General features: G+C 37.0%; 4 protein-coding genes and 1 non-coding gene across 18 annotated transcripts in view; 4 read left to right on the forward strand and 1 right to left on the reverse strand.

Annotated features, from left to right (window-relative positions):
* Positions 1-25,569: 25,569 nt before the first annotated feature.
* On the reverse strand, positions 25,570-41,298 carry ANGPTL5 (angiopoietin like 5). Its single transcript, XM_027087792.1, has 8 exons — positions 40,955-41,298; positions 38,606-38,750; positions 36,640-36,743; positions 35,657-35,750; positions 33,399-33,499; positions 31,642-31,762; positions 29,371-29,556; positions 25,570-26,140 (listed from the first exon to the last, which is right to left on the reverse strand). Exons 1-8 carry the CDS (start codon positions 41,048-41,050, stop codon positions 25,821-25,823), a joined length of 1,167 nt encoding a protein of 388 aa, XP_026943593.1. The 5' UTR covers positions 41,051-41,298; the 3' UTR covers positions 25,570-25,820.
* A 3,210-nt stretch (positions 41,299-44,508) lies between these two features.
* Positions 44,509-210,173, forward strand: CEP126 (centrosomal protein 126). Its single transcript, XM_027087788.1, has 13 exons — positions 44,509-44,901; positions 51,268-51,387; positions 79,613-79,758; positions 86,866-86,977; positions 108,456-108,651; positions 112,242-114,402; positions 129,142-129,254; positions 132,135-132,210; positions 134,033-134,242; positions 134,374-134,414; positions 137,007-137,209; positions 190,626-190,743; positions 210,030-210,173. Exons 1-13 carry the CDS (start codon positions 44,774-44,776, stop codon positions 210,171-210,173), a joined length of 3,768 nt encoding a protein of 1,255 aa, XP_026943589.1. The 5' UTR covers positions 44,509-44,773.
* On the forward strand, positions 163,532-163,650 carry LOC113610058 (small nucleolar RNA SNORA57). The gene has a single exon (XR_003428927.1). It is a non-coding gene; the product is annotated as a small nucleolar RNA SNORA57 (small nucleolar RNA).
* Positions 210,174-210,281: 108 nt separating the features above from the next.
* Positions 210,282-238,739, forward strand: CFAP300 (cilia and flagella associated protein 300). Of its 3 annotated transcripts, XM_027087769.1 has the most exons (7): positions 210,308-210,417; positions 210,627-210,708; positions 222,207-222,282; positions 227,559-227,725; positions 231,197-231,369; positions 237,087-237,153; positions 238,055-238,739. In XM_027087769.1, the coding sequence occupies exons 1-7, from the start codon at positions 210,308-210,310 to the stop codon at positions 238,181-238,183; spliced, it is 804 nt and encodes a 267-aa protein (XP_026943570.1). In that variant the 3' UTR covers positions 238,184-238,739. The 3 variants fall into 3 exon arrangements, with proteins under 3 accessions (XP_026943572.1, XP_026943570.1, XP_026943571.1); XM_027087770.1 differs by lacking the exon at positions 237,087-237,153 and having other exon boundaries at positions 231,197-231,364; positions 238,055-238,725; XM_027087771.1 differs by lacking the exons at positions 227,559-227,725; positions 237,087-237,153; positions 238,055-238,739 and having other exon boundaries at positions 210,282-210,417; positions 231,197-231,430.
* A 12,564-nt stretch (positions 238,740-251,303) lies between these two features.
* YAP1 (Yes1 associated transcriptional regulator) overlaps positions 251,304-284,042 on the forward strand; it is a 108,334-nt gene continuing 75,595 nt past the window's right edge. For 2 of the 12 annotated variants that reach the window (XM_027087819.1, XM_027087830.1), the window contains exons 1-2: positions 251,306-252,302; positions 255,127-255,377. In XM_027087819.1, the coding sequence (XP_026943620.1) occupies positions 251,979-252,302; positions 255,127-255,377 (575 nt within the window). In that variant the 5' untranslated portion in view covers positions 251,306-251,978. Of the gene's footprint in view, positions 252,303-255,126; positions 255,378-284,042 lie in introns of all 12 variants that reach the window. The other 10 variants (XM_027087821.1, XM_027087831.1, XM_027087828.1 and 7 more) reach the window with 9 other exon arrangements.

The raw sequence follows: 284,042 nt of genomic DNA on the forward strand, positions 1-284,042 counted from the left end.
AGGGAATAATCAAGACCAGTGTAAACCCCTCTGAGCCATGGATTCACTTGACCTCTTTGAGATACCTTTGAGTATTTCTTTGAAAGCTGACAGCACAGGGAGGAAATGGGTTGTTTTTGTTTGTTAATTTGGGGGTGTGAAGGAAGCCAGTTAACCTTTCCTTCAGGACCACCTATTTCCTAGGGGAGAGAGTGAACACTGAGGAACAATTCTCTAAAGACTCTCCCAGGAGAAGGCTCTGATCTTAGTCCTAGTTCCAAGGAGAATGACTCTACCTCCCAAGGCAAATTGAAAAACAGTGAAGGAATTTTTTTAAACACACACACACACACACACACTACAAACTGCTGACTTTATTGCTCCTCACACATTTGCTTAAGGCAAACGTAAATCATTATTCTGTCTAAACTGTTTCCATTTTAAGCTCAGTGTTGGCTCTGTTAGTCCAGTACATCACCAGCTGAGCACCTAAAAAGAACAATGTGCAGCCTAAGCCATGAGGTGTCATCTGGCTGCTCTTATAAGTGTCTGCCCTCAGTGCCCAGAACACTTATAAACACCCATGGGACACAGACACCTAGCAGGGAACTGACAGAATTGGAAACATTTGACCTGAGACAAGACAATGGTTCACATATACAACAGTTGCACTATAAAGAAATTTATAACTGTTTATATTCATACTCATTTAGAATTAATAGTTAAATTTAAGCACTGCTGTCCAGATGATAGACTTGTCAGATTATCAGCTGTTTTAACATTTTTAATTTAGGATACTAAGTCTGTTTACTTCTTGCATATCTGGCAGATTTTAGGTGTCTTATTTGAGATATTTATGAAGTTTTACCACCCCCAAAAATGTATTTTTGAATCAAAATACTCCAAGTGTGAAATTATAGTATTGTTAAGATATAAATTAATTGTGTTTTCAAACGTGTTTCTAAGAAATCTGTATAACTTATAAGAAATCAAAGTTCTCCTTAAACCATTTGTTTCAGTTTCAAAAGACTAGCCTTCCTGAAATACAAAATGCCTTGGGCATTAGTGGAAAATGAAATACTTTGTCTTATTCTGGGCTGTTTAATGCATTAGATTCTTAAATGCCACGTAACAAGTATTTGATTTCTTAAACTCTGCTTTTATAGAAAACAAAAAGCATGACTATATTAATTATAATACTAGGAACCATAAAATGAAAATAGCCTTTTATATGCTTCAATATTACCAATTTTTCTCATTTCTGTTTCTCAACATTTCTAGTTATCTTGTTTATTTGCATTGAAAGCACAGGTCCTATGAAGCTCTTACATCATTTCTTGGATTGTAAGCAACCACTATGAGACTGATGGCAAGCCTGGTTGTGGCTGATTTCAATAGAAAATATAGTTCTGTTTTTGTTTTCTCCTATCTACCTTCATATCTCCTATTACATCAACAAATGGCTTTCCAAGCTTTTCTTTATAAATCACTGAAAATTTATTTCAGACTAGCAAAGGGATTGACTTGTCCTTAGTTATAAGAACATTCACTGCACAGTAGTACAATGTGGACAAGAAATATATTGGGGGCAGGGCCAGACGTATGTAAGCCTCCATATGCCACTACATCCAGCTGTTTCATCATGGTGGAAGGGGTTCAGAAGACCTGTGTTCAGGGGGGAGTGGCCAAGATGGTGGAGTAGAAAGACCCTGAGCTCACCTCCTCCTACAGACACATCAAAATTACAACTATTTAAAAGGAACTATTGATGAGAAAGCCTGGAAGACTAGCAGAAAAATCTTCTATACATAAAGATATAAAGAAGGAACAACAACTAGATGGTTAGGAGGGGGAAAGACACAGAATAGTCAAGACCTATATCCCCAGGTGGGCAGCCCACAAACTGAAAGATAATTACAATTGCAGAGGCTTTCCCCAAAGAGTGAGAGGTCTGCGCCCCACATTGGGCTCTGTAACCCAGGACTCCTGCACTGGGAAGGCAAGCCCCGAGAACATTTGGATTTGAAGATCAGCAGGGCTTACTTTAGGGAGATCCCGAGTGCTGTGTGAAATAGAGACTCCACTCTTAAAATGTGCACACAAAAATTTCACATGTTTTGGGATCCAGAGCAGAAGCAGTAATTTGAAAGGAACCTGGGTCAAACCCAACTGCTGATCTTAGAGACTCTTCAGCATAGGTAAGAAAAAACTGGAGATCACTCTGGGGACATAAACACTGGAAACAGCCATCTGGGGGAGCTTGTTCTACCACAAGGACACTGGCACTGACAAGTGCCATTTTGGAATCCTCCCTCTAGTTTATTAGCACCAGAACCCGGCCCTACCAACAAGCCTATCAGCATCAGTACTGGGATACCTCAGGCCAAGCAGCTAGCCACAAGAGAGCCCCATCCACCAGCAGGCCAGCTTCCTTAAGACCCCCTAAGGCCACAGCAGCCCCAGGACCCAGCCCTGCACACCAGTGCATCAGCACAAGCCCCAGGACCTCCAGGGCCCTGCGGCCAGAGACTCCGGGACCCAGATCCACTAACCAGTGGACCAGCACTAGCTCTGAGACAAGCTTTATTCACCAGTGGGCATACACCTGCCCCAAGACACACAGGGCCCCAGCCCCACCCACCAGCATGCTGACATACCAACTGTGGGACCCCCAAGGCCCCACAGCCAGAGACCTTGGGACACGGCTCTGCCCACAAATAGACCAGCACTATACTCAGACCCCAGCTTCACTCACCAGTGGGCAGCCCCAGCCCTGAGATTCCTTGAGCATCAGTTCTGCCCAAGAGTGGGCAGACACCAGCCCCAGGATCACTGCAGCCCCACAGACTGCAATGTTAGGATGCAGCCCACCCACTAACAAGCCAACACCAGTTCTGGGACACCATAGGCCCCTCAACAAGAAGCACAGGAATCCAGCCCCATGCATGAGTGGGCTGACACACCAACTCTGGGACCATGAGGGCCCTATAGCCAGAGATCCCAGGACCTGGCTATGCCCACCAATGGGTTGCTACCAGACCTGGAACCCCAGTTTGCCCTGACCCCACCCACAAACAGGCCAACAATAGCTCCCAGCTGCCTTGGCCCCTCAGCCTGCTGCCACAAAATCCAGCTCCACTCAACAGTGGGCCAACATAAGCTTTGGAAAACCCCAGACACTATAGCCAGCCATGTCAGAAACTGGCCCCACCCACCAGCAGGCCAACACTAGGTCCAAGACCCCTGGCCTCACAATATTCACCCCAGAAGCAGGCTTCTCCAACTAGTTGACCAGCTCTAGCCCTGGGACAACCCCTCCAGGGCTCTGCAGCCAGCTGCCTCATGACCCAGCTTGACACATCAGTGGCTGGCAGCCTCCACACAGGGCAAGCCCTGGCAACCAACCAGACTGGAGGCTAGCCATGCCTACCAGACCACACACAGTAAGAAGTAAGCATGCCACAACAGAAGAAAACACACAGCCCACATTAGGGGCACCTCTGGAGCATCTAACTCTGGTGACTAGAGGAGAGTATGCTTCTGGGACACATTTGCAGGATGTCTCCTACAAATGGCCACTTCTCCAAGGTCAAGAAACTCAACCAACATACCAAATACATTAGAATAAAAACAGCAAATTAGGTAAAATTGCAGAGGAATATGTTCCAAACAAAGGAACAAGATAAAACCCAAGAAGAAGGACTAAGTGAAGTAAAGATAACAATCTATGTGATAAACAGTTTAAGGTAATGATCATAAAGACACTCAAAGATCTCAGAAGAATGAATGAATGAACACAGCGAGAACTTAGAGTTTGTTAACAGAATATGTAAAGAAGAAACAATAAGAAATGAAGAATGTAATCACTGAAATAAAAAGAATATACAATAAAGGGAATAAACAGTATATTAGATAATACAGAGGAACAGATCAGTGCTGGAAGACAGAGTAGTGGAAATCATTGAAGCTGAATAGAAAAAAGACAAGAGAATGAAAAGAAGTGAGGACAGTTTAAGAGACTTCTGGGACAACATCAAGCATACTAAGTCACATTATAGAGGTCCAAGGAAGAGAAGAGAGAGAAAATGGGGCAGAGAACATATTTGAAGACATAATAGCTGAAAACTTCCCTAACCTGGAAAAAGAAACAAACATCTAGGTCAAGGAAGTACAGAGAGTACAAAACAGGATTAACCCAAAAAAGACCACACCAAGACATGCTGTAATTAAAATGGCAAAAAATTAAAGACATGAGAGTTACATACCAGGGAATTCCCATAAGGCTATCAACTGACTTTTCAGCAGAAACTCTGCAGGTCAGAAAGGAGTGGCACATATATTTAAAGTGATGAAAGGGGAAAACCTACAATCAAGAATACTCTACCTGACAAGGCTTTCATTCAAATTTGAAGGAGAAATCAAAAGTTTTATAGATAAGCAAAAGCAACAGGAGTTTGGCACCACCAAACCAGCTTTACAAGATATGTTAAAGGGACTTGTCTAAGCAAAAAAGAAAAGGCCACAATTATAAATTAAAAAATTACAAAAGGAAAAAAATCTCATTAGTAAAAGCAAATATAAATTCAAGTTAGTAAATCAACCATGTATAAAGCTAGTATGAAGGTTAAAAGACAAAAGTAGTAAAAAAAAAAAAAGTGTATATCCACAATAAGTAGGTAAGGGATACACAAAACAAAAGTTTATAAAATATGATGTCACAAATAGTAAACGGGGTGAGAGGAGTAAAAATGCTGGGTTGTTAAAATGCATTCAAACTAAAGAAATCAACAACTAAAAATAATCATATATGGTATGTCTATATCTATAGATACAGATATGATATTGATACATAGACCTCATGGTAACCACCAACCAAAACTCTATAACAGATATACACACACAAAAGATAAAGAAATACAAACACAAAAAAGATCGTCCTCAAATCACAATGGATAAAAGCAAGAAAAGAAAAGAACAAAAAAGAACTACCAAAGCAATCCCCCCAAATTAATAAAATGGCAATAAGTACACACTTATCAATAACTATTTTAAATGTAAATGGTTGAAATGTTCCAATCATAAGACATAGACTGGCTGAATGGAAACAAAAACAAGACCCATATAAATGCTGCTTACAAGAGACTCACTTCACATGTATGAGACAAAGTCTGATTGAAAGTGAGGAGTTGGAAAAATGTATACAATGCAAATGCCAATGAAAAGCGAGCCAGGGTAGCAATACTTATATCAAACAAAATAGATTTAAAAACAAAGACTATAACAAGAGACAAAGAAGGACATTACATAATGATCAAGCGATCAATCCAAAAAGAAGATATAATAGTAAATATATGTACCTATCATAAAAACACCTAAATACATAAAGCAAATATTAACAGACATAAAGGGAGAAATTGACAGTAAAATGATAATAATAGGAGACTTTAACACCTCACTTACTTCAATGGACAGATCATCCAGGTGGAAAACCAATAAGGAAACACTGACATTAAACAACACATTAGTTCAAACAAGTTTAATAGAAATATATATAGAACACCCTATCAAACGCAGCATACACATTCTCTTCAGGTGTTCATAGAACATCCTCCAAGATAGATCACATGCCAGACTACAAAATAAGTCTCAGTAAATTTAAGAATATTGAAATCATGTCAAGGAACTATTCCAAAAAACATGGTATGAGACAAGAAATCAACTACAATATTAAAACTTCAAAAACCACAAAAATATGGAGGCTAAACAATATGCTACTGAACAACTAATGGGTCACTGAAGAAATCAAGAGAAAATTTTAAAATTCCTGGAGATAAAAGAAAACAGAAACACATGCTCCAAAATCTATAAGGCACAACAAAATAGTTCTAAGAAGGTAGTTTATAGTGATACAAGCCCACTGCAGGAAACAAGAAAAATCTCAAATAAACAACCTAACCTTACACACAAAGCAACTAGAAAATAAGAACAAACAAAAGCCAAAGTTAGTAGAAGGAAAGAAATCATGAAAATCAGAGCAGAAATAAATTAAAAAGAGACTAAAAAAACAATAGAAAAGATCAATGAAACTGAGGTTCTGGTTCTTTGAAAAGAAAAATAAAATTGATAAAAATTTAGCCAGACTCATCACGAACAAAAAAGAGAGCCCAAGTAAATAAAATCAGAAATGAAAAGGGAGAAGTAGACGAGCCTCCCCATCCCAGAGAGGGCGGGGAGGTGTCACCTTCCCCGCCTTCCTCCCTTCACCCCTTCCCCGCTGTAGGGAGATGCTGAAGGACCGCTTTGTGCACTCCAAGCTTATCTCAATGCCTATCAACTTCAACCACCTGGTGCATGTGGGCCCTGCAGATGGAAGGCCCAGTGCCAGAGACCTGTCCCTGGTGAGTGTGAATCCTCTGGAGCCAATCCCAAGCCTCCCTGGTGAGGCTGAGTCAATCACCGGCCTCTGCTTACTTGAGACCCGGGACCTCAGGGCATCCAGGCTGTATGCAGTTCATTTGACCTGGTTCCAGCCTTCCACACTGTCCCCAACAGGTTCAGAAGAAAAAGGCCAAGGTGCCCACAGCAGTCCCACAGCTTCTCTGAGGCCTCATGGAACCGAGCTTCCATAGGCAGTGACAGTCTCACTGGAGACACAGACCACAGTCTCAGAACAGCCCCAGAGCCTCCTCCCGGCCCCTGAATCTGATAGCTCCCCTTGACACCCTCCAGCAGGGCCCAACCCCCAATCCCAGGACTGAGAGATACGAGAGAGCAAAGAGCTTGAGGAACGTCATATTCCAGCTGGTCCAGGACATGTGGAAATTCGGACTCAGGGAGGGCCTGGGCTGGGCAGCCATGGCCTGGGTTGCTAGGACAGGGCCAGGGGTGGGGTCTGAATCCCAGCTCTCATCCCACCCTTCGCTCTGCTCCCAGCCCCAGCCTGTACTAGTCATGGGGAATAGGTTGGCCCCCTTCTGCCCTGGGGGACCCCTGCACCAGTGTCCAGGGGTGATTTTGCCAAAGCTCTCACTTCCAGGGCCAAGCCTCAGGAGTCCTGTGAGCAAGAGTCCAGAAGAGGGACAGAGAGGGGCCGGGTTCCTGGGAGCAGTCTGGTGTCTAGGCTGTGAACTGTCTAACCCCCAAGGAGGTTAAGTTGGGGCATATCCCAGTCTCTGCTCAGGGTCAGGGCAGGAAAGACAGGCTCTAATCCAGAGGAAGAAGTAGAGATGGAGGGAGAGGATGTCAGTGAAGTAGGTGAGAGAGGCAAGAGGAAGGAAAGGAAGCACAAGAGGAGGGGATAGTGATTGGAAGGAGGTGAAAGCCATCCAGAGGAGAAGGAGAGAAGGATAAAGGAGGAGCAATGGAGAAGAGAGAGGCTAGAGGAGAGGGGTTGAGGGAGAGGGAGCTGGGAGAGCACACGCACAGGTGCTTTCTGTCTGGGGGGAGCCAGTGGAGGTAGGAAGAGGGAGGGGCTCCGTGAGCCAACTGACATTGTCATCTAATCTGTCCAGGAGGAAGATAAGTCCGAGCCAGGGAAGGGATGGGGAGGTATTTATAAGGGCTACTTGGTTGGAGATGGGCACCCTATGGGTTTCCAGGCACACTCTGGCCCTTCACAGAAAGGCCGGGGTGGGGGGTGTCTTTTTTCTCAAAGCTTCAGCCAACTGCATATTAGGGGATCATAGGGGCATTTTATTATTGACTGCAGTCATTATTATTGTTATTATATTACTATTTTTATTAAACCTCCCCCTACTGATGAGTAGGGAGCAAAATAAGTATTTATCTCCTCAAATGCCATATTCCTGGGAGGGATAGACACTGACGCCCTGTGAGTCAGTAAGAAACCAATAAAGACAACTTTGTAAGCTAAAGAAAAAAAAGAAAAAGGGAGAAATAGCTCAGAAATAAATAGCCCAGAAATAAAAATAAAAAGTATCATATAGTATGACTATGAACAATTATATACTCATAAAATGGATAACCTAGAAGAAATGGACAAATTCCTAGATATGTACAAACTCCCAAGACAACCAGGAAGAAATAAAAAATATGAACAGACCAATTACCAGTAGTGAAATTGAAATAGTAATAAAAAAAACTCACAACAAACAGAAGTCCAGGACCAGATGGCCTCACAGATGAATTCTACTAAACTAGTAGAGAAGAGTTAACACTCAACTCTATATAAATAAAATGAATAAGGCTTTCCTCGTGGCACAGTGGTTGAGAGTCCACCTGCCAATGCAGGGGACACGGGTTCGTGCCCCAGTCCAGAAAGATCCCACATGCCGTGGAGCAGCTAGGCCCATGAGCCATGGCTGCTGAGCCTGCACGTCTTGAGCCTGTGCTCCACAATGGGAGAGGCCACAACAGTGAGAGGCCCGCGTACTGCAAAAATAATAATAATGATTAAAAAATTAATAAAATGGACAACCTGGAAGAAATGGACAAATTCTTAGAAAGTTATAACCTTCCAAAACTGAACGAGGAAGAAAGAAAATATGAACAGACCAATCACAAGTAATGAAATTGAAACTGTGACTTAAAATCTTCCAACAAACAAAAGTCTAGGACCAGATGGTTTCACAGGTGAATTCTATCAAACATTTAGGGAAGAGCTACTACCCGTCCTTCTCAAACTTTTCCAAAAAATTGCAGAGGAAGGAGCACTCCCAAACTCATTCTATGAGGTCACCATCACCCTGATACAAAAACCAGACAAAGACACCACAAAAAAAGAAAATTACAGACAAATATTACTGACATAAATGCAAAAATACTCAACAAAATTCTACCAAACAGAATCCAACAACACTTTAAAAGAATCATACACCATGATCAAGTGAGATTTATCCCAGGTATGCAAGGATTCTTCAATATACACAAATCAATCAATGTGATACACCATATTAACATACTGAAGAATAAAAACTATACGATCATCTCAATAGATGCAGAAAAAGCTTTTCCAAAATTCAGCATCCATTTATGATAAAAAAAAAAAAACCTCTCCAGAAAGTGGGCATAGAGGGAACCTACCTCAACATAATAAAGGCCATATATGACAAACCAACAGAAAACATCATTCTCAATGGTGAAAAACTCAATGGTGAAAGCATTTGCTCTAAGATCAGGAAAAAGACAAGGATGTCCACTCTCACCACTGTTATTCAACATAGTTCTGGAAGTTCTAGCCATGGTAACAGAGAAGAAAAAGAAATAAAAGGAATCCAAATTGGAAAAAAGAAGTAAAACTACCACTGTTTGCAGATGACATGATACTGTATATAGAGAATCCTAAAGATGCCACCAGAAAACTACTAGAGCTAATCAATGAATCTGGTAAATTTGCAGGTTACAAAACTAATGCACACAAATCTCTTGCATTCCTATACACTAAAAGTGAAAGATCAGAAAGAGAAATTAAGGAAACAATCTCATTCACCATTGCAACAAAAAAGAATAAAATACCTAGGAATAAACCTACCTAAGGAAGTAAAAGAACTGTACTCAGAAAAAGAACTATAAGTCAGTGATGAAAGAAATCAAAGATGACACAAACAGATGTAGAGGTATACCATGTTCTTGGATTGGAAGAATCAATATTGTGAAAATGACTACACTGCCCAAAGTAATCTACAGATTCAATGCAATCCCTATCAAATTCCCAATGGCATTTTTTACAGTACTAGAACAAAAAACCTTAAAATTTACATGGAGACACAAAAGACCCCGAATAGCCAAAGCAGTCTTGAGGGGAAAAATGGAGTGGAGGAATCAGACTCCCTGACTTCAGACTATACTACAAAGCTACATTAATCAAGACAATATGGTACTGGTGCAAAAGCAGAAATATAGATCAATGGAACAGGATAGAAAGCTCAGAGATAAACCCATGCAGCTGTGGTCAACTAATCTATGACAACGGAGGCAAGGATATACAATGGAGAAAAGACAGTCTCTTCAATAAGTGGTGCTGGGCAAACTGGACAGCTACATGTAAAAGAATGAAATTATAATACTCCCTAACACCATACACAAAAACAAACTCAAAATGGCTTAAAGACCTAAATGTAAGACCAGACACTATAAAACTCTTAGAGGAAAACATAGGCAGAACACCCTATGACATAAACCACAGCAAGATCGTTTTTGATCCACCTCCCAGAGTAATGGAAATAAAAACAAAAATAAACAAATGGGACCTAATGAAATGTAAAAGCTTTGCAAAGCAAAAAAAACTACAATCAAGATGAAAAGACAACCCTCAGAATGGGATAAAATATTTGTAAACAGATCAATGGACAAAGGATTAATCTCCAAAATATACAAACAGCTCATGCAGCTCAAATTAAAAAAACAAACAACCCAATCAAAAAATGGGAAGAAGGACTTCCCTGGTGGCACAGTGGTTGAGAGTCCGCCTGCCGATGCAGGGGACATGGGTTCATGCCCCGGTCTGGGAGGATCCCATGTGTCACAGAGCGGCTGGGCCCATGAGCCATGGCCACTGGGCCTGCACGTCCGGATCCTGTGCTCCGTGGTGGGAGAGACCACAGCAGTGAGAGGCCCGCGTACCACAAGAAAAAAAAAATGGGAAGAAGACCTAAATAGACATTTCTCCAAAGAAGACATACAGATGGCCAAGAAGCACATGAAAAGCTGCTCAATATCACTAATTATTAGAGAAATGAAATCAAAACTACAGTGAAGTATCACCTCACACTAGTTACAATGAGCATCATCAGAAAATCTACAAACAACAAATGCTGAAGAAGGTGTGTAGAAAAGGGAACCCTCTTTCACTGTTAGGTGGGAATGTAAGTTGATACAGCCACTATGTTGACAGTATGGCGGTGCCTTAAAAAACTAAAATTAGAATTACCATATGACCCAGCAATCCCACTACTGGTCATATACCCTAAGAAAACCATAATTTTAAAAGAGTCATGCACCCCAATATTCACTGTAGCACTATTTACAATAGCCAGGTCATGGAAGCAACCTAAGTGCCCATTGACAGACGAATGGATAAGGAAGATGTGGTACATATATACAGTAGAATATTACTCAGCCATAAAAAAGAATGAAATAGGGTCATTTGTAGAGATGTGGATTGATCTAGACAGAGTGAAGTAAGTCAGAAAGAGTAAAACAAATATCGTATATTAACACATATATACGGAACCTAGAAATATGGTACAGATGAACCAGTTTGCAGGGCAGAAATAGAGACACAGTTGTAGAGGACAAACATATGGACACCAAGGGGGGAAAGTGGAGGGGTGGTGGGGTGGTGGGATGAATTGGGAGATTGGGATTGACATATATACACTAATATGTATAAAATAGATAACTAATAAGGCTCTGCTGTATAAAAAATAAATAAAATAAAATTCAAAAAAAAAAGACTTAACACCTATCCTTTTCAAACAATTCCCAAAAAATGGCAGATGAAGTAACACTTACACATTCATTCTGCCAAGCCAGCATCACCCTGATACAAAAAACAACAACAAAGATATCACAAAAAAAGAAAATTACATGCCAATATCAGTGATGAATATGATGTGTATGGATGAAAAAATCCTCAACAAAATATTTGCAAACCAAATTCAACAACACATTAGAAGAATCATACACCATGAGGAAGAGGGATTTATCCCAGAGAAGCAAGGATGATTCAACATCCACATATCAATCAATGTGATACACCACATTAGTAAATTGAAGAATAAAAATTATATGACCATCTCAATAAATGTTTTAAAAAGGTTTTGATTAAATTTAATACTCATTTATGATTTAAAAAATCTCTCAATTAATGGATATAGAAGTAACATACCTCAACATAATCAAGATCATATATGACAAGCCCACAGCTAATATCATATCAGCTGAAAGCAGTGTAGCTGAAAGCATTTACTCTAAGATTAGGAACAAGACAAGAATGCTCATTCTCACCAATTTAGTCAACATAGTATAGTCCTAGCCACAACAATCAGACAATAAAAAGAATTAAAAGAATCCAAATTGGAAAGGAAGAAGTAAAACTGTCACTGTTTGTAGATAACATAGTATACATAGAAAATCCTAAAGATGCCACCAAAAAACTATTAAAATTCATCAATGAATTTGTTAAAGTTGCAGGATACAAAGTTAATATACAGAAATTTGTTGAATTCCTATACACTAACAATCAGAAAGATAAATTAAGAAAACAATCCCATTTACAATCACATCAAAAAGAAAGAAATACCTAGGAATAATTCTAACTGAGGTAAAAGACCTGTACTTGGAAAACCATAAGACATTGATGAAATGAATTGAAAAAGACACAAATGGATGGAAAAATATACCTTGTTCATTAATTAGAAGAATAAATATTGTTAAAATGACCATACTACCCAAAGCAATCTACAGATTCAATGCAATCTCTATGAAAATACCAATGATATTTTTTCACAGAACTCGAATAAATAATTCTAAAATATGTATGGAAATACAAAAGACCCCAAATAACCAAAATAATCTTGATAAAGAAGAAAAAGCTGGAGGTATCATACTCCCTGATTTCAAACTATACTACAAAACTACAGTAATCAATAGTATGGTACTGGTACAAAATCAGACACATAGATCAATAGAACAGAATAGAAAGCTCAGAAATGAACCCACACTTACATGGGCAATTAATCTATGACAAAGAAGGCAAGAATAAACAATGGGAAAAACAGAGCTTCTTCAATAAATGGTGTTGAAAACTGGACAGCTACATGCAAAACAACCAAACTGAACTACTCTCTCACACCATGCACAAAAATAAATTAAAAATGGTTTAAAGACTTAAAAGTAAGACCTGAAACCATAAGACTTCTAGAAGAAAACATAGACAATAGCTTTTTGACATTGGTCTTGTTAATATTTTTTGGATATTGTTCCTCAGGCAAGGGAAACAAAAGCAAAAATAAACAAATAGGACTACATCAAATGAAAAAGCTGTTGCACAGCAAGGGAAACTATCAACAAAACGAAAAGGCAACCTAACAAATGGGAGAAGATATTTGCAAATGATATGTCTGATAAGGAGTTAATACCCAAAATACTCAAAGAACTCATACAACTCAACATCAAAACACAAACAACCTAATTAAAAACTGGGCAGAGGTTCTGAATAGACATTTTTCTAAAGAAGACATACAGATGGCCAACAAGCACATGAAAAGATGCTCAACATCACTAATCATCAGGAAAATGCAAATCAAAGCCACAATGAGATATCACCTCCCATCTGTCAGAATGGCTGTTATCAAGAAGACAACAAATAAGAAGTGTTGACAAGGATGTGGAGAAAAGGGAACACTCATGCACTGTTAGTGGGAATGTAAATTGGTGCAGCCACTATGGAAAACAGTATGAAGATTTCTCAAAATTTGAAAATAGAACTACCATATGATCTAGCAGTGCCACTTCTGGGTATTTATCTGAGAAAAACAAAAACACTAACTGGAAAAGATATATGCACCCCAATGTTCATTGCAGTATTATTTACAGTAGCCAAGGTATGGAAACAACTTAAGTGCCCATCAATAGGTGAATGGATAAAGATATATATGTAATGAAATTTATACTCAACCATAAAAAAATGAAATCTTGCTATTTGGGACAACATGAGTGGACTTAGAGGGCATTATGCTAAGTGAAATATCAGACAGAGAAAGACATATACTGTGTAATTTCAAACAAACAAATGAACAAACATAACAATACAGAAACACAATTATAGATAGGAAAAACAGGTGATTGCCAGAGGGGAGGGAGGTGGGGGAAGGAAAGAAATAGGTGAGGGAGATTAAAAGGTACAAACTTACAGTTACAAAATAAATGAGTCACAGGTAAGAAATGTACAGTGTGGGGAATATAGTCTATAACCATGTAATATCTTTGTATGGTGCCATAAATAGACAATCATGGTATAGAAATATTGAATCACTATGTTGTGTAACAGGAAATAACATTGTGTTGTTGATCAATTATACTTCAAAAACAAGCAAAACTTATACTTCACAAACAAGCAAACAAACTCATAGAAAAAGAGATAAGATGTGTGGTTATCAGAGGAGGAGGTTGGAGGGAGAGAGAATTGGATGAAGGCAGTCAAAAGGTACAAATTACCACTTATAAGACAAATAAGTAGTAGAGTTGTAATGTACAACATGATAAAGATAATTAACACTGCTGTATGTTATATATGAAAGTTGTTAAGAGTAAATCTTAAGAGTTCTCATCACAAGGATAAATTTTTTTTCTATTTCTTCAATTTTGTACCTATATGAGATGATGAATGTCCACTAATCTTATTGTAATAATCATTTCATGATGTATGTAAGTCAAATCATTATGCTGTATACCTTAAACCTATACAGTGCTGTAGGTCAATTATATCTCAATAAAACTGGAAGAAATAAAAGAAGCCCCCACCCAGAAAAAGACCTGCATTCAAATTCCAGTTCACCTACACATAAGTGGTATAGTTATGGGAGGTATATACTGGATTTAAATTTCTTCATCAGTAACTCATAAGATAAGTAAATACTTAGTAAGTGAGTAGATACTAAATGTTAGCTATGACTGAATATTCATAACTGTGTATGTGGATATGTTATGGAATTGGGAAAAACTGGATCCTTCTGACTATTCCTCAGCTCTAGATGAGAATTATCAAAGGTATGCTCCAACAAGTTTATGTCAATTTACACTAAAACAAAACATATGGTTAAGTCCATTTCCCAACTTCCGTACAAACACTGAGTAGTGTTACCTCATAAATGCTGACAGGTCCAATATTAGGTCTTAACTTTCATGATGATTCATGACATAATTCCATGTTTATTGACCATTTATATTCTGTGAATTGCTGTTCATGTCATTTGCCTATTCTATAAAGATTTCTGTTATTTTGAATGCATCATACATAAGAAATAGAATTTTTCATTTGCTAAAATACTTTTTCTAGTTTTTCACTTGTCTCTAATTTTGCTTCTGTTGTTGGGGGTATATGGAACATTCAAGTAATCAAATGAAATATTTATGCCAAGCCTATAGAGAGACCTTCAAGATGGCAGAGGAGTAAGATGTGGAGATCACCTTCCTCCCCACAAATAGAAATACATCTACATGTGGAACAACTCCTACAGAACACCAACTGAACACTGGCAGAATACCTCAGACTTCCCAAAAGTCAAGGAACTCCCCACATAACTGGGTAGGGCAAAAGAAAAAACAGAGATAAATGTATAGCGATGGCACCTCTGGGAGGGAGCTGTGAAGGAGGAAAAGTTTCTACACACTAGGAAGCCCTTTCATTGGCGGAGTTGGGTGGTGGCAGCGGGGGGAGGGGAAGCTTCGAAGCCATGGAGGAGAGCACAGCAACAGGGATGCAGAGGGCAAAGCAGAGAGATTACTGCACAGAGGAACGGTGCTGACTAGCACTCACCAGCCTGAGAGGCTTGGCTGCTCACCCACCGGGGTAGGTAGGGCCTGGGACTGAGGCATGGGATTCAGAGGTCAGACCCCACGTAAAGGACTGGGGCTGGATGTGTGAACATACCCTGAAGGGGGCTAGTGCACCACAGCTAGCCAGGAGAGAGCCCAGGAAAAAATCTGGAACTGCCTAATAGGCAAGACACCATTGTTTCGGGGTGCATGAGGAAAGGGGATTCAGAGCACCGCCTAAACAAGCTCCAGAAACAGGCACAAGCCGTGGCTATCAGCGCAGACATCAGAGACGGGCATGAAACACTAAGGTTGCTGCTGCAGCTACCAAGAAGACTGTGTGCAAGCACAGGTCACTACCCACAACTCCCCTCCCGGGAGCTTGTGCAGCACACCACTGCCAGGGTCCCATGATCCAGGGACAACTTCCCCAGGAGAACACATGGCGCACCTCAGGCTGTTGCAATGTCACACCGGCCTCTACTGCTGCAACTTTGTCCCACATTCCATACCCCACTCTCCCCTGGGTCTGAGTGAGCCAGAGCCCCCTAATCAGCTGTTCCTTTAACCCGTTTTTTCTAAGCTGGAACAGATACTCTCAGGCAACCAACATGCAGAGGCGGGGCCAAATCCATAGCTGAACCCCAGGAGCTGTGCGAACAAAAAAGAGAAACGGAAATTTCTCCCAGCAGACTCAGGAGCAGTGGATTAAATCTCCACAATCAACTTGATGTCCCCTGCATCTCAGGAATACCTGAATAGACAATGAATCATCCCCAAATTGAGGGGGTGGACTTTGGGAGCAACTGTAGACTTGGGGTTTGCTTTCTGCAAATCTAATTTGTTTCCAGTTTTATGTTTACCTTAGTTTAATATTTAGAGTTTATTATCATTGGTAGATTTATTTACTGATTTGGTTGCTCTCATCCTTTTTTTTATATATAGATATATTTTTGTTTCCTTTTTCTCTTTTTGTGAGTGTGTATGTATATGCATCTTTGTGTGATTTTGTCTGTATAGCTTTGCTTTTACCATTTCTCCCAAGGTTGTCTCCCTCCTTTTTTTAAATTAATTTTTTATTTTTAATTATTTTTTATTTTAATAACTTTATTTTATTTTATTTTTTCTTTCTCTCTTCTTTTCTCCCTTTTCTTTTGAGCCATGTGGCTGACAGGGTCTTGGTGCTATGGCCAGGTGCAGGCCTGTGCCTCTGAGGTGGGAGAGCCGAGTTCAGGAGATTGGTCCATCAGCGACCTCCTGGCTCCAAATAATATCAAATGAAAAAAGCTCTCACAGAGATCTCCATCTGAATGCTAAAACCCAGCTCCACTCAAAGACCAGTAAGCTACAGTGCTGGACACCCTATGCCAAACTAGCAAGATAGGAACACAACAACAACCATTAGCAGAGAGGCTGCCTAAAATCATAACAAGGTCAGGGAAACCCCAAAACACACCACCAGACACGGTTCTGCCCACCAGAAAGACAAGATCTAGCTTCATCCAACAGAACACAGGCACCAGTCCCAACCACCAGGAAGCCTACACAAACCACTGAGCCAACCTTACCCACTGGGAGAAGACACAAAAACAAGGGAAACTGTGAATCTGCAGCCTGTGAAAAGGAGACTCCAAACACACTAAATTAAGCAAAATGAGGAGACAGAGAAACACACAGCAGATGAAGGAGCAAGGTAAAAACCCACTGACCAAACAAATGAGGAGGAAATAGGCAGTCTACCTGAAAAAGAATTCAGAGTAATGATAGTAAAGATGATTCAAAATCTTGGAAAAAGAATGGAGAAAATACAACAAACAATTAACAAGGACCTAGAAGAACTAAAGAGCAAACAAACAATGATGAACAACACAATAAATGAAATTAAAAATTCTCTAAAAATCAATAGCAGAATAACTGAGGCAGAAGAACGGATATGTGACCAGTAAGATAAAATACTGGAAATAACTACTGTAGAACAGAGTAAAGAAAAAAGAATGAAAAGAATTGAGGACTGTCTTAGAGACCTCTGCAACAACATTAAATGCAACAACATTCGAATTATAGGTGTCCCAGAAGAAGAAGAGAAAAAGAAAGGGACTCAGAAAATATTTGAAGAGATTATAGTTGAAAACTTCCTTAATATGGGAAAGGAAATAGTCAATCAAGGCCAGGAAGCACAGAGAGTCCAATACAGGATAAATCCAAGGAGAAACATGCCAAGACAAACGTTAATCAAACTATCAAAAATTAAATACAAAGAAAAAATATTAAAAACAAAAAGGGAAAAATAACATACAAGGGAATCCCCATAAGGTTAACAGCTGATCTTTCAGCAGAGACTCTGCAAGCCAGAAGGGATTGGCAGGACACATTTAAAGTGTTGAAAGGGAAAAACTGACAACCAAGATTACTCTACCCAGCAAAGAACTCATTCAGATTTGACAGAGAAATTAAAACCTTTACAGAGAAGCAAAAGCGAAGAGAATTCAGCACCACCAAAGCAGCTTTACAACAAATGCTAAAGGAACTTTCCTAGGCGGGAAACACAAGAGAAGGAAAAGACCTACAATAACAAACCAAAACAATTAAGAAAATGGGAATAGGAATATACATATCTATAATTACCTTAAATATAAATGGATTAAATGCTCCAAGCAAAAGACATAGACTGGCTGAATAGATAAAAAACAAAACCTGTACATATGCTGTCTACAAGAGACCAACTTCAGACCTAGGGACACATACAGACTGAAAGTGAGGGGATGAAAAAGATATTCCATGCAAATGGAAATCAAAAGAAAGCTGGAGTAGCAATACTCATATCAGGTAAAATAGACTTTAAAATAAAGATTATTACAAGAGACAAGAAAGGACACTACATAATGACCAAGGGATCAATTGAAGAAGAAGATATAACAATTATAAATACATATGCACCCAACATAGGAGCACTTCAATACATAAGGCAACTGCTAACAGCTATAAAAGAGGAAATCGAGAGTAACACAATAATAGTGGGGGATTTTAACACCCCACTTACACCAATGGACAGATTATCCAGACAGAAAGTTAATAAGGAAACATAAGCTTTAAATGACACAATAGACCAGATAGATTTAATTGATAGTTATAGGACATTTCATCCAAAAACAGCAGATTACACTTTCTTCTCAAGTGCACATGGAACATTCTCTAGGATAGATCATATCTTGGGTCACAAATCAAGCCTTGGTAAATTTAAGAAAATTGAAATCGTACCAACTATCTTTTCCGACCACAATGCTATAAGACTATAAATTACAGCAAAAATCTGTAAAATATACAACACATGGAGGCTAAACAATACACTACTTAATAACCAAGAGATCACTGAAGAAATCAAAGAAGAAATTAAAAAAATACCTAGAAGCAAGTGACAATGAAAACACGACCACCCAAAACCTATGGGATGCAATGAAAGCAGTTCTAAGAGGGAAGCTTAATGCAATACCATCTCAGCTCAAGAAACAAGAAACATCTCAAATAAACGAGCTAACATTACACCTAAAGCAATTAGAGAAAGAAGAAGAAAAAAAACCCAAAGTTAGCAGAAGGAAAGAAATCAAAAAGATCAGATCAGAAATAAATGAAAAAGAAATTAAGGAAATGATCAATAAAACTAAAAGTTGCTTCTTTGAGAAGATAAATAAAATTGATAAACCATTCACCAGACTCATCCAGAAAAAAAGGGAGAAGACTCAAATCAATAGAATTAGAAATGCAAAAGGAGAAGGAACAACTGACACTGCAGAAATACAAAAGGTCATGAGAGATTACTACAAGCAACTCTATGCCAATAAAACAGACAACCTGGAAGAAATGGAAAAATTCTTAGAAAAGTATGACCTTATGAGACTGAACCAGGAAGAAATAGAAAATAAAAACAGACCAATCACAAACACTGAAATTGAAACTGTGATTAAAACTCTTCCAGCATACCAATGTCCAGGACCAGATGGCTTCACAGGCGAATTCTATCAAACATTTAGAGAAGAGCTAACACCTATCCTTCTCAAACTCTTCCAAAATAGAGCAGAGGGAGGAACACTCCTAACTCATTCTACGAGGCCACCATCACCCTGATAACAAAACCAGACAAAGATGTCACAAAGAAAGAAAACTACCGGCTAATATCACTGATGAACATAGATGCAAATATCCTCAACAAAATACTAGCAAACAGAATCCAACAGCACATTAAAAGGATCCTACACCATGATCAAGTGGGGTTTATCCCAGGAATGCAAGGATTCTTCACTATATGCAAATCAAACAACATGATATACCATATTAACAAATTGAAGGAGTAAAACCATATGATGATCTCAATAGATGCAGAAATATCTTTTGACATAATTCAACTCCCATTTATCTTAAAAAAACCTCCAGAAAGTAGGCATAGATGGAACTTATCTCAACATAATAAAGACCATATATGACAAACTCACAGCCAACTTCATCCTCAATGGTGAAAAACTGAAATCATTTCCTGTAAGATCATGAAAAAGACAAGGTTGTCCACTCTCACCACTATTATTCAACATAGTTTTGGAAGTTTCAACCACAGCAATCAAAGAAGAAAAAGAAATAAAAGAATCCAAATCGGAAAAGAAGAAGGAAAACTACCATTGTTTGCAGATGACATGATACTATACATAGAGAGTCCTAAAGATGCTACCAGAAAACTACTAGAGTTAATCAATGAGTTTGTTATAGTAGCAGGATACAAAATTAATGCACAGAAATCTCTTGCATTTCTGTACACTAACCATGAAAAATCTTAAAGAGAAATTAAGGAAACACTCCCATTTACCATTGCAACAAAAAGAATAAAATACCTAGGAATAAACTTACCTAAGCAGACAAGAGACCTGTATGCAGAAAACTATAATACACTGATGAAAGAAATTAAAAATGATACAAACAGATGGGGAGATATGCCATGTTCTTGTATTGGAAGAATCAACATTGTGAAAATGACTATACTACCCAAAGCAATCTACAGATAGAATGCAAACCCTATCAAACTACCAACAGCATTTTTCACAGAACTAGAACAAAACATTTCACAATTTGTATGGAAACACAAAAGACCCCGAATAGCCAAAGCAATCTTGAGAAAGAAATATGGAGCTGGAGGAGTCAGGCTCCTGTATTTCAGACTATACTATAAAGCTACAGTAATCAAGACAGCATGGTACTGGCACAAAAACAGAAATATAGATCAATGGAACAGGATAGAAAGCCCAGAGATAAACCCATGCACATATGGTCACCTTATCTTTGATAAAGGAGGCAAGAATATAGAGTGGAGAAAAGACGGCCTCTTCAATAAGTGGTGCTGGGAAAACTGGACAGCTACATGTGAAAGAATGAAATTAGAACACTCCTAACACCATACACAAAAGTAAACTCGCAATGGATTAAAGACCTAAATGTAAAGCTAGACACTATAAAACTCTTAGAGGAAAATTTAGGCAGCACACTCTATGACATAGATCACAGCAAGATCCTTTTTGATCCACCTCCTAGAGAAATGGAAATAAAAACAAAAGTAAACAAATGGGACCTAATGAAACAAAAGCTTTTGCATAGCAAAGAAAACCATAAACTAGATGAAAAGACAACCGTCGGATTGGGAGAAAATATTTGCAAATGAAGCAACTGACAAAGGATTAATCTCCAAAATTTACAAGCAACACATGTAGCGCAATATCAAAAAAACAAGCAACCCAATCCAAAAATGGGCAGAAGACCTAAACAGACATTTCTCCAAAGAAGATATACAGATTGCCAACAAACACTTGAAAGGATGCTCAACATCACTAATCATTAGAGAAATGCAAATCAAAACTACAATGAGGTATCACCTCACACCAGTCAGAATGGCCATCATCAAAAAATCTACAAACAATAAAGCTTGAGAGGGTGTGGAGAAAATGGAACCCTCTTGCACTGTTGGTGGGAATGCAAATTGATACAGCCACTATGGAGCACAGTATGGAGGTTCCTTAAGAAACTAAAAATAAAACTACCATATGACCCAGCAGTCCCACTACTGGGCTGAGAAAACCATAATTCAAAAAGAGGAGTCATGTACCACAATGTTCATTGCAGCTCTACTTACAGTAACCAGAACATGGAAGCAACCTAAGTGTCCATCGACAGATGAATGGATAAAGAAGATGTGGCACGTATATACAATGGAATATTACTCAACCATAAAAAGAAACAAAATTGAGTTATTTGTAATGAGGTGGATGGACCTAGAGTCTCTCATACAGAGCAAAGTAAGTCAGAAAGAGAAAAACAAATTCCTTATGCTAACACATATATATGGTATCTAAAAAAAAAGTTCTGAAGGACCTAGGGGCAGGGCAGGAATAAAGACGCAGATGTAGAGAATGGACTTAAGGACATGGAGAGGGGTAAGGATAAGCTGGGACGAAGTGAGAGAGTGACATGGACTTGTATATACTACCAAATATAAAATAGAGCTAGTGGGAATCAGCCACATTGCCCAGGGAGATCAGCTCGGTGCTTTGTGACCACCCAGAGTGGTGGGATAGGGAGGGTGGGAGGGAGACACAAGAGGCAGGGCATGTGGGGCTATATGTATATGTATACATGATTCACTTTTTTATAAAGCAGAAACTGACACATCATTGTAAAGCAATTATACTCCAATAAAGATATTTTAAAAGAAAACTGTTTATGCCTTTGAAATAAAAGATTTACTGTTAACGTTTGCCTAATATTTATCCAATAATTTGGGCTTTTTAATATGTTTAATGAATCTGTAATCTATTTTTGTACAATTAGATGTTCCTTTTTATTTTCAAGTTGTTAGTAATTTTCCCTCTTTGCCATTTTTCAATCTGTCTCCTCCCCCACTAATATAAAACTCTACTTTTCCTGTATACTACATTATATACTTTTTAATAATTGTTGAATTTGTACTCTACTGACCTTTCTGCTTTCCTCATAATAATTATTTTGTCACTTTATTGCAGTAGGCAGAGTTCTAAGATGGCCCCAAGATTTCCAGACTCCGTTTTACATATACCTTCTCCTAGTTATTCAATTAAACACTAATTTATGTACGGCTTCAAAAAGATTTTGCAGACATAATTAAGGTCTCAAATCAGTTAACCTGAAGATAAGATTATTCAGGTGCATCTGACCTAATCACATGAGCTCTTTTTAAAGCAGTGAGCTTTCTGTGGCTGGTCTAACTGGCTGCAGAATAGGAAGTTAGAGAGCTGTTCTGGCTGCCTTGGAAGAAAACAAATATCCACCCTATAAACTGCACATTGGACCACACGGCAAGGAACCACAGGCAGCCTCTATGAGCTGAGAGTGGTCCCAGCTCACAACTAGATGGACAACAGAGGCCTCAATCCTACAACCACAGGGAAATAAATTCTACCAACAACCAATGAGTTTGGAAGAGGTTCCTGAACCCAGAGGAGAGCTCAGCCTGGATGACATCTTGATTTGAGCATCGTTATACCCTGAGCAGAACAGTGAGCTGGTAAATGAGTGTCATTTAATTTAAAGTCACTAAGTTTGTGGTAAGTTGTCCCATAATAATTTTTAAAAACTAATATATTTACAATATCAATTCTTTTTCAAACATTATCTGTTCTCATTCATTACACTTCCAGAAGCGCTTCAAATTTTCTCAAGTAAAAAAAAAAATCGTACTGACAATTCATGGTGTCCTTATGTTAAATTTATGGACTACTTTGGTGACAGATCCAAATAGTCTCCCTCCCTTTGGCATAAAGGAACAGGCTCAGAGGATCTGCAGTGGCTCAATGGAAAGAACAAGCTGGTACCAGCTGCTGAGTGAGTGAGCTCCCCTTTCAAACAAAGCCACTTTCTCAACCATGAAATTGTACTGTTACAAAAATGCCCTCCCATAATGCACTATTCATTAGCATAAGTAGGCTCTCCTACCTGCCAGCCTGTATATTTTTTCCCAATAAACCCTATTTCATATATGCCAGTGAAGCAGTGTGTCAGTGATCTCCTTGGCATGACCTAAGTCCTCCTCACATATTGTTCTTGCAACTCCAAACTGCTCTTGGTTCTCAAACCCACTACTCCATTCATACATCTGGGGATATTTGCACCAAGTCCTCTATTCAAAGAACATGATTGTGCTGCTATTTAGAGTCATTTATGTTTCTTGGTAATGTTTTATAATTATTTTTAAATAGATTATTAACCTACTTCTATAGCTCTCAAAGCTATTATGAATGTTAACCTTTTTATTTATAACTAATATATGCTGGTATAGAGAGAAGCTTTTGGATCTGTATCGTTTCCTTTGATTTTTAACTGGACACAGTTTCAATTTTACTGATAATTAAATTGACAAAATAATAAATTATTTGTATTTTTAAATGGGACCATTTATCCAGAGAAGTTCTCAGATTCTGAAAGAATGAATCTACAATGATGTCATGTAGACCTTGGGTATGATACTCCAATCTTTTATGCTTACTTCTAAGAGATGTGGGCATGGTGTTGGGATAATAGAGAGCAAAAAAGGAACCGTTGTCTTGATACCATAACTTCTCCCAAGGTTAAGGTCACTTCATTTCTGGAAGTCTGAAGCTCAGGATTATTAACCAAAATATAGCTTCTCGTTTGCAGTGTGGGTTAAGGCCTCTTTGTACTTTCACACCTTCTCATAAGGCATCCTGGGGGCCATTGTCTCTTACCCATTCAAAGTCAAATACATCTTCTTATTCCCAAACCCAGAGAAATTAAAATTTCTTGCTTTTGTCTGGGTCTGTCATTCCCTTAACATCCCAACATTTATTCCAACTCTGCTTTTACCCTCAGTATCTCCATAACCTTTATGGTAGGGTAAAAATGTGAAGCCCTTAGACCTTGCAGTACAATAAAGGAGATTCCCCTGTATAGGACCAAGAATTTCAAGGTCCAGAATCCACACATTAGACGTAGCTTGCTGAGTAGCAAAATTATTTCCTTAACTGTATATAAATTTTTTTCTGGTACTCATATCACTGCAGGCAGTGAACCTACAGTTCTCTGCTCCTGCAACCTAGTAGACACCTTACCCCAATGTAAAGATGCAGAACCTCAACTGCGCCTCTATGAGATGGACAGGAAGCCATGGGGAACCATGCTCAACCATTTGCAACTGTATCCCGTCTATAATCTGTACACGGTTTATTCACTGCTTGGTGAGGAGATCAAAGTGAAAGCAATCTTGAAAGGTGACCATGTCATTTTTGCTCATCCCTGAACTCAGACCAGGTTCTATGTTCTGATCAAACTAAGCCCTCTGCTGTACTCAGATAACTCACCGTGATCTCTATACCCTCATATGTATTTTTAATTCAGACCTCCTCCCACCTCACTTTTCAGCTACTTCTACCCACTGTATAACCCTAACTCTGGACAAAGTACTTTTCCACTCAACCCTAATTTTCTTAATTAACTGAATGTGGTCTAGCACATTCCTTGCTGTGTTTTCCCATGGAAGCCTTACCACTCCAACTCCTTCCAACTTCCTAAAAAAAGTTTGCTCCTAGAGCCACCTCTAGACCAGTGATTCATTGTTCTTTCTCCTTCACTTAAAGCTCATACCATTCCTATTGCCTTAAAAAGAGTTAGGATATAAATGTGTTTTAGAATGCAACTGATCAGCATGCAAATGTACAGTAAGTTCATTACAAATAAGAATAAACTTATTAACCACAATAAAATAGGAAAACAAGAAGGACTTTATTTTTGCAGCAAACTCTTATTACCTGTAAAATATTATGGAATCACCTGGAAATAGTAAGGTTTTTAAACTATGTGAAGCTTATATATTAATCTGCACAAAATTATTCCTTGTAATTGTCTTCAACAGAAATTATCTGTAGATTATATATTTAGCCATTTCAAATAAATATAGAAATAAATATAACACTTTCTTTAATTTTCCTAATAATGCACTATGGTTTATATGTTTTAAAGAAAAGGGAAAATTTTTTAAAAGGACAACAGACTCCAGGTAGACAGGTTGCAATACACTCAAAACAAATTTTATTACATATTGTTAATATAATTAGTAGTAAAAGCATACATTGAACCATGTTTTCCTTTATAAAACTCTACAAAATTAAAGATTTCTATTTAGACTCATAATACCTAGATGTCACCTATGGTTAAATTTTGGCTAATATGCTTGAAATACTCAGTAAAAAGAGAAACTATGTAAAATTGTTTATATATTATTAAAAATAACTGTGGAACACTCATTACAATTTAAAATGAGATTACTTAAAATATGGATTGTAAGTTCTTCTAATTTTCATTGAAACAGATTTAATCTTGACAGGTGAGTTGTTTTTGGTCCATGTGCCCCATCGAATTCCAGTTGCAAGCAATTTTCCAGGGAAGTAATGAATGCCATTCAGATTTGCGAGACCACACTGGTTGAACCACCAGCCGGTATTGTTACTGAGGTGGCTGCAGCTCTTCACAGGCTGACCATTGATGAAGCATACAGGGCGACATCCATCATTATCAACATCTGATGTGCTAAAAGGCATTGCATTTTGATTATCTTCTTTTCTGAAACCCCGGAATGCATCACCTAGGTAAAATAGATTTTTCTGATGATGAAATTGAAAGGCATTTTTTGTAATTTTAATCAACCTTTACCAACCCATTATGCAAAAGCATTACATCCCAGAACTAAGGTTTAAATTATATTTTAATAGGCGTTATATTAAAATCTCTCCTCCGGGTGCAATATGCCAAAATCTCGTAATAAATTCCTCAACATGATAGGCATGTTTAAGTAGACATTTGTTGGAACAAATTATGGTGGTCTGTGATGGCCTAGGAAAACTTTGCATATTATCAGTTAATAAATTGAAAACTATTAAATCGTTGCATAATTGTATGAAAGGACCAAACAGTAGCAGTATAAATTGAATGATAGTTTCCTTCGTATGCTTTAAAAACTAAATCCCATCCCTTACCCCTGGTAACCAGGGGTAATGTGCTCTCCATTTCTACAATCTTGTCATTCCAATTATTTCATATAAATAGGCTCAGAATATGTAAACATGAATAAGTGGACATTCGATATAAAATCACAAAATGGAAGCTTGGCTGTGTAGACAGAAGCAGATAATTTAGGTCAAAAATATGGTGTATAAACCTGTCATACTTTGGGGAAGAATAATATGGTAATTGGTAATTTAGGAAAAGAAAATAATTTACACACAAATTTTTATACCAGTACCATTTTACATCACTTTAGATAGAGAGGTATGGATGAAAGTGAAACCTCTACCTTTCAGGAACAAATTTATAACTGCAAAATTTGTTTGATTTTATTTAGTGGCCATCAAGTTTATATTAAATGCCCAATGCCCTCAAGAAAAAAATCAGCTATAACACTGAGGTATGCCTTTTCTTCATGGCTCTCCATATGATATGCATACTAATTGGATAGTAGTTAAAACGCCACCATATTTTAAAGACTTACATTGGACATTCTATGTATGGTATCCCTGATAGTCACAGTAATCTTCAAAGATTAAGTATCTTGGCCAAGGCAACCTGGCTATCTAAGTAGCAGGGGTAGAAGTCATGTTTGTTTGTTTCTTTTAAACCATATAAATAAAAGATTCTAATTAGTCCCATTGTACTTAGATTTCACTTATAGATAAAATTTGCTAAGATGTTTGAAACACTAAGTAAAAGTGAAGCTATGTAAAATCTTTGAAGAATTCAAAGCCCACGTTTGTTTCATTATGTTCCAAATGTTTGGCATCTTTTGAGATGTCTTTGAGGAGCCTGGAGAACTTCACTAATGGTAGTGGCCTATCCTGTACCCCAGCCCTGTCTCTGACCATGCACTTCATAGGAACAAAATGCCAAAATTGCACATACTTGCAGAGAGAATATCATTTTCAATACCACATGGTGCAAAACCTTTCAGAAGTTCAAATGAGAAAGACAACACTTACAGAGCATTACCTAAATTATATGATCCCTCCACAGATACTCTCCCTGGTTAAGTCCAACCATCAGAAGGATCATACATTATATGAGCTCCTCACTGGATTATATTTAATAATTTACTCTAAAAATGTAATGCATAGGTCTATTTTTAAAGAAATGGCCCATTAAATCTCACTGTTACGTTTTCTGTCCGAGTGTAATTAGAAAACATGACACTTTGTTTTCGCTAAGAACCCAGAAAAATGTCTCTCAAGTTTTAGAACCAGGGCAATGTGTCCTCATGGAACAACTGTGCTCCTCAAATGTTCAAATTTCATATTTCTATTTTTGTTCTGAGCTCAAAGTCAAATGTCTGGCTCACCTCTACCAAATACCTGATCATACTTAACTATACTGCTATCTTTACATTCTTTTGACATCTTTTTCTTTATCTTGATTATATTATGTGATCAACATTTGAAAGTTACTTAACAACTTTATTGGGAAAAGGCAGAATAAGGCATGACAAAATTTGAGGCTTCCAAAATGAAAAAATTCTTGCCATTATAAATTGTATCCTCTAATGAGATCCTAGTCATCTTCTAGAGAAATCCCACATAAACTTTTCCTAGCATTGTATGTTCCATATTTAGATAGTTCTTTACTCTTTTAGAGATGAAGCCTCAAAAATTATATAACTCCTTAAAATTGTCTCTATATGTCAATATTTAAATTTCAGACTTTTACTTAATATCCTAAGTCTAAACCCCCTCAGATATCAGAGATTCCATCCATACCAGACAACTTCTCATGCCCAGTAATTTTCCTCCCTCTGTGCCTTGACTCAAGCTGCTCTGTTTGCCAATATTCATTTGCCAAAAGCTTATCCATTCCTCCAAGTACAGATCAGTGATTCTCAACTATAAGGATGCCAACATATCCATCTAGTGAATACAAATACCTGGGCCCAAACTTACTGAATCAGATTCTACATGAGTATGTACTTTCACAAAGCATTCTAGGTTGACTCTACCGTTAATTCTTTGTTGAAAACTACCCTTCTCTGGATGTAATCCATTGGAATCATTCTTTCTCTTTAGCCCTCAAAGCTCTATCGGTATTCTGTGTTTTCAGTTTTATTTAATCTCCCTCTCTATATTGTGATCAGTTAAAGAACTGGCAACATAACTCATTCATTTTTGGATTTCTAACACTAAACATACCTAATGAACAAGTACAATGATGAGCAATGAACAGGAGAGCTGAATTTAGTATTAACTAAAGTTAAAAATATCAGCATCAAAATATGAATTTAATATCAAGTATTTTGAAGTTCTAAAAATTTAACTTATTTAGAAATGAGTAGATGTACCAAGATATAGCCAAAAAAAAGAAAAAACCTCACTAAACTAGTTGTTCTATCAACCTGGGTCCTTGCCCTTGCTCAGATGTGATGAGCTGGGACTCTTGGGCAAGTCACTTAATCTTTCAGGTTTCTTAACCTGCAGAGTGAGAAGAGTGAAGATCAGCTCTAACATTCTATGACTTCTAAACACCAGCCTCTCAGTACATGAAAATGTAAATAATGCCTTCCCAGCCTGCCCCACAGATTTGCTATCTAAATAATCAATTGTGATTACATATGGCAAAATTGTTTTAAAGTGTATAAAGCACTTCAAAATCACAAGGTGATGCAACCATCATAGCAGAGTTTCATAACTCAAGACTTAGCCAGTTTTCTCATTCCTAACCTATTCTGTTATCAGTTATGTGTCATATACCAAAAGAAATGCATTACTTTTATCTTCATCTAATATTGAGTCAGCTATATTTAAATCTTTTGGGTAAATTTAGGAATAAAAAACTTACCAGCATTTCCCGAATATCGTCCTAAGTGCATTTTAAAAAATCTTGTTTCATCCTCTAGCCAAAAATTATCATATGATGCATAAGCGAATGTGTCATCTTCAGATTCCAGTGCCACATACAGCATAAAACTGGTATTCTTCTGATTCACTATGTAAAAAATCTTTTTCAGCCCTAGCCAAAATTCACCTGTTTAAAAAAAATGCTTTTTTAAATATATTTTAATACAAGTTAGAATAACCCTTTGTTATTAAGTCTTTGGTTTTGCTTAGTGTTTCAATAACTCCAAGATGGCACACATAAATTATCTGAGAGACTAGATTGCCCTGGTTCAAATTATCAGTGTTTGCCTAATTTACCAAAACATATATATATGTGTATCTTCCCACTTCTACTTTACTAGACTTGGGATAACTAGTCTCTGTTTCATTTTTTTATCTCCCCAAATTAAATTCAAAAATTCATTTAAAGATCACGTAAAAGTCAAGTTTTACCTTAAGGCATGTCAACAAAAAATGAGTTCAAATATTATGACAGGTAACAAAATGATGTGTACCAGTAAATATAAGAGGTTTAGCCTCCAAATCAGCAACTCCTAAAGAACTATTTTCTGAAAATGCTCAGTAGAAGTTATTTTTTCTGTCTTTGAGAATAATGTTTTGTGAACAAATATTTCTTTGTTGTAATGAAGCTCGTCAGTTACCTATGAATGAAGACATAATGTAGCAACACTGGAGCATACTCAGGTTAAGGGTCAATATTTTCAAGATGATTATAGATCCAAGATGGATTATTGAACTCCCTAATTCAGACTGCATTCTTCTTGCATATTCTAGCCAATGACTTTCTACCTCCCTCTACCCACTGTGGCATAACCTAAATGTAGACACTCCTGCTCTGAAGTATATCCCTCTGCTTGAATCATGAAATTACTGAAGGAAGTAAGGATCTAGTCAAAACAAACTTCAAGAGCTGGGAGACAATGTGACAGAATTCAAATCTTTAAACTATAGCTAGGATACTAAGTCACTCTCCAGGCCTTACAGGGGCATTTTAGCTACATACCCGCTTAGAACTGAAAAGTATTCTGAAGAAATACTGGAAGAAAGGGAGTATAGGAAGTAAAAAATAAGTACAAGAAGGAAGGTGGGCCTGCTTAGTTTCTCACAGTCTGACACTACTATTTAAGTGTCCTTGCCATCTTTCCCCTCTACCCCAACCTCAGATTTAACTGAACAATACATTTTCCTTAATCCCAAGTTTATTTTTTTAAATAGGCCAAGTACAAAGCAGTCTGCTTATGTGAAGTATACCTTCCTGAAGACATTTTTTGTCGAAACTCAGATAATTTTCCCATGGAAATAAGCATTAAGTAAGGAAGATAACAACTTAGAGCCTGCAGATCTATGACAGCTCAATTCAGAAGGCAGCCCTTACTGGAAAATTGGAGGTAATGCTGAGAAAACACAAGTATTTCAAATGCATTCCATAGCATGGCAGCTATTTGGCCTTACTTATGACATTTTATTACATTTCATGTCCCTTCTAACACCATTGGCATGCTGTAGGGTTTTTAGCAGTAGGACAAACACCACCACTTATTAAATCCTTGGATGACATTATTATGGGATGTTAAAGACTCTAAATTATAACAACAGTAACTTAAAATAATAGCATGAAAATGATCAAAGTCACCTGCAAATGTTCCAATTAATGTAAAATTCTGCAGGGTTCAGAAATACTGGTGCTTCTATTCACCAGCAAAAGTTGATGCTGCCATTTGGTAATAACATGAACAGATTTTACAGTTCACCTGGGGTTTACATTTTTCAAGTTTTGAGCATAGTGATTTTTATTGACATTTACATAATTTGAATTCCTACAGCTATGGACCTCAATTCTCTATTTCATTTGCTTATGTAGACACAGCACAAATCTCAAGAATTTCAAGGTCCCTGCTCATTCGGGTTTTCATTCTACAAATAGTTATTGAGTATCTGCCAGAATTCTGCTGAGAGCATAGTCAATACTTAATAAATAACACAATTTAGAATTTTCACTCAAATCACATTTCAACTAAAAATAAAGATTTTCATATCTCAACTGAAGACCTATTTATTTTAAGTAATTTGGCATATAACCAGAGGGTAATTTGTCATATTTTTATATTCACAAGGATTTGCTATTTTTACTAACTATTTGACCAATAGAGACAGAGTCCTTAGGCATATTATCAAAAAGAAGAAAAAAGAGGAGAAATAAATAAAAGTTGACCTAAAAGGTCTCCAAATCCATCCAGATAGTCACACCATAACCTTTGGAAGTCAATTATCCCATCGATCCTTTTCTGTATCACAGTCCATCCACCTCCTCTGTAATCCATGTCACACATTACCTAAAATAAACCCAGAAAAGACAAAAATAGTATAATATTATTTTCATTCTTTTATATAAAACTCATACTTCACCCTTAAAGCCTAGAGAAAGGGAAGATACTTCCACTGAAAGCTTCAATGCAACTGTATGTCATTAATGTATTCAGATTTTTTAAAAATCTCTAGAAATAATACTGTTTATTATAAAACAAACCTAATTGTGGTCCCTGTATCAGTCATTTTTTTAACATATGTGTTTGTAGCATTTTAAGGTTACCCTCTTATTCCTCAACTCCATAAATATTTTTCAGTTGAGTAATAACTGTACCAATCTGATATGGCAGAGTGATGTATTTCTTTATAAATTAACTCTTCCTTTTAATTAAAACACTGATTTTTTTAAAAAAAACGGTGTTAAATGTGCCTGTGTGCCTGTCTTTGATTGCTTCTTTCCTCCAAAAGCCTGGAAGGCCTGTGCTCAGACTGAGATTTTCAGACAGAAAGGCATGATTTGTGCCCCATCTCAGCAGGCACTCATAGGTGCATCTGTGGTGCTCTGTTAAATGCCTCTAAGAGGACAACCGTAGGGGACCCATAGAAGTGACACAGCGAGAAAATCAGACCAATCCTCCCCATCAGAAACTTCCCACACACAGACAGAAAAAGGCAGTGTGGAGGAAGTTAGGGAACCAACACTTTCCCACAAAAGAGGTAATTATGCATCCCACTCTTCACAAAATTAGAAGCCTTCCCTTTTCACATCTGTTCAGGTCCATTTTTGAATCTGTAGGTGAAGTAATTTAGGTAATTTAAAATTATTTCCCACTTAATTCCCAATTTTTGACATCCTGTCAATAGATGTCAAAAAATAACGTTAGTAACTCTGAGACGAGAAACTGGTTTAGAAAAAATATTTTAATATTTTAATAAAGAATATCAATAAGGTATGATATTGGTATTATAAATTTCTTATGCACAAAAAAGTAACTAGAAAATTATATATATATAATGTTTATATATTATATATACTGTATGTAATATAGTAATATTATAATACTAATTTTAATAACACAATTTCTAGTAGAAATTTCTTCTAGAAATCATGGTATAGAACTACTAAGGATAAATATGAGTAATTTATTTTATTTGATTTAAGAAATGGATCAGCTTCTCAATCTGTCTCGCAATTCAGTGAAAGGATTTTTTAATTATTAATTTTTTATACAATCACAAAAAATCACTTATCATCCAAAGAAAGTATAACCAAGTGTAGGAAGAGAAACTAAAGTATTTTTAGCAAGCCCCAAGTAAAAGCACACAATTATTTTTTAATATCCATAAGCTAATTCAAGCAAGTATTTATTTTGCATAGTTCTGCCTACTGTAAGGATAATATAAGATCTTGCACCAAATGGATTTACTTTAAAGAGTGTAACCATGAACACTCAAATAGAAAAGTGAAAGACCCTCTAGTTCTTTTATTGGTTTGTGGTTTGGGCAAAGAATTCCAGAAAACAAAACTTTTGAAACTGGAACTTACACTGATTTATTTTTAAATTGTTAAGAAAAAATAAAATATTAAAACAATTAAAATTCTAATATTATTTAAATAAATTAGATGCCTATCCTATTCCATATAATAAGGGAAAACTTTACCTCAAATGGGTAACTAGATCCTTCTGGGTGGATTATATACAAACCACTTGGTGTTTTAGTGACAGAACCAATGGTATCTTTAATATCAGTACAGTCTAAACCTAGAAAAGTAAAATTAGTTGTTTAGGATATTTCCACATATACACTTAAGACAATCATTTTATAAAAGAGAATTGACAGTGCTATCTGAAATTATTATTATTAAAATATTCAGTAATGATGATGATTTTAACTTTTTGAAAATGAAAAATTATCTCAACTTTAGAAATAAGAAGAAACTAGATAGATAGGTGGAGGAACTGGGATTGAATAAGTTATGCTGCAATAAACCTTCACTAATAACTAACTCACTGTTATTGATTAGTATTCCATTTGGTATCAAAATTTATTTAATATATTTTATGATTATGCATTCTCTTGTCCAATAAATAATGCCCTTTCAGAAACCTAGGCTTATTTTGGGAACATAATATGTAACAGAAATCTGTGTGAATGAGGAGGAGAAAATCCAAAGGAATAAGTAGATTAATTACTATTGACACATCCTTTCTCCACTATTTGAAATTTCAGAGATTCTGGTGTTTTGGGGCCCACCATTACAAACAGGCAAAGGGAGAGGAGGGGGAAATCACTTTCTTCACCAGAGAAAATGATGCTGAGGCTAGAGCCTGCTCTGTTGACAATAGGTAGAACTGTAGCAGTCTATAATCACCTTCTCTTAAGCATTCCCCTTTCTAGGGGATTGTAAATATATTATGTAGATATGATATTATAGTTTATACTTTGTGTTATCTTTTATGTAGATATGTATGTAGATATGATGTTATAGTTTACTTTACTTTGTGTTATCTTTTATAAATGTGATAAAACAAATTCAACCCTTACAGCATCAGTTACCAAGAGAACAAACACATGAAAGCCTGATACTTCAGAGCCAGAAGCTTGGGTTAGATTCCTAGTACTACTATTTACTAGCCAGAACCATTAACTAAGTTACTTAACTACTTTTCTTCATGTGGAATATTGTTATAATAACAATACTATCTACTTCATAGTGTTATTCTGACGATTTACATAGTAAGACATTATATCAATATAAAGCACTTAGCACAGTGCCTAGCGCACAGTATTTTATTGCCTTCTTCTGAATTGCTAAGAGACATTTTCATAATAATTTTATGCTCGGAGATATGATAATAGAAGTTTACAATGAAGGACTAATCTGAGTTGGAATATCTGCTTTGCCATCACCATCCAAATAAATATGAACAGGTTATTCAGATGTTTCTGGGCTCCATATTCCTTATCTGATGATGAAGATCATCATAGCGAATGCTTATACTGTCTTACTATGCATCAAGCAATATTTTAGGAGCTTTTGGTGTATTTATTCATTTAATCCTCATAAGAACCATATGAGGTAGGTACTATCAGTTTACTGATGAGGAAACTAATATCAAGGAAACAGTGGATGAGGGATTTGAAGACAGGTGATCTGACACCAGAGTCCATGCTCATAACCACCGTGTTACACTACCTACCTACACTACTCACTTATGGGAAATAAATGAGATATAATAGAATAACAAAAAATAACATGTGAAAGTGCCTGTCATAGTACCTGACACATAGGTTATTCTCAGTAACAGTTTATTTCCTTCTCTTTGTAAGGAAAAAAGAAAGATCATTCACTAGGCTGTCAATAAATATTTACTTGCTTGGAACTTTTTGTTATTAATTCACAACTGTAAGATATATAGGGCACTTTCTTAGAAACCCATGACTTTAGGAATTACTATATATTGTTTTAGTATAAACAGTACTAAATTCCACTTTCTTTTGTCTTGTTTCTTTTTCTTTTCAAATTTTATGTCCCAATTTGAAACATCTCAAACATGTTAAAAATAGTTTTTACAGATGGGAGGAATTCTGAGACCTTCTTTTCTTCTAGCTGAAGATTGATTATTAATATTAAAATGTAAAAGGAGAGCCTGAATTCAGTTACATAAAACTATGCTGTTTTCAACAGATTCAGAATATCTGTATACAGCCATAGCTTTCAAATGGTCAGAAAAGCTTCCCAATTCAGGAAAGTACACATTGTCTGGGTTGAAATTTGGCAGGTATTACTCCTCCAGTCTGTTAGATGATAATGAGCTGTATTTTTTAAACAAAAGTTCTAAATGCTCCAACCTGTCCAGGAAATTTTTAAGCAATAAAAGACAAGTATGAAAAGGGTGAAATACCAAAGTTCTCACCATGTGACTGAACTGGTCTGTGAGGAAAAGTATCCAGTTGTTTTCTAAAAACTTCCGTAGTCAAAATGAGAACTCGATTCATGAGCTCATTAACCTAAACACACATGCATACATTTAAGCAAATTTATATTTGAACAAAACTCTCTTAGCTGAATTTTATAAGTGATATCTCTAAGCCTCTTATAAATCCAGCTTTGAAATATATATAATGTCCATTTTTCTTTTGAATTCCTTACTGCTCTAAGCAGTAAAGAAAGTCATTACTAAATAGCAATCATTAAATTGAATACTGTTTTCCTCCTACACATTGCTTTCATCTGCCCAGTTCTGCATTTGACTGCTCTTGCAGATCTGTTCTTTGTATCTTGCCTGCTCCTTTGCTGTAGTTTCTTATCTGATCTCCCTGTCTCCTCCCTCTGCTCTTCTTCAAGTCATCCTCCTCACTAGCTGTCAATCTAATCATCGCATTTCCCTGCTCAGACACTTCGATGACTCCTTGGTGTGGCATGAGTTAGCTCCTATTTCTTTAAGTCAGTTTTCCTTATACACCTCAACTTCACCAGCCACTCCACCCCTGCACCACTTCAAGCAGTTCCCCAGAATGGAAGGTCCTACTCTTCTTACCCCACATTTGTGACCTTTGAAGCATTTATCCGTTGTTCATGATTCAGTTCATAATCTCTGTCATCTGGGAACACTTCTCATAGCTCAGATATTGAATTTCTTTGGTGCATCTTTCTGACAGCAGTCACAACATTTTCAATACATTTTTCTGCTCTCTTAGACTGTATAAGCTTTAAGTGAAGATCTTTTTTTGTTGTTATTGCTTTCTGTTTGCCTGAGGCTTACTATGGTGCCTCTAACGTAGTAGGCACTAAACAGATGTATGGACTTTAATGCATTAAAAAATTAAACAATTATACCTCTAGCTAAGTATATCAATGTACACATACAATAACAACACAATTCTAAAAAATCCATACCTGATTAGATAAATAATCCAAGGAAGCTTGCTGCTCATCCATCATATTTCTTAGTAGTTTTTTGGTACTTCGTGTATAAGAAACAATAGAATTTTGCAAATTTCCTTAAATCATAACAAAATGTGTTTGCTAAATATTATTTTGTTATAGAAAACAATTATAGTGAAAAATAATTTCAAAATGATTTTGGATAAATATATAACAATAAAGCTCAATCTAATACATAGAATTGCATATTCTAGTCAGTACTTTTTTGTTTAACTCAGGATTATCCAAGAAAACAATTATTTCAATACCTCACAATGAAAGTATGCTTCCTAATAATTTAGATTACCTCCAAATAAGTTAATCTGATATAAATGCGAGACAACATTCTGAATATCAATTCTCACTTTATAAGATGAGAGGTACAGAAGCAGGAGGTCCAAGACTCATCAATTCTTACTACATAAGAAAGTAAAAGGCAATAATTCCATATCATGTAAGTTAATTTTAAAAGTAAATCTTTCTTTAAATTTTTTCTATTAATGATATATTTTTATATAAACAAATTACAAACACACATACATATATACTCATAATAAATCTTAGTCAAAAGTTTTAGCTGGTTGGTTTCTGGTTAAACTTTTACTATGTATTTTTGTTTTTATTTTAAAACAACCTTACTTATAGAATAGTTTCAAGAACAGTATGAAGAACTTTTTCTTTATTCTTTTGAGCATGCCACCATGATGCCCCTGGATACTTCAGTGTGTTTTTCTTACACCAAAGACATTCTCCCCAACACAGCCATAAAAATCAGGAAATAAACATTGACTACCATGCACTTCTCAGATTTTATCCAAGTTTATTCAGTTATACTGATGATGTCCTTTACAACAAAAGGAGTCACACATTATGGCATACATTATTCTTTTAAAAATTATTTATTTCTATGTTCCTAACTTTTACTCTAGCAGTAGAATCACATTAATAATTCATGATATTTTAAAATCTACCTCACCCAGCTTCATCTCTCATTTTTACTTTCAGTCTCTCACTTTCTATTAGATACTCCCTGGATTTAGACATCTGTCTTAATGGATCTAAAGCCACACTCATAGGTTTGAGAAGCCTGAGATACCTGTGTTACACATAGAATTAAACACAATAAAGTGAGCTTTTTATACTTTCTGACCTAGGAGTTACAGTCCTATAAGAACTGGATCAGAACCTCCTCCCTTTCTGATCCCCTGTCTCATTTCACCGCCTATGTACATATAAATAGATCATGAAAATTACTGCACTATTACTAGTTTTAAACAAAAATGGAGATTTAAAAACTTTTTATTTTTTATGCTTTGCTACATAAATTCGCTGTGAATTTGTATTATATCTATTGTAGCATTTACTCAATATTAGTGAATTCCTTCTCAAAACTCAGGTGAAATTTGCCATTTGTTCAGACGGAAGTAAGAAAATAGTGCTAGGCGAATTGATACCATCAGTGCGTTGTGGCTCGCCCCTTCCCTCTGTGGCTAGTTGGTGTCACTGGGCCATATTATACAGAAGAAGGATTTGTTCATTTACCAAACACTTACGAAGCACCTACTATGTGCCAAACACATAAAACTCCTTGCCTAGGATGATCAGGATATATATAAAATGACCCACACAAATGCTAATGTATATTTTTCCATCTCTACCCTAGAAATAATAAATCATATCCCTGTATAATTGTGGGTGGGGGTTTGTTTTGTTTTGTTTGCGGTACGTGGGCCTCTCACTGCTGTGGCCTCTCCCGTTGCGGAGCACAGGCTCCGGACGCGCAGGCTCAGCGGCCATGGCTCACGGGCCCAGCCACTCCGCGGCATGTGGGATCTTCCCGGACCGGGGCACGAACCCGTGTCCCCTGCATTGGCAGGCGGACTCTCAACGCCACCTGCGCCACCAGGGAAGCCCAATTGTGGTTATTTTTAATACTTACTACACATGAAATGTTTTTCTTCTCGTGTAATTTTAGTTTTAACATCACATGATTCCTCACAATCTTCTTTATAAACAGTAGCATTACTTTTACTTTCACCTTTTGCATTAGATTCATCTTCTACAATGTTAACTACTGGAGAATCCTTTATATTAAAAAAATAGAAATAAGAAAAAATATATGAAATATGTTATATTACCTAATATGTCATAAATAAGAAGAGTGTAGAAAAAAAGATGAGATTTCAGGACATATACAAGGATGATCATTAGAAAAAAACATAATTAACTGGTTAGTTCAAACTTCCACAAATAAACCTTATGGGTAAATTCTAGGTATGAACAATAAATATATGTTAATTCATTATTTTTGCTCTCTTTTTTTCTTCTCCACTTCTAAAAGGAATCATTTAGGGTCTACATTCTAGTGTGGTGGCTCTATGGCCTTGACCTTTAACTTTTACACAATTCCATGTGCGATATAGTTCTGACCATCCCTCTTCCAGAAATTGTGCAATTTGAAGTTCTTTGAATGGGTACTAAGAAGGTTCCCTGAGATGCCTACAACATTTCTATGCCAAAAACACTTTCTGCCACTAGTTATCAGGAATCGTGGTTTGGGGAAAATGTGCAGGAGAATTGTCGCCCTTGTATAAGCTAAAGTATTTACAGATTTGAAAGGTAAAGTATGCATAGATTTAAAAGGTACCACTGAATATTTAAAAAGGATACCCAACAAGGACCTACTGTATAGCACAGAGAACTCTGTTCAATGTTATGTGGCAGACTGGATGGGAGGGGAGTCTGAGGGAGAATGGATACGTGTATATGTATGGCTGAGTCACTTTGCTGTGCAACTGAAACTATCACAATATTGTTAATCGGCTATACTCCAATATAAAATAAAAAGTTAAAAAAATTTTTTTAAAAAGGTAGCAGTGATAACAGAAAAAAAGCACGGAATTTTGCTTTGCAAAATCAACAACAGATATCATTTTAAAAAGCCAGCAACCTTATATATAGAATGGATAAACAACAAGGTCCTACTGTGTAGCACAGGGAACTATATTCAATATCCTGTAATAAACCATAATGGAAAAGAATATGAAAAAAGATATATATATATATATATTCAGTTACATATGTATAACTGAATAACTTTGCTATACAGCAGAAATTAACACAACATTGTAAATCAACTACACTTCAATAAAATAAATTTTTAAAAAATTAAATTTAACTTAAAATAAAAAGCCAACAACCAACTACAAACCTGTGATTGCTAGTGGGGAGAAGGAAGGAGAAAGGTGCAAGATGGGGTAGGAGATTAAAAAGTACTAACTACTATTCAAAAAGAAAAAAGAAAGAAAGCCAATTACAGATGTCATTCCAAAGGTATCTATTCTTGTTGGCACACTACTGTTTTTTTTAATGTTGAAACAGCCTTTGGTATAAGTTATGTGATTTAGAATAACTCTGTAATTTAAAGAAAATAATAGCAAGCTTTGTCCTCTTTGACCTGGATATTGAGAGAAAGGTAAAGAGCTAATCACAATATAAAAGATATTTGCCCAAAAAGATGCTTACATTTTGTTACATAGATCTACTTTTAACTTTTTGCTCTTTCCCCTAAACTCCTATAATAATTGACATAGTAGATGTTTTCAAAAACTTAGGTTACAACTATATTTTTTAGATCTAAATAAGATTCTTAAATTTTTAGTATAGAGAATTGTTATTAATATTTCTGTAGCTTTTTTAGAATTTATTCTTGCTTCAACTTTGGAATTTAGTATTGATACAGTGGTAAATACATTTTATAACATTTAAAAATTATAAGCCAACATTTAAATGTATAGAGATTCAAATCACAATCTACTCATAGTATTGCATACACTATCTTAGCTGTCAATCACTCTGACATTGTTTTGAATAAAATTTTCTAATTCTAAATTTTAACATTTCCTAGGTAACCAGTCACAAGACTATATTTGAAGTATGAAAGTTTCTAGAATAGTTTTTTTTAAGCAAAGTGAATTTTTTACTACCTACCAGATATTTCATTATTAAAGTTAACTGGAAAGTTGTTGGCTAGTTTTTAACCAAGGCCTGCAATTTCTTTAACAATTTTTCACAAGAAATGTATTAAGAGTCAATCTTCAGTTTATGGTTTCCTAAGTTTAAAAGCCATATTATTTAAGCATAAGTCTCAGCATTTCTAAATAAACACTTTAATTTTCCCATAAATTATATTGAGTACTGTAATTAATCTTTTCAAACATCTAATATATATCTTGAAAACTATATAATCATGCTTTCCTAGCTGAAATAATATTGCTGAAATTCTTACCGTAGAATGATGAACACAGTTACATTGTATAACTTCTCCACAAGTAAAAATACATAGATTTAAAAATAAGAGTGAAGCTTGGAAAAGATAAATCATATTTTTCTTGGTTGGAGAAATGAAAATTTTCTTCAAATATCAGTCAGCTCTGTGTGGAAAGAACTCTAGTACACAGAGTCTTCAGTCAAAAATTTCTGGAAGGTGTACAACAAAAACAGAAGCCAGTACTTACTAGTTTCCATGCCCTCATTTGAAACACCCTTCATATGAGAAACAAGGTAGCCTCTAGAGATCCAGTCATTTTAAGTTATACAAACCTTTTTTATCACTACATGCCTGCCTTGTAAATCCACACTTTTGGAATACAGGCAGTAGCCAGCCAGCTAGGTAGCTAAATCAAGTAAGCAAGCAAGAATTTATAGCATCATCTAGTTTTTATGTCAGATTTTTTTTTTTTTGCCCTTAGGAAAAAATGCCTTTGATAAGGTATAACTCTATAATTGTGAACCAGTTTGCATAAAAATAGTAAGAAAGTAGAAATGAGTGATGTAGAGAGAAGAATATTACATTGGAACTATTTCTACAAAATACTAAGTAGAAATTTAATCAGTGTGGACACCCAGAGCAGATAATTCAGACTTAAAATATGTTTGCAACTGAATTTAGCTATCAGTGATGGTCACATTAACCACATAATGCCAAATTTCTAGGACTCTAATTGATTTATATGTTTTACATCAATAGTGTCAAAACTTCAAAAATTGTGACTATAAGGGGACTATTGTTATTGAAAATTACCACTCTCTGAAAGTTGATAGATCAATGTCTGTGATGAATTTTCAAATTCTCCATGATAGTGGCTCCTGTTTTTCACCACTTAAGCATGCCTAAGTCTTCACTATCCTAAAATTAAGATTTTCCTGAGTCTTGCTTCCTATTCAAGGTATTATTTTATCCATTTCCTTTCCTAGCCCAAGAACAACAGGGCAGAGATCATAGTTTTTATGGTACTTGCATAGTGATTGGCATGGTATAGGCACTAGGATATCAATTAATGAAGTAATATCTTAAACAAATTATCTATTTTCTGACTTTACATCCTCACACACTATTTAAATGCAAACACTCTTATCTCTTATTCTACTGAAAATTTCTCAGTTTCTCCAGTGAGGCAGCTTGGAGGGGGGGTTGGGAGTGCTGGCTCTGGTACCAGAATGCCTGGGTGAATCTTGACTCACCACTCCCTTGCTCTGGAAACTTGGGCAAAATTACCTAATATCACTATAGCTTACTTTCTTTGTAGAATGAGGATTGTTGTGTGGATTCAGTTATTTAATATATGTAAGCACTTAGCACAGTGCAAGAGACGCGACAAGTACTCAAGTGTTAGGTGGTATAATTATTATTTTTTTTATTATTATCATCATTATTATTTGACTTGCTCTAAAATACAGTTCTAACATTGCTGGCAATATTGATGACCTTTAAAATCTATATTAGAACTAGTAGGAAAGAAAAATAAATGTAAGCTTAATGAGCATAGGGACTTTGAAGTTTTGCTCACTACTGTATCCCAGCACCTAGAAAGTGCTTGGCACATAGTAGGTGCTCAATATTTATTTCCTTCATAAAAGAATGAATTATTTTATGGTTTTTGAAGTGTGAAAAGTTAACCATTATATTTAATTCATATGTCTCTTTTTACAAAATAGAGAGACTTTAATGTAATACTCTTTTTTATTGCTTAAATCATACTTATCTTTCCTGCCAAGAGAAAAAACTTATAAATGTCTCAAATTATCTTTCTATTATCCAAATATCTAATCTTAAAGCCTTTTATTAGAATCAATACAACTTAATAAAGGACTGTACAACTTAAATAAAACATGAAAAACCTGCTTAAAATTTTGAAGAAAGAAATAAATAATTTAAAGGTGAAAAAATAGATCTGTAATTTTTAAAAAAGTTGGTAACATTGTGTTTAAATTTTCTTTTTTCTTGGGTATCATTGTAAAGCAACATTTGAATGAAGAATGATTATAAGAGTAAACATCTGTAAGCCACTAAGGAACCAAGTTATGCTTCTTAATGCTAATACACCATGTGACAAAGCAACAAGGTGCCTATGAGTGATGAGATATCAAACTAATAATATAGAAAAAACTAGACTTTCGGGAAGGCTAACCATGCCCAAATACTTCAAACAGTAAGCACAACCTTCTCATTTTCATTTGCACTTTACACTGCCCTACTTTGCTTACTCTCTCTCAAATTGGCCCTGGAGAAACAGACTTGTGATGATAGCAGTGGGAATAGAATCAACTTAAATTCCTGTGACTAGGCCAGTTAAAAATTTGCAAAAATAGCTAATCATCCCAGTATACACATTTAGCCTTTCTTTGTCAAGATCATCTATTCTACCCTCTTGGCATGGTCCTGAAGGGGGCTTATGTGTTTTGTGTTTTAACTCAAAACTGGATTTGTTGTGGCACTTTTGAATCTCAGTCACCAGAACACATTCCAATTTGAGTCATTGTATCCAACTTTGCAAAAACTCTGTTTTAAATAGCTTCAACTGGAAAAGTTTATTATTTGAACTCTAAAAATGAACAAATTGATTCACAAAGACAGAGGCATTTGAATGGTGGGCGAGTGATTTTTATTCTGTTTGTACATTCTGCTTCCAATCTGGGAGTTTTTTCCACACAAAAAGAAAGAAAGAAAGAAAGAAAAAAAACCTGGCTGAAATACAGTCAGAATTTATATGTACTTTTAAAATGAACTCCAACAACGAGTTACAGCCTTTTTTCAAATTTTTACTTGCAAAACCACTGAACCTGGTGGCTAAAATATCCAATTTTCCATAAGAGCTTGAAACAATTTCAATATGATGATCTCTTTTGGCATATCTTCCCAGGAGATTACTGAATTAAATCTGCACTACTTTCCTGGCCGCCGATGATCTATTTCCAGAATCTGGCAGCAAGGCTGGCACCATTAAAAGCCTTTGAAATGCGACGTTATTAGTAGGGAAATGGCAAGGAGGACGACTTGCAGACGGAATGGCAGAAGCGTCAGGGAGTGGGTGAGAGAATGTAGAGAAAGGAAATTTCCACTCCACAAAGCCTTTTAAAAGAGATGGTGTTTGGGGATACTGATGCTCCAGAAAGACACAACTCAAACCCCACAGCAGGACTCGGTAGTTAAACCAAAAATCCTACCCTGAATTATCCCCGAGGCAATCATTTCAGAATCCCCACGGTGGCGTTTGCCTGTATCTGAAGATTCTGCGTCTCACTGTCTTTCATCACTCTCAATACCCTCACGAAAACATCATCATAAAAAGGGAGGTAGAACGGAGTCAGGCTCCGAGGAACAAGTCAGCTTCGCATTCCTGCGAAGACTTGCGTCCCTGAGGATGCTAGGCTTCCAGGCCGCCGCCAGCAGTCAGCTCAGAGGGGTGGGGGGAGTAGGCGGTAGTCCGCTCCTCCTATTGGCTGCCTCTGGCGCCCCGCCCCCACACCCTGGTAGCCGTCGCGAAGGACGCGGTATCGGTTGGCTGTCAACATGGCGGAGGCGTTGGGGTCGCGGCCGCCACCTCTGCCATTGCCAGGCAAGGTCGCCGCTGCTGCAGCTGCCGTCGCCACCACAGCCAAGAGCGCCACTGTGCGGGAACCAGAGCTGCCGCGGCCAACCTTTCCGCCGCAGTGACGCGGGGCCTGAGAGACGGAGTGCAGGGAGGGGCGGAGGAGGAGGAAGCCGGAGCTGCCATGAGGGAGGCTGTGGGGACGAGCCGAGAGGCGACGCTGAGGTGAATGAAGGATGATGACCGGGAGGCCCGGAGCCCGGAGCGCGGTCTCGAGACAGGGCACTGAATCCTCGGACACCCGCGTCAGAGCCCCCCTCAGCCCTCGGTTGAGCGACGGGCGTCACCGACCTGGCGCTTACCTGTATCCTTCCAGCCGTGGCTGCCGGCGTAGCGATGTTGGAAGCGGGGCCCATCTTTTTTCCCATTAGATTCCCATTATCACAGATGCAAGGTGATAGAAACTAGCTAGTCATCTTAGTGCGGATATTTGATTCAGTAACTGTCGTTGCTCCCCTTAAACCTGAAATACCATTTTATCCTATTCTAGGACCGCTTTCCCGTCCACCTTGTTATCTCACCCCCATTCAACTTTGGTGTAAATTTTTTGTGAGTTTTCAAATAGATCAACCGTGTGTTCTGTGGGGATTGTTTTGTCTTCTAGAGTTATGCCATTATGCTCTTTACTTCATATTATCCACACCCTGATTAATCATGCTGCTTGGAGAAAAGAATTCCACAAACAGGTAAAATGTTTTGCTCTCCTGAAACAGTCCGTTTTAACAGTTAACCTAGCACTTCCCTAATTTATTTACCAGAGCTGCTAAAGCCTAACACAGTTGGTTAATTTGTTTTGTTTTCCATCCTCTGCCCAGGCTGTTGTCAGAGAGACAACAGACAGAAAATTAGAAGCGAAGGACTCGGAGGCTTCACACTGGATTATCTCTGACTTGTCCCTAAGAATTGGTCTAGCCCAGCTTTGAGATTGCTGTTGGTTGCATTGTAGAAAATTGAAAGAGTGAAAAAGTTTTGTTTTCAAAATATGTAAACCATGTTTATTCCTTCAGAGAATGTTATGATAATTAGAGTGTAACCTTTGTATTCTCAAAGGACTTGGTTGGTAGTGATGGTGCTGTATAATCATCTTCATTCTTGTCAGAGAATGGAGTGTCTTCACTTTTCAATTTAAACCCCATTTTCTTATCCTTATTGTCTTCCACTTCTGGGATGTTGCACTTTTAAAAGCAAGTCAATCAATTTTCATTTACTGCCTGCTCTTTAACTAGGTGCTTGGGATACAACTCTAGTGAGGAAGACAGATATGTACAAAGCTTAACTGATGGTAAAATATCCCCCCCTCTGATCATGCTTTCCTCAAGCTTTTAACCCTTCTGTCTTTTCTTTCTTTAGTCAACTTCTCAGAAACCCTAACCGCAATAGCAGCTTCTAATTCTTTTCATCTATTCATTATTAACTCCATTCACTTTGGCTTTTGCCCTTACTACTCCTCAAAACTGTCCTCGCTCAAGAAGTAATCTGAAATAAACTGTATTGCTTTCTGTATGGATTTGATTCTGTCCCCTTGACATTGTATTTTCTTGGACCCCGAACTCCTATTACACCGACCCTGATTTATAGCTAAATCAGAAAATAGGGAAGCACTGTAAGTGGCTCATTGACAAAGTGTATCTTTCCATCATTTTCATTAGTGAAATGGTCATAAACTTAATATTTTTAAATTTATGAGGTATGAATATTGATACAACAAAGGAAATATTTGTAAATAAATTCAGCAGTACCTCAAATGAACAAAACCAAATAGACATAATTCCAGAATTATGTTGGTTTCCTATAAAGAAATGCATTACTAAAAATATACTTGAATTATAAATATATAGTTAAAATTAAGAAAGTTGTAGATGATTATTTCAATAGATGCCCAGGGCTTTGCTAAAATCCAACAACTTTTGCTAGTATGTGTGTATATATATGCATCTGTATGTATATATAAGTATATATACTTTTTGCTAGTTTATATATATATATATTTGCTAGTATATATAAAATTAGTATATATATTTAAATTGGGATAGAGGAATTCTTTTGAACGTAATAAAGACTATGACACTAAATCAAGAATATCATTATGTTACTAGTTGGAGAAACACTTAAGCACCTTTTGTATTATTTTGGATGTTCTTAGTATCTGTAATGTTTCATATTGGATACCTGGTACAAAGTAGGTATGCAAATTTATTGAATTAATGACTGAATTTAAAAAATGAACTGCAGACTTAAAATAAGCAAGTGGCTTGGTAAAATTTCTACATGTGATTTCCAAATATGAATTCAATACTCAGAGGCCATCCAGCTTTCTGTTGAAGTTCTCTCACTCAAGTTAGAATTCCCTGACTCTAAAGGCAAGGAACAAAACCTTATGAAGTTCATCTAATTAAAATTAGCTGAAGTTCTATAATTTCAATTTCTTAAAATAATTCAAATATATATAGAAATAGAATAAAAAAGTGAAGTTTTCATGTCCCCTTCACACTATGCCTCTTATTTTCTCATAAATATCTCCAGTCTTTTCCCCTTCCATTTTATCCTAGCCCCCACTGCCTCTCTTTATTCCCTACCCAGTTTACACCCTATTCTTAATTATCTACACATATTCTCTCACCAACATCCTTGGTTCTTTGCACTCCTATTCTTCCTCAACCACCCAGTAACTACTACAACCCTATTTCTCTACTCCTTCACTCAACAATAAAAATGCTGTCAGAGAAAAAATCACAAAACCGCTACAGCTTGATGGTTTCCAGCTTCACCAGAACAAGAACAGGGTTCTCTCTTGTTCCTCTTAATTAGTTTCTGTGCCGGATCTTGATCACCTCCCGTCACTCGCAGTAGACTGTCTTACTACAATACTTCATAAGAGAATGGATGCCATGAACTCCCTCAGGTCCCTCCCAACAAACAACACAAACCTTCTTACTCCCATCACCACCCTCAATCCCCTACCCTGTTTTTATTCCAGGCTTACTGATGGGATATCACTTTTACTGTAGAAGGTGAATCCATTCACTTGTGCCCTATTTTCATCACCTCTCTTCTCAGTAACCCTGGATTGTAAATTATCCTAACTCTCTCTTACAATTTACTTACAACTTTTGTCAAATAGCCTTCTTTCCCTACAGCCTGTAAACATGCTCTGGTCTTAACTATCCTTAAAACTAACAATCAAACCCTTTTAACTGTGTTCTAATATCTCCTGTCTCCTTAGTCAAACCTCTAAAAAAGCATAGTCTAAATTCACCATCTCTATCTTGAGTCACATTTTACACTAAATTCCAAAATATGCTTGAACTGATAAAAAGGGTAAATATAAAAATAAATACAAAATCATAAAGGAAAACTGACAGAAAATAGAACTTCAACACTTTCATAGTTTGAAGGTATAGTAACTTTACCTTTTGAAAAGAAAGAATCAATTTCAAGTGAAAAATATCTCAAAAATAACTCATTAATTTAAAACTTCAGTGTAAGGAGAAATTGTATAATTAAATAAAACAAATTATCTGGGGAAAATACTTGTAGTAACTATGATAGAGGGTTAATATTTACACTATTCTATCTCTATTGAATTTACTGAAATTGATTTTTTAAATGACATTCTCAGTAGATAAATGTCCAGTGACTCTGAACTAACGATTCACCAAAAAGGAAAATAAAAATTAGTTGCCCAACATGGCAGTTATTCTATTTTGCTAATACATACATAATAAAACATGACTTTCCATTCGGTCTTTCTATAAAAAAAGTACTACCTTATGCTTGTGAGGTGTAGAAACTCATGTTCGTATATTTCTAATGACATGTAGATTTATAGAACCCTTTTAGAAACCAATTTGTCTGTGAGGCACTAAAAGCTATAAAAATGTGTATACCTTTTTTCCTAGTTTATCTACTGAGAATTTTCTCCAAGGAAGTCATTCAGTAAGCTTTTATTAAGCCATTACCATATTCTAAGCACCATGCCAGGCATTGGAGTTACAGAAAAACAGAGGAGACACATATGACGTACCCATGAGGGTGTTAAGTCATCCAGTGAGGGTTAGAAGAAGCTTCACAGGGGAGGAACTTCTTGAGGTGTCCCTGAAAGGATGAGTAGAATTAGCCAGCAAGTGCCAAAAGATAATGGCATACTACATCATGGCTTGTTCTGTTAATAAGTATCTTAGTGTGGCTGAGCATCGGAGACATGCAGGGAAATGTTGAAAAATGAAGTTGAAAAAACAGACCAGATTATAAAATGCTGTATATTCCAAGAAATTTTTAATGCATCATGAAGGTGATAGGGAGATTTTAGAGAATAACAAACAATGAGAAACCCAATTAAATTTCTGTTTAGCTGGTTTTGTGGAGGTTCAAATGGAGGACGGCAAGTTTAGGAGTACTGTAATAAGATGAGTTAGAAGACTACTGAAGTAGTCCAGGCAAGGGATTTAGAACATCTGAGCCAAGTCTGTGGAGAGGTACAGAGAAGAAGAAAAAGAATCTGGATGGCTCTAATAAACTTGACAAGAGTATGGGTTATATGATTCATAGTTATTAGTGATGGTAACATATTTAAAACAACCTAAATAAGCTACAATTAGAAAAAGACTAAATTGGGAGAAGAAGAGATGAGGATGAGGTGGGGTAGATTAGGCTATGCTTTTAAATTATAATCATTATGTATTACGTGCCCGTAGTATTCTTGGGTTTGTTGTTGGTTGGTTATTTTACTGTTAAATATATAAAAATTACCTTCCTTTGAACAAGTATTTAACAGTGGTTCTTATGGAAATATCTTACCTTTACAACACAGCTTGTATGAAAAATAAAAGTTTAACCAACCATCTAATATTTTTTAAATTTGGATACCATACTTTGAAGAGATGCAAAGGCAGCAGTATATTTTACAACTCGGCAGGCAATATTATACATATATTATATATAATACATGTGTATATTATATAGAGTAAGAGACATTTAATTAAATCTAACAATATATAGTTGTCAGAACATTATTACAAACGTTACATTTGTGATTTTCTTTATGTTCCTGTGGTGAGACTTCAAGCATGTTAAACAGAGAACAGAATTATCTCCACATGCATCTTAGTCCTGCATATTTCTCACCTGAGCCAAAGCAACGTCTCCCTTTTCTCCCGACAATGTTGCTCTTGGGTACCCTGAAAGGAAGTTGCACTTTCCTCCACTGCCATGTTGTGACTTCGTAGTTAGCCATCTTGTTAAAGTCTGACTCCTTCTAATAAAGTACTCTATTAGAAAAGAACAAGCTAAATCTTTAGCTGTTTCTATGCTAACAAAAAACAAAAACAAAAACAGGTTGCTTCCCTTTCTGTTTCACTTTTATAAATCCTTCAAAAGAAACTTTAAGTAAAAATATTGTGTGTGAGTGCATGTATTTGTTTATGGTGAGGTAGTGCAAAATTTTTAATACAGGTAAATTAATTATGAGCAATGGCATAAAAATGGTTAAATAGCAACATAATTGAAAGCCCCCATTAGCAAAGTTTCAAATGACCAAAAAGTTCAAACAGACGTGCTTGTTTTGAAATATATAAGGTTTTTTTTACTATGTTGATGCTGAAGCACTGCAGGATCCTAAAATTAACACATTTTGAATTAACAACTTATGTATAGCATAATTTATTATTTAATGTATTTCTTATATTCTGTTTTACCATTAATATTTATGACATATAAAAAAACTTGATTAAATAGAACTCTTAAAGAGAATTTCATACCTTTATTTTGAGGGGAGAAAATTTAAACACACTGTTTATTCTAAAAAGACAAATAGGCATGCCCTGCAATAAATAATTTCAGTACAATCTTGTATGCATCTACCTCTAATGATGAGGTACTGAAAATGGTAATTGAATGACCACTTTTTAAAACTTCAAAATCATTAAAAACAGAAAAATACTGTGATAAATTTGGTAAAGGCATTCATTAATGCCAGTTGAAATGTAACTAAATAAGCTCGGACATCAATTAACCATATCAATTCAACTTATTTAAAGAAAGTTTAATTTTATACAGTAAATTTCAAATGAATGGATAATTAGGATAACTAAAATACTCCATATTTGGCAAAATTCTGAGTAAACATTACTGTGTATGGTTTTCCTAATGGTTTGTTTTTTACCTTATGAGTAAATCACTAAGTAAACTATATTCCCAAACTTCCCAGTTATATTGCTATTTGATTTTTAATATTTGAATATGACTTTCATGCTATGGATTAAAGGATCTACTGAAACGTTTAATTCATCGGCTTTCTATTAATGAGATATAACCTTCTTTCATTTTTCTATGTACATGCCTAAGATAGTAACTTGTTAATAAGTACTCAAATATCTGTATAATGAATGAAAAGATATGTAGTCTCCTTATCTGGGCTCATGATGTCTAAAAGTAATTAATTTTTTTCCCCAAAGAAAGTAAAATATATCTTCAGTTCTAATACCAAGCCAAGAGTTTTTTTTATATAAAACATGTGCCGGTCATACACTAACAGTGATGTGTATACATACTAATTGTTCCACAAAAAATCATTACATCATTAGTATGAGGCTGTAATTGTACTTATCAGATAGCACTGATACTCATCCAGTAAAGACATAAACCACTGTCCTTAACTTTATGCTACCATTAGAGATATGAAAATCCATTTTGAGAAAAATTTAGAAGAAGAGCGCCAAATCTTACTGCAGCAACAAAAAATATGTCGAAATCAAGCACGTAAATATTTTGTGGAGTCAAACCGGAGAAAAAAGTAAGTAACTGTATTTTATTCAGAAGCATAGAAACTCAAAGTCATAAATTAATCATTTCTCTACTTTGTAGCATTTTATGAACCTAAGTCATGACAGTGTTTTATCTATAAAATTGATCAAGATTTTTGTGGCTTTTAAATTTTATTGTTTTTCTGCCACAGCACAAACATAGTGATGTATCATCTAGTTTACTGACCATGACTGTAGCAGTCTTTTCTTGTCATAGAACTTATTAGTGTCATATTCACTTCTTAAAATGACTATAAAAAGTATTGTTCATTTTTTGTAACATTTTATGATAAAAGGTTACCAATTAGCATTTAGGCTCCAATAGAACATATTTCATTTTAATTCATTATTCACTTATATATAATTTTTCTATATGTGCTACCCTCATTCATCCAGTCAGAAAAATGGGGAAAATATGAATAGTTGTGGAAATATGATAAAAAAAATTTTATAAATGATTGCCATGAAAAAAGATGCTTTCTAATATAAACTGGAAACTAAATAAAGTAAAAATGCAAACCATCCTATCCCTGATTGACATTTTTCAAGAGTGTTTGAATTATTAGATTTTTTTAATACAGAGTGGTTATGCCATTTTTATTGTTGTTTTTGCTACCTTGTTCATAGTTCTACAATAGGTGAATAGTAGAAAAGCCCTAGAATTTATTACTACATCATTGGGCATATGTTGCAAATCCCATTTGGGGAATACAAAATTGTTTATCTGTAATTTTTTTCTGGCGCTGAATTATCTTTAGACTAACTCTATATTGCCTGGCGTAGTTGAAAGTATTTAATGAAGCTTGTTTTTGTTTTTGTTTTATATTTGTGTATTTCTGTTTTTCTCCTACCTTTCAGCTCCTGAAGCTTATAAGAGGCACATGATAGGAGTTCAATAAAAATGAATAATCATATGTTGAAAGGGTCATGGGCTTTGGAATCAGAGATCTAGGTTTAAATCCTAGCTCCATGAGTTAGAGCAAGTTATTTAATCTCTTTGAGCTTCAGTTTCTTATTTATGATTGGAATTAATACAATATTTTTCAAGGAATTGTTACATAGAGCAAAAAAGGTAATATTAGAGATGAATAGTTGAGAACGCATGTAGAAGTATTTGTCTGTCACATAGTGCTCTTCATTAAGCTTATTTTATTGATTAATAAATAAATATTTGTCAGTTGTATATTTTCTAATAATTGTCTTGCTGTATGAAATAGCAGGCTTTACATGTGGAATTTGATTCATAAAGTTCCAACCTGTCTTCTCTTATCAAACACCCATAAGAATTCTGATGTAGAAAATATAGAAGAAAATTTTTGGTTTAAAATTCTAAGAGGCAGAACATTTTCCAATACAATTTGATTATATTTTATTTTTCTGTCACCCTACAGCGGTGTAAAAAAAAAAACAAACCCTTTTTGTTTTTGTAAAGCCACATAAAAATTTATTTTAAAACACTAATCTTTTGTTTCTATATTTCACCTTTTAAAAGGGGACCAAATTATTTGTACGCTTCTGAATTTCAGAATATGTCTATCATTATGGATTTTTTGGCCTATCTATCTATGCTTAACCTCATCTAAGTTTATGCTGTCTATTCATATTATGGTCATAGAATTTAGAAAAAAATATTTTTCCTACAAGTAGAGATATTCTCCTAACACTGTTTTTTTCTACAGAAAGAGACAAATTTATACTTTGACATTGTCAGTACTGTTTCCCCAATAGTACTCAAAAGATGTTCATAGCACCAAGTGCTCTTTGTTTACTTGCATTAATCACTTAAAATCACACACATTTTAATTTTCTTGTTATGTATTATTTTTTGAATTTCTATTGCCAGTATTTTTCTTGTATGTTTTTATCACATTCTTAAGTTTTCCATTCTGTCACTCAGTGTCCATACAGTGGAGTCCCCTTTGTTTCCCTCCAAGTCCTCCTCCTTTCATCACTAGGTACTGCTACAACAGATACAGGTTACCTTTTAGACCTAATGCACAACGGGCATCTGAGACTTCCCTTTATTGGTCTCAGGAACTGGAGCCACAGTTTCTTGCCTCATAGCATCCCTTTTTTTGTTTTGTTTTATAACATTAGATTGCTGGATTACATCCTCAGGTAACTTTCTAGTAGGCTGCTTTGTGGACCAAGTAATTTTAATATATACACACATAAAGAAAATTAAATTATTTCCTACATTGTTTTTAATTTTCAACTTTAGAACTATCTTTTGATAAATTAGTGAATAAGCATTTATTCATTAGCAAGCATAACTAATTGAGTACCAATTATTAAACATCATATTGGAAGAAAAAAATAATTTTGGTTAACCTATTTTATCACTAAACATTAGAAATGTCAATAATCTGATTTAACGTGACTTCATGAGGAAAATAAATTGAAATAAATTTTAGGAAGTAAAGAACTCAAAAGGAACCTTCAGATAGTTTTAAAATAATATAAGCATGTAGGCTTAAAAGTTCAGATGATCAGACTATATAACTAACTGGCAGAATAAGAAAGAAAAGGACAGAATGGGGAAAACTGCCCAAAAAAAGAGAAGAGGAAACACTACCAAGTGGTGAGAGACAAGCACTTAGGAAGAATCACTAAAATCTATAATTAAAAAAGATTCCTTACATATCCTATAGGCAGAAAAAAAAATTACCTAGAGAATCACGGAATGAATTACTTGGTGAACATGAAGTATGGGGTAGCTGCATTATCTATTCGTGAGAATGATGGAGTTTGGAGTTCCCCATGAAGCAGGAAAAATGTACCTTAGAATAAATAAGAAGGAATTATACTTTAAGCAATAAGTCATATTAATCAAACCTGCATATATAGAAGTTTGGTATAAGCTAAAAAATATAAACAGATTCAAATAAATCCAGGTATCAGTAGGTTTAAATATCCATGGGTATATTATCCATAATATATTCATAATGTATTAAAGGAAAATTAAAGGAATTTAGTATATTTAGAAGTTATCTTTGACCATTTAAAATGTCATACAGGACAGCACTTATTCATTCAACTAACATTTACTGGGTTTCATATACTAGAGGATAAAAATAAAATGCATGATTCTTGCCCTCAATTTACTAATAGTGAAGTAATAAAGGATGACAATGCTATGCAATAAATACTATGATTGAGTCACCTACAAGGTGCTGTAGAAGTACATCTCATATACTGCAGGATAAGGAAGAACTCCTGGAAGAGTAAAGTCTTATTAGATAACCAGGAGTTAGGGTACTTGAGAGATAAAGGAGAACAATAGGTGAAAAAGCTTAATGTTATGAAATAAAAGACAAAAGTTTTATGTGATTTAGGCACAGGAAAATGTGGAAGGGTATCAGGAAAGGAAGCTATAGAGATGATAGGAGTCATTTCATAAAATAACTTTTGTGTCAATCTGAAGAAATTAAACCCTATCCTTAGGACTCTGAGAGGTTGTTGAAAGAGTGAAATCATAAAAGTATCATGATTATGTTTATATTTTATCTCATTGTAGCAGAGGGGTAGAGGATGAATTGAAAGCGCAGGCTGGAGGCAAAGAAGACAGGTAGAAAGCTGTTACAGTGATCTAAGCCAGAGAAGGTATGAAGGTAGAGTATGAAGGTAGAGTCGGGATTGAGTAGGTAGGGTCAGTAGGAGTCAAAGGTCAGTTATGTGTGGTGCATGAAGAGCATTGTCAGAAATGGAATACTTATCAATTATGCAAATGTTATTGACATTATTAATATAAATCCTTCTAAATTGCAATGCATATTTCTGTAATCTTTTATACAAATTATGATAAATGCAGTTTGATCTATTCTTTATGCCTTAGAATCATTATTATGGGCATCAAATATTCTATTCTGTTATATTACTGTATTGTCCTTGAGCTATTAAGCTTTATTTAGTTTACAGTACTAGCCTCAACTGGTAAGCTTGGTGAATTTTTTTTAATTTAATTTTTATTGAAGTATAACTGTTTTACAATGTTGTATTAGTTTCTACTGTACAGCAAAGTGAATCAGCTATATGTATACATATATCTCCTCTTTTTGGATTTCCTTCCCATTTAGGTCACCACAGAGCATTTAGTAGAGTTCTCTGTGCTATACAGTAGGTTCTTATTAGTTATCTATTTTATATGTAGTATCAATACTGTATATAATCAATCCCAATCTCCCAATTCATCCCCCCCCCCCGCTTTCCACCTTGGTATCCATACGTTTGTTCTCTACATCTGTGTCTCTATTTCTGCTTTGTAAATAAGATCATCTATACCAGTTTTCTAGATTCCACATATATGCGTTAATATACGATTTTTTTTTTTCTCTTTCTGACTTACTTCACTGTGTATGACTCTCTAGGTCCATCCACAATTCTACAACTGACCCAATTTCATTCTTTTTTATGGTTGAGTAATATCCCGTTGTATATATGTACCAGATCTTCTTTAACCAGTCCTCTGTTGATGGACATTTAACTTGCTTCCATATCCTGGCTATTGTAAATAGTGCAGCAATGAACATTGGGGCACATGTGTCTTTCTTAATTATGTTTTTCTCTGGGTATATGCCCAGTAGTGGGATCACTGGGTCATATGGTAGCTCTGTTTTTAGTTTTTTAAGGAACCTCCATACTGTTCTCCATAGTGGCTGTACCAATCTACATTCCCAACAACAGTGTAACAGGATTCCCTTTTCTCTACACCCTCTTCAGCATTTATTATTTGTAGATTTTTTTGATGATGGCCATTCTGACTGATGAGAAGTGATACCTCACTGTACTTGTGATTTGCATTTCTCTCATAATTAGTGATGTTGAGCATCTTTTCATGTGTTTGTTGGCCATCAGTATGTCTTCTTTGGAGAAATGTCTGTATAGGTCTTCCGCCCATTTTTTGATTGGGTTGTTGTTTTCTGGGGTTTTTTTTTTTGACATTGAGCTGCATGAGCTATTTGTGTATATTGGAGATTAATACCTTGTCAGTTGCTTCATTTGCAAATATTTTCTCCCATTCTGAGGGTTGTCTTTTCATCTTGTTTATGGTTTCCTTTGCCGTGCAAAAGCTAATAAGTTTAATTAGATCCCATTTGTTTATTTTTCTTTTTATTTTCATTACTCTAGGAGGTGGGTCAAAAAAGATCTTGCTGCAATTTATGTCAAAGAGTGTTTTGCCTATGTTTTCCTCTAAGACTTTTATAGTGTCCAGCCTTACATTTAGGTCTTTAGCCCATTTTGAGTTTATTTTTGTGTATGGTGTTAGGGAGTGTTCTAATTTCATTCTTTTACATGTAGTCGTCCAGTTTTCCCAGCACCACTTATAGAAGAGAGCATCTTTTCTCCATTATATATTCTTGCCTCCTTTATCAGAGATTACGTGACCATAGGTGCCTGGGTTTATCTCTGGGCTTTCCATCCTGTTCCCTTGATCTATATTTCTGTTTTTGTGCGAGTACCATACTGTTTTAATGACTTAGTAGTATAGTCTGAAGTCCGGGAGCCTGATTCCTCCAGCTCTGTTTTTCTTTTTCAAGATTGTTTGGGCTATTCAGGGTCTTTTGTATTTCCATACAAATTGTAAATTTTTTATTCTAATTCTTTATAAAATGTCATTGGTAATTTGATAAGGATTACAGTGAATCTGTAGATTGCTTTGGGTAGTATAGTCATTTTCACAATATTGATTCTTCCAGTCCAGGAACATGGTATATCTCTCCATCTGTTTGTGTCGTCTTTGATTTCTTTCATCAGTATCTCATAGCTTTCTGATTACAGGTCTTTTGCCTCCTAGGTAGGTTTATCCCTAGGTATTTTACTCTTTTTGTTGCAGTGGTAAATAGGATAGTTTTCTTAATTTCTCTTTCTGATTTTTTGTTATTAGTGTATAGGAATGCAAGAGATTTCTGTGTATTAATTTTGTATCCTGCAACTTTACCGAATTCATTGATTAGCTCTAGTAGTTTTCAGGCGGCATCTTTAGGATTTTCTATGCAAAGTATCATGTCATCTGCAAACAGTGACAGTTTTACTTCTTTCCAATTTGGAATCCTTTTATATCTTTTCCTTCTTTGATTGTTGTGGCTAGGACTTCCAAAACAATGTTGAATAAAAGTGGTGAGAGTGGTCATCCTTGCCTTGTTCCTGAATTTAGGGAAAATGCTTTCAGTTTTTTACCATTGAGAATGATGTTTGCTGTGGGTTTGTCATATATGGCCTTTATTATGTTGAGGCTGGTTCCCTCTATGCCCATTTTCTGGTGAGTTTTTTAATCATAAATGGGTGTTGAATTTTGTCAAAAGCTTTTTCTGCATCTATTGAGATGATCATATGGCTTTTATTTCTCTATTTGTTAATATGGTGTATCACATTGATTGATTTGCATATATTGAAGGATCCTTGCATCCCAGGGATAAATCCCACTTGATCAGGGTGTATGATCCTTTTAATGTATTGTTGGATTCTGCTTGCTAGTATTTTGTTGAGGATTTTTGCTTCTATTTTTATCAGTGATATTGGCCTGTAATTTTCTTTTTTGTGATATCTTTGTCACCTCTGGGTATCAGGGTGAAGGTGGCCTCATAGAATGAGGTTGGGGGTGGTCCTCCATCTGCAATTTTTTGTAAGAGTTTGAGAAGGATAGCTGTTAGCTCTTCTCTAAATGTTTGATAGAATTCACCTGTGAAGCCATCTGGTTCTGGACTTTTGTCTGTTGGAAGATTTTAATCACAGTTTCAATTTCATTACTTGTGATTGGTCTGTTTATAGTTTCTATTTCTTCCTGGTTCAGTCTCAGAAGGTTGTGCTTTTCTAAGAATTTGTCCATTTCTTCCACATTGTCCATTTTATTGGCATATAGATGCTTGTAGTAATCTCTCATGATCCTCTGTATTTCTGCACTGTCAGTTGTTACTTCTCCTTTTTCATTTCTAATTCTGTTGATTTGAGTCTGCTCCCTTTTTTTCTTGATGAGTTTGGCTAAAGGGTTATCAGTTTTGTTTATCATCTCAAAGAACCAGCTTTTAGTTTCATTGATCTTTGCTATTGTTTTCTTTGTTTCTATTTCATTTATTTCTGCTCTGATCTTTATGATTTCTTTCCTTCTACTAACTTTGGGTTTTGTTTGTTCTTCTTTCTCTTGTTGTTTCAAGTGTAATGTTAGGTTGTTTATTTGAGATTTTTTTTTGTTGCTTGAGGTAGGATTGTATTGCTACAAGCTTCCCTCTCAGAACTGCTTTTGCTGAGTCCCATGGCATTTGGGTCATCATCTTTTTGTTATCATTTGTTTATAGGTATTTTTTAATTTTCTCTTTGATTTCTTCAGTGATCCATTGGTTATTTAGTAGCATATTGTTTAGCCTCCATGTGTTTGTGATTTTTATAGTTTATTTTCTGTAATTGATTTCTAATCTCATTGCATTGTGGTCAGAAAAGATGCTTGATATGATTTTGATTTTCTTCAATTTACCAAGGCTTGATTTGTGACCCAAGATGTGACCTATCCTGAAGGATGATCCATGTGCACTTGAGAAGAAAGTGTATCTGCCGCTTTCGGATGGAATGTCTTATAGATATCAATTAAGTCTATCTGGTCTAATGTGTGATTTAAGGCTTGTGTTTCCTTATTAATTTTCTGTTTGGATGACCTCTCCATTGGTGTGAGTAGAGTGTTAACGTTTCCCACTATTATTGTATTACTGTCAATTGCTTTTATGGCTGTTAGCATTTGCCTTATGTATTGAAGTGCTCCTATGTGGGTGTATAAATATTTACAATTGTTATATCTTCTTCTTGGATTGATCCCTTTATTCTTTATTCTTATGTAGTGTCCTTCCTTGTCTCTTATTACAGTCTTTATTTTAAAGTCTATTTTTTTTCTTATTCTTATGTACTGTCCTCCTTGTCTCTTATAACAGTCTTTATTTTAAAGTCTATTTTTTTTCTGATGTGAGTATTGCTACTCCAGCTTTCTTTTGATTTCCATTTGCATAGAATATCTTTTTCTTTCCCCTCACTTTCAGTCTGTATGTTTTCCTAGGTCTGAAGTGCATCTCTTATAGACAGCATATATATGGATGTTGTTTTTGTATTTATTCAGCCAGTCTGTGTCTTTTGGTTGGAGCATTTAATCCATTTACATTTAAGGTAACTATCGATATGTATGTTCCTATTCCCATTTTCTTAATTGTTTTGGTTTTGTTTTTGTAGGTGTTTTTCTTCTCCTGTGTTTCCTGCCTAGAGAAGTTTCTTTAGCATATGTTGTAAAGCTGTTTGGTGGTTCTGAATTCTCTTAGCTTTTGCTTGTCTATAAAGCTTTTGATGTCTCTGTAGAATCTGAATGAGAACGTTACTGGGTACAGTGTTCTTGGCTGTAGGTTTTTCCTTTTCATCACTTTAAATATATCCTGCCATTGCCTTCTGGCCTGTAGAGTTTCTGCTGAAAAATCAGCTGATAACCTTATGGGGATTCCCTTGTATGTTATTTTTGCTTTTCCTTTGCTGCTTTTAATTTTTTTCTTTGTATTTAATTTTTGTTAGTTTGATTAATATGTGTCTTGGTGTGTTCCTCCTAGGGTTTATCCTGTATGGGATTCTCTGGGCTTCTTGCACTTGGGTGACTATTTCCTTTCCCATGTTTGGGAAGTTTTCCACTTTAATCTCTTCAAATATTTTCTCAGCCCCTTTCTCTTTCTCTTTTTCTTCTGAGACCCCTGTAATTTGGATATTGGTGGGGTTAATGTTGTCCCAGAGGTCTCTGAGACTGATCTTATTTCTTTTCATCCTTTTTTTTCTTTATTCTGTTCTGTGGCATTTATTTCCACTATTCTATATTCCAGTTCACTTATCCATTCTTCTGCCTCAGTTATTCTGCTATTGATTTCTTCTTGTGTATTTTTCATTTAAGTTATTGTGTTGTTCATCACTGTTTGTTTGTTCTTTAGTTCTTCTAGGTCCTTGTTAAACATTTCTTGTATCTTCTCGATCCATGCCTGCATTCTATTTCTGAGATCTTGAATCATCTTAACTATCATTACTCTGAATCCTTTTTCAGGTAAATTGCCTATTTCCTCTTCATTTATTTAGTCTTGTGGATTTTTACCTTGCTTCTTCATCCGAAACCTATTTCTCTGTCATCTCATTTTATCTAATTTACTGTGTTTGTGGTCTCCTTTCCACAGGCTGCAGTGTTGTAGTTCCTCTTGTTTCTGGTGTCTGCCCCCTGGTGGGTGAAGTTGGTCCAGGGGCTTTTGTAGGTTTCCTGTTGGAAGGGACTGGTGCCTGAACTGGTGGCTGGAGCTGAGTCTTGTCCCTCTGATCGGCAGGGCCTCATCAGGTAGTGTGTTTTGTGGTGTCTGTGGGTTTAGTACAACTTTAGGCAGCCTGTCTGCTAATGGATGGTGCTGTGTTATTGTCTTGCTGGTTGTTTGGTGTCGGGTGTCCAACACTGGTGCCTGCAGGCAGTTGGGTGGAGCCAGGTCTTGCTGTTGAGATGAAGACCTCCAGGAGAGCTCACATCGTTTAATATTCCCTGGGGCCGGAAATTCTCTGGCATTCCAGCATCTTGGACTTGGTGCTCTTACCCATGAGTCTCAGGCCTGACCCCTCGTTAGGGAACCATGACCCTGCAAGCTGTGTGGCACAGCCAGGAAAAAGAAAAGAAGACCAACAAAACCCAAGACAAATGATAAAAACAAAATGAAAGAAACAAGGAAAGAAAGATAGAAAAGAAAACCAAAACAAGAAAACAAAAATCCAGAGAACAACCTAACAAACAAAAGAAAACAAAAACAAACAATAAAAACAAAATTAACAATAAAAACAAAACTAACAAAAACCAAGAACAGAACAAAAACAGAAAACAAGCTGAAAAAAAGAAAACATTAAACACACAAAAATGATAAAAACAAAACAAGAAAAATCACAAAACAATAAAGTAAAAATTTTAAATTTAAAAATATATTTTGAAAATTTTTAAATTAAAGCAAAAAAAGAAATAAGTAAAGAAAAAGTAAGTAACAAATAAAATATAATTAAAAAACAGAAAACAACAACAGAACAAAATGAAACAAAAAGGAAAAAGAGAGAAAAAATAATACTAGTAATAATATTTTCCTGAGTCCTTCACTGTCAGTGTCCTTGCCCCCCACTGACAGCAAGCCACAGTCAACCCCCACCTCCCCAGGAGGCCCTCCTGTACCTCTAGGTAGGTCTCTGGACCTGCCATGGGCACTGTGGGGGCAGCTCAGACTCTGACCTGGCCCAACTCCCACATGCACTTGCCCCCAAAGTCCACAGCTGCCAAAGTTAGACCGGTCTAAGTTGTGGGAGTACTCAGTGTCCATTCAGATATTCCACAGGTGCAGGGTTTACCAAGAAGATCACTGGGATTTAATCTGTGGCTTGTGCAGCTGCACAGAGAGATTTCCGTTCCTCTTCCTTAGTCAGACAGCCCCTGGGGCTCAGCTTTGGTTTTGGCCCCACCTCTGCATGTGGGCCACCCTCAGGTTTCTGTTCGCCATCCAGGTGAGAGAGAGGCAAAAGCAGTGGCCAGTTGGGTGCCTCAGTCTGATTGGGGCACTTATTCGCTCAGGCCAGGGAGGGAGAAGGAGACCACAACTGTGGCACATGCAAAGTGCTTGTGGCAGAGACCAGCAGGAAGATGCAACAGACTGGGACGTGTCTGGTGGGAGTCCCTCCCAGTACCCATGGAGGCAGGGATCAGCAGGTGGGGAAGGGTTTTGCAGTGGTGACCCTGCCCCTTGTGCACCACTCAACAATGGCACCTTGTTTCCAAGGCAGACCATGCTTCCTCTAGCAGCATTTCCAGCCATGGAGCCCCTCACTCCCATCTCCTCAAGTTGTCTCTGCACAGCCAACAGCAGTCCTCTCCCCACATCCACTCTTCTAACACCACACTTTAGCACTCAGCTTCTGCCAGCATTGGCGTCTTTCTGTCTCAGTCTGGGGTGCCCAGGGCTGATTCTGGATGAGGCTTTGGCATGGGCATCATGAGCAGGCCCCATGTGCACTCAAAGGAGGCTTTGGCAGTGGTGGAGCTCAGGACTCTGGAGCCTGTGCACCAAAGAGACCTTGGCTTGAGGAGCAGGTGGGCCTGCACAGACAGGTGCCCCTCCCAGTGCCCACAGAGGCAGGGGGCTGGCAGGTGGGGAAGGGAGTTGCAGTGGCGGCCCCGCCCCTTGCATGCCACTCAACAATGGCGACTTGTTTCTATAGTGCTCCAGGATTCTTCAGAAAACTTTCCAGGTTGTGAAGCTCCTTACTCCGGTCCCTTCAGGCTGTCTCTTCACAGCCAGCAGCTGTCCCCTCCCTGGGTCCACTCTCCAAACCCCACTTTCCAGCACCCAGCCTCCCTCCACACCTGGAGACACACAACTCAGGCTGGGGTGTGCAGAGCAGCAGCATGGGCCATACACACAGTTCTTACTTTGTCCTGCCTTCCACAGACCAGTTGCTGCATTTCCCTTCAAACCCCTGAAGGTCCCTTTCTGCCCCAGCTGATTTCCCTGCCATGAATGGGCTTTTGTGAGTGCGGGAACCTCTCTTCACCTTCAGTTCCCTGCCAGGGGTGATGCTTCCTTCCTGTTTCCTTTTTTTTCTTTCTTTCTTTCATCTGTCCTGGTTGTGTGGGGATTTATCTTTTCCTTTTAGGTGTCCAGGGGCTTCCACTAGTGTTCAGCAGATGCTCTGTGAGAATTGATCCATTTGTAGATGTATTCTTAATGTATTTGTGAGGAGAGGCAAATTCTGAATCCTCCTATTCTGCCATCTGACTCCTCTCCACCAAATTTATTCCTTTTTGATTTTAGTCTTTCTCTTTCTAGAAGTTCCCTCACCTTTCTTCTTTTATATTTCTAATACATTATTACCTAAGTAAACAAAGGATTTTGTTGGAACTGAATCCAATAAGAATTCATGTGAATAAGGACCTAAGAGACTCTTATGATTAAAATTTATGGGCTTCAGTTAATTGATATTGACATGTTTATTTTGGCTGACACCTCAGCTTTTAGAGAAATGAGGTGCTATTATATTTTGCCTTTGTAGTATGTACATTACTAATTCTCTGTGTTAAATCAGAATATGGATCTTTGTTGTTTGGGTATTTTCCATTCCAATAGTCTGTTAAGGGTCATTTTTAATTTTTTATTTGTTTTCTTTTCCAGCAAAGTGACAGACAATAAGTTGGAAATATGATATTCAACATAGATTGGGGGATTTCAAATAAGTTTAAGTCTTGGCAAGTACAGGATTAATAACCACTGGGACATATGTGTTTCTTTGCCAAGCAGTGAAAACTGACAGTATATTCTTCAGTTGTTTTATTTCTTATAGGATGTTGACATTATTGTTTGTTTAAAATGTTATTCTTTATTTTTAAAAACTATATTTCTCCAATTGCATTTTTTAATTTAAAATAATAATATTTTATCCTATTTTAAATGTCTTTAGTTTCTATCTATCTAAAATAGTGCTGAGTTTTAAACTTAAATGTGATCATGTCTCTAGAAAGTTATATTTACATAAGTCTGAATTATGGTTCCAAACAGGAAAAAGAAATACATCACAAATGGCTGGTCTCCAGTTCTAGTGGTGTCCCTTTCTCAAGATTGCTTTGGTTATTCAGGGTCTTTCGAGTTTCCATACAAATTGTGAAATGTTTTGTTCTAGTTCTGTAAAAAATGTCATTTGTAATTTAATAGGGATTGCATTGAATCTGTAGATTGCTTTGGGTAGTATAGTCATTTTCACAATATTGATTCTTCCAATCCAAGGATGTCGTATATCTCTCCATCTGTTTGTATCATCTTTAATTTCTTTCATGAGTGTCTTATAGTTTTCTGCATAGAGGTCTTTCACCTCCTTAGGTAGGTTTATTCCTAGGTATTTTATTGTTTTTGTTGCAATGGTAAATGGGAGTGTTTCCTTAATTTTGCTTTCAGATTTTTCATCATTAGTGTATAGGAATGCAAGAGATTTATGTGCATTAATTTTGTATCCTGCTACTTTACCAAATTCATTGATTAGCTCTAGTAGTTTTCTGGTAGCATCTTTAGGATTCTCTATATATAGTATCATGTCATCTGCAAACAGTGACAGCTTTACTTCTTCTTTTCCGATTTGGATTCCTTTTATTTCTTTTTCTTCTCTGATTGCTGTGGCTAAAACTTCCAAAACTTTGTTTAATAATAGTGGTGAGAGTGGACAACTTTGTCTTGTTCCTGATGTTAGAGGAAATGGTTGAAGTTTTTCACCATTAAGAACTATATTGGCTGTGGGTTTGTCATATATGGCCTTTATTATATTGAGGTAACTTCCCTCTATGCCTAATTTCTGGTGGGTTTCTATCATAAATGGGTGTTGAATATTGTTGAAAGCTTTTTCTGCATCTATTCAGATGACCATATGGTTTTTCTCCTTCAGTTTGTTAATATGTTTTATTACACTGATTGATTTGCCTATATTGAAGAATCCTTGCATTCCTGGGATAAACCCCACTTGATCATGGAGTATCATACTTTAAATGTGCTGTTGGATTCCGTTTGCTAGTATTTTATTGAGGATTTTTGCATCTATGTTCATCAGGCATACTGGCCTGTAGTCTTCTTTCTTTGTGACATCTTTGTCTGGTTTTGGTATCAGGGTGATGGTGGCCTCATAGAATGAGTTTGGGAGTGTTCCTCCCTCTGCTATATTTTGGAAAAGTTTCAAAACGATCGATGTTAACTCTTCTCTAAATGTTTGATCGAATTTGCCTGTGAAGCCATCTGGTCCTGCAGTTTTGTTTGTTAGAAGAATTTTAATCACAGTTTCAACTTCAGTGCTTGTGATTGGTCTGTTTATAGTTTCTATTTCTTCCTGGTTCAGTCTCAGAAGGTTGTGCTTTTCTACGAATTTGTCCATTTCTTCCACGTTGTCCATTTTATTGGCATGTAGTTGCTTGTAGTAATCTCCCATGATCCTTTGTATTTCTGCACTGTCAGTTGTTCTTTTTCATTTCTAGTTCTGTTGATTTGAGTCTGCTCCCTTTTTTTCTTGATGAGTCTGGCTAATGGTTTATCAATTTTGTTTATCTTCTCAAAGAACCAGCTTTTAGTTTTATTGATCTTTGCTCTTGTTTCCTTCTTTTCTTTTTCATTTATTTCTGATCTGATCTTTATGATTTCTTTTCTTCTGCTAACTTTGGGGTTTTTTGTTATTCTTCTTTCTCTAATTGCTTTAGGTGCAAGATTAGGTTATTTGAGATGTTTCTGATTTCTTCAGGTAGGATTGTATTGCTCTAAACTTCCATCTTAGAACTGCTTTTGCTGCATCCCATGGGTTTTTGGGTTGTCATGTTTTCATTGTCATTTGTTTCTAGGTATTTTTTGATCACCCCTTTGGTTTCTTCAGTGATCTCTTGGTTACTTAATAGTGTATTGTTTAGCCTCCATGTGTTTGTATTTTTTACAGATTTTTTCCTGTAACTGATATCTAGTCTCATAGTGTGGTGGTCAGAAAAGACACTTGATATGATTTCAATTTTCTTAAATTTACCAAGGCTTGATTTGTGACCCAGGATATGATCTGACCTGGAGAATGTTCCATAAGCACTTGAGAAGAAAGTGTATTCTGTTGTTTTGGGATGGTATGTCCTATAAATATCAATTACATCCATCTTGTTTAATGTATCATTTAAAGTTTGTGTTTCCTTATTTATTTTCATTTTGGATGATCTGTCCATTGGTGAAAGTGCAGTGTTAAAGTCCCCTACTATGATTGTGTTACTGTCAATTTCCCCTTTTATGGGTGTTAGCATTTGCCTTATGTATTGAGGTGCTCCTATGTTGAGTGCATAAATATTTACACTTGTTATATCTTCTTCTTTGATTGATCCCTTGATCATTATGTAGTGTCCTTCTTTGTCTCTTGTAATAGTCTTTATTTTAAAGTCTATTTTTGTCTGATATCAGAATTGCTACTCCAGCTTTCTTTTGATTTCCATTTGCATGTAATATCTTTTTCCATCCCCTCACTTTCAGTCTGTATGTGTCCCTAGGTCTGAAGTGGGACTCTTGTAGACAGCATATATAAGGGTCTTGTCTTTGTACCCATTCAGCCAGTCTATGTCTTTTTGCTGGAGTATTTAATCCATTTACATTTAAGGTAATTATCAATATGTATGTTCCTATTACTATTTTATTAATTTATGGAGGTTTTGTTATTGTAGGTATTTTCCTACTCCTGAGTTTCCTGCCTAGAGAAGTTCCTTTAGAATTTGTGGTAAAGCTGGTTTTGTGGTGCTGAATTCTCATAGCTTGCTTGTCTGTATAGGTTTTGATTTCTCCGTCGAATCTGAAAGACGTCCTTGCCAGGTAGAGTAATCTTGATTGTAGGTTTTTCCTTTTCATCCCTTTAAATATGTCCTGCCACTCCTTTCTGGCTTGCAGAGTTTCTGCTGAAATATCAGCTGTTAGCCTGATGGGGATTCCCTTGTATGTTATTTGTTGTTTGTCCCTTGCTGCTTTTAATACTTTTTCTTTGTATTTAATTTTTGATGTTTTGATTAATATGTGTCTTGGCATGTTTCTTCTTGGATTTATCCTCTATGGGACTCTCTGGGATTCCTGGACTTGATTGACTATTTCTTCTCCCTTATTAGTGGAGTTTTCAACTATAATCTCTTCAAATATTTCTCAGTCCCTTTCTTTTTGTCTTCTTCTTCTGGGAACCCTATAATTCGAATGTTGCTGCATTTAATGTTGTCCCAGAGGTCTCTGAGACTGTCCTCAATTCTTTTCATTCTTTTATCTTTATCCTGCTCTCTGGTAGTTATTTCCACAATTTTATCTTCCTGGTCACTTATCTGTTCTTCTGCCTCAGTTACTGTGCTATTGGTTCCTTGTAGAGAATTTTTAATTTCAATTTATTTTGTTGTTCATCATTGTTTGTTTACTCTTTAGTTCTTCTAGGTCCTTGTTAAACGTTTCTTGTATTTTCTCCATTCTATTTCCAAGATTTTGGATCAGCTTTACTATCATTACTCTGAATTCTTTTTCAGGTAGACCGCCTATTTCCTCTTCCTTTGTTTGGTCTAGTGGGTTTCTACCTTGCTCCTTCATCTGCTGTGTGTTTCTCTGTCTTCTTATTTTGCTTAACTTATTGTGTTTGGGGTCTCCTTTTCTCAGGCTGAAAGTTTGTAGTTCCGTTGTTTTTGGTGTCTGCCCCCAGAGGGTAAGGTTGTTTCATTGGGTTGTGTAAGCTGGGTCTTAGCCTTGAGATGGAGATCTCTGGGAGAGCTTCTTTTGCCACTTGATATTATGGGGAAGTGGGAGGTCTCTGGTGGACCAGTGTCCTGAACTTGGCTCTCCCACCTCAGAGGCATAGGCCTGACACCCAGCCAGAGCACCAAGACCCTGTCAACCACATGGCTCAGAAGAAATGGGAGAAACAAACAAAGAAAGAAAAAAGACAACAAAATAAAGTTATTAAAATTTTAAAAATATATTAAAAATTTTTTAAATATTTAAAAGTAATTTAATAAAAGACAGACAGAACCTTGGGACAAATTGTAAAGGCAAAGCTATACAGACAAAATCACACAAAGAAGCATACACATACACACTCACAAAAAGAGAAAAAGGAAAAAAATATATATGTATATATTTTTAAAAAAAGGAAAAGAGCAACCAAATCAATAAACAAATCTACCAATGATAATAAACTCTAAATACTAAACTGAGATAAACATAAAACCAGAAACAAATTAGATACAGAAAGCAAACCCTAAGTCTACTGTTGCTCCCAAAGTCCAACACCTCAATTTTTGGATGATTTGTTGTCTATTCAGGTATTCCGGAGATGCAGGGTACATCAAGTTGATTGTTGACATTTACTCCACTGCTCCTGAGGCTGCTGAGAGAAATTTTCCTTTCTCTTCTTTGTTCGCACAGCTCCTGGGGTTCAGCTTTGCATTTGGCCCTGCCACTGCATGTAGGTCGCCTGGGGGCATGTGTTCTTCCCTCAGACAGGATGGGGTTAAAGGAGCATCTTATTATGGGGCTCTGGCTCACTCAGGCCAGGGAGAGGGAGGGGTACAGAATGCAGGGCAAGCCTGCGGTGGCAGAGGCTGGCGTGATGTTGCAACAGCCTGAGGTGTGCTGTGTGTTCTCCCGGCAAAGTTGTCCTTGGTTCATGGGACCCTGGCAGTGGTGGGTTTGCCAGGCTCCCGGGAGGGGAGTTGTGGATAGTGACCTGTGCTTGCACACAGGCTTCTTGGTGGCTGCAGCAGCAGCCTTAGCATTTCATGCCCATCTCTGGTGTCTGTGCTGATAGCCACAGCTTGCACCTATCTCTGGAGCTCATTTAGGAGGTGCTCTGAATCCCCTCTCCTTGCACACCCCAAAACAATGGTCTCTTGCCTCTTAGGCAGTTCCAGACTTTTTCCTGGACTCCCTCCAGCTAGCTGTGGCACACTAGCCTCCTTCAGGCTGTGTTCACACAGCCAACCCCAGTCCTGTCCCCGGGATCTGAACTCTGAAGCCAGAGCCTTAGCTCCCAACCCCCTCCAGTCCCGGTGGGTGAGTAGACAAGCCTCTCGGGCTGGTGAGTGCTGGTCAGCATTGATCCTCTGTGCGGGAATCTCTGTGCTTTGCCATCTGCACCCCTGTTGCTGTGCTGTCCTCCATGGCTCTGAAGCTTCCCCCCGACCACATGCCGTCTCCACCAGTGAAGGGCCTTCCTAGTGTGTGGAAACATTTCCTCCTTCACAGCTCCCTCCCAGAAGTGCAGGTCCTGTACCTATTCTTTTGTCTCTGTTTTTTCTTTTTTCTTTTTCCCTACCCAGGTATGTGGGGAGTTTCTTGCCTTTTGGGAAGTCTGAGGTCTTCTGCCAGCATTCAGTAGGTGTTCTGTAGGAGTTGTTCCAAATGTAGATGTATTTCTGATGTATTTCTGGAGAGGAAGGTCATCTCCACGTCTTACTCTTCCACCATCTTGAAGGTCTCCCCCTCAGTTACTCTTAATTACTACAGCTTGGGTTCTATTCTTAAAGAAAGTTATTGCAATGGTGGTTATTTGTTTTCTTCTTAAGAATATTTCCAACAGAAGAAAATTATATGTCATAGCTGTAAATTCCCAGGAAACCAGAACAAACAGTTTAGTATATGGCCATCATTTTATGAGGTGTCTCGCTTTGAGCCAAGGTGGTCTACATCTTTCATGAGGCAAATTGTACATGTTAAATAGACCCTTTTAATGTTTGTAAGGCACATTATTCACAATACACAATCTAAAAGTCTGTTAATGGATGAATGGATAAAGAAAATGTGGAATATATATACCATGGAATATTACTCAGCCTTAAAAAAAAGGAAATCCTGTCATTTGCAACAACATGAATGAATCTGGAGGACATTATACTAAGTGAAATAAGCCAGACACAGAAAGACAAGTATTACATGATCTTTCACTTATATGTAGACTCTAAAAAAAAAAAGTTGACTTCATAGTAACAGAGTGGAATTGTGGTTTATGGAGGCTGGTGGGAGGGTGTGGGCTAAAAGGAAAGAGATTGATTAAAGGATACAGACTTTCATTTATAAGATGAGTAAGTTCTGGAAATCTAATGCACAGTGACTGTAGTTAGTAATAATGTATTATATATTGGAAATTTGCTAAGAGAGTAGAGCTCAAGTGATCTCACCACACACACAAAAGAAGTAACTATTAGAGGTGATCGATATGTTAATTATTTTGCTTGTTGTAATCATTTCATAATGTATACATATATATCAAAATATGTTGTAAACCTTTAATATATATACTTCTTATTTATCAAAAAAAAATGTTTTTCTGTTGCCAAGACAGACCATGTTTCTTCTGTGAAAAAGGCTAATCCCAGGGTTAATGGGATGCAGCAACATACTCTTCCAACTCTGCATTCTACAATGGTAGAGAAGCTATCTTTCTCATTTTTATCACCAGATCCTTCTATTCCCACAGCACTTACCACAGTGCCTGGCACTTATTAGCATAAAAGAAAATCAGTAACTAGTCATTAACTGAATAACGAAGGAACTACAGTAATCATCACTACAATTGCTTATCAAAACTTTTTATTATTGGGCCTGTTAGTTTAGGAGTGGAAACGTCTGCTTTTTGATCACATTCCATCTCTGGTTTAATTTGATTCAGTCTATCACAGGCTTTATTTCCTATGGTCCAAGAAAGGGCTGTGTGAAATTATTATTACTATCTATATATGTTTTATCCCAGAGAACAGAGCCACTGTGGAACAATATAAAAATTGTTGAGGATGAGGTATAAGGAATCATTATTGCTACTCATTATCACTTCTAATAATTTCTCTCTCTTTTCTTTAAAATTCCCCAGTTCTTCTGAAGCAAATCCCATCAAACTATGTTGCTCACCACTTCCTCTCTGATTGTAGCCACTTATAGATCCTCTATGTCATCCCTTGAAAGTTTTAGCACCTGGCTCTTTTTGTCTCCCTACCACTATTACAGTGATTGTTCTTTGTAATTTTAATATTTGCCTAGACCACCCATCCAACCTGGTGACCTGTTATTTTCTTGAACTTCACCCAGTCAATGGCACCTCACCTCAGCTATTACCAATTACTCCTCCACCTCCAAAACCTAAATTTCAAGCATCTCAGTCTCTAATCTATACCTTCTATCTTTCCATATCACCTCCTCCTAGTACTCTGAATTCAGCAATTCTAAGACTACACCCCAGTCCACTTATCCTATCACCCTTTCTCTGTTCATTCCATGCCTCATATCTGCACTTTTATTCAAACTGAGCTTCTCACTCCATGATCTGTCATTATCATTCCCTTGCATATACCCTCAAATCCCTTGTAGTTAATTTCTACCTTTATAACAACCACTGCTCTGATTTCTGTCATCAGAATTCGTTTTGCCTGTTTTTGCACTTTTGTTTCTGGCTTCTTTTTCTTAATGTTGAGAGTCATCCATGTCATTACATATATCAGTAGTTCATTCTTTTTTATTGCTGAGTGACATTACATTGTAAGAAAATACCATAATTTGTTTATCCATTTTCCTATTGATGGACATTATGTTTTTTAAATTTATGACTATTAATAAAGCTGCTGACTGAAAGATAATTCACATGAAAGAATCAATAATTAAGAAAATTTTTTTGTGGACGTGTGTTTCATTTCTCCCAATAAATACCTAAAAGTAGAATTGCTGGGTCTTAGGGTATGTGTGTGTTTATCCATATATGAAGCTGTGAAACAGTTTTACAAAAGGGCTAACCATTTACACACCCACCAGCAATGTACATGAGCCCCAGTGGCTTTTATAACCTTCCAATCCAATCTGTTTCATTTTAGCCATATAATAGGTTTTAAATGGTTATATTTTGCACTTCCTTAACTAGCCATTCCTGTATGGTTTTTGTGAAGTTTCTCTTCTAATATTTTGTTCATTTTTTAATTGAGTTGTCATTTTCTTCTTGTAAGTTTTTTAATGTATTCTGGATACAATTTCTTCATATCATAAACATAAATCCCCTAATTCAAAGACAAAGAGTTTCCACAGGAAAAGCAGTAGCCAAAGCAATATCTTGTGTCAATTCCCCAACCTCCAGTCCCCAAAGGGCAGTGTACTGAAGGCCAGACAGCAGTTATACATGCAGTGGGGTTCATTACAGAGTCGGAACCACAGAATTGGGAAACTGATCTTATGCATGGCTACTGCCCATCCTCCCCTCCAGAGAGGGAGAGAGAGGCATCCTATCTTTACTCTGGAATGTAAGCAAGGAGAGATCTCTATCTTTACTACCCCAGGTTGTCTCCAGGAAGAGAAACCTCTCTAAGCTTTACTATCCTGGAATGTCTCCTTATACAAACATTTTGAACTGGGCTGTAAATGCCTTCACACAGAGGACCCGGACTGTGTGGAAACATGAAATATTCATAGAGAATTATCTCCCAAAACCAAGACTCTGCCTTTTAAATGGAGTGTTTCATCCATTTCCATTTAATAATTATTGAAATGGTTTGATTTAGGTCTATCATTTAACTTCGTTTTCTATTAATTCTGTATTTTTTCTACTGTTTGTCTTTTCCTCCTTCCCTGTCTTACTTTGGCTTAGTAAAAAAAAATTTTTTTCAATTTTCCTTTATTCAGTGGCACCTCTAGGAATTAAAAAATCCATTCTTAACTATTTAGAGTTAATATTGGATCATTTCACATAAAATATGAGGATCTTTTAACATTATAATTCTGTCTACCCCACCCCAACTCTGGCATCGTTTGTGCTATTATTGTCATTTCTTTTACATCTTTACATGTTATAAACCCAAAATACAATGTTGTATTTTTTTGTATTAAACCCTCAGTAGTCTTTTTAACAGTTTGAGAAGAGAGAATTAACATACTGTTTTCCATTTACCCACAAATTTATTTTTCCAGTGTTCTTCATTCCTTTGTGGAGATCCATGTTTCCATCTGGTGTAATTTCCCTTTAGCCTGAAGAACTTCCTTTGGCATTTCTTGTAGTGGAGGACATCTGGCAACAAACACTCTCAGCTTTTGTTTATCTGAAGATAACTTTAGTTTGCTTTCATTTTTGAAAGAGAGTTGCACTGAATACACAATTCTGAGTTAAGAGCTATTTTCTTTTAGCACTATAAAAATGCCACTCTCTTGCCTTCTGACCTTCATGTTTCTCACTGAGAATTAGCTGTCATTCATATTGTTGCTCCCCTATATGTAATGTGTCTTTTTTCTGTAACTACCTTTAAGATTTTTTTAAATCATGCAAGTAATATATGTTTAATATAGAAATTTTTTTAATTTAACTTTTATATTAGAGTATAGTTTATCTACAATGATGTGATAGATTCAGGTCTACAGCAAAGTGAATCCATTATAAACATATATCCATTCTTTTTCAGATTCTTTTCCCATAGCAGATGTTACAGAATGTTGAATAGAGTTCCCTGTGTTATGCAGTAGGTCCTTGTTGATTATCTTTCTTATATATAGTAGTGTTTGTGTTAAACCCAAACTCCTAATTTATCCCTCCCCTGCACTTTTCCCCTTTAGTAAACATAAGTTTGTTTACTAAGTCTGTGAGTCTGTTTCTGTTTTGTAAATAAGTTCATTTGTACCATTTTTGAAGATTCCACATGTAAGTGATATATATGATATTTGTCTTTATCTGTCTGGCTTACTTCACTTAGTATGATAATCTCTAGGTCCGTCCATGCTGCTGCAAATGGCATTATTTCATTCTTTTTATGGCTGAGTAATATTCCATTGTATATTTGCACCACATCTTCTTTATCCATTCCTCTGTTGATGAACATTTAGCTTGCTTCCATGTCTTGGCTATTGTAAATAGTGCTGCAATGAACATTGGGGTGCATATAACTTTTCAAATCATGTTTTCTCTGGACATATGCCCCAGAGTGGGATTGCAGGATCATATGGTAGCTCTATTTTTAGTTTTTTAAGGAACTGCCATACTGTTCATAATAGCTGTACCAATTTACATTCCCACCAACAATGTAGGAGGGTTCCCTTTTCTCCACACCCTCTCCAGCATTTGTTATTTGTAGGCTTTTTGATGATGACCATTCTGACCAGTGTGAGGTGATACCTCATTGTAGTTTTGACCTGCGTTTCTCTAATAATTAGTGATGTTGAGCATCTTTTCATGTGTTTATTAACCATCTGTATGTCTTCTTTGGAGAAATGTCTAGTTAGATCTTCCGCCTATTTTTTGATTTTTTTTTTTTAATTGAGCTGCATGAGCTGTTAGTATATTTTGGAGATTAATCCCTTGTCAGTTGCTTCATTTGCAAATATTTTCTCCCATTCTGAGGGTTGTTTTTTCGTTTTGTTTGTGGTTTCCTTTGTCATGCAAAAGCTTTTAAGTTTAATTAGGTTCCATTTGTTTATTTTTGTTTTTATTTTCATTACTCTATAAGAAGTGGGTCAAAATATCTTGCTGTGATTTATGTCAGAAAGTGTTCTGCCTGTGTTTTCCTCTAAGAGTTTTATGGTATCTGGCCTTACATTTAGGTCTTTAATCCATTTGGAGTTTATTTTTGTGTATGGTGTTAGGGAGTGTTCTAATTTCATTCTTTTACATGTAGTTGTCCAGTTTTCCCAGCACCACTTATTGAAGAGACTGTCTTTTCTCCATTGTATATTCTTCCCTCCTTTGTCATAGATTAGGTGACCATAAGTGTGTGGGTTTACCTCTAGGGTTTCTATCCTGTTCCACTGATCTATATTTCTGTTTTTGAACCAGTATCATACTGTTTTGGTGGCTGTAGCTTTGTAGTATAGTGTGAAGTCAGGGAGCCAGATTCCTCCAGCTCTGTTTTTCTTTCTCAAGATTACTTTGGCTATTAGGGGTATTCTGTGTTTTCATACAAATTATAAAATTTTTTGTTCTAATTCTGTGAAAAATGCCATTGGTAATTAGATAGGGATTGCATTGAATCTGTAGATTGCTTTGGGTAGTATAGTCATTTTCACAATATTGATTCTTCCAATCTGTCTGGTTTTGGTATCAGGGTGATGGGGACCTCATAGAATGAGTTTGGGAGTTTTTCTTCCTCTGCAAATTTTTGGAAGAGTTTTAGAAGAATAGGTGTTAGCTCTTCTCTAAACATTTGATCGAATTCACCTGTGAAGCTATCTGGTCCTGGACTTTTGATTGTTGGAAGATTTTTTATCATAGTTTCAATTTCATTACTTGTGATTTTTCTGTTCATATTTTCTGTTTCTTCCTGGTTCAGTCTTGGAAGGTTGTACCTTTCTAAGAAGTTGTCCATTTGTTCCAGGTTGACCATGTTTCGCCATGTAGTTGCTTGTAGTAGTCTCTTATGATCCTTTGTATTTCTGTGGTGTCAGTTGTAACTTCTCCTTTTTCATTTCTAGTTTTCTTGATTTGATTCCACTCCCTTTTTTTCTTGATGAGTCTGGCTAAAGGTTTATCAATTTTGTTTATCTTTTCAAAGAACCAGCTTTAGTTTTATTGATCTTTTCTATTTTCTTCACCTCTATTTCATTTATTTCTAGTCTGATCTTTATGATTTCTTTTGTTCTGCTAACTTTGGGTTCTGTTTGTTCTTTCTCTAATTGATTTAGGTGTAAGGTTAAGTTGTTTATTTGAGATTTTTCTTGTTTCTTGAGCTGGGATTGTATTGGTATAAATTTCCCTCTTAGAACTACTTTTGCTGAGGCCCGTAGGTTTTGGATTGTCATATTTTCATTGTCATTTGTCTCCAGGTACTTTTTAAAATTTTCTCTTTGATTTCTTCAGTGAGCCATTGTTTATTTAGTAACATATTGTTTAGCCTCCAAGTGTTTGTATTTTTTATGGTGTATTTTCTATAATTGATTTCTAGTCTATAGCGTTGTGGTTGGAAAAGACGCTTGATATGATTTCAGTTTTCTTAAATTTACCGAGGCTTTAATTTTGACTGACCATATGATCCATCCTGAAGAATTTCTATGTACATTTGAGAAGAAAGTGTATTCTGTTGCTTTTGGATGGAATGTCCTATAAATATCAATTAAGTCTACCTGGTCTAATGTGTCATTTAAGGCTTGTGTTTCCTTATTAATTTTCTGTCTGAATGATCTGTCCATTGCTGTAAGTGGGGTGTTAAAGTCCCCCACTATTATTATGTTACTGTCAATTTCCCCTTTTATGGCTGTTACATTTGCCTTATATATTGTGGAGCACCTATGTTGAGTGCATATATATTTACAATTGTTATGTTTTCTTCTTGGATTGATCCCTTGATCATTATGTAGTGTCCTTCCTAGTCTCTTGCAACAGTCTTTATTTTAAGGTCTATTTTATCTGATGTGAGTATTGCTACTCCAGCTTTCTTTTGATTTCCATTTGCATAGAATATCTTTTTCCAACCCCTCAGTTTCAGTCTGTATGTGTCCCTAGGTCTGAAGTGGGTCTCTTGTAGACAGCATATATATGGGTCCAGTTTTTGTATCCATTCAGCCAGTCTGTGTCTTTTGGTTGGAGCATTTAATCCATTTACATTTAAGGTAATTATCAATGTGTATGTTCCTATTCCCATTTTCTTAATTGTTTTGGGTGTGTTTTTGTAGGTCTTTTCCTTCTCTTGTGTTCCTTGCCTAGAGAAGTTCCATTAGCATTTATTGTAAAGCTGGTTTTGTCATGCTGAATTCTCTTAACGTTTGCTTGTCTGTAAAGCTTTCGATGTCTCTGTAGAATCTGAATGAGATCCTTGCCGGGTAGACTAATCTTGGTCGTAGGTTTTTCCCTTTCATCACTTTAAATATATCCTGCCACTGCCTTCTGGCCTGCAGAGTGTCTGCTGAAAGATCAGCTGTTAACCTTATGGGGATTACCCTGTGTGTTATTTGTTCCATTTCCCTTGCTGCTTTTAATATTTTTTCTTTGTGTTTAGTTTTTGTTAGTTTGATTAATATGTGTCTTGGTGTGTTCCTCCTTGGATTTATCCTGTATGGGACTCTCTGGGCTTCCTGGACCTGGGTGACTCTTTCTTTTCCCATGTTAAGAAAGTTTTGGACTATAATCTCTTCACATATTTTCTCAGACCCTTTCTCTTTTTCTTCTTCTTCAAGGACCCCTATAATTCAAATATTGCCACGTTTAATGTTGCCCCAGAAGTTCTGAGACTGCCCTCATTTCTTTTCATTCTTTTTTCTTTATTTTGTTCTGTGGCAGTTATTTCCACCATTCTATATTCCAGCACATGTATCCATTCTTCTGTGTCAGTTATTCTGCTATTGATTCCTTCTAGTGTACGTTTCACTTAAGTTATTGTATTGTTCATCTCTGTTTATTTGTTCTTTAGTTCTTCTAGGTCCTTGTTAAACATTTCTTGTCTTTTCTCGATTTATGCTTGTATTCTATTTCTTAGATCTTGCATCATCTTTACTATCATTACTCTGAATTCTTTTTCAGGTAGATTGCCTATTTCCTCTTCATTTATTTGGTCTTGTCTATTTTTACCTTGCTCCTTCATCTGTAACTTATTTTTCTGTCATCTCATTTTGTCTAACTTTCTGTGTTTGTGGTCTCCTTTCTGCAGGCTACAGTGTTGTAGTTCCTCTTGTTTCTGGTGTCTGCCCCCTGTTGGGAGAGGTTGGTCCAGAGGCTTGTGCTGTTATCCCCTTGATAGGGGCTTTGATTTGTGTTGTGGTGATCAGATATTGCCCTAGATATTGAGCAGGGGCTCCCCTTTGCTCTGTGGTTGTCACTGCCCTGTCAGGGGTGGAGTCTGCTCCCTAGTTGTTGGAGTAGAGGCCCCCAGATCTGTTTCTTCACTGTGATTCTGATCTATGGTGCAAGGTAGGAAGAATTAGAGCATTCCCACTAGGAGAGAAGCCACTGAGTTTTCCTCCTTTAGAGCTGTTCACCTGTGTATATGCTCTGTTGTGTCCCCTTTCACCCACTGTGTGGGGTCAGAAAGTATCTGTTGTTGGCACTGCTCTCAGTTCCATCTTAACTGTGGGTATGCTGGTAATTGGCCCTGGTAACTCTCGGACATTCTTTTCACCCAGCCACCAGTGCAGGTCTACTGAGGTTAGGTCCCAGTACTGCAGTAATCATGCACCTGGACCCACTGTGGGGACTATGGAGGCAGCTCAAACTTGGTCTGGCCCTACTCCCACATGTACATGCCCACAGAGCCCACAGCTGGTAAAGCCAAACCCATCCCAGATGCAAGAGCACTTGTCCTTTCAGATGTTTCGCAGACACTGAATTTAGGAAGCTGTCAACCGAGGTGTAAGTCCACAGTTTGTGCAGCCACGAGGAGAGATTTAAGCTCTTATTTCTTAGTCACATAGCCCCTGGGGCTCAGCTGTGGTTTCAGCCCCTCCTCTGGGTGAATTTCCTAGTGCAGGGAACTATCTGCACCCTCCTGGGACACCATGGAAAGTCCTGGCACCCACTAGCAAATTTCCTAGTGGGAGGCGTTATCCACACACTCCCAGGACACCTGGCTGGTCCTGGAAGCCACTGGCGGATTTCCTAGTAGTGAAAGGTTTCCGTGCACTCCTGGGACAGCAGGGCCGGTTCAAGTACCCACTGATGGATTCTGGGGTAATTCTTGAAGGATATTGTTTTGAGAAGTAAAAATATCCTCTCCCACCTGTGGCACCACACCACTACCTCATACCTACCACAGAGATTGAACCACTTGAAGATCTATGGCCCTACTGCCCAGAATTATAGTTCCTAAAATCTGAGTTATTAAACTAGAATAATGCTCCAGCCAGTGGAGGTCTTCGGAAGGATGGTTAATAGTAACCTATGGCACTGAAAAATTTAAAGAGTTCTTACCAACCACCTCCCAACCCCATGTATTCCAAAGAGGTACTTGGAGGTTTCTCTACCAGTGAGTTGTAAACTTGCTTCTTCATTTTTCTCATTATCCAGAAGATAATTATTGAATCACTCAAACACACACATTCTTATGAACATAATTAATTCTTTGAAATTAATTCTTTGAATATAAACTCAAATGCCTAGGGACAATCAGAAATAAATGAAACAGGAAAGTTAAGAAAAATAGAGATGGTAAGAATTATGGGCAGGTGTTTATAACCATGTGTGAATAAGAGTCCAGGGTTGCCAAATCTTTCATATTTTCAAGAGAAGTTGAGAATCAAGATTTTTATGTAAATTGTCCAGATTTTTAGCACAGTTCAGACTCAACATGACTGCCAATTTTGAACTTTTGGCTAAAAGAAAAAGAGAAATATACAATATTTTCCTGGTTACTCCATAATTTGCAAGACTGATTTTTTTACCAATGAGTTAGTTCTTCACATTATAGAAAATAGTGTAGCTTTTTAGAAAAGACTTTTTCCACAGCAGGGCTTGGGAAGTGGAAGGGGGACGTGTGTGCAGGCCTGCCCAAAATTAGAAAGAGCTTCATTAAAGGCCTTCTCTTAGTTGCAAAAGACCTAGATAAGGTTCTGAAATTACTATTTGCAAAGGTATTTAAATTCTTAGCAAAGGGCCTTTTTTTATTTAAAACTTGTTTTTTCTAAGTAATTAAACTTTTGAAATATGAAAACACTCTTATATAATAAATGTATTGTTTTGGAACTATTTTCTGTGTTGCGATTTTATAAACTTATTGTCAGTTCTGTTGTCTACCTTGTGTTTTAAATACAGAGCTTTTGAAGAGAAACGAAAACAACAAGAAGAAAGAGAACACCAAATCAGAGAACAAATACTTCAACAACGAAAAAAAAAGTTTGAAGAAGTTACTGAAAAATTCCAGCGGGCCCATATTCCTCTTTCACAGCGGAAGAGAACAGGTGCCTTAATTTCTAGAACAATATAAAAACAAAAAATGAAAGTTATAATCACATTCAGCTTGAGTAGACAATAAAATAAATTAAGAAACAAAGTGGAAATTCAGACTAAAAAGGCTACTATGCCTTTTGAATAACAGGACTAAAGTGAAATGAAATGAAAAATTGCAATTTGATATAGGTTTAATTTGGAGAATTAATATTTTGTTGGCTCTATTTGTAAATTTGGAAAGCACACAAGTTTGATTCTACTTAATACTGGCTTACAGTGTTTTGTCTTTTTAAAACTGATTTAATAAATAGCTTAACATAAAAAGAAAATTTAGCATTTAGGTTTAGTAAATTTATATATATATACATATATATATATATACACATATCCTTTTTTTTTTTTTTTTTTTGGCTGCACCACACGGCATGTGGAATCTTAATTCCATGACCAGGGATCAAGCCCGTGCCCCCTGCAGTGGAAGCATGAAGTCTTAACCACTGGACCGGCAGAGAAGTCGTTAGGTTTAGTAAATTAATGTCAGATTCATTTTGGCATTTTGTCCACATTTTTGCTCAAATTCATATTTGAGAGACTGGCAAAATAAAACAAAAGTACAGAGTGACATAATCCAACAATCTAAGACTGAAACCAATTCAGAATTTTTAAATGATTATGTTTGATTCTTCAATATCACATCTATATTTTTTTATGCCTTACATAGTAACACAGAATTAGCAACAAAATGTCAAAGCTTCAAAAAAATAGGAGAAGCAGAACCTTTATGTATTCAGCAAACATATGTTATGCTCCATTGTACACAGCCCTGGGCTAAGCTGAGATGCTGAGATACAGAGAAATCTAATTGTACTCTACCATTAAAGACCTCACAGTTTATTTTGGAGATGAGAGTGATATAAACAATTAATGTCAATAAATATAATTGCTATGGTAGCAGAATGTGTAAAGTACTATGAGAGCACAGAGGAAAGAACACTAAACTTATACAGGGATATGAGGGATATCATCCCTGGAAAATTTTGAATCTTAAAGAATAAGCATTTTGCCAAGCAAAGAGACAATTTAAAAACATCCCAGACATAAGGAACAGCTTTTACAAGTAAATTATACATTGCAAATACAAAGTGTATCCAAAGCATAGGATGGGGAAAAAAATGGATATAAGGCTAGAAAAATGAGTTGGAACAATTCTCTAAGAACTTTGTATCCCATGCTAGGAATTTTGTCTTTATCCAATATGCAGTCCACTTAAAGTTTTTTAACTGGAAAGAAGCCAGTTAACTGGGTCAATAAAAGATCTTACTGAAAGTTAAGGGCAGCTAGTAACACTGCTAAAAATAATAATATCTTAAACATCATAGGGGTTTATTTTTCTCTAGTGTAATATGAAGTCCTCAGTTCGGCAGTCAGGAGCTGGTTTGATGATTATGCAAAGTCACTGGGAACACAGACTCCTTCTGTCTCTCAGCTCAGCTGCCCTCAGTATGTGATTTACATAGCTTTACCCTCATGTTCATATGGTAGCGGCTGAAGCTCCAGACATAATGTCAGTGTTGTAGACAGGAAGAAGGAAGAAATGGAAAGGACAGAAGGGTATACCTCTGAGCTCCCTTTAAATTGTTTTCCTAGAAGCCCCCATCTATCTGCTTATATCTAATTGGCAACTCCATCTGCAAGGGAGACTGGAAAATATAGTTGTTGTTTTTTTTAATGTGGCTGTATTGCCACCCCTAACAATATAGGGTGTGTCACCAAGGAACAAAGGGAAAATGGATATTAGGTAGGAAACTAAGAGTCTGTGCTAAAATTAGATTTGTTGGAAAGGTAATTATCCATACAACATGGAAGGTGAATTGAAGTAGAGACATATTAAAGTAGGTAGACTAGTAGTAGACTATTTCAGTATTTGTGGCAAGAAGTGTTAAGCTGCTAAATTAAAGCACTGCACTGGATATAGAGACAGGAGGTAATATATTCAAGAGATATAATCAATAGATTCAGTTACTAATTTATCAAGATGGCTGGAAGAAAGACTAGGAGAACAGTGCCCCTAGGAACTAGCGCATAGCCTCACAAATTTTTAGCACTCAGTAAGGACTTGGTTAATGAATCAATTATTTTGGTGGATGATGATATTAATCAAGGTTGCACGTAAAGAAGAAGAATCAGGTTAGAGATAAAGATTATTAAGTTTTAAATGCATTGATTTTGAGCTTCCCATGACTCATGCAAATAGGGAAATCAAATCAACAACTAGAAATATGTATCTGAAACTTAAGAAAAAGATATGGAATAGAAATTACATTTAAGAGTCACTGATGAATAGATATATAGTTGGTAAAGGAAGCCACGTGGAAAGGTAAGGTAAATATTGGATATAGATGCAGACTGAAGATAGGGCCTAAAATAGAACCTTAGTGCACAGTAGCATTTATTATAAGTAGAGAAATGAAAACTAAAAATGGATTTTGAAAAGTAGTTATCAAGAAAGTAGGATGGGAAACAAAAGCAAAAAAAGAAAATTGTTATAAGAGGCAAAAGAAAAGGTAGTTTTAAGAAAGCGGATGTGGTCAGTTGTATTAAATGCCTCAGAGTACTCACCACTCATGAGTATCATTTGCCCCAGAGGGGGTGCTGACTACCCAAGGGCCTACGTACAGAAAGTGAGGAGTTTTAGTAAAAACAAATGACGTACACATTCACTCAATGGAATATAATGCAGCTATTAAAAAACTGGGAAATTCTTTATGGACTTATATGGAACAAACTCCAGCAGAGATAGATTTACCATAAAGCCAATAAGGTTTCAGTTTCACTGTCATGGCCTCTACATCTAATTTTATATTAGTAGTTTTGCAGTATTTTTTCTTAATGAAGCCCCCCAAATTGCATAGATTCATATCAGTATACATAATATTCTACCTTCTGTGTAAGACAAGAGGGAAATTAGAATATATATTAAGGGAGGAGATCAAGATGGTGGAGTAGGAGGACATAGAACTCACCTCCCCCAACAAACACATCAAAAATACATCTACATGTGAAACAGTTCTCACTGGAAACTGGTAGAAAGACTCCTGTGCAGCCAAGGCTGAAAGAAAGATCCACATGGAATAGGGTAGGAAAGAAAGAGAAGCGATCAGGTTGGGACCTGTGCTCCAGGAAGGGTACTCAGAGGAAAAGGGAGATTACACAGGCAGAAATCCTCCCTGGGGAGTGAGTGATTCTGTTCCAGCCACATATTGGGCGCCCCAGTCCTGGGCTCCAACACAGGGAAGATGAGCCCCTAGGCTGGTTGGAGGGCTGGTGGGACTAACAGGAGGGCTGTGGGAAGCCTGTACTTGAGTTTGGGGGGAGTACACGCACACTTGCTTACTCCCAAAAGAGGGCAGAGAGGCATATTGAAACTGCGCAGGTGGCTGACTGGTTTCCTGAAACTGCTCTGGAGCACACCGCAGCCTGAGCCAAGTGAATGCTCAATCCCTGCTTACTTCATGTCACAGCTCCACACTGGAACTAGGGCTGCCACAACCAAAGAAACAGCTCAGCCATGAGACACAGAGGCAATTCAGAACCAAAGTGGTATCCTTTGGGTGAGGGCAGCCATTATGGACACTTGCACAGGCAGCACATCAAAAGCAGCCCAAACTCTGTATGTGGCCAAACTGTTGCAGCCTGCACCTGGTCACACACCAAGAGCTCACACTGGCCCCTCTTGTTTCAGCACTGCTTACGTCAGGGGCAAGAGTGCTGGTGCTGGGAGAGGGGAAGCTCACACTTAAATGGAACAGAGCTAGCTCAGACCCAACCCTTCTGGGCTTCTGCTCCAGCAACTTGGGACCCGACCCTGGCCCCAATAAGGCGGTGACAGTCCCTGAGCAGAGAGGAAGCCCCAGCTCACTCCTGGCTCTGGCCCTCCCCCACCCCCTTCTTCAGCCCCACATCCTTCCAAAGTGATAGCTGCCAGCACACCCTGAGGAAATACATGACTTGTGTTCATGTCAAATCCAGCCCTCCCACCAAAACCACTGGACACACAGGCTGTATAGGGATGCTCCCACATAAGGACACCCCTTCAAGACAGCAATAGGTAGCTGTTTCACCTAATTTCATAGAGACAGAGACTGTTAAGCAAAATGAGAAGACAGAAGAATTTGTCTCCATTGAAAGAGCAAGAGAAAAAAACAAATAATGAAACAGAAATAATTTACCAGATAAAGAACTCAAAGCAATAGTAATAAGAATTCTAACTGAATTAGGGAAAATATATACAATGGAATATTAGCCGCAAAAAAGAATGAAATTCTGCCATTTGCAACAATGTGGATGGACCTATAGAGTATTATCCTTATTGCAATAAGTCAGAGAAAGACAAGCTCTGTTATCACTTATGCAAAATCAAAAAAAGAAAACAAATGAATGTATATTTAAAAACAGAAATAACCTTACAGATACAAAGAACAAACTAGTGGTTACCAGTGTGGAGGGTGAAAGGGTGGAACAAATAGGGGTATGGGTTAAAACAGGGGTCCCCAACCCCTGGACCGTGGACCACTACTGGTCTGTAGCCTGTTAGGAACAGGGCCGCACAGGAGGAGGTGAGCAGTGGGCAAGTGAGTGAAGCTTCATCTGCCACTCCCCATTGCTCCCCATCACTCGCATTACTGCCTGAACCATACCCCCCAACCCCATCTGTGGAAAAATTGTCTTCCACGAAACCAGTCCCTGGTGCCAAAAAGGTTGGGGACTGCTGGGTTAAAAGACACAAACTACTATGTATAAAATAGACAAGCAGCAAGGATATACTGTACAGCACAGGGAAATATAGCCATTATTTTTTAATAATGTTAAATGGAGTATAATCTATAAAAATATTGAATATCTGTGTTGTACACCTGAAACTAATATAGTGTTGTAAATGAACTATACTTCAACTTTTTAAAATAGAATATATACTTATGTATGTTTGTATTCGCATAAACAGTGATAGAATACACAAATGACCAATAAGAGCAAGACTTCCAAATGTATATTTTATTTTTTTGATTTCTGAACATGAATATATTACCTGTACAAAATATTAGATTAAAATTTTAAGAAAATGTAATGCCATGAGTGAAGAGCAACAACAAAGCTATGATAAATAACTGTTTATTTAATTGTCTATTGGTTTAGTTTATTCCCAAATTATGAGAGTTAAACCAAAGGTTCACCCTACGTGCATGATAGCTGATGCTTCCCCTTGCTTCGAAAAAGGGATTGGGAGTTCCGATGAGGTCAGAAAATTTTTGGAGTCAGAGAATGTTGGAGTTAGAATATTAGAGCAAAAGAACTGAAAGGAGGAGCCTAGTGGTTTAAATGAAATAATAAAGCCCGAATACACCATAAGTACACAAAAAATGTAAACTTAAATTTTCATCAGTGAGTATGAGGTAGTGACTAGAAGGTCATTAGACAACAGCAACAAGAAAGAGTAATGGGTGTTTGTAAACTGTTTGTAAAACTACCTTAGTTTTAAAGGTAGTTTTTAAGTTCTCTTTGATAGACAGTAAGTGGTGAGTGTTAATAAAAGCAAAGTCTCAGACTATAGTCTAGCACAACTAAACATTTTTTAGCAAAGCAGACAAAAAACGATTGGTACTACTTGTTCGCTAAGCTCAATAAAGTCCCAGTTCTGTGTCCTTTTAGGTGCTTTGACTACACTTTATATGAAAGGTTCACTCAGACTTACACAGTCACATTCCAGAGACAAAATTTACGTGCCTTCTGGTATTGGACCATCAGAAATATTCCTGTTTAACAGCTGGAGCCAAGACTAATCAGAGATCAAACCTCAATACCATCTGTAAGGGTATAGGGTATAGACCTCCCTAGATTCTTATTCTCTGTTCATGCAAGGGTAGAGAGTGATTAAAATATTTTAGGAAAGTCCACTTAAGTATCTTAAATTTCAACAAAGAAAATCCATTTTTAACATTCATCAGGCTGTGCAACTGGCCATTAGTTTTTCCAATAAGGAACCATTTGAGACATTGATTATGCTAATTAGAAAAACAATCAAAATCTAAAGCTTGATAGTTTCTGCCTCAAGAGGATTGGCCCTTTATGATTAGAATATCCAGCAAACCATCTTGTAACTGTGCATTTTTCACTTGTATTTTATGCAATCACCCCTTGACTCTAGAGTTCAAGTTTGAACTAACCCATTCATAAAAATATACTGGTTTTGCTTAAACATTTTAAGGTAAATAACAAACACTATAATAGTGGAAAAGTCTGAGGACATGGGTTTTTTAAAGAAGAAAGGAGGAAACAGTTTGGTAGTGTCATTGGAGAGCTAGAAAGTCACCTATTCTACCTTCAGACGTTGAGTTATTTTTAGTTATTTGTGCCTCCCCATAAGAGGGCTGAAGGAAAAGCAATATCCTTTAAAAAGAAGCTATGTTTCAACTGAAACAAGAAGGTGTGTACCAAAGTGCACAATGGAAATTCTTGGGAAAGTGGATACTTATGGGATCTAGGGTTGGATTAGAGGTTGTGCAGAGTGGTATGTGGAGGAGTGTCCATATAATGTATGACCTTGAACAAGTTACTTAGCTTCTCTATGCTTCAGTTTCCTCAGATGCAAAATGGAGATTCAAATAGCATCTGCCTCAAAGGCCTTAGTAAGAATTAAATTAGTTAATACTTATACAGTGCTTAAAAATAATGTCTTTAACAGTAAATGCTCAATAAATGTTAAATGGTGTTTTTATATCTTCCCCTTTTCTTCATAAGAATATTTATAAATTTTGTCAGAAGTTTATGGAACTATGAAATCAGATATCATGGAGTTTGCATGCCACACTAAAAAGGCTGGACATTTCTCAATGTTTCATTTTTCCAAATAAATATTCTTAAAATTGGTGATGATAATTTTGAGGTAACTGTTTCTTATTGGGGAATTGGGTGTCTACATTTAAAATATTTACACTATTCTAAAAAATATTTTTTACAAAAATTTTAAGGTAGTATTTTATCATTGACCAATTAAGTTATATATAAAGAGAGTGTTGAAGATGAAGTGCTTCTGTACTATTTGACCTTTATTATCCCCTTAGTTTTTCAAAAACCAGTTCCTCCATTAGAAGAGGCCCTCAAACAAATTCAGGAATCCAACTTAAAATCAGAGGTAAACCTTCCCTCTTCCCACAGACCAATAATAGGCTGGAGGTAAGTAATTTATGATTATCATGTGTAATTTACTAATATATAATAATTAAATAGTTCTCTAGTTGCTGAGTTTGTAGGCCTTTTCATCAGTTACTCCTTACCTCTGTTTTAGAGTTTACTATTTTATTTTCACACATTGAATTGAGGTAGAGTACAATATAAGCTGCTTCAAGAGTAAGGAATTTTAATTTGTTGTCTTTGGTATTACAATGCTGCCTATGTTAGTACTTTTCTATGGGAATTATCATAAAACCCATTTAAAAATATTGATATTGGTTTTACTGAGAGAAAAAAAAATTTGAGTTGTAATGATATAAATTTAGGTAAGAGGAGTAACTTTATGGTAGAAATGGGTTTTTCCTCACTGAAAATCTTTCCTGGATATCTTTAAAAAGCTACAGTCCCTCCTGGTTCCTCTCCAGGTTAGTTTAAATGAATTATCTTGAAGCAATAGGGTGGACCAACCAACCAGAGAGTACCCTCTGACATCCTGTATTTTCCATTTATTTATTATAAATGTTTCTTGAACCTACTATGTACATAGCATTATATCAGGCATTGAGAAGGGGATATGGAGAAGTGTAATATTCAAAAATATAATCCCAAGAGTATAATCTAGGAGAGAAGTAAAATAATGCTTCAAAAAGTATAGAACAGTACCAAATGGGTAATGATAATAATATTTAATATTAATTTATGTAATGATGTCTACAATTCATATGTAATTTATGTTAATATTTTACCTGTTTATAATGTTATTTACTAAAGTACTTCCATTTTTAGAATACCTGTGGCAAATAGTTCCCTTGATCAGATCTAAGAACGATTAAATTCATTCAGTCTTTATTATAGTTCAAGAAAGACTTCATGGAATAAAAAACTCTTCAGCAAAACTTTGAAGAAAATAGGAGTTAATCATGAAACAAGTGGATAGTTGGTATTCCAGACAGAGGGATGAGCATGTGGAAAGGCCAAGAGTAACAGAAGGAATGATGTGTTCTAGGAGTCAGAGATGGCTGAATAATAGAATGCAGAATACCAATAGCTCACTAGATGTGAGATTGGAGAGGTAAATGACCTACATGCTAAGGAATATAAACTTTATCCTGAGCATTTAGGAGAAGTTAAGGATTTGAGCAGATGGGAGATAAGATCAACTTTTCTTTTTTAACATATCTTTCCAATCTATTGTGAACAAGTGTTGATAACTGATTGAAAGAGGACAAAACAGGAGGCTATTTCAATATATGTAATTGAAATTATATGGGTCTAGAGCTCAAGAGAAAGATCTAGGCTTAAGACATTTGAAGCCAAAACAATGGATGAGATCACCTGTGGAGATCATATACTATGACAACAGAACTAGGTTAGAACACGAAAGAACAGTAACATTTAAGGAAGTGAAAAAAAGAGAAGCCTACAGATAGGAACAGAATGGTTGATACAGGACTATATAGTGAGAGAAGGTAGAACTAAGGAAATACAGACTTTCATGGGGAAAAAAGCAGTTTACAGAGATCAAATGGCTTCTAGGGAATCAGTAAAATAAAAAGTTTGAAAAAAAAAAAGTTTGTATCAGGATACTGGCAGAAAACATGTAATGTTTAAAAGGGGTAATGAAAAAAGGTTAGTAAGGAGACTGGGAAGCCAACAGTGGATGATGAAGCAACCCTAGAACTGACAACAAAGTCAGTATTACCACCACAGACCTGAACTGAAAAGAGCTATAGCTATACGAGAGGGCTGCTAGGTAGAGTAACATTGCCACTACTAAACCAAGCCCAGAAGAGAGGAAGCCAGAGGAACAAAGTCAGCCATAAATCAAAAGGCAAGGGATCATTTGGTCTCTGCCTAGCAGAGACAAGTAGAGAAGTATGGGAAGTGAATCAGGAGGGGCAAAGAAAAAATATCCAGCTTAGAGGCAATGTGTCCACTATACTTCATAACAAAAAAGTCACACTGGCAACTTTTGTCAGAGAAATTTCAGTGGAGGGATAGGGACAGAAAAGAGATTGTGATGAGTTGGAAAGAAATGGAGAGCAAGAAAGAAAAAATACCAAGAGTAGCTTGGCTGTGAAAGGAAAAGAACTGTAGAACAATAGCCAGAGGGGATATAGGGCCAAGATATGGCTTTTTCCCTTAAGATGGAAGAGATGTTATCATGTTTAAATATGGATGTCAAACTGATGAGTAACAGAATTGCAGTCTAGAAAAGTAGAGAATAAAAATATTAAGTGTCTTAAGTACCTATTATTCGGACATTGATTAGCAAGGGTTATACATATGAAAGAGATATGGTCCTCTGCCCAAGAAGGGTTTGCAGTTACATTATAATACTCTTTAATGGTAGTTACAGTTACAGAAATACTAGCAAAATGATAAAGAATTATGAAATTTGACGTTGGAGAGGAGACTTAAAGAATGAGTACCCATTGTCTTCTAAAGTAGCATAGGTTGATTTTAGGCATGTTCAGGCCTACATTGTTGTAAAAGACAAAGACACCTAAGGAAATAGAACTTGTTCAGAGTGGCAGGACTGTAGTATGTGTTGCTGGTAGGACAGGAGATTATCTAGAAATGTAGATTGAGATCAGATATGAAATGCTTGTATGTCTAGGAACTTTTAATTTCTATCCTATAACTAGTAGAGAATCAGTGGAGGTTTTTAAGCATGAAGTGATATAATCCTCTTTATTATTACTGAAAGATAATTGGTATGAATGTTGGAGAATGAAAAGAGTGGAAAGAAATTGGAAGCAAGGAGACTAAAAAAACTTAATGGGCTAATCCAAGGGATAGATCATTACTGCCTAAACTAAAATAGTACTATTTTGTATAGTGAGAAAAGGATAAATCTGACAAAGAATAAAAATATTTTCAGTGGTTAGAAGGAAAAGATGAGAGAAGAAAAAATGAAAATGCCTTTTCACAGCAGAGAAGAGACATAAATAAGAGTTTAAGAATATTGATCAAATAGAAGTGTAAGAATTGGAGTAGGGAAGGTGGGAGATGAAGAGGATGTGAGCTTACCTCCCCTGACAAAGAATTCAAAAATACATCCACATGTGGAACAATTCTAATGGAAAACTAACTGGAAACATGTAGAAGGACTCCTATACAACCAAGGCTGTAAGAAAGATACACATGTAATTGGCTAAGATGGCAAGAAAAGCATCAGGTAAGAGGCCTGTGCCTCTGGGAGAGGACTAAGAGGAAAAGGGAGATCACACAGGCAGACATTCACCCTGGGAAGTGAGTGGGTCAAGCCACAGACTGGACGTCCCCCTCCTGGGGTCCTACATATAGGAGACAAGCCCCTTTGGCTGCTTGGAGAACAACTGAAAGGCTAGAGAAGCCTAGACTCCACTCATGAGGAGTGTGCAAGTGTTAGCTTACCACCAGACAGGGCAGAGAAAGGTGTGCCCTCATGGCTGCTGCCTTGCCACACCCCCCAGTCTGAGCCGAGTGAATGTCAAGCCCTGCTCACTCCAAGCCACAGCTTGGCGCTGGATCTAGGCCAGACAGGACCTGGGAAAAGACTCAATCTAAAGATGCAGAGGCTACCTAGGGTCTGGGGTGTGGTCTAAGTGGAACAGTGTCCATTGTTGGCAGTTACTTAAACAGCACCCCAGAAGCAGCCCAGATTTCTGATGGCAGTGCAGGTGCTTGAACTCCCATGACCACCATTCCATGCTCCCCAGTTCCAGACAAGCAAACGCTCCAACCCCTCCCACTCCATGCCATAGCCTTACACTAGATCTGAGACGATCACAACAGGGGAAAAGATGCAAACTTAGGCTACATCTGAGTGGAGTCACAGATGCCTACAGGGCAGCATATCAGCCCTCTATAAGCACCTGAGCCCCATTTGCTTCAGCACTCCCCACCTTTGGGTCAAAGGCCCAGTGCAAGAAGAAGGAAAAACACACACTTAAAGGAAGCAGAACCAGCTTGAGCTGAAATCTCAGGGCCTCTGCTTCAGCAACTTCAGAGCAGATCTCACCCCTGACAGGGCAGTGATGACCACTAAGCAGAGTGGAAGTACAGGCTCTAACTCCTCCATTACTAGCCACATTCCCTACCAAGGTGATAGAGGCCAGCATACCATGAGGAAAGATATGACTGGCATCCACATCAAATCCACCAAATGCACTGGGCACACACAGTCTGCATAGGGACACACCCACATAAGAACACCCCTTCAAGACCACAATAGGTAACTGTTTCACCCAAAATCATAGAGATACAGAAAGTTAAATACAGTAAAAAGGCAGAGGAACCTGCAACCTAAGATTGTCTACCCAGCAAGATTATCATTTAGAATAGAAGGTGAGATAAAGAACTTCTCAGACAAGCAAAAACTAAAAGAATTCAGCAATACTAAACCTACCCTAAAAGAAATGTTGATGGGTCTTCTCAAAATGGAAAAGAAGTAAGAATCTATCAGAAAGGGAAAAATCCCAATAGGAAAGACATATGTATGGGGATTGAAGATCACTTAAATAAGCCAGTACATAGATTAAAAGACAAAAAGTTGTAAAAGCAACTCCTACTACAATAAATACTTATGGGATAAACATGAAGCTGTAAAAAATACATCAAAAACAAAATATGGGGGAGGGGAGTAAAAAACGTAGATCTTTTAGAATGTGTTCAAAGTTAAATGACTATGAGTTCAAAGCAAGTAGATATAATTATGAGTTAACATATATGAACCCCATGGTAACCACAAAGCAAAAACCTACAATAGATACACAACAACCAAAAAGAAAGAAACTCAAGCATACTACAAAAGAATATCATCAAACCATAATGGGAGAAACAAAAAGAAGAAATCAACAGAGGAAAAAATACAAAACAACTGGAAAACAAGTAATAAAATGGCAATAAGTACATACCTATCAATAAATTACTCTAAATATCAATGGATTAATGCTTTAATCAAAAGAAATAGGATAGCTGATTGGTTAAAAAAAAAAGAACAAGACCCTTCAATATGCTGCCTACAAGAGACTCACTTCAGGGCAAAAGACACAAACAAACTGAAAGTAAGGGGATAGAAAAGGATATTTCATGCAAATGGAAATGACAAGAAAGCAGGGCTAGCAATACTCTTATCAGACAAAATAAAACAGAGGCTATAATGAAAGACAAAAAGAGCATTATATAATGATTTAAAGGGATCAATACAAGAAGAGGATATATACTCTTTAACATATACACACCCAATACCAGAGCAACTAAATGTATAAAGAAAATACTAACAGACATAAAGGGAGAAATTGACAATAGTACAATAATTGTAGGAGACTTTAACACCCCATGGATATCAATGGACAGATCATCTAGAAAGAAAATCAATAAGGCAATAGTGGTCCTAAATGACACAGCATGACTAGTTGGACTTAACTGATATCTTCAGGACATTTCATCCAAAACCAGCAGAATACACATTCTTTTGAAGTGCACATGCAATGTTCTCCAGGATATATCACATACTAGGTCACAAAACAAGCCTCAACAAATTTAAGAGGATAGACATTATATCAAGCATTTCTTTCAATCTCAGTGGTATCAATTAGAAATCAACTACAGAAAGAAAAACAGAAAAGAACAAACACATGGAGACTAAACAACATGCAACTAAATACCAAGGGTCAATGATGAAATCAAAGAGTAAATCAAAAAATACCTCAAAACAAATGAAAGTAGAAAACAACTTTCCAAAATTTGGGGGATACAGCAAAAGCAGTTCTAAGAAGGAAATTCATAGCAAAACAGGCCTTCCTCGAGAAATAAGGAAAATCTCAAACAACCTAACCTACCATGTAAAAGAATTAGACAAAGAACAAACAAGGCCCAAAGTCAGCAGAAGGAAGGAAATAATGATATCACATACACATGGAATCTAAAAAATAATGCAAATGAATCTACATACAAAAAAGAAACTGACAGAAAGATTGGTTCAAGATGGCGGAGTAGAAGGACGTGTGCTCACTCCTTCTTGTGAGAGCATCGGAATCACAGCTAACTGCTGAACAATCATTGACAGGAAGACATTGGAACTCACCGAAAAAATACCCCATATTGAAAGTCAAAGGAGAAGTTACAATGAGACAGTAGGAGGTGCTCAATCACAATAAAATCAAATCCCATAACTGCTGGGCGGGTGACCCACAAACTGGAGAACACTCATACCACAGAGGTCCACCCACTGGAATGAAGGTTCTAAGCCCAACGTCAAGCTTCCCGACCTGGGGGTCTGGCAATGGGAGGAGGAATTCCTAGAGAATCAGACTTTGACAGCTAGAGAGATTTGATTGCAGGATTTCGACAGGATGGGGGAAACAGAGACTCCTCTCATGGAGGGCACACACAAAGTAGTGTGCACACTGGGACCAAGGGGAAGGAGCAGTGACCGCATAGGAGACTGAACGAGACCTGCTACTGTTGGAGGGTCTTCTGCAGAGGTGGGGGGTGGCTGTGGCTCACCGTGAGGAAAAGGACACTGGCAGTAGAAGTTCTGGGAAGTACTCCTTCGCGTGAGCCCTCCCAGAGTCCACCATTAGCCCCACCAAAGAGCCGGGTAGGCTCCAGTGTTGGATCGCCTCAGGCCAAACAACCAACAGGGAGGGAACCCAGCCCCACCCATCAGCAGACAAGCTGATTAAAGTTTTACTGAGCTCTGCCCAGCACAGCAACCCCCAGCTCTACCCACCATCAGTCCCTCCCATCAGGAAACTTACACAAGCCTCTTCAATAGCCTCATCCACTAGAGGGCAGACAGCAGAAGCAAGAAGAACTACAGTCCTGCAGGCTATGGAACAAAAACCACATTCACAGAAAGATAGACAAGGTGAAAAGGCAGAGAGCTATGTACCAGGTAAAGGAACAATATAAAACCCCAGAAAAACAAAAAAAAATGAAGTGGAGATAGGCAACCTTCCAGAAAAAGAATGCAAAAAAATGATAGTGAAGATGATCAAGGACCTCGGAAAAAGAATGGAGGCAAAGATCGAGAAGATGCAAGAAATGTTTAACAAAGACCTAGAAAAATTAAAGAAAAAACACCTACAAGAATTAAAGAACAAACAAACAGAGATGAACAATGCAATAACTGAAATGAAAAATACACTAGAAGGAATCAATAGCAGAATAACTGAGACAGAAGTATGGGTGAGTGACCTGGAAGATAAAATAGTGGAAATAACTACCGCAGAGCAGAATAAAGAAAAAAGAATGAAAAGAAATGAAGACAGCCTAAGAGACTTTGGGAACAACATTAAATACACCACCATTCTAATTACAGGGGTCCAAGAAGGAGAAGAGAGAGAGAAAGGACCCGGGAAAATATTTGAAGAGATTATAGTCGAAAACTTCCCTAACATGGGAAAGGAAATAACCACCCAAGTCCAGGAAGCGCTGAGAGTCCCAGGGAGGATAAACCCAAGGAGAAACATGCAAAGACACATAGTAATCAAATTTACAAAAAATTAAAGACAAAGGAAACTTATTGAAAGCAACAAGGGAAAAATGAAAAATAACATACAAGGGAACTCCCATAAGGTTAACAGCTGATTTCTCAGCAGAAACTCTACAAGCCAGAAGGGAGTGGCATGATACACTTAAAGTGATGAAAGGGAAAAATCTGAAACCAAGATTACTCTCCCCAGCAAGGATCTCATTGAGATTCAAAGGAGAAATCAAAAGCTTTACAGACAGGCAAAAGCTAAGACAATTCAGCACCACCAGACGAGCTTTGAAACAAATACTAAAGGAAATTCTCTAAGTGGGAAACACAAAAGAAGAAAAGGACCTACAAAAACAAACCCATAACAATTAAGAAAATGGTAATATGAACATACGTATGGATAATTACCTTTAACATGAATGGATTAATGCTGCAACCAAAAGACACAGGCTCGCTGAATGGATACAAAAACAAGACCCATATATATGCTGTCTACAGGAGACCCACTTCAGACCTGGGGACACATACAGATTGAAAGTGAAGAGATGGAAAAAGATATTGCATGCAAATGGAAGTCAAAAGAAAGCTGTAGTAGCAATACTCATTTCAGATAAAATAGGCTTTAAAATAAAGAATGTTACAAGAGACAATGAAGGACACTACATAATGTTCAAGTGATGAATCCAAGAGGAAGATAGAACAACTGTAAATATATATACACCCAACATAGAAGCACCTCAATACATAAGGCAACTGCTAACAGCTATAAAAGAGGAAAACAACAGTAACACAATAATAGTGGGGGATGTTAACACCTCACTTACACCAATGGAGAGATCATCCAGACAGACAATTAATAAGGAAACACAAGCTTTAAATGACACAATAGACCAGATAGATTTAATTGCTATTTATATGACATTCCATCCAAAAAAAACATATTACACTTTCTTCTCAAATGCACATGGAACATTCTCGAAGATAGATCACATCTTGGGTAACAGATCAAGCCTCAGTAAATTTGAGAAAACTGAAATCATATCAAGCATCTTTTCTGACCACAACGTTATGAGATTACAAGTCAATTTCATGAGAAAAACTGTAAAAAACACAAACACATGGAAGCTAAACAATACGTTACTAAATAACCAAGAGATTACTGAAGAAATCAAAGAGGAAATTAAAAAATATCTAGTGACAAATTACAACAAAAACACGATGATTCAAAACCTATGGGATGCAGCAAAAGCAGTTCTAAGAGGGAAGTTTATAGCAATGAAAGCCTACCTCAAGAAACAAGAAAAATCTCAAATAAACAATCTAACCTTACACCTAAAGGAACTAGAGAAAGAAGAACAAACAAAACCCATAGTTAGTAAAAGGAAAGAAATTCTAAAGATCAGAGCAGAAATAAATGAAATAGAAACAAAGAAAACAATAACAAAAATCAATAAAACTAAAAGCTGATTCTTTGAGAAGATAAACAAAATTGATAAATCATTAGCCACACTCATCAAGAAAAAGAGGGAGAGGACTCAAATCAATAAAATTAGAAATGGAAAAGGAGAAGTTACAACAGACACCGCAGAAATACAAAGCATCCTAAGAGACTGCTACAAGCAACTCTATGCCAGTAAAATGGACAACGTGGAGGAAATGGACAAATTCTTAGAAAGGTACAACCTTCCAAGACTGAACCAGGAAGAAATAGAAAATATAAACAGACCAATCACTAGTAATGAAATTGAAACTGTGATTAAAAATCTTCCAAACAACAGTCCAGGACCCAGATGACTTCACAGGTGAATTCTATCAGTTAGAGAAGAGCTAACCCCTATTCTTCTCAAAATCTTCACAAAACTTGCAGAAGAAGGAACACTCCCAAACTCATTCTATGAGAACACCATCACCCTGATACCAAAAACAGACAAAGATACTACCAAAAAAAAAAAAAAATTACAGACCAATATCACTGATGAATATAGATGCAAAAATCCTCAACTAAACACTAGCAAACAGAATCCAACAACACATTAAAAGGATCATACACCATGATCATGTGGGATTTATCCCAGGGATGCAAGGATTCTTCAATATACACAAATCAATCAATGTGATACACCATATTAACAAATTGAAGAATAAAAACCATATGATCATCTCAGTAGATGCAGAAAAAGCTTTTGACAAAATTCAACACCGATATATAATAAAAAAACTCTCCAGAAAGTAGGCATACAGGGGACCTACCACAGCATAATAAAGGCCATATATGACAAACCCACAGAAAACATCATTCTCAATGGTGAAAACTGTAAGCATTTCCTCTAAGATCAGGAATAAGACAAGAATGTCCACTCTTGCCACTATTATTCAACATAGTTTTGGAAGTCCTAGCCACGGCAATCAGAGAGGAAAAAGAAATAAAAGGAATACAAATTGGAAAAGAAGAAGTAAAAGTGTCACTGTTTGCAGATGACATAATAGTATACACAGAGCATCCTAAAGATGCCACCAGAAAACTACTAGAGCTAATCAATGAATTTGGTAAAGTTGCAGGATACAAAATTAATGCACAGAAATCTCTTGCATTCCTATACACTAACGATGAAAAATCTGAAAGAGAAATTAAGGAAACACTCACATTTACCATTGCAACACAAAGAATAAAATACCTAGGAATAAACCTACCTAAGGAGGTAAAAGACCTCTATGCAGAAAACTATAAGACACTCATGAAAGAAATTAAAGATGATAAAAAGAGATGGAGAGATAAACCATGCTCTTGGATTGGAAGAATCAACATCGTGAAAATGACTATACTACCCAAAGCCATCTACAGATTGAACACAATCCCTATCAAATTACCAATGGCATTTATTACAGAACTAGAACAAAAAATCTTAAAATTTGTATGAAGACACAAAAGACCCCGAATAGCCAAAGCAGCCTTGAGGAAAAACACTGGAGCTGGAGGAATCAGACTCCCTGACTTCATACTATACTACAAAGCTACAGTAATCAAGACAATATGGTACTGGCACAAAAACAGAAATATAGATCAATGGAACCGGATAGAAAGATGAGAGATAAACCCATGCACATATGGTCACCTTATCTTTGATAAAGGAGGCAGGAATGTACAGTGGAGAAAAGACAGCCTCTTCAATAAGTGGTGCTGGGAAAACTGGACAGGTACATGTAAAAGTATGAGATTAGATCACTCCCTAACACCATACACAAAAATAAGCTAAAAATGGATTAAAGACCTAAATGTAAGGCCAGAAACTATCAAACTCTTAGAGGAAAACATAGACAGAACACTCTATGACATAAATCACAGCAAGATACTTTTTGACCCACCTCCTAGAGAAATGGAAATAAAAACAAAAATAAACAAATGGGACCTAATGAAACAAAAGCTTTTGCATAGCAAAGAAAACCATAAACAAGACCAAAAGACAACCCTCAGAATGGGAGAAAATATTTGCAAATGAAGCAACCGACAAAGGATTAATCTCCAAAATTTACAAGCAGCTCATGCAGCTCAATAACAAAAAAACAACCCAATCCAAAAATGGGCAAAAGACCTAAACAGACATTTCTCCAAAGAAGATATACAGACTGCCAACAAACACATGAAAGAATGCTCAACATCATTAATCATTAGGGAAATGCAAATCAAAACTACAATGAGATATCATCTCACACTGGTCAGAATGGCCATCATCAAAAAATCTAGAAACAATAAATCCTGGAGAGTGTGTGGAAAAAAGGGAACACTGCTGGTGGAAATGTGAATTGGTACAGCCACTATGGAGAACAGTATGGAGGTCCCTTAAAAAACTAAAAGTAGAACTACCATACGACCCAGCAATCCCACTACTGGGCATATACCCTGAGAAAACCATAATTCAAAAAGAGTCATGTACCAAAATGTTCATTGCAGCTCTATTTACAATAGCCAGGAGATGGAAACAACCTAAGTGTCCATCAATGGATGAATGGATAAAGAAGATGTGGCACATATATACAATGGAATATTACTCAGCCATAAAAAGAAACGAAATGGTTATTTATAGTGAGGTGGATGAACCTAGAGTCTGTCATACAGAGTGAAGTAAGTCAGAAAGAGGAAAAGAAATACCGTATGCTAACACATATATATGGAATCTAAGAAAAAAAATTAAAAAGGTCATGAAGAACCTGGGGCAAGAAGGGAATAAAGACACAGATCTACTAGAGAATGGACTTGAGGATATGCAGATGGGGAAGGGTAAGCTGTGCCAAAGAGAGTGGCATGGACATATATACACTACCAAACGTAAAATAGATAGTGGGAAGCAGCCACATAGCACAGGGAGATCAGCTCGGTGCTTTGTGACCACCTAGAGTGTTTGGATAGGGAGGGTGAGAGAGAGAGGGATGCAAGAGGGAAGATATATGGGAACATATGTATATGTATAACTGATTCACTTTGTTATAAAGCAGAAACTAACACACCATTGTAGAGCAATAATACTTCAATAAAGATGTTAAAAAAATAAAACCATAAGAGAATACTATGATCAGTTATAGCCAACAAACTGGACAACCTAGAAGAAATGGACAAATTTCTACAAACATAGAGCTTACAAAAACTGAGTCAAGAAGAAACAGACAATTTGAACAGACCAGTCACTAGATGTGAAATAAAATTTGCAATTAAAAAAAGACTCCCAGCAATCAAAATTCCAGGATGGGACAGCTCCACAGGGGAATTCTATCAAATGTATAAAGAAGAACTAATAACTGTCCTAATCAAACTATTCCAAAACTTTAAGAGGATAGAACACTCCCAGATTCATTCTACAAGGCCACACTTACTGTGATACCAAAACCATGCAAAGACACTACAAAGAAATTAAATTACAGGCCAGTATTTTTGATGAATATAGATGCAGAAATCTTCAACAAAATATTCACAAACTGAATCCAACAATACATAAAAAGGATCATATATCATGATCAAGTTGGATTTATTCCAGGGTCACAAGAGTTGTTCACATTCACAAATCAATCACTAGGATCCACCACATTTAGAAAAGGAAAGATAAAAATTATGATTGTCTCTATAGATACAGAAAAAATATTTAACAAAATTCAATATTTATCATAAAAACTCTCATCAAAGTTTGTATGGAGGGAACATATCTCAACATAATAAAGTTCATTTATGACAAACCCACAGCCAAATCATACTCAATTATGAAAAATGAAAGTTTTTCTTTAAAATCAGGAACAAGACAAAGAATGCCCACTTTTGCTACTTCTGTTTAACGTAGTGTTGGAAGTCCTAACCACAGCAATCAGACAAGAAAAAGTAATAAAATATATGCAGATTTTAAGAGGAAGAGGTAAAACTGTCACTATTTGCAGATGACATGACACTCTATATAGAGAACCCTAAAGTCTCCACCGAAGAACTATTAGAACTGATGTATTCAGAAAGGTTGCAGGATACAAGAATAATATACAGAAATCTGTTGTCTTTCTATACACTAGTAATGAAATATCAGAAAGAGAAAGTAAACAATCCTGTTTATAATCACATAAGAAAATAAAATACTTAGGAATAAACTTAACCAAGGAGGTGAGAGACCTGTACTCTGAAAACTATAAAACACTGATAAAGGAAATTGAAGATGATCCAAAAAAATGGAAAGATATCCCATGCTCTTGGGTTGGAGGGAGTGATATTATTAAAATAGACATACTACCCAAAGCAATCTACAGATTTAAGCACTCTCTATCAAAATACCCATGACATTTTTCATAGAACTAGAACAAATAATCCTAAAACTTATATAGAATCACAAAAGATGCTGAATTGCCAAAGCAATCCTGAGTAAAAAGAACAAAGCTAGAGGCATAACCCTCCCAGACTTCAGACTATACTACAAAGCTACAGTAATCAAAACAATGTGGTATTGGCACAACAACAGACACATAGATTAATGGAATGGAACAGAACAGAGAGCCCAGAAATAAACCCACACACTTATGGTCAATTAACCAATGACAAAGGAGGCAAGAATATACAACGGAGAAAAGACACATAGTCCAGGGAAAACTGGACAGCTACATGTAAAAGAATGAAATTAAAACATTCTCTAACACTGTATGCAAAAATAAACTCTTAATGGATTAAAGACCTAAATGTAATACTGGAAACCATAAAACTCCTAGAAGAAAACGTAAGGGTAATGCTCTTTGATGTAAATTATAGCAATATTTTTTTGGATCTGTCTCCTAAAGCAAAGGAAATAAGAGCAAAAATAAACAGATTGGATCTAATTAAACATAAAACCCTTTGCACAACAAAGGAAACCATAGACAAAGCAAAAAGACAACCTACTCAATGGGAGAAAATATTTGTAAATATTTTTTACAAGGGGTAAGGGGTTAATAGCAAAAATATATAAACAGCTCATACAACTCAACTCAATACAGCAAAAAGAAACAACCCAATCAAAAAACAGACAGAAGACCTGAATGGATGTTTTTCCAAAGAAGACATATAGATGGCCAACAGGCATATGAAAAGATGCTCAACATCACTTTCGACTTAGTAGAGAAATGCAAATCAAAACCACAATGACGTATCACCTTACACCTGTCAGAATGGCCATCATCAAAATGTATACAAATAACAAATATTGAAGAGGATGTGGAGAAAAGGGAACCCTAGTACACTATTGGTGGGAATGTAAACTGGTGCAACCACCATGGGAAACAGTATGGAGATTCCTCAAAAAACTAAAAATAGAACTACCGTATGATCCAGTAATTCCACTCATGGGTATATATCTGGAAAAAATGAAATCACTAATTCAAAAACATACACGCACCCCAATGTTCATAGCAGCACCGTTTACAATAGCCAAGACATGGAAGCATCCCAGGTTCCCAGATGATTGGATTAAGAAGATGTGTTTTATATATGTGGTGGAATATTACTCAGCCATAAAAAAGAATGAAATTCTGCCATTTGCAGCAACATGGATGGACCTAGAGGATACAATGCTTAATGAAGTAAGTCAGACAAAGACAAAATACTGTATGATATTACCTACATGTGAAATCTAAATAATAATACGTATGGATGTACATGCAAAACATAAAGACACACAGATAGAGAAACAAACTTATGGTTGCCAGAGGAGAGGGGGGGAAGGACAAGTTAAGGATATGAGATTAGCTGATACAAACTACTATATATAAAATAGATAAACAATAAGAATATACTGTATAGCATAGGAAATTGTGCCCATTATCTTACCTGTAATGGAGCATAATCTGCAAAAATACTGAATCAGTTGCCATATACCTGAATTTAACACAATATTATAGATCAACAAAAAATAAATTAATTTTAAAAAATAAGAGTAATGTGATAGGTTTCATATAGAATAAAATGTCCCTTGATAGTAAAAAAAAAAACAACTGGAGTTTGGATAAAACAGTGCAGGAAAATCAAGAGGTATCCAGCCATGAGTTTAAAAGGACCTATGTTAAAAGAGTGGTAGTGAAATAGAAAAGAAAGACAGAAGGAAAAGGTATTTCATGGAAAGACTAGATTATGACCTTGGTGTATGGTGGAATAATGAAAATGAAAAAAACAGAAAAATCAAAAGAACCTGAAATTTTGAGTCTTTGATAATTGAGGGAACTTGATGAATTTAAAAATTAAAAAGAATGTAATGAAAACGTACAGGTTTGGCAAGATATTATTAAACGTCATTTGAGCCTTCTGAGTTTAGGGAGTAAATATCCAAGTAGAAATGTATAAAACCAGTTTGACCTAAGATGAAACAAGAGGTCAAGGCTATGGAAATAAATTTTAAAGTCCTGATTGTGTATGTTGCTCAATTTTTATGTGTACTTATGTCTCCCCAACCAGATTGTAGTATTGTAGAGAACAATGGCTAAATCTTACACATGCAGATATTCCCTATGGTGCTTAGCTCAGTGCTATGCATGTTGGAGGTATTCAATAAATACTTTGAATACAGAAACATCACTGGCATAATGAAAACTTCTCAGAGGATATAAACTTGACCTGAAGTTTAATAGATGAGAAAGATATTCATCAGAGACATTGAGAGGGAACTCCAGAAAGAGGGAACTCCAGAAAGAGGGAACAAGTAGTGCATGAAAAGGAAAGAAGGTATGAAAGGACATGTTGTATTAAGGGAGCTGAAAGTAGGTCATTCATTTTGTGGGGTTTTTTGTTTGTTTTTAATTTAATTTTATTTTATATTGGAGCATAGTTGATTAACATTGTTGTGTTAGTTTCAGATGTACAGCAAAGTGATTCAGTCATGCATATACATGTATCTATTCTTTTGCAATTTATTTTCCCATTTAGGTTATTACAGAATATTGAGCAGTGTTCCCTGTGCTATACAGTAGGTCCTTGTTGGTTATCTATTTTAAATAAAGTAGTGCATACATGTCAATCCCAAGTCTATCCCTCCACCCCACCCTTCCCTGCTGGTAACCATAAGTTCATAGGTAGTTCATTTTGACTAGTGTGTACAGTGAGAAATTGTAGGCAGTTAGGTTGTTTAGAAAGGAAACCATGAGTTAAATCATGAAGAGCCTTGTTAAGGAGTTTGTCCTAAAAACAATTGCTGAAAAATTTGAAGAAAGCATATAACATTTACATTTTAGAAATATTGCCAGAATGAGAAAGAGTAAGGTAAGACTAAAAGTGGGAAAATCAGATAAAATGGTACTTTATTTAATGAAAACAATGGCTTCTTAAGACCTGTTTAGGAGGTAGAATCAATGTGATTTGGTAATTTTTTAAGAACTGAAAAGTGAATGGGAGGAATCAAGGATGACTCTGGAGATGGAGTTTGGTCAGTTAATGGATAGTGAAACCATGTAACAAAATAAGGACCATTCAGTACAAAGAGGTTTAAGAGAGAGAGTAACTGGAAGGATGATGATAAACTGTGAGTTTGAGATACTTATGGGCTACTCTGGAGTCAATTTCTCATTTGTAAGATGTCTGGGCCGTGAATATAGATATGATAGCTGTCAATGAATGGATAAAGTTAAAGCCATGGTTCAATACCCACCAGTGGGGGTCTTGGTTCAGTTAAACAATCAAACTCCCATGACTACAATAGACCAGGTTTGCCTCAATTAGAAGACATAAAACATTGCATGTCGATAGGCAACATTCTTCAACAGGAGGACTTCTCATGGCATGCCACAAAACAGTCAAAGTGCTGATCTTTGCTGTGCCCCTATTCCCACAAGTGATGACATCACAATGAGCAGACAGCCACCCTGGGTTAGAAATCCCATGTTCCAAACAGAAGCCAATATTTCTTGTAATGGCTCTATATGAATAGTTTCCATGCAAGAGATATGTCCAGTTATAAGAATTACCACACTCAGGGAAACCTAAAGCTATAGCTTCCTACCAGGTATCTATGATTTATTCACAGTTGTCCCAGTACAGATAGAGTTTACCAATAAAGGGTCATTTTTTACATAGTCAATGTGCCTGAAACACAGTTCAAGTCCTGCTAGTAATCCAGGGAACAGAGTTAGAAAATTAACCCAAAGTTGAATTGGTCCACAGAGGATGGATTTTGTTAACCCTTCACTCAGATACAGATACAGATAAGATCACACAGACAGTATAAATAAGATTACACAGAGTATGGATATATAAGCAAAGAAGAGGATGACATAACTCTCAAAAATTCCAGCATATCCAAGCAAAGAGAGAAGAGCTCAAAAAGACCCTGAGAAGAAACAACCAGAGAAGTCAGAAAATAACCAGAAATGTATGATGATATGGAAATAAAGGGAACTAAAGTCAGGAAAGATAGTGGTCAAGAAGTGTCTAGGTCTGCAATTAGGTCAATTAGTTAATCACTAGCAAAAGCAGTACATTGGAACAGTAGAGGTAGAAGCCAGATAGCAGTAAGTTAAAGATCAAATGGAAGTTGTGGCAGTGAACACAGTATAATTTTAGAGTACTCTGTGGAAAGTTTTATCTGAAAAGGAAGATGACAGACAATTAGTGGGGATGGGGGGTTAGGGTCAAGGGGAATTTAGAGTGATAAAAAATTCCAAATCATTTAGTATAGAAGTAATGTGCATTTTTGTATACAGGTTTTCTTCACTATTAGATTTCTTTTTCTGTGCATTATTACCCTTTGTGTTATCAGACATTTTCAATTAAAAAAGCTCTTTTGCATTATGAATGAAAAGATAGACTTTTTTGTTCAACAATGTCTCTTCTAAGACTTCCTTAAAGTCTTAGAAGAGATAACGCGTCAGACAATTTTGATTTCCCTGTAGCAAACAAACATATAGTTATTATACCAAATCTTGCTAGGACCATTATATCAACTTTGTTTTATGAGAAATTATCTCCATTCTAAATTAGAATACATAGTTTTCAGTTGTTATTGTAATATACTATTATGACTATGACTTCATGATATTTATATCTACCTATACATACACACACATAAATTTTATGTGTTTGGAAAACAAATGTATATAATTTATAGAGAGAACACTATTGTTTACTTATTTAAAAGTTGAACTCCTCTCCACAGATAACTAACAGTATTAAATCATGTATGTGAAAATGCTTTGTAAACTATAAAATGCTATACCATAAATATGACAGCTTGGAATATTAAAGATCAAGTATTAGGTTAATAGAAATATTTATATGTACTGTTATTGAAAATATAATTAAACTACAAATACTTATAAGCTATTGTCACATTAAAAATACATTTTCTGTACAATATAAGCCTAAAATGTGTTAGAGAATAAAGTAATGTCAAGAAACAGGGAGCTTCCAAAGAAGGGGAGGTATATCAGTACTCACAAATGATTGTTCTAATGTAGAAAATATTAGTTGTAGATTAAAATAATTTAAGATGTTGTAATGTGATAATCTAAAGGAGAAAAAAAGTTGTATGAAAAAAATGGAGGGCATTCAATGCTTAAGCCTCAAGAAAAATCAGAGACTTATGTCCATATGAAAATAAAAGCTACTTAGGAAATAATGAGATATAAGAATATTAATAAATGACTAATAAAATAAAAGCCTTCCATCACAACCAAATCCTTATCACAAAGATAATGTACTTGACCGTTCTTCTGGTAGATGTAGGGTAAAATAAGCTATATTTTCCCCATATTTTTATACTTTAAAATGATGTTATTAGATATCTATCTCCAATATCCATGTATTTGTGGTGAGACAGTTGATCCTGAACCACAGGCTACCCTGAGAAATCTGACCAGAGCTAAGCAGTAATCTATTTGACCTCTTTTTGCCCTTTGTACCAGTACTTTAAACCAGATTTTCTAGCCCATATTCATTATCTGTATGACTATCAGACTTCTGAGAGGTGAAAATACTCTAAGAGCCAGGAATGAGAAAGAGGAACCTGAATAAGTAGGCTATGTACATTTCTCAGCTCATGAGAGGACACTGGGTGATCAGAAGAACATCATGCATGGACCCTCAGAACAAAACATAATATGAATTGAAAGCCTCGAGGCAGCCCAATAAATCAAAAAACCATCTTAATAAGGCTGTCTCTCTACTTCCTGTTCAAATGCTTTTCCACCTGTGCAGATCCATTCCTGCCTGTCCAGCTGTCTCCATACCTGATCCCCTCTTACCTAATCAGCTGTCTCCTTTAAGAGCCCCATTGCTGTCCCACCATTCCCAAATTCTTCCTAGCTATCCAACTGTTTCTCCCACCCACCAGCCCCATACCCTGCCTATCTGTCCATCTGTCCCCTCTACTCTTCCAAAGAACTTCTTACCAGCCCCATTACTGTCCTACCCAATCAAATATCTTCCTCGCCCTCCAGCCCCAGTTACTTCCAGCTTTTCTAGCAGTTTCCCTCGTCTACCAGCCCCAATTCCTTCTGCCCAATTCCTATTTACCCCACCCACCCCGAGGTTCACCAGTCATTCCTGATTCTGACTCACAGAGTAAGTTATTTTACAAAACTTTCAGACCCAAACATTTCCTTCCAGCACAACGTTCTACCCCAACCACTCTAATGCCGGCCCTTGTTCATCATTCCCTTCCAGCTCAACTGATTGTTTCCCCAAACCCTTTGGAAGGTCTCCCAGTTTTGAAGCCTTCCTGTTTGTCCAGTCATCCCCCTCATCAACCTATCCCCACTCTTTCTTCTATCACTCCATTGCCTGAATATCCTGCTAGCTTAGATCATTTTCAGTCAGTCCAGCAATCTGTTCCACAAACCATAACATTATCAAATCTGCCCCAGGCCTTTGTAGATCATCCACCTACATCAGTTTTCTCCCATCCACCTCCCTGTCATTCTCCATCCTCTTCTTTGTCTTCATCTTCTACTTCCATATCCTCTTCTTCATCCTCTGTACAGTTTCCTTCCTCCTCATCTGTTTTTTCCTCTCCTTCACCTTCCACTTCTACCTCTCCATTCTTACCGCTTTCATTTATCCCTTTTTCCTCTCCTTTGCATTCATCTCCCTCTCTGTATTTGCCTCCAACAAATTTAGATTTCCCGCCTCTAATTCCTCCTGTTTCTTCTTCCTTTATGATTTCTTCTTCCCATGCTTCACTCTTCCTCTCTTTCTACCTCCCCATCTCCTTTTATTCCTATCCATTCCTTCAATCCTCCTCACGAATTGAAAGTAGAGAAGAGAAGAGAAGCAAGTGGAGTAGAGAAGAAAGAAATAGAGAAGAAAAAGTTGACAGATGACAACTTTAAAGGTAAAAAAAAATTAGTTTATTAGGTATTTTGTAGATTTAGCAATACTTCATTTGGGAAGGGTGACTGAAGAGGAAGGAATATGTAAGAGTATAAGAGTAGGAAACCTAAAAGCAAGAGAGAGAAACATATTCTCAGCGTTCAGGAACTTGTGTTAGGTACCTTTTTGCTCTTGTTGATCCCTCTGTGGTCACAAAAATGATAGTCAGGAATCTAGTAATCATTGACTTTGACTATTCCAGTCTGTCCAAATAAAGATATATATGGGTATTGGAGATAGATATATGTCACATGTGGCCAAGTGTCACCTTCCAAAACATTTGAATCCTCATTGAACTGGGAATAATTCCAATGAATTGGGAATAAATACCCTTGGGGTTCTCACTACTGCCCCTAATGCAACAGCAGTCAGCTATTTGATATACTTCACCCCCAAAAAAGAAATTATTCCTTTGTTCTTTTCTTTTCACTTTGTACATATATTGAAATGTTACATGCTATAAGTTTCCAGAAGATGTGAAATTCTAAAAGAAGATGATGTCATCCACTAATAATTTGCGGATGGCACTTTAACACACTAAAAATAAAGGTAGCCCCCTCTGTGGCATGAAAACCATGCTTATATTTGTGGTACAACTGAAAATAAATATGTACACTCTTCTCCATGCAATAAAATCCAAGCTTCCAAAACTAGTAAAGTTAGATGGAAATTCCTGTCTACCCTAACAAGAAATTTTATTTTCTATCTGCTTGAATCTTCAACCAACTCTATTAGGGTTATAGGGATACCTACCATCCATGACATCAACTCAGAACTAAGGGTATGCAGCATATCATTATCCAGATAGGAATTCTCTTAAAGAGCTGAGGACTAACTCTATACATCTACAGGAATTACTTCTATATCTATCCCAAACAGTAGATAGAGGAATAGGATTTAATAATCAGAGCCATGAATAATTGGATATTCCTACATGAAGACGGAGTGCTTTATTGGCACTGTAATCTCACATCCACTTTTATTCTACTGTTGACTCCTTGAAATTCCCATTCTAATATGTCTATATATTTCTCCAATATCCTTATATGTGATTATCTGGACACACACACACACACACACACACACACACATACATATGAATATATCATATGTATGCTAACTTTATTTAAATGTACTAAACATTTTTTATGTATGGTTCACAGAGTCATAGATAATTCCTTGCCTTCATCATTGTCAAAAAATGATCACAAGCATCAGAAACATCTATCCAAAATCAATTCTGATAAAGAAATGAAGGAAAACAGCAAGGCAAACTTGACTACTAACAAAGATGCATTCCAGCTTAAACTGGAGGAAACTCAGAAACTCCTAGAAGATCAGCATCTAAGCAGTTTGCAAGTATGAAACTCTAAATACATTATTAATATTTTAATATCTAGCAATAATTCTGTCCCATTTTTGCAGTGTTCTCCACTAAAGAAATGTATACCACTAGCCAAGGGTCTGTTTAGATGAATCAGCACAAATTCATCACAGATACTAATGAAATAAGTTTTTAATATTTTTTTAACCTTTTACTCCATTTTTCTCTCTGCTTTTATTCTTATTTTTCCATCTCTCATATTTAGAAAAATATGCTTTATGGATGCTATTTTCTGAAAAACATGAAAGCTATTTGAAAGTATAATGTAACATAAGTAACATTATTAAAGACTGGATTATAAAAAGCAACTTGAAAATTATAATACATATGGACATAAGGTTCTTAATGAAAATATGGCACAATTAGCTAGAAATGGTGTCTCTATTCTGACTCTAATATGGTATTTACTTTGGTTTTTCCCACAGATGAGCATGGAGTTCATACTACATTTCCTGAAATATTCATGCACTTTATTTTTTATGAGTAATTACACACAGTTATGAGATTCTTAGTAGGCTGATATCAAGATTAAATTCATAACCTTGGCCTAATTTATCCAATAACTGAGCAATTATGGCAAGACTAGAAAAGCGAAGCAGGAGACTTCTGGCTATGATGAAGTGCCTTCCTGCCTATAATTCTATAATTCTGAATAAATAATATGAAACAATTATTTTTAGACAGTATAGAACAGGTAGTATAAGATATGATCACTAAAAATAAGGGAAACAAATGAGGTAAGCCCTATGATTACATAAGCTTTTTACCTGTACATGTCCTCTGGAAAAGCCTAAAAAAATTCCACAGGTATTCCAACTACCTGTCAAAAAAAAACCCCAACCCTTTCTAAAGAAGATTGACATCTAAACATTCAGCATAATGTTCACAACGTCCAACACTCAATCAGAACTTACTAGACATATGAAAAAGCAGAAACCTGTATGGCCCATAACCAGGAGAAAAATTAGCCAATATAATCAGACACATAAATGACAGAGATAACAGAATTATTAGGCAAGAATTTAAAATAACTTTTTAAATATTTTCAAGGAATTAAAGAAAAATGAACATAATGAAAATGGAATTTTTGGAAGAACCAAATAGAACTTCTAGATCTGAAAACATATTATCTGAGATTAAAATTACACTGGATGGACTTAACAGAGCAGGCATTATGGACAAAAAGATCAGTGGACCGAAATCATCCAAACTGAAGCATTGGGAGAAAAAAGACGGAAAAAATATATAACAAAATGTTAGTGACCTGAGGAACAATATCTAAATCTAACATACATTTAATTTAAATCTCACAAGGGGTAGAGGGAACCTTTAAAGAAAACAGTGGCTGAAAATGTTTCAAACTTGATGAAACTATGAATCCACAAATCAAAGAAGCTCAACAAACTCCAAGAAGGATAAGTGTGCACCCATGTGCATGTGCGCACACACCCTTCATAAAAGCACATGAAAATTAGATTAAGCTAGAGGGGGGGAAAGATGTATTATGTGCAGGTGAACAAAGATAAGATGGACCATACTAATTTCAAGCCAGAAGACAGTGAAACAATATTTTTAAAGTTCTGAGAAAAAAACATATGACCAACTTATAATCTATATCTAACTAAAATGTCCTTCTAAATGTCCTTCTAAAATGAAGGCAAAATAGGCATTTTCAAACAAACATCAGCTGAACACCACCACCAGTATCTGCACTATAAGAAATGCTCCCAGAAATTTTTCAGGCAGAATGAAAATGATAACAGATGAAAACTCAGATCTATAGTGACAGAAAACAGATTAGTGGTTGTTAATGGGTAAGTATTGACTACAAAGAAGCATGATGGAAATTTCAACAGATGGAAAGGTTCTAAAATATTTCAGTATGATGGTTTCGAACTATACATTTTAAATGAGTGCATTTTATTGTAGATAAGTATATCTCAATAAAGTTGATTTAAAGACTAAAACACAAGGCATGTTAAGTCTAGTACAGTTTATATCAGTAACTTACAAGCAAAACTTGAAGCTGATCATAATGTTTCATTTTTTAGTATAAGAAAATTTCTGAGGGAAAAAATAGTATAATTTAGTGAAATCAGAAGTTGATGAATTTCTTCTGAGGTGCTTTGGGAAATGAAGCCATCACAGACATATGCGAAGAGAAATCTTAAAGCCATGAACATCACACTTACAGCTAGAAGGACCTTCTAACCCAGATTTCTATATCTCATTAGATGCAATCTCAAAGAAATTCATATTAGAGTCATAGAGGTTTTAGGAGCCTCATTATCAATTAATACAACTCAATTCCAAAAACAGGCACTGAAGAAGCTGTGCTTTGATTTGTTCTAGTTAGGTAGAGTGACCATCTCTTTAAAAAGATATCACAGTACTGAAGGATGTGACAGGCAGGGAGTAAATGCTAGTAATAACAAACTCTTATGAATCATTTTCTAAACATTTCACAATAATATATCAATAAGCATGAACTATACAAAGTAAAATATTTTATCTGTAACTGATTTCGTTGGTTTCTCAGTTTATTTGGGGGGCTATAAAAATAATAAATTTTTGTTTAATACCAAAATATTTAAATTTTCTAAAATTTTAAGGGAACTAATTTTCTTTGAGTCCAGTTAACTTCTTGACTAGATTAACAATTTAAAGTCTTCTTGAATTTATTTCTACATATGTGATACAGATTAATGCATTCTAAACATATGTCATATATGTGAGAAATTAGAAATAGTTTTAAACATTGACTATACTTTGAAGTGATCATGAAATTTTATTAAAAACTGATAATTTCCATGAAATTTCATTGAAGTAGCGATAAGAACATGTAAGGAATTCATAGAAATTATTACTGTGCTAAATCTCCAAAAACGAGTCATTAAAATCAATCCTAAATCCACATTAGAGTTACCTGGGGAATTTAAAAATAATAATAATACCACCAGTACCTGGACCCCATCCAAGTATTCAATCAGCAGGACCTGGCATGTTTTTACAAAGCTTCTTATGTGGTTCTAATATGCAGCCAGAGTTGAGAACGCTATTATATAGACCATGAGATTAACTTTTATAAAAAGATGTAGCCTGACCAATAGGAAGCTCATATTAGAGTCATAGGGCTTTTAGGAGCCTCGTTCACGTCCAGTGAAGGTTTCAGGAAAAACATACCATTTGTAAATTACTATTTTTCAGAATTTCACATGCCATTATGAAATCTTCAAGAAACTCCATTCTCTGAATGGAATAGCAATAGCAAAATTATTTTTTAAGCTATAACTATGGCTAGGATAATTAAGTAATTATCAATACTTTAAGGTGAAGAAATTAAGGCACACACACTTTATTGTAAGTCTTTGTTGGCTCCCTCTTTTTCACTCTGAGGACTACTCCAGGGATATAGATTATTTATATACCTATACGGTTTGTAGTCGTACTACTCTATTTTATATGCCAAATAGAAATGGGCTCAGTAACAATGGTGTGTTGAATCATTAATTTTGGCACTTAAAATTTTCTAAGCTATAAAACAATGTTCTTTTTTTTCTTTCAGAAATTTTGTGATGAAGTTAATCATATAACAAATTCTGAAACCCTCTCAAGTATAGACAGTCTTGAGGCTAGGGAATGTGAAGAAATATATTTAAAACTTAATAAGGAGCCTTCTACATCAATCCAGCAGCAGAATTCTATTTCCCTCAAATCCGCAAATCTTCAATCAACTAATCTAAGCTGCTTTGATGAAGATAAGCTGTCATTCTCTAAAACTCAATATATAAATAATTGGCTTATAAATTTAGATGATCCAAACACTCAGACTGTCACACCTTTCTCAGACATTTTAAGTAAACCTAATGTTCTGCCTTCACGTAAATGTCTTAATAGTGAAGAACAAAATTCATCTGCTCTGAGTAGAACTGTGGAAAGAGCCACAAATACTGCTAACAATTCAGTAGCCTTTGTATATAGTCCACCCATATTTGTAAAAGATATAAAAAGCAAAAAGACCTCTGAAACTAGTGCTATGAGGACAACTGACACCAATCCTGGATCATTCAAAAGGGAGAGACCATTAGTTACTGAGAGCCCAACATTTAAATTCAGCAAAGCCGAGGCCAATCCAGATTCTCCAACCCAGGAAATGGCAACAATTTCAGACCAAAAGAAATATTCTGAATTGACTCAAGAAAATAGAACTACTTCAGTACCCACTTCATTTGTACCTGTGGCAAAACCTTTAGTTTTGCCATCGAATACACAATCAGCTAGGCCTTTACCCAAAAAAAGTATACATATAAAAGAAATTGACCCAGTGCAGTGTTCTGATAAGTTAGGGGAAATGAAAGACATTAAAGATGAAAAGATAAGATATTCTAACTGTGATGAGGAAGAGTTGTCTTTATTTTCAGATAATTTTCAAGCTGGCTGTTTACCTTACAACTCTGACTCAAAAGATAAAAAACAGAAAATAGCTGAAGCATCAACATCATTGTATAGTATAATTTCTAATTGTGACTTAGTTGGTCAGCACAAGAAAATGAAATGCAATATTCATGAGAGAAATGGTGTGAGGTTTCTTAAAAGTATTTTAAAGAAAGAATCTAAATATGAACATGATTATTTTAAGGCACTGGTTACAAACCAAGGCTTTAAGTTAGGAAATCAAAAAGCAGCAGATATCAGAGATAGTATTGAATTAACAAAAGAAAAAGGGAAAAGTGCAGAAATTCCAAAGATTATTAAAAAACTGAGATGGATTGATGAAACTGAAGATACAGAAAAACATGTTGAAGATAATCATTCACTGAAAAATAGAATAGGAATAACTCAACAGTGGTCTCAACAATTCCACATTCAAACTAAAAGTGTTGCTGCCAGCAACATTACTAGTATTATTCCTGCTTCTTCTGTGAATTCTGCTGATAAGAAAAAGCCCAAGGATGATTTTATCTCTGAAAATGTCACTGCTTTAGGAGGATCTGGAATAGACCATGTGCCTTTGAACTGCTTTATACCTTCAGGTTATAACATTGCTAAACAAGCCTGGCCAGACTCAAAAGAAGAGGAAAGTAAATCCCCTGTAAATAGTGGTGGTTCTAAAACTCAGAAAACTAATCCACAAAAGGGTGGAGCAAAAGTAATTAGAAGAACAAGATCTGCTAAAGTTCAATCAGGCTTTATATATACGAACAGAAAAGGCGCTGTTATTCGACCACAGTCTGCGAGCAAAGCCAACACATTTTTACAAGCTCAGGGTAAATTAATTGTGCCTCATCCTCCTCCTAAATCTCAATTAAATATTAGAAGTTGTAAAAATATACAAGTATCTCAGTATCAAACTGTAATGCCTGAAAATTCTCAAAACATCAGTACATGTGACTATGTTAATTCAAAACATGTGCTTCCAACAGAACACAAGTTAAATCAGTGGAATCAAGAAAGTAGTCTTCCACTCTCACATGTTTGTCCTGACTTAGTCACTGCGATGCCATCTCTACCATATTGTTCTTCTGAGTGCCAAACTTTAGCAAAAATAAATCATTCAAATGGCAATCAAATGGTTGCCCAGCAAGATGGGACATTATATTACACCCAAAGATGTCCAGCATATGAAGAAAGTCATTCCTCTGTGACTCTTAAAACTACTAAAGAAGAATTTGTTCCCTTGTGGAAAATACAGCATAATATTCTGGGTCAAAATGAAAAGGCCGCTGGTAAGAATAAATTTATATATTTTTATAGGTAAAAAGTACAAGTTTTTAAATTCATGTGAACTTTCTCTTCTTGAGATATGGCAATATGCACCTTATAAGATATTAATATTAAATAATAACAGCTTTATAGAAATAACTTATCACCCTTAATATTGTACCCTTGTCTATCTAGTAGCTATTGCTTTTAAGCGAATGACCCAACCTTTGCTCAACTAAAACTAGAAACTTTTGCCAACCTCCATTTTTTCCATGACTTTTCTTGTTAGTTTAAAAATAAATTCTGTTATTATCCCAATATTACAGTCAAAATTTCTGTCAAGTAAGCACAGTGAAAAATGTTGTTTAAAATATTCTAAATAGGTGAATAAATGTGATTATAATACTTTTCTTTATTCTTCTTTAAAATGTTTGTTAAATTTAATTGTTATAAGCTAATAATAGGTGTGCCTACCCCTCTCATTCTCTTTCCAAAAAAGTGGCAACTTTACTTTTATCTGTTATGTATGTAGGGTTTCATATGGAGAAAAAATGATAGCATTCCTTTAAACATTTTTGAAAATTAATTCTCTATATTATGCCTTTGCCCTTAGTAGCTTAGATGCCTCATGAAGCTACTTTCCTCTAAGCAAATGGACTATAGGCCCATAAATTTTCCTACCAGTAGAAATCAATTGCCTATTCAGAAATAGATAAGACTTGGGAAACATCAGAAAAGCAACCCTTTTCTTCTCCCAAAGGTATGAATAAATATAAAGAGGATATAATGAGGTAGTTAGTTTAAATTTAAACTATTTAAAGCCTTCTTCAATTAGACCATGAAATTTTAAGGACAAGGGACTATTTTTATAATTCTTCACCTTATCCCCAGGTTTTAACACTGCCTGGCACTTAGTAGGCATCCAGTCTTTTCTTGAATTGAATGGACACAAGCCAGATTAGCAGATGGGAAGCTAAATGCAAAGACCTTAATCTAAACCTAGATTTTTAACTATTATTTCTCTCACTAAAAGGTTTCACTTTCTTTTTATCCAGCCACTTCACAATGTAACTTCAGTTTTCACACTCCTTCCAGAAAATGAAAGCATCATGTAGATTTGATATTTTAAAGGAAATTATGGTAAATAAATTATAATGGTTGCCTTTCTTGAATTCCTACTCTGTGCCAGTTATAGTGCTAAGTGCTTTACAATTATTGTCTCATTTAAACCTCACAGCAACCCTGACAAATAAGTATTTTTTAAAACCCCATTTTGCAAAGAAGGAAATAGAATTGCCCAAGGTCATGAGCTAGGAAATAGCAAAAATGGTACTTTCATTCAAATATCTATGGCTCCAAGTCCCATAGTTTTTCTACTAAAACTATGTAATAAATATAATTATTAAGTGAGCATGTATCAGAGTCTGAGCTGATCAGGAAAAATATTAGGAAATATAGTTTCCCAATAGCTCAAGCATAAAAGGGTAACATATGAAAATTATGATCTCCTTCTCTATAAATATATATATATATATATATATATATAATCTAAAACACCAATATTTTTCTAACATTTAACCAAAGTAGGTAATAGTTCTTAGGGGTCTTTGTATGATGAACACTGGAAAATGTAATGAATTTTAACATTTTTTGCCATGTTTTTAAAGAGATAGAAATATTGAAATTGTTATATATGTCTATACTTATTTTTTTGTTCATTGTTTTGCTTTTATTGAAGTATAGTTGATTTACAATATATTAGTTTCAGGTGTACATCATAGTGATTCAATATTTTTATAGATTATACTTTAAAGTTATTGAATATGATGGCTATATTTTCCTGTGCTGTACAATATATCCTTGTTGCTTATCTATTTTATACATAGTAGTTTGTATCTCTTAATTCCATACCCCTGTCTTGCCTCTCCCCCATTCCCTCTTCCCTCAAACCACTAGTTTGTTCTCTACATCTGTGAGTCTGTTTTGTTATGTAGATTCATTTGTTTTATTTTTTAGATTCCGCATATAAATGATAACAGAGTATCTGACTTTCTCTGTCTGGCTTATTTCACTAAGTATAATACTCTCTAGGTCCATTCATGTTATTGCAAATGACAGAATCTCATTCTTTTTTGTGGCTGAGTAATATTCCATTATGCACTGCTTCCATATCCTGGCTATTGTAAATAATGCTGCTATGAACATTGGGGTGAAGTAGCTTTTCAAATTCGTGTCTTCGCTTTCATCAGACATATATCGAGGAGTGAAAGTAGTTCTATTTTTAGTTTTTTGAGGAAGCTTCATGCTGTTTTCCATAGTGACTGCAGCAATTTACATTCCCACCAACAGTGTATGAGGGTTCCCTTTTCTCCACATCCTCTCCAACATTTGTTATTTGTAGACTTTTCGGTGATAGCCATTCTGACAGATGTGAGGTCATACTTCATTGTGGTTTTGATGTACATTTCTCTACTAATTCTAAAGTGATGTTGAGCATCTTTTCACATGCCTGTTGGCCATCCATATGTCTTCTTTGGAAAAATATCTATGCAGGTCTTCTGCTTTTTTTTTTTTTTTTTGATTGGGTTTTTTGCTGTTGAGTTGTATGAGCTATTTATATATTTTAGATATTAATCCCTTATTGGTCATATCATTTACAAGTATTTTCTCCCATTCATGAGGTTGTCTTTTCATTTTGTTGATGGTTTCCTTTGCTGTGCAAAAGCTTTTAAGTTTAATTAGATTCCATTTGTTTATTTTTGCTCTTATTTCCTTTGCTTTAGGAGACAAAGCCAAAAAAATATTGCAATGATTTCTGTCAAAGAGTATTATGCCTATGTTTTCTTCTAGGAGTTTCCAGTCTTACATTTAGGTCTTTAATCCATTTTGATTTTATTTTTGTATACGGTATTAGAGAATGTTCTAATTTCATTCTTTAACATGTAGCAGTCCAGTTTTCCCAGTGCCACTTATGGAAGAGACAGTCTTTTCTCCATTGTACATTCTTGCCTCCTTTGAAGTAGGTTAATAGACCATAAGTGCATGGGTTTATTTCTGGGCTCTCTATTTTGTTCCATTGTTCTATGTGTCTCTTTTTGTGCCAATACCACTCTGTTTTGTTGTACATGTCTATACTTCTTAATACTGTAATTATACTTGGAAAATCTAATACTAACAGGATTACATCTGTTCAGTATTACATTACTGAACATCTTTGTATGTTCAGTCATTCAAGCTTTTTTTTTTCAAAACTATTTAAATATTAAACATTTCAAATGAACCCTTTGCTAATACTGGATTATAGTTCAGTGAGCATCTATTCATTTTTTTTGTACTCTCCTATTTGCCAGGTCACTTTTATTCTCACAGTGTACCCAGAGTTGACAATTGTGGAGGGCATCTTGCTCTCCATTAGCATATCCAGAACTCTCCAGCAAAACTCTCAGTAAAAACTCTATTTCCGTGAGACCCAAGTCATTCAACTATGCCAACTCCTGATCTCTCAAGTAATTTTTCCCCTGAAAGAGGACTTTGGCATCTGGTTCACAGTCATTCTTTATTGGAAAAGTCTTTGCCAATATACTGGTGATTCAGTATTGATGTGAATGAACAATCCAATGCCCTGATCTCTCTCAATCCTTTCTCACCTCTAATGAATTTCTCTACCATTCTGCCTCAAGTACCCATTCCTTTTGTCATACTCTGGACCAGGTCAACATCAATAACTTATTTCTAAAATCAGTAATTATTTACATCCTTCTCTCTGACTACAATATGCTTTTTGCACCAGGATATTTACACCAATGGAACAGAATAGAGTCTAGAAACAGACCCACATATTTGAATGCTTGATTTTTGGCAAAGGTGGTACTGCATAGCAGGGAGAAAAGATTTGTCTTTTTTTTTTTTTTTTTTTTTTGCAGTACACGGGCTTCTCACTGTTGTGGCCTCTCCCGTTGTGGAGCACAGGCTCCGGATGCGCAGGCTCAGCGGCCATGGCTCACGGGCCTAGCCACTGCACGGCATGTGGGATCTTCCTGGACCGGGTCACGAACCCGTGTCCCCTGCAACGGCAGGTGGACTCTCAACCACTGTGCCACCAGGGAAGCCCAATATTTGTCTTTTTATTAAATGGTGCTGAGTCAATTGAATGATTATATGGAATTAGTAAAATGACCCTTACCTCACACCATACACAAAAGTCAATTCCAAGTGAACTGTATATATGAATATGGAAAGTGAAAAAGAAATGCTTCTAGAAGATAACATAGGGAATATGCTTATGACTTTGGGATGGGCAGGGATTTTTTACACAGACATAAAAGCACTAACCATTAAGGAGAAGATTGAAACTTTTTCATCCAAAACACCATTAAGATATTAAAAAAGCAAACTATAGAGTGAAAGAAGATAGTTATAATGCATAATACCAACAAAGAGCTCATATCCAGAATCTATAAAGAACTCCTACAATCAATAAGAAAAAGACAACCTAATTATATCAGTCAGGTTTGAACCAGAGAAACAGAACCAGTAAGATATATTAAGATTTAGTTCAATAGGTTGGCTTACATAAATGTGTGTGGAGTCGGGGGAGGAGGGTATCTAAGCAAGTCTGAAATTTTCAGGGCAGGCCAAGAGGAAAGGCAGGAACTCATAGGAATAGACAAACGTTGCCATTCACAGGCAGAATTTTGTATTCTCTCAAGAAAGCTTGCTTCTGAGGCCTTTGAATTGATTGACTCAGGTACACTAAGATTATCTAGGATAATCCCCTTTACTTAAAGCAAACTGATTATAGACTTTAATAACATCTACAAAATACCTTCACAGCAACACATTAGTGTTTGATTGAATAACTGGGGACAGTAGACAGATGACACATCCAAAAGACCATCACACCGATTTATTTTAAAGGCAAAATATTTGAATTAGCTTCTCATAAAGGAGGATAGCCAAATGGTCAATAAACATGGAAAGATCTCAGCTTCAGTCCTCAGAAAAATTCACATTAAAACAATTAGATACAACTACACACACATTATCAGAATGGCTAAAATTTTTAAAATACAATACTAAGTATTAACAAAGATGTGTAACACCTGGAAACTCAATGTCTACTAAATTTGAATATACGCATATCCTTTGACCTGGCAATTCCAGACCAAGAGGTGTGTGTGTGTGTGTATGTGTGTGTGTGTGTGTGTGTGTGTGTGTGTCAGAAATTCATTCACATGTAAAACAGAAGACATGTACAAGAACTTTCTAAAGTTCTAAAACTTTAGCAGCTTTATAGCCATAATCTAGAATGATCTCAAATGTTCTTCAACACTACAATATATAAAGTGAAATTTATTCATTCAGAGAAATATCGTAATAAAAAATGAATTGGCCACTGCTAAGAAACAGTAACATGGATGAATCACCATGATATTGTGCAAAAGAAGCCAGTCATTAAAATGCATATTATATTCCATTTCTATCATGTTGAAGAATAGGTACAACTATGGATGGGGGTATATGGAAACAGGTTATAAGGAAAGCTTTTTCAGTGGGTGTCTGTGCAATCTGGGTGTGTCTACATAACCTGTATACTTATAATTTGCACATGTTTCTATAGGTGCTTATACTTCACTTTTTTAAAAAGCCAAATGATGTTGGCCTATCAAATACTTCGAAACCTGATTTCAGAAAGAATGTATTTTTTTTCTTTTCTAGGAAGTATTAAAAATACCTTCAAGGAATCAAAATTTTGATTGCTAGAAAAGATCAAAGATGCAATTGAGCTTAACTCCCATATTTTATGGATGAGGAAATTGACACATGTAACAGTGAGATTATATAGCTCAAGATGACACAGGTAGTTCAAAACAAAGCCAGGATTTTGTATTGCAGCTCCAGTGTTCTTACCTTAGAATAAATCTAGTTTTCATGGAATCAGAAATGTAATCAGAGACACTGAAGCAAATTATTTTAGGTAAAAATTAGATAGCATCTACTGTGTGCCAATCACTATTCTGAGCACTTTACATATGGAAACAAATTTAATTCTCTCAATAACTCTGTGAGTAAATAATATTACCCCCATTTCATAAATGAGGAAACTGAAACAGTGAGAGGGCTAATAACTTGTGTAAGTCACATAACTAGTATAAATGGCAGAGCCAGGACTAAAATGCAGGCATTCTTTCTCTAGCATCTGTTGTCTTAATTACTTAGCTATTATGCTTGTTTAAAAAAAAAACTCTCTCTGTGAGGAGATGGAGATAACCTTATTGTGGTGATTATTTTGAAATATATATGTGTATCTACTAATCACATTGTATAACTTGTAAACAAAATATGTTGTATTGTCAATATTTCAATAAAGCTGGAGAATATAAATTAATTTAATTTTTAAAATGCTGAATAACTAGATTTTTCAGTGATACACATTTTAAAAATAGTACATTCATCTATACAGTTTGTGGAAAGTACAGAGTAACAAAGGAAGTCATTAATAAAATGAAGAATGGCATGAAGATTTAAAATCATCTTTACTAACTGAAATGATAAACAAAAACTAATAAAGTTTGGTTTAGCAGAGATAACTATAGTCATGTATTTGCACTCAATATACTTTTTAAAGTTTCTCAATTGAGAAATACGTCTTACATACAAATAATGTACATAATGTACAAGAACAAGTTAAAGACTAATAATAAAAGAACCCTGTGCCCAATGCCCAGTTTCAGAAATAGAAAATCACTAGTATTGTTGAAATCTCACATGCCTCTCCTTAATTGCATCCCCCTCCTATCTTACAAAATGACACTACATAGAATTGTGTTAATTATTCTATGCTTTTCTTTATAATTTTACCATGTGTAAATGTATCTCAAACAATATATTGTTTAGTTTTGCCTAGTTTTGTAACTCATAAATGGAGCCATTTCATCTATATACCTCTATGATTTGCTTTTCTCAATAGATTTGTTTTTTGGATCCATTATTCATTAGTTTAACTGTATTTCATTTGTATTCATTTTTGTATTACATTTCATTAAAATTGGTATATTCTACAAAAATTTTTCATTCTCCTATTACTGGACATTGGGTTGCTTTCAGTTTCTTGCTTTTATGAATAATGCTTCTGGGAACAGTTTTGCACATCTACTGATAAACATGTTGCTGGGTCATAGAGTATGTGTATTTTTAAGTAGGTTAAGTGTATTTCAATAGGTAATGCCAAATTATTTTCCAGAGCAATATATGAAAGTCCCATTTACTACATGCTCACCAAAACTCCGATAATCAGACTTTCAATCATATGGGTGAGAAATGGTGTCTAATTATAACGATTTGCATTGCCCTGGTTACTAATGAACTGAGCATTTTTTCATATGTTTATGCACTATTTGCATTTCCTCTTTTGTGAAATGTCTGCTCTTGGATTCTGGGGCGGGAAGGTGTTTCTCTTATTGATATAAGTTCCTTGTATACTCTAGGATTCTGCATCAGTTATATGTGTTGCATATATTTTCTGCCAATTTGTGATTTGTAGTTTCTCTCTTCTTGGTAAATAAAACTCACTTTTTTTTTTTTTTTTTTTTTTTTTTGTGGTACGCGGGCCTCTTACTGCTATGGCCTCTCCCGTTGTGGAGCACAGGCTCCGGACGCACAGGCTTAGCGACCATGGATCACGGGCCCAGTCGCTCCGCGACATGTAGGATCTTCCCGGACCGGGGCACGAACCCATGTCCCCTGCATCGGCAGGCGGGCTCTCAAACACTGCACCACCAGGGAAGCCCAAAACTCACACATTTTAATGTGTTTTTTGGGTTTTTTTTTTTTTTGCATTTTGCATTTTGCTTGTATCTATTTAGTTGGGGGGTTTTTTTCTTTTAATTTTACAGAAGAAGAAAGATATCCATCTTGACAACTGTTCTTTAAAAAAAAGAAAAAATTCACACAAAACTAAACCCAAAAAAAAAAAGTTTATATATGTTACATATATACATATATATGTACGTACATATAACATATGTATATACATATAACATATATATATATATGTTAAAAACTTAATATAATTTTAGGCTATAATAACCAGATCTTTGGAAGTACTGTTATACTCCACATTATTTTAGGCTATATATTTTAAGAGCTGCATATAAAAATTGGGCTCACCCTCATTGGGGTGAGCCACGACTCTGGAAGGAGGGGTTCGGTCTGATGACCAATTAAAGGAGCTCAAGCCTAAGAGACATGATAGCTCTGTACAAATGTTTGAAGGTTTATTATGTAAAAGAAGGAGAAAATAGAAAAAGATGAAGTGGTAAAAAGTGCAAGGATGTTTTCAGCTCAGCATAAGTAAGGGTTTGAGCTTAAACCACCAACAACTGAGGAGGGCACCACATGGGGTAATGGCTCCCCATCACTAAGCATTCAAGTTCACCTCTGAGTGATTTAGATCTATGAGTAAGTGGTTGAACTAGTTAATGTCTAAGATCTCATCTGAATATATAATTCCGTGAATGTCTCCAGATTTTTCCCTCGTTTATAATTAAGAATATTGCAAATTTTAAAATATGTAATACTTGGGCTTCCCTGGTGACACAGTGGTTGAGAGTCCGCCTGCCAATGCAGGGGACACGGGTCCGTGCCCCGGTCTGGGAAGATCCCACATGCCACGGAGTGGCTGGGCCCGTGAGCCATGGCCACTGAGCCTGTGCGTCCGGAGCCTGTGCTCCACAACGGGAGAGGCCACAACAGTGAGAGGCCTGCGTACCACCAAAAAAAAAAAAAAAAATGTAATACTTTACTAAAGATTAGTAGCATTATTTTGAGTTTTAGTAGTAAAACTACCATATTTAGAATTTTCATTGAGACTAGAAATTTGGCCAGAGATGCCATTACAAGCTATATTATTTTTGCAAAAATACCAAGGTTGTCAGCTATTATATTAATTAGTAAATAGTATTTAAGTGCATGTATGTGAGTGGAACAGTTTTAAGCATAAACTTGTATCTTAGCTTTTGCTTGTCTGTAAAGCTTTTCATTTTTCTATCGAATCTGACTGAGATTCTTGCTGGTAGAGTAATCTTGGTTGTAGGTTCTTCCCCTTCATCTGTTCCTGGGATCAGTCTATAATCCACAAAACTGAACATCTACACAAAGAACAATCAAAAACAATTATGCTACAAATAAAGAAAGTACAAAAGTATTGGTAGATCTTGCCTCCAGAAGATTTATGAACAGGGCTAAAGGAAGGGAAAAATTATTGATACAGCACTCATGTGGCCAAGTTAATTTTCATTTATTTAATATATTTTTAAAGCTGTTCAAAAATAGAAAGAGACTTTATAAGGTTTAGGGGAAGACAATTCCAAGCATACAAAACAGTATAAAAACTTTATACTGCCCAAATGATCTCACTATAAACTATAACATTTAGCATATCTATCATTTAACATATTTAGCATTCCCATATAGGTGAGAATAAACATAATACAGTACTTTTTAAACTACTGGTCATGATTCATTAGCGGATTATAAAATTGATTTAATGAGTAGTGACCAGGATTTTTTAATGAAATATAATTGTAGAATGTTCTAGAATAGAAACTACCAGAGGGCATTATATAAGAGTAAGTATGTTTCACAAAACTATGTATACATCCTAATTCACAATGCAAAATATCTTTCTATGAGACACAGTCAAATCAGAATGAAAGTTACTAACATAGAGGGTAAGAGCTAGAATTTTAGATTTTAAAGACTGTTTGGAGCTAAATCCCAGCTTTGCTCTTTACTGGCTCTTTGCCCTTGGGCAAGTTACTTACCGTCTCCTGTGCCTTAATTTCTTTATCTGTAAATATGGTGATGATAATAGTGCCTATAGTTTAGAACAATGCCTGGGCAATTACAAGTGCTCAACACATTAGCTAGAATTATGTTATTATTTCTTATTTTAAAAGGTCAGGTGTTCAATTACTAGCCAACTTTCTTGAAAGTTGGAAGCTTTTGTGTCTTTGTTGTTATATAGACATAAATATTTAATTATAGTGTATGTGTATAGCTATATATGTATAGTTATGTAGAGAAAATATACATGTATATTAGCTATGGTAACATAAATTAGATACAGTACTCATGTTCTTTCAGTACTTAATTTCAGGGCTAAAAATATTTGTATCATTTTTTCCTACCTGAACTCATATCACAAAAGGACATATACACACTTCCATGTAATTCCCAAGACATTTGTGTCCTTACATGCATATTCATATTCTATGTCCCAGACTAATTGAATTTTCCACATTTCAGCCCCAAGAATCTTAAACTATGTGTCACTGTTACTTTGTGCTTTAGAACATAGTGTTCCTTTTGACTCAAAATCCTTTTATTTGGGACCTATTACGCCTTTAAGACCAAGCTTAAACATAACCTCTATGAAGCCTTTTTTTTTTTTAACATCTTTATTGGAGTATAATTGCTTTACAATGGTGTGTTAGTTTCTGCTTTATAACAAAGTGAATCAGTTGTACATATACATATGTCCCCATATCTCTTCCCTCTTGCATCTCCCTCTCTCCCATCCTTCCTATCCCACCCCTCTAGGTGGTCACAAAGCACGGAGCTGATCTCCCTGTGGTATGCGGCTGCTTCCCACTAGCTATCTATTTTACATTTGGTAGTGTATATATGTCGATGCCACTCTCTCGCTTTGTCACAGCTTACCCTTCCCCCTCCCCATATCCTCAAGTCCATTCTCTAGTAGGTCTGTGTCTTTATTCCCTTCTTGCCCCTAGGTTCTTCATGACGTTTTTTGTTTTTTTTCTTAGATTCCATATATATGTGTTAGCATACGGTATTTGTTTTTCTCTTGCTGACTTACTTCACTCTGTATGACAGACTTTAAGACCATCCACCTCACTACAAATAACTCGATTTCGTTTCTTTTTATGGCTGAGTAATATTCCATTGTATATATGTGCCACATCTTCTTTATCCATTCATCTGTCAATGGATACTTGGGTTGATTCCATGTCCTGGTTATTGTAAATAGTGCTGCAATGAACATTGTGGTACATGACACTTTTTGAATTATGGTTTTCTTAGGGTATATGCCCAGTAGTGGGATTGCTGGGTCGTATGGTAGTTCTATTTTTAGTTTTTTAAGGAACCTCCATACTGTTCTCCATAGTGGCTGTATCAATTTACATTCCCACCAGCAGTGCAAGAGGGTTCCCTTTTCTCCACACCCTCTCCAGCATTTAATGTTTGTAGATTTTTTGATGATGGCCATTCTGACTGGTGTGAGACGATATCTCATTGTAGTTTTGATTTGCATTTCTCTAACGATTAATAATGTTGAGCATTCTTTCATATGTTTGTTGGCAATCTGTATATCTTATTTAGAGAAATGTCTATTTAGGTCTTCTGCGCATTTTTGGATTGGGTTGTTTGTTTTTTTGTTATTGAGCTGCATGAGCTGCTTGTAAATTTTGGAGATTAATCCTTTGTGCATTGCTTCATTTGCAAATATTTTCTCCCATTCTGAGGGTTGTCTTTTGGTCTTGTTTATGGTTTCCTTTGATGTGCAAAAGCTTTGAAGTTTCATTAGGTCCCATTTGTTTATTTTTGTTTTTATTTCCATTTCTCTAGGAGGTGGGTCAAAAAGGATCTTGCTGTCATTTATGTCATAGAGTGTTCTGCCTATATTTTCCTCTAAGAGTTTTATAGTTTCTGGCCTTACGTTTAGGTCTTTAATCCATTTTTAGCTTATTTTTGTGTATGGTGTTAGGGAGTGATCTAATCTCATACTTTTACATGTACCTGTCCAGTTTTCCCAGCACCACTTATTGAAGAGGCTGTCTTTTCCCCACTTATATTCTTGTCTCCTTTATCAAAGATAAGGGGACCATATGTGTGTGGGTTTATCTCTGGGCTTTCTATCCTGTTCCATTGATCTATATTTCTGTTTTTGTGCCAGTACCATACTGTCTTGATTACTGTAGCTTTGTAGTATAGTCTGAAGTCAGGGAGCCTGATTCCTCCAGCTCCATTTTTTGTTCTCAAGATTGCTTTGGCTATTCGGGGTCTTTTGTGTCTCCATACAAATTGTGAAATTTTTTGTTCAATTCTGTGAAAAATGCCAGTGGTAGTTTGATAGAGATTGCATTAAATCTGTAGATTGTTTTGGGTAGTAGAGTCATTTTCACAATGTTGATTCTTCCAATCCAAGAACATGGTATAACTCTCCATCTATTTGTATCATCTTTAATTTCTTTCATGAGTGTCTTATAATTTTCTGCATACAGTTCTTTTGTCTCCTTAGGTAGGTTTATTCCTAGATGTTTTATTCTTTTTGTTGCAGTGGTAAATGGTAGTGTTTTCTTAATTTCACTTTCAGACTTTTCATCATTAGTGTATAGGAATGCCAGAGATTTCTGTGCATTAATTTTGTATCCTGCTACTTTGCCAAATTCATTGATTAGCTCTAGTAGTTTTCTGGTAGCATCTTTAGGATTCTCTATATATAGTATCATGTCATCTGCAAACAGTGACAGCTTTACTTCTTCTTTTCCAATTTGGATTCCTTTTATTTCTTTTTTTCTCTGATTGCTGTTGCTAAAACTTCCAAAACTATGTTGAATAAGAGTGGTGAGAGAACACAACCTTGTCTTTTTCCTGATCTTAGTGGAAATGCTTTCAGTGTTTCACCATTGAGGATGATGTTGGCTGTGGGTTTGTCATACATGGCCTTTATTATGTTGAGGAAAGTTCCCTCTATGCCTACTTTCTGCCTACTTTTTATCATAAATGGGTGTTCAATTTTCTCAAAAGCTTTCTCTGCATCGATTGAGATTATCATATGGTTCTTCTCCTTCAATTTGTTAATATGGTGTATCACACTAATTGATTTGCGTATATTGAAGAATCCTTGCATTCCTTGGACAAACCCCACTTGATCATGCTGTATGATCCTCTTAATGTGCTGTTGGATTCTGTTTGCTAGTATTTTGTTGAGGATTTTTGCATCTATGTTCATCAGTGATATTGGCCTGTAGTTTTCTTTCTTTGTGACATCTTTGGTTTTGGTATCAGGGTGATGGTGGTCTCATAGAATGAGTTTGGGAGTGTTCCTCCCTCTGCTATATTTTGGAAGAGTTTGAGAAGGATAGGTGTTAGCTCTTCTCTAAATGCTTTATAGAATTTGCCTCTGAAGCCATCTGGTCCTGGGCTTTTGTTTGTTGGAAGATTTTTAATCAGTTTCAATTTCAATGCTTGTGACTGATTTGTTCATATTTCCTATTCTTCCTGGTTCAGTGTGAAGCCTTTCTTATTTCTTACAAATACACTGTAGCCTCTGTGCTTTCGCTTAATTCTGTTTATTGCTCCACATAGAATTTATTCACTTTACTGTAATCATTTAAATTTATATCCATTCTTCTGGACCACTGGACTCCAAGAGTTTTTATTGTACCACTGTTAAAAGTAGTACAATAAACTATTAAAAGCAAATATCATATATATGCCATATATGTACATATATGGATATATACACATATATGTATGGCATATATATAATGTATATGCCATATATTAGTACAGTATTACTGTACTAATACATACATTAAGGACCTTAGCCAGAATTAGAAATTTTTTTTAATGAGGTAAAGATGAAGTACAAGCTTTTTAAATAATTTTTCAATTTTGAATTTATAAATCATACATTTTAAGATAATTATAAAAATAATTTTATGTATTAATATACAAAAAAAATCTCATGTATTATAAGTAATTTTCTGAATGCTTAGTTTCAAATGTCTTATCAATTTTGATGACTTCGTTCCATATACCATCATTAGATAATATCTCAAGGAACAATATGCATTTAGGGTGAGGTTTATTGTTATTTTTTTTCATTTTTAAATTTGTGATTCTTTGTTACAATATAACTATACTGTCATTGTTATTATGTGGCAAAGAGTTTGTAATGAGAAAAAGATGTGTGTCAGCTCTGTCTTTTTCTTATTAACCTGTGCTTGCATTATTAGTATTATCTTTATGATTTTGCAAGACTATGTTTTTGGTTAGTCATAGAGAAAGCATAGGAAATAATATAATTATCCATGTACCCACCACTCAGCTTAAATAATAAAACATTGCACGTACAATGGAAGCCCTACAAACATCATTTTTATTCTCTTTTCCATTTTGTGAGGACTCATTCAGATACTACGAGTTATCCATAAATCGAGGGCACACATAAAATTTAGTGCATTGAAGGACACAAAAGAACACTAATGAATGATAACACTGCCAACCTTATACACTTAGAACCTCCACTGTTCCTCCAAGATAACTTTGTTTACTGTATGCAGTGTATGACCATCTACCTTGCAAACTGACAAAGGTGCCAGTGTCAATCATATATTACCATAGTAAAGTTTAAATTTCTAATTTTTAGATAATAAATTTAAACTGGAATTTTAATATGTTCTTCCTGTGCAGCAGTGATTTATTCTGGTGCTCTACCACCACCTTTAGAGGTCACTGCTCTAAACTATAAACCCCTCAAAAACAGAGATTTTATTCTTTATTGTAACTGTGCCATGCACAGTACATAAAAGAGAAGTTCAATAGAAGTTTGCCAACTGAATGAAAGAAACAGGTTTTCTGTGATGTTTGAAGGTAACTTGGAAGTTTACAGTGGGTATATACTGTCTACTCAGCTTGTGTAAATTTTGACATTGTCCTGGCATTTGTTTAAGATTCTACTGTTACAAGAAGAAAACAAATTGTTGAAAATAAGCACAGAAGTCTTTTAGAGCAAAAAAGACAAAACCCTGGATCTGTAGGACAGAAGTACAGTGAGCAGATGAATGTAAGTACAGTGTTAGTAAAAATCTTTATTCAATAGTGAAAAATTGCTTGGAAAACAGAATATTCTTACAGGATTGTGCTTTTCCTGTAAACTGTGCACCACAACATAAATGATATAGCCAAAGCCATTGTGAAGCAGTGCAGACTCTATGCTAGGGGCTTACTGCACTGTACTAATACACTATATTCTAGTTAGCCTAAATGATCAGTTACTAATGAATATTTTAAACTAACTTTAAGAAATCACATTATTTTGCTTGTTATTTATACTCAACTCTGGGAAAAAACAGGTTATTCACAACAGTTATTTAAATATACATTAAAAAATGAAAAAAAAAGAAGAGTAAATTAGAGCCATGGAAACAGGAAGCAAGTATGCTTATCATGAAGACTAATATAGTTCCATGTGTTTAAATATCCTATTGGTATCTAAGCTTCCTGGAAGACATGGCAAGAAGGAAAATAACGTGTTGCATAGTTACCAGGGGATATCAATAATGATTTCATATGAGGTATACTGTATTAAAAGCCATTTTCCATTGAGAATCCTCTATAGGGAACCTTGAAGTTCATAATAGATATATCCCTATTAACAGTCAACAACAAATAAATAAGGAGTTTCATGTGCTGTTTCAAATAGAGATCTTCAATAAAGGTCCATAGCATAATAATGTTGATTTAAAAATTAGTGGATGTAATTCTGTAAGAGCTAAGTAAATGTGACCTAAATATGATATTTTCTAGAGGTCTAGCATGATCCAAGGGTTGAATTTAAAATATTAAAAAATCTTGGGGACTTCCCTGGTGGCACAGTGGTTAAGAATCCTCCTGCCAATGCAGGGGACACGAGTTCGAGCCCTGGTCTGGGAAGATCCCACATGCCACAGAGCCACTCAGCCCGTGCGCCACAACTACTGAGCCTGCACTCTAGAACCTGCGAGCCACAACTACTGAGGCTGAGTGCTGCAACTACTGAAGCCCCCACACCTAGATCCCATGCTGTGCAGCAAGAGAAGCCACTGCAATGAGAAGCCCACTCACTGCAATGAAGAGAAGCCCCGGCTCGATGCAACTAGAGAAAGCCTGCATGCAACAATGAAGACCCAATGCAGCCATAAATAAATAAATAAATTTTACAAATATTAAAAAATCTAGATGGATAAGTGAATAGCATTTCACTTGAAGTTTCTACCTTAAATACCACTTCTGATTTTTAATAGAACTGGAAATAGAGTGTTTTATGAGGAATTTATATTCCACGTCAAAGGTTGAGGGTCCTATTATTTGCATACTGTAGAAACTATTGATTTTTATATAGATGATTATTAATATGAAGAATTATCAACAGTGATTTAATTTTATCAGCAAAACAAGTCATTTAGTTTTTTATTTATGTAAATATTGTCTCATTACCAATATATTTTTACTGTTTAATAACAAACTTAATTACAAACATAACTTCCTGATTACAAATAGAATAATGCCTAAGTCCTTCCTTTTAATTTCCATGTTGTCCACATCGAACATCTCAAAATCTATAAAGTGAACAAATTTTATCTTTATTTTTTCTTTATTTTTATTAATATACATTAAATTTAAAAGTAATGTGTAGTTGTTATAACAAAAATAGAACAAATTAAATTTTAAATGCCATTATTAGTGCCCTTTGTAAATTCATCTTTATTTTTCTGTGTCTTATTCTGTTCTTCTGTGTCTTGCTCCTTTGCATTCTATCTTGCTGTCTTTAGAGTCCATTTATATTCTTTCCAGAAGCTTCACTTCCACTTTCACATAATACACATCTTCCACTCACACACCACTTATACATCTACCAAAGTCTTGTTAGCTTTAAAATAGGTCAGTGTTCCTGAATCAAAACAAAGTTTTGAAGTTTATTTGTTTTTCATCCTTGTTTTGTTTTGATATTTGGTTTTGGGTTGGGTTTGATTTTGTTTTTACTCAAGAGCTTAAACAAGCATTCAATTACTATAGCACCGGCCCTGTCACCTTGTATTAGGAAATATATTTTATCAAAGTGGATATTTTCCCAGGCACTACTACTACATGGAGAGAATCTAAAAGAGGTTAGTGAAAGATAGATAAAGCACAATTGCCACTTTGTGCCAGGGTCTCAGTCCAGGTTGTCTCAAGTCTATAATGGAGTTTAGGTGAGGCTATGAGAGCTATCGAAGCAGGGCTGTTGAAGAAACCTGCATCGGTTACTCTTCAAATTAGACTGAACAAAAGCTAGGTATAGTCATAGCCAGGCAATTTTATCTAAGAGAAACAGTCAGTTCTTAAGAGTGGAACAGAATGGGGGTAAAGAATCAAAGTAGACCATATCCAAGGAAGGAGAGTTGGTATCACTCATAGTATTGAATGGGAGTGCTAATTGCCAGTGCTCTGATATTTTTCATTTCCCAGTACTGTGCAACATCGAGGCAGCTATTTCTGTTTTAAGTTTTGTCACCTAAGACACTTACCTGTCCTTTGCATTAGCCATAATCAGAGGCTTTTGGCTACTATCAATAATTGTGACTTACCCTTACAAGGATAAACCAGCCTTAAGGTAATTTTTTACCTTTCCTTTAGTTAGCACTTCTGATTGCCACCCAACTTACTTCCTTCTTTCAAATGTCCAAGACAATATTGCAAACTGAAAATTTACCAAACTCTACGTAAAACATTTTTCTAATCTTTAGGCATCATAGAAAGGTCTTATTCCCATAATTCTTGATTTCTGCTCCAAAAAAAAAGAAAATATATATTATATGAACAGAGATAGCTGAAAATATAAACAGCAAGTAAAAGTCTGCTAAGTCAATATATCATTAATTTTAAATATGGAATTATATTCTGATTCAATATTCTATTTTTATAGAATTTTGGACAAAGTGTCCAACTAAGTTCAAGTGAGCCAAAACAAACCACAAGGGCTACTTCTAATATTGAAGAAGGTATGTTTTAGTTTAAACATTTTCCTCTTAGCTTTGTTCCCAATGATTTCTTTTTTGTTGTTGTTATACATATTTTCCCAAGTACTTACAGATTACATGACTGTTAAATGACCATTTGGGGACCTGAGTTCTCCACACCCTGCACATTTAGATTGTTGCCAGTTTTTTTATTTATTCTAAATAGTAATGTACTGAATATCTATCTACATTGTTTTTTCGGACTTTTCAATTATTTCCATATTTAGATTCCCAGAATTAAAATTACAGTACTTGGCATTAATTGGCACCCAATTAATATTTGTTGAATTAAACTCTGTATTAAATGAGTACTGGATCAAAGGAAATAAACATTGTTAGAGGTTATTATACATATTCCTATAGCATTTTCCTGAAAAGTATTATCATTCAAAATTCTTCTGGGGTGTATGCCAACTTGAGGTAGAATCACTTCTATTATTTACTTATAAGACAGACAAATAAATGATATATTATTAGTTTTTATTTGTACATCTTTTATTAATAATAGGCTTAATTGGTTTTTTTTGTTTGTTTGTTTTTTGGTTTTTTTGCGGTACGCGGGCCTCTCACTGTTGTGGCCTCTCCCGTTGCAGAGCACAAGCTCCGGACACGCAGGCTCAGCGGCCATGGCTCACAGGCCCAGCCACTCTGCAGCATGTGGGATTTTCCCGGACCAGGGCACGATCCCATGTCCCCTGCATCGGCAGGTGGACTCTCAACCACTGTGCCACCAGGGAAGCCCTGTATATTTATTTTGATGAAATATTTCTTCATATTATTTTTCCCTGTAAATACTGGAGTTTTAGTATTTTCTTAATCATTTCTGAGAACTCTAAATATCAAGGATTCTGATCCTTATGTTAGTTACAAATGTTTTTACCACTTTACTATGTGCATTTTATTCCACTTAATGTTTTATTTTTACATATAGAAGTCTTACTTTACATTTTTTCATTCAATAAATAATTATTGAGAGCCAATCTCCTGCCTGCAACTAAATATTTTGGATATTCAATAATTAACAAAACGTACAAAATTCTTGGCCTTCAGAATTTAAAATCTATTAGGGAAGTCTGACCTTAAATAAACATGTTTTTAGTCTTTTCTTAGTGATTTGTCCATTACTCAAAGAAATTTCCCAATGCAGAAAATTAGAAATGTTTCTTTTCCTCTAGATTATTTTAATGGTTTGATTCATTAAATTTAATTCTTTAATGTCTTTGGAATTTGTTTAAATAGATGATGTGAAGTGATACTCCAAATTGATTATTTTATAAACAACAAACTAATTTATTGAGTCATCTTTCCCTTCTCTCAAGTCTTTGATACTTCTTTGATCATATATTCTTTTATTGAATTTGGTCAGTTTCTAGGCTTTCAATTCTGTTCAGCTGATCATCTAATTTTCTAAAATTTCCATAAGTTCCTTTTCTCTTACTTTTATTTATAACTCATCATAATTGCTATTATAAAGACAATCTACTTCACCTTCTCCTTGAACTACCAATGAATAACAAAAGCAAAACAGAAATAATATACGTAATGTATTTTTTTTTCCTTAGTTCAGGTAACACTCTAGAAATTATTACCTCACTGCCATCATTTTGAGTATTTTTTTTAAATTAGAGATGGGGAAATGGTAGCTATAGAAGATCCTGGTAAATAAAATGCAAAGTAACAAAAGATTTACTAGGTTTCTGTTTGTGAAATGAATACATACAGACATATATCAGTTAAGTATGTATAAGGGCTAATCCCAAAGACAAAAAGGGATCAAAGAATAGTTAATGTAAAGTTTCTATAGTTTCAGGCAGTACTTCTGAATTTTTGATGGCTGAAAACCTAGTGAAAGCTTCAGTGCCTGAGGATGAAATTCTAACTGTCATGAATAGCAAGCAGCTACAGAAATCAAATCTGACTTTAAATAAAACCCAGCAATTTAACATCTGTGCACTATCAGCTGAAGAACAAAAGATCCTACAGTCCCTTAATCATCTCAATGCAAGGTTACACTGTAAGTATGGAAGAACACCTTTTGTAAGAAATGTTGAATTTTATACTTAAACAGTTTTAATTTAAAATTTAATTTAAAAATTGAAAATAAAAATACAAAATGTATCCAGATTATCACCTACTTGAATCAAGTATATAACAAAAATTTATTTGAATATACCATACTATTTCGGGTATATTGTACTCATTTCATTTATGCTGATGCCAATTTCATTGGCAGGCTTAACAGTCTTTTGGGAATGTTTGAATAGACTTCATTTCAGCAGTGCGACAGGCTATCTGTACTGACCATCCATCAAAAACAACCATAAATTCAGGATTAAGTACTTTAAAAATCTTAAATATAGCAATGAGCTGGTAAGAATATAAGAAATTCTTAAGACCAGGAAGTAAATATAAATAAGAACCTAGAATGATAAGGAGAGTGCTGCTGCTAGCTTTTCTCTTGAGAACATTTAACCCATAGAGTGAAATTGAGCTTTGCTTTTCATGGCCTCACAGAAAAATGGGAACAGAAGACAAAAGCCATGGCCTACTTAAGATGAGTAGCCTCGTAGAAGATCCTCCCACCCTAAAGTTGGGCCTCCCAAAGAGCTACATCTTATACAGACTTACACTGCCAGAGAAACAGAGAGAGGGGTAAAAAGAAAAAAAAGAAAGCTTACATAACTTAAGTTTCAGTATTAAGCAGATGAGGGGAGACGACATGCAAGCTTTTTTCACCTCTCTGCATGTATGTCTGTGTAGGATGTAACTCTTTAAGAGGTTTTGTCAACAGCAGTCTCTTACTAAAGGAAATTCTAAAGAATGTACTTCAGCAAACCAAAAATAATCTCAGATGGACAGTCTGAGAGGGTAAATTTGAACATTGTATAAAACAATAAATGTAATTTAAAAGTTGTATGTGGTTCAAAGAGAAAACAGAATTTAAATACCTATCAAAAATAATACATAAGTTGGAGAACATAAATGGTGTTAAAGTGTGCTAGGATTCTTGTATTATTAAGGAATTGAGTAAAGATACAGGTTAACTTTAGATGTTGATAAATGAAGCATGTCTATGGTAATTACTAAGGTCACAACTAAAGAGTCAGAAATAGAGTATACAAATTCCAGACTCTTAGAGAAAGAAAGTGACATGCAAAAGAAAAAAATCAAATCAAACCAAGTTAACACAAGAAAGGAGATAAAAATAATCATAGAAGAGATAGGACAAAAGGACAAATACAAATACTATACTATAAGATGGTGTATACAAATGTATATAATAAATGTAAAAATATATGTGTATTTTCATATATACAGTATTCATATATAATGCATATATATAAATGTGTATTTACTGTGTGTGTGTATATTCCACTTCTGCCTAAAATGTAGAAAATTGGAATATAGCAATCGCACACTAAGAATAAGAAAAAGCAGATAAACAACACAAGTATAGATTTTCTTAAACCCATTAGAGAGCTGAGGTTCCAGCACAACCAAGTAGGCTGACATCCAAGGAAAGACAGGAACTTCCAAGGAGAGACATGACATGACAATTGGCTCAACTGTGGCTGAATAAGGGAGAAAAAAAAATGCCAGGCTCCATACAAGTTGATATTAGGAATTATACATATATTTTTAGCAAATTGCTCAAGGATAAATGTGAACTATTGTGAGAACATAAAATCCCCAGGAGCCTAGACACTCTTCTTGTTCACACCACTCACAGATTCTTCTTTATGAACCCACACTGTGTGTTCATGAGAAAAAGAGGGGGCAGAACAAGAATCCAGAGAAATCCTCTCTCAGTGGTGCAGGCTTGGAAAAGGGGAACAGCCACCACTGTAGGAATGGTATGAAGCCCCATGCCGAACCTTCTCTCCTACAGAATAAAGGTCATAAAGTACTGGGACAGAGGCAGCAAACTTCGTTGATTGCCCCCAGGGCACAAATGAAGACTTACTCCGGATAGGGGAAAGGTAAAAGAAGTAAGCTTCTACTTCTGGAGAAGGGGCAAGAAAGAGGCATGGGCCCAGATTATTAGAGGTATCCTGCTATAGGAGGAGGGACGCAAAATTGTCTTGTGCAAAACCTGCCAAAGATACAAGGCAAAGTTGACTGCCATGGGAAGGAGGAGCAGGATGACTAAGAAGGAATAGAGGACATGCCTAAGACAGCCTCGACCAGGACAACAGAAAAATCTCCCTACTCCCCGACCACAAGGCCAGCAAGTACCAAAACACAAGCCATAGAAATCAGCTGGAGAAAGGTAAGGGCATAGAGAGAATCTAGTGATATTGTGCAGACACACAGGAAGGCCAAAAGCTGAAAGTAGAGCAGGAAAATTGAAGGAAAAAAACCTCCATGACTCCTGCAGAAGCACAAAATAACACCAGAGGATTTTGAAACCATTGGTGTACTGAAGGTCACCATAGCAACAATAAAACCCAAACCTAGCTCAATTCCTAAGTTGATTAACTACACACAGACACACACACACAGAAACACATATACACACACACGTACACATACATACACACATCAATTGCCTAACAGAAAAGACATGCCCATTTCCAGGCACAAACACTATTTACCTCAGTATCCACTATTCTAAACAAGAAGTCCAACATTCAATCAAAACTTACAAGACACAAAGAAGCAAGGAAAAAATCTCTGTCAAGGGACAAAGCAATTAACAGATTGAGACACAGAGATGACCCAGATGTTGGAACTATCAGATAGGTAATTTTAAATAACTATGACTAATATGTTAAAAGGTTATAGTGGAAAACGTGGACAACATGGGAAAGAGTCTACAAAAATGGACAGATACAGAATTTCAGCAGAGAGATGGAACCCATACAAAAGACTCAAATAGAAATATGAAAAATAAGAACACTGTAACAGAAATGAATAATGTATTCTATGGGCTTGTCAGATTCAACAGAGATGAGGAAAGAATCAATGAATTTGAGAACAGGTGAGAGAAAATTTCCAAACTGAAACACCAAGAGAAAAAAAAAGATTGAGGGAAAATACAAGAACTGAGGATCTAAGAGCTGTGGGACAATATAAATCAGTCTCACAAATATGTGATTGGGATCCCAAAGTGAGAAATTGCAGCCTTTTTTGCTGGGAGAAGGAGCTACTGATTGGGTATAGGTAAAGCCCCTCTGACATGAGGTGAGAACATGTTTGTGGGTCCCAGGTAACTATGAAGAACTTTTGGGGTCATTTTGAGACTTCATATTGTAACAATTGGATACCAGATAGAAAGAAATTAAATTGAACCCCTACCAAATAACATACATAAAAGTCAGTTACAAGGTGATTAAAGATTAAATATGAAAGAAAATATATAAAGCTTTTAGGAGATACTATAAGAAAGTATTTTCTAGCCTCAGGGTAAGGTAGGATTTCTTAAGTAGAGTACAAGGATCAAAATCCGTAGAGGAGAAAAATAATAAATTTAACTATATTAAAATTACAAACTTTTCTTCATATCAAAACATCATTAAAATAATGAGAAAACAGGCCACAAAATAAGAGAATATATCTATAATACATAGGAAAAAGACCCTTGTCCAAAATATATAAAGAACTCCTACAGGGGAAGAGGGGGAAGATGGCGGAAGAGTAAGACGCGGAGATCAGCTTCCTCCCCACAGATACATCAGAAATACATCTACACGTGGAACAACTCCTACAGAACACCCACTGAATGTTGGCAGAAGACCTCAGACCTCCCAAAAGGCAAGAAACTCCCCATGTACCTAGGTAGGGCAAAAGAAAAAAGAATAAACAGAGACAAAAGAATACGGACGGGACCTGCACAAGTGGGAGGGAGCTGTGAAGGAGGAAAGGTTTCCGCATACTGGGAAGCCCCTTTGCGGGCAGAGACTGGGGGTGGCGGAGGGGGGAGGCTTCAGAGCCGTGGAGGAGAGCGCAGCAACAGGAGTGCAGAGGACAAAGCGGAGAGATTCCCGCACAGAGGATCGGTGCCAACCAGCACTCAGCCCCAGAGGATTGTCTGCTCATCCGCTGGGGTAGGAGGGGGCTGGGAGTTGATGAGGCTTGGGCTTCAGTCTGAGTGCAGGGAGAGGACTGGGGTTGGCTGCGTGAACACAGCCTGAAGGGGTTAGTGCACCACCGCTAGCAGGGAGGGTGTTCGGGAAAAAGTCTGGACCGGCTGAAGAGGCAAGAGACATTTTCTTCCCCCTTTGTTTCCTGGTGCATGAGGATTAAGAGCACTGCTTAAAGGAGCTCCAGAGATGGGCGTGAGCTGCGGCTAACAGTGTGGACCCCAGAGAAGGGCATTGGATGCTAAGGCTGCTGCTGCAGCCAACAAGAAGCCTGTGTGCGAGCACAGGTCACTATCCACACCTCCCTTCCGGGGAGCCTGTGCAGCCCGCCACTGCCAGGGTCCTGTGATCCAGGGACAACTTCCCCGGGGAGAATGCACGGCACGCCTTAGGCTGGTGCAACATCACACCATCCCCTGCCGCAGGCTCGCCCTGCATCTGTACCCCTCCCCCCCCCCCCCCCGGCCTGAGTGATCCAGAGCCACCAAATCAGCTGCTCCTTTAACCCTGTCCTGTCTGGGCGAAGAACAGACACCCTAACGCGACCTACAAGCAGAGGCGGGGCCACATTCAAAGCTGAACCCCGGGAGCTGAGCGAACAAAGAAGAGAAAAGGAAATTACTCCCAGCAGCCTCAAGAGCAGCACATTAAATCTCCACAAACAACTTGATGTACCCTGCATTGGTGGAACACCTGAATAGACAACGAATCAACCCAAATTGAGGAGGTGGACTTTGAGAGCAAGATTTATGATTTTTTCCCCTTTTCCTCTTTTTGTGAGTGTGTATGTGTATGCTTCCGTGTGAGATTTTATCTGTATAGCTTTGCATTCACCATTTGTCCTAGGGTTCTGTCCACCCGTTTTGTTTTTTGTTTTTTTTGCGGTACGCGGCACTCTCACTGTTGTGGCCTCTCCCGTTGCGGAGCACAGGCTCCGGACGTGCAGGCTCAGCAGCCATGGCTCACGGGCCCAGCCGCTCCGCAGCATGTGGGATCTTCTCAGACCGGGGCACGAACCAGTGTCCCCTGCATCGGCAGGCGGGCTCTCAACCACCGCACCACGAGGGAAGCACTTTTTTAAAAAAAATTTATCTAAATTATTTTTTATTTTAATAACTTTTATTTTATCTTTATTTTATTTTATCCTCTTTCTTTCTACTTTTTCTCCCTTTTATTCTGAGCCGTGTGGATGAAAGGCTCTTCGTGCTCCAGCCAGGAGTCACTGCTGTGCCTCTGAGGTGGGAGAGCCAACTTCAGGACACCGGTCCACAAGAGACCTCCCAGCTTTACGTAATATCAAACGGTGAAGATCTCCATCTCAACACCAAGACCCAGCTTCACTCAAAGACCAGCAAGTTACAGTGCTGGACACCCTATGCCAAACAACTAGCAAGACAGGAACACAACCCCACCCATTAGCAGAGAGGCTGTGTGAAATCATAATAAGGCCACAGACACCACAGAACACACCACCAGATGTGGACCTGCCCACCAGAAAGACAAGATCCAGCCTCATCCACCAGAACACAAGCACTAGTCCCCTCCACCAGGAAGCCTACACAACCCACTGAACCAACCTTAGCCACTGGGGACAGACACCAAAAACAACAGGAACTACGAACCTGCAGCCTGCAAAAAGGAGACCCCAAACACAGTAAGATAAGCAAAATGAGAAGACAGAAAAACACATAGCAGATGAAGGAGCAAGATAAAAACCCACCAGACCTAACAAATGAAGAGGAAATAGGCAGTCTACCTGAAAAAGAATTCAGAATAATGATAGTAAAGATGATCCAAAGTCTTGGAAATAGAATAGAGAAAATGCAAGAAACATTTAACAAGGAACTAGAAGAACTAAAGAGGAAACAAGCAACGATGAACAACACAATAAATGAAATTAAAATTAATCTAGAAGGGATCAATAGCAGAATAACTGAGGCAGAAGAACGGATAAGTGACCTGGAAGATAAAATAGTGGAAATAACTACTGCAGAGCAGAATAAAGAAAAAAGAATGAAAAGAACTGAGGACAGTCTCAGAGGCCTCTGGGACAACATTAAATGCACCAATATTCAAATTATAGGGGTCCCAGAAGAAGAAGAGAAAAAGAAAGAGACTGAGAAAATATTTGAAGAGATTAGAGTTGAAAACTTCTCTAATATGGGAAAGGAAATAGTTAATGAAGTCCAGGAAGCACAGAGAGTCCCATACAGGATAAATCCAAGGAGAAACATACCAAGACACATATTAATCAAACTGTCAAAAATTAAATACAAAGAAAACATATTAAAAGTAGCAAGGGAAAAACAACAAATAATACACAAGGGAATCCCCATAAGGTTAACAGCTGATATTTCAGCAGAAACTCTGCAAGCCAGAAGGGAATGGCAGGACATATTTAAAGTGATAAAGCAGAAAAACCTACAACCAAGATTACTCTACCCAGCAAGGATCTCATTCAGATTTGATGGAGAAATTAAAACCTTTAATACAAGCAAGAGCTGAGAGAGTTCAGCACTACCAAACCAGCTTTACAACAAATGCTAAAGGAACTTCTCTAGGCAAGAAACACAAGAGAAGGAAAAGACCTACAATAACCAACCCAAAACAATTAAGAAAATGGGAATAGGAACATACATATTGATAATTACCTTAACTGTAAATGGAATAAATGCTCCCACCAAAAGACACAGACTGGCTGAATGGATACAAAAACAGGACCTGTATATATGCTGTCTACAAGAGACCCACTTCAGACCTAGGGACACATACAGACTGAAAGTGAGGGGATGGAGAAAATATTCCATGCAAATGGAAATCAAAAGAAAGCTGGAGTAGCAATTCTCATATCAGACAAAATAGACATTAAAATAAAGACTGTTAGAAGAGACAAAGAAGGACACTACATAATGATCAAGGGATCGATCCAAGAAGAAGATATAACAATTGTAAATATTTATGCGCCCAACATAGGAGCACCTCAATACATAAGGCAAATACTAACAGCCATAAAAGGGGAAATTGACAGTAACACATTCATAGTAGGGGAATTGAACACCCCACTTTCACCAATGGACAGATCAACCAAAATGAAAATAAATAAGGAAACATAAGCTTTAAATGATACATTAAACAAGATGAAATTAATTGATATTTTTTGGACATTCCATCCAAAAACAACAGAATACACATTTTTCTCAAGTACTCATGGAACATTCTCCAGGATAGACCATATCTTGGGTCACATATCAAGCCTTGGTAAATTTAAGAAAATTGAAATTGTATCAAGTACCTTTTCCGACCACAACGCTATTAGACTAGATATCAATTACAGGAAAAGATCTGTAAATATTACAAACACACAGAGGCTAAACAATATACTACTTAATAACAAAGTGATCACTGAAGAAATCAAAGAGGAAATCCAAAAATACCTAGAAACAGGGCTTCCCTGGTGGCGCAGTGGTTGAGAGTCTGCCTGCTGATGCAGGAGACACAAGTTCATGCCTTGGTCTGGGAAGATCCCATGTGCCACGGAGCAGCTGGGCCCGTGAGCCATGGCCGCTTAGCCTGTGAGTCCAGAGCCTTTGCTCCGCAATGGGAGAGGCTACAACAGTGAGAGGCCCACGTACTACAAAAAACCAAAAATACCTAGAAACAAATGACAATGGAGACACGATGACCAAAAACCTATGGGATGCTGCAAAAGCAGTTCTAAGAGGGAAGTTTATAGCAATACAATCCTACCTTAGAAACAGGAAGCATCTCAAATAAACAACCTAACCTTGCACCTAAAGCAATTAGAGAAAGAAGAACAAAAAAACTGCAAATTTAGCAGAGGGAAAGAAATCATAAAGATCAGATCAGAAATAAATGATAAAGAAATGAAGGAAACGATAGCAAAGATCAATAAAAATAAAAGCTGGTTCTTTGAGAAGATAAACAAAATTGATAAACCATTAGCCACACTCATCAAGAAAAAAAGGGAAAAGACTCAAATCAATAGAATTAGAAATGAAAAAGGAGAAGTAACACCAGACACTGCAGAAATACAAAAGATCATGAGAGATTATTACAAGCAACTCTATGCCAATAAAATGGACAACTGGGAAGAAATGGACAAATTCTTAGATATGCACAACCTGACAAGACTGAACCAGGAAGAAATAGAAAATATGAACAGACCAATCACAAGCACTGAAATTGAAACTGTGATTAAAAATCTTCCAGAAAACAAAAGCCCGGGACCAAATTGCTTCACAGGCAAATTCTTTCAAACATTCAGAGAAGAGCTAACACTATCTTTTTCTAACTCTTCCAAAATATAGCAGAGGGAGGAACACTCCCAAACACATTCTATGAGACCACCATCACCCTGATACCAAAATCAGACAAGGATGTCACAAAGAAAGAAAACTACAGGCCAATATCACCGATGAACATAGATGCAAAAATCCTCAACAAAATACTAGCAAACAGAATCCAACAGCACATTAAAAGGATCATACACTATGATCAACTGGGGTTTATTCCAGGAATGCAAGGATTCTTCAATATATGCAAATCAATCAACGTGATACACCATATTAACAAATTGAAGGAGAAAAACCATATGGTCATCTCAATAGATGCAGAGAAAGCGTTCGACAAAATTCAACACCCATTTATGATACAAACCCTGCAGAAAGTAGGCATAGAGGGAAATTTCCTCAACATAATAAAGGCCATATATGACAAACCCACAGCCAACATCGTCCTCAATGGTGAAAAACTGAAAGCATTTCCACTAAAATCAGGAATAAGACAACGTTGCCCACTCTCACCACTCTTACTCAACGTAGTTTTGGAAGTTTTAGCCACAGCAATCAGAGAAGAAAAAGAAATTAAAAGAATCCAAATTGGAAAAGAAGTAAAGCTGTCACTGTTTGCAGATAAGAAGATACTATACATAGAGAATCCCAAAGATGCTACCAAAAAACTACTAGAGCTAATCAAAAAATTTGGTAAAGTAGCAAGATACAAAATTAATGCACAGAAATCTCTGGCATTCCTATACAATAATGATGAAAAATCTGAAGGTGAAATCAAGAAAACACTCCCATTTACCATTGCAACAAAAAGAATTAAATATCTAGGAATAAACCTACCTAAGGAGACAGAAGATGTGTATGCAGAAAATTATAAGACACTGATGAAAGAAATTAAGATGATACAAATAGATGGAGAGATATACCATGTTCTTGGATTGGAAGAATCAACATTGTGAAAATGAATCTACTACCCAAAGCAATCTACAGATTCAATGCAATCCCTATCAAACTACCACTGGCATTTTTCATAGAACTAGAACAAAAAAATTCACAATTTGTATGGAAACACAAAAGACCTCGAATAGCCAAAGCAATCTTCAGAACGAAAAATGGAGCTGGAGGAATCAGGCTCCCTGACTTCAGACTATACTACAAAGCTACAGTAATCAAGGCAGTATGGTACTGGCACAAAAACAGAAATATAGATCAATGGAACAAGACAGAAAGTCCAGAGATAAACCCACACACTTATGGTCCCCTTATCTTTGATAAAGGAGACAAGAATATACAGTGGAGAAAAGACAGCCTCTTCAATAAGAGGTGCTGGGATAAATGGGCAGGTACATGTAAAAGTATGAGATTTGAACACTCCCTAACACCATACACAAAAATGAAATCAAAATGGGTTAAAGACCTAATGTAAGGCCAGACACTGTCAAACTCTTAGAGGAAAACATAGAACACTCTATGACATAAATCACAGCAAGATCCTTTTTGATCCACCTCCTAGAGAAATGGAAATAAAAACAAAAATAAACAAATGGGACCTAATGAAACTTCAAAGCTTTTGCACAGCAAAGGAAACCATAACACCAAAAGCCAGCCCTCAGAATGGGAGAAAATATTTGCAAAGGAAGCAACGGACAAAGGATTAATCTCCAAAATTTACAAGCAGCACATGCAGCTCAATAACAAAACAATAAACAACCCAATCCAAAAATGGGCAGAATATCTAAATAGACATTTCTCCAAAGAAGATATACAGACTGCCAACAAACACATGAAAGAATGCTCAACATCATTAATCATTACAGAAATGCAAATCAAAACTACAATGAGATATCATCTCACACTGGTCAGAATGGCCAATATCAAAAAATCTAGAAAAAATAAAAGCTGGAGAGTGTGTGGAGAAAAGGGAACACTCTTGCACTGCTGGTGGGAATGTAACTTGATACAGCCACTATGGAGAACAGTATGGAGGTTCCTTAAAAAACTACAAATAGAACTACCATATGACCCAGTAATCCCACTACTGGGCGTATACCCTGAGGAAACCATAATTCAGAAAGTGTCATGTACCAAAATGTTCATTGCAGCTCTATTTACAAGAGCCAGGAGATGGAAGCAACCTAAGTGTCCATCATCGGATGAATGGATAAAGAAGATGTGGCACATATATACAATGGAATATTACTCAGCCATAAAGAGAAACGAAATTGAGTTATTTGTAGTGAGGTGGATGGACCTAGAGTCTGTCATACAGAGTGAAGTAAGTGAGAAAGAAAAACAAATACTGTATGCTAACACATATATATGTAATTTAAGGGGAAAAAATGTCATGAAGAACCTTCTGGTAAGACGGGAATAAAGACACAGTCCTACTAGAGAATGGACTTGAGGATATGGGGAGGGGAAAGGGTAAGCTGGGACAAGGTGAGAGAGTGGCATGGACATATATACACTACCAAACATAAAATAGCTAGTGGGAAGCAGCTGCATAGCACAGGGATCAGCTTGGTACTTTGTGACCATCTAGAGGGGTGGGATAGGGAGGGTGGGAGGGAGGTAGATGCAAGAGGGAAGAGACATGGGAACATATGTACATGTATAACTGATTCACTTTGTTATAAAGCAGAAACTAATACACCATTGTAAAGCAATTATACTCCAATAAAGATGTTAAAAAAAAAAAACTACAAATCAATAAGGGAAAAGGCAACTTAGCAGAAAAATTGAGGGGCGGGGGGAAGACTTGAACAGGAACTTCACAACAAAGGAAATGAAAATGACAATAAACATTGATAGATATTCAACATTATTAGTAATGCAAAATAAAACAATGCGATATAGTTATATACACATCAGAAATACATGACTTTATTATTTTTTTTTTTCGTCACCATGTGGCATGTGGGATCTTAATTCTCCAACCAGGGATCGAACCCGGGCCTCCTGCAGTGGAAGCATGGAGTCTTAACCACTGGACTGCTAGGTAAGAAGTCCCAAGACATGACTTTAAAAGCCTGGCAATGCTCAGGGTTGGCAAAGACGTACAGCTATTAGAGCTCTCTTATAATGCTGGTGGGAATGTAAACTGAGGCAATCTTTTAGGAAATTTTTTGCCACCACCTAATAAGTTGAACATGAACATACCCTACAATCCAGCAATTTTACTTCTACATGCATACCTAGTGAAAACCCTGCACATGTGTATCAGGAGACATGTATAAGTATATAGAGATCATCATTGTTACAAAATCCAAAAATTAAAAATGTGTAAATGTGGTATATTCATGTGCTGGAATACTAATCAGCAAGGAAAATGAATAAACTATGGCTACACATAACATCATGGATGAATCCAAATAACATATAATTTTGAGCAAAATAAGAAAAATCACAGGAGAATAAAGACAGTTCAATACTATTTATGTAAAATCAGAAACATGCAAAACTAAACAATGTTGTTTGGGGGATATACACATATGTATTAAACCTATAGAGAAACAAAGTCAGTTTAGAGAGTTACCTCTGTGGAGAAGGGAAGGGAGTACAATCCACAGGGCAGTGTTGAGGTAAGGAGCTCCAGGATGCCTCCGAAGTGGTGATAATATTCCAATGTCTTAGCCTAGGTGGTTACACAAGACGTTAGCTTTATTATTATTAATTAAAATATGCATATATGTTTTATATACTCTGTGTTAATTTCAAAATTAAAATGTTTAAATAATATATTAATAAAAGGCAGGGTGCTAAAACACAAAGCAATACAGAACTAAAGCTATAAGTTTAAGATGTAAAACTATGAAGATAAAGAGTAAAAACCTCAAGTCAGTTTTTTTGGAGGGTTCTTTTTTCCATTAGATATTTCCACATATCTTAAATGCTTCATGTAAAAGATTCCACCTGATTTTTTTTCTTTTGCCCAGACCCTTGTCATTATATGGACAAAAGCCAAAAGCCTAAAACGCAAGAGCTGATCAAATTACTAAACTTTTTCGTGCCTCATTAATTAAATAAACATCTCCTACTTTTTCCTGAGATGCTCCAAGAATGAAATTCACTTTTGGTTTAAAAAGAAGAAAGAAAAATTTAACAGAAAAGATAACCTAGCATTTGAACAAAGATTGGTTTAGAATAGTCAAGGTACTAGGAATGCCTTTTTAGCAACTAAATTTTATGTAATTGTTTTTAATCAAATTAACTCTATTTCCTCACCTAATATAAGTATAAAGACTGTTTCTGGGGACAACAGGAAAATAAGTCTCTTACTCGATTTTGAATATTTTGACATATCAGAATTTAATATTTGATTCTTTAGTCATTCTTCTCTTTCAATATACATAACTAAATTATTTGTATATCATGGTATAATTATTTCAGATGTACAAGAAACCATTTGTAAAAATCCATCCATCTAAAAGTACTTTAGGGCTTCCCTGGTGGCGCAGTGGTTGAGAGTCCGCCTGCCGATGCAGGGGACACGGGTTCGTGCCCGGGTCCGGGAAGATCCCACATGCCGCAGAGCGGCTGGGCCCGTGAGCCGTGGCCACTGAGCCTGCGCGTCCGGAGCCTGTGCTCCGCAACGGGAGAGGCCACAACAGTGAGAGGTCCGCATACCGCAAAAAGAAAATAAAAATAAGTAAACATAGAAATAAAAAATCATAATATAAAGATTTCTACATTGAGAGTATTTCATCAGTCATGGGAACAGAAACAAGCATCAGTGCACTATTCTTCAAATAATTTTAGATATGTAGCCTAATTAGAAGATTGTTAAGGAGTTTACATTTATAATGAGCGCATCCTTGCTCATATCCCTTCCATGTCTTCAGATTTCAAAACTGGACATTACTAGTTTGATTTTTTTTTTTTTTTAAGTTTTGCCTTGACTCTGGATTCTGGCAGAGATATACATATAAATGAAAAACAGTCATTGCATTCAGGAATTTTCAGTCCAACAGGGATAAAGACATAAATGCATAGTATAAACAAATAGCTGTAATGTAAGGTAAGATAAGACTATGTGATGCACAATCTTAGGAAATCACAAAAGGAAAAAATCATATCTGGCCAGATGTGATCAGGAGACATTCAGGTCTATGGAAAGGGCATCCTCAAATTAAGATATTATCTGTACTCTCACAATCCTCAATTTAAATGTTCAACAAAGAAATGTTATTTTAGAGAATTAATTGGATGCTTGTTCAATTGATTTTCATCGTGTGCCCTCAGTTATGAAATCTCGACAGGAGAAAGTAAGTTTATGCAAATACACTTCATTTCTTGTTATTTGGTTTTACATAAATAAAGTTATACTTGTCTTACTTACGTTTCATATTTTTGCTATGCTCTGGGTATAGTAGTGAATAATAGTAAGTAAGAAAGAGGCTGTCCCTGCTCTCATGCAGTTTATTATTTACCTCTGAGCACATGGTTCTTAGAAGTGACCTTTTCAGTGTGGCATTTTTAATGCTACAATTTTTAGACGGAACTCTTGGCAAAGGTCATTTCAATTCCTGATGTATTTTTTCATGGTTACTTTTTACATCCTAGTTGTGGTTTTTGCTCAATTTTTCATCTCCAGCAATTTAAGTAATTTTTGCAGTGTTAATTTTTTTGGGTCTGAATTTTGATTGTGACAATTTTTTGTCATTTATGATATCTATGATTCTTACTTCACTTAAGTGAGATAATACCTACAGTGACTGAGATCACTCTTCTATACACTTCAAATTAAGTTGAAAACAGTTCACTAAACACAAATGACTGAGCATGAATTGTAAATACTACTCAACAGGAAGAGAAAGTTACCTACTCAGCAAATTACTATCTTGTGCACATTGGTGCACTGTGTCATGTTGCTAGAGTATCTACTAACTGAAAAGTTAATGGTGTGGATTAGGGTCTGGTAGGATTGAAATCATTTTTATCTCATATCTTTTTCATTCTTTTTGACAGGTGGTAACCATTAGCTTTCTTAGTCTCTTTATCTCCAACATGTTACTCTTCCGTATTTTAACATCACTAACATAGGTCAGGAACCTTCTTTTTTTTCAGGGAAAATGGTATAAATTCACAGAGCTATTAACTCCCTGTTTAAGCAGCTGGCATCAAAATTACTTGATCCCCCTCCTCCATCAATACTGCTTCATTTGTCATATTCTGCATAGGGATTTGAACATTTTATTCTTGTTTGCCCTTTTGTCTGCTATTTTTATTTTGTGTTACTTTACTATTTACTTAGATTCACCAATTGTTGACATTTTGCCACACTTGATTTATCTGATAGAGGGATGGATGGATGGATGGATGGATAGATGAAAGAGTAGAAAAAAATACATAGAATAGGATAGGATAAGACATACTTACACACACACAAACATACATTTTAACGAACTGCTTAAAACTAAATAACAGACATGATGATACTTCCCCTCTAAATACTTCAGCATACATCTTGTCCTAAGAACAGATACTCTCCTACATAACCACAATACTATCATCACACCCAAGAAATTTAATATCAGATATGATATTATCTGATACCCATTCCATATTCAGAGTTCTTCAGTTGTCTATAAAAAAGTCTTCTGTGGCTATTTTATTTCTCTGATCCAGGATCAAACCCAGGATTATACATTGCAATTAGTTGTCATGTCTTTTAACCTAGAAAAGTCTCTTTGCTCTTTTTCAATCTTTCATACACATTGACACTTTCAAAGAATCCAGACCAGTTATCTTGTTGAATATCCTGTAATCTGAATTTGTCTGATTGTTTTCTCATTATTAGATTCAGTTTAGTATTTATGGTAAATGCAGAGTTTCAAAGTTTATGCTTTTATAGCCTGTTTGTTTTCTTTTAATCACCTGGACTTACTCCTACCTATATATTGCCTTCAAGTCTTCTATTTAACTGCTTGTTATTTAGAGTCCAGAAAACAGATATGCAAGCTTTTCGAGTTACGTTAAAGCAAATAAATAGGTACTTATTGCCTCCCCTGGGAATAAAGTGCATGGGCTTTAGATATACTTTGGTCTTCTAAAAGATTTCGAAAGTTGTTCCTGGATCTCCATTGTATTTTATATACATAAAATTATTTAATATGCAAGTTCTAGAAAGGCAATATATAACCATATTCTTACACTTTCTGTATGTATGACACAAGAGACCATTAAAACTGTATTGTATTTACCAGGACAACTGTGGTATAGCCTATTTCTAGTCAATAGAGATTTTTCTAAAACAGATTTCCATCTCTTCAAACAATGGCAAAAATAGCTACTGAGGAGTATTTGTTATTTTGGAGATGTTGCAGGTAAGCTTTTTATCAATGTTTTTTATTATACATTTCAGTTCCAATGTTTTCATACCCATATGAACTTAACAAGAATTTTGTTTTTAAATTATACTGTCTTATATAACAACTTTACAATGTACAAGTATTATGTAGTTAATTCAGAAACTGAATTTCTCAGCCTAGCAACATTAATTATATAATATCAGGTGCCCCAATACTGAAAACCCAAATGTCCTTGGTTTAAGATTTGAGAATTGTGCTTCCCTGGTGGCGCAGTGGTTAAGGATCTGCCTGCCAATGCAGGGGACACGGGTTTGAGCCCTGTTCCGAGAAGATCCCACATGCCGCGAAGCAACTCAGCCCATGCACCACAACTACTGAGCCTGTGCTCTAGAGCCCATGAGCCACAACTACTGAGCCTGCCTGTCACAACTGCTGAAGCCCGTACACTTAGAGCCCATACTTCACAACAAGAGAAGCCACCTCAGTGAGAAGACTGCACACCACAACGAAGAGTAGCCCCCACTCACCACAACTAGAGAAAGCCCGCACGCAGCAACGAAGACCCAATGCAGCCGAAAATAAAAATAAATAAATAAGTAAATACACTAAAAGAAAAAAAAGATTTGAGAATTGATGCTTAATTCCCAGAAATTGTATCTATCTCTGGAAAATTCACAACTTGGGTGAAGTTTATATATTAATCCACTACTTCCCACCCCACACATGCGTGGTTTTGTTGTTGTTGCTGTTTGTGTATTTACCCCTTCTATTGCCCTTTGGGGTTTGTTCCCCCACACGAGTGATTGATGGTGTTGATTTGGGTTTATCTCAGGCATAGAAGTAAGCTGATGTATTCATTCTTGTTAAGGTGTTTAGCATGAATCTTAAAAGACACTTTACCATTTCAAAAAATCATTTTAAAAGATCTAAAACAATTTCAATCATTTAAAACCATTATATGGAAAGAACAATAATGAATTTCTAATAGTGGGATTTCAGGCACTTTAACACTTGAGTGAGAGGAATAATTTTGAGCAGGAAGCCTTCTCAGTATCTTTCATAGCACAGGCAATCTTCTGCTATTTCTTAGAGCAAGTGCAGTTCTGAGATTTCCAGAAGAAAAGTATTCAACCCACTCTTTCCTGTATCCCTTCACTGAACACTCATAATCAACTTAATAATTATAGTATCTATCCCCATGGAGCACCTGTGAGGATTATGTGAGATAATCACCCATGTAAAACATTTAAAACAGAGCCTGTAACATAATATATGCTAAATACATGTTAAGCTAAATTATTAGTATTATTGCCACCATAATGATTATCTTAATAAGTTTAAATTGTCTCAAAAAAAAAGTAACATTCCAGAAAGTACTTACATGAAATTTACATGCAAAGTATAACTTTCCCTTCAAAAAAATAAGAATTATTCTAACAATTTGTAGTCCCACTTGCCTTTCCTCTTACAGTATCAATCTTCCATTCCAGCCAAACACATTTAGAGTGTTTCACTTAGGTTCATGCCCTCTTCACTTATGTTCATGCCCTCTTCACTTATGTTCATGCCCAATTCCTATCTACATTATATTTTTGCTCTGCTCTTCAGGTACAACCATCAAAGCTCCAACTTAATGTTAGTTCTCCCATGAAGTCTGTGATCGATCCAGCTATGATATTCTCACCCTCCTCTGAACTTATCTGTTTGTATACATATACTCCATATGCACTTTTTTTAAACATCGTTATTGGAGTATAATTGCTTTACAATGTTGTGTTAGTTTCTGCTGTATAACAAAGTGAATCAGCTATATGTAAACATATATCCCCATATCTCCTCCCACTAGCGTCTCCCTCCCAGCTTCCCTATCCCACCCCTCTAGGTGGGATAAGTTTACAAAGCTCAGTCACAAAGCACCGAGCTGATCTCCCTGTGCTATGCAGCTACTTCCCACTAGCTATCTATTTTACACGTGGCAGTGTATATGTGTCAATGTTACTCTCTAATTTTGTCCCAAATTACTCTTCCCCCTCCCCGTGTCCTCAAGTCCATTCTCAACATCTGTGTCTTTATTCCTGTCCTGGCTCCTAGGTTCATCACAACCATTTTTTTTTTAGATTCCATATATATGTGTTAGCATTTGGTATTTGCTTTTCTCTTTCTGACTCACTTCACTCTGTATGACAGACTCTAGGTCCATCCACCTCATTACAAATAACTCAATTTCATTTTTTTTTCTTTTCTTTTTTTCTTTTTGCAGTACACGGGCTTCTAACTGTTGTGGCCTCTCCCGTTGTGGAGCACAGGCTCCAGACGCGCAGGCTCAGCGGCCATGGCTCACGGGCCTAGCCGCTCCGCGGCATGTGGGATCTTCCCGGACCGGGGCACAAACCCGTGTCCCCTGCATCAGCAGGCAGACTCTCAACCACTGCGCCACCAGGGAAGCCCTCAATTTCATTTCTTTTTATGGCTGAGTAATATTCCATTGTATATATGTACCACTTCTTTATCCATTCATCTGTCAATGGACACTTAGTTGCTTCCCTGTCCTGGCTATCATAAACAGAGCTGCAATGAACATTGTGGTACATGACTCTTTTAGAATTATGGTTTTCTCAGTGTATATGCCCAGTAGTGGGATTGCTGGGTCATATGGTAGTTCTATTTTTAGTTACTTAAGGAACCTCCATACTGTTCTCCATAGAGGCTTATCAATTTACATTCCCACCAACAGTGCAAGGGGATTCCCTTTTCTCCACATCCTCTCCACAATTTATTGTTTGTAGATTTTTTGATGGTAGCCATTCTGACGGGTGTGAGGTGATACCGCATTGTAGTTTTGATTTGCATTTCTCTAATGATTAGTGATGTTGAGCATTCTTTCATGTGCTTGTTGACAATCTGTATATCTTCTTTGGAGAAATGTCTATTTAGATCTTCTGCCCCTTTCTGGATTGGGTTGTTTGTTTTTTTGATACTGAGTTGCATGAGCTGCTTGCAAATTTTGAACGTTAATCCTTTGTCAGTTGCTTCATTTGCAAATATTTTCTCCCATTCTGAGAGATGGCTTTTGGTCTTGTTTATGGTTTCCTTTGCTGTGCAAAAGCTTTGAAGTTTCATTAGGTCCCATTTGTTTATTTTTGTTTTTATTTCCATTTCTCTAGGAGGTGGGTCAAAAAGGATCTTGCTGTCATTTATGTCATAGAGTGTTCTGCCTATGTTTTCCTCTAAAAGTTTTAGAGTGTCTGCCTTTACATTAAGTCTTTAATCCATTTTGAGTTTATTTTTGTGTATGGTGTTAGGGAGTGTTTTAATTTCATTCTTTTACATGTAGCTGTCCAGTTTTCCCAGAACCACTTATTGAAGAGGCTGTCTTTTCTCCACTGTATATTCTTGCCTCCTTAATCAAAGATAAGGTGACCATATGTGCGTGGGTTTATCTCTGGACTTTCTATGCTGTTCCATTGATCTATATTTCTGTTTTTGTGCCAGTACCATACTGTCTTGATTACAGTAGCTTTGTAGTATAGTATGAAGTCAGGGAGCCTGATTCCTCCAGCTCCGTTTTTCTTTCTCAAGATTGCTTTGGCTATTCGGGGTCTTTTGTGTTTCCATACAAATTGAGAAATGTTTTGTTCTAGTTCTGTGAAAAGTGCCATTCATAGTTTGATAGGGATTGCATTGAATCTGTAGATTACTTTGGGTAGTATAGTCATTTTCACAATGTTGACTCTTCCAATCCAAGAACATGGTATATATCTCCATGTGTTTGTATCATCTTTAATTTCTTTCATCAGTGTCTTATAGTTTTCTGCATACAGGTCTTTTGTCTCCTTAGGTAGGTTTATTCCTAGGTATTTTATTCTTTCTGTTGAAATAGTAAATGGGAGTGTTTCCATAATTTCTCTTTCAGATTTTTCATACTTAGTGCATAGGAATGCAAGAGATTTCTGTGCATTAATTTTCTATCCTGCTACTTTAACAAATTCACTAATTAGCTCTAGTACTTTTCTGCTAGCATCGTTAGGATTCTCTATGTGTAATATCATGTCATCTGCGAACAGTGACAGCTTTACTTCCTCTTTTCTAATTTGGATTCTTTTTATTTCTTTTTTTTCTCTGATTGCTGTGGCTAAAACTTCCAAAAACTATGTTGAATAATAATGGTGAGAATGGACAACCTGGTCTTGGTCCTGATCTTAGTGGAAATGGTTTCAGTTTTTCACCATTGAGAATGATGTTGGCTGTGTGTCTGTCATATATGGCCTTTATTATGTAGACATAAGTTCCCTCTATGCCTACTTCCAGTAGAGTTTTTATTATACATGGGTGTTGAATTTTGTCAAAAGCTTTTTCTGTATCTATTGACATGATCACATGATCCTTCATTTTGTTAATATGGTTTATCACATTGATTGATTTGCACATATTGAAGAATCCTTGCATTCCTGGGATAAACCCCAGTTGATCATGGTGTATGATCCTTTTAATGTGCCATTGGATTCTGTTTGCTAGTATTGTGTTGAGGATTTTTGCATCTATGTTCATCAGTGATATTGGCCTGTAGTTTTCTTTCTTTGTGACATCTTTGTCTGATTTTGGTATCAGGGTGATGGTGGCCTCGTAGAATGAGTTTGGGAGTGTTCCTCCCTCCGTTATATTTTGGAAGAGTTTGAGAAGGATAGGTGTTAGCTCTTTTCTAAATGTTTGATAGAATTCGCCTGGGAAGCCATCTGGTCCTGGGCTTTTGTTTTCTGGAAGATTTTTAATCACAGTCTCAATTTCAGTGCTTGTGATTGGTCTGTTCATATTTTCTCTTTCTTCCTGGTTCAGTCTCAGAAGGTTGTGCTTTTCTAAGAATTTGTCCATTTCTTCCAGGTTGTCCATTTTATTGTCATAGAGTTGCTTGTAGTAATCTCTCATGATCCTTTGTATTTCTGCAGTGTCAGTTGTAACTTCTCCTTTTTCATTTCTAACTCTATTGATTTGAATATTTCTGTTTTTTTCTTGATGAGTCTGGCTAATGGTTTACCAACATTGTTTATCTTCTCAATGAACCAGGTTTTAGTTTTATTGATCTTTGCTATTTTTTCCTTCATTTCTTTTTCGTTTATTTCTTATCTGATATTTATGATTCCTTTCATTCTGCTAATTTTGGTGTCTTTTTTGTTCTTCTTTCCCTAATTGCTTTAGGTGTAAGGTTATGTTGTTTATTTGAGATGTTTCTTGTTTCTTGAGGTAGGATTGTATTGCTATAAATTTCCCTCTTAGTACTGCTTTTGCTGCATCCCATAGGTTTTGGGTCATCGTGTTTTCACTGTCATTTGTTTCTAGGTATTTTTTGATTTCCTCTTTGATTTCTTCAATGATCTCTTGGTTATTAAGTAGTGTATTGTTTAGCCTCCATGTGTTTGTATTTTTTTTTACAGATTTTTACCTTTAATTGATATCTAGTCTCATAGCATGTGGTAAGAAAAGTTACTTGATATGATTTCAATTTTCTTAAATTTTCCAAGGCTTGATTTGTGACCCAAGTTATGGTCTATCCCAGAGAATGTCCATGAGCACTTGAAAAGAAAGTGTATTCTGGTTTTTTGGATGGAATGTCCTATAAATATCAATTAAGTCCATCTGGTTTAATGTGTCATTTAAAGTTTGTGTTTCCTTATTTATTTTCATTTTGGTTGATCTGTCCACTGGTGAAAGGGGGTGTTAAAGTCCCCTACTATGATTGTGTTACTGTCAATTTCCTCTTTTATGGCTGTTAGCATTTGCCTTATGTATTGAGGTGCTCCTATGTTGGGTGCATAAATATTTACAACTGTTTTATCTTCTTCTTGGATTGATCCCTTGATCATTATGTAGTGTCCTTCTTTGTCTCTTGTAATAGTCTTTATTTTAAAGTGTATTTTGTCTGATATGAGAATTGCTACTCCAGTTTTCTTTTGATTTCCATTTGCATGGAATATCTTTTTCCATCCCCTCATTTTCAGTCTGTATGTGTCCCTAGCTCTGAAGTGGGTCTCTTGTAGACAGCATATGTATGGGTCTTGTTTTTGTATTCATTCAGCCAGTCTATCTCTTTTGGTTGGAGCATGTAATCCATTTACATTCAAGGTAATCATTGATATGTATGTTCCTATTACCATTTTCTTAATTGTTTGGGGTTGTTGTTGTGGGTCTTTTCCTTCTCTTGTGTTTCCTGCCTAAAGAAGTTCCTTTAGCATTTGTTGTAAAGCTGGTTTGGTGGTGCCTAATTCTCTTAACTTTTGCTTATCTGTAAAGGTTTCAATTTCTCCATTGAATCTGAATGAGATCCTTGCTGGGTAGAGTAATCTTGCTTGTAGGTTTTCCCCCTTCATCACTTTAAATATGTCCTGCCACTCCCTTCTGGCTTGCAGAGGTTCTGCTGAAAAATCAGCTGTTAACCTTATGGGGATTCCCTTGTATGTTATTTGTTGTTTTTCCCTTGCTGCTTTTAATATTTTTTCTTTGTATTTAATTTTTGATAGTTTGATTACTATGTGTCTTGGCATGTTTCTCTTTGGGTTTATCCTGTATAGGACTCTCTGCGCTTCCTGGACTTGACTGATTATTTCCTTTCCCATGTTAGGGAAGTTTTCGACTATAATCTCTTCAAATATGTTCTCAGACCCTTTCTTTTTCTCCTCTTCTCCTGGGACCCCTGTAATTCGAATGTTGGTGCGTTTAATGTCGTCCCAGAAGTCTCTGAGAGTGTCCTCAATTTTCATTCTTTTTTCTTTATTCTGCTCCCTGACAGTTATTTCTACCATTTTTTCTTCCAGGTCACTTTTCCGTTCTTCTGCCTCTGTTATTCTGCTATTGATTCCTTCTAGAGTATTTTTAATTTCAGTAATTGTGTTGTTCATCACTGTTTGTTTGTTCTTTAGTTCTCCTAGATCCTTGTTAAATTTTTCTTTTATTTTCTCTATTCTGTTTCTGAGATTTTGGATCATCTTTACTATCATTACTCTGAATTCTTTTTCAGGTAGGTTGCTTCTTTCATCTTCATTTATTTGGTATTGTAGGTTTTTACCTTGCTCCTTCATCTGTAACATATTTTTTGTTGTTTCTTTTGTTTTGTTTTGTTTTGTTTTGATGGGTGGTGCTGTATTCCTTTCTTACTGTTTGTTTGGCCTGTGACGTCTAGCACTGGAGTTTGCAGGCAGTTGGATAGAGCCAGGTCTTGGTGCTGAGTTGAGGACCTCCGGGAGGCCTCACTCTGATTGATATTCTCTGGGGTCTGAGGTTCTCTGTTAGTCCAGCAGTTTGGACTTGGAGTTCCCACCACAGGAGTTCGGGCTCGACCTCCGGCCTGGGAACTAAGATCCCTCAAGCTTTGTGGAGCAGTAAAAGAAAAAAAGAAAGAAAGAAAGAAAGAAAGAAAGAAAAAAAAAAGGAGCAGTACAATATCAAAGAATAAAAAACAAAATAAATTTAGAAAGATAAAAAATATATTAGGAGAAATTAAACTATAATTGAAACAACCAGTCACTGGGGGTTCCTCCCATCCCCTTAGGTGTCCATGGTCCCCCATCGGTGCCTGGTAGGTTCCCTAGTTGTGAGAAGACGCGAATTCTGCATCCTCCTGGTATGCCATCTTGACTCTGCCCTCTCCGTATGCACTTTTGTTAGTTGTCTTTATATGTGAATAATCTTCTTTAGAACTATAATCTGAGAGGCTATTTTTCACTTATCTGCCTACTTCACAGAAACTTGCACATACTAAATACTTGAAAATATTGGTTGAGAGTTTATGATTTTTTATACATGGGCTTTGAATATATAAATTATCCACATTTTTCAGACTGCAATAGAATGCAGAGATTTATTTGAAACTGAAACTTTTTTTTAATATTCTGACCATTTTATACTCCATAAAAGTACAACTGTTTCTAGAGTTCTTCCAAAGCCCTTTACTGAGTGTTAATATTTAATCAATTAATATTCTTTGTGACAACTGAATATTGTTGAGATATAATTAGAAGAAAGGAAACTCACACTTACTGGCTTCCTATCCTTGAAAAGCACTATGCCAAATGGTGTCACGCATATTCTTCTGTTTAATCTTCTCAGCTAAAGACATCAAGTAATTTTCTCAAGTCTCAGAACTCTTCAGTGGTGAACTAGGGTTTACAGTTTCCCATCTTCCCCCCAAAATCTGTTCCTTTTACAATTTTTATTTCAATTAATGACACCATCATATACCAAATTTCCCAGAGAGAAATTTGTATCTCATCCAGGCTTCTTATTCTCCCTTACCCCTAGTCAATAAATCCTGTTAATAATAAAGTGCATCTCAAATCCATTCACTCCTCTCCATTTCTACTGATAGTATCTTAGTTTAAGAATTCATCATGTCTCATCTAGACCATTTCAACAGCCTCCCTGTTTGCTCGCTCCACTGCCTCTTTCACACCACCACCAGAGTAATCTTTTTAAAGCACAAATGTGAACATATCACTCTCTCTCTTAAAACCTAACCTCAGTAGTTACACATCACCTAAAAGATAAAATTATATCTCCAGAGAACTACATTCAAGACCTTTACACCCTCATCTCCAGTTGCTCCACAGCTCATAATTTACACACTCTTGAATAACAGGCAGGTCTCCCTGGAACTTCTTGCAGCTTCCAAGGCCCACACTGCTCCCACTGCCTCACAGGACTTGCTCGTAAATGTCTCTCTCCTACTCTTCTTTAAGACTTGACTTTAGTGTCATCCCCTTTAGATGGGCTTATTCAGCCCAAATTTTGTCCCATCCAAAATTTAGAATTTCTTCTTTTTGGCAAACCATAGCAGCCTGATTTTTTTTTCTTTTTTTCTTTTTGTAAAACCTATGATATTTGTCTCTTTTTATTTGTTGAACAGATATTACCTGAGTTCTTACCATGTGCCAGGCTGGGACTAGAAAGAGGAAAACACTTTCCTTTCCTGAAGTAGTGTGCATTATAATAGAGACAAAATGCAAACAATATAGGATAATAGGGTTACTGCAGGGCATCCTCAAGACACCCACCATGATTTTTCAATGTAAAAACTAGGAATCTTAGAAGCAGAATTTTTAGTTTGGAATATTGTATTTACTTTTTTAAATGAAATAAATTTAATGAATTTTTAACAGTTACCTTCCCAAGCAACTTCTTTAGCCCAATATGTTGTTAAACTATTCCTAGGGTATTATATCGGCTCCAAGTGTCTCCTGTAGAAAACGAAATTATTAAGTTTTGACCATTTACACAGCAGATTATGATTTTAAAAAGCACCTCTTAAGCAAATCTTACCAAAGAGTAAAGATTATGGACTATTATGATTAGTATGATGCCTTATGTAAAGTGGTAGTCACTATGTTGAGACTGATGTATATGTAGCATTTGAGAAATTGAATTGTGAGTTTAGTTTTATTAAAGTCTGTATTTTGTAAGGAGATCCACCTTACAGATTTTACCTTAAAGTCTATGAATACTACAGTTAAAGAATATTCTGAAATTATGTTACAGAACAGCCAGCCAAGGACCAATCCATCCTGATGTTGGATCCGGATCACAGAGAAAACACTGATGAAGTATAACAGTAACATCATTATTTTTGAGAATCTCCTGTAAATATATCATATATTTATGCATTTGTTAATTATTAAAACACTATAACCATAAAATAAAGGTAAATCATAACATGGGCAATGTAGATAAATTGACTAGTTTACATTAATGCTACAAATTATACTTTGTTATGTTTTTATTGATAAATACATTTTTAATAAATGAAAATACTTCATTGTTTTTAATGAGTATGCTACTGGAAATAAAGTCATTGTATTTAAAAATAAAATAAGGCATTTTATTATTCAAGTTATGTATTAGCTATAGTACTGAAGCTTGTTTTTCTGAAATTCCTAATAAATTCTACAGAATTTTTGTACAGCAGTGTAAAAAGTTTATGATTAATAATTCCTCTCATAAATAGTAATGCTATTTATTTAAGACTTTGAAGGATCTCTGTACTCAGAGATGTTACCAAGGGGTCTTGTTCTCAATTATGCAGGTTCAGAAATTAAAGTTATCACTTTATCCAGGGCTGATGGGTCTCTAAAAAACTGACTTTACTAGCAAAGCTCACAAGGTAAATGGTAAATATAAAAAATAAACTGCAGTCTCAACTGGATTACTTGAATTGCCTGATCGGTATGTTCTTTTCCCAATAAGAATGTCTGCTGGAGAAACCAGATATATATTAGAAGTTTGTTTTTTTCAGTATAGAAACAAAGCCAAAAGTTGTATGATCATAAAAATTTTTTTTCATAGAATTATGACAGTCTCATACATCCTTTTATTTTCCATCAACTATTTCTACTTCATGTTCTCATCACCTCTCATCTGGACTATCTCAAGATGAATTTCTTACCTCTGGCACCAATAAGGCTGCTAGAATGGCATTTCTAAAGTGTGAGTGAAATGACCAGAATGAAAATTATATCAATCCAATCTTAAATGTTTTTAGAGCTTCCTCTCTGGCTACTAGAGAAAATTTACACTCCTGAGTGTGGCATGTAAGGCTCTTCATATTATGAGTCCTCCCTCCTTACCTACATCATCTTTAACACCTTTCTCACCACACCACTTATTCCAATATACTGAACTCTTTATAGACTCCCAAATACAACCTGCTATTTCATGCCTCTCTGCTTGTACATATACTACTATCTTGGAATGCCTTCCCTTTCACTCTACTTACATCTGCCTAATAAAATTTAATTCATTCTTTTAAATTCTGTTTAGGTTGAATTTTCTCCAATTTTTCCTAATAATTATCTCTACTGCCTCCTGTATATAAATTAGGTACTTTGTACCCCAAACTGTAATTATTTGTGTGTATAAATGTCTCCTTCTAAATCAAGAGCTCCTGGAAACTAGATTGTCATTCGTTTGTGCCCTTAGGAATTAAAATAGGGTACATAGTGGCAGATCAAAATAACAAATAAAGGAAAAAATATTCAATTGTTCAACTTATCGAGCCCCTACTATGTGCTAGGTACTGCTCTGTGTGTTAGAGATACAATAAAAGACAAAACTTATTATTTGCCATTATGGAACTTAAATTTTAGTGAGGATTACAGATTTTAAAACATAAAACTATAACATCAGATAGTTATACAGTATACCAAATGAAAACCAGAGCATGGTAAGGGACAGAGAATGATGGGAGTACTATTTTAGAGACAGAGGTAGAGTGCTCAGAGCAGGGGTCTGAGAAGGTGACATTTGAGCAAATATCTGAGTGAGTAGGAGAGCTAACCTTGGTGGTAGTAGAATAGAATTCTACATAGAGGGGACCTTCCACAAGAGTGTGCTTAACATGTTTAAGGAATAGAAAGGCTAGCATGGCTACTGAGCGGCGAGCAAGGCAGAATTGCTGGGAAATAATGTAAGAGAGGTAGCCACAGGCAGGACCATCTAGGGCTTGTAGGCCATGGGATTTCAGTCTAGATTTATGTGAATGAATCCTTTGCAGGGTTTAGGGTAAGGGAGGAACATGATCCTTTTAAAGGATCACCCCGGTGTCTGGAACATATATTTAGGAGAGGGAAGAAGGTAGCAAGTATTTAAGGAGGGGAGCAATTAAAGAAGTTTTGCAATAGCCTAAGTGAGAGACGTTTATGGCTTGGATCAGGTTAACAATGGTGGCAGTAATAAGCGGTCAGATAAAGAATATATTTTGAAATATTTTATGATGGAATGGATGTGAAATAAAGAAAAGGAGCAATCAAGGATGATTCCAATGTTTTTGGGCCTGAGTACCTGTGTGAATGATGGAACCATTTCCTGAGATGAAGAATACAGAAGGAGAAGCAGGTTTTGGCTGAAAATCCATTTTTAGGTTTAAGATGCTTATTATCTATCCAAGTGGTGATACTAAATAGGCAGTTAAACACACAAGTCTGGAATTTGGGTGTGTGGCCCTGAGTCAACATGTAATTTGGGAATTGCCAGTGTGCAGATGATATTTACAGCCGTGAAATTAGTTGAAATCACCTGCTGAGAGAATGTAGCTAGAGAAGAGATCTGAGCAGAGAAGAAAGAAATTGTCTCAAGAAGGAGGGAGGAATCAACTGTGTCAAAGCTGGTAATAAGTTTGGGTTAAATTAAGACTGAAAAACTCCCACTGGATTTGGCTACCTGGAGGTCACTGGTGGTTTTTTTTTTTTTTTTTTTTTTTTTGAGGTACGCGGGCCTCTCACTGCTGTGGCCTCTCCCGTTGCGGAGCACAGGCTCCGGACGCGCAGGCTCAGCGGCCATGGCTCATGGGTCCAGCCGCTCCGCGGCATGTGGGATCTTCCCAGACCGGGGCACCAACCCGTGTACCCTGCATCGGCAGGCGGACTGTCAACCACTGCGCCACCAGGGAAGCCCCTCACTGGTGGTTTTGACAAAAATGATTCAGCAGAGTTTTGGAACAAAAATCTAATTGGAATGGGTTCAAGAGGGAGTAAAAAAAAAAAAAAAAAAAAGATAATAAGGTATTACCAGAAATTTTATAGGAATAAACTTAAAAGTTAGGCAAAATGGAACTGGTTAGCAGAATTATGGTCCCCCAAGATGTTCACATCCTCCTCTTCAGGACACGTGAAGATATGACCTTAGATGGCAAAAGGAACTTTGCAGATATGACTAAGTTAAGGATATTAAGATGGGGATGTTATCCTGGGTTATCTGGGTGGATTCAGTGTAATCATAAGGGTCCAGATAAGTAAAAGAGGAAGGCAGGAGGGTCAGTGTTAAAGTCAGAGAGAGATATGCATATTATGCTAAACTGCAGGTTTTGAAGATGGAGGAGGGGACCACACCCTTAGGGATACAGGTGGCCTCTAAAAGCAAGAAAAGGTAAGGAAACAAATTCTGCCCTAGAGCCTACAGAAGTAACAGTCCTATCAACACCTTGATTCTAGCCCACAGAAACCCATTTTAGATTTCTGATCTTTAAGTAACAAATTTATATTGTCTTAAGACACTAAGTTTGTGGTATTTTGTTACATCACAATAGGAAACTAATACACCATTTTACATAACATAGTCATGGGTTATGGGGATTAGAATGTGACTTTTTTTTTTTTTTTTTTTTGGCGGTACGCGGGCCTCTCACTGTTGTGGCCTCTGCCGTTGCGGAGCACAGGCTCCGGACACGCAGGCTCAGCGGCCATGGCTCACGGGCCCAGCCGCTCCGCGGCATGTGGGGTCTTCCCTGACCGGGGCACGAACACACGTCCCCTGCATCGGCAGGCGGACTCTCAACCACTGCGCCACCAGGGAAGCCCAGAATGTGACTGTTTTTGGTGAACCATTATTCTGTTACCATAATCCAGAGACAAACTCACCCAAGGTCATGACCAACTGAAAGAAGAAGCATTTTGTACCATCTTATTTGGGGTGTATAAGAGCAGAATTTAGGAAGGCAAGAGTAAATTTAGAGCTTAGATTTTAAAAAACAGAAAGTTGTATGCCTCTACTAGTAAATATTTTGGGACATTTTTTTATGCCATCAGTACAATTTTGTGAATTTTGATGTCATTTATTAAATGACATTCCTCTCGGTCCCAGTAATGTATAGAGGTCGAGGGAAAGGGCTCTGGCCTTCCCAGTGTCACATCTTCGGCACGGAAGGCTTCTATTCCATAGGTTCTAACCTCAAGTGCCCAGACACTGGGCTCCAAGGAGCAGGGCAAAACCAGGGTTCAGCAGGCTCCTTCCTGGTACTCAACGCCTTCTTTGATTTCAGGCCTGTGGAGCTGCCCTAGGAGCCAGAGTTGTGGTATCCCCTCCTCTTCCACATTGCATTGCAAACTATAAAGGCTGTTCTACAGTAAATAAATAAATAAACAAACAAATAAATAAATAATGATATTCCAATGGGGTAAGCAGGCCAAATGGGTGTGCCATGATGTTTATGAAGTATTCCAAACATCTCAAATGAAAATTTGTGGGTTTTTTTAAAGACAAAGATTTATATTTATATGCTACTGTAGATGTATTCAACAGCATCCTACATGCCAGACCAGCTCCACATTTAATAATCCCTAACTTTAATTCCTTTCATTTGTGCATCAAAGAATGCCTCTACAAACAAGGATAGTTAAAAATAGTTAAAATCCAAAGTCAGCCTAGGCCAAAACAGCCTCACTAGTAAGCTGGTAAAGCAGGATAAGATTTGTACTTTACTAATACATTATGACATTGTCCACTACTAGAATCACTGTGCAATATTGCCCATAACTCCCCCAAAAATAAATGTTAGAATTTTAGATCCAGAGGGGGTTCATTAAAAGTGAGAAAAGTAGAAAGACAAAGAGTAGAGGTTCCTTTTGAATTAAAGTGAAAGAGAATAGCATTTTGCATGCTACAAAAGTGAAGACTAAGTGAGAATGTGATAGTATATATATTTTTAAATAATGTAAGAAAGAAAAATGCCTTATCACACTGAGTTTTAAGTTTTAGGGAAAAAGGATTCTCTTTCGAATTGAGAAAGTAAATTTAGAAGAATCAAAGAAAGCATCACTTTCCTCAGTGAATAAACTAATAAAACTCACTACAAGATATGGTAATCTCTTAGGCAAAGGATATCAAAAAAATCAGAAGAGGGACTTCCGGGCTTCCCTGGCACAGTGGTTAAGAATCCGCCTGCCAATGCAGAGGACACGGGTTTGAGCCCTGGTCCAGGAAGATCCCACATGCCATGGAGCAACTAAGCCTGTGTGCCACAACTACTGAGCCTGTATGCTGCAACTACTGAAGCCCACAGGCCTAGAGCCCGTGCTCCACAACAAGAGAAGCCACCATGATGAGAAGCCCATGCACTGCATCGAAGAGCAGCCCGCTCACCGCAGCTAGAGAAAGCCCGCGTGCAGCAACAAAGACCCAACACAGCCAAATAATTTTTAAATAACTAAATTAATTAATTAATTAAAGAAATAGAAAAAAAATTATAAAAAGAAAAAAGAGGGACTTCCTTAGTGGTGCAGTGGTTAAGAATCCGCCTGCCAGTGCAGGGGACACAGTTGTGATCCCTGGTCCAGGAAGATCCCACATGCTGTGGAGCAACTAAGCCTGTGCACCACAACTACTGAGCCTGCATGCTGTAACTACTGAAGCCTGTGTGTCTAGAGCCCATGCTCCACAACAAGAGAAGCCACCGCAATGAGAAGCCTACACACCGCAACGAAGAGTAGCCCCTGCTCGCCACAACTAGAGAAAGCCTGCATGCAGCAAAGAAGACCCAATGCAGCCAAATAAATAAATAAATTTAAATAAATAAAGGGATTTGAAAAAAATAATCAAAAGAAAATTTAGACACACTTGTAGGAGGCAGAGCTTCTAATAACTGATAAGAGAAATTTAGACAGGTTTATCTAAAATCACTGTCAGAGAGGATCACTTGCTTACAATAGCATGGAAACACATTTGGATATTTGAACTGTCCAAGCATGAGTCTGGAAATATTTTAAGCAAATGTTTTAATTAAAATATAACACATATATAAAGGGGGAACAAATCATGTATATATCACATATATCTTGATAAAATTTTATGAAGTAACCACCACCTGGATTAAGATATGGAACATTACTAGCACCCCAGAAGTATTACACATTACCCCTCAAAAATAATTGCTATTCTGACTTCTGTCACCAGAGATTTAATTAGTCCATTTTGGACATTTATATAAATAAAATCATACTGTAGTATATATATGTAATATTAAAATAAAATTGGCATCAAAGAGGATTACCATAACCTCATTTTAAATCCATGTTGGCAAAGCACATGAAGAGATGCTCAATATCACTAATTATTAGAGAAATGCAAATCAAAACTACAATGAGGTTATCACCTCACACTGGTCAGAATGGCCATCATCAAAAAATCTACAAACAATAAATGCTGGAGAGAGTTTGGAGAAAATGGGACCCTCCTACACTGTTGGTGAGAATGTAAATTGGTACAGCCATTATGGAGAACAGTATGGAGGTTCCTTAAAAAACTAAAAATAGAACTACCAAATGATCCAGCAATCCCATTCCTGGAGAAAATCATAATTCAAAAAGATACATGCTTGACCACCTAGAGGGGTGGGAGGGAGATACAAGAGGGAGGAGATATGGGGATACATGTATATGTATAGCTGATTCACTTTGTTATAAAGCAGAAACTAACACACCATTGTAAAGCAATTATACTCCAATAAAGATATTTAAAATATATATATATACATGCACCCCAATGTTCATTCCAACACTACTTACAATAGCCGGGACATAAAAGCAACCTTAATGTCCATCAACAGAAGAATAGATAAAGAAGATGTGGTGTATACAGACACACACACACACACACACACACACACACACACACACACATAAAATGGAATATTACTCAGCCATAAAAAAGAATGAAAATGCTATTTGCAGCAACATGGATGAACCTAGAGATTGTCATACTGAGCAAAGTTAAAAGTCAGACAGAAAGACAAATATATGATATCACTTATATGTGGAATCTAAAAAAAATGGTACAAATGAACTTATTTACAAAACAGAAATAGAGTCACAGATGTAGAAGCAATCTTGTGGTTACCAGAGGGGAAAGCGGGGGAGGGATAAAATTGGGAGATTGGGATTGACATATACATGCTATTATATATAAAACAGATAACTAATAAGGAACTACTGTATAGCACAGGGAACTCTACTCAATACTCTGTGATGACCTATATGGGAAAAGAATCTAAAAAAGAATGATATATGTATATGTATAACTGATTCGCTTTGCTATACAGCAGAAACTAACACAACATTATAAATCAACTATACTCCAGTAAAAATTTTAAAAATAGATAAATCACATTGGCAATAAAATACACCAACACCACTCAATTCAAGAAATATAGAGGTAAATTTTTGTTTCTAATAAGAACAAAACCTCATTAGTTTGAGTCAGAATGGCAATGCCTGTGTTCCTACAAATGTTGATGCTTTTAGAGAAAACTACATTGTATACATATATAAATACACACACACTTGTGTATATTTTAATAGCTTGTAACATGTACCAGATTTTCTCAATTTCATGTAATTTTATCCTTTTCAATTAAAAAAATTCTTTAAATGTGTAACTAAATATGACAGTTTTTATATCTCTATAAACATTTTATATAAAAATTCCAAAAATGTTTATTCTTTTATTTATTCAAAAATGTTTATTTCTTTCTTCTTTCTTTGGCATTAAGAAACCTGGCTCTCATTATCCACAATGAGTGCATTAATTTGTTTAACCCTGGTACACAATGAAAAGTAGTTTCATAACTGCTAACCCATATACCTATGAGAAACAAATTTACCAACTGAAGTTCAGTGTTTATACCATTCCTTTTGACTTTAGTCTTACTGATTCACTCAATATACTGTTTTCCAAAGTTTTGTAGGTCAGCTCCTTTCTTCCCCATCCCCTTCAGTGTGGTTATGTCGTTAATTTTAATAGTTAGATTTATTCGTCATGATCTGCATTCCATGTTGAGTTCTTACAATGTTCTGGCTAAAGTTTTTTCTAATTTGCACACAGTAAAATTCACTTTTTATGGTATACAATTCTATGAATGTTGACAAATGCAGAGAGTTGTGCATCTACCACCACTGAACCATGAAGATTTGTCAAGCCAAAATTTCCCTTGTACAGCCTTGAGCAACCGCTGACCCATTTTTTGTTCTTATGGTTTTGCCTTTTCCAGAAAAGGGGAAAGCTAGAATAAAACCTCTGGTGCTGGGTGGGAGTCAGAGTCAGCATGAATTCATGCTGTTTTAAAATATATATACAGATAGATGGATACAAAAATATAGATATGTATGTGTACATCGGTCAGCACACATATGCATATTTCCTTGCTCTGTCTGCTTAGAGAAACTGGCACTCAGATCTTGGTTTCTAAAAACTATTCTCTGGGCTCCCCTGGTGGCACAGTGGTTGGGAGTCCGCCTGCCGATGCAGAGGACATGGGTTCATGCCCCGGTCTGGGAAGATCCCACATGCCGTGGAGCGGCTGGGCCCGTGAGCCATGGCCGCTGGGCCTCCGCGTCCGGAGCCTGTGCTCCGCAATGGGAGAGGCCACAACAGTGGGAGGCCTGCGTACCGCAAAAAAAAAAAAGAAAAGAAAGAAAACGAAGAAACTATTCTCTAATAGAAGGAACCAGGGCTTTGGGGGAAGTAATTGATTCTAGAACTGGTACAGGGAAAATACAAGATAGGCCTGGAGTAAATAAAAATGGAAGTATTTTAAAAGGACACAGGAACTAACCTAAAAGTGCTTCCAGTAGCCAAAACTGGAACAATTTGACCAAAAAAATAATGATAATATTGTATTATAACCCAAAGAATAAGACAAATATCTGTAAGTCCATACTGACATAAATCATTGAATAAATAGATGAGAGGGAAGAAACAACTCTTCTTTACAAAAGCATTCCAATTAATAAACGTAGAAGAAATGAGGGAAATAGAAAAATCACCATTAGAAAATTGTTACAAGCAAGATCCACAAATGAATGCTAAAATCAGCTGGAAAGTTTAAGGAGAAGCAGAATATTTACATAGCCTCAAAGTATCTCACCCAAAGTATTTATTCATCTCAAAGGGAAAAAAGTAATCTTATAGGAAAGGAGACCCTGGCTGCTATCACTTGAACCACATGATGAAGATTAAAATTACTAGTAAGAGACTATGTCAATATGTTGTACCCCCTAATATATCACACTGAGAAGGGTACATTACTTCTGTGGCACCCTTCCCCAAAATCTATAAACTCAATAATCTGGAGAAACACATCACACAAACTCAGACAAATTGAGGACATTCTGCAAAATGCCTGACCAGTACTTTACAAAATTATCAAGGTCGTGAAAGGAAAGGAAAAACAAAGGAACTGTGACAGATTAGAAGAGACTAAAGGACAGAACAAAATGTAACATCATTATCTTGGGTTGGACCCTGAAACAGAATAAGGACATTAACAAAAGGAAAAATTAAGGAAAAAACTGTTGAAATCCTAATAAAATCTGTGGTTTAGTTAATAGTATTTTACAAATGTTTGTTTCTAAGTTTTAACAACTCTACCATGGTGATATGAGATGTTAACATTAGGGAAAGCTGAGTAATGGGTATGTAGGAACTCTCTGTACTGTCATGACCACTTTTCTGTAAGTCTAAAATGATCTCAAAATTAAAAGTTAAAATGTTTTAAACTCTTAAAACGTTTAAAAATTTTTGTTGTACCATACATCCCAATTTTTGGGTCAGAACAAATGTCACTATAATTATATAAAACAGTAAAACATATGTTTAATAGTTTGCTTAAAAATATATTAATCACGTATGTGTGCCATTTGGATATGGATTATACAGAGTAACATTCCTACCCATAGGAACTGATCATTTAGATAATCTGTTTGAAAGCCATATTACAAGCCCAACATCAGTGACGCTGTGGAAGAAAAATCTCACTCTTGCCAAAGTAGCAGAAGACGCTCAAGGTGCTTAATAACAAGGCTGTATTCCCCACTGCATCTGCAGGGGCAACAAAGGTAAGAACTCTTTGGATGGGAAATACTGTGAGAGGCTTTTTTTTTTTCGGTACGCGGGCCTCTCACCGCTGCGGCCCCTCCCTCCGCGGAGCACAGGCTCCGGACGTGCAGGCCCAGCGGCCACGGCCCACGGGCCCAGCAGCTCCGCGGCATGCGGGACCCTCCCGGACCGGGGCACGAACCCGCGTCCCCTGCATCGGCAGGCGGACTCCCAACCACTGCACCACCAGGGAAGCCCTGTGAGAGACTTTTTGAGGCCCATGGAGTCTGATCCCCACCAGCCCAGGCTATCGCATCGCACAGCAGGGGCTTCACTTTACCTTCACCAAGGTCCTCATGCTCTCAAGCCCCCATGTGCTTATGCCATATGTCTTATCAAAATGGCAAGAATAAACTTCTTACAGCCATAGTGGGGGGAAAAAATCCATTAAGCGCTGGTTATTTGAAAGAAAAAGAAAAGTCTACACGCCAAGAAAAAAATGCTTTTATCTTGCAGTAAAGATATTTATCTAGTAATAATAGCTAACATTTATTGAAAGCTCACAATACGCCAAATCTTGTGCAAAGCTCTTTACATGCAGGACCTCATCTAATCCTCCTAGCAACCCAGAGAGGGAAGTACTGTTGCTGTGTCCATATTTCAAATGAAGGAACTGAAGTGAAGTGAGGTTGAGTAATGTGCCCAAGGTCACAAAGCCAGAAAAAGACATACCCAGGACTCAAACCAAAGTCTATTTGATTTTAGACCTTACTTAACCCTTGTAATGTACAACCAGGTCTCTTTACAGAGCAGAATTTCCTAGATGACTATGAGTATGGGCATATCTATAAGATTTAAAACAAGCTAAAAATACTTTTTAATTTTTTTGCAAGCATATCTAAAGTGAACATGTAACAAAAACTTTTATAAAAAACTACGTATACCACTTGGATGGAGAATTGTTTAATTTGCCACATGAGTACTTGGGGCATGTTGAAACTTGACTGATTTCTTTAGCTTTTGTAGATCACAATGGAATGTACTAGGCATCCTGTCTTCTTAATGCTAAAGGTGTCAGGGTTGTTAACTGCTAGCCAAATGACAAACATAACCACTTTGCCTACTTGGCTACTGTAAGATAGGGACAGAAGAACAAAGATTATTTAGTCTCAGCTGTGTATTGCTAAAATGAAGATCATTCCCCAAGGTGTCATGGGGGAAATATCAGGGAAAACTAAATTATCCTCCAAAATTCATTACCCTTTCCTTTTCTTATTTGGCAAAGCCTAACTCTCCCTCACCATCAGCAAGTCAAAGCATCCTGTCTTTCGTTTAGATGCTTTTTAGTGGCATGTACAGAAGGAGAGCGTAGAAGGATCAATGGAGAGACTATAGAGGAAATTATCTCATTACAGCATCTATTCATAGCACTTTTATTTGCTCATTTATTAAATATGCATTTTAAGCACTGTCTATGTGATAGGCACAACCACAGCAAGAGAAACAAAAATGAACAACACATCCCTTGCCTTCCAGCAGTTCAGTTTCCTAGGGAAAAGAGACATAAGTCATCAACTCTACGAGGACTAGACTTGGTTCCAAAGGAGTGGAATGAAGAAAGCACATGCTTGCACTTAACTTTGCCTGGGAAAGTCAGGATTTTGGAGTTTGAGGTGTAAATTGGGGTTCACCAGGCAGAGAGAAGCACAAACAATATCCCAGGAAGAGAGAACAGCATGTCCAAGACAATTAGGAGTAGTCAGCATGACCACAGCTCAGCTCGAAATCTGGGGAGTGGCAGGATATGAGGCTGGAAAGGCAGACACAAGCCAAACCGAAGTGAATAACTGACTGCCTTGTGTTATCACCCTTGTCTTCTTACTAAATTATAGAACATGTCTTATTCATCAGTATATCCCTAACTCAGTGTATGCCATGTGATAGGTCCTCACATACCATTAAACTAACAGTCCAACATAAAATTACGTGTAATCATAATCAGTTGTAAAACTAGGTCGAGTTGTATTAAGTTGTACTGTCTGAGATTTTTTTTTTTAAAACTAATGTAATATACTGCCCTCTAGTGGTTAGGAGACAATGGGCTTTCTATCACAACGAATGCCAGTAGCTTTTACCCTTTAAAATCGGGTGCTGGTTGTTTTCACGTCTTGGCTATCGTAAATAATGCTGCAGTGAACATGCGGGTGCAGATATTGTTTTGAGATAGTGATTTCATTTCCTTCACATAAATACCCAGAAGTAGAATTGCCAGATTGTTTGGTAGTTCTACTTTTTATTTTTTGAGGAATTTAACAGTTGCTTGGAAGTTAACTAAATTTATTGTCGTAATCATTTTGCAATATATACATTATTTTGTACACCTAAAACTAATACAATGTTATATGTCAATTATATCTCAATTAAAAAAACAAAACAATGCTGGTTACAACCAATAAAATATCTTCACTCACTGATAACTTGCAACCTAGTTTGAAGATCAGTGATTTCTGACAACACTTGTTTTATGTTAATATATTGCTTTATATAGAGAAAGAAAAACCAGGAAATCTATGCAACAGAATATTAGCAGTGGTGGTTTCTCAGTAGTATATTTTTCACACTATATTTTTCACACTACTTGGTACATTTATTTTTTTATCAGATAAGCCAGAAAATTAAGAGCAAATGAGAATGTCTTCTTTGATAAAAGTGTACACATGAAAGGCTAAAGAATGCCCCTTAAAGTCTGCCTTTCCAGAGTTCCGATGAAGCTGAATTATAGATCCTATAACAGTTTTTCCACATTGGAGACTGAGTTTGCTTGTCACATAAGCAACTTCCAGGGCATTCTTTAAACAAATATTCCTGAAAGGGGCTCCTGTAGCTTCAGAATCAGAAGAGGAGTAACTAATCATAAACTTGCTTTATTTCTTCCTGTATATGATCATCAATGAAATAAACTCTCCAAGGACTTCCTTGAAAAGATTACATTAGAATAACTTTTGTTCTGTGGTTGGTGCTTTTGAAAACAAAGTATAATAAAGCACTATTAATACTGTACTACAGAGTGGTAAACTATGTAAGCAAAAATACAATATTGAAGGGTTGCCTTAATGATTGTTATTGCTTATATTTCCTAAAAGTTGGGTTATGAGCCAAAAAATACTTATTAAACACTTAAAATATTTTTTAAATCTCTTCTCCATTTTTAATATTTTATCCTCATACTTTATTGCTTATGTAGTAGTTGTCATAACGCCTTTCTTCTAGAGATTTTTATAATGCCTAGATACTAAAATTAGAAGTTTGAGTAGTAAACATTTAAAGAACTTAAAAGAAAGAGAGAAAGAACTTTACACATCCTCTACTCCTAACCCGTATTAGTGATAAACTCAAGTACCTTTAAAATGGCATTGGTTAAGACATTAACATCTATGAGTCTAATAACCATCAAAATAAAACTAGTATTGCCTTTTTGGTTTCTAGAGTCCAGCAAATAAAGAAAAGAAAAAATATTTATCTACAGAAAAGTGAGAGCTTTGTAAGTTACTGCATTTATTGGAAATCAACTCAAAGCTGTGTGATTTATTTATGTATCAATATATATTCACTCAGTACAACTTTGTTGAATACCTCTTAAATCACCTCTGTGCTTGGGACTGGGGACTCCAACAGAGATCAAATACAATCCCCGTCAATAAATGTGTAGCCTATGAGATGTTAAAAGCTGGTAAACAAGGATTTAAGCACAAAGTGTGATAAATGTTACAATAAGAGGAACAAACTTTATACTGCAATCACATAGAAGGAGTATCTAACCCAAACTTGGGCTGTGAAGGCAGGCATCCTGGAGAATGTGACTACTACTTTGAGACCTGAAGGGTGGGTTAGGCAAGCAAAGATGAAGAAGAAAGAAGGGGTAATTGGGGCCTTCTTGAGAAACAGCCTATGTCAAACTCCACCCACTTTACCTTTGTTTCATAAATCTCCAAATCCAGATACTGAGAGAGCTTCCAGGCAAGAACAATTGAACACACAATTTACCTCTGTTCCTTCCTGAACCCAACTTAAATGACAATTAAGGAATAAAAAAGAGAGAGACCGGGGAGAAGACAGCATCAGACCTTTGAAGGTCAGAAAGCAGGTAGTCAAGTGGTAACTGACTTGGATGACCAAAGAAAGCTAAAACCTATGCTGCAGTGGGAGAAGCCTAAGAGCAAGCCAGTCTGTCCTGCAAAACCACAGAAAAAGCTCGGGTTACCTGGGGGTAAAGGTGAGGCGGATGCAGGATGAGTTGAAAGTCTGTTTAAGAAGCAATCAGGGCTTCCCTGGTGGCGCAGTGGTTGACAGTCCGCCTGCCGATGCAGGGGACATGGGTTCGTGCCCCGGTCCTGGAGGATCCCACAAGCCACGGAGCGGCTAGGCCAGTGAGCCATGGCCGCTGAGCCTGCGCGTCTGGAGCCTGTGCTCCGCAACGGGAGAGGCCACGACAGTGAGGGCCCGCGTACCGCAAAAAAAAAAAAAGAAGCAGTCAGACCCCACATCCAATTCCCCACACCGTACAGGTAGGCACCTCCTCTCCCTTTGCAAAAGCAGGAGCATTTAACAAAACTAAGGATATAGAAGAGAGCTCTTCAATCTGTTAAAGGACATTTAATAGTTGCTCTGATACTCGGCTGAGACTCCCCCTTCAGGCCTAAGTAGTATTTCCTAGCTGGTGGGAGTGTCGACAGCTGGCAGCTCTCATTTGAGTCATTCTCCAGACAATGGCCTCAGGCCAAGAGACTTCTCACATAGGGTCACACCCTGTCCCTGAGGGCAGCCCTTAGCCAGTAACTGGTAGATGTGGGATATAAAGGCCAGGCCTCTTTGCCTCAAAGTAGGACAATTCTGAAAGGCATGACTATACTCCAGCAAGAAACAGAAAATATAACTTTTTTGAAGAAAAGATGCCATTTACAACAACGACAAAAATTTAAAGTACCAATGATGAATCTTTAAAAAGATATGCAATGGGTCTTCCCTGGTGGCGCAGTGGTTGAGAGTCCACCTGCCAATGCAGGGGACACGGGTTCGTGCCCCGGTCTGGGAAGATCCCACATGCCGCGGAGCGGCTAGGCCCGTGAGCCATGGCCACTGAGCCTGCGCGTCCGGAGCCTGTGCTCTGCAACGGGAGAGGCCACAACAGTGAGAGGCCCGCAAAACAAACAAACAAACAAACAAATAAAAAGATATGCAAGCCTTTTCTGGAAAAATATATATGTATAATATTGAAAGACATTTAAAAAGAAATAAACAGAAGGATATACCATGTCATTGGTTTTGAAAACACACTACCATACAGATGTCAGTTCTTCCCAATGATCTTAAATATTCAATGCAATTCCAGTCAAAACACTAAAGGGCTGCTTCTGGAACTTGACAAGCTGATCGGAAAATTTATGTGAATGAGGAAAGGCACAAGAATAGCTCAGATACACCTGTATAAGTAGAAAAACATGGAGATACTTGCTTTACAAATAACAAGACGTAATAGAAAGTTCTTATAATTAAGACAATATGGTATTGGCACAGGGATACATATAAAATCAGTGTAACAGAATGGAGAGCCCCAAAATAAACCCATGCAAACAAAGAGGCCTGATTTATGACAAAGCAGGCATTACAGATCAGTGGGGGAAGGATAGAAATGACAATCATGGGTGTGCAGTGTTTAGATTTCCCTTCGTAAGTAAAAAGAACAAAGACTGTCGCTCATCATCATACAAAGGGTTAAGATGCAACACAGTAACAGTGCACCCGAGGGGAATTCAGGATGGGAAAATCAAGAGGAAAGTTCTGTGCTTTGGATATTTGGACTCCTAGATAGTTAAGGTGCATATCTAAGGGAGAATTTCAATGACCCCAGATTCTTGCATCGTCCTACAGTAGAAAAGCACTAAAATCATTAACTTGAGATGTCTGTATTTGTGAATAGCAGTAATGTTTTATCAAGATGTATGCATGACTACATGTACTTTCCAGCCAAAAAATTCATGCATATACTAACTGGCTCCTCCCCTACCTCTTTGGAGCAGTCCCCTCAGACCTACTGAGAGGCTGTTTCCCGGGCTATAGTTCTCAGTAAGATCCCTGAATAAAACTTAACTCACAACTTCGTTTTTCTTTAAGTTGACACCTTTGACCCAGGGAGGATATTGGCTGAAGCCTCTACCTGGGGTAGCTTCAGCATCCCCACAGTGTTCAAACCAATGCCTCACTCCCCCAGGCTCTCCCCTGTGACTGAGTAGTGAGTGGACTAAAAGAGGACTGTTCTGGCCCAATGGGGACTCGTCCAGTGGGCAGTCTTTGCTGACAAGTGACTCATTAGTGTGGGCAAGACTTTCTTAAAGCTGCTTCTTCCTTCCTTCTTTCCACATCATAATATCAAAACTTTCCTAGCTAACCCCTGCTCTTACCCCACATTAGCCTTCACAGGTGTTTCATCCTAATAAATCTCGTACGTCTCCAATTCCATCATGGTATCTGCTTCTCAGAGGAACTGAACTGAATAGTTGGTACTGAGAAATGGTCCAAGAAAGCAGCCTGTAGAGGGAAGGCCAGATCACTCACTGGCTGGCAAGGAAAACCCCAACCTGAGTGGAATGTTGGCCACAGATCATCCCTGGCACAACATGGTGGCTTAACTGCTGAATATTTCACAGATAATGGCCTGGGGAAACATACCCAGTGGAGAAAAACAGGCTTACCAATGCAATAATTCAGGCCTTTAAAAGGCACAGGAGGGACCATACCTGCAAGGACAGTGACTAGTTTTTACTAAGTGAATGGAAGCCCTTCAGAGGGTTAATGCAAAACTTAGGGCAGCTGGCAAACAGTTAAAGGCTAAGTGTGAGAACCAACGTGTGCTTGTTGTGGTACTTCTTTCAAAGAGGTCCTTCTCTTCCTGCAGTGGAAGAGGACACAGCTAAGGAGCAATCACAGGGCTTAATATGTAGAATGGGGAGCTGCAGAGGTGATTAAATGCTATGTTACACTAAGGTATCAGAACATTTAGTGAAACATGGGATGGAGGACATCTGGGTGGATGTCCCCCAGTATTGAGGCTCAACAGACACCCAGCTCTGTGCCCATTCTCTTACCATCAGCCCCAGACTACAGAGGGGAACCAGCCCTGAAGTGCTTAGTGATGCTGGTCCCTCTCTCACCAGACAGATTCTTCTGGCATATCCTTCAGGCCTAGCACTTCCCTAGCAATATTGTGCTGGGATTTTGTAAGAGTTATCTGCCTGGCAGCCAGAAGAGGAAGTGGGGACAACTCTGAGGCATATTCATTGCTTTGTGGTGGAGAGGCCTCAGTAGGGTCTTACAAGGGGTAAGTGCTAGCGCTTACAGAGGCAGGTGCTATCACTAAGAACTTCAACACCAGTTCTCCTCTGTAGTCCAGGCCCAAATCTAGAAGAGGATGTCACAGAGCAGGGCTCATTAATAGTGATGGACATGATGAGCCCCCAAAGTAAGAGAAACCAGGTAGCAGCACTTAACTGTCAGAAGTCAGGGGACCACAGTTACCATGAAACCAGCAAGGTTAAAGAGGCAGCTGAGAGAACTTAACTGGCAGAGAGAGAATTAATAGAAATTTGGAGTTCCTAAGGACAAAATACCCAGGCACCCTTCAAGGGTACTACTTAACATCTTCAACTAGGGGTAAGAATGCAGGAGCAGGAGGCTGAGGACAGTGGTCCCAATAAAAAGTCACAGTGCCTTGCTCAGTTCCCAGACCTGAGCCAATTTTCAGATCTGGAACCACTAAGTGAAAAGACGGCCAGGTCCCCAGGAAGAAGGACCCTGCAATACATTCAACAAATATACTGTAAATATACTGTAAAGATTCCCTCAGTCCTTGCCTAAAGGGACCATTTCAGTGAATATATACTGAGAAAAGGGGAATAAACCAAATATTAAGGAATATTGCACAGGATATGAGTGTACCATGATCTTAAGCTACTAGAGTATATGATCTACTAAAACAAAGGAGTAAACGAAAGAAAAAAAGATATTAAATCTAAGAAACAGGTGGCTATGGTGGCTATGAGAATGCACCTGACAGCCCTCCAACTATAGGAGGATATTGACCAAGGGCCCTAGGTGCTGTGCTCGGAAATCCAGCCCAGCCCACACTTTCCATGCGGTGATCCCAGTGAATGACTCCATTACTAAGGCAGGCCTATTCCTGGGAGACACAGGACTCTTCTGATGGGCCACTTGAAGGCTGGTTTAACCTTCCTTCCATCTACCCAACCTTCCCTGAGGGTCAGACTTGTCTTCTGTTTTGATGGATTCCCTCAGCCTCTCCCAGTTCCCTCTCTGTTTTTGCTCACAGGCATTTCATTAATAAATTATTGCTTATTTATTTATTTATTTTAGGCTGTGTTGGGTCTTCATTTCTGTGCGAGGGCTTTCTCTAGTTGTGGCAAGTGGGGGCCACTCTTCATCGCAGTGCGCAGGCCTCTCACTATGGCGGCCTCTTGTTGCGGAGCACAGGCTCCAGACGCACAGGCTCAGTAGTTGTGGCTCACGGGCCTAGTCGCTCCGCGGCATGTGGGGTCCTCCCAGACCAGGACACGAACTTGTGTCCCCTGCATTAGCAGGCAGATTCTCAACCACTGCGCCACCAGGGAAGCCCCAAATTATTGCTTATTTAACCCCATCTTGGCATTTAGTTCTTGGAAGACCCAGTGCCAATACAGGAAAAGTCTAAAAAAAAAACCCTAGGATGATGGTAAAGGAAGATTCCAGCTGTGCACCAAGCATAGAAAGCAACCATTAAGACAAATGCAAAAGAGATGGCTACAAAAACATAAACAGAATCGAAAATCTACTATGTTTGATGTTATTTATTACTCTTCACTCTGGCAGAGTTAGAATTAGCAATAAATTACATTAAAAACTGAACAGAAAGTCATGATTTTTTAATGACAACCAAAACAAAAAGTTGAATAAGAAATAAATATGTTCATAGTATGCTACATAACAGCAGCAAATTATATTTACATAGTAATTTATTAAATATTAATATAAAAAATTATAATATATTGGTAAGTACTTTACAGGCTGAAAGGAAAGGTGGTATGGGGAGAAGGGTAGAGAATGCGATAAGAACTACTGTAGGAAGTGAATATATCACATATAAAACTGAAATATCAAGAATGACAGTATAGGCATGTGGCTTAGAAATATTGAGGTAAATACTGAAAGAAAGAGCTAAAAGAATTAAAAGTGATTATCACTGGGAAGAAAGAATGGAGATGGGTGCTGGTAATTATTTCATAATAACACTTGTAGATTTTTAAGCTATGTGTAGCTTTGGTAAAGTTTAAATTAAAAATAATTATTAAAAATCAACAATTTGACAATTATATGTGGAATATATAAAGAGTTATTAGAAATCAACAAAAGGCAAGCACCACTATGTGAATAAACAAGTGATTCATAAAAAAACTGAAAATCTGAATTAAATGTAAAAACATTTTATTTAAGAATTAATTAAAGTTTAACAAAGGTTATGAAATGACTTCTAGATTTATACCCAAGAGAATGTAAAGCATATGTCCACATAAAAACATGTACACAAATATTTGTATCAGCCTTATTCATAATAGCTAAAAAAAAAAGTTGATGGACCCAAATGTCCATCAGCTGATGGATAAATCAAATGTGATATATCCAAATAACAGACTATTATTCTGCAATTAAAAAAAGAATGAAGTACTGATGCAAGCTACAACACGGATTATGCTAAGTGAAAGAAGCCAGTCAAAAAAGGTCACATATCATATGATTCCATTTATATGAAATGTCCAGAATAGTCAAATCCACAGAAGCAGAAAATAGTTTAGTGGTTGCCAGAGACTAGTGGAGGGGGAAATAGAGATTTTCTGCTAATGGGTATGGAGTGTTTTTATGGGATTGCGAAAATATTCTAAAATTAGATAGTGGTGATGATTGCACAACTCTATTAAAAACCACTGAATTGTACACTTTATAAGGGCAAATGTTATGGTATGAAAATATATCTCAATAAAGCTGTTGTAAAATTAAAATCACAAACCCACCCCCAAAAAAAACAAAGAGAAATGTACAGCAGAAAATAGTAAGACTGAAAGAGAAAGAAACAGAAGAAAAGTTGAAAGCCACAATTCAAGCAAATGTGTTTCATGGTTAAATGAATGAGTGATAAGTTATAGAGATCCTCACTCATGGAATCACACATGGAAATTTATGTCTCAAATTTGGACACAATAAATAATATTCTTTCAGATGTGTCATTTCTGTGTACAAAATATTTTATTTTATATACTGATTACCACAAATAAGTGTTCAAATAGCTCAAGATATTTTTTAAACATCTTGACAGGCTAAGGATTAGAATAAAAACCTATGACAGGATCTATTTCATCAACAAAGAGAAGTAAGACTGTTTTCTTCTTGGCCTGAGAAGAAAAACAAAGAATAAATGGATTTTTAAAATAAACTGTTAAAGCCACAGGTTTAGCAAGGAGATACCGCATTTCTAGGAGAATCTAGTTGAACTACCCCAGTGCAAAATATTTCATTGCGTTTACTTAGGTTGCTTTCCAAGTGTGCATATTGCCTGAAGTGGGTAAGGTTTTCAAATGGCTTTTTGCCAAATGAATTGGGAAGGCAAAAATATCATCAAAGACCCAGAGATGCTATCAGAGCATTACAAGTAAAGACCTAGAAGGAGTGCCTGACCAGGAAGCCAAGAATTCATTCATCCAAATGAATCATAAACCAAAAGCATCATTTTCAATGGGAAAGTTTCTTCCATAAAACCATCTCCTCACTTCCCAGCTTATTTTCATGACAAACAAGCTAGAAATACATGGGATTTAATTGGCAAGGTTAGTTTTTAATCATTTGAGGCATATTTATAAGTTTGATATAAACAAAAGGTAATCTCCTCCCAGAAACATCTGCTAGAGTATTTCTCATACACAGAGCTTCAGTGACACATATTCGCTGCCAGTCAAATCAATTCTTAAATAATTCATGTAACTTCATCTTTCATCTTAGGTACCTAAATAAACCAGATAAAACACAAACACTCTGGATTTTTTTAAAGAAAATATAAGAAAAAAAGAATCATTTTAAGGAATAGGGTATTCAAGCACAGCATTTCCTGCCTTTGGAAGGCAGGAGTGTATGTAAGCCTTCTGAATAAGCCTAGCTAATATATCTGTCAAGATCATGAGTCTGTTTTTTATTCCTATGAATTAGAAATGCTATAGCAATATTAAAATCTATATATTATGACCACACTACTATTAAAATCTTAAAATAATTTTAAATATTTATATTCAGGTATGTTATTTTGAGACTTTATCATTTTCAAAAATACTGATTGTTTTCATGTCCCACAATTCCCAGGATATATTTAATTTTAAGGTAAAATTCAAACTTTCTATTATTGAAATATTTTGATATGCCTTCTTTTAAGATTAAAGGAATCAAATAAAAATAACTCAAGTGGAAGTTGATTTAACATATATGACCCGACAATAGATTCATATACCCCATAAATGGAAAGGCAGGAAAGCTCCAACTACATTTTCAGTCAGCTTTTATTGAGGACCCACTTTATGTCAAGCCCTCATAAAACTAAGGTACTCTACATAATTTTTCAGGCATAAACAGTGGTGTGCAGTCATGGGCAGCTTTTGGATGAGTTACTGCAATGATAATTTATTGACATTTACAACTGATGTCAATTGATATTGCCAATGATAATCTAAGGACAATTTATCACGCACTTACAATGTGCCAGACATTTTGCTAGACACAGTACATGATAATTTCATTTAATGCTCTCAAAACCTTATAATGTAGCTGGGACACTTTTACCCCTTTTAACAGATGGAACAGTGAAGCACAGAGAAGTTAAGAAACTTTTCCAAAGCCACACAGGATGTGAGACAAGCTGGAATTCTAAACCATGTGATCCGACCTCAGAACCTACACTCTTAGCTACTATACTATCTCTTGAAATTCAGAATGAATTTTCCTTTGGAACTATATTGTAACTGTAATTAGTTTCACAAGCTAGGCTATAAAAGCCTAGAAACATATCTAGACAACAGACTATACACACATAACTGGACTGCTCTGACTGATGAGCCAATTCAGATGGAGAAGGAATTGATAGCAAAAGGGGTGTTTTAGCTCTACTTTTAGCAATAGTCATTACCTTGGGGGGAAAAAAAGGATTTTGAACATTTTAAAGCCAAAGAATCCTCTTTGCAAATGAGATCTTACCCAGCACTTCAGTTTCTAAAACAGATAAAAGTAGGGCTGCTCTAACTGAAGCAGGAAAGGCAAAACCATACTCTCCTTCCTCCACTCCCCAAAATAAACTCCAAGCACTTTCCCAAAATTTCAGGGCTCCAAGGAATACAGCCTGAAAAACCACTGAAGGAGATGAGACTGCTACAGACCCAATGGATTTTATTTTCCAGAAATCACTGGAGAAATTAACATCATATTCTTATAGACAAAACAGATAAATGTAAGTTGTAAGATAGCTATAGTTATTAACAGTAGATCTGCCCATCTAATGGAAAGTCTTTCTTTAGTGTCATGCCAGAGGATTTTGTATCTGGTCCTATTTCTGTTCAACATTTTTCGTCAATAACTTGGATGAAGTCACAAGAGGTATATGCCTATGAAACAAAATAGAAAACAGTTGTAAATTATCACCAAACATAATCAAAGAGAGTGTAAGCTTCAAGCAGTTCAGGAATACACATTTTAAAACGCTGAACATTTTACACAGAATTCTTTTTACGAGAGACCTAGTGTAGGAGCAGACCCTTGAAGGAATCAAAGCATTCAAGACTCCATCTTAAACCTAAACCCCAAGGTGAACTCACTCCTTGCACAGCTAACTTTCCAGTTGTATGAATTCCAGCCCTCCTCCCCAGGCTACAGGAATGGATTGTCCACAAGAACACAGGCAATGCCAAAATCAAAGAACAGAAAACTAAACTTCAAGGAGACAGAGTGATGTATAAATTAACTGATCCAGAAACAGATTCTAAAACCAGTGTAAGAAGCCAAGAATACAAAAACCAGGGAGACTAGCAATAACTGATCCATGTATCACAAGGATCGGTCTGGGTCAAATGTTGTTCTTTTGTTTTGCTTGTGTAAACTGGCCGGGGTGTGGAGCAGGGGCTGACAGCCAAGTTTAAAGGTCCAGAGTCGAAACAGACACAATTCTTTCCAAGGTAGGGTGGAATAAGTATTTTCCTGGTTCACCCAATGGGAAGTTATGATAAGTTCCAGACTATTCTTGAGGTGAATGCATATATACATGACCTCTTGCAACCCCAAAGCACTCTTACAGATATACTAAGTATTTGAACTGAATTGGTCTCAAAAGTAATCTAATGCTTTTGTAATTAGTTCCCTGTCTCAGATAACAGAGTGTGGGGTAGAGGGCAGCATTTCAGCTCGCCAGATGAAGCAAGGAAGTGGTAGAAGATGGGGCAGATAACCATGGAACCGTGTAATGACTGTGGGAATATCGTAGCATTAGTGAATTCCACAAAGATGAAAAGCCCAGTCTCTGGTCATTTACTGTCTTTGTCACTGTTTTATAGGAAGGCAATGCATGTATGTTGGAAAGAGAGATAAACAGTGTCTCCCTTATTGCGCAGTAAAAATAGGTCTATGCTTTGTACTACTATAATACCCACATAACAGTGTTTCTGAGAGAATTAAAGGAAAACCCATAGAGAATGTTTAGAACAATGCCTGTTAAAACAGTACATGCTTGAAAATATTAGCTATTCTTTTACCATTATATTACTCATCACTATAATTATCATCCTGGCATCTATCAGTCCTCTTCAACTGTCTATAAATCCCCCAGGTACTGACCAGCTGCTTCGGGTAGCGGTATAGAGACATCATGAAATTGGGAGTGTTTTAGCCCAGATCTGGGATAAGGGAAAGGCTAATTCTAGCCTTGTTTCAACAGTCTCCAGTGTATCTTCTGTTAATTGCCCTCTCTGGACCAGATGAGTGGTGATGCTTCCTGTAGGCTAGGCTCCAGGGAGTTTGCCTAGGTTGGAAATCAGAAAAAGTAAGAACAGATAATGATCTAGAACGCTCATTAAACTAGTGCTCAGTAATGGTGACACAAAAAGAGCACTAAGGGGTTTCCCTGGTGGCACAGTGGTTGAGAGTCCGCCTGCCGATGCAGGGGACGCGGGTTCGTGCCCCGGCCCGGGAGGATCCCACATGCAGCGGAGCAGTTGGGCCCGTGGGCCATGGCCGCTGAGCCTGCGCGTCCGGAGCCTGTGCTCCGCAACGGGAGAGGCCACGGCAGTGAGAGGCCCGTGTACCGCAAAAAAATAAATAAATAAAGAGCACTAAGGAGGTAGAGAGTCTGATGAAATCTCTACAAGTTGGCAACTACATAAGTGTGGAGAAAGTTTTGTTTTGGACTTGAATAGGGAATATAAAACTCGGATCCCGGCCATAAATTCTGTTTTGAAATGACATCAATTTAGGGGATCCCTTCCACTCCCAGGCAAAGTCTGAAAATAACCTCTGGGAGGTAACCTTTGATGAGGATTCAAGACCCATGTGGGACAGGAAGCTGGGAGGAGGGAGGTTTTGTATGGAAGGACTTTGTGGAGGTCATAGATAATGGTATGACAGAATTCAGAGGTAAAGGAAGTTGCAGAGTGTGGGTTTCCAGGCAAAAGAGACTGAGAGCTAGAGAGAAACACATGTAACACATGAGCAAAACTATCGGTCCACAGAATCCAACCGCAGGTGTAATTCATGGGACAGTTTTACAGATCACCATGATGCCTAGTAGAAAGTGTCCACCACAAGGGCTACCTCTTCCAGAGAAGATTTTGGTTTGATGAGCAGTTGGACCAAGACTTGAAGTATATTCTAACCTTTTTTTCTTATGTATGTATATGTTTTGTAAATAATGGGCTCATCATTACACAGCTTTTTTTAGCTGCTCTTTTTTGCCTAAAAATATAACAAGAAGCTCTTTTCAAATAATGTTTTATCAACTCTTTCATTCAGCAAATGTTTACTGAGCACATACTACGTGTCAGGTGCTGTCCTTGGCACCAAGGATACAGTGGTGACTATGACAGACTAAGTCCTCAGTCTCAGGAGATTTCAGCCTGGTGGAGGAGAAAATAAATAAATGATAAAGGGAGACTGAGAATGTCAGGGCTTGATAGGAGCTACATAAAGAATTCAGCAGGGTGATGTGATTGAGTGTCTGAGTCTACTTTCCATTGGATGGTTAATGAAGGCCTCAGTGAAGAGGTCTTACACTGAGAATAACAAGAGCCAGCTATGCAAAACGAGGGTAAGGAATCACAGACAAATGGAAAGCTAGTGCAAAGGCTTAAGGCATAAAGAAGCTCAGACCATGTAAGAAACAGCAAGAAGGCCAGTGACTGAGTGTAGTGGGGAAGAGAGGCGAGGTCACAGCAGTTAGGAAGGCCTAGATCTCCCGACAGAAGTGAGAGGGGTTTGGAGTTCTATTCCAAATGTGAAGGGAAGCCATTGGAGATTATTTTATACAAAATGTGTATGTGTATGTGTACCAGCTTTTCTGAGGTATAATTTACTTACAATAGAATTTCCCAATTTTAAATCTACAACTTGACTACTTTTCATAAATATATACAGTTGTATAATCAATACCACAATCTACTGGGTTAGCCAAAATTTCGTTCAGGTTTTCCCATAACATATTACTGAAAAACCTGAATTAAATTTTTCATCAGCCCAATGTGATATAAAACCTTTTCATCACTCCAAAAGGTTTCTTCTGTCTCTGCAGTCAATCCCCTCTCTCCTAACAACCACTGATCTGCTGTCACCAGAATTTTAACTTCCCTAGAATCTCATATCAAAGGAATCATGCAATGAAAGCAATTACATAATTTGCAGGGCCCTCGTTAAAAAAATTATTAAGAATTTCAAGGCAGCAAAAACAGAGCATTAAACCAAGCACAGGGCCCTTCTGAGCATGGAGCCCATGTGACTACACAGGTCAAACACCCCTGAAGCCTGTCCTACATTCACTGTGTAATTTTTTGGTGTCTGGCTCCTTTCACTTAGCACTGAGATTAATTCATGTTGTTGCATGGACCTGTGGTTTATCCCTTTCTGTTGCTGAGTAGTATTCCATTGCTTGAGCATGCCATAATTTATTTATCTACCAATGAAAGAACATTTGTACTGTTTCCAGTTTAAACTGCTATAAACATTTAAATACAAGTATTTATGTGTAGTCTTTTGAAGAGAAGTTTTTAATTTTAATGAAGTCTAAATTATGAACCTTTTTCTTTTATGATTCATACTTTCTATTCCCAATCTAAGAAATATTTACCTAACCCAAGATAACAAAGATGTTCTCCCAACTTCTTTCAGAAGTTTCAAAATTTTAGATTTTAAATTTAGGTCTATGCTCCATTTTGAGTTAGTTTTGTATGTGGTGCAAAGTATGATTCAAAGTCCTTTTTTAAAAAATTTAATTGATTTATTGGCTAGCTATGAGAAAGGAACTAACAATTTGCAAATATCCTTGGAGTCCTAAATTCGGTTAGCTGTTTTTTCTTTTTTTGGCTTTTTTCTTTCAATTTATTTAAACTAAAACAAAACAAAAACAGTTCACCCATTTCTCCCACCCCCTTCATCCCCCACCTCTTGTCAACTGTTCTCTGCATCTATGAGCTTGGGGTTTTTTGTTGTTTTTTTTTTTAAGATTCCACATATATGAGATCATACAGTATTTGTCTTTCTCTTTCTAACTTATTTCACTTAGCATAATGCCCTTGCATTTTCATTTTTCATTTTTTGAGAAACATCTATACTGTTTTCCACAGTGACTGCAACAGTTTACACTCCCACCAACAGTGCACAAGTGTTTCCTTTTCTCCACATCCTTGCCAACACTTCTTCTTTTGTATCTTTTTTTTTTTTTTTTTTTTTTTGCGGTATGTGGGCCTCTCACTGTTGTGGCCTCTCCCATTGCGGAGCACAGGCTCTGGACGCACAGGCTCAGCAGCCATGGCCCACGGGCCCAGCTGCTCCGCGGCATGTGGGATCTTCCCGGACTGGGACATGAACCCGCGTCCCCTGCATCGGCAGGTGGACTCTCAACCACTGCGCCACCAGGGAAGCCCTGTATCTTTTTTTATACTCACCATTTTAACAGGTATAAGGTGATATCTCATTGCTGTTTTGATTTGCATTTTCCTGATGATGATTTCCTGATTTGCATCTTTTCATGTACCTGTTAGATATCTGCATGTCTTCTTTGGAAAAATCTCCATTCAGATCTATTGCCCATTTTTGAATAGGATTGTTTGCTTTTTGATATTGAGTTGTGTAAGTTATCTACATGTTTTGCTGAAGATTGAGGTGGCTGTAGCAATTTCTTACAATTAGACAACAATAAAGTTTGCCACATAGACTGATTCTTTCACAAATAGTTTCTCTGTGAAATACAACGTTGTTAGATAGCGTTTTACCCACAGTAAAACTTCTTTCAAAATTGGATTCAATCCTCTCAAACCCTGCCACTGCTTTAGCAACTAGGTGAATGTAGTATTCTCAGTGCTTTGTTGTCATTTCAACAATCATCATACCTTCTTCCCTAGGAGTAGATTCCATCTTAAGAAACCACTTTCTTTGCTCATCCATAAGAAGCAACTACTCACCCACTAAAGTTTTATCATGAGATTGCAGCAATTCAGTTACATCTTCAGTCTCCACCTCTAATTCTAGTTCTTTTGCTATTTCCACCACGTCTGCAGTTACTTCCTCCACTGAAGTCCTCAAAGCCCCTCAAAGTCATCCATGAGGGTTGGATTCAACTTCTTCCAAACTCCTGTTAATATTGCTATTTTTACCTCTTCCCATGAATCATGAATGTTCTTAATGGTATCTAGAATGGTGAATCCTTTCCAGAAGGTTTTCAGTTTACCTTGCCCAGATCCATCAGAGAAATCACTTTCTGTGGTGGCTGTAGCCTTATGAAATGTATTTCTTAAATAACAAGACTTGACATTCAAAACTACTTCTTGATCTATGAGCTGCAGAATGGATGTTGTGTTAGCAGGCATGAAAACAACATTAATCTCATTGTACAAGTCCACAAATCCATCAAAGCTCTTGGGTGGCCAAGTACATTGTCAATGAGCAGTAATTTTTTTTTTTTTTTGAGCTGTAGTTCTCAACAGTGGGCTTAAAATATCCAGTAAACCATGTTGTAAATAGATGTTCTGACACCCAGGCTTTGTTGGTCCATTTCTAGAGCACAGGCAGAGTAGATTCAGCATAATTCTTAAGGACCCTAGGATTTTCGGAATGGTAAATGGGGATTGGCTTCAACTTTTATTCACCAGCTGCACGAGACCCTAACAAGAGAGTCAGCCTGTCCTTCAAAGCTTTTGAAGCCAGGCATTGCCTTCTCCTCTCTAGCTATGAAAGCCCAAGATGACATCTTCTTCCAATAGAAGGCTGTTATGTCTACATTGAAAATCTGTTGTTTAGTGGAACCACCTTCATTAATTATCTTAGCTAGGTCTTCTTGATAGCTTGCTGCAGCTTCTCTATCAGCACTTACTGCTTCACCTCGCACTTTTAGGTTATAGAGATGGCTTCTTTCCTTAAAGCTCATGAACCAACCTCTGCTAGCTTCAAACTTTTCTTCTGTAGCTTCTTCACCTCTGTCAGCCTTCAGAGAATTGAAGAGAGTTAAGACCTTGGTGTGGATTAGGCTTCGCCTTAAAGGAATGTTGTGTTTGGCTTGATCTTTTATCCCAACCACTAAAACTTTTTCCATATCAGCAATAAGGCTATTTGGCTTTCTTATCATTCCTGTGTTCACTGGAGTAGCACTTTTAATTTCCTTCAGGAACTTTTCCTTTGTATTCACAACTTGGCTAGAGGCCTAGCTTTGAGCCTATCTCAGCTTTTGACATGCCTTCCTCACTAAGCTTAATCATTTCTAGCTTTTGATTTAAAGTAAGAATTCCTATCACTTGAACTCTTGGACGTAATTGTAGGGTTATTAATTGGCCTAATTTCAATATTGTTGTGTCTCAGGAAATAAGGAGGCCCAAGGAGAGGGAGAGAGATGGGGGAATGGCTGGTCCCTGGAGCAGTCAGAACACACACAGCATTTATCAGTTAAGTTTGAAGTCTTATGTGGGTGCGGTTTATGGTTCTCCAAAATAATTACAATAGTAACATCAAAGATCACTGATAACAGATCACCACAACAAATACAAGAATAATTTAAAAGGTTGAAATATTGTAAGAATTACCAAAATGAGACACAGAGTCATGAAGTGAGCAAATGCTGTTGGAAAATGACACCGATAGACTTACTTGATGCAGGGCCACCACAAACCTTCAATTTGTAAAAAATGTAGTATCTGTGAAGTGCAATAAAATGAAGCGAAGTAAAACAAGGTATAATGGAAGCAAAAGTGGAAGCAGAGAGATCAGCTGGAAGACTATAGTACAAGTGAGAAATGATGGAAGCTGGGACTGGTTTTGAGCAGTGAAATGACAAGATCTCACTCTGGTTTTGGTTGTCGTTTCCCTAATGGCTAATGATACTGAACATTTTTCATGGGCTTATTTGCCATTTATTAACCATCTTCGGTGAGTGTCCATTTAAACCATTTACCATTTTGTTTTTGTTGTTGTTTTACATTTAGGTCCAATACTCACTACAGGGTTTTAAGCAGAGGAGTGACAAGATCTCATTGTAGTTTTAGTTGACATTTCCCTAATATCTAATGATGTCAAGCATTTCTTTGCCATCCATTTAACATCTTTGGTGAAGTGCCCATTCAAATCTTTTGTCTATTTTGCTTTTACATTTAAGTCTATGATCCATTGGAGGATTTTATTTATTTATTTATTTGGCTTGCTGGGTCTTAGTTGTGGCACGCAGGATCTTCTTTGTAGAATGTGGGATCTTTTAGCTGTGGCGTGCAGACTTCTGAGTCACAACATTGGAAGATTTTAAAACAGAGGAGTGACAAGATCTTTTTACAAGATCATTTAGCTACTATGAGAATGGATCATAATGAAGCAAAAGTAGAATCAGAAAGATCAATTAGGAAGCTATTGTCCAAGGGAGAAAAAAGGGAGACTTGTACTGACCTGAGAATAGGAGACAAGAAGAGAAATGGACAGATTTGGAAAGTTTTAGAAGTAGAATTGATAGAAACTGCTGGTACATTGGCTGTGGAAGATGGGGGAAAGACAGGAATTCTTATATTTGGGGCTTGAACTACAAAGAAGATGGAGAGGCTATTGACTAAGATGGAAAAAATTAGAAAGTGGTGGAAGAAGCAGGAGAGGGAGGGGGCCTGTTTTGGCCATGTTAAATGTAGGTGCTTTTAGATATCCATGCAAGATGTTAAGGAGGCATTTGGAGATAAAAGTCCGGAATTTCAGAGAGAGATCAGAGTCAGGGATTTTTTTTTTTTATGGCCTGTAGATGGTATTTAAAACTAAAATAACTCTTATGTACAAAATTGTGTGTCCCACTCCAAATTTCATAGGTTGAAGCCCTAACCCACAATGAGATTGTAATTGGATAGAGCCTTTACGGAAGTAATTAAGGTTAAATGAGGTCATAAGTGTGGAACTCTAACCCACAGGACTGGTGTATTTATAAGGAAAGGAAGAGACACCAGGAATACACAGCTACTAAAAGATCAAGTAAAGAATAAAAAAGAAACAGTAAGATTTATAAACACTGGCAGTCACTAATAACATTGACAAGACAGTCTTAATGGATTAGTGCAGACCCAAGATTAACTAGAGCAGCTGGAGGAGAAAAGGTGAAGTTAAACAGTGACTAAGACAAGTTTTCAAGATGTTTTGCTGTGAAGGGGAGCTAAGAAATGAGGTGGTAGCCAGAAGGTCATATGGAGTCCAAAGAAGTTTTTATGGGTTTGTTTTTGTGTTGTTTTTAGGATGGGAGATAATGGTGTACATTTGTGTGGAAGATCAAGTAAAGAATCAAGTAGGAAAAAAAAAGAATCGAGTAGAGTGAAAGAGCTAATACAGGAGAGAAGGAAACAAATGCAGGAGGTAAGTCCTTGAGGAAGTTGAAGGGGTAGAATCCAAGTGAAGGGCTTGAAGTTTGATGGGGGACAAGGCAATGGTGCTTCTATTAGGTTGACAGAGTTGATGGTGTGAAAATGAAGAGATTCTCTCTGATTGATTCTTTTTTTCTCATTCAAATACAAGGCAAGGTCACCAGCTCATGTGGGAATGCAAATGTAGAATTTAGGGGCTATCGGGGAAGGTGTGGTATAATTGTCTTAGAAAGTGGGAAAGTGAACAAACTGGAGAAATTTCATAGGAATGCTCAGCAATGTTGAAAGTCCAGGGAGGAGTTTTTCCTGGAAGTCTTCTAGCTGACTTATCCTTCTATTTCAACAACCTAAATAGACTTCAGATTTACCCTTAAACTAGGGACTAGAAGTGCCTTAATTGAAAACGTTAAACCTTACCCAATTTGAAAACATAGCTATGATTCTGTTAGCAAATAAGAAGGCAGGGTGGTGACTTTGGGGTAAGCAACCAACAGTATCTGCCATACATTGCCAGGTTGATAAGTGAAAAAAAAGGACATCATTGTTTTAATTACACTTATTTCTTTGATTATTAGAAATTTTTTTTATTTTGGTTGGTCATTTAATATTTTTTCTTTTGTGAATTAGTTGTTCATATAATTTACCCAATTTTTCTATATTTAAGTTGATCTTTATGAGCATTTTATGTATTTTTTAAAACATTTTTTCATGTGGACCATTTTTTTAAATTCTTTATTAAATTTTTTATGATATTGCTTCTGTTTTATGCTTTGGTTTTTTGGCCATAAGGCATGTGGGATCTTAGCTCTCCAACCAGGGATCGAACCCGCACCCCCTGCATTGGAAAGTGAAGTCTTAACCACTGGACTACCAGAGAAGTCCCATGAGTCTTTTATGTATTCAGGATAGTAATCCATAATCTATTTTATTTACTTCAAAATATATTTTCCAATTGTCATTTGGCTTTCTTTCTTACATGTACAGATGTTTCTAATTTTTCATATAAATCTGTCAATCTTTTTCTTTCTTTCTTGAGTATCATACTTAAAAAGAATGCCCCCACATTGGTTCAACATGGCAGAGTAGAAGGACGTGTGATCACTCCCTCTTGTGAAAGGACCGGAATCACAACTAACTGCTGAACAGTCATCGACAGGAAGACACTGGTAATCACCAAAAAAGATACCCCAAATCCAAAGACAAAGGAGAAGCCACAGTGAGATGGGAGGAGCTTCCACAATAAAATCAAATCCCATAGCCGCTGGGTGGGTGACTCACAAACTAGAGAACAATTATATCACAGAAGTCCAACAACTGGAGTGAAGGTTCTGAGCCCCACATCAGGCTTCCCAACCTGGGGGTCTGGCAAGGGGAGGAGGAATACCCAGAGAATCAGACATTGAAGGCTACCGGGATTTGATTGCACAACTTTGACAGGTCTGGGGGAAACAGAGATTCCACTCTTGAAGGGCACACACAAAGTAATGTGCACATCAGGACCTGGGGGAAGGAGCAGTGACCCCATAGGAGAGTGAACCAGACATATGCGCTAGTGTTGGAGGGTTTCCTAAAGAGGTGGGGGGCAGCTGTGGCCCACTGCAGGACCAAGGACACAGGAAGCAGAAGTTCCAGGAAGTACTCCTTGGTGGGGGGGGGGGGGCCCTCACAGAGTCAGCCAATAGCCTCACCAAAGGGCCTGTAGGCTCCAGTGCTGGTTTGCCTCAGGACAAACAACCAACAGGGAGGGAACTCAGCCCCACCCATCAGCAGACAAGTGGATTAAAGTTTTACTGAGCTCTGCCCACCAGATCAACACCCAGCTCTACTCACCATCAGCCCCTCCCATCAGGAAGCTTGCACAAGCCTCTTAGATAGCCTCACCCACCAGAGGGCAGACAACAGAAGCAAGAAAAACTACAATCCTCTATCCTGTGGAATGAAAACCACATTCACAGAAACATAGACAAGATGAAAAGGCAGAAGACTGTGTACCAGATGAAGGAACAAGATAAAACCCAAGAAAAACAACTAAATGAAGTGGACATAGGCAACCATCCAGAAAAAGAATTCAGAATGACAGTGAAGATGATCCAGACCTTGGAAAAAGAATGGAGGCAAAGATGGAGAATATGCAAGAAATGTTTAACAAAGACCTAGAAGAATTAAAGAACAAACACCTAGAAGATTTAAAGAACAAACAAACAGAGATGAACAATACAATAACTGAAATGAAAAATACACTAGAAGGAATCAACAGCATAATAACTGAGGCAGAAGAATGGATAAGTGACCTGGAAGACAGAATGGTGTAATTAACTGCTGTGGAACACAATAAAGAAAAAGGAATGAAAAGAAATGAAGACAGCCTAAGAGACCTCTGGGACAACATTAAATGCACCAACATTCACATTGCAGGGGTCCCAGCAGGAGAACAGAGAGAGAAAGGACCCGAGAAAATATTTGAAGAGATTATAGTCAAAAATTTCCCTAACATGGGAAAGGAAATAGCCACCCAAGTCCAGGAAATGCAGAGAGTCCCAGGCAGGATGAACCCAAGGAGAAACACACCAAGACACATAGTAATCAAATTGACAAAAATTAAAGACAAAGAAAAATTATTAAAAACAAGAAGGAAAAAATGATAAATAACATACAAAGGAACTCCCATAAGGTTAACAGCTGATTTCTCAGCAGAAACTCTACAAGCCAGAAGGGAGTGGCATGATATACTTACAGTGATGAAAGAGAAGAACCGACAACCAAGATTACTCTACCAGGCAAAGGTCTCATTCAGATTTGATGGAGAAATCAAAAGCTTTACAGACAAGCAAAAGCTAAGAGAATTCAGCACCACCAAACCAGCTCTACAACAAGTGCTAAAGGAACTTCTCTAAGTGGGAAACACAAGAGAAGAAAAGGACCTACAAAAACAAACATAAAACAATTAAGAAAATGGTAATAGGAACATACATATCGATAATTACCTTAAATGTAAATGGATTAAATGCTCCCACCAAAAGTCACAGGCTCTCTGAAAGGATACAAAAACAAGATCCGTATGTATGCTGTCTACAAGACACCCGTTTCAGACCTAGGGACACATACAGACTGAAAATGAGGGGATGGAAAAAGATATTCCATGCAAATGGAAATCAAAAGAAAGCTGGAGGAGCAATACTCATATCAGATAAAATGGACTTTAAATTAAAGACTGTTGCCAGAGACAAGGAAGCACACTATATAATGATCAAGGGATCAATCCAAAAAGAAGATAGAACAATTATAAATATATATGCACCCAACATAGGAGCACCTCAATACATAAGGCAAATGCTAACAGCTGTAAGAAAGAAATTGACGGTAACACAATAATAGTGGGGGACTTTAAAACCTCACTTACACCAACGGACGGATCATCCAGCCAGAAAATTAATAAGGAAACACAAGCTTTAAATGACACATTAAACCAGATGAAATTAATTGATATCTATAGGACATTCCATCCAAAAACAGCAGATTACACTTTCTTCTCAAGTACACGTGGAACATTCTCCAGGATAGATCATATCTTGGGTCACAAATCAAGCCTTGGTAAATTTAAGAAAATTGAAATCATATCAAGCATCTTTTCCAACCAGAACGCTATGAGATTAACAATAAGTTACAGGGAAAAAAATGTAAAAAACACAAACACATAGACACTAAACAATATGTTACTAAATAATCAAGAGATCACTGAAGAAATCAAAGAGGAAATCAAAATATACCTAGAGACAAATGACAATGAGAACACAACAATCCAAAACCTTTGGGAGGCAGCAAAAGCAGCTCTAAGAGGGAAGTTTATAGCAATACAATCCTACCTCAAGAAACAAGAAAAATCTCAAATAAACAATCTAACCTTACACCTAAAGGAACCAGAGAAAGAAGAACAAACAAAACCCAAAGTTAGTAGAAGGAAAGAAATCATAAAGATCAGAGCAGAAATAAATGAAATAAATGAAATAGAAACAAAGAAAACAATAGCAAAGATCAATAAAACTAAAACGTGGTTCTCTGAGAAGATAAACAAGCTTCATAAAACTTTAGCCAGACTCATCAAGAAAAAGAGGGAGAAGCCTCAAATTAATAAAGTTAGAAATTAAAAAGAAGTTACAATGGACAACGCAGAAATACAAAACATCTTAAGAGACTACTACAAGCAACTCTATGCCAATAAAATGGACAACCTGGAAGAAATGGACAAATTCTTAGAAAGGTATAACCTTCCAAGACTGAACCAGGAAGAAATAGAAAATATGAACAGACAAATCACAAGTAATGAAATCGAAACTGTGATTAAAAATCTTTCAACAAACGAAAGTGCAGGACCAGATGGCTTCACAGGTGAATTCTATCAAACAGTTAGTGAAGAGCTAACACCTATTCTCAAACTCTTCCAAAAAACTGCAGAAGAAGGTACACTCCCAAACTCATTCTATGAGGACACCATCACCCTGATACCAAAACCAGACAAGATACTACAAAAAAAAAAAAAAAAATTACAGACCAATATCACTGATGAATATAGATTAAAAAATCCTCAACTAAACACTAGCAAACAGAATCCAACAACACATTAAAAGGATTATACACCATGATCACATGGAATTTATCCTAGGGATGCAAGGATTCTTCAATATACACAAATCAATCAATGTGATACACCATATTAACAAACTGAATGATAAAACCGATATGGTCATCTCCATAGATGCAGAAAAAGCTTTTGACAAAATTCAACACCCACTTATGATAAAACCTCTCCAGAAAGTTAGCATACAGGGATCCTACCTCAACATAATAAAGGCCATATATGACAAACCCACAGCAAACATCATTCTCAATGGTGAAAAAACTGCAAGCATTTCATCTAAGATCAGGAAGAAGGCAAGGATGTCCACTCTCGCCACTATTATTCAACATAGTTTTGGAAGTCCTAGCCATGGCAGTCAGAGAAGAAAAAGAAATAAAAGTATACAAGTTTGAAAAGAAGAAGTGAAATTTTCACTGTTCACAGATGACATGATACTATACATAGAAAATCCTAAAGATGCCACCAGAAATGTACCAGAGCTAATCAATGAATTTGGTAAAGTTGCAGGGTACAAAATTAATGCATAGAAATCTCTTGAATTCCTATACACCAACAATGAAAGATCAGAAAGAGAAATTAAGGAAACAATCCCATTCACCATTGCAACAAAAAGAATAAAATACCTAGGAATAAACCTACCTAAGGACGTAAAAGACCTGTACTCAGAAAACTATATGACACTGATGAAAGAAATCATAAATGACACAGAGATGGAGAGATATACCATGTTCTTGGGCTGGAAGACTCAATATTGTGAAAATGCCTTTTCTACCCAAAGCAATCTACAGATTCAATGCAATCCCTATCAAATTACCAGTGGTATTTTTACAGAACTCAAACAAAAAAATCTTAAAATTTGTATGGAGACACAGAAGATCCTGAATAACCAAAGCAACCTTGAGAGGGGAAAAAAAAAAACAGGGCTGGACGAATCAGACTCCCTGACTTCAGACTATACTACAAAGCTACAGTAATCAAGACAATATGGTACTGGCACAAAAACAGAAATATAGATCAATGGAACAGGACAGAAAGCCCAGAGATAAACCCATGCACCTTTGGTCAACTAATCTTTGACAAAGGAGGCAAGGATATACAATGGAGAAAAGACAGTCTCTTCAATAAGTGCTGCTGGGACAACTGGACAACTACATGTAAAAGAATGAAATAGAACACTTCCTAACACCATACACAAAAATAAACTCAAAATGGATTAGAGACCTAAATGTAAGACCAGACATTATAAAACTCTTAGAGGAAAACATAGGAAGAACACTCTTTGACATAAATCGCAGCATGATCTTTTTCAACCCACCTCCCAGAGTAATGGAAATAAAAACAAAAATAAACAACTGGGACCTAATGAAACTTAAAAGATTTTGCACAGCAAAGGAAACTGTAAACAAGACGAAAGGACAACCTTCAGAATAGGAGAAAATATATGCAAATGAATCAACGGACAAAGGATTAATCTCCAAAATATATAAACAGCTCATGCAGCTCAATATTAAAAAAACAAACAACCCAATCCAAAAATGGGCAGAAGACCTAAATAGACATTTCTCCAAAGAAGACATACAGATGGCCAAGAAGTACATGAAAAGCTGCTCAACATCACTAATTATTAGAGAAATGCAACTCAAAACTACAATGAGGTATCACCTCACACCAGTTAGAATGGACATCATCAGAAAATCTACAAACAACAAATGCTGGAGAGGGTGTGGAGAAAAGGGAACCCTCTTGCACTGTTGGTGGGAATGTAAATTGATACAGCCACTATGGAGAACATTATGGAGGTTCCTTAAAAAACTAAAAATAGACTTACCATATGACTCAGCAATCCCACTACTGGGCATATACCCAGAGAATACCATAATTCAAAAAGATACATGCACCCCAATGTTCATTGCAGCACTATTTACAATAGCCAGGTCATGGAAGCAACCTAAATGCCCATCAACAGATGAATGGATAAAGAAGATGTGGTACATATATACAATGGAATTTTACACAGCCATAAAAAGGAATGAAACTGGGTCATTTGTAGAGATGTGGATGGACCTAAAGACTGTCATACAGTGTGAAGTAAGTCAGAAGGAGAAAAACAAATATCGTATATTAACGCATATATGTGGAACCTAGAAAATGGTACAGATGAACTGGTTGGCAGGGCAGAAATTGAGACACAGTTGTAGAGAACAAAGTTATGGACACCAAGGGGGTAAGGGAGGTGGGATGAATTGGCAGATTGGGATTGACATATATACATTAATATGTATAAAATAGATAACTAATAAGAACGTGCTGTATAAAAAAATAAATAAAATTAAATGTAAAAAAAAATGAAAAGACTGCCCCCAGGTAAGTCCTGTGGTATCATGTTTTTAAGGAAAACCCCAAGATTGTGTAAATATTTATATATTTTATAGGAATTTTATGACTTCATTACATGTATGTATTTATTCCACCTGGGAATTGTTACATAACGTGAGGTAGAGATTTCTTTTTTTCCCCTTATGTTTAGCCATTTGCCTCAATGCAGTTCTGATCATGTTAGCCCCTTAATTAGATACTGTCAAAACTCTCCATACCCTCCTACTCTCACCTCCAGAATAATGTCCAGATTTCCTGTCCTGACATCCAAAGCACTCAATGGCCTGGCCCTGTTTTCTTTCCTACCCTGTTTCATGGATTCTGTGATTTTCCTACTGCATTTTGAACTGTACAGAGACGAGACCCAGTGGGTGTGTAAAGCCCTCTGAGAACCATTTTGGCATAGAATAAGGGAGTCAAAACAGACAAAGACAGTATCGCTCACTCCCACTTCAAGTACAGAAACTCCCCTTTCACCAGATTTACATGATGATGCTTCCAGACAAGAATTTTATTGAAGATATTTAATTGCTTTAAAAGGAAAAATAAAAAACCAAAAAACCCACTCTCTAAACCAACTGAGCCTCCTGTGTGAGCCTCACAATATCTGCTTCTTATAGATCAAAATCCCCAGGAAACAGACTTTGAGGCAGAGATCTGTGCACAAGAGTTTTATCGAGGAGTGATCTCCTGTAAAGGAGTGAAGGAAGTAGGATGAAATAGAAAGAGATGTTAGAACTCTGAAACAGTTACAATAGAGATTCCAGACAAAGCTAGGAGGACCTCTGAAGCTTGAATGAGATGTCCCAAATTGAGGTAAGGGGCAGTGTTGTCCAGCCGTTGGATTGTGGCTGCCCTGAGGAAGTAAACTTGGGTGAAGAACTCTCTTGGGTTGTGGGCCTTTCCTGGAGAAAGACTCAGATATAGCCACCCACAGACCACAATTCCATCAGTTGGGGGAATGAGTGCCTCAGTTCTGCAAGGATTTCTGGGCGGTACACACGTCTACACCATTTCCATGCACTGGCTCAGGCTATTTCGTCAAGGGTGACATTTCTCACCACCTCCAAATCCTACCTATCCATTAAGCCTGGCTCTATAGCCTCCATTGAACATTCCCTGATTCTTGTCATTGTTAATAATATTTTTCTCCTCTAAGTTTCAAGCACTTTATCTATATTCCTCTTCTGGCACTATAGCATTTATCTTGGTCTACCTTCCATTAGAGCCAATTTTTACTTCAATTAATTAAGAACTTTCAACGATCCAGGCAATAAACTAGGACCTGGGGATATAGCGTGAATAAAACAGATATGATTCTCTCCATACTTTAAACAAATAATTAGAAGTTTTAAAGTTCACAGTAGTAAAAGAGCGTGTAGCACAAAACAATTCAAACAAGGGTGTCAGGGAACGACTCTCTAAAGAAGTGATGTTAAACACAGGGCAAAAGCATAAGTAGAGAGTAGTTTAGTGAAAGAAGGTGATGGGGATAAGAAGAGGGTTGTATTCAAGTAAGAGAGAGTCGCAAATGCTAACACTGACATTTATTTAACAAATATATATATATATATGTCTTCCTGTGTGCCAGACATCATTTTAGGTGCTGGAGTTCCATCACTAAACAAAACAGAAGAAAATTCCTTCCTCTCATGGACTTTGCATTCTAGGAAATGAAATAATCCAATATAGCTAGAGTTTAGAGAACAAAGGAGAAAGTGGTATGAGAGGTGCAAGATCTGACTGTATTGGTAGGTAGAGAGAGACTACTAGAAGCCTGATAAGAATTTGAAAATATTTATACCATAGGATATGGTCAGATTTTTTTAAAAACAATAACTCTAGCTGCTATGTACATGTCCTGTCTCTCCTACTATACTGAAAGCTTTTAGAAGACTGCTCTGTAAGAAGCACATAAAGCCCCTTTGTAAATAATGGGCACCTAATAAACAATAACAATAACTAACACTTGAGTGCTTTCTGTGTGCAGGAGACTGGTCTAAGCACATACCATGTGTTAAATCATTAATCCTCACAATCCACCATCTCAGCTGACTGGCTGAATGAGAGGAGGTATGCTTATTCCTTTGCAACACTGGAACCTGGATACACCTGAAAATCTACAGATATGTGAAAGGTAAGGGGAGGAGGAAGTGACAGAGGAGAAAAAAAGTCAAAATGCCACATGCACAGCTCCATACGCCTTAGCATCTTATTCAAACCAAATCATTTTAAAACATTCACAGTGAACTACAAAGATAAGAATACGTGGACAAGAAAACAGCATGATCTTACGGCCAAGAAAGACTGGTGTACACACTGGCACATCTCTAGGACCCTCATCGTATCCTGTGTATTAATAACTGTTTAAACGCGTGTCTAAAGAACATGATAAACTGGTTTAACAAAATTATTGTGCTTTCTGAGGAGGCGTTTTTTACAAATCATAATAATCTCTTAAAGCATCAACAGTAGCCCATCCCTCTTGTAAAAAAGTTTAATTTTTTTTTTTAAATCTCCTGGGGAGATTTAAATTTGTCAATTAATTTAAATTTGTCTCCTGGGGTCTGCAAAGAGACCTGCCCTGACTGGGAGACATGCCCTAATTGGGAGACCCCTACCCACCCACCCCCATCCCTGGAGTTCCCTGACATTGCAACACACAAAATGAAAGCATCTCCTGTAGCCTTGGAAGAGGGGCCGCACCTGCCTGCCTGAAAAGCTAGATAAATATTACCCTTACGAAGAGGCACCCAGGAACAGAGCCTCACAAGTATGTTCCTATTTCCAAATAGGAAACAACACAACGAGCCAGGATATCTCAGAAGATGAGGAAAGGCAATTCAGGTGGGAGGATTCAGTTGCGTGGCGAAGGGTGGTCACGTTTAATAGGTTTACAGGAGGATCTTTGACCAGAATTCCATTCACATACAAAACAAATGTGAAACAGTTCAGCGGTCCTTTCCTTCAAGCAATCCCGAGTTCTTGGATTAAGTGTAGGTTTATCTATGTAGGTTTATCTGTAGATTTACCCATAAAGAACGTATAAATAATAATCAAGAGCCACGCCCTCCCCGACTGGAGCTTTATTTCTGTGTGCCAATTTCCCGAAGATTGGATCTCCTGCTTGACTTCTTTACGGTTTTCCTCCATTGCAGGCAAGAGTTTCAGCCCCTCCCTGGCCCTTGTCCCTCTCGCAGTGCTGGAGGCATGGTGGACTGATCTGAGTAGGAAATCAAGACACCTTAACTTTATAACATTTCATAAATTTTGTTTAAACAAGTGCAAACCAAAACCAGGATTTTGCAATAAAAAGTATTTTTTATAGAAACCAAACAAGACTAACAGCCATTAGAAAGGCAGAGGAACTGCTTTTTTTTGACAGCCCTGAAAAGCTTTAACGTCAAAGACAGGAGCCCTGTCACAGAACAGAGAGACAAGTTCTACCCCCTACTTGTTTATATCTTCCTGAGGCCCTAACTCCACCCCAGCCCACCCCACTCCCAGAGGTCTTCCAGAAACAGAAGGCGTCAGGTTTAACCCTTTCCTTTACCACAGGGCCTTTTAACTGCCCGGAGACATACGACTTGATGAACTACAGGCTGCAGCTGTGCTAAACGTAGTCAAAATCAATACATAAGCAAATAACGATAACGTTCTGTTGGCACATACAGGCACAGTGTTAAGCGTATGTATTATTGCAGCAATCCAGACGAGGAAACTGAGGCTTAGAGATTAGCACCTGGCAGAATAAAGAGCAGATTGCTTGATCTAAAAAATCTATGCTTGGGCTTCCCTGGTGGCGCAGTGGTTGAGAATCTGCCTGCTAATGCAGGGGACACAGGTTCGAGCCCTGGTCTGGGAGGATCCCACATGCCGTGGAGCGACTAGGCCCGTGAGCCACAACTACTGAGCGTGCGCGTCTGGAGCCTGTGCTCCGCAACAAGAGAGGCCGCGATAGTGAGAGGCCCGCCCACCGTGATGAAGAGTGGCCCCCACTTGCCACAACTAGAGAAAGCCCTCGCACAGAAACGAAGACCCAACACAGCAAAAATAAATAAAAATAAATTAATAAACTAAAAAAAAAAAACACCTCGCTGTGAGCACTCTTAAAAAAAAAAAATCTATGCTTTACCCACAGTACTACACTACCTATAAATTAAATTTATAAAATGTTATCTTTAAATAGACCTCTTAATCCTTAAGTACTCAAAATTGTTTTAAATTAAATAAATATAGCCGGGCAGCAAGTCTGCCTGTGGCTAAATTTAATGCTTAGGACAAAAATACAACTTAGTCAAATTATTTGCCTTTTTCATATATAATATGATATAGCTCAGAAAAATCAGAATCATTGATTCATTTACTCAACAGATTTTTTGGAATTTCCTTCTGTGCGCCAGTGACAAAGAACACGTGTTGAACAGTCTCTGACCTCTTGAATTTTACTGGCTAGTGAGGGAGACAAACATTAACTACGGAAGCACACAAATATTTAAATAACTACATTGTTATAAGCGTTGTGAGGGACAAGTATGTGTTATGAGAGGATAACCAGGAAAACCAGTATTAACTGGGCTGTCAGAAAGGTCCCTCTGGGGAAGCAATTAATAATTTGAAATGTGAAGGATGCATAGAAAGTAGTTTGGCTGAAAGTAAAAGGAAGGAAGGTGTTCCAGGCAAAGGATATACTTTTACCAAGGCCCTGAGCAAGAAAAGAGCTTGGCTCTTTCCAGACTAGGGATCCCTGAGTAGGGATCCCAAGAAGAAGGTAGGAAATGAGGCTGAAAATGAAGAATATAGACCATCAGGAGTTGGATTTTACCCTATGTGCAACAGAAACCCATTAAAGGATTCTCAACAGGATAGTTTTAGAATCTGATTTATTATTTTTAAAAGCTCAAATCTGGCTGCTGTGTACAAAATGGATGTCAGGAGGGCAAAAGTGAAAGAGGGAGATGAGGTAGGAAGTCTTGCTTACAGTCTTCCAAGCAAAAAGATTGGGGCTTCCCTGGTGGCGCAGTGGTTGAGAGTCCTCCTGCCGATGCAGGGGACACAGGTTCGTGCCCCGGTCCGGGAGGATCCCACATGCCGCAGAGCAGCTGGGTCCGTGAGCCATGGCCGCTGGGCCTGCGCGTCCAGAGCCTGTGCTCCGCAACGGGAGAGGCCACAACAGTGAGAGGCCCGCGTACCGCAAGAAAAAAAAAAAAAAAAAGATTGGTGGTGGCTTGGACTAAAGTGTCAACACTGGAACCTGAAGAGTTGTAAACAGTTTGTAGTATATACATTTAGAAGATTATAAGATTTAATGATGAGTTTTATATGGGAGAGGATAAGGAAGGGGTGAGATAAGGTAGGGTCAAAGATAAGTCCCAGGTTTCTGAACTGAGCAATTGGGTAGATGGAAGTATAGAATAACTTGAAAATAAGAGTAAAAGGGGGTAGGGCTGGTAGACGGGTATCATCTAGACCAGCGTCTCTAATTTAAGGTATATACGAATCACCTGCAGAATCTGATTCAGTAGGTCTGGGGTGGGGTCAGAGATACTGCATTTCTACAAGCTCTCAAATGATGTCAATACTGTTTGTCCATCGACCACACTTCGAGTAGCAAGGCTCTACTCTACCAACCCAACATAGGGTTATAAAATTTTTATTTAATTATGATGATTTCCTAAGGAAAGGAGATTTTAATTACAAAAAAAGAGAGCATAATTTAAAAATAAAGTTCTTTAATACGAAGTGATTTAATTTTATGAAAAAGTACACCACCCTTAGTTTGTCCATTTGGCCACAGATGAAATGAAATTTTTATTATGAACTGACTTTGAATAGCCACTGATCTAAACAAAATAACTTATTGATGAACAACATTTTTCAAATTTCAACTACTTGTGATCACAGCTACTATTTCATTCCTCTATAAAGTAAAAAGCTTATTCTTATCTATCAGGAACACACAACCACTGGAATCAGCTTAATATTGTTCTTGGCTTCTAACTGTGTTCAGTAAATCTTTTTCAAATCATTAGAATCATAGAAAATTTATACCAAGTAGAACCACAGAAAGAAAATAAGTGCTATTTTGACACATTGATATAAGTCAATATTAGAATTAGCTCCCTCCTCACTTTATTGAATGTTTTTAGTCAGACTTACTTTAGGTAAAATATATGTGTATTTTAAATTATCAGATAAAAGCTGGTAGTTTGGCAACTTTAAACAGTGACTAGAGAGCAATTAAATGGTCAATAAGATTAGACTGAATTTTAGAAGGATGAGAGGAAGCAAGTAGAGTTTAAATACATGAAATAGCAAGATGACAAGCATTGTTCAATAATTTCCAAATAATTTGTAAAGGCTTTGAAGGCAGGATCGATATTTTATACATTTTGGAATTCCCACAGTGCCTAGCGACATGCAAGGTGCTAACTAGCCAAATGAAAGGAATGTAAAACCTGAAAGAATAATAACAGTTAATGACCAAATATTAGAACAACGGTAATGTACCACTTGGTAAACTTTTACAGTTAAATGAAGCGAATGGGAGCCAGTAGTAATAATTAACACCTTCATCTTGTAGCAACAACTTACAATCCAATGAGGCAAAGTCCATATTTTAAGGATGTAAAATTGAGATTCATAGCAATTAGGTGATGAAAAACTAGAAGAAGCTAAAGGAGAGAAAATAATAATTTCTAACCCAGCGAGTCTCTAGGAGAGAGCCATAAATTAAAATATGTCAAGTCAAACCTTATTTCCTATATACACAAACTATATATTGAGATTCTGTTCCTAGAAGCCCACATGAAAATAGCCATTAATATTAAGAACTACCATACATTAGAATTTTAAGTGTCAATCATTGTGATAAGCACTTCACACAACTTAACTAATTTAATCTTTATGATAACCCTATAAAGTAAAAAAAAAAAAATTATGTTCTATTTACAGATGAGGAAACCTAGACACTAGAGCTAGAGTTGGATTTCTGATCTGACTTCACTGTCCATGCTGTTAAACATAGCTGTACTGAGACAGGCTGGGACCTGGGGCCTGGGACCGTTTGCTGCAGTGCTTGCATGTGAACATGCATCTCCTAGAGCAATAGAATATAAAGAAACTGTAACTGCCCTGTTGTGACAAATTATGAACAGCAAGATACAAAGAGGCCAAAAACCACATGCCACTTCTGAGGTGCAGGGAGCAATAGCACGGTACTGAACATCATCCCTGCACACAGCACCACCAAGGGGGTATGCAGACCATCTAAGCCACCCTTCCAGCCCAATCCACCAATCGACCCTCACCCTCACCCCTTTTAAGGGATCAGCTAGCAGCCCCTCAGGGGGTGAGCAAGGGAACCTGTTACTTGTTTTTGCTCCCTCATTGCTGCAGCACGAATCCCAGTAAAGCCTTGTCTGAATTCCTCATCTGGCCTCTTACCAATTTCTTTTGATTAAAGAGTCCAAGGGGACTTCCCTGGTGGTGCAGTGTTTAAGAACCTGCCTGCCAATGCAAGGGGCATGGGTTCAAGCCCTAGTCCAGGAAGATCCCACATGCCGCGGAGCAACTAAGCCCGTGCACCACAACTACTGAGCCTGCGCTCTACAGCCCACGCACCACAACAACTGAAGCCCACACGTGCCCTAGAGCCTGTGCTCCGCAACAAGAGAAGCCACCGCAATGAGGAGCCCGCGCACCGCAAGGAAGAGTACCTCCCGCTCCCCGCAACTAGAGGAAGTCCGCGCGCAGCAGCAAAGACCCAACACAGCCAAAAATAAATAAATAAATTTTTTAATAAAAAAGTCCAAGGACCCTGATCAATAACAATACTGTACTGTGAAAATAATGAAACTGACCATAAAAATAAAGATTAAAAACAACATAAACATACACAAAATTAAACACAATATGAGAACTGTTTTGTAAATGTGGGAGGGTTTTTTTCCACATATACTTGTCCGGCCAAGACTCCTTAAAGTGTGAGTCAATGAAAGTTAGACTGAAAACATCTTTTTTCTGGAAAATCTCCCTATGGAAAATGTTTTTCTTTGCTCCAAGAAGTTGAAAAATCATAGTTCTGAGATTATGGGTATTTTTATTCTTTTTGCTTACTTGTTTCTTTCCTGTGTTAAACATGTGTTACTTATGCAATTTTTTAAAAAAAAGAAAAACTTAAAGATAATTGGGAGATAAAAATAAAAAACTATTGTCAGGACCGAATTAATAAAGGTTGTATAGAAAATATACCAATCATGCATATTTAAGTGACAAATAACAACTAGAAAACTATCAATTTCCAAGTAAATATTGAACTTAAGACTATATAGTCAAAGTATAATCACTGATTATAGGGTTGAAAAAAAGAGGATGAATTTCATCAACAACACAATAAAAATGATTACTTTTGAGTAATGCAAAACATAAGCAAAAAATTCCTAATTTAAATTAGCATCCTAGGTCCAAAATAAGTATAATTATATCTTTATTTTTAATGGGGGATTTTTTTTTTAATTTAAGGAACATTATAGAGGTTCCTTAAAAAACTAAAAATAGAATTAACATATGACCCAGCAATCCCACTACTGGGCATATACCCAGAGAAAACCATAATTCAAAATGACACGTGCACCCAATGTTCATTGTAGTAATATTTACAATAGCCAGGTCATGGAAGCAACCTAAATGCACATCGACAGATGAATGGATAAAGAAGATGTTGTACATATATACAATGGAATATTATTCAGCCATAAAAAGGAACGAAATTGGGTTATTTGTAGAGATGTGGATGGACCTAGAGACTGTCATACAGAGTGAAGTAAGTCAGAAAGAGAAAAACAAATATCGTATATTAATGCATATATGTGGAACCTAGAAAAATGGTACAGATGAACCAGTTTGCAAGGCAGAAATTGAGACACAGATGTAGAAAACAAACGTATGGACACCAAGGGGGGAAAGCGGTGGGGGGAGGGGTTGGTGGTGTGATGAATTGGGTGATTGGGATTGACATGTATACACTGATGTGTATAAAATTTATGACTAATAAGAAAAAAACCCCCACAAATATCACATATAGCAAATCTCATGACATTGTACACTTCAAATATGTGCAGTTTATTGTATGTTGGTTATACCACAATAAAACCAGAAAAACCTAGAAAAAAATTAACTAAACAAATACTATGTGCTTAGATCATGTGGAAAATGTTTTTACAAAATGTCAAGCAAATTCCCCCATGTTGAACAGTATGTAATCTATTTGGAAAGATGTTCACAAAAAATCAGAAAAATAAAAGTACAGTATAAAAAAAAAAAAAAAAAAGTACAGTATAGTATATGATCAAATATTTGATTGTCTAGCAAAAACTAAATGTATACAAAGTCAGACAGAAGTATTGGAATAAATTTCTTCATGAGATGGGATTTAAGATAAATTGTAAAGAAAGTGTGGGGAAGTTTTTCTCAATGAATAGTGTAGAAAACCTGCATCGAATTCATCTAAAGAGCATATTAAAAATACAAGTTCCTAGGCACCATCCAGGACCTGTGGAATCTCAATCTCTGGTCTCTGAAATCTCAATCTCTGAAATCAAGGAATCTGCATTCTAATACTTCCCTCAGAAAATCCTTCCAAGATGAGCTGATGTTTACAAGACCTTTCTTTCAATAGTTTCATTTACTGGCTGATATGCAAAGTAAAGATTGAATGACTTTTGGTGGTCATGCAAGGAAGTCTGAAGGGTCAAACACGGCTACACTTCCAAAGAAAATTTGCTGAGTTTGGGTACTACGTGTAGGATGCTGAGTTGCTCTACAAAGGCCTCTAAAGCACAGAGTGAGATCTTCCATAATGTCATGGTGCTTAGAAAACAAAGTCCTACTGGAAGGATGGGGCCTGCCTCAAACACACATTCAGTCTCCCCATTAAGACATTTGCTAGATTTCAGTGCTGTAGGATGTGGGAAGCTAAAGAGCAAGCTCAACACCTCTGAAAGGAAAACCTGAATTTTCTCATCTTTGGGGGCCAAGAAGATAGAGATCTGTTAGATTTTTAGTCAGGCCTGCTCAAGTTATAGGAGAAAAGAGATGGACTGTGGTTCAGTCCTACTAAAACTAAAACTCAGCCTTGACCCCTTGAATCCCTGATTGTATTAAAGTTGTCGGCTATTCACCTTCAAACAGTGAATACTTTCCAGTGGAAGATAATGTCTTCTGAATCTCTTACACTTTTCAAACACACAATGTTGTACCTAAAACAAAAAGTTGTTAAATGTGTGAGAAGACAGAGAAACATGATTTATAATCAAGAAATAAACAGGGAAAAGAAGCAGATCCAAAAATAATTCTCCTATTGAAGAACTCAAAGATTTAAAAATAACTTTAACCTGTTAAATAAAGAAAAATGTATACTAAATGAATGAAAAAATGGAGATTTAAATAGAATATATTAAACAAGATTAAGATGGACATTCAAGAACTAAAAAATAAAATATCTGAAATTAAGAGTTAAGCAGAAAAGATTAGTGAATTCAAAGTCAGGTCAATAAAGAATGGAAAAGATGAAGCACAAGAAGAAACAAAGAATTGAAAAAGATATAACAGAGAAATATGGGAAATTGTTAAAAGTTCTAATATACATGTAATTGGAGTCCAAGAAAAAGAGAAGAGTGAGAACAAAGTGGAAGAACTATTTGAAGAGATAATAGCTGAGTTTTTAAAAACTGGTTAAAAGGCATCAGTGAAAGAATTCAAGAAGCTCAGCAAATCCCAAACAGGATGAAAACAGAAGACACACACAAAAGCACACATACACAAGAATACATACACACACACACACATGACAGATGGAAGAGGATTGCCAAACTACTGAAACCAAAGGCAAAGAAAAAAATTTTAAGCAGGAAGAGGAAAAAAAGACATATGACTTTGAACGGAGCAACACTAAAACTAATGTTTGACCTTTCAACAAAAATTTGGAATCCAGAAGACAACAGAATACATTTTTAAAGTGCTGGAAAAAAGTTGTCAACTTACAATTCTGTACAGTCTGTTGTAAGATATCATTTAAAAATGACGATAAGGACATTTTCAGACAACAAACTCTGAGAAACTTACTCATCAGGAGACCTGAATTATAGGAAATACCAACAGAAGATGTTCAAACTCAATGAAAATAATCCCAGATTATAAATTCAGAACTGCTGGAAGGAATAAGAAAAATGTAAAGGGTAAATATACTAGCAAATATGAAATATTACTGGCTGTTTAAAATAACAGTAACAAAATAATGTATTTTGGACCTATGTAGAAGTAAAATATTGACCAAAAAAACCCGAAAGGTGAAAAATGAATAAATAGATTTTACCTGTTGTAAGGTTCTTGTTTGAAACATAGTGTAAGTGATGGGTTAAGGTGCTATGTAATAAATCAAGGAGTCATATTTTATCTTGAGTAACCAATAAAAATTATACTAAAATGTATAACTAAAAAGCTAAAAAGGAGAAAAATGGAATAATAAAAATACTCTATTATTCCTTTCTTGCCTACTTTTGGATTAAAGGAAAAAAGAACAGAATTAGAAAACAACAAACAAGATGGTAAGCTTAAACCCAACCATGTCCATAACATAAAAGGACTAAATCTACTTAGAAGACCAAGGCTTGATGAAAAACTAAAATCAACAACGAAAACGAATATTCTGTGTGTTTGCGTTTCCCTCCCTCTTTCTCCTACTGCTGTTGGCTGAATATGGAATAATCAAGATCAGTTTTTGGAGGACTAGGGGAAAAGGAAAGGGAGTTAGCAAGGAGGTGGAAAAGAACGACATCCCTCTCTCCCCCTTCTGAAGCTCAGATACACAGCTATTAGACAAAACAAAACGACAACAAAACTATAGATACGAAAGGTCATTTTCAATAGGAAATAAGAAATATGTGTTTCTATTAAACAGCACGTTGTACTGTAGTGTATATGGAAAATTACTTTAGCCTTCAGATGTAACTTTTGAAGAAAAAAAAAAAAAGCCGGATGGTAAAAGAATAGTTTCCCAAGTAGTCATGATAGTTAAACCTAATTAATTAACCTAAGTAATTCAGAATAACTTTTTATTCAGAAATGCTTGAGTCACTAAACTTAGATAGCTATAAATCTAAGATTACACCGTTTGAGACTAAGAAATTAACCCACGCGGCGTAATTATTATCGAGTTAATTTCAACAAATATGTACTGGCAATTTTTCTCCGCCCCCGACCCCTAGTTTCCAGCACCGCTAACATGGCGTGAAGGAGCGAAAGTGACGGTAATTGAGGCAGAAGCTGCGGTAGCGGCGCCCCGAAACCCCAAGGGGGATTCTTCCTCCGCTAGCTGCAGCCGGGCCGGGAGGCGAGTCTCCTCAGCCTAGGTAGACCCGTGGCCCCGCCCCACTCTGCCCCCGCCCCCGAAGCGTCGGGCCCACCCGACGGCCGCCGCGTTGCTATGGAAACCACCCCCGCGTTGCTATGGAAACGACCGTCGCTCCGCGCAGCCAATACAGAGATGGCGGCTGGGGAGCTGGTGCCTTTGGGCGGCTACTACTTCAGATTCCTGCCTCAGAAAACCTTCAAGTCTCTGAGCACGCCGGAGACCACCAGCCGGCTCCGCCAGTGGTGAGAGGCCGAGGGGCAGGAAGAGAAGAGGCCCTCGGTCTTCGCGCCTGCGGAGACGCGGGTCGGGCGGCGAGGCGGCCCCTTCCTGAGTGAAACCGGGAGGCAGCAGTAACAGGGGCGAGGGGCGGACTTCGTGGGTGGGACAGGCTGAATGTGCTCCCCCAGAGGATGCTACCCCAAGTCGACTGTCTTTCTCTTCTCTGCCCCAGGTCCATGCTGGGTAGAATCAAGGCGCAGGCGTTCGGGTTTGACCAGACGTTTCAGGTTTATCGGAAGGATGATTTCGTTATGGTTGGTATGGGGGTTGGAGAGTCCCTTGGACCACTGCTGATTTTACATTTTTTCCCACTTCGGCATAAATTCTTGTGAAGACGCCATTACTTAATGACGTCGTTTTCTTGGAGTTTGAGAATAATAAAAAGGTTCAAATGATCAGTTTTAAGAGGAACTTTTCTATTTCGTATCACCATAAATTAGCTCATCTTCAGTATCCTGCCATATAGAACTTTTCTATTTTGAAAAGTCAATCTCTCGCTAGAAAATTGGGTCTCTCTTTTAGTAGGTACACCTAATATTATCCAGCTTTATCACCAGCTTTATTTACTAGGGTTAGCTTCAAAGTACTTCTGGTTGTTTCTCGAAATCAAGTCTACCCTGTGAGTACAGGCTCTATTAGCAGTTCCAATGAAGAATTCCAGAAAAAGTCTTAAGCAGTGGCAGAGTTATTGGAATAAGTCTTTAGCTGGTAGAGGTAGCTGCTTTGAAAAGGGAAAAACTCATTTGAAGGTGCAAATTCTGGTGTGTTTGTTAAATTTCATTCACGTTATTTAAAATCCTGAAGTTTTTTAATCCTCAGTTAAATGGAAAATACTGTTATGGTTTGTGATATTGTTTTTGCCATTCATGCCCTTCAGGCATTGACTGTAGCATAGTTGACATAGTTTATTTACTCATTCACAAACACTTCCTGAGAGCTACCATGTGCTAGGAATTCTGTCAAGTGGTGGGGTTGCTAGAAGGAACAAGACAGACAGGAGCCTGGCTTTCAAGGATCTTACAGACCCGTGGCAAGACTGCCAACAAATAAAAAAATCAGATCATCTCATACAGAATGATAGTGCAGTGAAGAAAATATTAGCCTAGTTAAGAAACCAAAATATTTACTGTGAGGGAAATTAGTTTCCCAGGGCTGCTGTAGCAAAGTACCACAAATTGGGTGGCTTAAAACAACAGAAATGTATTGTCTTACAGTTTTGCAGGCTAGAAGTCCAAAAGCAGGGTTATGCTCTCTCTGAAATCTATAGGGACAAATCCTTCCTTACCTCTTCCTAGCTTCTCATGGTTGCCAGCAGTCCTTGGCACTCCTTGGCCTGCAGCTGCAGAACTTGAATCTCTACCTCTGTCAAAGTCCCGTAGCGCTCTCTCATCATGTGTCCATGACTGTGTCTCTTCTCTTTTTATAACACCAGTCATTTCGAATTAAGAGCCCACCCTACTCCAGTATAACCTCATTTTAACTAATTTTATCTGCAACAACCCTGTTTCCAACTAAGGTCACTTTCTGAGGTTCCAAGAAGGACATGAATTTTGGGTAGAGGGTTGAGGGTGGAGTACTCTTCAACCCTGAACAGAGGGTAAATTGGTTAAATGTCTATTTCCCTTTACCTAAGTTAGTGTTATAATGTTAATATAATATGCCACTGATGATGGCATTAGTGACATTTCTCAAATATTCATGGTAAGATTTGTATAGTTTTTAATATTTTTCATTTATGCCAGTACTGGCTCTCAAATTAATATTTTTTTAAAAGGAGATGATCAGGATTTTAATTTGCTGAATTTTAGAGTGCTGTACAATTTTTAATATAAGCCATTTACTCAATAAATATTTGTTGGATACTTACTGTATCCCTGCTGGGAGGTATTAAAAAGATGATGAGACCTGATCCCAGCTTGTAAGTGATGTGTACAGTTTTGGAAGCTAGAAATGTAAAGAACTCTCTACAAGACAAAATAATTTCTATACTGGAGGATATATAAGGTGCCCTAGGCACAAGGAAAACAAAAGATCACTCAATTGGAGGGTCGTTGTGTCAGAAAAATTTCATAGAGACGGGTGTAGAATTAATTTGAGTTTTAATAGACACAAAGTTCTTCAACAAAATCAAAATTCATCCATAAAGCACAACAAATTTCCAAATAGCAGGCAATTTTTTTCAAACTAATTTTCAATATCTTCATGTTTATTTATCCTAATTTTTTCCTGTGAGGTAGACAGTATTATTCCCATATTTCAATTTAAAGAACTGTATTCATACAATCATTATTTTTACTCATGTAACTAATTTGGAGGAAATAAAGCACTGTGGCTAAGAGCATGGCCCAGAAGGAGATTTACCTTGAAGCTAATGAATCTTCAGGGCCCCTCACTAGCTAAAGCTCCTCACTTAGAGAATCCCCTTCCAAGGAACTCAGAGATACTCCAGCAGTATGTTCACATGTTTTTGGAGTTTTTCAAAAGTAGATGTTTTGTATTCTTAGAGTCCCTAAAATCATTTATGCTTAGAGCCCTACAAAACCTGGATCCCCCGCTCATTTGGCCTCAAGTTAGCTGTCTCTGTTCAAATTCCAACTCTTGCCACTTGCTGGCTCTATGACACTGGGCAAGTTACTTAACCTTCTTCAGCCTCTGTTTACGTTTCTGCAAAATGATCACAGTGCTTGTCTTTTTGAAAATGAAAATAATGCTGAATATCTGATGGGATTATTATGAAGATTCAATGAATCATATAAAATATTTAGCAAAATGCCTGGCTCATAATAAGTGCTGTTATTGTTATTAACATTTGTATACTACTTTACAAAGTGTTTTCCCAAAGCAGTAGTGACTCCTGTGTGCCAGATTTAGCTTTCAGCACTTTTTATCCATTTATCACTAATCTTTACAACAATCTGGTAAATTTGGTGTTTTGACCCCCGTTTTACAGCTGAGGAAACTGAAGCTCAGAATGGTTAAATAATTTGTGCAAGCTTGCCCAGCAAATGGCAAAACCCAGGCCTTTGACTCCAACTTCCATTCATTTCTACTACAAAAACTATAACTGAACAAAGGGTATTGCTTAAACTAGGATTCCAGATTATGAATTTTCCCTTTCAACTTAAAAACAAATTATGTTCCAAAAGTTTATTTGTGAGGTAGTAAGTGGATGGAAGGAAGGAAGGAAATATTCATCCAGCAAATATTTCTTTAGTTCCTAAGTCTGTACAGATGAACAATACACAGTTAAAGAGAAGGAAACAGACCAAAAATTGCATTGCAGAATGAGAAGTGATATAAAACATAACATGCACAAGGTACTGTAGTGGCACAAAAGAGAAAGTGGTCATTTTTGACTGAGGTGGTTAAAGGAGGGTTTCCAAAAGACAGGGCACTTGAGCTAGGGCCTGAAAGATGAGTAGGAGTTTGTCAGGTAGACAAAGTGGAATTATTTTAGACAGACGGGTGGGACGATATTGTATAAGACTTTATGTGCCATACAAAGGAGTTTAGACTTTATCTAGCTGCTGAGGAGTTGCTGAAAGGTTTTCAGCAAGACAGTAATATTTAAAGTACTGAGATCACCTGGCAGAAGTATGGAAGGTAGATTGTTAGGACTGAGTCTGGAAGCAGTGAGAACAAATTGGAAACTGTTAGCCTCCAGACAGTATATGGTGATACCCTGAATTAAGACAGGGGCACCGGGATAGCCTGGAGAGACGTTTATGAGAAACGTAGTACTCAAGGACTGATAAGATAATTGAGAGTTAGGCAAAGGGCAACATGTAGGATGACCAAGTTTTTGATTTGGTTGATTAGAGTGGCCAATTTAAATACACAGAAAGTGGAAAAGAGTATATAATGAAAATGAATTCAGTTTCAGGCATGCTAAATTTGAGGTGCATACAAGTGGAAATATCCTAGATAGTTCAATATATTATCTCACTTTGAGTCTCAAGAGAAAGCTCTGGGCTTAGTATATAGTGTTGGCATCCTCACCATGGACTAGGGATAATGACAGGAATCTTCCATATGTCCTGCAAGGGACCTCCTTAATTTACAGAGTTTTCTGAAGATCCGCACAACACATTATATCTCATGACCAGACTCTGCTTACATCTCAGGACCACATACCACAGAGACTGCTAGGAACTGCAAATGTTTAGCTGAGCACATTGCTGTCCCAAATAAAATTGGGATTCCTTAAGGAAGAAGGAGAGATTTGATATTGGATCAGAAATCAGCAGTCTGCCAGATAGATGATAAAGTCAAACATCTACTTATATTTCATATTTGTGACATATAATATATATTTAAACTGTGTTATATAAAATATTAGTTCAGAAATATGTTTCTACTCTCACATTTTATGAAACAAGTTTATGCAAATCTTCACATGCATTTGACATCAGTATCTTTGTTATCACTGGAACTAGTTTGTGAATCAAATATTTTTCCAAAGGATATCAGCTTTCCTAAAGCTATCTGAGATTCAGAGAATCCCTTCTAATGTCTCACTGGAAATTCTATAATGCAAAATACCATTTGTACACATTAGGGCAGGGTTTTTTGTTTTCTTTAAAAAAATTCATTCTTCAGGTATATAATTGTGATTTCAATAACAACTGTTGCTTTGAGGGGTCTTTATGAAGACTTATTTCCATTGGCTCCAGGCCAATTCACTGCAGGCCACTTAACCTACTTCCTTTCATTATGACATTTAAAATGTAATTGGAAGTGGATACCCCCCAGGGATAATTACTAAACCTGAATTAAATTCCCCCTTTTGCTGATTCTTCAGAAGACCTCTAAAAAGCATTCAGAACGAGTATTAATTGGGGTTAATTCCAGCATATGTGTATCTTTTCAAGATGTGTATTATATAAATTAAAATAATTGCACAAACACTCTTTATTTGACTTTTTAAAGTTATAAGGCAACTTCCCTTTTTTCTGAAGAATAATTTGGGGGAAGACTTTTGTAATTGGGCATATATGATACCTGTAAATTGTTTACCTTTAACCTCCACCATTAGAATGTGGAGACATGAGAACAGAGACTTTGTCTTGCTTGGCATAATGTAGACATTCACAAATATTTGTTGAATGTACTAATTTTCACCCACATACCTGGTCCTCTCCACTTCAGCCTCTCATTAAACAACATTCATTCTGCCTTATTATTCATGCAAAAATTCTAAGAGTCATCTTTGATTCCTCCTTCTCCCTTTGTCCCTTCTTCTAAATATTCATTGAATCCATCCACTTCTCTCCCTCCCATTTGCTGTCATTTTGACATGATAGCATTCTCATGGGAACATCAGACCTTTCTGGATTACAGTAGTACCATCCCTCCTAATCAGTCTCTTTACATCCCCTCAATTCATCTCCACACTGCAGCAGGAATGAGCTTTTAAAAATATGACTCTAACCACATCTTTCCTCTGTTTACATCTCTTCAGGGTCTTCCAACTGCCCTTAAGCTCAAAATACTGATCAATCTAGATCAATATTAGATTAAGATAAAAAATTTTGACTTGACCTACAAGGTCCTATTTAACTCCCCAACCTCATCAGACCATCAGCCCATCAACTCTGGTCACACTGAACCTCATTACTTGTCTTCAGTGGGAAGTCCCCCTTCCATTCTCCCCTTACAGACTTGACATTTTCTTCATCTTGAAAAATAGTCTTGCCAGTGTCATGCTGGAACCAGCTCAGGACAGCCTAACTGCTAAATTTTCAGGAAGCTTTGCTGGTTGTTAAGCTTTTGGCAACTTGAAATCCACCCTGGAAATCAGCAAGTGCTACAAATCAGGGCTTTTGGCTGGGAGGAAGGGGTATTTAAGAATTTGTTAAGAATTTACCAGTATACCTTTTGCCCAGCTGACTCCTACTCACCTTTTAGATCTAAACCTAAATGTTCTTTCTGCATTAACCTTTCTTCCCAAAACCAGTAGGGTAGATCTACCTATTACGTACTCGCATTATAGCACCCTGCATTTCTTCATAACACTCATAGCGTGTTACTTAATATCTTCCCTTTTAGTCTGTAAATTCTATGAGAGCAGGGACTGCGTCCATTTGATTTTTGGAATTGTGATGTCAAGTGTACTTTCAATTGAGTGATGGGAGCAAGAGCCAGATACAGAAGAATAACTGGTAGACAGAGAAGTGAAACAAGATAGACTCCTCTTTCAAAAAGCTATTTAGGAAAAGAGAGTGACAGCTTAAAGGGAGTGTCAGAATAAGATAAATATTTACTGCAGCAATCTAAACAACAAAGAACAAAGAGTCAACAATCTTTATCAAATCCAACCCTCTCAACCCCTCTCTTCCCACAAGCCTACACAACCACCACTTCTTAGGTGACTTGTTAATGTTTGGTATATATACTTCCATACTTTTGTTTATGTTCATATAAATAGAGGTTTTATTTTGTTTTGTTTTTTCAAACATATTACTTTTAAACTACTCTTTTTACTCAAAATACTTACGGCTTTCCTTCAAATTCAATACAGTAAACGTTTATTGAGTAACTGCTAAATGCCAGGCCCTGGGGATATAGCAGTGAATAAGAAAAAAAGGATATGGAGCTTACATTCTATTCTAATACTTTCTTTTCAATAACTGCATACCATCTAGCATAGATATACTGTGTTCAACCACTTTTATTTTATTATTATTCAGCCATTTTATTCAGTCATTCTACTGATGGGCACTGAAGTTTCCAGGTTTTGACACCACAAACAATACTATTAAAAAAATTCCTTGCACATAAATCTTATCTATTGGTGGTTTCATTTTTATATGACACACACATAAAAGAGGAATTTCTTGGCTCATAAGCTATACATGTTTTTAAAGTTCAAGATAGTATCCAATACTTCCCCAAAGGTGGTAAAAATTCACACTTCCACCAGCAGTATGTAAGAGTGCGTATCTTCTGGTACTCTGACCAAAACTCTTTTTATTTTTTTTATCTTTTTGGCTGCACTGTGCAGCATGTGGGATCTTAGTTCCCCAACCAGGGATCAAACCCGTGTCCCCTGCAGTGGAAGCACGGAGTCTTAACCACTTGACCACCAGGGAAGTCTGTTACTAGTCTTTTAAAATCTTGCCAATATAATGAGTAAAAATGATATCTTCTGGTTTTTATTTTCATTTCTCTCACTGCTCTTGAAGTTGAGCATCTTTTCATAAGTTTATTGGCTATTTGTAATTTTTACATGACTTTTTGTAGCCTTTGGCTATGTTTAAATCAGGCTGTCAGTTTTTCTTATAAATATTGGGCTTTTTTTAAGCCATTGATGTCATCCTCCCCCACCTTTTTTTTTTTTTTTTTAATTTATTTTTGGCTGCGTTGGGTCTTCATTGCTGCACGGGCTTTCTCTAGTTGTGGCAAGCAGGAGCTACTCTTTGTTGTGGAGCGCTGGCTTCTCATTGCAGTGGTTTCTCTTGTTGCAAAGCACGGGCTCTAGGCACGCAGGCTTCAGTAGTTGTGGCACGTGGGCTCAGTAGTTGTGGCTCGCGGGCTCTAGAGCGCAGGCTCAGTAGTTGTGGCGCACGGGCTGAGTTGCTTCACTGCATGTGCGATCTTCCTGGACCAGGGTTTGAACCCGTGTCCCCTGCATTGGCAGGTGGATTCTTAACCATTGCACCACCAGGGAAGTCCCCTCCCCCACCTTTTAAATCATATTTGTTGCAAATATTTCCTCCCAGTCTATTGTTTTTTTTTTTCTTTACTACTCATCATGGACATCATTATGTTTTCTGACTGCCCAACACTTCTTGAACATACATGTGATTTGGAGTGATTTCCACCTTTCATTTTTTAGGAAGTCCGAAGTGGAATCCAAAACACTTGCCTGTTTTTAGGTATAATTGACATGATATTATATTAGTTTCAGGTATACAACATAATGATTTGATATTAGTATGTACTGCGAAATGATCACCACAGTAAGTCTAGTTATCATCTGTCACCATACAGAGTTACAAAATTTCTTGTGATGAGAACTTTTAAATTTTATTCTCTTAGCAATTTTCAAATATGCAGTACAGGGCTTCCCTGATGGCGCAGTGGTTGAGAGTCTGCCTGCCGATGCAGGGGACATGGGTTCGTGCCCCGGTCCGGGAAGATCCCACATGCCGCAGAGTGGCTGGGCCCATGAGCCATGGCCGCTAAGCCTGCACATCCGGAGCCTGTGCTCCACAATGGGAAAGGCCACAACAGTGAGAGGCCCGTGTACCATCAAAAAATATATATATATATATTTTTTATATATATATATATATATATATGCAGTACAGTATTATTAATTATAGTCACCATGCTGTCCATTACATACCTATAACTTACTTATTTTGTAACTGGAAGTTTGTACCTCTTCAACCCCTTCACCCGTTTCATTCACCTCCCAGCCCTTCTCTCTGGCAACAACCAGTGTGCTTTCTGTATCTATTTGTTTGGTTTGGTTTGTTCTGTTTTTTTAGATTCTACATATAAGTGAAACGATGGAGTATTTGTCTTTCTCTGTCTGACATTTCATTTAACATAATACCCTCAAGGTCCATCTATGTTGTTGCAAATGGCAAGTTTTCATTCTTTTTTATGACTAAGTAGTATTCCTGTGTGTGTGTGTGTGTGTGTGTGTGTGTGTGTGTGTGTACACCACAACTTCTTTATCCATTCATTCACCTATGGACATTTAGGTCATTTAGGTTGTTTCCATATCTTGGCTATTGTGAATAATGCTGCAATGAAATAGGGATGCATATAGCTTTTTTGATGTGGACCATTTTTAAAGTCTTTATTGACTTTGTTACCATATTGCTTCTGTTTTATGTTTTGGTTTTTTGGCCCTGAGGCATGTGGTATCTTAGTTCCCCGACCAGGGATCGAACCCACACCCCCTGCATTGGAAGGTGAAGTCTTAACCACTAGACCGCCAGGGAAGTCCCTATAGCTTTTTGAATTAGAGTTTTGTATTCTTTGGATAAATACTCAGAAGTGGAGTTGCTGGATAATATGGTAGTTCTATTTTTTTATTTTTTGAGGAACCTCCATACTGTTTTCCGTAGTAGCTGCACAAATTCACATTCCCACCAACAGTGCATGAGGGTTCCCTTTTCTTCACATCCTTGCTAACACTTGTTATTTCTTGTCTTTTTGTTGATAGCTATTCTAACAGGTGTGAAGTGATACCTCATTGTGGTTTTGATTTGCATTTCCCTGATGATTAATGTTGAGCATCTTTTCATGTGCCTGTTCACCATCTGTTTGTCTTCTTTGGAAAAATGTCTATTCAGATTCTCTGCCCATTTTTTAAACAGATTTTTAGGAGTTTTGTTGTTGTTATTGAGCTGTATGAGTTCCTTATGTACTTTGGTTATTAACCCCTTATCAGATATATGATTTGCAAATATTTTGCCTGTTCAGTAGGTTGCCTTTTCATTTGTTGATGGTTTCCTTCACTGTGTAATACTTGCCTCTTTTGCACTCAGAGCACAAACCTGGGATCTAGGGCTACCAACCAGATTTATCAGTGCAAAACCAGTTTTTGAAAAGTGAGCAACTTAAGGAAAGAGGTACACACAGAATCCTGAATTTTTATGGCAAAGGTGGTGGCAAAGGCATCCAGCTTTCAGTTAGGGCAGTCCTGGAACAGCGGTAGCCTTGGTGAGGAAAGGATCATGGTAGCTCTTTTTAGTGCTTGATGGGACTATAGCAAGGATGACTGTTTCCTCATCAGGGCAGTTCTACATATGATTTTGTGTTATTCTGAGGGCCCAGCACTTAACCCACTTAACCTGATTCTCTACATCTCCTGATAATTAGGCAGTAGACTGCCTAAGATACTTTTAATAAGTTTCTCTTCAGATCTTTTCAGCCAGAGTCAACTGCTGGTGCCTGGAAATAAAACTCTTGGCTACTTTTATTTCTTTTGCCATACAGAAAGTTTTCATTTTTTAAGAAGTGAAATTTATCACTTTTCTATGTGCCCTTGGATAGAATTAAATTGACAATTACGTTTAGATTTAGATTTAGTTGGGGAGAGTGGAAGCAGTGATTACTTACTTAAGTGGTGCTGGGAAAACTGGACAGCTACATGTAAAAGAATGAAATTAGAATACTCCCTAACACCATACACAAAGATAAACTCAAAATGCATTACAGACCTAGATGTAAGACTGGACACTATAAAACTCTTAGAGGAAAACATAGGAAGAACACACTTTGACATAAATCACAGCAAGATCTTTTTTGATCCACCTCCTATAGTAATGGAAATAAAAACAAAAATAAACAAATGGGACCTAATGAAACTTAAAAGCTTTTGCACAGTAAAGGAAACCATAAACAAGACGAAAAGACAACCCTCAGAATGGGAGAAAATATTTGCAAACGAATCAACAGACAAAGGATTAATCTCCAAAATATAGAAACAGCTCATGCAACTCAATATTAAAAAAACAAACAACCCAATCCAAAAATGGACAGAAGACCTAAATAGACATTTCTCCAAAGAAGATATACAGATGACCAAGAAGCACATGAGAAGCTGCTCAACATCATTAATTATTAGAGAAATGCAAATCAAAACTACAATGAGGTCTCACCTCACACCAGTTAGAATGGGCATCATCAGAAAATCTACAAACAACAAATGCTGGAGAAGGTGTGGAGAAAAGGGAACCCTCTTGCACTGTTGGTGGGAATGTAAATTGATACAGCCACTACGGAGAACAGTATGAAGGTTCCTTAAAAATCTAAAAATAGAATTACCATATGACCCAGCAATCCCACTACTGGGCATATACCCAGAGAAAACCATAATTCAAAAAGACACATGCTCCCCAATGTTCATTGCAGCACTATTTACAATAGTCAGGTCATGGAAGCAACCTAAATGCCTATTGACAGACGAATGGATAAAGAAGATGTGGTATATATATACAATGGAATATTACTCAGCCATGAAAACGTACGAAATTGGGTCATTTGTAGAGATGTGGATGCATCTAGAGACCGTCATACAGAGTGAAGTAAGTCAGAAAGAGAAAAACAAATATCATATATTAACACATATATGTGGAACTTAGAAAATGGTACAGATGAACTGGTTTGCAGGGCAGAAATAGAGACACAGATGTAGAGAACAAACGTATGGACACCAAGCGGGGAAAGCAGTGGGGGTTTGGGGTGGTGGTGTGATGAATTGGGAGAATTGGACTGACATGTATACACTGATGTGTATAAAATGGATGACTTATAAGAACCTGCTGTGTAAAAATATTAAAAAAAATTTAAAAAGAAGTGAAATTTATCACTTTTCTATGTGCCCCTTGGATAGAATTAAATTGACAATTAGATTTAGATTTAGTTGGGGAGAGTGGAAGCAGTGATTACTTACATCAGCTAATTGGGAGAACAAGGTTGAAAGAAAACAAAATTTTCAAACATTATATAACCTCTTACTTTTCACTGTAAATCATTACTTTCTATTTATTAAATTAGTCCCAAAGGTATCTACTTGGACATAACAGTATTGTTCATACTGTTCCAACTTGAAGGTAACAGAACTTCATTTCTTTATGAAACATTTATTGCTTAAGACATTTTAGCAATTTAAAATTATCCTTCCCCAATTTAAATTAAATGAGATTTTACTATAGTTATTTAAGAAGTTAATTCTTATTACTGTTTATAATAATATATCTAACTTGTTCCCCTCAAATTTGTATTTTAGGCTTTTTTTAAAGATCCAAATGTTATTCCCAATTTGAAGTTACTTTCAGATTCTTCTGGACAGTGGATTACATTAGGTAAACAAAATTTATTTTCATCTCTTCAGATTACTATTTTACTATTATAACAAAATTTTACCTCAGGAATTTTCATTATTAAAATATAAATTGTGAATAATGACTCATTTGGTTGACAACATCAAAGTCAAATATTATCAACTGTGCCAGGCCTGCCCTGCATCATTCTCCTGGTAGTGCACTGCTGCTATCCTGGCTTAACACTTAAGAGCAACTTTTCACTCTTTACATTTGTTTGGAAAGTATTTATTGTGCACCTTTCATGGACTCTGACAGATGCAGGGAAAATAAAGGTGAGTAAGAGAAAATGTGTACTCAAGGAACTCACTGATATATTTTAAAATATGTGCAATAGTGTATCAAAGGTGCTAACATAGCAATGGGAGCAAAAGGAAGGGATTGGTCAATTCTACCCAGTGGGAAAAGCTCAGGTAAGATTCCACAGATGTGCGGATGCGTGGGCAAAATCTCAGCTGGGTCAGGGGAATGAATTTCTGGCAGCCACCATGGAACAGTCTTTAAAAATAATATATTAAATCATGGAGGAGAGAGTCTTAAATTCTCAAAAGGAGAACTTCATATAGATAATATTTTCATAGTACATTGAAACACAGCTAGAAATCTTTAAAGAAAATTACCCAAACATTTAAACACTTAATAACACTCAAATCTCTTAAATAACTCTCAGGTCAAGGAATAAATTAGAGTTAACAGAAAACTATTTTGAAAACAGAAACATGAACACTGTATTTGAAAATTTAGGTTGAGCCCTCTTAACAGAATAAGTTATCATTCCAATTAGAAGAAGAATCTGGTTGGTAATGTGAATATGTGCTCAAGAAAATGTAAGTTGATTTTAAATTAGATGGGGTTGTTTTGGTAAATTCTTACAACGTATTTTCATGGAACTCTAGTGGCCTTACACAAAAATAACTTTTCATGAAGTATTAGTCAAGCACAAGTTTACAAACAGTTCATGATGTTGGACTTAGTAGGTCAAATTTTATTGATTTTGGCTAAAGACCACTGCAAAATTTATAGAACAAAACGTTAGTACAGTGTGATCTTCAGACTACTTACAAAGTTAAACTGAGTACCTAAGCAAATATATTTACCATTTCCAAATCTTCAAAAGGAAATAATCAGAGTCACGTATCATAGTGTTTACAAACCATGTTTACAATAACTTCAGTAAACTCATTTACAAAAGATAACGTTCATTGAAATAGGCATTCTACCTTCCCCCATTTTGGTACATACTTCACAAAACAGCACTGACTTTTTTCTAATTTTTGTAAAAGGCACTGCAAAAAGAAACGTTCTAAAATTCCACATGTACTTGACAGAACCAATTAGAAGTACTCTGAAAAATAGAAGAAGAGGTAGCACTCCATTTCAGGAACAGAAGTTTCTAGTGGATTGCTTGTACTCTTCCATTAACTTGTTTTTAATCTCCTCCTATTTGCTTTTCTTCTTTTTCTCATATATCGGTCATCTTCTCTCTAATTTTACTCTAGGGGCCTTTATAAGCATAAGAAATAGCTTTTGTTTAATGAGAGAAAAGACATTTTTCAAGCAAGTGAACCAGGTTTAAAGAGAATGATGATGGAATCTCCTTCACTACTGGCTACACTGCCTACGTTGCCAATTGTTGGTGCTGATATATCCTTTCAGCCAGCTGCCACGGCCCCCTTCTTTTAGACATACTTTGCCCTTCTTTGGCTGACGTGTAATGGGTGCTTCCTATGTGCTCAGCTAAGGGCATTATGCACATTTACCTCCTTTAATTCTCAAAACAACTCTGAGAGAGGTATTATTGTATGTTCCTATTTCAAAAATGAGGGGTCAGAGGCATGAGCTAAGTAACTCGTGCAGTTTTACATAGCTGGCCAGGTGGAGTTGAGATTCAAATCCAGGCTCTAGAACTCATCTTGCCTCTGTCACTTCCACATTAACGGGGTTTCCAGAAAAGCACCGACTTGGACACTAAATAAAAAGGAGCTATCCAGTGTATTGTAATGCTAGTATTGAGGGGGAAAAAACAATACATTCTTAACTTTCTGTGTGATCTTAGTGATGCATTGTAAAACTTATAAATGCTGGAGACACAATTTAACCAAATTTCTACATAACAGAGAGTGTGTGCTATGCACTGGATTGTGTCCCCTCCCAAATTCTTATATTGAAGCCTTAACTCCTGATGTGACAGTATTTGGAGATGAGGTCTTTGGGAGATTTCAGGTTTAGATAAGGTCTTGAGAGGCCCTCATGATGGGATTAGTGTTCTTATAAGAGTCTGTCACATGTGGACATGGCTAGAAGGCAGCCATTTGCAAGCCAGGAAGAGAGTCCTCACCAGGAACTAAATCAGCTGACATCTTGATTCTAGACTTCCCACCCTATAGAACTGTGGAAAAATAAATGTCTGTTGTTTAAACTACCCAGTCTATAGTATTTTGTGATAGCAGCCCAAGCAGACTAATACAGATTTTGGTACCAAGTGGAGTGCTTCTGTAAAAATACCTAAAAATGTGGAAGTAGCATTGAAATTGTGTAATGGTTATAGTCTGTAAGAGTCTTGAGGTGCATGCTAGAATATGGATGTTAAGGTTGATTCTGGTGAGGTCTCAGATGGAAATGAGGAACATGGCATTCGAAACTGGAAGGAAAGCAGTCCTTGTTATAAAATGGCAGAGAACTTGGCTGAACTGTGTTCTAGTGCTTTTGTGGAAAATAGAACTTGTAAGTGGTAAAATTAATGTTTGCTGAGGAGATTTCTAAGCAAAGTATTGATGGAGTGGCTTGTTTCCTCCTGAATGGTTATAGTAAAATATGGAAGGAGAGAGATGAATTGAAGAAGGAATTGTTAAGCGGAATGGAACCAGAACTTGAAGATTTGGAAAATTCTCAGCATATCCATATTGCAGAAAATGAGAAAGCTTGTTCTGAAGAGAACACTAAGCGTGTCCTTGAGCAACCATTTGATAAAGAGATCATGGGTGCAACTTATTGGCTTAATCAGCCATTTCAGCAGAAGCCAGATATAGAGATGGGATTGTACCAGCAAAGACACTGCCAGCTTGAACTAAAGGGGACAGAAAAAAATGAGACAAAATGAAGGCTATCAGACTTTTTAGATCCTACAGGCCCAGACCATGGAGCCACTCAACTGTAAGCATGTGCTATTCTTCAAGAAAAGAGAAGGACTGAGAAGGCAATTTAGAGATCATCAGGGTCACCCCCTCAGTTTCAACAGCACACTTCCTTGGAGGAAGAACCGCCCCAGTAGGTATGGAAAGCAGAACATTGAACCAAAGAGGATTATTCTTGAGGCTTAAAGTCTAATGGAATTTGCCTTGCCAAGTTCTAGGCTTGCTTGGGACCATCACCCCTATCTTCTTTCCTATCTCTCCCTTTTGGAATGTAAACGTCTATCCTATGCCTATCTCACCACTGTATTTTGGAAGCATGTAACTTGTCTTGTTTTGCAGGTTCTTAGCTGGAGAGGAATTTTGCCTCAGGATGAATTGTACCTCCACTCTCACCCATATCTGATTTAGATGATATTTAGATGAGACTTTGGACTTTAGACTTTAGGGTTGATGCTGGAATGAGTTAAGACTTTTGGGGCTGTTGGGATAGAATCAATGTATTTTTCATGTGAGAAGGACATGAATTTGGGGGTCCAGGAGCAGAAGGCTGTGGACTGGATTGTGTCCCTTCAAAATTCATATGTTGAGGTCCTCCTAACCCCACCCATGACCTCATCTAACCCTAATTACTTCCCCAAAGACTCCATCTCAAAATACCATCACTTTGGGGGTTAGGGCTTTAACATATGAATTTTGGAGGGACACAATTCAGTCCACAGCAAGTTCTGTTTGTATGTTTCCGATTAAGTGGTTTAAATTCAATTACCTTCTCTCACCATCCACACCCTCCTGCCACTCCCCAAATCAGACCTAGGGTAGATTTATTAAAATGGCATGTTGCCCAATGTCAGTCCCTCATCCTATGGCCAACAACCCATCTTTGAAAATTGTCTGGCTTTATACGGCTCTTGTTCTTTGGTCTTCCAATATTACTCAGACCTACTCTGTCATTTTCTAGGGTCTTCTTTTTACTTTAATCTTCCAAAGGATTTTGCTTCTAGAACAAAAGGAGCTTTTCTTAGCAGCATATCTTTTGCAATAACTGAGGCATGCACAGTTCTTGGCTCCAGGCATTCTTCTTGCCTCCACACTAGCCCAGCTCAGGATCAGAATGAGAGCGACAGGTCCTAGCAAGACTCTGGGTGGACATCCAGAGGAAGGAAGTGCAAATAATCACCAACATTACTCTTCTCAAGCTCAAATTGCTTCTCAGGTCAGAGATCCAGCAAATATATTGGGGAGAGGACACACCATATCTAAGTCTGCAATCGTCCTAGAACTTTGAACAAGGAGAACTCCACCCCTTTATATCTGAGTGAGTGCGTGTGCGTATCTAGGTGCATAAAGGAGAGAAACCGATTGAGTGACTCACTGAGGCAATAATAAAAGTATTCACCTTAATCTTTATGTCTTTTTGCAATTTAATAGAACCTCTAGTAACAGAAAATCCATTCCTGAAAGACACATTCAGGAAATAAATGGGGGGGGGTGTTGGTGTGGAAATGGGAAGAACTAGAGCTACAAGAGAAAAATAGACAGAACACCATGATTTCAAATTTCTCTAACACTTGTAATAACTTGATTAGGGCCTGGTTTGAAATTTACCTTGATTTGGAAAACCTTTTTTTTGTAATAAACACTATAAGTGAGATCACAAGGGAGAAATTTTTAAATGGAGAGAAACATTTTCAAAATACCCTCAGTGACTTTAGAAACATCCTTACTTATGTTAATTAAAATTTTTGTAATATGAATTATTAAGCATAATACAAATCCAAAATCATATGAAGCAATTTCTATGTTTTATAGGCAATTCTGATATATACATTAAAACTGATCTAAGAACCTCCTACTACACAATAAATATTTCATTTTCAAGTATTTTTTAATTTACATATCCTTCATCTAGGCCTGAAATGGTAAAATTTTGTTATCAACTTTTAATAATTAATAAAAATAAACAACCTGCAAAATAAGAATTTAATAAAATCCCTAAACTAATGTGTCTTTTAAATATATCAAAACATACGTTGTATTTGATTACTTCTTAGAATCTCTGCAGAGTGATATTTGTTTTGGCAATAATTGAGAGTACTAAATTAATTTTTATATCTCTTTATTCAGGAACTGAAGTGAAAAAAATTGAAGCTATAAACGTTCCTTGCACACAGCTTTCAATGTCATTTTTTAATCCGTTATATGATGAAGATATTGTACGAGAGAATGGACATATTGTTAAATGTTTAGATTCTTTTTGTGATCCCTTCCTTATTTCTGATGAATTACGAAAAGTAAGTACAGAATTTTAAATTTTCACAATAGAATTTCATTTCAGGAAATGCTTAATGTCAAAAACTTTTGCCTGCCTGAAACCCATAAATTACCTCTTATCAATGAATAATGATCAGTCATAATCATTACCCGGGTAGGTTTCTTCTTGGATGGCACTTTTCTTACCAACTTGATTATGTGTGTATTTCATTAGTTCTCAGTGGGCTTCTACTGACATCTAATGGGTAGAGGCCAGGGATGCTGCTAAGCATCATGCCATGCACAGGACAGTCCCTACAGCAAAGTTATCTGGCCCAAAATGTAGTGCTGAGGTCAAGAAACTCTGACCGATTTAATTGATGACTATTTTTCTTCAATATTTTCTCTTAACATATCAAATGAATATTTAAAAACATCCCTGGAGGGCAATAATCTTTTAATCTCATTGCTGAGATCAAAAAGGCATTTGATTAACTAAGTTAACTTTTGTTTTAATGAGAGGCATACTGAACTTGGCATCAGAAGACATGGATTATTTTCCTAATTCCTGATTTATTATTTACAAGATAATAATAACCTTAGGCAAGTCATTCAATATCTTGAGCCTCAAGATCTTATCTGTACAATATGGAAATTAAAATGCCCATTCTACCTTCTTCCTAAAATTGTTGAGAAAGCATTTTATGAAATGCTGTTAAAATGAAATATCATCATTATTATTATTTTAATTGATGAGAAAGAGTATTTACAAAACGGTCAAAAATTAGGGCTATCAAATAGATGTAGGTTCAAATCTAGGCTCTGTCACTTTAATAACTGTCATACTTAACCTCTCTAAGCTTCAGTTTCTTCATGTATGAAATAGGAATAATGTAAGAATTATGTGACATAATGCATTTAAAGTGCTTTACAGAATACTCAGCACTTAGTAAGATTTCAATAATATGAACTACTACTAATTACTATTATTATTATTATTATACATTAAGAGAGAAGGAAGATGTACAAGTCTAATGTATTACAAATGCAGATAGAAATGAAACAGGGAGGCTACTGATATATCGTTCTGGACACAGGAATCTTGTCTGTAGGGGACGAGGGAGCATCCAGCCAGTCCATACATTGATCTTCACTAAGTACCTAAAAGGACTCACTCCTACACCATCACTTCTACAGAGAGAGCCTCAGCAATGAGGTTTGTTTGTTTGTTTGTTTGTTTGCTTGCGTTACACGGGCCTCTCACTGTTGTGGCCTCTCCCATTGCGGAGCACAGGCTCCGGACGCGCAGGCTCAGCGGCCATGGCTCACGGGCCCAGCCGCTCCGCGGAATGTGGGATCTTCCTGGAACGGGGCACGAACCCGTGTCCCCTGCAGCGGCAGACAAACTCTCAACCACTGCGCCACCAGGGAAGCCCAGCAATGACGTTTTAAAAGGAGGATTTGTGGGACTTCCCTGGCTGTCCGGTGGTTGAGACTCCATGCTTCCAATGCAGGGGGCACGACTTCGATTCCTGGTTGGGGAACTAGGATGCGGCGCGGCCAAAAAATAAAAATAAAAGGAGGGTTTGCTCTTCACCAGAATACCCTGCAAAACTGCCTCCCGCTTATTTATTACCATGAGTAGCACCTCTATTCAGGAAGGGCCGGGGCTCGGTGTTTTTTGCTGATTGCCTGTATGTTTTGCTCTTGTGTTCTTTGCCGCTCTGTGGCAACAGTGCGGGCTTTAACTTGGTTGCTTTCCGGCTGAAAAAAATATAAATAACTTTTAGCTTTAGCCTGAACTAGAAAGGGCCCTCCCATTGTGTAGCAACACAGATTCTGTTGGCACACTGTGTAATTAAGTTCTGATAATAGCCTCCTTCCTGACCACCGCTCAGAAGTTGGACTCATTAACCATTGCCTATCTCCTCTCTGAGGGCTACACAACTAAACAGATCTGTATGTGAATAGAGAGGGAGATCAGACATAAAATGCTATTGTTTTTAACATTCACTCCAAAAATGTTTTTAATTATAATTTTTTAATTGCACAGCCTAATCAATTCAATACATGAGTCCTTGTGTAAGGAATGTGTAAACTATTCATCCCTAAGGGCTTTTGTCACCCTTGTATTAAGCCAAATCTTTAGGTGGCTGCAAACTTGGGTTTTAATATCACATTATTTCCTTATAGAGAGAGAGGGAGGGAGGGAGAGGAGATGTTACAGGTCTTATATGTGGCACACAGAGAGCAATAAACTGTGGACCACTTCCTCTTACATTTTACTACATATAACTTCAGCTTTCATCAAGTCATTATAAGACAACACCATAGAGTTTATTGCTTTTTAATGCCTCTTATATAATGACCTTGTAATGATTTTCATTTGAGATTGAGGTAAATAAAATGTGAAGTTTAATCAATTTTCCTAATAAACAGTGTACTTCTTACTGCTAGACAGTGATTGTTATATGACTCATATATCCTTCCTTTACCTATGTGATAGCATTAAGTGTTATGCACAATTTTTATAGCTTTTTTCCATCTAGAGTTTCTTATGTGTATTTATGTTTGTGTTAAGTGTATGGTAATGTTAAATGTCATGCACAATTTTTAAAGCTTTTCTCCATGTAGAGTTCCTTATGTGTTTTTATTTTCTCTTCCCACTTTATATCTTGGTTACATTCTTTTGTCTTTTATTATTTTTATCTTACTGTATCCATATTTTATTATTAGCTATTTCACATTCTTTTTTCAAGTAAATGGGCTATAAGCAATTCAATAAAAGGAATATATTTTGTAGTATACATTCATCACCTGTTCATGTCCACTACAGTCAACAAATTAAGCAATTGTCTGTAATGCCCAATGGTGTAAGAAAATCCCCTACATCAGACCTAGTCAAACTATTTTCTGAAAGAGGTAGCAAGGTGTCAAGAGAGCAAGCATCCATGTAGCTTGGTGATGTGTAAGGTGATATTATTAGAGGAGAACAGAAGAAGAGGTGATTATGAGGCTCCAGCTACCGGAATAGTTCAAAATGGTGTAACTGTGGGCATAAGGAAAATAGTAATCCAAACACTATGAAAGGGCTTAGAAAATGACCATTTGTGTTTAACCTCTTGATGGAAGCAAAGACTATGGACCTTATGGGATGGAGAAGTTTCTCCATTTATTTATACTCCCATTGTTTCCAAATGAGATTCACAGTGACTCAACTCTAAAATTTCAGTAGCACTGAAACAATTACTAAAGATATAAACTAGAACAAAGAAAGCAGAAGAGAAGGCTTATGTTTAGATTTATTCCTTTCACTGTCTGTACCTGATAAAATGATAGAATGGAGGGACAATAAGCACAGGTCTCGCAGATCATTTTCTCCATTGCTTCAGGATTGCTTCTGAAAATAGGTCTAAAATTACTTTTAAACATATAAACTGGAACTTTTGAAAACATAAAAATTAGAACCTCAAATTATGTTACATTGAGATGAATTTTATCATCTTACATAGGTTTTGCTAGTGGAAGACTCAGAAAAATATGAAGTATTCAGCCAACCAGATAGAGAAGAGTTCCTGTTTTGTCTTTTCAAACATCTTTGCCTTGGTGGAGCCCTTTGTCAATATGAAGATGTACTTAATCCATATCTGGAAACAACAAAGCTTATCTATAAGGATCTAGTGAGGTAATGTTGCTTGATTACAATATGTAAATCTCTGGTTAATAGAGCAAATTATTTATTTAACTCTGGTAGGATTACCCAGCAACTATTTGTGGATCTATTAACAACCAAAGTGAGTAAAAATAGTGCCACCCTGACCCCCTCGTCAGAGCCTCCTTATTCTCTTCCAGGCTACAAAATTTCTAGATTTCCCTGACCCTATTTTAGTCCTCAGTCCTCTCAGCTGCCTCTTGTCCTTGTTTTCTCATCCAGACCTGTCACCCACTCCATCCCTTACTAGCAACTGCCTTCTTCCAGGTCTCCCTTTTATCCCTAGGCCTTCTTTTAAATCTCAAGGGGACATGAGCTCCCTCAGCGTGTTTGAACTTGCTTGACTAATATTGATGAATATAATAGTAAAAAAAATTATTACCTTTGTTCTAAAGAGGTAGAAGAATTTTCACCTCAGTGTTAATCTTTTCAAAATTAATCCTAAATTTGTTTTAGGTATTCCACTAGGGCTTTTTTTTTTTTTCCTTTTTGAAGACCAAGTGAGGATAAAGACTTTACAAATCTTTTATTTATGCTTTTATTTTAACTGGAGTGAACATTCTTTAGTTGGGTTTTTCAATGATGAAGATATTGGATCATCTTTATAGGCAAAGGGGATAGGAACAAGTAAAAGCAAAAGTTCCCAGAGTTTAGTTACACAATTTTACTTTTTTAAAAATATTTATTTATTTATTTATTTATTTATTTTATTCTTGGCTGCGTTGAGTCTTCGTTGCTGCGTGCAGGCTTTCTCTAGTTGCAGCAACTGGGGGCTACTCTTTGTTGCAGTGCACGGGCTTCTCATTGCGGTAGCTTCTCTTGTTGCGGAGCACGGGCTCTAGGTGCGTAGGCTTCAGTAGTTGCGGCACGCAGGCTCAGTAGTCGTGTCTCGCGTGCTCTAGAGCGCAGGCTCAGTAGTTGTGGCTCATGGGCTTAGTTGCTCCGCGGCATGTGGGATCTTCCTGGACCAGGGCTTGAACCTGTGTCCCCTGCATTGGCAGGCGGATTCTTAACCGCTGTGCCATCAGGGAAGCCCCACAATTTTACTTTAATAGGAAAACAACAGAATTAGATTCTCATCAAACTCTTTTTTTTTTTTTTTTCTTTTTTGCGCTACGCGGGCCTCTCACTGTTGTGACCTCTCCCGTTGCAGAGCACAGGCTCCGGACGTGCAGGCTCAGTGGCCATGGCTCACAGGCCCAGCCGCTCTGCGGCATGTGTGATCCTCCCAGACCAGGGCATGAACCCATGTCCCCTGCATCGGCAGGCGGACCCTCAACCACTGCACCACCAGGGAAGCCCCTCTCATCAAACTCTTGATTGTTACTTTACTTATCCTCAACACCTCAATTCTCATATCCATTACATGTGTCATACAGCTATACAACAAACTGCATGATTCAGTTATTCTACTGAGTTTATTTTTGATATAGTTTTAAAAACAGAAAAGTATTTCTATAATCTGTCTCTGATATTTATGAAAAAGTTATTGTGTCAATACATAAAGATTGTTGGAAGAGAAATTATAGAAACAGAATTTCAGAAATAACATGCACATACCTACATCAAACATATTCTGTTCTTATCATTTGCAGCTCATGAAAACTTACAAGACTGCTTCTAGCACTCCTGCTAGATACTCCTCGGTGTACCCTAAACACACACACACACACCACACACACACACACACACACCCCACACACACACAGACACACACACCACAGCCACCACAGTGTTGTACCTCATCAACCACATGAACCTGTGGAATTCCTCACTACCATGTGCTGTAGAGGAAGAGATTCTATTAGAGATATTTGAAATAGAAATAACTTTAGAACCTAAACATTGAAGAAACTGCTATTTTTTCCAACATTCCCTTCCCTGAATTCTCACTTGTGATACTCTTCTATACTTTTTGGGTGCTAAGAAAAAGTATGACTCAAAGAGTATGACCACTCATAAAATGAGTATCCAAAATTCATGACATCTTACAGAAAGGATAAGAATTGTGTCCATGGAATCACTTAATCAGGCAACCAGCAAGTGTTAACATTGGGCACTGAACTCGACCAAGCACTAAAGAGTGCAAGAGGAGGCATCAGGCAGTCTCTGACCTTAAGGAAATTACAAGTTAACATAGTAAATAATAGTAAAGTAATTGTTTAAAATATTTTATAAGTAAACATTTTTTTATATGATCAAATGTTCAGTTATTATAGGCAAATATTTACAGCTTTTTATACTGTAATAAAAACCCCGGAAGTTCAAAAGAAAAAATTGTCAGTGTGGGTGTGAGCAATCAGGGACGTCTTGATGGAGTCAAGTCCACAAGGGCCAGCAAAGAGAGGGGCAGTCTTTTCCCAATTCAGGGACGATGCATCACAAGTCTGTCATTCTAGGGGAGACTGGGAAGGAGACCAGCCCAGTTACAGCATTACTTTTCTCTGAGACCCATTAAATATTTCTCTCGATGATCCAAGTTAAGCATGCTTATGAATTTCCTTGCTGAATGAGGAGAGGATGTGAAATTGTCTTCCCAAAGCAACTTCAGTAGAAAATTATTAGAATAAATATTTGCTTGAGATGGCTTAGGTGCCAACACAAAGCAACTGAATGCGTTAAATGACCTCAAAATCCCTTAGGAGCTATGTTGGTTTGCTTATCATATGCACTACATGGGGCTTTTCTAATATTAGTCGTGCTGATTTGGGTCAGATGCTGTGTCAGTTGGTTAAGGTAAAGATACAGGTTGGTTCAACATACCATTTATCAAGGGGTGTATAAGTAGAGGAAGCACAAGTGGAACTTGAAGTATCATCAGTAATTTCTCAGAATTCTGAGCCATGTATCTAATCAAGTCATTTGTACAAGCTAACTTAACCAAGACGGATGTTTTTTCCTGTTCCTTTACTTGAGTTTTAGGTGTTTTTACATGCTTTAGAAAAATGTTTGCTATCTTTCTAATTAAACACGCAGTAGCTACCTTACATTATCTAACCTGCACTTGCAGATAAACATTGTCCCTGATTCATTCTAGCAAAGAAGTCCATCCCTTATGTTTGTAGATATTGAGGGCACATTACAGAGCCTGATTTTAGGGGTCTCTGACTCAAACAAAAAGGTAAAAACATTCTTAAGATATTTTCTCCCTCATCCATTATTACAAGTCCTATAAAAGACATCTTTTAAAGGTTTTGGAAAATGCCTTATTTTCAAGGATTATGGTCCCTTTAAATCGCATAGGCAATACTTCAAAACCATTTTCTTGGAGAGCAAATGATCAATTGTTTCATTGCATCTCAAAAATAATTCTATAGTTACTAATGGTGCCTGTGTCTTTCCTACTTTAGACATTAAACACATGCTTTTGCCAAAGTTTTAGGAGACGTTCTCCAAAATACATATCTGCCCCAGATTTTATGATTTGAACTGAGAGTCTTAGATTATGCCCTTCAGATGCTAATTAAACGGTGGGGCCCTTGTGTCTTAAAATGAGCAGAGTTAGTTAGAATGGTCTGTACACCATAACGTTTAGAGTCAATATGGGACTGATGCTCAGAAATTAGCACAAATGATATTGATAAGAAACCAATCATTACACTATTTCTAAACCATTAATACAATCATACTTTTTAAAAGCACTACATGGAAATTATGTTCCAGCATCCTTAAAAACTATGGTTACCTGAAGAGTGAATTAGTGACTGCCAAAAATCTGTTATAATGCAATTATTAGTAGAACACCCTAGGGCACAAATAATATCACTTCACATTTCCTTTTCTTTTTTTCTTATGAGATATAGGACAGGTGATAATATACTTTGCTTGACCTATAAAAAACTAGACAAATTGTCTTAGAGATATTTTAAAGTAACAGTAATACAGGATCAGCAGTAATAAAATGGAATAATATGATTTATTTCCATTAGGAACCAACTCCTAATAATGTACAAATGTAGTTTCTTTTTAAAAATAATACACCTATGGTATGTGTTTGTATGTGTTAAGTGATTACTATGTGAAGTATCAAATACTAAATTTCCTCTAAGTTTATTTGATAAGCACAAACTTTTACAGGGGCTCTTTTTTTTTAAACTGAGGAGTAATTTACATACAGTAAACTGAACAAATCGTAGTGTACATAAGTTCAGTGAATTTTTATATATGTTTACACCCATATAACCACCTCCAGATCAGTATTTAAAATTAGATATAACCATAGATATGTTCTGTATTTTGATCTGGGTGGTCATACAGGTGTATGCAAACGTTTTATATGTAGTGGTGATAGTCTTCTCTCAGATAAGCATGAAATTTTAAATGTAGTCTCCAACTTTCCAGCAGTGTATCTTACACATTAGAGAAATAAAAGAAAATGACCTCAACTTATGTTATAGAAATATATGGAAATCAATTTAATTGCATGATTCCTGGGTTTAAATTTGAATGAAATGTTTTAAAGATGAAAACTGCCTAAGAATCTTGAACCCTAAACCCTGAAATGGCTTGCATCTGGTCATCTCTAACAGGTGCACAAGCTCAAACACACATGCATGCACACCCTCCCACAGAGTCCCCCTTCTTCCTCCTCCTCTCTCTTTCTCCCCATTTCTTTACATATGTAGTGAAGGGAAAGAAGTACTTTTACCTGATAAAGTGAAGAAGAGGGATATCTTCCTTTAAATTTAACCTTCACATGTAACACATGGACAATACCTTTGATGTATATGAATTTAGAGTAGGTATAAGATAAACAGGTGAGGTGTAGGGAAAGAAAACTGGACTCTATATCACCTAAATTCTATTCCCAGACATACCACTTTTAGTTGGAATGTCTGAAATGTATCATTTAACTGCTCTATTTCTATTATCTGTAAAATTGGCAAAATAATGCCTACCTCACTGAGTTGTGTGATCTTTACATGAGGTAAAGTATATAAAGGTATTTTGCAAATTGTAAAGCATTATAAATATGTGCATATATTTATATATGAATTAATGTATAAATATATATCTGTAGCTTATTTCCTCAATCCTCAGTTTGCTTCCTCACTATATATTGCTACAGATTATCTTTTGTAGGGAGAGTAACTGAAAGAGAGCTATGAGAGAAAGTGATTTTAATAGAATATAATTTAGTAATAAATAATTTAATAAATAGTTTTCATATACATTACTCCACCTAATTCTCATATAATCCTAAAGGGAACCATATCCTACCCAGTCTGCATATGAGAAAGTTGAGGTTCAGAAAGGTTAATCTTGCCTAAAGTGAAATAACAAATCAGTGGCAGAACTGTCATTTATGTTCAGACTGTTTAATTCTTCAAGTTTAGTATGTTTTTATCTACCCCTTACGGCTGTTTACACTTCAGTCTGACTTTAACCAATTCTCGTTTTTCCAGTAATTGTCTCTGGCCTAGGAGTCTTTTCATCATCTGAGTCTCAAACTGACCTCAAACCCTCTAACTGTAAAATTCAATTTTTTGCAATTTCAATTCAGTTAACGTTGCCCTATCCTTTGATGAAACCACAGATGCCATTCTTTTCAAACTACTTAATTGGATATTCTGTATTTCCATGTTATATATGGATAAGAACACCTGAATACTAAAAGGGATCAACATCTTAAATGTATTATGCCAGTGCTTGTTATATTTTAAAATGTTCCCTTTTCCTCCCTATTTTAGTGTTCGAAAGAATCCTCAAACCAAGAAAATACAAATTACCTCTTCTGTCTTTAAAGTTACAGCATATGTAAGTGTTGAGGGGAAATGTGCAACCAACCCATCTAATTATTTGTTATTAAGAGGATTGTAATAACTGGAGATAGCAACTAGGACAATGTTAAACCTCAGAGAGGAATAGCTAACAGAACATATACCTGTATATACAGAACATAGTTAACATAAACTAAATAGTTTTCTGTTAAAATTAAAAGTTGATACGGTATGCTTTTATTTGGAGAAAGTATGAACATTTTTCCCCGGCTTCTTTTCTGTTATCCATGTCTAATAATAGTTCTTTCTTATTTTAGAGCTAAATCTGTGGCTCAGATGAGGTAGAACACAGTTCTTTAGCCTGTCAAATGATAATTTGGGGGCAAATAAGTAAGAATGACATAAATGTCTTTATATCACAGAATCTGATACTTGAATTTTAGTATCACACAAAAGATTGTTAATACATATGAAGCAGTTCCTAAGTATCTGTATTCAATCATTTAACAATTATCTTTTGAATACCTACTGTGTATCAGCTACTGTGCGAGACTAGAGCCCAGTGATAAACAAAAGAAACATAGTCCCAGCCCGCATAGTATGTATAGACCATGTTCTGAAAAAAGCAAAGATAGAGGAAAAATGCAAAATAAATTTTTGCAATATTAGGACTTTTTTCAAAGATAGAATTTACTTTGGACTATAAATTCCTTAAGGTCAAGAATTATGCATGTTTGCATAGTACATATGTATTGTTAGCATAGTAAGTAGACTGTGCTGCCCACAAATATTTTAAAATAGTAGTTAACTGCCAATTTATTGTCAAAGATTTGATATATGTTTCATGACATTTTACCACAAAATATATAATAGCTAAATATGTTGATTATTATTTAAATGTAGTTGTATACTAAATAATTTGGGTTTATCTTTTTCAGGATTCTGTTGGTATGTGCTACCCTTCAACAAAGAGTCACGAACAAACATTTTCTTACTTTATTGTGGATCCTATCATGCGTCATGTTCATGTTTTATACCACTGTTATGGCGTGGGGGAAATGTCTTAATGTTTTTTTCAGATTATCTATATTTAGATAACTTTTTATTACCTATTTACCAGTTTTTAATTTTAATACTGATTTATGGATAAACATTTACTTTGCAAGTTAATTCAAGTAAAATGTAAAGAAGCTGCTTAGAGCAAAAGAAAACAAATACCAAGATGCCTTTCTTTAAATTTATCTGGAATACTAACACAGGAACCAAATTTCATCCCTAGCATAATCTACACCAATACAGTTATGGAATTTTTACAGAAAATTACAAAGAACTAAAAATCTAGTTCATATTTGTTGCGTTAAGATTCAAGTGAGTCCTCAATTTTCCATTTATTTTATTTTAGAACCAAATTAATTCTGGATTGAAATTGTGACAGAAAACTAAACATCTCTAACCACTGATCATTAATATGAATCATTAGCTTTTAAAATTTGAGTTTCACTTAGTCACGTTTCTTCACTGCATAAAGGTTTACATCTCTGGAGCTGTGGAAAACATAACAATTCCTTTAATTCATTTGTCCCACTTAAAATCCTCAATAAAAAAATAATGTTCTGAACATAATTGTAAACTCTTTTATCACGTAATAAATTAAAACTGAGCTGCCCCCACAGCTAATACAAGAACTACATGTAAACAAAGAGGGTTGTCCTGATGGTATTATTAAGTTGGCAAAAGAGTAAAGCACAGGATGCCTTAGTACTGTCTCCTTGTTACCCTAGTAAAATGAATATATAACTTATATTTTTTTAATGGAAAAAGTGATTGACATGTATGCCCAAAATGATGATGGAGACCCTAAAAGAAATGTTGAAACCTTGAGGAAGGGGCAAGTTTGGAATATGTGTTTCTGAGTTGCAGGGGTAAGGATGATGATCTTGGATTTGAACCTGTGATTGTATCTGGAAGGCAGCTGGAAATTTAGGTATACAGCTCAGGAGAGAGAGTTTGTTTTACTTCTAATACTTAGCACAATGCTTTGGCACATTAATTGTTTATTGAATGAATATTTTCCAGACATGGTCATAACATAGATTTTTTGTTAACTCATATAAAAAACATAAAATCAAAAACTAAAATGTTCATTTGCTACCAGTTTGGCCGCCTACCACACAGACCCCTACAAGCTGGGGACCCTCTCTTAATCAATAATTCTTTCTGAGTACCAGTTCTGTACAAGGCACTGTGTGATTTACTTTGGGGAAACATACACTCCCTATAAACCTAGTAGAGAACGTAATCTGTAAGAGTTTTTATAGACAGTGATTGTAACATGAATTCAGAGATGGAAGTGATCACTGTGAACTAGGCCTAGGAAGGGTTTCATCTGGCTTCTATAGAAGAACTAGTGGGGTTTCAGCAACTAAGAAGGAAAGCAGTCCAGCTGAGTGGAGAAGCATGATGTGGCAGAGTGCTCTGAGCCTGGCCCTGGGATGAACGTTCAGAGGCAAAAGATGGGAATGCACCTTTGAAGAAAGATTATGCAATTCTCTGTATTGAGAGGTATAATGGCATAGTAACAAAGACTTTGGGTTGCAGTCAGATTGCCTGAATTTTTAATTCTGCCATTACTTTCTGTGTGACTTTGAGCTAGTTATAATCTTTCTGTGCCTTAGTTGCCTCATCTGTGAAATGGGGAAAATAATAGGACTCCTTCATAGGTTATTGTGAAAATTATATAAATTAATATGTATATTGGGCTTAGAATGGTGTCAAGCACACAGTTTAAGTGTTCATTCATTTTGGCTCTTTTCATTCTCTGTGGAGGAAATATTAAAAAAAAAAAAAAAGTAGGAGCTAAACTGTCTGCACAATAATGTAAAATGGTGTCTTCCTAAAGGTCAAAATTGCTTTTCTACAGATTATACCATTATTAATGTGGTTAGATATCTGTAAGAGATGGGAACACTGTTTTTCCCCCCTCTTCCTGAGCCACAGAGAATGTAGAGGACGTAAAATTGTACTCCAGGTATTTCTTTGGCAGCATTTTGCATACTTAGAATTATTTTCTCAACTATTTGTAGTAATTTATTTTATGTCTGTCTGGAAAACAGGAACTGTGTGTATTTGGTTCATCCCCAGTGCCTAGCACACTGCCTGGCACTTAATTGACACTCAGTATCTGTTCCCTGACTGAATGAGCCCACTTGCTGGAAAAAAGCCGGCCCTTGAAGTGTGACTGCAGGTGTGGAGAAAAAGAGAGGGAGTGGGGAAGGGTGGGCGACTAAGGTCCAAGAGTATCAGTAGTGCAGTAGTTTCTCTAGCTATCCCTAAGCCTGGTGTAAAATTTTGCAAACTATTATACTGTAATCTGAATTTAGCTGGACTGTGTGGGATAAGATATACAGCCTGGGAACATGCCTGGGACAAAATTGTCTCTGGAGAGCAGCAGCAGCCTGTGAATCCAACTTTGAAAGAGCAAGCTGTGATCAACTGAGGGTGAGGATTTTTCTGGGGTGAAAGATCAACCATGGTGACAAGTGACAACAGAATGGTTTTATGGAATTTGAGAGCATTCTTCAGAAATTCTGATAGTTACTTAAGGAGAGAAGGCTCACTGAATTATAATTTGGACATCCAAAAAAGGGACTTAGGCTGGAGACCAGAGAACTTGGAACTTTTAGGACCCATGAGCAAGAAAATAAATACAGAGGCATAGAAACACAAGGTGGTTTGGGGAAGACATAAGTACACCTGACTAGTTGGAACTGAAGAGTTCTGTCCAAGAGTTCTGGGTAATAACACAGGGAAGACAGATGAATGGGGTCCTGGTTACCGAGGGCTATAGATACAAAGCTAAGATATTTAAATCTTTTAAGTAGATGATGTATAGGAGTCAAAAACTTTTGAGCAGGGTAGTAGCATCATAAAAGTGATATTCTGGAAAGATTAGACTGGCAGTGATAAATTGGAGTGAAGAAAGACCAAGGTCCAGAGATTAAATAGAAGATTAGAGTAATTGTCAAAGCACAAAATTGAGTAATCTGAGTTAATAACAATGGAAACCTTTCTGGGCATCATGAAGTATGTGACAATGGAGTGCTCATTAGGAAAAAATCAAATATGGCCCCCCAAATGGTTAGCTACTGGGTAAATTATGAAGTGTTGGCCATTTGAGGTACTTAGAACAGGGAAGTGGGAACTGTGGTAGGAAGCTGTGGTCAGAGAGGGGAAATCCCTTGTTCTTCCTTTCATCCCTATCCCAGCCCATGCTCAACCAACTTTGATCCTTACAACTTTGAAAACCTAGGTCTGAAGTTTCTGAAAACTGACTGAAGGCTTCTCAGTCATCCAATTAATCAGCAAGTATTGCCAAGAACTAATATCCTTCATTTTTCTGCAAATATTTATTAATTACCTACTGTGAATGTGCTGGGTGGGCACTTTCTAGGTACTGCAGATACAGTGATGAACATAAAAGACAAAAATGTCTTTATTGGGGAGTTTACATTCTAGAGCCCATAACATTTATTAGGTGCAGTGAAAGATAGAAAGAAGTACCCAATTACTCTTAAGAAACTTGAAGTTTTGTTGGAGAATGAAACACTCATAATTTTTAATTTTTTTCAGTCTGACGGGTATGAAATGATATTTGTTATTTTAATTGTTCTGACTTTTTTATGAGGTAGAGCATTATTTTGCATATTTCCTCAAACATATATATTAATTCTAGTGGGCAACTCCACAGTTGGGAACAACTGCTTTGCTCTCTACTTCTCTAGTTTAAAAAAAAGAGAGAGAAAGAAAGAATAGATGAAAACAAAAGAACAAAGGGAAGAATAAAAGACAGGGAAGTATGTTGTGTCTTACAGTAAAAGCTGCATTAATTAGCACTAAAAAGCCGCATTTAGAGACACATTTAGCAGTGTCCAACTGGCAAACTCTAGCAGCTGGTATACCTGATATCCTCTAATGTAAGTCTTCAATCTCCTGACTTGGCACACATGTTAAAGTTCATTGGGATAGGCAGGCTGAACTGGGTTTCAATAAGGTTGAAACTTATCATTCCTGTTTATCTTCTTTTTTTGTGCCTGTAAAAAGAAAAAAATGTCACTAGGCTTTAACAAACACTAAGAATCTGTAAATTTTTGTTACCAGAAGGGTGTGTGAGAGAAAGTAAAATAGAAACCACCTATGACAATATAAATTAACTTTTATTCAACAAAATTTTTGATCAGGTGTCACCTTTCATCCCTTTAACATGTAGAATAAAACGCTTATTTTCCTTAAAACTACTTACTTCCTACATATAAACTAACTGCTTACTTCATACATATAAAATATAAAACTTAACCTCTGAAGTTCTGAGGGAACCTAGAGAGATCAGAGCCAAGGATGATCCATAATGAAAGGCCTCCCTGAGAAGGGGATTGAGGTACATTTTAAAAGAAAGGACATCCAGCAATCCCACTCCTGGGCATATATCCAGGGAAAACCATAATTCAGAAAGGTACATGCACCCCAATGTTCATTGCAGCACTATTTACAATAGCCAGGACATGGAAGCAACCTAAATATCCATTGACAGGTGAATGGATAAAGAAGATGTACATATATACAATGGAATCTTACTCAGCCATAAAAAAGAATGAAATAATGCCATTTGCAGCAACATGGATGGACCTAGAGATTGTCATACTGAACGAAGTATGTCAGACTGAGAAAGACAAATATATGATATTGCTTATATGTGGAGTCTAAAAAAATGGTACAAATGAACTTATTTACAAGCATCAGAGATGTAGAAAACAAACTTATGGTTGCCAAGGGGGAAAGAGTTTGGGAGGGTGGATAAATTGGGAGATTGGGATTGACACATACATAGTACTATATATAAAATAGATAATAAGGGCCTACTGTATGGCACAGGGAACTCTACTCAATACTCTGTAATGACCTATATGGGAAAAGAATCTAAAAACTGCGTGGATATATGTATATGTATAACTGATTCACTTTGCTGTACAGCAGAAACTAACACAACATTGCAAATCAACTATATCCCAATAAAAATTAAAAAAAAGAAAGGACAATTATGGATTGGCTTAGGGGAGGAAAGAATTCTAGGCAGAGAAAATGTTTCAGTCTGTGGTATAGAGGTAGAAAGTATCAATACATGTGGGGTTACAAACTTCCCTGAATAGAGCAGCAGATATGCTTAGAAAAGTAGATTATTCACCTAATGTCCACTGTGTACCAGGCACAATGCTAAGCCTGTGGACACAGTGTAAACAAAACACAAAATCGCTGCTTCCAAAAAACATACAATCTAGTGACAAAAAATATGGTAAAATACATAAAGTAATTACAAATTATGGTTTTTCTAGGGAATATATCAAGAGTAGTTAGTCTGAGAATGTTATCAGGAAAAATACAGCATATGTGAAGGCCCTGGAATGGAAATGAGTTTAGTGTGTTCTAGGAATTGACAGAAGTCATTGTGAACAGAGCATAGCAGGCAAGAAAGAGTGACATGAGTTGAAACTGGGAAAATAGATCATGTATATCTTATAAGCCAATAAAATGAGTGTGGAATTTAACGGTAGTGCAATGGGAAACTACTATAAGTTTTGAAGCAAGGGAGTGATGTATATTTTCAAAAGATCAAAAGATCACCATGGCTATTGAATGGTAAATGGATTTGATAAGAGTTGGGGAAACTACCACCACTGTCTGATGAGAAATGAAGCAGTGTGGGCAAGGATGGTTTTGGTGAATATGGAGTGTTATGGGCTGAACTGTGTCTTCCCCAAAGCTTATATGTTGATGTCCTAACCCTCAGTACCTCAGAATATGACTGTATTTGGAGATAAGGCCTTTAAAGATGTAGTTAAGGTAAAATGAGGTCATATTGATGGGCCCTAATTCAATATGACTAGTATCCTTACAGGAAGAGAAGATTAGGATACGGACACCAAATGAAGACCATGTAAAGACTCCAGAAGAAGACAGCCATCTACAAGCCAAGGAGAGAAACTTCAGAGGAAACCAACCCTGGTGACACCTTGATGTTAGACTTCTAGCCTCCAGAACTGTGGGAAGATAAATTTCTGTTGTTAAAGCCATACAGTCTGGAATATTTTGTTATGGCAGCCCTAGCAAACTAATATATGGAGGGAAGTGGATATATTCCAGATGTTATTCTGGACCCAGAACCAACATTACTTGCAGATGGATTGAACTGGGGGATGGGGAATGGGAATTGGAAAAGTCAAGGTTGACTCTCAAGTTCCTGGTTTTAGAGCTTTTAGAAAAAAATCTACTTAAAATACTTAACAAGAAACAATCTTTTGAAACAAAAGGGTTTGAATTCTAGAAAGATGGGAATAAATTAAATGGGATAATGTGTGGGGAAGTTTTTGTGTATGCAAATGTAAGTCATTGACTGTATCACAGTTGTTGTTAGTGTATGATACACACTCGGAATCTACTACAGTTTTTTTTTGTTGTTGTTTTGGTTTTTGTTTTGCAGTACGCGGGGCTCTCACTGTCGTGGCCTCTCCCTTTGCAGAGCAAGGCTCCGGACGTGCAGGCTCAGCAGCCGTGGCTCATGGGCCCAGCCGCTCCGCGGCATGTGGGATCCTCCCGGACCGGGGCAGGAACCCATGTCCATGCATCGTCAGGCAGACTCTCAACCCCTGCGCCACCAGGGAAGCCCTCTACTAGAGTTTTGAGTAGGAGATCAAGGGTGAAAATGGCACTTGAGGGAAATGGGTTTCGAATTATAGAAAATTGATTGAAGCAGGAAAGAACAAATGGAGCCTAGGAGATCAGCCAGCAATGGGCTGCAGGAACTAAGGTGTGAGCTGAGAAGTGTCCAATGTCTCTGCGAAAATCAAAGGAACTGAAGATACTTCAGTAAACATTCAGTGAATGTATATTTGCATACATATACAGTGGACCCTTGAACAACACAGGTTTCAGCTGCTTGGGTCCACTCACACCCAGATATCTTTCACTAAATACACACCATGGTACCGTATGATCTGAGATAAGTTGAATCCTCAGATGCAAAATCAAGGGACAAGTGTGAAGTTATATGTGGATTTTTGGACTGCGCCTCCCCCAGCATTGTTCAAGAGTGAACTGTAGACATTAAATAGCCAGAGGCCAGAAGGGAGATGTAACTAAACCACCTGCCGTTTTCTATATAGGCAGTAAGCCCACCTAAAGTAATTTCCTTCAAACCTTCTTGGGGTCAGGATCCATGCCTCCCACAATGCTTTTTATAAAACTTAATAAGCATTGTAGATAGGATAAGTAATCTATTATATTTTGTCCTTTTAAAAAGGTAGTAGTATGGTGGGATGTCTTGGGACCAGGAACTAGAAGCTCTGGCTCTGTCACACAGAAGCTGTATGGCTTTGGGCAAGTCATTTACCCAGTGCTAGCCAGTAGAACTTTCTGAGGTTAGGGGAATGTTCTGTATCTGTTCTGTCTGATACTGGAGCTGCTAACCACATGTGTAGCTACTGAGCACTTAAAACGTGGCTAGTGTGACCAAAGGAACTGAATTTTCTATTTAATATGCAGCTAGTGGCTACCATTTTGGACAGTGCAGAATAACTTCTCAAGACCATAAGTTCTTGTGTAAAAGAAGGAAGTTGGGCTAAGTGATCTCCTTTGCCTTTTAGTTCTAAAATGCTGTCATTCTAATTCAGCATAAAAAATTCATGTGCATGTTATAAGGGTTCAAATTTTGACTCCCTAAAACTATATTTCTAAAGAATAAATTATACCCTTTTACACATAGAAAGTATGTAAATAATGACCTTCACAAATTTAAATCAAATGTGTATAAATGATGTTTGGGACACTATGTAGCGTATATAGTATCTTAACAACTGAAGAAGAACATGGGGTACTTGGAGAAGAGTCAGAGGACTACAAGAGAAGAATAAAAGTGTTGAGAAACAAGACATTGAGTAAAGGTTAAGTAACTGGGATAGTTTAGAAAAAAAAGACTGTCAGGAGACTTAATAAATGTATTCAGGTATATGAAGAATTATTAGAGATGGTATCCAGATATTTTCCATTAGATAGAACACTAGAAAATTAAGTTAAAGAGGAAATAAGTTATAAATGAAGAGGCACTTTCAGAGTTTGGTATATCAAATTCTCAAAAGACATTTAGATTTTAAATTGTTTTAAAACAATTTTGTGCCACATCGTTGAAGGTATGCATATGTCAAGATAATAGTCACAAGATGTTAAAACTATAAACAAGTTGGAATCACTGCTTAACAGAGCTTTTAAAATAGGATTAGTGGTTAACTTTCAGGTAAGAATCAAGACATCACCTTTTGAGATCCTTTACACCATGAATATGTTACCAAATAAATAGATTTTTTCAATTCTCAAATACATATTATATACTAGATATAGATATTTCTAGAATAAATGATGAAATTAAAGGGATACTTATCTATAAATGGTGAAGCATAATGTTTACAAAACATATTTAATATTTATAAAATAAAAACAGAATGTGGAATATCATATAGAGTAGTGGTTCTCAAATGTTAATCACCTAGTGCAGGCTTGTTAAAACCCAGATTGCCGTTTACCTCCAGAGGTTCTGATTCAGTAGGTCTGGGTTATGGCCTAAGCATTTACATTTCTAACAAGTTTTCAGTGATGCTGATGCTGCTGATTTGGGGACCACACCTTGGGAACAATTGATAGAGAATATATTTAGTATTTTTAGAAGACACCTTTCCATTTTTAATATAATTCAGAAAAGTATAGTAAATGAGGAGACTAGTAACCTTTACGTTCAAGCATAGATGTGGAAAGTACAAGCCTGAATTTGATAACCTGTATTGCATAAAGCACTGGAAAGGTGCTTTGGGGCCTCCATTACACACCCCACTTAGTTCTGCCCGAAGTCTGAAGGGCTTCATACTCCAAAATTCTTCACAGCCAGATCTCAGACCAAACTTTAATTTCTCCCATATGGATAATTTTAGCTAGATTTTAGAAGAAAAAGAAATCTGATTTTAAATGATTTTTTTACTACAGTATATATGACTTTACATTAAAAAAAAAGGAGCCTATTAACCAAAATGCATCTATAGTGCTGAAATATGAAAAAAATATATATAATATATATTTTGAAAGGAGTGGTCCTTCTGTAATAGGCCTGACATGTCCTCTAACACAAAACAGGATTGAGCAATTTACTCATGCCCCCAATCCTTTCTGGATGGTGTCTTACCTTTGACGTATTGTTTATTAGTTTAGGCAACCAGCTCACATGGATAGGAACTGGGAGTATAATTGCTCATAAATATTTTTTCTGCTATCAGAGAAAAGTGTCCACTATACAACCAGTGTCAGAAAAACCCATTGAAATGAGTGAAAAGTTGGCATTATAAATTTTACAAAGAAGTATTGTCACACGCTGTGGCTTATCTCTTTTCTAATCCCAGCTCCCCAGCTCCCTACCCCAACTGATACTGTGTAACTAAACAGGGGTGAACATGATTTGGGTTTTTAAAGTAATTACTTGCATATAGATGTCCATTTTTAAAGTGCTTTAAGATGGCCTGTTCTCTAAAATTGGTAAACAAATGACACTTTGTCTTTCTTATTTGCTTAGGCTTATCATAGCTGAAACCTAGGGGAAAAAACCTCAGTCTAACACCGCTTATTGTCACATACCTCAAAATAATGGATTCCGAATTAATGAAGTTCCCCATGCGTTGCAGCATATACCCTTTAGCTGAGTATATAGCTTTGCAGTGACCTGCCTTTAAACACCTGTGTGCTAAATCCCTTTTCCAATTCTGCTTATATCTGTTCAATAATAAGATCAGTAATTTGTACTATTTAAGAAGTGGGTAGCTTACAGCTCTAAAGTAGAGGTAGGGCTACAAGATTTGGGAATCCCTTCTATCCACAACTAGACTGAAACAGTGTTCAAAACCAGCCAGGCTCCTGATCATTATCATATCCACTTATTGTTCACAGTTGTTTCTTGCTATTGTAGAAGAATCTCCTTCAAACCAGAGACTTATCTCATAATTATTGATTAGTGTCTAATGTGGAACACACATGACAATCAACAAAGGCTGTGGCAATAAACATTTTATATTTGAGTATTTAGAACATGAATTAGAATAAAAGAATAATGTCAGGACTATGTTAATTCACAAATACACACAAATTATCTTCTAAATATTAAAGTGGAGAACTCTGAAATAATGTCTCTGAGTTGAATAATGAAGTACTGTCAGGTCAAGCAGAACTTTCTTCAGCAAGCTGTTCCTTAATTTCTCTTCATGCAATTATACCAAGTCAACTGTATCTTGGGCCTTCTTAATCCTCATGATGCAATAATAAAAACTTATTCATACTTATTTAATTTTTGTTTTTCTATGAAATAGGCATCATTATACCAATTACTACCAATGCCTGGCACATAATCAGCACTCTACAAGTACTTACACAAATGTTTCATCTCAATTTCATCCACTCCTATAGTTAGCAGACAGTAGGAAGATCCAGAAACAGAAGGGAATAAGCAGAAGCTTTGAGGCTATTGAAGCCATGAGTGAACAGAAATACATGGGGCAATAGAATTGAGGGCACAGATGATTATGAGAGGCTGAAGCAATGAGTTATGATTTCTAAACTGAATTGGGAAGGAAGTGAAAACAGGAGTGATAGGTTCGTAGAAGAGAGAGAAGTTAATAATAAATGAGGTGTGAGTAATTAAGGGAATGGTATAACATAGTTTGATTTCACAACTGGAGTATTTCTGGATGATGGTGGGGTGTGGACAGATAAAGTAGAGAAGAGGGGCCATTGTAGTTGAGAAGGCAAGTCATTGTAACACTAGTGTTTTCAGATAGTGATCTACATGGACTTGAAAATGATCCAGGATAACCTGGGTCTTTGTATGAAGAAGGCAACTCTGTACCTCAAGGTGCCTTGGATTGATAATTGCTCTAAAAGTGGGGCTGGAGAGGAAGAGAGGGGACGAAGGATTGAATCTATGTTATCTTTATCCCTTACTAACCTGTGACTGAAATTTTGTAGATCAGGAATATTCAATTACAAAATCTTGGTTGATGCTACAGAGGTGCTTACAGAACATAACATCACTCCAGACAGCCTTTAAATCCACTTATCAAAGTAATTTTGTTCTCAGTTGAATGGCAGGTGAAACAATATTGAACAAAGCAACCTCTGCTGTACGCTAAGCCCTTTAATTATAGTGTTCATGGTAACAAATACTCTAGTGAAGGGACAGCTTCCATTACAATCCCAGGTTTTCAATAACTTTGGTTCTTAAAAAAATTTTTTTTTCAGTTGGAAATTTTAATGCATAGTTTCTGCCCAAAGGCTTTGTTTGTGTGGATTGATTATTAGATGTGACAGGAAGGGACTGCCAACAGGGTCCCTGAGGGGGACTGCTGCAAAGGAGAGGCCATGTCACTACATGTGAAGTAATCTGTGAACACGGCAAAACAACGATAGCTGACGTTTATGTGGATCTCACCACACACCCAAAACTGCACTAAGTACTTGCTTTATGTCCATTGACTCATTTGTCTCAACATATGAAGTAGGTGTCATTACCTGACCCCAATATTAAAGAAATTAAAGAATAGGAAATAAGTAACTTGTCCGATGTCACAGAGCTAGTAAATTGTGGAACTGGGATCTGAACTCAGATCTCTGGAACTCCAGAACCTATAAATTTGTGGTTAAACGCACTTGACATTTGGAGATGGGGGTGGGGATAAATATAAAAAGCAGTCATGGGCATCATGGAGGCAGATCCCTTTCTTCAGATGAAAGTGTAATCCAGACCAGTTGATTAGAATCTTGCCGTAAAATCTTGAGGCTCTTTCCCTGGCCTGCCCCACCACACCGAGTGATACAGATCCCTCTTCAGATTTATCCAGGGCATGTCCTGGCTGGAGGAAGAGTTTATTTTTTTGCTCAGGGGACCTTTCCTTGTTTAATCCTGTTTACACATCTGTTTCACTAGCGTTGCAGACAAAATCATTAAAACAGGAAGCTAGTTTTCTTTAGAATGAACTAATGGATTTAAAATCAGAGCGATGTTGCATAACCCTTTTAATACACGAAAAATACTGGGTTGCGTGAATGGCCGCATAGTATGGTATGGAATTATATCTCAGTAAAGCTGCTTTTTAAAAAAATCAGAATGTATGAATTAAAAAACAAATTTTGGGGAATTCCCTGGCGGTCCAGTGGTTAGGACTCCGTGCTTCCACTGCAGGGGGCACGGGTTCGCAAGAGGCGCCGTCAAACAAAAAAAACCCAACAAATTTTCATTGCTTTTGAGTGATTTCAAGTGAACTCCTTGCATATATGACACTGCCGCAAAGAGAACCAGGTGCCTGGGGTGAGCTGCTCACCCGTTCATTTCTTATTCGGTCAACTTTAAGAGAATCCACCCTTGTGCCAGGCACAGGGATAACAAAGAGAGGTAGGCTCCCATTCCCTCAAGGATGAAAGACAGGTACACCGAGGAATGCTTGCAACTGAAGTTAAACACTGAGTTTTTCCGTTGAGATTTTCAAGACTGTGTTTCAAGTCTGAGCACTAAAAAAGTTTTCACTTTTAAAAAAGGCAGTTTTTTGTTATTTAGTAAATCACACTGAGTCACAGATCTAGTCTTAAAGCTTCAAATTACAGAAATCGTTTATCCCTTTCAAGTGGGTTTTGAATATTGAGTGGAAAGAAAATCATGTTAATGTTAAGAAAAAATGGACCCTTATTAAAATCAATGTCTGTTACGGGTACCATTTTAAATTCAACCTAGTTTGAGGATTTGAGCCCACACTGACACTCCAGTTGGTCAAGTCGGGCAAAAGCGGGGAGGGTTTAAGTGGATTTATACGTCCCCTCCCAACTTCTTTCGGCCTTGGCTGTTTCGCATCTCGGGGCAAGCTGGAAACCTTTCAGCCTTTCCCGAGAACTGGCGGGGAAGGGGCCGGGCTGGGAGGGAGGACTTCCTGCGGCCAAGGGCGGCCGCGTTCGCTGCAGAGATCAGAGCTCCGACCCAGACCAGACCCAACGTTGGTCGTCGGGCCGGCCGCCCTCCCGGCGCGGATCGCCAGGCACGCTCCCCGCCGCGGCCGCCCCCAGGCCCCAGCCCCATGAAGCACTGTGGAGGCCCGGCCCGCTGGCGGGCTGGTCACGTGCGGCCGGGAGGGGCGTTGGAGGCCGGGAGTCTGCAGGAATGTAGTTAACTTGCAGGGGAAAGTTTCCCTCCGCGGATGGCCGCGGATCCTGTGCGGGCGGGCGCGCAGAGGAAGGAAGAGCCGGGAGGAGGCGGAGCCGCGAGCGGCTCGGGCGGGCGGTTCTCTCAACTTTAGTTTTGGCGTCTGAGGCGAGTTTCTGTCTCAGTCGGGCGCAGCCGCCGCCGGGGAAAAGAAAGGGAGGAAGGAAGGAAGGAACAAGAAGAGGAAATAAGAGAGAAAGGGGGAGGGGAAAGGCAACTAGCTGTCCGGCATCCGTCAAGGGCGTGAAGGAAAAAAGTTCTCGGGCGCGCAGGTCTGGGTCTCTCGCAGCCCCTCCCGAAGCGCAGCCGCCAGACCAGTGGAGCCGGGGCGCAGGGCGGGGGCGGAGGCGCCGGGGCGGGGGATGCGGGGCCGCGGCGCAGCCCCCCGCCGCTGAGAGCAAGGCGAGCGCCGCTCCCGCCGCCCAGCGCCGCCGGCCCGCCACCCTCGCCGGTTCTCCCATCTCGGCCCGTCGAGCCGGGGCGCCCGGGCGGAGCCCTTGCCCGCCTGGTCGGGGTGCGCGTCGGGGGAGAGAGAAACCATGGATCCCGGGCAGCAGCAGCCGCCGCCTCAGCCAGCCCCCCAGGGCCAAGGGCAGCCGCCCGCGCAGCCCCCCCAGGGGCAGGGCCCGCCGTCCGGGCCCGGGCAGCCGGCACCCCCGGGGTCCCAGGCGGCACCGCAGGCCCCCCCCGCCGGGCACCAGATCGTGCACGTCCGGGGGGACTCGGAGACCGACCTGGAGGCGCTTTTCAACGCCGTCATGAACCCCAAGACGGCCAACGTGCCCCAGACTGTGCCCATGAGGCTCCGGAAGCTGCCTGACTCCTTCTTCAAGCCTCCAGAGCCCAAGTCCCACTCCCGACAGGTAACCTGGCCGCCCCTCTCCCCACTTTCCCGTCGGGCGGGCCCCAGGCCCGGGGGCGCTCGGGAGCGGCGGCCGCGAGCCCTGGCCGCGGAGGGGGGTTCCGGGAGCGCTAGAGAGGTGGGGATGGGGGCTCGCGGAGAGGCGGGGGGACTGGAGGCGCCCGCCGGCCGCGGCTACGGGCTCCCCACTCCTCCCGGAGTCCGGGGCCGAGATTTGTTTTTCCCCTTGTAGTTTCTCTCTGCGGTTGCAGCCCCGGGGGGCGTGCTTTTCCCTGCCTTTTCTTTCTTCCTGGGGTTCTCGGGAGGTTGGCGGGAGTGGCAGGGGAGGTGGGGAGGAAGGAAGGGGGTGGGGAGAGTCGGGCCCGGGCCGCGGTGGGCTTGCACAATGCGCGCGCCGCCGCGCTCCGCACCTTCGCTCCCTCCGCCGCCGCCGCCGTGGGGCCGGGGAGGGGGAGGGGGGCCTCTGGCATCTGTGTGTGGGTGAGCTGCCAGCGGCGGCCGAGTTTGTGAAGTTGAGCCCTGGGCCCCCTTTCCTTCGGGGCCTCTCGGTCCACTTCAGTCTCCTAGGGAGTCAAATAATTGTTCTCTTGTTTTCCAGTGTTGATTAGGGGTGGGGGTTGAACCAGTCCATTTAGTTTCTCGCTCTTTCTCCCCCTCCCCCTCCCAAAAGCATTTATTTTCTTCGCGGCCCCGGCGCTTTCTGAATACAGGATCCAGACTTTCCTGGAAGTTGTTTATGGAGTTAGTGCTTTCACCCCTGCCCTTACCTAGCGCCTTGGAAGTCAGGCAGGCTTACTCTTATCAAACTTAGTTGGTTCACGTGTTGGCTTCCCCGTTGGAGACTATTATTTACAGTTTGCCGAAATGCTTTTAAATTAGCCACATCTACACGTTGCGCAGGACCTGAGTTGAGCTTTACCGTGCTTTGGTTTTAACAGAAGCCTTTGATAACGCACTGCAGGTTGACTCATAGGCCGAGTCCTGCCTAGTTCAACTGTGATTAGAAGTTAATGTTTGGGAAGTGATGACTAATTCGAGGCTCGCCATTGCTCTTTAATTCTTATTGAGGATATGAACATGGCTGTTCCACATACACAACGTTCGATTACTTTGTCAACGTGATCCAACATTAAAGTGAAACTATTATGAAAGTGTTAACATTCCGACCTGTCCCAGAAGATTTGTTTAGTGTAGGTTTTTATTCCTTTCCTTACTTTTTTAAAAAGAGCTTGCTTCAGGCTAAACTTCAGCATAGGAACTTTGTCCAGAAGTTAATTGGTTTTCCAAATACTGCGATGTAGTTAGTCCATTCGGCTGTAACTTGAGTGGGAAGAACAGTTATCGCCCCACTCCCATCGCCCCTCCTATTTGCAGCAGGCCTGTGGTGTGTTCTCCTGCCTCAGACCAAGGGGTTTTGGAACTCAGAAAAACTCACTTAACCTGCTGACAAAAACCTGCGTTAAGGAAGAGGAAGGAAAAACAATTTAGCAGCTTGCCCCAAATACTTCAATTTGTAAGAAGTAGACTTAGGTATGCTTTTTTCTCTTACCCCTGGAAATGAGTTTCTGGACTCATTATGGGTAAAAATGTGTTGGCATTGCACCCCACAGTCTACACGACTATGCTGTTAGTTAATATGTTTTGAAAGTATAATACCCATAGGAGATTGAATTCCCCATTTTGTGGCATCTATAAGCCGTAAAGAATTGCAACTAAAAGTTGCAATACTTATTTTTCTAGTAAATAATTGCACAGTAATTTGTATCAGCAGTTTATGGATTCATACTATTCATAATCTATTGTAGTTTTGTTTGTTTTAATGCCTTTTTTATCCAAGTGTCGTGCATCTATAAATTTGACTTTTTATTTCTGCTAATGAGTCCTAATTCATTCTGATTGGAAACTCAGAATGTACATGATTTAACATCAAGGCATAGATGCATCTGCTGATTGCTTTTAGTCTTCCTTACTTGCCTATATGAATCTAGGAAATTCTAACTTTTTGATAAACCCTAACTCTTCAGTTAAGGAATTTAAATAACTGTACTAGATTATGAATACTACAAATGTGGGTTGTAAATACTATTGTTCACAAATTATTGGATATAAATTCATATACTCATTTTTCCATCATGAAAAAAAGCTATTTAACAAACGAGAAAACTTGAGGCTCAGAGATTATGATATTGTTCAGTGTCACACTAGACAGCTTGAACTGGAACCCAGAACTTTAGGGTCTGAGTTCAGGATTTTTTCTGCTACTACACAGTTGTAAATATGTTTGTAAATTCTTAAGTTATATTGTAATGGAATTGTTGGCATCTTTATCATCTAGGTACAAATATATGGCTGGGTTTTTATTTCATTCATTAGGAGGCTTTTAAGAATATTCGGATGTTTCTGGATCTTTTGTATTCCTTAAAAGTTGTATAAATTTTGATGGTTGCTTTATTGATGACATTTGTCCATGGTGAGAAAAAAATGACAACTGTTGTGTGTTTAGGACTTGGCTTGGAAAAAACATTCACTATGTAAAACCTAGTTTAAAAAAAAGAAAGAAAAAGAATCCATAGCTATATTCCTTGGGTTTTGTTTATACCTAGAACATTTTAGAACTTGGAAAAGCACCCACACTGCCTTGGCCTTCACGTAAACATTTAAAAGTATCCATCTGCAAACCTGTATTCCTCTGTGTCAAATATTAAATGTTGAAATGTGCCTTTGGATTTAGAATTTCATTGCAACCAAATATCTATCTAAGAAATCTAAAGGGACTCTCTTTGAAAACAAATTTTAAGAAATCTTTGTTTTAATATTCCTAATAGGCCAGTACTGATGCAGGCACTGCAGGGGCCCTGACTCCACAGCATGTTCGAGCTCATTCCTCTCCAGCTTCCCTGCAGCTGGGAGCCGTATCTCCTGGGACATTGACACCCACGGGAGTAGTCTCTGGCCCAGCAGCTACACCCACTGCTCAACACCTTAGACAGTCTTCTTTTGAGATACCTGATGACGTACCTCTGCCAGCGGGCTGGGAGATGGCAAAGACATCTTCTGGTCAGAGATACTTCTTAAAGTAAGTGAAAATAATGGTAGGAGATAATTTTCTGGTACAAAGATATAAAACGTCATTTATTTTTATATTGTACTTAATATTTATGTCAAGCTCAGTTATATCTTCCATAATTCTTTTTTCAGTTCAGTATGAGCTAAATACCTTCTTTAGGTAATGTTTTGAAAGCTTTATGGATTCCTGGTTCATAACCTTTTAATAATCTTTTATTTTGTGGCAATTTGGATGTTCTCCTTTTGAGTTTGTGCCAAACCTATTAACTAGCCTAGCTCAAAACTGAAAGGATACCATGAAGAATTTCAAATTGTGAGAGTTTTGGGGCTGGCATAGGTTTATGAGTATGTGCAGTACTACTTACCTTTTTCTACCATTTTACTGGTAGAAGAGAACTATAAAAATAAGGAGGAATTTCCTAGGAGTCTAATATTATAGTACTTTAGGTTGTGAGATGACAGACCCTTTAGCTGCAGTTTGATGTGATTTACCAGTTTGTTTTTCCCTCAAAGGGTAAAGAGAAATATGAATTTTCCCACTTGATATACAAGCTCAGTGTCAAACTTCTTCGAGCTGGCAGGCCTTCAAAACAGAATCTCTCTTCTCTGGGAAAACAAAAACAAAGCCATTGGGTTATTTGTTTTTATCAGCCTTATTTTTTTGTGTGTTTAAAAAAATGGCAAAATTTCATTGAAGCTGAAAAGATCAAAATAGAATTTCGTCCCTTCTTGTTTTGAAATTATAGGTAGGACCTTAATATTTTTATTTGGTGTGTTTGGAATAAGTATATACAAAATGTTTCCTAAAAGTAATTATTATAGACTGAAATTGATGTTTTCAAAAAGTTGCTTACTTAGTATTGTTTAATCATGTTGAGATAATAAAGTAAAAAACAGTCCAAGTTTTGATTGTGATCTGTCCTGACAGTCTACTCCTAAGGGAAATGTAACATTTATTCATTAGATCAGATAATACAATAAAGATATTGTTTTGTTGTGTGTCTTAGTATTTTATATTGATTGTCTTTTGGGGCAGATTGTTACTTTGCAGTGTAAGATACAGTTTTGTGACAAGCTTATTTAGAAGAGCAGAGGAAAAAGTTTGATCTTAAAAAGTTTCTGCAGTTTTTTGCCCCTTTTCCTCCAACTTTTTTCTTATATTTTAAATTCGTTTTCTGGTGTCCTGGTATCCATTTCAAAGGGTCAGGTTTCAACCAGAACAATAAAGGGCCTGAGACTGGAAAGTACACACAAGTCTGGCAGACTCATCTGCATGAGCAAGATTATTTGTTCTCAAGCAGACATCCAGAGTAAATGATTGAAAGAGCTACTAGCTGTGAGGGATGTGTCTTGAAGGGAAAGGAGTGGAAACAAACCAGGTTGTTAGGGAAAAGAAAGGCTGTACTTTTTTGAACCTCTCCCTGCTGGGTCACATGCTGACCTGGGGAGATTTTTAAACAGCTTAATAGCTGGCTTGCCTCTCTTCTTTGGTTGATGTTATAGCTAAAAGTCTATGATTAAAGAGCAACATTTATGTTCCTCTTTTAGTCTTTTGTATCTTGTAATAATTGCTTCTAGGTGACATGGGCCTACATTTTTATTATTTTGAATGATCTTTTTGTTTTGACCTGAAATGTTCTATACTTTATTTTTTAGTTTCCAATGGTTCTTCCTTTGAGAAGTGTTTCTCTCAAAGATGGATTAATGAAGGGTATACACACGCACACACCACACCACCCCAAGCACCCCGCTCAAGTGAGCCTGTAGCAAAGGTAAACCAGGACAAAATGATACGAAAATTATGCCATATGGATAATGGTTACCATGGAAATGAAAAACTGGGAAGAAGAGAGATAAACATGATTATTCTTTAAGATTTTTGAGGGATTCTCACGTGGAAGTAAAAGTAGATTTATTATATGAGAAACATGAAGATTTTTGACACCATGGAATAATTTTCTCATATCAAACCTTCAGGAATAGAAATGTTTTCCCTGTTAGATGTGTCTTGGTCAGTAAAAGCAGGCAAAATCATTGATTATTTGGTATGTGTCAGGAAATGCAGGGAAACAACTAGTTGTTGTCTTGCGACCTTAGATGAATGACTTTGAAGTCAGTTGGCCCATCCTGTTGTTTCAAGGCAGCATAATTACTGAAGGATTATAGGTAGGCAACTATTGGGATTTTTAAAGCCCTGCCTAGGTCAGTGAGATTTTCCGAGGAAGACTTGTACCTTAGGTTGGCAAGTGATAAGGAGGAAGTATGGTACTGGCTACATTTATCAATGACACATATTCAAGTTCTGGTATGATTGTGAAGTATTTTTAAAAAGCTTAGTCTGTATATTGGGTATATTTGTTCTACAGAATTTACTGTTTAAAACTAATTTCTTCAACATTGTGTATTGAGCTTTATTTTAAAAGAATTCTTTTATTGCTCTGAGAATTATTGCTTTCTTCATCTGTCTTATAGTTTTCCTACAGGAAATAGTTCTTCAAGTAGTTGGTCAACAACTTCCTATTTCTTTATAAGCTGCTGAATAACTTCCTGAATTAGTATTCTATAATATTTCTTGTTACAAGGAGTGCCCTTACTTCTCAGATTTATTTTATTGACTCTGATGCCTTGCAACTATTACCACATACAAAGAACTTCTTGTGTAAAATGTACCATATAGGACCTTATAATTTGATTTTAGAAATCTCATCCAGTAATTTTAGAAGTGTGGAGATTTGCATTGTTTTAATAATCTTCTAATTTTTAAGAAGTCATTTTTGTTTCATTTCTACTATCTATCATTTTCTGAATAACTGGCCTCAGTGTTTTTAATCCTTGAAGATTCAAGGTTTCTTGTGGCTGGGATTTTATTAAAATTATTGAGTATCTTGATTCACAGTTTAAAAAGGTATGTTTTTCAGAGATTTTTTGCATTCTGCAACATATAACTCAGCCAATATTCCAACATTAAATGAACTTACCTTGCAGGTGTTATTAATTGCTACAAATGGTTTGATTCTTTTTCTATTGACCATGTATCTTGTTTCAGAAGTGAATGCTCCACTGCCCTAATTAAAGCTACTTCAGACATGTATCAATTAAAGGAGATGAATTAAACTGTTTCTTGTTATCGTAATTTGGTCTTGCTTCTTCTCCCAAACACTTGCCCAGCAGAAGACTATGAACACATACAGTGTATACATTGTTACCGTAATAAAGACTAGATGTTTTAAAAAGGAACAGTTTCATTGAGAATAAGGCTGTTCTCTTTTTGGTTTCTTGTTATATCAAATGTAATCCAAATGATTTCCCTTTAAGAATGAAACGCTTGTAATATTGCCCTTAACTGTTGATTAAGCTGCCAAAAGAAAAAAATAACCATAAACAGTTGAAATTGCAATCACAAAACATTTCCCTAATATAATAAGTCAGTTATACTTCAGTTTTAAAAATCCGAAAGCAGAGTATTTCCCTATTTGAGGGAAGGACTGTCCCTGCCCATTTATCTTGCTGATTGAGGCTGAGTGGAGAAAGGAGATAAAAGTATGCCCTCAGCTCTCAGAAAAAATGCTTGCTTCTGCTTGGTGGGTGGGCACCCCGGGGAAGAATGGCCCATGGTGCCACAGTGATTTAGGTAGAAAAATGCTGGTGAATCTGTTGGATACAGTGGTAGAAAAAAAAAAAAAAAAACAGTTGGAAGATAGTGGATGTGACAGTAAATAGAACATAGAGATTAGTTTATTTACTGGGGGAAATAATGAGTATTTTTAGAGTGAACTAAAAAAGTACTTAACCTTTATCAAACTAGATGTTTAATTTCAGCAAACTCAATTAGCTGCAAGATGGTAGGCAAATTTTCTTTAAAAAGTAACATTGAAAGCATATTTCTCCCCCAAAGCTTCATGTTAACTATAAAGAAAAAAGCCTAGGTAATATTCAAATAGTTGAAACTTTAAAAAGTTTTTGAAACCCTGAGATCAGTCTTCATTAGTAATGTAGAAGAATGTTTTACAGTATAGTTGGAAAAATAATGTAAATTAGCATCCCCAAATAGTAATGCTAGTATGACTCTGAAATGTATTTTATCTTAAGACTTTTGGGAAGAGGTAAACTCTAAATCTAACCTTTTAGTTGTCAAAATATTTAGTGAAGTTTAGGCTTAGGGCAAATCAAAGTGAAGTTGTTTTAAAAATCAGTTAAGATTATTCAAACTTAATTTGCTACCTTCAGTAATAGCATAATTTAGCCATTAATTATGACTTGAAAGTTTAATAGTAGTTAGGTAGCATTGTATAAAGGAGGGTCTTAAAAGAGCTGTGTGGTTCAATAACTATGGTTACTAAGTGATGCACTTTTTACAAGAAAGGCTTCTGATTCGAGGATTGATCGGAACTTCAAGCCACGAAAGGGACGTTGCTGTTTTTATGAAGAATTGCTTCGTGGTTCTGCTCAAGTACTGTAGCACCAAGTTTCCTGGGAACAAGTACTGCTACCGTGGAAGCACTTCTATTTGCGTAGGGCTTCACCCCTTCTAAAAGCAAACAAAAGAAGTTTGGTATAAATCACAATGGTCTTTTTTTATTCCCTTCTCTTTAATATTTTACACAAAAGTGGTCAGTAGTTTAATCCTTATTTGGCTTTTAGCATGAGAAGCATCATAATCTTTAACACATCAAATAATAAGATGTTGTTTCTCTGAATAATGTTGCAAATTAACAAAATAATGCAAATAGGCGTATCTATTTAAAATATTGCTGTTTTCTTTCACCAAATATTTTCAGTGCTTTATTTGTGGTTAGTGCTGTTACTTACCTATTTTCACTTTAGTGTGCTTCTTTTTTTCTTCACAGGATAGTGTTAGTCAATAGACTTTTCAGATTTTTCAGCTGGGTCTTGCTTTGCGGGTGGTGAGGGTACATTTTGTTAAAAGCTCCTTTCTTCCTCTTTCAATTTCTTACTTAACCCAAGGTGAGGAGATTTTTGATTATTTTTAAAGTAAGGTCTTTCTTTATCCAGTAAATATACGTTTTAGAGAATGAGCTTTTTGATACATGCATGAAAACTTAATATAGACTAGTTGATCTGGGCTTCAGAGTAAAAATGGCTTTCTTCAGAGTGCTACTTTGTGCTTTCACACAATTGAATGTGGATTTACGAAGTTCTTTGAAATGTAACTTCTCACATACCCTGAAGTGACTGTAGTATGAAGCAGGGTTTTGGGAAGGAGCTAAACCCTATCTAGGAGGTGGGGGTAAGAGGTGGATTTTTTTTTTCTGTACAAGCATGAATGTGGGGTTCTTTTGTTTTATATTTATAAAAGTTCTTCCTTCCTTCGCTTCTTTCCCCATGTATCTGATTTTGTGGAATTTTAATAAGGTGTATTTTTTAAATTACAAAAGTAACACATGTTCATTAGAGAGAATTGGAAAATTCAGGAAAGGAGAAAGTTTGGGAGGAAGCACCTAGATTCTTCTGCCAAGGAGAGATGGTTGAACATACTTGTTTATATAGTCTTATCTATAAACATATATTTTGAAATTTAATTTTAGGGGAGTAACATATACATAGATTCAGAAAATCCCTTAGTGCTATTAGGGTTATAATGAAAAAGAGCAGTTTTAACTCACTTTTCTTTATCTATGGCTTGCATTCTCCAGAGGCAAACATTTCCAGCTCCTTTGAGATTTTCCCCCCTTTTAAAAATTCCATATTTATAGAACACGTTACACTACCATTTAAATTTTTTTTTTTTTTTTTTTTACTGTACGCGGGCCTCTCACTGTTGTGGCCTCTCCCGTTGCGGAGCACAGGCTGCGGACGCGCAGGCTCAGCGGCCATGGCTCACGGGCCCAGCCGCTCCGCGGCATGTGGGATCTTCCCAGACCGGGGCACGGACCTGTGTCCCCAGCATTGGCAGGCGGACTCTCAACCACTGCGCCACCAGGGAAACCCTAAAATTCATTGTAAAGATTACATTGTTTGGAAACTCAGTCTTCAGTGTGAGTGGTGCCCTTTAAAGTTTTGCAGTATAGTTGCCCTAACTGTCCTTTGGTCCTAGGAAAGATTTCTTTTATTAGTTCCCGGATAATTTCTTCCAGTCTTTTTAATCTTTTCGCTGTTTCTGGAATTCCTGCTTGTCAGAATAACTCTTGAATTTTCTTATCTTTCCCGCCTTTTGTTATGCTTTCTGGGAGATTCCTTCAACTTTAGCTTTTAATTTTTCAGTTTTTTTTTTCACCCCAAAAAGGTATTTATCGTTCTTAATTTCCAGGGAATCTTTTCTGAGTTCATTGTTCCTTTGTTATTTTTAATAACATGCTGTTCTTATTTCATGGATGTAGTAATATAATATCTCTCTAAGGATATTATAGTGGGTGTTTCTTTTTAAATTTTTTTCTGCTTTCAATGTCTTAAGTAGGCTTCACTGGAGAGTAATGTAACAGGAACCAACCAGGCCCTGAAGTTGTGGGAGGCCCTAAATGTCATTATCTTTGTTAGGTTCTCTTGTAGTGGTCAGTTTCTCCAGATAAAAATCTGGCAGTCCCCTCTCTAGAGAGCATTGCTGGTGGTAATGGGTGTTAAGATGGAGAGCCAGTGTTTTAGGGTTGAGAGTGTGGGGTTTCATCCTTGCTCTTGGCTGTGCCAGGTATGTGAATCCAGATCCTCTTAGTCTACTTCTCTGGAACATGAATTTCCCATTTCCTGCTTAGGCCAGGGAGGGGGTGTGCAATAGATTTTTAAAAGTTCTTTGTAGGCTTGATTTTTGTGAATCCAATTTTGCAATTATTAGGTTGACTCTATAAAGTTGCCAGTTTTCTAAGCCCCAAACAGTAACTACTGCCAATTTCGTATTATTTGACTTAAATATTACAGGATCACTTTTTTTTAACTAGTTTTTTTTTTAAAACATATTTATTCTTTGTTTGTTTATATATTTGGCTGCGCTGGGTCTTAGTTGTGGCGCGTGAACTCTTAGTTGCAGTGTGCCAACTCTTAGTAGAGGCATGTGGGAGCTAGTTTCCTGACCAGGGATCAAACCCTGGGCCCTCTGCATTGGGAGCACAGAGTCTTAGCCAGTGGATCACCAGGGAAGTCCCTACAGGATCACTTTTAAATCAGTACTTAAATAAATGCTTTTACCAGGCAAATGATTACTTCAATGACATTGGTCTTCAGCATCGGTTTTGCTACTTTAAATCTTCATATGTTAGATTTTCTTAAAGGGGGGAACTGTGTACTTTGACACTGGGGTGCTTGGCATCCAGCAGTGTATGAGTTTGTTCAGAGGGTTTGGATTCTGAAATAGTGTGAAGGGGCAGAGAGACTGGAGACTTAATTCCTATTTGTACATAGAATAATGGAGCTGATCCTATCTGTTTTTATGTCATTTTCAAGTTTTTTGTCTAGTATACACAACTTAAAAAAGTTGGGCTTTAAAGTAAAATAGCCTTATGAAATCAGTGCATCTGTTTTCTTTCATTCCTTCCTTTCAGCTGGTTTTCATCAATATAGATGGTAGGATAAAGAAAATATTTATGCATATCTAAGTTCATTAAATAGTTATTGGTATACTTATGTAGGTTAACCCCCAGAGGTGTATAACTTGGTTTTATCTTAGTTTAGGTTGTTGCTTTCCCTAGCAAGTGCTCTTTTGATAGCTCAGAAAAGTAGCCTGTGCTGTCTTCAGTAGGCCATTGTAGATGTCATAGAGTAATAGTAATAGAGTGTTTTTTACATATAAACTAACCATGGAGATGTAAGTAGTTAGAATTTTATGAAAACTGGGTTTAGGTTAAAATGGATTCACTATAGGTAGTAACAGAGATGTGTTAGGACCCTTTGTTGTTGATCTCAAGTGAAATTTCTTCAGATCCACTTTTCCAGCAATCTCTTCCTTGAGTAGTTAAAAAGCAGTTACATATGGACATTTTTTTATAGAAGAGGAGGAAGCAAACCTTTTAAAATCTGCATAAAATCTTAATTGACCAATGCAAAATCAGACCAGAACACTCTAACATCAGAGAAGAGTGCTAAATGATACTGAAAAGGCGGATACCTGGGGGTTGTAAAAGGTATTAAGTTGAATGGGGTAGAGGAATGGAACAGAATTAACACAACTTAGTTAAACAAGTAAAGAAGTGTGTTAAAATAGCAAAGTACTAATGTTAGAAATGAGCTAAATGAGATTTCTGAGACCTTGCCTGGTACTAATCCTTACCAGTGATAGGGTCACAGTTAAGATTTACCAAGCTCTCCTGGCTAATTTTTTTTTTCTAAGATGGAAAAAAAAAAAATCTGTGGAAGAGTTGGCCAAAATACAGATGTTTCTGTTTTTCCTCTACACATGTTAAGACTGATACAGGTTATGTTTCTGAAATCGTGTAGTCTGGATGAGCTCCAGATGATGTAATAGGATCTGTTAACCCCTCCCAGCCGGAGGGTGTGCAGACTTTCCTGTTAAGACTTTCCCTCTTCTTGTGGGTGATACAATAATCACTGTTTCTAGACAATGATATGTGAAATTAATATTATTGTCCTCAAATACAATATTGTCCTTCAGACACAGAAGACAAAGCATGCCCTTTGTGTACCTGTCTATTCTTCAGTTTTCAGTTAATGCCCATCACACTACAGATAAGAATTTGCCCAGCTCCCTCTACTCCCTCAAACACAGGGTGATTTTGCTCAAAAAAGACCCACTTGGTTCTGGGTGGTGTGTGTTGGGTCACTTACATTAACGTGGTTGTGGTTTCTTTCACCCTGCTTATTCTTAGTTAGCTTCTTTGAATTCAGTATGTGTGCTTAGTGGTCTCTTCATTTCATAAACACTTAACCTCTTGGTTTTATGTAGCAGGCATTGTTTAAGGGTTCACTGAGTTCCCCTCTGTAGAGTTGGGACAATATTAATAATATATCAGTCTTGATAGACCAGGTGGGTCTCAAGACACCATTCATTGCAAGTCATCTTGTTTACCTTTTCATTGCTAACTATCTCTCAATGGAGAAGCTGTGGAGGCTAACTAACTATAAGCTCAATAAAGATAGATTTTGTCTTCTCTGTTCAGCCTTGTGTATGTAGCTCTTGATATATTTATTGGTAGATGATGTCCCTTAGGCTGCTCATTTATTTCAGTCTATTGGTTGATAGTCATCCTGAATGATGCCTATAGTCCCTGCTTAATTATTATTGCTGTGTAACTCCATGCTAAAAAGATGCTAAAGTATTTACTTGTGTATTTTTAAAGTTAATTTTGTAAGTTTGAGATTATTCTTAAACTCAAATAACTACAACTATTAAAAAAGATAATTGTGGGACTTCCCTGGTGGCGCAGTGGTTAAGAATCCGCCTGCCAGTGCAGGGGACACGGGTTCGATCCCTGGTCGGAGAAGATCCCACATGCTGCAGAGCGACTAAGCCCGTGTGCCACAACTACTGAGCCTACACTCTGGAGCCGGTGAGCCACAACTACTGAGCCCGCGTGCTGCAACTACTGAAGCCCGCGTGCCTAGAGCCCGTGCTCCACAACAAGAGAAGCCACCGGAATGAGAAGCCCTTGCATCGCAACGAAGAGTAGCCCCCACTTGCCACAACTAGAGAAAGCCTGCACGCAGCAACAAAGACCCAATGCAGCCAAAAATAAATAATTTTTTAAAAAAGAAAGATAATTGCTTATTTTTAGGGTATAAATGAATAATAGTTCTACTTTAGGGTTACAGATTTGTTCCATGGACAGGGAATATTTGACTGCTTTAGAATTAAATGAATAAGAAAGAAAATTACGTAGGTGTAAAAATGATACCAGTGAGTAGATTACTATGGGAATTCAGGGGAGAAGTAATGAGGTTGTGGCATTGGGACCTCGAAGAGACAGTACTCAAGTTATGCTTATAGAATTAGCATTTTCAGCTCAATGAATGTGGGGGCATAGGAAGTGGGGAAACAAAAGACAGCTGCAAAAAGATTTTCTGGTAACAGCCAAAGTGCTTGCCCTTCCCGTTTTGAATTATGTTTGCATCTAACATATTATGTAATGTTAATGTATTCTAATATAATATATTATACAATATATAAATTATATTTGCATTTACTTTCATCAAAATTAAGTTATTAATTGTGGTTAAATCTGCACTCTGACCTTGGGCATTTAAAAAAAACAATTCTAATATCAAAACACTTGAAAAACCACTAAATGGCATGGTTTTATTCACTGCTTGGGAAAAAACAAAGTTTTAAAAGTGAAGACCATCTATTACAGACCATCATTACATGAACATTGTCAAATATAGTTGTATCCCGTATGCATTTTTTAACTTTATTTTCATGTTACAGCCTATTTAAGATTTTTTTTTTTTTTGCTAATTTTTGACAATATTATTTGTCAGGAAATGCTAGTTAAAAGGGATTGTTTTCATTTTTCTGGTACTTTTAAGTTTAGCTTAATGTTTATCTGTTTACCAAGTAAACTTTATTAGAATTCGCAAAATGAATATAAACCCTTTTCATTCCTTGATATTATTGCTGGACAAATTGAATTAATAGTAAAATATGCTGTAAAAAGTTACAATTTTTACTTTTTAAAGTTGGTAGGAAAGCTGCTGAAACATTTTCTTTCAGAGATTTAAAGAATTTTTTAAATTAAGCTTTAGAATTTGTTTTAGACAGGCAGAATCAGATAATTTAGTCCATTGTACATTACCAAAACCAAATAAACATTTGAGTGCATATTAATTTTATTAAATTGTAAAACAAATCTAATATTCTGCCTATCACTATTATAAGCTAAATTGTGTCTTTTAAAACACTCCTATTTTAAATTTATTAATAAAACTTCTATGGGACACAGAGCAGCCAGAATTCTTTACCTAAAACTCAGTTTAACATGGTTTTGGAAGGATGTTGGGAGTTTCAGGAATTCCAGTAATTAAGAATTGAGTATATTTGACAGCAACATATTAGGCCATCAGGATTTCAGCTGTTTTATATTAAGCCACATGGAGGTCATTTGCTCTCACTGGTTGACTTACTAAACTGGGCTGCCATACAAAAAACCACGGACTGGGTTGCTTAAACTACCACCTAGTACTTCTCACAGTTGTGGAGGCTGTGGAGTCTAAGATCAAGTTAGGTTTCATTCTGAGGCTTGTCCTCTTGGCTTGTAGGTGGTTGCCCAGTTGGGCACAGAGGTTTCCTTATGTGTTGGTGGGAGCCTTCTAGGGGGATGAAGGCAGAAGCTGCAAAGCCTTCTGAGGCCATTGCATAATGTCACTTCTCCTACATTCTGTTGGTTGAAGCTAGTGACAAGGTCAGCTCAGATTCAAGGGCTTGGGAAGTAGACTGCCTCTTGATGGGAGGTACTGCAAAATATGGTGGCCATGTTTTTCAGCCTACCACACTTGGATTGGAAGTTTTTAAAAAATAATGTTCAAGATTGGTGAGTTATCACCTGAGGCCTGAAAATCTCAGGGTAAAGCATGTCACCGGAAAACAGTTTATACCGTTAACATGTAAAAATCTCATTTTTGGTGAATAATATAAGTTGGTAAGTGTTTCCTCTTGAGATGCCATCAAATCAGTCAAGTTATTTATAAACCATTCAGTAAGTTAGACAGAATATGGGCTTTTTGATTACATGTCAGCATTTATATTTAAGACCATGAATTCTAATTGACATCTAATTGTAACTCTCTTCTAAAACTTGACTCTGGTATTTTATTTTTAAAAACTGCCTTGTTTAAATTAACTAAGGCATGAACTCACATGGAAAATTGTAGCAGAAATGGAACCTGGATTTCCTGGTACTTACTTGTGTTTGATTTAAACACTACATTGCTGCTTTCTTTCCCTACTTGAATTCAAGTAAGAACAATCTTCATTGTTATTGCAAATAGATTTGAGTTTGTTAATTGACTGATCGTTGAATTTTTGTTGATTTACAGACTAGTAAGTTATCTGAATTATCAAGTTACATATATGTAAATATCTATAAACATAAGTAGTGCAGGAGGTATGAGTGCTCACAGTTACCTTAGAAGTTTATATTTATGGGGTTGCTGCTTCCCCAAAGTGTTTTCTGTGACCACACCACAAGTGTCTAGGTTTCCAGGTTGCTTATGAATGGACATGAAGGAGCACTGCTCCACTGGGAGTTAATAAAGACATTCTCAAACATTTAGTTTCAAACTTAGTATACATCCCTTTTTCTAAAGGCCTATAAAAACAACAGTTCTTTTTCCTTTTCATGAAATTGCATGATTATAAAAACTGACTTAATCCCTTGTAATTTTTGTTACCTAAAAGTTGAATTTAAACAGTGGATCAGATTTCAGCACTGTGATTCATACTCCCAAAATGAGTAACCTGGTTAGCAGGATATTCCTACTTGTTCTCTTGAGGGTTGTTTTTTTTTTTAAATGTCCATGGTTACTCCTCCATTTTTGGTAGTGGAGTTCTATTGGGTCTTTGAAGAGGCTTTACAAGAAAAAAGAGCAGCTATTTATGGAGCATTTCCTCAGGCCTGCAATTTGAAGCCATTACAGCAAAGTTGCTGAGCAAGTCGGTGATGACATGCCAGCAGTCACTAAGGCCCCCACCCTGCAGCCTGGGCAGAGTAAGAGTTCAGGACTGCTGCCGTGCGGAGTTTGCCCTCTTCAATTATTGTCAATTGCTTACTTTTTAAAGAGCAGGAAGGTTTCAAGCATTCTCAACCTACTTTCTTAACAGATTATTAAGGGACTATAGAACAGAAGCTAGTTTTTAAGTTTTCAGGAAATAGTTCAACATCCAAGAATAGAGTGACTCCTCCATCCCCCACTCCCTTTTAGTTAGTTAAAATCAGGCCACCTTATCAAATGCAGAACTTGTCCAGCAGTTTTGCTTAAGCTCACAGAAACAGATAACTATTACAGGAATTCCACGATAATGTATATAGCCTTTAGATCTGGAGTCTATGTTTGAGAGGAGTTTGATTTTCAAAGTTTAGGTAACTTTGTTGCCTACCTAACAACATTTCTCTATAGAGTTTTGTTTTTTTAATAGTGATAGAAAATAAAACAAAATGGTCTCATTGTGGGTTTTTGTCATCAAGGGATGAAATTGGATTGTCTGATTGTGGTTGGAAATTATGTTTGATTAGTTAACAGCAAATGATTAATTGAAAACCACTAAGCTTCAGTCCACTCGGGGTAAAATTAGTAGCCGTTTTATCTTAAACAGGACACTTCTAATATGTGAATTTTGCAAACTTTCCACTCTTTGATGTCAAACTTTTAAAACTTAGTAGCTTGTCTGTATTATAGTCTGATGTCTTAAAATATTTAGACGTTGTTCCACAATTGTCTTCATCTTTTTAACAAAAAAAATGTATTTTCCACTGTTCTGGATTCAATTTCAGGAAAATTTTAAATGAGAAAAATCATTTTTAGCAATACCTATAATTTTAAGAAAGCATCAGTTGATAAAATCAGGAATTATGTTATAAGAATTGAAATCTGCTTTTAATTCAAATTCTTTAAAAGTACTGACATTTGGAACTATGATAATCTAGGACAGTGGACCCCAACCTTTTTGGCACCAGGGACCAGTTTCATGGAAGACAGTTTTTCCACGGATGGGGTTGGGGGCATGGTTCAGGCAGTAATGTGAGCGATGGGGAGCAATGAATGGGGAGCAGCAGATGAAGCTTCGCTTGCTCACTTGTCACTCACCTCCTGCTGTGCGGCCTGGTTCCTGACAGGCCGCAGACCAGTACCAGTACCTGTACCTGGAGATTGGGGACCCCTGATCTAGGATATTTGAAATGGTTTTCTAGTCACAGACATTATCTATAAAAGGTGAGTTATTTCCTAACTTACTATGTCTCTACAACTCCCCTCAACCCCAACCCCTCCGCAAAACAACCCATGATAGTCAACAACATAGACTAAAAGGAAAAAGAGAACAGTATCGTTATAAGGTGACCTCCAAATTACTAGGCCTTTTAAAAATGGCACCCTAATCGCTGAATAATCCTCTTGAATTTCACAATTAGATTGAGTGAAATAATGAGTTTCTTAATTGTGGTAGTTAAAATTGAGAGAAATTTCCTAGTTCTGTGACCTAAGTTGAGTTTTAGGACATTTCTATATTTTACTGAATGGTAGCTTTTGGGAAACTGCTTTTTGTATTTCTTTGCCCTCCGACCCCCTAGCCCTTTTCAAGGAACTTTATTTATTATTTATTTAAATATTGGCACACATTCCTTTTTATTGATTGATTGATTGGCTGCATCAGGTCTTAGTTACCGCACACGGGATCTTTTGTTGCGGTGCGCGGGCTTCTCTCTAGCTGTGGCATGCAGGCTCAGTAGTTGCTGCATGCGGGCTTAGTTGCCCCGCGACATGCGGGATCTTAGTTCCCTGACCAGAGATCAAACTGGCATCCCCTGCATTGCAAGATGGATTCTTAACCAATGGACCACCAGGGAAGTCCCCCAAGAACTATTTAAATGAAACACAAATTCCTTCAAGGTTCAGCTCAAGATGTTAATTAATTCCCCTAGAGTGTCTTCCTAGATTTTTCCTAGCCCCAAGTCTGCCTTGGAGTCCCCTCTTCTGGCCTCCCATGAACCTTTTTGCATCAGGAGTATGTTTTCACTTACAACCTGTTGATATTGTATCCCCCTGCACCTAGCATGGTGCCAGCACATACATACTAACCGCTCACCAGAAAATGTTGAGAATTGCTTTTCAGTGTTGTTCCCAGTCATTTTGGAAGCACTGACTTATTTTCATCTGTTTTGATGCCTTCAGAAAGCTTCAGCACCGTGCTTGGAGCTACGGAACATACAGATTGAGAACCAAGTGGTCCCTGTCTCATTTAGGAGGCAAGGTGTGTGAAATAAAAATGGTACAAGGAAATGTGTAGTTGACTGCTAAGCAATATGGTAAGCCCTGGGTAGTCTAGATTAGTAACCCAGAAAAAAGAGATTGTTGTGCTGAGTTGTTAGAGGTTTGTAGAAGAGTCTGGTCTTTGGTTGTATTTGAAGGATGGGATGGATAGGATTAGATAGAGAGGATTTTATTCTGTACTGAATATTGAGTCCTTTTTTGACTTTGCTTTATTTGTGAATGGTTTTGTAACTTGACAACATGTGATTTTAGTAAAATCCTATGTCTGGTAAAAAAAAATTTCCCTCTTGAATTTTAGTTACCTCGTTACTTGTCTCCCCCACTGGATATTACAAGGCCCAGTCAGTTCACCATCATGTCTCAAGCACTTAGCTTAGTGTCTGGCATATAATAAATGTTTAGTAATATGGCTGGGTGGCTAATTACCTACTCAGGAGCCTTGGTTTCCTCCTCTGTAAAATTACTGGATTGGAATATATGATTTCTAAGAACTTTTCCACTTCTAAGATGCTGTGAAAATCAATGAAAAAATTCACATAAATTCCTAATCTATATATAAATGTCAAATTCCTGATGTGATGTTGTATTTACAGTGCTTTACATTTAGCATAAAGTATACTAAGTTTAATATATAAATACCACCATTAAGCAAAAACACTTAGTGATGTTGGCAATAGGAGGGGTATATTTAAAGGAGGGATTTTTGTTATTGTGACTTAACTGTAAAGGAAAATGAAAAGTAAAAGAGCTCTAACAGTGACGTTAAGGGATGTAGGTAGAAATTTAAGATGGAATTGGTATTTAGGGCCAAAGGAGTTAGAAAAGAATTAGAAAAGAGAGGGCTGACCTTTCTAGATAAAGAATCAGTGATTAGTTTGGGGGTATGGTTTTGTTAAGAACACAAACTGATTCTAAGAAATATTTTGTATGAGAAAATACTAACATATCACTAATTGTTTATTATCTATTAAACTTAAAATAAATATTAGAAAAAAGAAATTCAAGATTTAAATCAGCTCTTTCTCATTTGTAACTACTCTGTAGCACAAAAACTGAGAGGCAGTCACTGTCTCTTAGAGCCAAAAAAAAAAAAGCCTTTAGCCTCTGAGAGAAGAGCCAATTTGTTTGTCAGAGTCACAGCATAGTAGTCCCAGACACTTGCCATATTTTCAGAATCTTTTCTTTATAGTCAGTTTTAATTTTCGACTGTTTTTAATTAATTAATTTTTTTTGGCTGTGTTGGGTCTTCATTTCTGTGCGAGGGCTTTCTCTAGTTGCGGCGAGTGGGGGCCACTCTTCATCGCGGTGTGCCGGCCTCTCACTGTTGCGGCCTCTCTTGTTATGGAGCACAGGCTCCAGACGCGCAGGCTCAGTAGTTGTGGCTCACGGGCCTAGTTGCCCCGCGACATGTGGGACCTTCCCAGACCAGGGCTCGAACCCGTGTCCCCTGCATTGGCAGGCAGACTCTCAACCACTGCGCCACCAGGGAAGCCCCGGACTGTTTTGATTGTCAAATACAACTTAGAATTTTTTTTTTTAGCCCATCGTCAGCAGTGTTTTGATTTATTTGTTCCACTGTATGGAAGGATGTTAATATTTTGTGAGTAGGTTAGTGATCTATATTTATATTAAATTTCAAAGAAAAACAGTTACAGAAACTTCCTTTTGAGCATGCAAAAATTTTTTATATACTACATTTGATATTAGTGCTTTAAAGTTACATGCCTTCAGTACTTGCTGTGTGAATACTTAACAATGAATACTTACCATACTTTATCTCATTTAGTCCTCTCCATAATCCTGTAGGTGTTTCCTACTTTATAGATTGGGCCTCTGCCTTGAAGAGGTGAAGTAACTTACAGATTCACCTCTCGAGGCCTGTGTCATTCCATTGTGTGAGCTCTTTCTATTAAATCTCTTTACGTTCATAAACTTTTTTTGTTTTTGTCCTACAATTTTTTTTTTGTAGACTGAGCTAAATCTACACTGTATTTATCACAGAGTTTCATTCAATATTTTATACTCATTTGGTGATCAGTAAACACTTGTTGAATTAAACTAGGATGTTTTAATTTCTTTACCATGTTCCTTAAAAGAAATGACACCAGAATGGATGAATTATCTACTCTTTCAAAAGCTTCCAGAGCGATTCTGATATATGATTCTACTTATTAAATAGTTGTTGAATTAATTGAAAAGACTTTTCAGATTGAACGTATTCTTATACACGTACAGTTGACCCTTCACATCCACAGGTTCCAGCATCTGAGGAATGAAAATTTTCAGAAAAAAATTTTTCAGAAAGTTGCAAAAACCAAATCTTGAATTTGCCATGCATCAGCAACTATTTACCTAGCATTTACATTGTGCTAGGTATTAATAAGCAATCTAGAGATGACTTAAAGTATACAGGAGGATGTGTGTAGGTTATATGCAAATATGATGCCATTTTAAATGAGACTTGAGCCTCCTCAGATTTTGGTATCTGAGGGGGTTCTGGAACCAGTCTCCTGAGGATACTGAGGGAGACTGTACTCTTTCATATCATTAAATACATACATCAATCTGTGAAATGAGTGGATCCTCATTTTACAGATGTTGAAGTTTAGCCACACTTTCTCCCCACCCCCCAGCTGCTGCTGATTTAAGGTCCCTTTATTAGTTTATGTGTTTGTGATAATGCATGCAAGAGTACTGCATAAGCTGTAAAGGACCTTATAAATGTTGTCTTTTATTACCCAGCTTTGTTTATTGCTAAGAGCAGGTCACATGCTATAGATACTAAGGGAGAAGAGGTTACCTAGACACCTTGCATTATCTGAAAAACAGTGTTTTAGTTGAACAAATTACGTGTTAGTACTTACACATTGGATTAGAATTTGGTAAGGATTTGAGTTAGGCTCATGTTCCTCTGCCTTCATGTAATAACTGTGAAAAGAGTAGCAAATTCATATTGACACTCATTTATTATAACTTTCTTAATGGAATTGTCCTAGTTGGAATTTCCCACATCTAGGGATGTTAAGCAATAGGATTCATTTCTTCTATAGTACCTGATTAAGATAAAGTGGCCTTTATTATAAAGACGTTTAAAGAATAAGCAAGTGTGTGATAGAGGGCATTCCAGCATTGGCAACCCAGTGTGAGAAGAGGCACGATGACCTTATGGATGCCTTCTGGCTCCAGACCTGTGATCAAGAGTTCATAACTAAAGCTGTTTGAATGCTGAAAATAATGATACCAGACAAACCTATTTAAATGAAAACTGAAAATTCATGGCATTATAAAAGATTATTTACACTCACACACATAGATAATTTTTTCCCAACTATGTGCAAAATTAGTTCAAGTTATATAGTTTTATCCTAGGGCAGAATTATTTACCTGGGAGTAAAATATTTGATTACATAATTTTAAGTAGGGGAAAAAATAGTTTTATTTAGGAAATTTACCTTGTGCCATATTAGGACCTCTAATGTTTAGATTAAGACACCTGGTGTATGAATTTTAAGTAAGGCTTATTGATTTTACTGGGATGCCTTTTTTTTTTTTTTTTTTTTTTTTTTCTGTACGCAGGCCTCTCCTGTTGCGGAGCACAGGCTCCGGACGCGCAGGCTCAGTGGCCATGGCTCATGGGCCCAGCCGCTCCGCGGCATGTGGGATCTTCCCAGACCGGGACACGAACCTGCGTCCCCGGCATCGGCACGCAGACTCTCAACCACTGCGCCACCAGGGAAGCCCTGGGATGCCTATTTTTAAAGTACAGAATAAGTTTCTGCTCTCAGGAATACAGCCTAGTGTTTCAAATGAGAGCTCATGTATTGCAACATTATTTATCTATTTTTGTAAAGGGCTGTTAATCACTTGGTGCCACCCTGTCTCAGTTGTGTGCTTGTGGATTGTCTACATGAAATAACTTGATACGGCCTCTCATTTCTGCAAAAGTTTTTCCTATATTTTTAGCCCACAACCCTAGTATAAATCTAAATTATTTAATAGAAATATTTAAAGACCAGAAGCTTACTTTTAATGAATTTTTTATTGCAGATGTTGCCCTACCCTTTTTGGAACAGGGCAGTGTTAAAAGCAAATGTCAATATAGTTATGAAATATAATTCATTTATCCTACCTTTGACCAAAACACACGTACACACTCCCTCCCTCCCATCCTCCCTCCCTCTCTCTCCTCCTTTCCCTTTCTACTATTTCTAAGTTACAGTCTTTTGTTTAAAAGAAAGATTAGTGTGTTCATTTTATTTCCATATTATATTTCTAGATTTGAAGTTTTACTGGATACTTGGTTTTTGATGGAACTGTCATTTCGTTTAATCCCTCTTGAATTATTCTGCAGTAGTGTTAGCAAGAGTTGTAAACTGGAGTTCTTATTTGAAACGTGAGACTGTGACCTCTTGATCCAGAGGCCAGGAGTGTTGCCAACTGAACCAAACCCTGCTGTTTCCTAAGAATAGAAGTACTCTGCTTAATGATTGGAGTAGGACTCAGCGCTTACGGTGTTTTCCTATAATTGGTCAGAATCCCAAATACACATGTTGGTTTTGTATGTCTTTTGAGTGGACAAGCAAGTATTTCTTTGTAGGGAGGAGGAGAGGGAAAATGTGAGTAATTTCTTCAAAGAGTTTGGGAAGGAGTTCTAGTGTACCAGAAACACCACTGATACCTAAGACCTGTCTCAGCCGGGACCCCATAGAAGTTGTCTTCAAATGTGGAACGAAGTGTCCATTTTTATGTTAAATATAACCAACTTGAAAAGAAACATGTAATACATGTATAATCTAAGTCTTTCACCTTGGAAAGTTAAGCCCTAGAAACCATAAATATTGAACTGAGAAAAAAATTGAAGGTAAAGAAAGATTATTAGGAAGCATGAAGAAATAGGTTCATCTGTGAGTCATGAAATATTTGTAAACTGTTGACCATATTTGTTTGAACTGTTCAAAATCAAAGCACAGCAAGGCTTACAGGTCTTCAGTTGGTGGACAAGATTAATAATACTTCATAAATTCAGGGTTCTTACTCTCATGTCCAAGCTGCCTTATATGTATTTCTACTTTTCCTATTCTCCTGCTTACTCCTCTTGTTCTTTATGCTTTTCAAAATTTGTGGTGTTTTGATGCCTGAATATTTGGGAGTCTTTCCAGACAAAAGTGGTTGTGCAAAGCCATGGTCCACCAGAGAGACAGAGAAGAGAAGCCCTTTTCCCTGACCCAGGTAGTTAAGATAGGTCACTTAATCAAAAGTCAGTTAGGTTGAGTTAGTTGAGTCAGGTATGTCAAGGAATTAGTTTGGTTAGTTAAATTAGTTAAGTCACATATAAGTAATGCCCTTGTACAAATCAGTGGAACCACCAGCCTAGAGGTTAAGATTCATAGCCTGGCCCCAGATCTGCTTTCTAGACTCATCTCTATCTACCACCTCTTCTGCTCACCCTCTCCCCCCTACCCATCACGCACCACCAATCAGTAGCACTGCAGAGACCATGCTTGTTCATGCATTTGTAACTTTGCATGGCATGTTGCCACTATTTGGGCTGCTTACCCTTCTGGTCTCCCCAACTTCTCCTAATTATTATCATTTAAGACTCGGCTCCAGCTCAGATACTGGTGCAAATTTTTTGGTGTAGCTTGCATTGACAATATTTGAACCTTCCCATCTAAACTTCTGTAGCATTAACTTCACTCATTTTTATTCGTGTAGCATTCTTCAATTCTAGTATGTATATTTTTCACATTTTAACCTCTGAAATTAGGGTACTTCTTATAATTCATGGGATCCTAGGTTTGATTAAGTAAGGTACTTGTGTTCTGTTACATATTACAGAGAATTGAGGTTCTGTGGTTGCCTCCGTTCTGAAACTTGTACCCTTTGTTGGGGCTGTATCTTTCATTTCTCTTCCAATATAACACCCAATAGTTTATGTTCAAATATTGTTCAACGAAATTGGCTTTTATCCATTCATTTGGTTTTTAATGTATTTAGGTGAATTTCAAGGCCATGATTTGTTCTAAATTATACCAACAATAGTAACCGTAATGACTAGCATTTGTTGAGTGTTTATTATGTGCCAGGCATTGGTTGAAATCCTTTATATGGAGTAATTCAGTGAATTCTCACAACAACTCTTATTATCCCCATTTTATTAATGAGGAAACTAAGGCACACTTCAAGCAAGATTATATAGCTAATGGCTGTGTCAGCATTATAGCTCTGTCAGTCTGACACCAAAGGCCATACTCTTAACCATTACCCTATACTGAAATATAATCGAGTATTTAGCCAGGCACTATATGCTACGTGCTTTAGCTGCATTTCTCATGTAATCCTCAACACAGACCCGTGAGGATTTATAATGTAATATAGTAGAACACTCCGTCTAGTCATCTCTAGATGTAAATTCTAGTCCCTGTTTTGGCACTGTAGAGAGATAAACAAGATAAAGTGATTTCTTACTGTTAAGGAGTGTACATACTAGAGTACTGGCGTTAATAAAATGATCTCTCTAGGTCTCTTCACCTTTTGAAATTATTAAATTGCTGAAATAAATCCAGACCTGAAAGGAAATGAACTAACATTGAACACCTGCTACACTTAAAGAAGGTGGGCAACATTCCTATTTTACAAATGAAGAAAATAAGGTTCAAAGAGATTAAGTAACTTGACCAACTGATTGAATAAGAAGTACAGGCAGGGCTTCCCTGGTGGCGCAGTGGTTGAGAGTCCGCCTGCCGATGCAGGGGACACGGGTTCGTGCCCCGGTCTGGGAGGATCCCACATGCCGCGGAGCGGCTGGGCCCATGAGCGCCTGTGCTCCACAACGGGAGAGGCCACGACAGTGAGAGGCCCGCGTACCGCAAAAAAAAAAAAAAAAAAGAAATACAGGCAGAATTCAATTTTAGCATTGGATCTCTGACTCTGAGAATGACTTCTGAACAGGCAGAACATCTGTGGTGGTGTTTTATTTTTATTTTTCAGGTTTTTAGGAAGCTCTTTTTTCTCCACCATCCTTTTATTCCACCAAAGAATTATCCTAAAACTCACTCAACAGCTATTACCAAAAATTTTATAACCTGTATTTATATTAACATTAGCCACATAGTATCTCTGCCAGCCATACCGTGGACTTTAAAAACTGATTATTAAAAAAAAAAAAAGACAAAAAAACTTAGAATGATAGTCATGAAAAGGAGAAGGAAAACATTTACATTTATGTTTTAGAAATTACGTGAGAATATTGTGGAATTTCAGCAAAATAAAGCTTTAGAAAAGTCTTATAAAAGCTTTTAAAGCATTCTTGTGAATTTTATAAGTCTGTACTAACTTTGGCTACCCTTGATTATTTAGAATAATTAAAATACCGTTCAGTCTGTATTGGGAAAAAATGAGTTTTGAATGTTTTTAGTGTGTTTTAAACTCTAGCCCATTTCATAACATCTGAAAATAATAGAGCATGCTTAAACTTGGGAATCTTAGTATTTCTTAGTTGACTCCTAAGAGAGGGCAGCTTTGATCTCTAAAACTGCAAGTAATGTCTGACTTATCTGGAAATACCTGGTTTCAGGACTTTCTGGGAGCCTAAGAAGGCCGTTGGTTTCAAAGCTGACATAAGTGTACATTTATGATAGCCTGTGTTTCTGCAAAAGGAAAATAGGTTTAGATTTAATTTCTCTCTCTGAAAGAACTTGTATAATAGAAAAGAACTGAAAAAACAAGACCTGCAACTAAGACATGGTTTAGCAGTGGTTTATTCAGTTCAGTAAATCCCGTGTGCTCCCTGTGTACCACACACTGGCGATTTTAGGATGGCATAAATGTGCCAGGTTTAAGGATCCCATAAGAGTTAATGATACCTACTCATTGTTGGTGTCAATTTTGGGATAGCTGTGCAACACTAGAACCATTTTAGAGTATTTAGTATTTGATATGCTTTTTAAAATACTATCTTACTAAATGTCTTTACTCATCTTCTGCCAGTTCCTGATCATTGTATATATCCACTTTTAAAAACAAAAACAAATTACATTTTTTATTGCACAGGTAGTGGAGCTGTTTTGGAGTCAGAATTTGAAGGTGCTATAGGATGATAGAAAGAAGAGGCATGGTTTGTATAGAGAGATGGAACAAGATGAGCATGACCTGTGTGTGTGCTGGATAAGAAATTGACATTATATCTTCAAGAGAGAAAAGAAGCTGATGAGATATTGCCGGGGTGGGTTGTCAAATTAAGGGTTAAGCCAAGGGATAATGACAGGGGGAGCCAGGTTTATTGTTGTAAAGGAAGGGGAGAGAACAGATATGAATTGTGTTTAAGGGAAGCTGGCCTAGCAACTTGTATGGAAGGTGACCTGTGAGGCAGGGAGTCAAGTCTAAGTCTTTTAATTAAGATGGATGTGAAATGACTGGCCAAACTTGTTATTGCTGAGTATAGGAGGTTAAAAAGGGGGGCGGGGGCATGTAAATATTTAATATTGCTTTTGTGTTCATGGAAAAGTGGGAAGAATTTGTTCGGGGAAGTTAAAATGATTGCTTTTGTTTGCAGTTATATAAAACATTAAATTTATTTCCTTCCTAACCCTTATTCTGTTGAGTATTAGGACTCTGGTTGGGGACTGAATCTTCCTTGTTCTGTACCCTATGTCACTCCCACATGATGGCTTTGCCTGTAATTGGTGCTCAGGAACCTTCATTGTCTAATTGCACAGATGAAAGAATGTACTTTACTGGGCGATATTGCAACACCAGGACAATCCTGTGGAGGGACATGAGGCTGTCACTGCATACAACTTCTCAAGGCTAAATAAATAGGAAAAGCTGTCAGAAATGATGTAAGAAAATGGCCACGGGGCCAGCTGATCAGTGCCAGGGAGAACTCATGAATCTTGACACAAGGAGACTGGAGAACACAAACTAGCTTTCTTTACATTTCAGTTTTTTAACTCCTGCTATTATTTGCTAAGAAAGAGATTGCAAGCAGTGTGCTCACTTCTTTCCAGAGAAATTAGAAGTGTCATTTTAGTGTCTTTTGTCTGTCATACAAGAAGTCTCAGGATGTTTTGATCTTTGGCCAACTGAAGTATTGCCAACCAGTATTTTGGGAACTTTAAAAATGATGGCTTAGTGCTCAATTATCTGTGTTGCAAATTGTTGAGATATAAAATTTAATGACAGATAACTTTAGTTATCAAGTTAAGCCTGAGTTAAACAATGTATTTGGTTATTTAATAGTTTCATCCAACTCTCTTCCTTTAGATAACTCTTTCTCCCTTTAGATGACATCCTCGAGAGCAGAGGTTCTATCTTGCGGTATTTATTTTGTAGTTCCCACAGTGTCTATAGTTGTGCATGGCCTGCAGTAATTGAAAATACCTGTATACTGTATACTGGTCTGATGTATGCTTTAATCCTTGAAAAATTCTTACACATGCATATTTTTTGTCCACGCTTCCTTATGAAAACATGTCTAAACAGTAGTTGTAATCAGTGTGAAATTTTGTTTTCTTTATTTTGATGAAATTATCAAACCATTTTTTCAATCTACCTAGAGTATATTTATCACTTTTAATGGCTTTAGGATTCTATTAAGAGATGCTTATTACTTGATTTTGATGATTGTGTGGGAGTGTCACAGAATTATGTACCCAGTCTTTCACCCTACACAGCTTAATATTCTACTTTGTCTTGTGCCCAAATCCACTGTTTTCAGAGTCAATTAAAATTATGCCTCTTGGGTATGAAACGAGCCTGAAACCTTTACCTGAAGGGAGCATATCTCATTGTTGATTGTCCACAAGGCTGGTCTTTCTGGTTTTGTGTCTACTTTTCTAATTTTGTGGCTAGAGCTCATTGTTTATAGCTCTACTTTAGTTCATCAAGAATTTCTGATGCCTTACTTGCTTGTCATACTTGTTTTTAGCTGTCAAAGGCTACTACCAATGCCAGTGGTATCAAGTGGATTTATGAAGTCAGTAGAGATTGCATAGAGATCTTGTTTTTCATGAATTTTTCCCTGTTTGCAAGTTTACTGAACTTCCTTTGAGGCAGTTCTTGGTAGACAGGATTGGAACTGTGGTTCATTACTACATTTAGAAGAATTTCACCAGGCCTTAGGTTGTGAAGGAAAAAGAAACGGCAAATAGTCTGCATGATTAATTTTTTACCTTAAAAATGTTTTTTTATAATTGTGGTATGTAACATACATACCATAAAATTTACCATTTTTAAGTACACAGTTCAGTGGTGTTTAAGTGCATTCACAGTGTTATGCAGCCATCATCAATATCCATTTCCAGAATTTGTTCATCATCCCAAATAGAAACTCTGTACCTATTATGTTAAACAGTAGCTCTCCATTCTCCCCATGGTGGGTGGGAGTGCGGGAACCTTTACTCTGCATTCTGTCTCTATGAACTTGCCTTATAAGTAGAATAATACAATATTTGTTTTTTTTTTGTATGTTATGGCTGAATAATATTCCACTGTACGCGTACATCACATTTTGTTTATCCATTCATGTGTTGATGGACACTTGGGTTGTTTCTACCTTTTGGCTGTTGTGAATAATGCTGCTTATGAACATTGATATACACATGTCTGCTTGAGTCCCTGCTTTCAGTTCTTTTGGGTGTATATCCAGAAGTGGAACTGCTGGATCATACGGTAATTTTATGTTTAATTATTTTTTGAGGAGCTGCCAAATGTTTTCACAGTGGTTGCACCAGTTTTACATTCACATCAGCAATGCACAAGGGTTCCTAATTGTTCCACATCCCTGCCAATACTTGTTTGCTGTTTTCTTGATAATAAGCATCATAATGGGTGTAAGGTAGTATTTCATTGTGGTTTGGGTTTGTATTTTCCTAATGGCTATGATAATGATGATGTTGAACATCTTTTCATGTGCTTATTGACCATTTGTATTTTTTCTTTGGAGAAATGTCTATTCATGTCCTTCCTTATCTTTTAAATTAAAGATAGTGTTCATAGTGAAAATTTTTGAACACTTATTTTATGTGTGTGTCATATGAGTTTAGAGCCCATAAAGATTCTTCTACATACTCTCATGTCTCAAACATCTGAATGGACATGTAGATACTAGCAGCGCTTTTTTGTATTTTGTATTGAGACAGGCTAGGTTATGCTGGGTAACAAATGACCCAAAAAATCTCAGTGTCTAAGGGCTTTATTTCTCACTCACAAGATATTTTTTGATTTGGTGCTTTCCAGGGTGCTTCCTTCTTATTGGTGATTCAGGCATCCCAATATGTATCTCTCTTGTGACTGCCATTATGACGCATTGCCTTCATTGTTATCACACAAAGGGCAGAGAAACATGGAAAATTCATACATATTGCTCTATGCTTTGGCCTGAAACACGGAACTTAGCATAGCCTACTGGCAAGAACAAGTTACTAGATTGCTCCTCATTGTAAGGGGCATAGAAGCGTGGGGGAGCATTTGGGGATTTTTTTTTGGTGATCAATAAATGTATCTGCCACGTAGAGTTAATAGGGACTTATAAGTATTAAGATCATTAGTGTTTGCTAATAATCTCTCCTGCAATGGACATTGAACCATATCTGTTCTTATTAATAATATAGATGTTCTGTGTATATTCTAGAGGTATATAGCCATCCTTATCCTGGTGATTCATGTATTCCTAGATCTATTTTTAAAATTCTTCCATGTTTATGTATATATGTGTATATATGTATATATGTGTATATACATGCACATATATGTATATATTTATATCCATTAGCCTAGTATTTGTTAAATGATAACATTTTAATATAACAGGTACAAAAAAGCTTAGCTGAATCAACATTATTGAACATATAAGGGACTCTTAGGAACTAGAGGTACTACAGAGTTGAATAGAACATGATCTTTATTCTTAAGTCTAGAGCAGTACTTCTCAACCAGGATAGGTTTTACCCCCTCTCTCCCATGGGGCATTTAGTAATGTCTGGAGACATATTTGATTGCTAGAGTCATGTTAAATCTTTTTCAGCCAGAGCGGTTTAACTAAAATCTACTCCAGCTCTTTATTTAAGTGGACAAAAACCACACTTATGTGATTTAGCCTGTGTTTCCCCCCTCTTTGTGGAATGCTTTTCCAGCCTCATCAACAAGCTAGTTTTATAGATTTTTCAGCACTCAGGTGAGAGGTTATCTCCTCTGTGTGTCCTCTGTATCCCTAGGTTGGACCAAGAACCTTTCCACAAACACCGTGAGCCTCCCTTTCTATCATTTTTTATTAAAATTTTATCTTAGTGGATCTTCCCCACTGAAAGGAGACTTTTCCAGGTCAGGGACCATGTCCTGTTCATTTGATGTCAGCAGTACCTTGACTTAGTAGTGTTCAGTAGGTGTTTCAAATGAACTGTAGTCCAGGCAGTATTGTTTGGCTTGGGTTTAGGTTTTGTTTGTTTTTGTTTTGTTTTGTTTTGTGGTATGAGAGAGGGTTGGGGTTGTGGAGAGAAAAGTTGCTTGACAGGAGACTTGAATTCTAGTTCTCCCTTTACCACCCACTTAGTGTCATGATCTCAGGCAGGTGGTTGAATGACCATCAGGAGTCTCAATTTTGTCATTTACAAAGTGAGGGAAAATTGGACTTACAAGAAGATCAAGAATAGTGCTCAACCTGTAAGCAGTGTATCACAGCCCACTTACCTGGAGGCCAGACAGCTGTGTGTCCAGGAGTAAACAGAAGAGGCCTTAGTGTAACTTCCAGACATTTTCCCTGTAATTTAAGGTAGGGGATTATAAATAGTAGTTAATAGTAAATTAATACCCAAAACTGAGAGTCCAAATAAAGAGGGCCTTGCACTTACCTGTGAAGTAACTTTTAGGGTACGCTTTCTTCTTTATCACTGACCTGGATAAGGGAAGTGTATTATACTCAATCTGGTCATATTCAGTCTTCAGTAAGCACCTGGCTAATGAAGAACTCATAAGATGCTGATGAAATGGCTTTGTCCTGAATTGTTTTTCATCTTCTGAGTCATAGGCACCAAAGCAGTTGTAGATGCTTCTGCCAGTGACCTGGATGTTAGCAGTTGTTGGACAGGTAAGGCAGTGCCCATGTACCTTTCCACTCTGGCCTCTCTAGGCCAAGCTCCTTGATTTAAGAGATCAGTCTGGGTGTTGCCAAAGGAAACTATACTACTCTGTGAGTTAGAAAATCTGTGTAATAGTGCCATTGCACGCATTGAGTTAAATGACTCTCTTATCTGTCCATTTCCTCATCTGTAAAATTAAACAAATTGGTCAGATGGGGCTTCCCTGGTGGCGCAGTGGTTGAGAGTCCGCCTGCCGATGCAGGGGACACGGGTTCGTGCCCCGGTCCGGGAAGATCCCACATGCCGCGGAGCGGCTGGGCCCATGAGCCATGGCCGCTGAGCCTGTGTGTCCGTAGCCTGTGCTCCTCAACGGGAGAGGCCACAACAGTGAGAGGCCCACGTACTGGAAAAAAAAAAAAAAATTGGTCAGATGGTCCTCAAGTTTCCTTTTAGTTCTAACATTGTCCTGTTCTATGTAAGTTTGCCCTTCGATTTCAGCAGTTCTTTTATTTGTATTGACTTAATCACCAATTTAGTGATTCAAAAGATTCTAGTTATGCCTAGAACATAACTGAATGATCTGAATATAAGTCAGGGTTTGCTTCAATTAGTAGAAGCAAGTTGTGCTGTCTTTGGGTAATTAAAAGGAAATTTTAGCAGCCAATCTTGGTGTGTGTGTGTGTGTGTGTGTGTGTGTGTGTGTGTGTGTGTGTGTG

Source organism: Aethalodelphis obliquidens, unplaced genomic scaffold (assembly GCF_003676395.1).
Source record: "Aethalodelphis obliquidens isolate GAN/ISIS:26980383/991018 unplaced genomic scaffold, ASM367639v1 scaffold60, whole genome shotgun sequence".
NCBI lineage: Eukaryota > Metazoa > Chordata > Mammalia > Artiodactyla > Delphinidae > Aethalodelphis > Aethalodelphis obliquidens.

Excerpts from the sequence above, each read along its gene's own strand:
- ANGPTL5 (XM_027087792.1), bottom strand. The coding sequence starts at position 41,050 with ATGATTTATCTTTTCCAAGCTTCACTCTTATTTTTAAATCTATGTATT. Across the intron at positions 35,751-36,639 it reads TGGATTATTTATCTAATCAG|GTTAATGAGCTCATGAATCG; the intron begins GTATGGATTTTT and ends ATGTGTGTTTAG. Across the intron at positions 33,500-35,656 it reads CAGACCAGTTCAGTCACATG|GTTTAGACTGTACTGATATT; the intron begins GTGAGAACTTTG and ends TTACTTTTCTAG.
- CEP126 (XM_027087788.1), top strand. The coding sequence starts at position 44,774 with ATGATGACCGGGAGGCCCGGAGCCCGGAGCGCGGTCTCGAGACAGGGC. Across the intron at positions 129,255-132,134 it reads AGTACAGTGAGCAGATGAAT|AATTTTGGACAAAGTGTCCA; the intron begins GTAAGTACAGTG and ends CTATTTTTATAG. Across the intron at positions 137,210-190,625 it reads ATCAATGAATTTGAGAACAG|GATGGGAGATAATGGTGTAC; the intron begins GTGAGAGAAAAT and ends TGTTGTTTTTAG.
- CFAP300 (XM_027087769.1), top strand. The coding sequence starts at position 210,308 with ATGGCGGCTGGGGAGCTGGTGCCTTTGGGCGGCTACTACTTCAGATTC. Across the intron at positions 210,709-222,206 it reads GGAAGGATGATTTCGTTATG|GCTTTTTTTAAAGATCCAAA; the intron begins GTTGGTATGGGG and ends TTTGTATTTTAG. Across the intron at positions 237,154-238,054 it reads TCTTTAAAGTTACAGCATAT|GATTCTGTTGGTATGTGCTA; the intron begins GTAAGTGTTGAG and ends TATCTTTTTCAG.